The sequence below is a fragment of the Thamnophis sirtalis genome, unplaced genomic scaffold (genome assembly GCF_051295495.1).
Source record: "Thamnophis sirtalis isolate CommonGarterSnake01/CBP01778 unplaced genomic scaffold, rThaSir2_p1.2 scaffold_4, whole genome shotgun sequence".
NCBI classification, from domain to species: Eukaryota; Metazoa; Chordata; class Lepidosauria; order Squamata; family Natricidae; genus Thamnophis; species Thamnophis sirtalis.
The window spans coordinates 118,058,208-118,302,000 of record NW_028261384.1 but is presented as its reverse complement, the minus strand read 5'-3'; the positions used below and the strand labels follow the sequence as shown (position 1 = coordinate 118,302,000).

The 243,793-nt window shown below is 43.8% G+C and overlaps 5 protein-coding genes across 9 annotated transcripts in view; 2 read left to right on the top strand and 3 right to left on the bottom strand.

Annotated features, from left to right (window-relative positions):
• Nucleotides 1-4,528: 4,528 nt before the first annotated feature.
• On the bottom strand, nucleotides 4,529-40,120 carry CACNG8 (calcium voltage-gated channel auxiliary subunit gamma 8). The gene is made up of 5 exons (XM_014052459.2): nucleotides 39,874-40,120; nucleotides 28,486-29,319; nucleotides 22,600-22,683; nucleotides 13,129-13,269; nucleotides 4,529-8,599 (listed from the first exon to the last, which is right to left on the bottom strand). The coding sequence occupies exons 2-5, from the start codon at nucleotides 28,706-28,708 to the stop codon at nucleotides 7,953-7,955; spliced, it is 1,095 nt and encodes a 364-aa protein (XP_013907934.1). The 5' UTR covers nucleotides 28,709-29,319; nucleotides 39,874-40,120; the 3' UTR covers nucleotides 4,529-7,952.
• Nucleotides 40,121-60,953: 20,833 nt separating this feature from the next.
• Nucleotides 60,954-130,551, bottom strand: CACNG7 (calcium voltage-gated channel auxiliary subunit gamma 7). 2 transcript variants are annotated; one of them, XM_087713893.1, is made up of 6 exons: nucleotides 129,101-129,729; nucleotides 117,760-117,999; nucleotides 113,018-113,122; nucleotides 94,039-94,179; nucleotides 76,235-76,380; nucleotides 60,954-67,462 (listed from the first exon to the last, which is right to left on the bottom strand). In XM_087713893.1, exons 2-6 carry the CDS (start codon nucleotides 117,953-117,955, stop codon nucleotides 67,205-67,207), a joined length of 846 nt encoding a protein of 281 aa, XP_087570019.1. In that variant the 5' UTR covers nucleotides 117,956-117,999; nucleotides 129,101-129,729; the 3' UTR covers nucleotides 60,954-67,204. The 2 variants fall into 2 exon arrangements, with proteins under 2 accessions (XP_087570019.1, XP_087570020.1); XM_087713894.1 differs by lacking the exon at nucleotides 94,039-94,179 and having other exon boundaries at nucleotides 129,101-130,551.
• Nucleotides 130,552-193,639: 63,088 nt separating this feature from the next.
• LOC106538404 (suppressor of cytokine signaling 3) lies at nucleotides 193,640-206,644 on the top strand. 2 transcript variants are annotated; one of them, XM_087713892.1, is made up of 3 exons: nucleotides 193,640-194,096; nucleotides 197,946-198,021; nucleotides 204,828-206,644. In XM_087713892.1, the coding sequence occupies exon 3, from the start codon at nucleotides 204,878-204,880 to the stop codon at nucleotides 205,490-205,492; it is 615 nt and encodes a 204-aa protein (XP_087570018.1). In that variant the 5' UTR covers nucleotides 193,640-194,096; nucleotides 197,946-198,021; nucleotides 204,828-204,877; the 3' UTR covers nucleotides 205,493-206,644. The 2 variants fall into 2 exon arrangements, with proteins under 2 accessions (XP_087570018.1, XP_013908358.2); XM_014052883.2 differs by lacking the exon at nucleotides 197,946-198,021.
• Nucleotides 206,645-207,441: 797 nt separating this feature from the next.
• Nucleotides 207,442-213,664, bottom strand: RPS9 (ribosomal protein S9). Of its 2 annotated transcripts, XR_001312721.2 has the most exons (6): nucleotides 213,570-213,664; nucleotides 211,639-211,762; nucleotides 210,121-210,243; nucleotides 209,000-209,186; nucleotides 208,696-208,880; nucleotides 207,573-207,711 (listed from the first exon to the last, which is right to left on the bottom strand). XR_001312721.2 is itself a non-coding variant. In XM_014052884.2 (5 exons), the coding sequence occupies exons 2-5, from the start codon at nucleotides 211,733-211,735 to the stop codon at nucleotides 207,534-207,536; spliced, it is 585 nt and encodes a 194-aa protein (XP_013908359.1). In that variant the 5' UTR covers nucleotides 211,736-211,762; nucleotides 213,570-213,663; the 3' UTR covers nucleotides 207,442-207,533. The 2 variants fall into 2 exon arrangements, 1 of the variants encoding a protein (XP_013908359.1); XM_014052884.2 differs by lacking the exon at nucleotides 208,696-208,880 and having other exon boundaries at nucleotides 207,442-207,711; nucleotides 213,570-213,663.
• A 22,327-nt stretch (nucleotides 213,665-235,991) lies between these two features.
• The window catches only part of LMTK3 (lemur tail kinase 3), a 59,805-nt gene continuing 52,003 nt past the window's right edge, over nucleotides 235,992-243,793 (top strand). For both annotated transcript variants that reach the window (XR_015696485.1, XM_014052881.2), the window contains exons 1-4: nucleotides 235,992-236,472; nucleotides 241,903-242,036; nucleotides 242,130-242,280; nucleotides 243,583-243,659. Coding sequence is in view for 1 of the 2 variants with exons in the window: in XM_014052881.2 (XP_013908356.2) it covers nucleotides 236,385-236,472; nucleotides 241,903-242,036; nucleotides 242,130-242,280; nucleotides 243,583-243,659 (450 nt within the window). In the remaining variant the exon portion in view is untranslated. The remainder of the gene's footprint in view (nucleotides 236,473-241,902; nucleotides 242,037-242,129; nucleotides 242,281-243,582; nucleotides 243,660-243,793) is intronic.

The window sequence follows — 243,793 nt, the reverse complement described above, 5'->3', positions numbered from 1 at the left end:
AGGGAGAACCCTGCAAGATGGAAGTGGACACTGGCTCTTCCAAATCTCTGTTCTCTTGGGCTACTATCAAACGGATAGTGCCCAGCCTGACCAAAGCTCAACTCAGACAGTGCCCACTTCACCTCAGAGATTATCAAGGGTAGCCAATACCCATTGTGGGTTGCGACACATCAGCCAGATCAGACAGCAAGTCACCAGTGCAGCAGACCAGCACCTGGTGCAGGCCCTATCCTGTCCTGGGGAACTAATATCGGCAGAGGCTGCTCCAGCGCAACCAGAATCGCACGCAACACCCTCCACCGATGCGTTAACGTCGCCAGGCTTACCTGAAAATCCGATCAGTCCCATGGCAATCAAGTTTCCCGCGCAGTCTCCTGAAGCTCCACAGGACTTTCCACCAGCTTCTCTTCCTTTGGCCACCCTGAACTAAGACAATCAGGCCAGAGCCAACGCTGGCCTGTGTGCTTGGCTGACTATGCCAGTGACGTGCGGTGAGGTTTATGCCTGGTGAGGCTCAGCTGGGCATCTCTTCAAAGACTCGCCAGCTCCAGCGGAGTTCCTTCCCAGCCTTTGGCGAAGCAGCTCAGCGGGGCAGCGGTCGGCCTCAGCGGTGGGGGGGGGGATTTGCATCGCGGGAGCCGCCAATCACACAGGTCTGCAGCAAAGGCACTTGGCAGCTCCCGCGATGCAAAGTGCCCTGCCACCCCCGATGCCGCCGCCCGCCCGCTGCCCTGGCCTACGGTCGCTGCTTCTCCAAGCTCCGCCGCTGGAAGTCCTGGATCGCCTCTGGGGGAGCTTCTCTGCGGCCTCCCAGCGCCGCGCAGAGGCTCTCGCAGGAGCGCGTGCCAGTGGCCGGCAGCCCGGAGCGTCCCCGGCTGCAAGACAAGGCAATGCTTAAAGCAGCCACTGCCGCCGCCACCGCCCCTCCTTCGCCCGGCGGGGCATTCCTGCAGCCTTGGGCCGCTTTGCCTCGCAGCAGATGCTTCTGCAAGGAGGTGCTGGGCCAGGAACTGGGGAAGTCAGTGTATCACTCGGAAGGGCACGGCGTGGCATCGGGGGCAGCGGGGCACTTTGCATCGTGGGAGCCGCCAAGCGCCCAGATCTGCAGCAAAGGCGCTTGGCAGCTCCCACGATGCAAAGTGCCCGTCTCCAGAAGAAAGAAGTGAGGGCTTCTCCCGCCTGGCTCTTGCAAGGAAACCCCCGGCTAAGCATTTTATGGCTGGCTGAAATGCGCGGACATTTCCAGCTACCCACAGGGAGACTAGGAGGGAAGGGGTTGCTCCTCGGGAGTCTATTTAGCCAGCAGCCCCAGGAGACACCCCCCCCCCGAGAAGAATTGGGGCCACCAAAGCTCTCACACCCACCCACCTTTGGGATGCAAGAGACGGCAAGGCTTGCAGCAAAGGGAATCTGGACCCTGGGAAGGTTGGGGAGAGGTGAAGAGCGAGCCTCTTCCTTCTCCCCCACTCCTCTCTCCTCTGAAGCGCGCCCTCCGAAATAACCCACCCAACGTAAGCGTGCTCAATTGCAACAACAAGGCATGATTCGCTGCTCCCAGATCAGGAGGCGGGAGAATCAGTGCCTCCTTTGCATATGAAATTTTTTGCTTTTTAACTCTTTCTTAACTTTTAAAAGGCGAAAAATTCCTTATGCAAAGGAGGCCCCGAGTTCTCTCGCCTCCTGCTTTGGTTAACACTAAGGAGACACCAAGCCACTGTGACTTGGAATCTGGTAGCAACTATCTTGGCTTTAATTTTTTTTTAAAAAAAATCTTTAAAATTATTTCCTTTTCCTGAGGAGACTGGTGAGGCCCCGCCTCCCTTGCCTCTAGTGACTGTACATCCCTGGACTACGCATATGCTAACTGGGAGGAGAGGGGTGTTAAGTCCTCGAGGCTACGAGGCCGTTGACTATCATTGCCGGCTCCTGATTGGTCAAGACGCGAGCAGCCAGCTGGAGGGAGAATGCAGCCATTCTATTGGTTCAGCATCTGACAGCTCCGGTATAAAAGGGCTGTCAGCTGTCAAATGTTGCTGTTTGCCAGTTCGAGATTTGCCTTGCATTTTATCTTGTTAAACTGTTAATAAAGGTTGTGTTAGCTTCAACCTGCCTTGCCTCAGTTCCTGCCTGCCTCGTTCTCCCTACAGAACAGAATCACTGCAGTTGTTAAATTCGTAACACGATTGTTAAATGAGTCTACCTTCCTCATTGATTTTGCTTGTCAGAAGGTCGCTAAAGGGGGTCACATGAACCAGTTGCCAAGCATCTGGATTTTGATCATGTGGCCATGCGGAGGCTGCAACGGTCACGTGAAAAAAAATCGCTTTTTTCAATGCTGTTCCAAGTTCAAACAAACATTAAACGAATGGTTGTAAGTTGGGGAGTATTTTTTAAAAAGATTTCTTATTTTTAAAATAGAAACTATCCACAGCATTTTGGATCTCGGTAGCTTCTAAATTATATAAACAAACTAGTTGATAATCCAGCGTTGCCCAGGTATTTATTTATAGGGAGAAAATGTCCAGGCCAAACGTAATTTCTAATGTTGGATTTCCCCCCCCCCCCTTACCAGAGGGAGCCCCCTTGTGGAGTACTGTGAAGCCGTTACCATGGCAACTCCACTGCGCTGAACAGTATAAGCCATTTTACAGCAGTACAATAGACTCCATTTTAAGGCACAACAGGCTGTATCTTAACAGAACACAAACCCAGAGGGGTGTTATGGGTGTCTTACTCTGACAGTATTTTTTCCCAGTGAGTAAGTTATCTGTGTACCAAGTTTGGTTGAAATTGCTCAAGGCGTTCCAGAGTTATGCTGGAATATATATATATACACACACAGCCATTTTTGTATATAGAGATAATAGGAAGGAATAGTTTTAGAATACTTTTGAACATTACTTTTTAATGTCTCTCTTTTCAGTATGAGGCTGTGCCCTTCTGTTCTTGATTTTTGCTTAATATTGAAAATGAATTTCAATAATGTAGAGGACAAGGTATGCATCTTTGCGTTTTGTTCCCTTTGTATTTTTCTTTTTCTGTCATTACTTTAAAAGCAATCACATTTATAAAAAAAAGTAAAAGAAGAAAATATATTAGTTCTTCCCCTCAATCATCTTATGGAAAATAAGAAAAGAGAACATTTTCTTCTTCCTCTTTCAAATATCATTGGAGGGGGGGGGGGTAATCACATACACAATCTGATCCTCTAAAAAAAAAAACCAGATGTAGTCACTTTTGTGATCCCTTCATTTGGAAGGACCTATGGAAAACTTAATTTTTGTATTTCTTTTTCCTGCTCCTTATATAAATAATGTGCACCTTTTCCTGGCAGCCCCTCAGCACTAGAATTTTTGAAATCCATCATATTTGGCAGCGCATGGAAGGCAGATAGTGCTCTAAAGTCCAGACATAAATTAATTGGAAGTAGGGAGGTAAATACTAAGAAACCAGCTTGTAGTATGATTTGAATCATCAAAAAAGTGGTTCATTACACCTTCCAAATCACTAGTTCCCAAACTTTTTTTGGCCATGCTCCACCTAAGAATCTTTAAAAACCTGATGCCCCCCTCACCCCCATGACATATAATTCTTATTTTACTTAAAAAGTGAACTCTACTCATGCAGAGGAAGCCTAAAAGGCCATTAACCTGGTTTAAACAAGGTTCAAATTGTGGGGTGCACATTGGGAACCACTGATTAAATAGTCCAGCAAGTTCAACATGCAATGTGGAAAGACACAGAGCTGATGTGACAGCTACTACCAGAAACATTTACCAATAATGACTTGTTTGCGGGCAAAGACAGAGCCAGCTTTGAGACACCTGAAGGCGTGAAGCAAAAATAAAACTGGATAATATGTGTGTGAGACAAGTGCACAAATCTTGCTCTACCAGCTAGCCAGGTCCATTCTAGACAGGTTAGCATAAAAAAAAAAGTCAGAACATTGCAGGGGTGTTTGTAGGGCAAAAAAACATCAACTAGGTAGCCTCAACAGGTGTAATCAATGTTATACCTGTTTTGTATGTTCACATAAAATTGTTGTTCACATTTTGTATATGAACAATTAATATTATTACAAGTGTTAGTACAACTGTTATTATGCTATTATAGAAATTAAAATCGATAGACAATGGAGAATGGAGAACTACAAAGGCTATGAATGCCGATACAGAAGGCTGTATAACTATTTTATATTGTTATGTTTGTTCTTGTTTTTATTCTTTTTTGTTGTTTTTTCCTCTGTTTTTAAAGGTAAAAATGTTTAATAAAAACTATTTTAAAAAAACAAAACAAAACGTTTTGTATGTTTTATATGTTCACATAAAAAAACAGATTTTCAATCATACCACTACAATTCCCACCTTAACATTTTTTTGACCCTACCTTGTGGATACTCTGGTGTTAAATCTTTGGCTTTCTTTCACAGCCCCACCCCCAAATGATCTATTCTCAAGGCACAAAACTTTCTACCACCCACAGTTTGGATATGCTTTTCTCTCCCTTCAATAACATCTGCCCACAAAAGTGTTTTCATAGGACTTTATTTGAAAGGTAGATTCCAGTAAAAATCCATGCATTTGTTTGTTGCTATTATGACAGACAGACAAGTGTTTTCATTGTTAATGTTTCTTCTGATTTTCCCTTCAGCTATAAGTTTCTCTGTGTAGCACACTCACTGGATTTTTGCCAGTGTTCCTGTTCTTGTATTCCGAACACTTCTTAAAAAAAATACGAAACCCACTTTATACAGAAAAACTTGGAACAGATGATACTTTCCCACCGAATAGTGTCCCCTTTCTCTTTCCACATTTTAAATGTCCTTCTTTCTGAAGAGTTTTTTGTTTTAAATGATATCATTGTCACAAAAAGAATGGAAAAAAAATCTCACCCTTCTCTACATTTTCTAAGACCTGCTCCGAACAAAGAATAATACATTTTCATTAAAACATATGAGGAAAAAAAATACTTCTTCTCCAAAGCCTAGAAGAAACAGTAAACAGTTTCTAACTGTTTTTCAGATTCCCATAATATTAGCTACTGAAAAAACAAAGCATGTCCCTAATGAACATCTTGGCAAACTGTATTTCTATTACCCAAACAATAAATTGTTCAAAGGTTTTAGTTACTCTTCATGACAAGTGATTGATAATATGTCATCACGTTATTTTTTTATTCCAAGCAACCACACAGATAGCTTTTCTCCATGACAATTTAACAGCATAATAGAATAACAGAGTTGGAAGGGACTTTGGAGGTCTTCTAATCCAACTCCCTGCAAAAGCAGGAAGCCCTATCCCATTTCAGACAAATGGTTGTCCAATCTCTTTTTAGAATCCTCCAGTGTTGGAGCACCCACAACTTCTGGAGGCAAATTGTTCTATTGATTAATTGTTCTAACTTGTCTAATTTATCTCTAACCTGGTTCTTCAAATCAGTGTGTCATGATGAGTAGCTGAGTTAAATCACTTTCTCTTCTGGCTTGAAATTCTGCATGAGTGACCCCCCAGAGTGGCAATCTTAAACTTTCTTACTAGGAAACAGACCCCATTAGATATAGGGCTAATATAGTAAAGACAAATAGGACTTTTCTATTAATTCTGTAACCTGTGAATTCCAAAGCAAAATTCGGTGGCCAGAATGATACTAATTCACTGAACAACCAGACAGTAAGGTTGCTTAGTCAGAATTCTACTGCTTCTAATTAATACTTACTAACTAAGCAAGATTGCAACAGCCTTCGTGGGCTGCCTGTGTAGTTTCCGCTGATTTGAATATTTGTTTAACATATTGCAGAATGTGGATCATTTGGTCTATAGTACTTCTCATTCATGGAAGAAAAAGTAAGATTCTGGTGATCCATCTTTTAATTTACATTTTCCAATCCATTTCCATATATATTAGATTACAGTTCTCCATTTTATTAATATCTATTTACCGAAACCTTCCCTGAGTCCGTGTTTTAGGGTCACTATAAAAAATAAAAATAAAATAAAAATAAAATAGTACCTATCTGGCACCTGACTGCCATAGGCTTTAATAATCTTGGCATAAACCAGCAACTTTCAGCTTTTGTTTTGTAGTCAGGATGTAGCCAAAATAAACTTTGGGTGAGAATGTCACTAAGTGGAAGATGGGGTAGTGGTATATAAATTATACACTAGAGCAGTGCTTTTCAATCTTGGCAATTTTAATTTCCACAGACTTCAATTCCCAGAATTCTCCAATCAGTAGGTTTGGCTGGGGAATTCTGGGAGTTGAAGTCTATGTATTTTAAAGTTGCCAAGGTTGAAAAACACTGCATTGGTCCTTATGGGAGCTCTGGGTGGTGCAATTGTATAACAAGGAGATGCAAGGTTGGCAGTGAGGATTTCCAGATTGAGGGAAAGCATCCACCAGCGAAGGAAATATGAGGGTAAGGAAGATCCTGTGTTTCACTACTGACCAAAAGTTTAATTAACCAAGTCCTATGAAACATCACAAGAATTTCAATAGTCTCTTCATAAATATCTCTAGGCGTATATTTGTGTCTGTGCACTTATAAATTTATCATATATGTAAAAAGTCTTCCTAGGAAGCTGATTCTGGGGTAGGTAGGATTGGGCAGAGATATAAACCATCTCTGTTTCTTTGTTTTAAAGTTCTTCCAGATATAGAAAAGAAGATAATAACGCTGGGAAAAATCTGTCAGCCGTTCTACTGCAGCAGCCTTCTCCAACCAGCTTTCTTCCAGATGTGATGAATCATCAGATCTCCCATGATGTCGTCTGACAACCAGGGAACTACCGTGGATCATGTCTGGGGAAGGCTGCTCTGTGGGGTGGACAAGACAAACCACAGGACTAATAATTGGCAGAATGTCACTTCAATATGGACAAGGGACAATTTTATAATACAGCAAGGATTCCCTCTTCTCCAGAGGCAGCTTCATCTCAGGAAAAGCTATGGCTCGGTCTTAAAGAGTTGGGCCAAAGTCAAGGATAAAAAGGAAGGAAATATGGCAAAACTAGTGGATTCGAAATACTTCTGACAACCACTAGGGGGCAGTAGGTCCATTTAGATTTTCAAACCCACCCACCTTTTTTTTTTTTTTTGTACTGTTCTCCAGCACTGTTTGGCACAAACTTTTGTCAGCCCTTAATTAAACTGCAGTGGAAGAGAGGGTTTCCTTTTCCCTCTGGAGGAAACAACAAATCTCTTGATCCACACTGCAGCCCCAAATTTGGCACACTATGCTGTGGAAGCCATTTGTAGGAGGCTTAGGAGTGGGGGCTGGGCCTTCGTCTATACTTATCCCTTAGCAGGCTGTAGGAGAGGTCTTCACTTAGTGTGTGAGAAGAATTACGTTTCTTCCCACGACTACAGAGCAAATAATCACAGCATTGCTTTTGGGTAGTCCAGGGTCAATTCTGGTTCTCCCCAGTGTGCCCGCTTGAAAGGACTGTGGTGTTTGAGTAATTTCTTTTGATCTGGGTAATAAGAATATGTGCACCCCTTTCCTGAAAGCCCCTTGGTGAGCACAGCCCAACTCCTTCACCTCTGTTCCACTAAAATTGTGGTTTTGGATCCTGTGGTTGGGTGAATCAGAGGAAGTGGTTGGTTGAATGGATTGAGAGGGGAAGGAGAGGGAGAGGAGGGGGAAGGAGAGGAAGAACGGGAGGGGGGAGGAAAGGGAGGGGAGAGAATGAGAAGAGGGGATAAAGGAGGGGAGGAGAGAGAGGGGGTGGAAAGGAAAGACAGACGGGAACAGGGAGAAGAATGGAAAAGAGAGGAAGGAGGGGAGGGGGAGAGGATGAAGGAGCAAAGCAAAGCAAAGCAAGCAAGAAAAATGCTCACTGGATGGATGGATTTCTCGCTTCTCAACATTCTGACTTGCCTGATGTCCTCTGAACAGTATTTTTTTTTCTTCCCCTTTTCTCCTTCCCATGCCCTCTCCTCTCTTAGGTCCATCCCTACACTGGCGTGGTCTTCCTGTTGAGTGTGTTGGTGTTGGAGGAGGCATCCTTACCCAGGGTACCAGTGGCTCCTGCTACCCCAGGCCCAGTCACCGTGACTGTCACTCCAGGATCTTTGGGGAAGGTGTTGTGCAACTGTAAGAATCCTCCGCCAGTCCCGGAGGTCACCCCGGAGGTCGTTGCCCCTGTGGAGGCGGTCTCACTGGCACCGCCATAGAGGGAACTGACGTTGGCCTTGGACGGGTCCCTAGACAGTGTGTACATAGAGATGTCGGTGGAAGGGAAGCCCTTCAGGCCAACGGGGGAGGTTTCTCGAGACTGGGAGGGCTCAGTGGAGCGGGAGCTGGAACGTGACCGGCGACGGTATCGGAAACGGTAACTGGGCAGGCGTAAGATGGCTGAGGAGGAGGAAGAAGGGTTCTTCAAGAGTTCTGTGCGGCTTTTGCAATGGGCTTCGCGGTTCTTCTCAATGTATATGTTAACCGCCAGAACGCCAATCATCTCAGCCAGGATGAAAGAAAGGCCACCAAAATAGAAGGACCAGCCGTAAGAATAGTGGCTCTTCTTTTCATCGTCACGTTTTGTGCCGGGATCACCAGCATTGGCTGAGATGTAGACGATGACGCCGATGATGTTACTGAGGCCTGTATGTGAGAGAGAGAGGCAGAGACAGACACACAGAGAGAGAGACTGAGAGCATCAGGGTTCCAAGTAACACCCCCAATGAAAACTCTGAGGCCTGAAATTCCTCAAAGTTCCATTTTATTAGAGATGTCATATTGGCACATCTGGGAAAACCCAAATCTGAAAGTTTCCAGATTTTCTCCACCCAAAAGAAAGTTCAATTCCCTGCCCAGCACCACATGTCCATCACAGGATCCAATCAGGCACCCTCTAAAACTGGAAATGCCTCCCAGTCACCTCACCGCAGCTGCAGGGCAAAACAGCCTTGATTTTCAGAGAAAGAATGTTGTTATGGCTACAAATCACCCATGCTCTGTATAATCCCCCCTCCCAGTTTCCCACAATAGAAAATGTGGCAGATCAGAAGTCCCAAAGTTAAAAGACAGCTTCCAGGCCTGACAGGGAGAGGTTGACGATGGACTAAAAAAAGAGAGCGAGAAAGAGGAAGAACCCTAAACAGGAAGTCTTTGACCTGCAAACATTTGTTTAGCAACCATTTGAGGTTACAACGGCATTTTAAAAAAAAGACTTGCAACCAGTCTTTGCATTTACAACTATAGGTAGTCCTTGACTCACACCAATTCATTTAATGACCATTGGAACTTACACTGGAACTGAAAAAAAGTGAGTTATGATAGTAGATTTTAGGAGGAGCCCCCCCCCATTCTACTACTTCTTACAATACTAGACATTTATCAATTATTAATAGTAGATACTTCAGGTTTCTAGACCAGTGTTGGCCAACCTTTTCATCACCGAGTGCCAAAACCAGAAGAGCAGATGCTATTCTGGGTTCCGGCACACACATGCATGCCGGCCAGCTGGTCTTTGTTTGTGTGGGAGTGCCGGAAACTGGAAGATCAGCTGCCCCGTGTGCATGCGCGTGCCGGCCAGCTCCTCTTTCAGGTTCCAGTACGTGCATGTGCGCCAGCCAGCTGGTCTTTGCGTGCGCATGCGTGCACCAGAACCCAGAAGAGCAGCTATCAACGGTGTGCATGCCCAGAGATAGGACTCTGTGTGCCACCTCTGGCACGCTTGCCATAGGTTCACCATCACAGTTCCAGGTTCTATCATATCTCAAGACTTAAAATGGACGCCTAACATAAAAAAGTCATTAAAAAAAGCACAACAAAGAATGTTCTTCCTGCTCCAACTCAGAAAATTCCGACTGCCCAAGGAGCTGCTGATACAGTTCTACAGAGGAATTATTGTCTCTGTCATCTGCACCTCTACAACTGTCTGGTTTGGCTCTGCAACCCAACAAGACAGACAGATTTCAATGGACAATTAGGACTGCAGAAAAATAGCAGTTGCTACCAGCCTGCCTTCTGTTGAAGACCTGTATACTGCACGAGCCAAAAAAGAGGGCTGTGAAAATATCTACAGACTCCTCACATACTGGACATAAACTGTTTCAACTTCTCCCCTCAAGACAATGCTATAGGGCATTGCATGCCAAAACAAGTAGACATAAGGACAGTTTTTTCCTCCAGCCACCACTCTGCTAAACAACCGGTTCCTACAACACTGTCAAACTACTTAGTAGAGCTGTATTACTATTCTTCTCATTTTTCCTATGTCCTTATCTTTTTATATAAATTCGTTGCTTGTATCTTACGACTTACATTGTTTTATTTAGTGAAGCCAGATTCACTTAACACCCATGTTAATAACTTAACAACTGCACTGCTACACTTAACAACTGTGGCATGACAGGTTGTAAAATGGGGCAAAACTCACTTAAGAAATGTTTCACTTGCCAACAGAAATTTTGGGCTCAACTGTGGTCGTAAGTCAAGGACTCCCTGTATTACAGCATCTCCACAGTCACGTAATCGAAATTCAAGGATGTACTTGGCATCTGGGATGTACTTACGACAGTTGACGTGTGTTGCAGAGTTGTGGGATTGCCGTTTGCGACCTTCCCAGTTGACCTCCAATAAGCAAAGCCAATGGGGGAAGCCAGATTCAATTAACAATCACATGATTCATTTAACAACTGCAGTGATCTACTTACCAACTATGGCAAAACAGGTCATAGCATTGGGTGCAGCTCATTTAAGAACTGCCTTGGTTAGCAATGGAAATTCTAATCCTAATTGTGGTCAAAAGATTCAATGGCAGGACAATAGCTGCATTGCTTCAGATTACAGCATCTCCGGCAATTGTTGATTTTATTTCATTTGTATTGGCAGCTGAGAACCATCTCTTTAAGAGATAGGACAAGAACTTCTAAACTCTTTCTTCTCTCTCTTCGGTGGGAGGGAACTGGTTTTTATTTTTTGTTTTAAAGTAAAAATAGCTTTGCTAAGCCTTTTGGGAGTATAATACATTGATTTTACCTTTTTTTTTCTTAACAGCTGAAGAGTGCACTGGTATAATTGGTACTTTCCCACTAATTTGGGTAGTGCAATCCGAGAAGTTTCGAAAGCTACAAAAAATATGATCCATGGCAGGGGTGGGTTTCAGCCAGCATTACTGCTGGTTTGTTCGTACACCTGCATGTGTGCGCATGTGCAGTTCAATGGAAATTGTTCTGCGCATGCATAGAACTTTAAAAAAAAAAAGATGGTGGTGGCGGCTGGGAAACCGGTTCGGAGGCGTGGGCAGTCTGGGTAGCTGCGGGTTCTGAGAGCCAGGTTGGCATACCACTACCAGTTTGGCCAAACTGGGCCGAACCAGTAGGAATCCACCTCTAAACCATGGGTCACAGCTTGCATACCCTACCCTAGATGACAGAGAAAAACCACATCCCCCCCCTCCCTCTCCCTCTCTCACACACATAGTGAGATTGGCCTCTATTCAGAAAGAAATACTGATGGAAGATAATATTTGTAGCTCAGGATTGGACTGCATGGTCTTTGATACATTCTGAGCTTGGTTGCTTTCTTGCAGACAGTTCATTACCCAACTAGGTAACGTCATCAGTGCTAGAAGGGTGTGGGGTTTGCATGATTGACGATGTTACCTAGCTGGGGAACAAAACATCTGCAAAAAAAAAAAAAAAAAGCTCCAAGCTCAAAATGCATCAAGGGTCCTTCACAAACTACTTTTCTTCAAGGCCTCTGATTCTGAAGCATCAGCGGTTTCTATTGGTATTTGGTACTTCTTGACTTTAGATCCTGGCTTCCCTTGGGTCCTGCCAGGATGCAGATTTTGATTATAGGGCTGTTTGAGTGGAAAGATAGAAAATTCATTACCGTTTGGATGTATACAATGGGAGGAGTAGGAAAATGAAAGGGCCTGGAGGTCATTTAAAATCCTTACCTTATTTTCAGGGCTGGAAAAGGAAGAAATAGATAAACAGACGTACATAAGAGGGATGAACGGTAAATAAATAAAGAGCAGGAAGATGGAGAAAACTTGACATGTCTATGTGCATGAAATAATGCGAAACATGGGCCTACCCCCCTTCATATGGTAAAGCCACCGGGCTCTATAGTGCATTTATATTATAACATTTGTACTTCTGGCTAAAGTTAGGCCTGCTAATAAGACATTCTAGAGATGTTGCAAACCAGGACATACAATTCGAAACCCTTCCATATCGAGCAGAAAAGGAATCAATGACAAACAGGAATATTCCAATTGTGCTTTTTTCCTTCGTTTTTCCTTGGAGACGTTTTGCTTCTCGTCCAAGAAGCGTCTTCAGTTCTGAAGAAGCTTCTTGGGTGAGAAGCAAAAAATCTTCAAGGAAAAACCAGAAAGTCCAGTTGCCTTTTGAAAAAAAAACCTTTGGGACAGCCATGGACCCGGATGACTGAGAATCTCCATAGACACATAGGAAAGCATATCAAATCAAAATGGCTTCCCCCTCCCCCCCCCACTCCAGACCCAAGTCTGCAATCAAGAATTGCCAATTACATTTCCGGTTTTCTGTGGTCAGAACACAACCAGGAGGGAAAAGTGGTGATAGTTGTGAAGCTGAAGAAGGATGCATGAAGTTGTACAAAGCGAGTCATGGCTCAGGAGAGGTGGATTACAAGGATGAAGCATTTGAGTTCAAGAGACGAGAGTCCCAATGAACAAACTCTCTATGCCACTAATCTCTCTAGAGATCCAGAGAAGGACAGTTTGCATCTACTCACTGTACAGGCAGTCCTCGACTTACGACCATTCATTCAGTGATGATAGTGTTGAAAAAAATGGCTTGGAACTGGTCCTTGCACTTAAGGACTATTGCGATGTCCCAAAGGTGACATGATTGCTATTTGGTTGCTTGGCAAAACAACAACAACATGTATTTATGATGTTTGCATTTTCCCCATTTGATCGCCATTTGCAACCTTCCCAGCTGACTTCCAACAAGCAAAGACAATGGGGGAAGCCAGATTCACTCAACAATTGCAGTGAAAAGGGTGGTAAAATTGGGCACAATCACACGAGGACTCACTTAATGACCACATCACTTAGTGACTAAGGTTGTGATCCCGATTGTGGTCGTAGGTCCGGTAAGAACTACCTGCATTATCCCCACTGTAGAACTTACCTGCAGCAACAAACAGAATGCCAGCACCTAGAATAATGTTGCGCTTCGACTTGTAGACACGGCTGGCAGCTACGCAGAACCCACCCAGCAACAGCAAAAGAGCACTTAGGATAGGAAAGATGCTTGAGGCTCGTACCACTCCTGTGGAGGGAGCGGGGGAAGGGAGGGAGGAAGGAAAAGACGAACATAAAATGACATGCCATAGCAAAAAATTTTATGCATGGGAAATTGGCAACCTGGAGACAATTTTGATCTAGTCTTATTCATGTTATTAGATGATATTCTGTGCATTTTCTCAAGTAAGTTTATTTTTGTTATCAATGTCTACAAATGCTAAAGCAGAGGTGGCCCTTTATGACTTATGGACTTCCAACTCCTAGAATTCCTAAGCTAGCAGGGCTGGATCAGGAATTCAGGCAGTTGAAGTCCACAACTAATAAAAGGGCCCCACTCCTACACTAAAGCATGGAGCCCTTTGGAGCAGTCCTCATGAACTACACCAGGGGTGTCAAACTCAAAGCCCAGGGGATGGATCTGGGCTATGGGATGCTTAGATCTGGCCCATGGAGCCACCCTAGAAACAGCAAAGGATCGACATGCAGTGCTTCTGCCAGCAAAAATGAAGCTCTGGAGGGCTGCATGCAGCCATCCCAAGCTCTGCTTTTGCTGGCAGAGGGTTACAGGAGGCCGTCGCAGATGAAAACAGATCCCGTGAGGGCCGCGGGTGGCACTCCCAAGCTCCCGCAGGTTTGCAAGAGGCTATTGCAGCCAGAAATGGCGCTCAGGAGCCCGTTTTTGCTGGTGAAGCGCTTGGGCCTTTTCAGGTGCTCTTGAGAAGAGTGACATTGAGCTGGCCACACCCACCCTGGTCCTTCAAGGTCAAACACAATCCTGATGTGGCCCTCAATGAACTCCAGTTCATTATATCAATCAATACACTATAAAATGTGTCTTACATGGTATGTTACACCAAATATTCCTGAGCTAACTATGGTCTCCATAAAGCTTGTTTCATTTACAGGGCAGGCCCCAAGCACACATGGCATAGTTACGGAGTCTCTGTGAAAAGATGACAAAAATCCAGGGACATCCTGATTTGTATTCTAAATCTCCAAATGCCTTTTTTAAAAGATTGGATGTTCATAATATTGTACAGTAATCACTGGATGTTACAAACAATCTTTATTCCTTCTTGTGCCAGACAAGAATGAATAGTAAGGACCTTATAACTGAATGTTAATGGGAAACCAATTCTTCAAAGTTGACTTGAAACTCTCTTTTTTGTACTGTATTTCATGGGTTGGTAAAGATATTCAGATAGTCAGATGATGAGGTGGAAACTAACTGCTCACTTGTTTTTGATATGGAAAATGTTATTTCACCCTGGATTCATAACCGGTGGTTACTCTGTTAGGATCAGTAGTGGGTTCCTACTGGTTCGGACCTCTTTGGCTGAACCGGTAGTGGTTTGGCGGCCTGGGTCACTGGAACCGGAGCAGCCGAGGCCTGCCACAGCCCCAAACTGGTTCTCTGGGCAACGCCATAGGTGCCACCATTTTGTTTTTCACTTCTGCACATACGCAGAACAATATTGCACTGTGCATGCATATACAGTGCCCATCAAACACACACACATACACACCCAGCGTCCCCACGAGCGAACCAGCAGTAGTGCCTGCCGGAACCTACCCCTGGTTAAGATTACTCTAAATCTGGATAGTTGTGACTTCTGGGATGCGGTTTTGAGTTTTATCACAGGGCAAAAAGGTCTCCATTCAGGTTAATGCATTTTGCCTTTTGTATGATTAATGTAGTTTTATACAATTGTAACGCTTAATGAAACATTCGTTTTTTAAAATAATTAACATGCAAGTAAGCGAGCTGGCTTGCTGTTTGTGAATTTCCAGTCATTTACAGACCAACTGGGGATCCTTCCCCAACCTGTTCTTCACATGTGCTGGATTATTTATTCATGATAGCTGGAGATGATAAGAATTTTAGTCCATTTAATAAGTTTGGATCCCTGATAAGAGAAAGGGGGGCAGCATTGGCTGGTCCTGCAGTTTTCTTGGCAAGGTTTTTCAGGAGTGGTTGGCCATTGCTTCCTTCCTAGAGTTAGAGGGACTGCCTCAAGGTGACTCAGCTGGTTTTGTGCCTCAGGTGTGACTAGAACTCCCAGGTCCCCGTCCCCAACTGGGTGCCTTTAATCACTACACCAACTATCCCTTTTTCCTAATTTTGGCCCACAATAACCATACAAAACAGCTCCATTTGCCAGCTGCATTACTGTGGCAGAACAGGAATTGGCAACAGAGGCTGTCCAGCTTATGCTAGTAAATGTTCTTGCCAGCAACAGGAGTGATGGAGATTGTTTAAATTTGCCAAGTGAGAAAAAACCCTCAGGGTTACATCCCCAGCCTTTTATATCCAAAAGAATCCTGCAAACTGAATTGTTGAGATCGTTACTAAATGAAATTCTCAAAACATGACAGAACAAAACTTAAACCTGTAGATAGTGTTAATGGAATCAAACATGCTAATTCCTTAGATTCAGAAAAAGCTGAGCCAAATCCGTAAATACTCTTACTTCTCTGATTCAAGACCACTGTCTGCATTTTAGAACTAACTGGACAACCCACTGGGTTATTTTTTCAGAGATATTTCCTTAAACTGAGAAACAGAATGACCACAGACAGGCAAAAAAAAATGGGAGCGGGAATGACTTCTGACTTCCTGCTGTCTTCCCCATTGATCTTCCTTATGGGCAGCTGGCAATGAGTATTTGGAAATGATGATCACACAGCTGTGGCTGACTCCGTCCACACTGCAGTAGTCACAATTTTGTGAAAACAATTAGTGTGAAGATCCTTGAAATTTCAATTACATAGGAGTAATGAGTCCCAGATTTTGTATGCATTCTTTAAGTTGGTGGACTTGAGGTACCCGATTCAAATATTTTTGCACTATGATGTACCATTTGGGCTAACTGAAGGTTACAAGCAGACAAAGAGACAGGAAAGGATTAGTAGAATATAGATAACACCATTTTTATGGGATTTTTCAAAGGATCCTAGGATTATAATAATGACACACATAATAGTTTTTAAACACTTTAGAATAATAGGGGGAAAGCACACACAGTATTAAATCAGCAGATTTTACTGTAGAGAGTCAGATTGGTTTGGCAATTAAGACAGATGGAAAATACTGAGATGGGGGAGGTTATTCTTTATAGCTGTAGAAGGTTATGGAGATAGCCTTGAATAACAGTATGCAGCAAGTGTTAGGAAAGTACAGGTAGTCCTTGACTTACAACAGTTCATTTAGTGACCATTCAAAGTTAAAATGGCACTGAAAAAAATGACTTATGATCTTTTTTTCACCCTTATGACCATTGCAGCATTCCCATGGTCAGGTGATGTGATCACTCTTTGCCACCTTCTGACGTGCAAAGTAAAGGGAGAATCCAGATTCACAACAATTGTGTTACTAACTTAATAACTGCTATGATTCACTTAACAACTGTGGGAAGAAAAGTTGTAAAATGGAGAAAATCTCACTTAACAAATGTCTTACTTAGAAACTGAAATTTTGGGGCTCAGTTGTGGTTATATGTCAAGGACTACCTGTGTGAATTTTGCCAGTAAGAACTGGAAAGCATGAAGAAAAAACTCAGCATTCTACACCTTGATTCTCTTTAGTATGGAAAGGAAAAATGCAGATTGGGTCTCTTGTGTGTATTATTAGTCTATGGGTAATGGGCTAGTGATGGCCTTGTTTCCCTTCTATCTCCTTGCCACCACAAGAATAAACTGACCAGGGAAGTGATGCTAGTGTCCAGGAGCAGAATATGACCTATTGTTTCCTTCTCCAAGTGATGCTCTAAGCCCGTGATGGCAAACCTATGGCATGTTTGCCACAGGTGGCCCACAGAGCCCTCTCTGCGGAAATGCGAGCCGTCACCCAGTTCAGATCCACCGTGCATGACGCACACCTCCCGCCAGCCAGTTAATTTTCAGGTCTCTGCCGCGCAGCAAGAGAGGCACATGCATGCACAGGTACATGGGGGGTAGCATGGGGGGCAGCACTCCCTCCTCCATGTCCCGTCTTTGGTCCCAGGAGGTCTCAGGGAGGCCTGCTAAGCCCAAAATGGGCCGCTGGGAGGGTGCATCCTCCCCTCCCATGCCCCATTTTTGGTCCCAGGAGGCTTCAGGGAGACCTGCTAGACCCAAAACGAACTGCAATGGAGGGGGTCACACCCATATGCGCAGGGGGGGGAGGCCATGTGGGGGTGGTTGTGCGCGCATTGCATTATGGGTGTGGGCTCTTCCGGCACACAAGGACAAAAGGGTAGCCATCACTGCTCTAAGCTCTGAACCCAAGGCTTTTGAATTGTTTTGTGATTTCTTCATAGTCTAAGCCTGTGATGGAGAACCTATGGCATGTGTACCACAGGTGGCACCTGGAGTCATTTCTGAGGGCCCACGAGGTCTTGCCATGTCAGCTCCAACACACACACACACACATGCTGGCCAGCTGATTTTCGGCCTTGATTTCCAGCCGATTTTCACCCTCCGGAGGCTTCCCTGAATGGACTTTTTCCCCGAACTTCTGGTTTGCATATTGGGCTGTTTTTTGCTCCTAGAAAGCCTCTGGAGCCTGGGGAGGGTGAAACATGAATCTACCGGGCCCACTGGAAGTTGGAAAATGGGCTGTTTCCAGCCTCCAGAGTCCCTCCGGGGGGTGGGGGAGGCCGTTTTCACCTTCCCCAGGCTCTAAGAAAGCCATGGGGATGGGCCAGCAAACGTTTGGCACCTGAGGTGAAAAAGGTTTGCCAACACTGGCCTAAGGCATTAGATGGATTTCTTTTTGGGGCTTTTTTTTGGATTGGTGCTGATTCTGGCAACTACTTGGACTAGTTTCTGCTGTTTTCATGGCAAGATTTTGGAAGTGATTTGCCGTTGCCTTCTTCCTAGGTTTGAGAAGAAATGGTTGGCCCAAGGCCAACTAGATAGCTTTGTGCCTAAAGGCAGAATTAGAACTCCCAGTCTCCTGGTTTCTAGCATGGTGCCTTAACCAAAACATCAAACTGGCTCTTCCATTAGATAGGTTTACGTCTACTTCAGTTGCTCTCTGACCCACAGGCAGGGGATAGAGATCACTCAAGCCCTGTGCTTGACCAAGAAGCAAATCAAAATTTGACTTCAGAACTGTTGCATGAAATAGAGGAAGGGACATAATGAAGACACCATTGGAGGCTCCATCTCCACAACACTCTTATTTCAATTGTAGGTCAATTTTATGCATTCATTCCTGAATGTAGAGAATCTTGTTTCGTGATGAATCTTTAAAAAAAAAAAAAAAAGGAACATTCACATCGATTTGATGTGCAAATTTGTACAACAAAAGCTGGAATATGGCTGTGGTTTGATTTGTCTATAAATGTATGGGAAAGAAGAATTAGCAGGTTCACAGAGTTGGAAGGGACCTTGTAGGTCATTTAGCCCAACCCCCATCCCACTCAAGCAGGAGACCCTACACCATTTCTGACAGATGGCATTCCAGTCTCTTCTTGAAAGCTTCCAGTGATGAAGCTCCCTCAACTTTTGAAGGCAAGCTGTTCGATTGGTTTATGTTATGTTACATTATAATTATGTTGGCTTTCATGAAAATGAGCTGAATATTTTCCAACAACATATAGGAATTTTGTGCATGACATTCTCTGTGTAATTGTGCTGAAATGCAAGCAATAACGGCAATTATTAATTATCCCCAATTTTTGGTGTCTCCCGCAGTGATCAAAGTATTGCCTCTGCAAAACAATGCGTGGGTGGATATATTTAGTTGTATTGGATCCATTGATTGATCCATTGTTTGATCCACTGATTGATCAATTGATACATCCATGCATCCATGCATCCATGCATCCATCCATCCATGCATCCATCCATCCATCCATCCATGCAATTTAGAGCAGTGTTTCTCCACCTTAAGAACTTTCGGATGAATGAACTTCAACTCCTGGAATTCCCCAGCTAGCATTCCGATGCTGACTGGAGAATTCTGGAAGTTGAAGTCCACACATTTTAAAATTCCCAAGGTTGAGAAACACTGCTCTAAATTGATTGGATGGACGGATAAATGGATGGATGGGTGAGATTATATATGCTGATTTAGAAACTACCAAACTCTAGAAGTCTCTGGCTCTATTACAATGTTAAAGCAGGAGAAAACCAAGAAGATGCACAGCACAAAGACAAAAACTGAACTGGATAACATCCCATAGCGGCTGAGTCCCTACCCTTCATACATCCTTGGGAAACAGCCTGGTTTTCAACATTTTGAGCATCTTCAGGATTGGAACTGTATGGGGGATAATGTTACAGCACCACAACAAGAAGCCACCTAATTGGATGGGGTTATATTCCCTTTGGACTTTAGTAAAAAAAATTTCTGTCTGAAGCAGATTTCTCAACAGTGTCCTTATTAAGAGAAAATGGTCTCCCATCCATTACTGGTAGTCCTTGACTTAAAGCCATTCATTCAGCGACCATTTCAAGTTACAACAACATTGAAGTGACTTAACAATTTGTCCTCAAACTTAAGCACTGTCCCCGCATCCCTATGGTCACGTAATCAAAATTAGGGTGATTGACAACCAGCAAGGAGCTTTCCAGGACTCCTGTAATCTTGTGGTCTTCCAAGGTGGCTTCTGACAAAGCCAATGGGTGAAACCAGATTCGCTTAGTGACCGTATGATTCCCTTAAGAATTGCAGTGATTCACTTAACAACCATGGCACAAAAGGTCGTAAAATTGAGCATGGCCCACTTAAATCTGCCTTGCTTATCAATATAAATTCTGGTCCCAATTGTGGTTGTAAAATGAGGATTATATGTAGTTACCTGAAAACTTGACATGCTCTTAAACTGCATTTTAAATGCAGCTTTGTAAAAACAATGTGTATAAACAAGATTCACTAGCAGGTAGAATAATATTGATTATATTACGTGAATGTTATATTCCTCACCCTGCATAAATAATGAATAAAAGTGACATCTCTGATAAGAGAAGCTCAACTCCTGGTGATTTGTTGAATAAAACCACCCAATTTTCTTGGCAATTTTTCAGAAAAGATATGATGCAGGCACTTCCTGGAAAGGTTTTCAATTTCCTTGTCTAGGTCATACTGAAGTATTAACTAGTTTTGATCTTGCTTAGCTTCCGAGTCAAGATAAAGTCAGTGGAATATGGGTTAATAATTGCTAAAGTGTAAATTTATTTACCCCATTTATTTACCCAAATCTGCCTAGACATTAAACTTAGGATCAGAAAAGTGGCCTTAAGATCCATCATTAGTAAAGTTCTGATGAGCAAATTTATTCCCCTCTCAAAAAATCAGAATTCTTTTTTACTCAACCTATGATTCAACAATCACAGGTGTTGAATTATTTTCCAAGGAAGATCTAACAAGCACTTTTCTGCATTTAGGCGGGGGGGGGGACGGAGGGGGGGACACACCGAAAAACAAAAAGTGAGTTTTAAAGAAAACTTTCCCAGTTGTGAAACTACTGCACATAAGCAGGCTTCTAATATACCCAACCAGATATTTCTTATAACTGATGCTTGTTTTGATTGTATTCTGCAGGTATATGCTGTTGTTTTGGATACAGAGATGTGTTTTTAGAATGTGTAAAAAATTGCCTTTTATTGTTATACAGCTTCTTTATAGGTACGATGGAAAAGGGTAACTTTTGTCCCGCATCTGGCAATATACAAAGTCTTGCTTTTTGGGGGTGGGTGGGGGCGGAATCTGGAATTTAGCTCTTAGGTCAGTAGCCTAAAATAATTATTCTTTTGCAGTTGACTATGTAAGCATATTATCTGTCGCTGACCTCACCATAGGTTAACTTCCTCTGCAAATATTGGTGTACTTTGCTTTTTGACCAGGAGGTAAAATTGTAATATTGGAAAACTGCAGGAAAGGGAAGGAAACCAAGAAGGGAGCAATATGGATCTTCCCCTTGTCCTTTGGCATACAGAAAGCAATTAAATGGCCATTGGCAATGGTCGTAATTTGGACGCCTTACTCTGGAGCGTAATTCACATAATGAAGACGCCAGCCCTACTTTCGTTATTTGGGGGCAGGGGGATGCTGATGGAAGGTGGGTGGGGGTGGTGGCAGAAGAAGTCCCATGAGAAATTGTACTAGAGTACTCAGAAATTTGAAGAAGCTGCATCTATGCTGCTGTGGTTTCTTTATGCTTTGCCAGGCATTTCCTAGACTCAAAAGAGGATCCTTCTCTGCAATATGACAGTCTCCAAAGACATCTTCACTCCTTCACCACTAAAACAAAAATCGCATCCCTTTTATAGGAAAGGAAACCAATACATCTGTAAGGGCTCGCTAGCCCTGCGGACTTTACTCGGCTTGTTGTTATGGAGAGCGCCCTCTCCCTATCCCACCATAGAGAGGAGGAGGTACTCATCTCCATTTCAAGATCACGAACCAGTGCTTTACGAAGACATGTGACCAGCATGACATCACGGAGCTCTAGTCACCTTCCCACAGAACTGGTATCTATTTATCTACTACTTGCATTTACCTGCTTTCGAACTGCTAGGTTGACGGGAGTTTCGAGTTTCATTTTATTTATATGCCGCCCTATTCCCTGAGGGACTCAGGGCGGCGCACAAACCTGAAGGAGGGGAAGGGAAAAACACAAAAACTACAAAGGTACAGGGCATTTAAAAAACAACCAACAGCCACACGATTCGAGAGGGAAAGGGAACTCATCGACCCCAGGCCTGCTGACACAGCCAGGTTTTAACGGCTTTTCGGAAGGCCTGGAGAGAGGTGAGGGTCCGAATCTCTGCGGGGAGTTCGTTCCAAAGGGCCGGAGCTGCCACAGAGAAGGTCCTCCCCTGGGTAGTAGCCAGATGACATTGGCTGGTAGACGGAACCCGGACGAGGCCCACTCTGTGTGATCTAATGGGTCTTTGGGAGGTAATTGGCAGCAGGCGGTCTCTCAAGTACCCAGGTCCAATACCATGAAGGGCTTTATAAGTGACGACTAGCACCTTGAAGCGTATCCAGAGACCAATCGGTAACCAGTGCAGCTCGCGGAGGATAGGTGTAATGTGGGTGTACCGAGGTGCACCCACAATTGCTCGCGCAGCTGCATTCTGGACGAGCTGAAGTCTCCGAATGCTCTTCAAGGGCTGCCCCATGTAGAGCGCAAGGGAGCTGGAGCAAGGATGGGAACTCACCCCGTCACATGGCACTAGGGTCTCTAACCTGGGCTGCTGGCTTTCCAGCTGAAAAGTCCAGCATCTTAACTGCTGAGCTGCCACACCGCCCTTTCCTTATGCTGGGGATGCCATAAAAATCCATACATTTCAAAGAACAACGGTGACAGGGCATTGCCGAGGCCAAGACACAAGAATGAATAAGCCACCTATTTATACATACGTAGGAGGTATTCCGCACTGTCGTGATCATAGTCTGTGTCCTCTGGAAAATGGTTGATTTTCACACACACTCCTCGCTTCAACCCTGCAAACAGGAAGAGACAAATTACCAGCTGTTTGGGGATTAAAGCACAGCGTTAGTTGGCATGATGTTGAAATTAACCCATTGCTGGATTGCCAATGATGCTACTTTCCATCTCATTCCCACTCTTATAAGAGCATTTCTCAGCATGATGGGAACAGCATGCCCCATATTTGGAGGTCATTGAGTTACAGAAGGTCATCTGAACCATCTTAGGCTAGTTTGCCACGCTGATGTCCTGGCATGATCTATACCTCATGCTAGGCCTCTACTATTAGATGCTATCCCAGCTACCCTACCTCCCTTGCAATGTTTGACTGTGACACCGGGAACAATTAGTATTTAGCACAATCCTTTTTGATGAGCTTTTCAGTCAGCTATTTCAATGTTTCTCAACCTCAGCAATTTTAAGATGTGTGGATTCAATTCCCAGAATCCCACAGCCAGGGAAGTTGACTAAGGAATTCTGGGGACTTGAAATCCACACATCTTAAAATGGCTGAGGTTGAAAAACACATGCTATATCGTCAGTGAGTGCTGGAATAAGATTTATATAGTGTGTAGTATACGTGTGCTACCAATTTTGCATGCGTAACCTTTAAGTGTTGCTGAGCCCACTCGCAAGAAGACTTGAAAAGAAGACTTAAAGGTTCCAGGTGATTAACTTTGGTGGCTTTAGGGTGGCGTTAGAGAAATGCCTGGAGGACTGGAGCTGGTAACAGATGCTTAGCTGAATGTCAGAGAGGCAATGGGATAGAATTTCTATAGGTTAGATGGCTATGACGGTATTGTCATGGAGCAAAACCTCTATGCCCCTAAATGCCTTCCGGCTCTTTTCACAAGAAAGGATAGAGCTGCAGTTCCATTTAGTGTTTTGAAAAAAGAAGAAGAAATCACTACAACCCCATACTTGAGTGTTTTATTTAATCAATTCCTGAAATTGTATTGATCACACTCTATTGTATCCCTCCTCAACTGAAGGCCAACCAGCATGTTAAATTCAAAGCTGCAACTAGTGGAACTTACGGTACTGTATCTAATTTGCTTCTTTTAAAGGCCTTGCTTTTTAATGGCTTAAGTACCCCCTTTTTAGCTAAAAGCCAGCAAGATTTTTTCTACAACAAATGCAAAACCAAAGTTGTAAAACCCTAATTAAAGCATGTATTCATAAAGGGACTGTAGAATACTGAAAATAATTTAACAAGCCAGATTAAATAAGTGCTTCTTAATGTAATTGGGAAACTGTTGAAATGCCATATTTAGTGATTGCAACTTTTGTAGGCGAAGGAAAAGAAGGGAGAAGGTATCTTATGCCTGTCAGATGTTTAGAATGTCAATACCCATTAGTCCAGCTACAGTGACCAGAAGCAAAGGATTATGGGCATGGAAGTCCAAAACATTTGATCGGTAAGAACTATATCCCTTTGTGATATGCATAAATTTCCCCCTTCTTGAGAGCATCCAAAGGTATTGACCTTCGATTCCTGTAGACATAAGCCATGTCAACTAGAAGATTATAGAAGTGAAAAACAACACTTGAATAGATAGTCCTCAACTTATAGACTGGCTGCTTAATGACCAGCCAAAGTTACAACAGACATCCCCAGAGCTATTTATGCCCCATTTTCAAAGTTAGACAGCTGCACTCATGCACAGACACACCATGGTCATGTCCAAAAGGTGCTTTTGAGCCAAGGTGGCGCAGTGGTTAAATGCAGCACTGCAGGCTACTGCTAGATCAGCAGGTCAGCGGTTCAAATCTCACCGGCTCAGGGTTGACTCAGCCTTCCATCCTTCCAAGGTGGGTAAAATGAGGACCCAGATTGTTGGGGGCAATATGCTGACTCTCTGTAAACCGCTTAGAGAGGCCTGAAAGGCCTATGAAGCGGTATATGTCTACTGCTATTGCTATTGCTATTGCTATTGCTTCTTCAAGAGGAAATTAACAGAATACTAATAGAATAACAGAGTTGGAAGGGACCTTGGAGGTCTTTTAGCCCAACCCCCTCTTAGGCAGGAAACCCTACACCACTTCAGATAAATGATTATCAAATCTCTTCTTAAAACCTTCCAGTGTTGGAGCATTCACAACTGCTGAAGGCAAGTTGTTCAACTGTCAGGAAATTTCTCCTTAGTTCTAGGTTGCTTCTCTCCTTGATTAGTTCCCACCCATTGCTTCTTGTCCTATCCTCAGGTCCTTTGGAAAATAGCCTGGCTCCCTCTTCTTTGTGGCAGCCCCTGAGATATAGGAATACTGCTATTATGTCTCCCCTGGTCCTTCTTTTCATTAAAGTAGACATATTCAGTTCCTGCACCCGTTCTTCATATGTTTTAGCCTAAAGTCCCCTAATAATCTTTGCTGCTCTTCTCTGCACTCTTTCTAGAGTCTCCACATCTTTTTTACATCGTGGTGACCAAAACTTGATGCAGTATTCCAAGTGTGGCCTTATCAGGGCATTATAAAGTGATATTAACACTTCGTGTGATCTTGATTCTATCCCTCTGTTTATGCAGCCTAGAACTGTGTTGGTTTTTTTGGCAGCTGCTGCACACTGCTGGCTCATATTTAAATGGTTGTCCACTAGGACTCCAAGATCCCTTTCACAGTTACTACTATTGAGCAAGGTACCACCTATACTCTACCTGTGCATTTTGTTTTTCTTGCCTAAATATTCATCCAATGAATAAAAATTCATCAGAACCACTTGCCTAAATGTAGAACTTTACTTTTTTCACCATTATTTTCCATTGAACTAGATTTCTGGTTTTTCTTTGAAGACATTTTGCTTCTCATCCAAGAAGTTTATTCACTTCTGAGAAGATCTTCTTGGATGAGAGCTTCTTGCATGAGAAGCGAAACATCTCAAATAAAAACCAGAAAGTCCAGTCTTGAAAAAGCACCTTTGGGACACCGTGACCTGGATGATTGAGAATCTCCATAGATACCACGGTCATGTGATTGTATCTTGGTCACTTGGCAACAGCTTTTCCCTTTACTGCTGTTTGCAATTCTCAGGTTATGTGGCCATGATTTGTGATGTTGTTTGCCAGTTTAAGCATTTACTTCCAGTTTCTGGCAAAAAATAAAATAAAAGCCCATTGGAGAAAATGTTTTCACTTAAGGACTGTGTCATTTGTTTAACAACCCCTGAAAAAAATGTAATAATAATAATAATAATCCAGTCTGGTGACGTGATGCCTTGACTTATAACCACAATATCTTACAATCAAAATTCCAGGTTGAGTCATGATTTTAAGTCAAGGACTACCTGTACCAGATAAGGGTATATTGATTTAACACCTTAATCAGGGAATTACGTCCATTCTGGAGGAAATGGATTTGCCCCACAGCAGAGGGATGGCTAAAAGGAAAATAGAAAAAAAAAACTACTGGCTCTACCCTTATCAAGGCTCAGAACATTGAAAGGCAAAGTCAGGGTGAAAACACAGGTTCTCTCAAAGTAGATGTGTGTGTGGGCAATGTGGCAGCCTGTTTCCTCTTATGTAGGTGAGGTGAGGAATTCAAGAGCAAGACAGTGCTTTATATGAATAACATATACATATTTATACTTAGTATAATGCCTGTCATAACAGCCAAAATGTGTTGGCTTGTAGATTCAAAGGTATCTACAAGAATTCCCTGTCAGATCACTTCTGTAATATCATCTCAGCAGTTTCCCCTATGAATAAACACCTGCATGCAGGCATGGGGAACTAGCATCCTTGATGATCTCAGCAACCTACTGGTAGTTCAATCTCCACATCTCATCGTGGCTATCTTTGGGGTGGGTGGGGGGTGGAGGTGGGTTGCTTGACTATATTAAGGTAAAAATTCCCCTGCACATACGTGTTAATTGTTTTCTAGCTCTAGGGGGCGGTGGTTCATCTCCATTTCAAAGCCGGAAGACCCAGCACTGTCCAAAGACGTCTCTGTGGTCATGTACTTGGCGTGACTAAACCCTGAAGGTGCACAGAGCACTGTTACCTTCCTACCAAAGTGGTTCCTATTTTTCTACTTGCGTTTTTGATGTGCTTTCGAACTGCTAGGTTGGCAGAAGCCGGGACAAGTAACAGGAGCTCACTCCATTATGCGGCACTAGGAATTTGAACTGCTGATTGACAAGCTCAGCATTTTACCCACTGAGCATCCTTCCTTGACTATATTAAATTGTATTAAAAGATGGCAGATTGGAGCAGAATGATGGTAACTGATTTTCCATTGCAAGAGACAAATATTTGAACCGTCATCCTATTAAACCTACCTCTCACCAAAGGCTTTTCTCCATCAGTTGTAATTAAGCCATGTTCTATGCTAGAATCTGGAATTTGTTCAGTTGCATTTTACTGACAATCCAGATGGTGGTAATTGGCAACCTGTTGTTGTCAGATGTTTTCTGTTAATTTACCCATCTTTATTCAGAGCTTCCATCTTTTCCCAGGAATCAAATACAATTTGGGGCAGTTTCCCTGATGTGGATTAGAAGAAGCATTATTGATGGTTTTCAAAACTATTGTGCCTTTAATTGCAAACTTCCTCCTTGTGGTTACTGCTTGATTGCTTCCTGTTCCAAATGGAACTGCAATTTAGATGTCTATTAATCAGTCTCTCTTTCCCCTGAACTCTAGGAGTTTTGATTACTGATTTCCTCTTTTTCTTTTATGTTCGTATAGTAAAAAAAAAAAGTCTCAGTAGAAAAAAAAGTAATTATTTAAATTCTCTTATCCCATGAGGAACAAGACCCAATTTATTTATGAGGATTCATCAATTATGCTGATGTTGTACAGTATAGAATGCAATTAAAAGCAGGAGATGTGAGGTGGGAACTTCTAATTAAAGGTATGCTGGAGAGTTTTGCTGACTCAAACTTAATATTATAGAAACTCGTGAACACAAGCTCTGCTGCATAATATGGCACTAGGGTAAATGTAAAATAGAACTACTGTTTTAATTCTGCTTTCAGTTAATTTAGGGGAAAACAATGCCTCCCAGTGTGGAAGCAATATTGGTTTTTACACCAGCTAATCAGTGCATAATTGCAGTGTTTAAAGCTTTTGTAGTTTCTTGTCTTCTGCCTCTAGTCTTTCCCTTTTTTTGGCTAAATTCTCTAGTAAATAAATTGTCTCCTTGGAGAACCTGGCCATTAATTGCTCCATGTTTGGTGTACTGTAATATGAAGGGTCCTTGGTACTCTCATCATCAGTGCTAGCAGTCATAGTGATGATGATGATGATGATGATGATGATGATGATGATGATGATGATGATGATGATGATGATATTAGCAAGTTTGGGTAATGAAACATCTGCAAGAAAACAACCAAGCTCAGAGAGCACCAAGGATCCCTGAGCTCAACAATGAGCTACAAATATTCTTTGTTGGTACTGTAATATCTTGTGGTAACCCTCATGTCTACCTAAACTTGCTTTTCGACAATTCTAGAACGTTTTCTCTCTTGAACCTGTTTCAGTGAGTGGATGACTTACCCAGAGGTGGGTTCCTACCGGTTTGGCCTGGTTTGGCCGAGTAGGTAGTAACTCAGCCTCTCACACTCCCGAACTGGTTCTGCTGCTGGCAGTGGCATCATGATTTTCGGTTCTGCGCATGCACAGAACGATCTTCATTGCAGAAATTTAATTTTTCTCCTTTTCTAACGTTGTGCGCATGTACAGATCTTTTTAGGTGCAGATGCGCTCACATGCAGAGTGCATTTGATGTGCGCATGAGTAAAGCGGAGCACGTGCACGCGAACATTTTTGTGTGGCGAACTGGCAGTAATGCCAGCAGCAACCCGCCCCTGGACTTACCTTCTAAACAGCATATCCGCCAAAGACCTGAATGGGTGAGTCCTCCAGGATCTTTTTTGTCTTTCTGGGGCGTTTCCTCGGTAGAGATATTAGTGGTATTGCAAATGAAGGCACGAGCATACAGCCAGTAATCTGTGCCAATGGCGATGATCATGAGACCAAAGGCAGCAAAGGCCCCCACAGTTGTGAGTAGAATCTGGACACCTTTCTCACACCAGACCATCCTCTCTTCATTCCAGCGCTTAAGTGACTCCAGCTTGGCGGTAAGAAACGACGCCAGTTGTTACAAATGCAAGCAGCAGAGGCAGTGGTGATTATGGGTGTTTTGCCTACTGTATCTAATCTCCTCTTCCAGTAGGCAGGATCTGGAACACAAATTCTTTTGAGAAATGAGAGGAAGAGAGAATTTTCTCTTGCCTGGAAGAATGTGATGAATACGGAGTAGATTAAGGAAGATTGTCTTAGCAACGCCTGCAAAGCTCTTGAGATTCCTGCGAATTAAGCTGGTGGAAGTTTCCTTTGGGTTTCTTCTGAAATGTTGTATCTTGGGTGCCCCCTCTTCAGAAAAGGAGAACAGATGGACTTCAAGAGAGGTTTCAAAGAAGATACAGGAACATCAGAGGCAGTTTCTGAACAACTTCCAAGAATTTTAGGAAAGCATATGGATAATGTATGAAGAAATTTTCAAAAATGAGGCCGATGAGATTTGTGGAGGACACAATTGGAAGATGAAGGTCGGATATTCAGCAGACTATGATATGTTGGGAAATCTTCGCAGAGATGGAGCTTCCAGATCACTGCTGTCAAAATACTGAAGAACTAGTGGAAAAACAGCTGGAAAGTAACCACAGGACATCTACAGTTGGAATACCAGATGATTATCATGAAATATCTAGATATGAACTACAGGTTTCGCAAGCCTACTTTCTCGGAAAGCTAATGAATCATCTACCCCAGTGTTTCTCAACCTTGGCAAATTGAAGATGTGTGGATTTTAACTCCCAGAATTCTGGACATTGAAGTCAGAGGTGGGTTGCAAATTCTGGCACTACCAGTTTGCATGCGCTCATGCATGTGTGCCTCTTCTGTACATGTGCAGAAGCATCTAGGTGGGTGGGCGGAGCCTCCCGTTGCCACCACTACCGGTTCACCTGATCCGGGCCGAACCGGGAGCAACCGACCTCTGGTTGAAGTCCAGACATCTTCAACTTGCCAAAGTTGAGAAACACTGATCTAGCATGTCACTAAGATTTGGTAGCGGGAAGAAGGGGGAGAGGGAACAGATAGCTTTTAGATTTCTTTTCATGTCTACTGAAGAACCTTTGCAAGCTCTATGGAAAAAAATAATTATTCAAAAACACTTCATGGTGTCTGCTAAATTTTTTCATTCACCCTTAATCTACGGCTTCAGGAAGTTTTCAGAAATGACTGAGAATACACCCAATATCCTTATGTTATGTCTATTTGGCTGGTTTCCTTTCTTTCTTTCTTTTTGCCTGATCTCTACTTCATGGGTTTCCGGATATGAAACACCCTAAATTCCAGATGTGGCTTTTCAAGTTGAAGCTCGCCTTGATTTAAGCAATTGATAAATCTATTGCTTGCCACTTGATAAGCAGTCAGCCAATATTATTTCTGAGCAAATGGGGCAAAAGGAAGAAAAATAATGAGTTGGGTATAAAAGAGATTCTCATACAGAAAGAGTTCTTACCCCATTCATTGCTGCAGTGCTAACTACAGGCATCCTGATCAGGCATGAAATGCTCTTACTTTTACTACTGGTTTGCAATCGGGAGCATTCATGTGTGCAGAACCTTCTGCGCATGCGCAGAGCGTCTGTGATGATGTCTGGGCAGGTGGGCAGAGCCTCCCACCACCACCACCCCTGCCAGTTCACCCAAACTCAGGCGAACTGGCAGAATACCACCTCTGATCCTGATCCTTTTAAACACTATTTATTTATAAATAAGATTATGATTTAAATTCATTGCTAGTACATGTAGTCCTCAACTTGCAGCCATAATTGTGCCCAGAATTTCCACTATTAAGCAAGGCAATTGTTAATTGAGTTGTGTCTAATTTTACGACCTTTTTTGCCAAAGTTGTTAAACGAATCACTACAGAGGTTAAGTGAATCACATGGTCATTAAGTAAATCTGGCTTTCCCCATTGACTTTGCTTGTTGGAAGCTGGCTGAGAAAGTTGCAAATGGCCATCGCATGACACCCACACCCCCCCCCCCCAGGATTTGTGCAGCTGCCTTAAATCGATGCTAATTGCCAAGCACCCAAATTTAGATCACATGAACATAGGGATGCTGCAATGGTTGTAAGTGTGAAAACTGGCCATAAGTCACTTTTTTCAATGCCATTGAAACTTCAAATGGTCACTAAATGAATGGCTGTAAGTCGAGGACTGCCTGTAGTTTGATTTGTAGAAAAACATTAGAATGAAAAGTCATACAAGCTGTAGAGGTAGGCAGTAGAACCAGGCAGTAAAAATAAATGCAACACAAAAGCTAATTAAAAGAACCCCAAATATTATTAAGAAGCACAAAAAATAATAGAAGGTTGGGATGGATTTTGCATGGCATGTAAAAGGATAATAAAAACTATGCCAGGAGGGAATTGTATAGTTTTGGTGCCACTGCAGAAAAGTCCCTGCATAAATACAAAGATGGATGCTCTCAAATCAAGATTTCTAAATCACATTTCATTAGTAGGGATTTCGGTCTGGGTGGCCCCCATTGACTGTGCTGACCAACACTTGTAACCATTTGGAGCAATAATGGAGAGGAAGTTATGATATTTAACTTATATTTGTTGATGAGAATTTGAGTTTATATTTTCCTATTTGGATTTTTTCCCAACATTCTCCATTATATTTATGTGGCTGTAGAAAGGAAAATACAATATGGTATATTTTTCTTTCTATAGAGCTGTGGTGGCGCAATGGTTAGAATGCAGTATTACAGGCTATCTCTGCCCTCAAACAGGAGTTCGATCTTGATTGGGTCAAAGTTGATTCAGCCTTCCATTCTTCTGAGCTCGGTAAAATGAGCCCCCAGATTGTTGGAGGATGATATGCTGACTCTGTAAACCACTTAGAGTATGTACTGTAAAGCACTTTGAAGCGATATATAAATCTAAATGCTTTGTTTCATGCAAATAAGCTGACAAACTGATGTTTAAAATGAATCAACAGAAGTATCTATCCTGGGTTTTCCTTTTCAAATTGCCAATACTTTGCAATTGGTCACCACTGATGGACTGGTGACTTTGCATCAAGTTTATCTTCTTTTCACTTATTTCCTGAAATAAGACTCAGGATTAAATAGCCTTGCAATTTTCCTATATTTCATTTAATATCCCTCAACTGAAGGAAAACCTCACACAATTCATATCATTCAGTCCACTTTGGCTTACAGAAGGAAATTAACTAGATTAGATTATTTCATAGGTTGAAGAAATCACTATATCCAAAAATAAAATAAATTTATAAAAATATTTTTTATCGAGAAATGGATTTACTATTTATTTATCCACCCTATCTCTATAGCCACCGATCTCAGTGGACAGAATTTAAATGAAAACAAGAACAACACTATAAAAATTACAACACAAGCACCCAAGAAACAACAATTCAAATCATTAATACAATCAAGAATTGGGTTCCTGCACAAAATTATCTTCTGATTTTCTTGGGGTGGGAATAAAATCTCAGCCATATTAGCATTAACTGGGGTTTGTGATGGTTAGTTTGAACAATGACTTAGTGAGCTATAACTACCAAGGCTTATGGCTTTATCCTGCTGGTTGCCTGAAGGTTTTCTATAGATCTGTTTTTAAAATAAAGTGTATCTCATAATTGTATTACTTTGAAAGTTGCTGTCAACATTGAGAATTGCTGTCTGCACTATTACCCCTCTTCCCATCCAGACATCAGTCTTCTCTCCAAGATAAAAGGTGAGAAAACCTACCAGATTTTACATATCTGTATAGACCTTTGGGCAATGTTAGAATAAGGGGAAATACTAGTTTAACCCTGGAAAATCAAAGGATGGCTTAAATTTGTGTTGGCCAGAGATGAGAGATAAAGGTTACCTTACTTGCAGCATATAACATCTTCTATACATCTAACCATCACTAGCAACTAACACCAATAATGGTAGAATTCATATCACTTTAAAATGGCTAGTTAATACGATAAAGATACTATAGAGCATTAAGGGGGGACTGGCCAAAAGAAACACCTTGCACTTAGCAAAAAAAGATATTGCCAATCTAGTATCTTATCGTGTTTTCATAGTATCACCCATCTAACATCATTTAGGCTTAAGTAAAAAATGGCCCTTAGTTAAGAAACCTAAAGTAATATAGAAGGAATATGTTTCTGACATGCACATAATATTTTTCTTCATCACAGATTATACAGAATTACTACACATGTCTACTTATCTAAAGAAGATTAACCTAATGTCAGGGAGCATAATAATATTTTCCAATTATATTTACAACAGTGGAAATTTCCAGTTACAATTCTATAATACAGCATTATAACTGTTAATTGCTATATTGATGTACAGCAAGTTTCTGGGTTAAGAACATCTTGGTTTAAAGACTACCCATGGTTAAGAATGGAATCTATTGTAGCAAAATATGAGTTAAATGCACAATGATTCAAATTAAATATACAATGGTTCAAGTTCATTATACAATACTATTTATTTTATACAGTATTATACAATGATGCTGTTCAGGCTTAAAAACAAATTGGACTTAAGATCTCTATTATATAACTATTATTTTATTTATTATCTTTTTTCCTGTTTTTTAAAATATAAAAACACTATCTCTAGTTTTTGTATGTACAGTATCTGCATTATAATTATTTTTACATTTCATTATTTTTTCCCTGTTATTTTCTTACAAGCAATAACAAAATACATTGGAAAAGGTGGAAATTTCCACATCAATCCATTTTTGCAATAATAGTAAACTGAGATTACACGTGTAAAGACTTTTACTTTTCTCATGTAGTATGACAGGACCTAAGATTGCCTTTTAGGGAAATATACAGTAAAATTTTTGCTTCTATTTATTCTGTTTCTACATCAACCTCAAATAGATCTGAAGCTACGATAATTATATTTTTTGGGGGGGATATGTCATTTCTCCAGAAATTTAAGTTTTAATTACCTTGCTTGTTCTCATAGTAAGTTAGATGATGTTATAACCGTATTTTTGACAAGCTCGGGAATTAACTAAAGAACAGCCATGAGGAGAAATAAGCATCAGTGTGCTTATATACTTCATGGTAAAAACTCTCAGTACTATTAAGCCACAAAATTTGAAGCAGAGCTGTTAAGAAAATCAGATCTAAGACACAGCAAACACACCATGTAATCGATGCCTTACTTACAATTACAGTTGAAGAAGAAATTGAACATAAAACATTCCAGGATGAAGATACAGCATATGAGACAACTTAAATGCTATGTTTTTAGCATAAACCTATCACTTGAGTTCACAGCCTAAAAGGAAAAGAAACCCCAGCTATATAAAGTTTTTACTCTGGATTCTACCTCAGCAGAACCCCAAATGATGAGACATGAATCTGCAAACATTTTTGAAATCCTAAAAACTGGGCGTTTTCCTCTGGCTGTACTGTACTTAGTGATCAGTTGATGTCTCTCTCTAATATCACCCAGACACTAGAACACATTGCAAACCTGCCAGGATGTAAATGTATGCAAACATTAAAATCCATATGGTCGTTTTCTAGCTCCTTCCCTCTCTAGGAATTAGAAATAGAGGGAGAAGCTTGAATTGGCATTTTGGGGGGCTATCGGGTGTGGGAACCCTTGGAAAGAACTTTCATTGCCTCTCCTTCTCATATCATTCTCCAGGATCCAGTCCAGCCTCCAAGCAGAAGCTTACAGGGAGAAAGGACATTGTAATGATAGTGAGAAAAGACTTAAAAATAGTGGGATGGTGCCTAGGGAATGGTCAGATAAGAGAGGGCTTAGCCTGCAGCTGTATAATGGGCAGAGAAAAGGGTTTACAAGACACCCTCCCCTAGCCTCCTAGGTGTAAAGGAGATGATGGAAGATTTGCACTTTCAGACCTGCAAAGTTATGTTAATTTAGCCTTATTGTAAAGTAGAATTAGCTCATCTGGTCGTGTTTCCTGTCTGAGCTACCCAGGAAGGCTGACATCAATTTTGCAAGCCTGAAAGTATAAGTCTTTCGCAATCCCCTTTACAGCTGGAGAAGTCAGGGACGATCCCTTCTGAGCTGTTTCTGCATCCATTATGCAGCGGTGGGCTATGTCCTCTTTTATTTGACCTTTCCCTAGGTAGCATTTCTTCGCCCTCTTTCTCAAGAGTCTTTCTCACGTTCTGTACCGTTACATCAATACAAACTCATCCTCCTGCTCATGTACTCCGAAAGCTTACTTCAAGCTGAGATGCTCTGATCCCAAAATTAATATTGAGCCATCATGGCCAGTAGCCATTGTTGTCACTCTATGTTTAACTTCTAGATCTAAGGAGAAATTTCTGATGGAACAATTAATCAGTGGAAATGGCTTGCCTCCAGTTATGGGTGCTCCAACACTGGAATTTTAAGAAGAGATAGTTCAACCATGTGTTTGAAATGGTATAGGGGTTTCCTGCCTGAGCAGGGGGTTGAATTAGAAGACCTCCAAGGTCTTTTCCAACTCATTCTGTTATTCTCTAAGTGTCCCTCTCTAGGTCTCCATCCATCCTTGTGGTCCTTCAGGGATACCCAGAGTCTTCTTGGCTATTCCTTTTCTCTGAAACTAAAAACAGCAGCAAGAAGATTGTTAAACTTTAGATGCGTACATCACTTCTGAATATTGATAGTGGAAGTCAAACAAGAAAGGAGAGATTTTCGAACTGAATGTATACTTTAGCCTCTGCCATTTTTCTTTCTTATGTGCAAGATGCAACCTAGATTACTGTATAAATACAGCTTGGCTAGTTTTCCTATCTATGAAATAACCCAGTAAGTATAACCCAAAAGTCAAGGTTTCAAAAGCATTTGTAAATCCCCAAGATTTAGATTCATTTCCCCCCAGTTAACCTTGACTAACTGGGAAAAAATGAATTTAAATCTTAGGGATTTACAAATGCTTTTGAAACCTTGACTTTTTCGGGACACTCCCCTACCAGATTTCCGAAACTGAACCCTATGCTTGTATATACCTGAATCATGTAAAACTCTAGTAGACGCATTCTCAAATGTGCTATGTTTGATTTGTATTAATCCTGATTAGGATTTATGTGGCTAAGTGGTTTATGGAGCCCCAAACTGGTTAGATTATATTTCAAAGTGTTATATGAACGCAGTGGTTAACTGAACAATCGTGTGAAACATGATTGTTAAATGTAACTTCAATGCCATTCTTTTCCTATGTTTAAATATGTAATCTACACGGCACCGGTTTCTACCTCTTCAAATGCTATTGGGAGGGTGGGGGTGGCATTCAGAAGACTGTAAGCTCTAAATTCACATAAAGGAATGTGACAATGATTGTGCCAAGTAATAAAACATTTTGTTAGGAGTCTTTATGGGAACGTTACTATAGTACTGAGGAAACAAAGATGGAAGAAACGGTAAACTTGACCGCATGATCCTAAATGTGTCTCCTCTTATTTCTGTTTTGTGCAGCCACACATTATTCCAAATGTTCTGGATATCTAGAGTGATACCACCTAGCGTTCCCATCTGATGTTCCAGTGGGACATCCATCTTCAGGGCACTAGGTTGAGGAAGACCAAAGCTCTATTTGTGATTTCATCTCTTTTGCTTCGTGGGCTTCCCTCTTCTTAAGCTTGCCAGGCTTAACCTGCAGTCCAGCAGCCGTACACCAGCCTTGGCCGAATCCAAGATCCAGAGGAATCTTCTTTTATACCAGAGTTTTTGCTTCTACATTGTAATGAAGTGGTGGCTCAGAGCCCCCAACCTACGGTCTCTGTTCTTTTGCTTGAGTGCCCTGGGTGGGTGGGAAGCAATCTATCCTAACAGTATCCATGGATACCATTTATAAAATGTTGGTTACAGCTTCTAATTTTTCTACCTCACAAAGAGCTTTGAGGCCTAAGGAATAATCATGGATGATTAGGAAAAGGACAGAGGTACAGGTACTATAACATCACTGGTGACCTTGATGCTGGAGCTGTAAAATCAGGAATTCCCTTTTCTATGGTAGATAACTGAAATGGATAGCTTTCCTCAAATGGTCTAGTTATACATTCTATAATTAGGAATGATGGGTCGATAAACAGTTTATTTCCAGTTTTTCCCATAATATTTTCTTCAGCGTCTCTATAATTTAATGGACTTTAATGTAACACTAGGGCAATATTTTCTTTTCTATCATCTTTTGATTCACTTCTGAGACAGTTCCTACTGCCATAAATATCCTGCCCAACATAGTCAGAGTTGGGTTGTCTGCGTTGGTTGCTTTTATTCACTTCCTCTGGGTATTCCGTGCAATTAATTGAGTCCTTTTCTTTGCTTAATTAGAACTTTGCTTGAGAAAACTAAACAAAATAAAGAACATTTGGTTTCATGTCCTGAAAAGCAGAGTAATTTGAAGGACAGATGGAGTACTTGAGGATAGATGAACGAGAGAATCTTGACTTGGAGAGAGGTTAGAGAGTGATGAACTAGAAGAAGGAAGGAAGGAAGGAAGGAAGGAAGGAAGGAAGGAAGGAAGGAAGGAAGGAAGGAAGGCTAAGTAGGGGAGGATTATGAATGGATGGAAAGTAGGTTTTGAAATGGCTGAATACCAGATGAAAGGGGAGTATCAGGAAAGAAATACTATGGATGCTAAAATGGAACTGGATATTTTATTCAATAGAAAGTTGTATGTGAAAATAACATGACCACTTAAATAGATGGACTGACAGACTTGGTTGATAGACCTTGAGACAGAGAGCCATATTTGACCTTACAATCCTTCTCTAAGGGGAACTCAGAAAATCTGGTTTAGTTTTCTATATTTCTTTTACTGGTGATTGTTTTTTAGCATGTCCAATAATCATCATTATCACTATTATTATGGTCCACATATTAAATTCATGTTCTGCTTTATCATAATTTACAATTGCCTTCCTTTGGAACATTCCAAGCAACTTGTAACTGTTTCCATGTATTTCCAGGCAATTGAATCATAATAAAATAATAATCTCGGAGTAAAAGTACTACTGGTGTCACAACAGAAATCAAGATATTGAACCAGGATTAACAGAAATACGCTTCCCAAACACCATTCTTGGGGATTTCTGAGGTGCACTTCTCCATTCCAGGCAGAAATTTCCATCTTCCTCTAGTAAAACATTTTTTTCACAGTTTTCCATATACTTTCCTCTCTTTCTCTTCCTCAAACACATTGTTTGGCATAAATTATTATCTGCAACTTCATAATCAATTGCTAGCATTAGAATGCAGAAACTCTCTGAAGCCACTGACTGGAAATTCAAGGCCCTCAAAACTGGACAAATAGAATCCAGCAGCCAATCAATTACTTCTTATTTGCTAGTTCCAACAGGAGAAAATATCTGTAGCTCAGGGTACAATTGTGAAGTCCTTGGTGCTTTCTGAGCATGGCTATTTGCCTGCAGACTTTTCATTACCCAACTAGGTAACATCATCAGTGCTAGTGAGAATGGAGTTTGCTCCCATTTTATATCGTATGGGTTTTGGCTACTGGAGACGATGTGTTCTGACCTTTTTGTTTCCTTCTTAAATTTTTTAAATTACCTCTCAGCAGGGATTAATATCAGGCAAACAATCAAGCAGATTAACTATTGCCCAATCAAGGTATTTCCAAGGAGAAAATGACTTATTTCTATATATCTAGCAAGAATATAACTGCCCCCCAGATTAATAGGGCAAGGTACTGTATATAAACAGGGCACAAACCCCACACTCCCTCACACTGATGATGTTGCCCTGTCAGGAAATGAAATGTCTGCAAGGAAGCAACCAAGCTCAGAGAGCAGCAAGGACTTTCCACCCATTTGCTTGTTGCAATTCCCGTTTCCATCAGCTTGGAAATTTGCTCCTCACCTTTAATTGACAGAAATCCACAAAGAGCTTTCTGTCTGGAGACTCCAGAAATCCTTCCATATATAACTTCTTGTTGATTTTCTTTCTATAGAATTGAGGAATCCATAGCTCAGTTGGCTCTCCCCAGATAAAGGAAATCTAGGAACGGCTTCTCCCCTCCTTCTGTAATTTGGCACTGTGTATTTGAGGAAGGATTCCCCCCCCCCTTATCTGATCTGCTGCTCCAACAAAAATCTCTGGGACAATTAAAAAAACAAAAAACACTCAGATGTGCAGAATCTTAGAAATCAAGACCACTATTGGCAAATCCTTGCAATATACAGCCTTGATTCTTCCTGCAAATATTTTGGAATGGAGGCCTGTGATTCCCTACCTTACGGAAGCGTGGTTCTTCTAGCTTCAGTGCGAAATGCTAGAAAGAATGGGCAACCAACTAGCAGCACCACAAAACATGGTCCAGTCTAATCCTAGGGTATTTCCTCTTTCACGTTTCCAGCTGAATTCCCCATTCATTCAACAGCTGCTCCCAACAAGCAGCTGTTCTTCGTAAGGCCAAAACCCCCGCAGCATTGTTTAAATTTCCATCTATCTCTTGAAACCATGCTGCTGTGCCTAACATGAGAGACATTTTTCTTGCTTCTTAAAGGGACCTCGGGGAGAGTGGGGGAAGGAGGGAGGGAGAAAGGAAGGAAGGAAGAGAAAGAAAGAAAGAAAGAAAGAGAAAGAAAGAAAGAAAGAAAGAAAGAAAGAAAGAAAGAAAGAAAGAAAGAAAGAAAGAAAGAAAAGAAAATGAGAGGGTGCAACAATAAATAAAAAAGCAATGCATGTAGTTTATATCTTTCTTGGCTGCCTTCTTTTATCCTGTTTACATTCAAATATTGGGAGAAACTCAGTCCATTCAAAAGACACTCATAAAGACACAGAAATGTAGCTGAAACCAACCAGAGGGAACAGCGAAAGGGATGCCCATCAGTAAAAACTGATTCGGACAGAGCTGTTGCATATATGCTTTAGCAAAAGCTGGCTAGAGGTTATCGTCACCTGAAGCGAAAGGGTGGTGAAAGCAGTGCCTGCAACTAGAAATTCATTCTAGAAATCGGATAGTTTTGGTGCAGAAGGGGAGGGGAAAAATCCTGATATGGTTATAAAATTATTCCTATAAATCAGAGCAGATCCATTTCCCCTTCCCGTTCTCCCCAAGTGCCTCCCCTCTACCTCTTTTGCAGCACAGAATGAAGAATATTGAGACGGAGAGAGTGAGTGAGAGAGAGAGAGACATAGCAGCTTACCTTGCAAGCACACCACCGAAAGAGTCTGTTTTCCAAAGGTGTCACCCACTGGGGGAGGTGAGAGACAGCTTCTCCTTTTGTCCCCCCCACCCAGCAGTGGGTTGGTGGTGGCACCAGCCGGAGAAGATCCTGCGAAATGGCGTTTTATGTCGAGGGGTATTTTGCTGTATAGGAGAGAGATGCTAGCATGCTGTTATTATGTCATAGGGAGAAACCATTGGAGGGAAAGCAGGAAAAAAAAGAAGAAGAAAGCAAGCAGAAAGAGGCTGGTTAAAGCAACAGAGAGGCACATCGGGCTGAGACGGAGTTACGTAGCGATGGGGACAGTCTGGGTGATGCCGGCACACATTGTGAGGCATTGTGTGTATTCTGCACTAGGTCACCAGCCTCCGCTGAGGTGATGTGTGTGGTGGGAGGCATCTCTCCAGCGTTGTCTGAGCTGTGGGGAGCACATATCTGGGTGCATTAGATGACCAAGTACGAGTGTGGGGAACTAACGTTTAAGAGTTCTTCTGAGCACAAGCAGAGTGCATGCTAGATGCCTCTGAATTTTTCCTTCTGCTTCCCCTTTCCACACAGGCACTATAAACCCGGAGTGACAACCTTAAGCAGGATAAGGCAGGTTTACAAATTGCTACTTCTATGCTGCTAGGTATACAGATAGTCCTTAATTGGGACCAACATTTCCATTGCTAAGCAAAACAGTTGTTAAGGGAGACACCCAAATTTATAAACTTTTTTTTTTGCATGGTTGCTAAGCAAATCTTCATCGTTAAGCAAAGCCAGTTTCTCCCATTGACTTTGCTTGTCGGGAGAGGTGGAGAAGGTCACCAATGGTGATCAAAAATACAGGCCAATTGCTCACATTTTAATTGCATGACTGTGGAGATGCTGCAATGGTCATAAGTGCAAGGACTGGTCAGAACTTGTTTTTTGAGCATCATTGTAACTGTGAATGGTGGCTAAACAAGTGGCCGAGGACAACCTGAATATGGCATTTATAACATTGCCCTGTATGTCAAGCATTATTCTCAGTGACTTAATTTTGTGACTTTTACACAACTCTATTGCCTATCATTGTGCTTTCTTGCTGTATATTGGGTTGGGGGAGCAACATACTCATGCATGCTTTGTATGTGGCATGTCATTTTGATCATATGAATGCATACTAAGCAGTGGTGGATTTCAAAATTTTTTAGAACCTCTTTTGTAGGTGTGGCCTGCTTTGTGGGAATGGCTTGCTGGCCATGTGACTGGATGGGAGTGGCCAATTTGTAAAATGTGGTGAAACTCACTTAACAACACTCTTGCTTAGCAACCAAAATGTTAGCTCAGAAACTCTGGCATTTGAAGCATGAAAGTCTTAGAGCTGTCAAATTACAAGATCCTTGCACCCCTAACCCTTTAGAAAAAATACCCCGGGGGTGTTCAAACTTGACAGCTTTAAGACTCCCAGAATTCCTCCTCCAGTCATGTTGGCTCAGGAACTCTGGCATTGAAGCACGCAAGTCTTAAAGCTGTCAAGTTGCAAGTCCCTTCCACCCCTAACCCTTTAGGAAAAAAAAAACCAGGGGTATTTAAACTTGACAGCTTTAAGACCTGTGGACTTCCACTCCCAGAATTCCTCCTCTTGCTCTTCATCTTGATGATGTGCGGACGGGCGGGGGGAGGGAGCTGGGACGAGTTTCTAAATGGCACTGTAGATTTGTGGAACCTCTTCTATAGAAGAGGTTAGAACTGGCAGCAACCCACCCCTGATGCTAAGTTAATAGGTCTATGATAGGTTGCTTACTTTCAGATAAGATTGTTGTGAGCACATCACATTATTTCTAATCCCAAAGGTGCTTTCTCAAGAGGCAACTGGACTTCCTTCTTTTTTCTTTGAAGACATTTCATTTCTCATCCAAGAAGCTTCTTCAACTCTGACTGGATGAAGAAGCTTCTTGGATGAGAAGTGAAACATCTTCAAAGAAAAAGCACCTTTGGGACAATCATGACCTGAATGATTGAGAATCTCTATAGACATTATTTCTAATGTTTATATGGATGTTTGTAAGCTACTTTCTAAGGGACGTGATGGCTCAGTGGCTGAGACGCTGAGCTTGCCAATTAGAAAGGTCAGCAGTTCGGCGGTTCAAATCCCTAGTGCCACATAACAGAGTGAGCTCCTGTTACTCTAGCAGTTCGAAAGCATGTAAAAATGCAAGTAGAAAAAATAGGAACCACCTTTGGTGGGAAGGTAACAGAATTTTGTGCACCTTCGGCATTTAGTCTTGCTGGCCACATGACCATGGAGATGTCTTTGGACAGTGCTGACTCTTCGGCTTTGAAACGGAGATGAGCACCTGCCCCCTAGAGTTGGGAACGACTAGCACTTACCTTTACCTTTAGCTGTTTTACCTTAGTGAAGTACACCACAGCCATTTTAGTAAACCACACCCACCTTGGCTTGAGATAGGATGACTATGAATTGGTTGCTTTTGCCTGTGACCTAGTGATAATCACTTGGGTCCTGCAATATATTTTTTGGGTGTCTTCTATAGCATCACTAGCACCTGATTGAATTTCTGCAGGTGAGCCCTGTGAGTGACCTCAGATTAGGAGGGAACCCCTTGACCAAGCTTCCCCATATTATACATCCTTTTGTTGAGTAAGTGATAGAGTAACCAAGCAGGGATATGCCCTGGCATATTTGGGCAACTATGAATAGAAGAGACTATTTGCAGTTCAGGTTTGTGGGATCCTTGATGTTCTCTGAACTTGGTTGTTTTCTTGCAGCTATTTCGCTACCCAAATAAGCAACATCATCGGGGATAGATAGTGTTAGACATCAGTGCTAGACAGAGCTTCTAGCACTGACAATGTTATCCTGTTGGGTAATGAAACATCTGCAAAAAAAAAATTACAGCCAAGCTGTTAGAGGCACCAATGACCCCACAGTTAGAAAAGTATGCCGCCTCGTTTAAATATAGAATTTATGCTCTTTCATCTTCACAACAATTTAACCTCCTCTGTCTCTGGTGCAGGTAGTCATCAACTTACAACCACAATTGAGCTCAAAATTTCTGTTCTTAAGTGAGACATTTATTAAGTGAATTTTGCCCCATTTTACAACGTTTCTTGCCAGAGTTTTTAAGTGGATTGCTGCAGTTTGTTAAGTTAGTAACACAGTTGTTAAGTGAATCTGGCTTCCCCCATTGACTTTGCCTGTCAGGAGTTCTCAAACAGTGGCCATAGGATCACAGGACACAGCAATCGTCATAAATATGAACCAGTTGCCAAGCATTTGAATGTCGATCACATGACTACGGGGATGCTGGAAAGGTCATAACTCTGAAAAATGGTCATGCCACTTTTTTCAGTGCTGTTATAATTTGAACGGTCATTAAATGAACCGCTGTAAATTGAGACTACTTGTATTCCCTTACTTGCAGCATGAGTAACCATTTAACCATTTAAATAGCAGATCTGTCTGGGAGTTAGGTACCCGGATTTTTCCCAGTGCAAAACGTGCCCCTCTTTTTTTTAAAAAATAATACCCAGATTTCTACTCCATGCCTAAAACGTTCCAAGGGACTTCATGACTTATGGAGGCCAAGCCATTGTATTCTAATTATATGGAAATAATATTCCATACTGTGTTGACGTGGTGGATCAGTGGCTAAGATGCTGAGCTTGTCGATCAGAAAGGTTGGCAGTTCGGCGGTTCAAATCCCTAATGCCACATAACGGAGTGAGCTCCCATTACTTGTCCCAGTTTCTGCCAACCTAGCAGTTCAAAAGCATGTAAAAACACAAGTAGAAAAACAGGGACCACCTTTGGTGGGAAGGTAACAGTGTTTAGACATGCTGGCCACATGACCATGGAGATGTCTTTGGACAGTGTTGGCTCTTCGGCTTTGAAATGGAGATGAGCACCGCCTCCCTAGAGTCAGGAACGACTAGCACATACGTGCGAGGGGAACTTTATCTTTACCTTACAGCAGGGGTGAAATTCAGCAGGTTCTTACATGTTCTGGAGAAGCGGTAGCAGAAGTTTTGAGTAGTTTGAAGAACCAGCAAATACCACCTCTGGCTGGCCCCAGAGTGGGGAGGAAATGGGGATTTTGCAGTATCCTTTGAATTTGAATTTCACCACTGCCTTACTGTGTTGTTCTTCCTTTATTTCATCAAGTCGAGTAGTGTAGGACCGCCTCGTTTCAGAGAGTGTTGCGTAATCACAGGGGACACTGTGATCAAGGACCCACATTTTCTTGCAGGGTCCCTTTTAAAGATGTGGGTGGCTAGGAAGACAGATGGGGGAAAAAGGACTTCGAATTCAACAAGACACAGATTGATCAGTGTTTTGCAGGCTAGAAAACAATAGCGCTTGAATTATGCCCAGAAATGAAGACGCAAGCAGTACAGAGTGAATGGAGAATTTATTTCCTTCCACATATTGCTGGATTACAATATCCCACCCAACTAGTATGTCCAAGAAATTTCCAAGATTTCCAAGATGCTGGAGATCTAGGAGGCAGCAAATTCCCCATATCTGCAATGTAGTTTCAGCACTCACGTGGTCCTTCTCCTGCCCACATCAATTCAGCGTTTCTTCAGTAGAAGAAACTCATTTTTTGCACTTCAGCCTACACAGTCCAGATTGAACTTTTTTTTTTATAAAGCAAATGAATGATAGAAGACTCTGAAATTGGATGATTATCTGCAAGAACCAAGGGTAGATTATACATTACATTAATCCTAGTTATGTCTTCTCTTTTGCATTATTTCACTTTCTATGATCCCTCTCACATTCTTCTGGATTGCATCCTACAGGGGAGCAGATGGACCCCACCCAAGTGTCCTTTTGGGCAACTCTCAGCTTAGAGGGGGCCTCTCACCCCCACATTTCAGTTGTGTGCAGAGACTGGCCATTTAATGCATCGCGCAGAGCTACAAGGAGGCCACTAAGAATCATTATCTCAGCAATATCTCTTTATACCAGCCATCAAGACACATTGGCAATGAGAAAGAAGTCAAGAGACTGGGTTATCATCAGTCACCACATGACATTCAGCAAAGTTGGCTAAGTATGCTACTTTGCAGAAGAAGATTGTGTTCGGCAATGTGGGGACTAATGCATTTTGCAGAATGGGTTTTATATTGGACTGTGGTCCGTTAAAAAAAAATGTGATGGTTGGGATAATCCTCAGCCGATGATGATAATTGGAACCAGAATTGCCATCTCAGCCATAACACGTCATGTCAAATAACCACACTACTTAGCAAAGGCAGTTCTGGCAGTCTCCCATTGTTAAGCAAGTAGGTCATGAAGCAAGGACCTCAAGAGATCACGACTTCTAACTTCCTGCCAGCTTCCCCATTGACTTTACATTTGGGAAGCTGATGGGGAACATTGAAAATCACAACCACCTGACCACAGACCACGCTGCAATGGCTTCACTGCAACTACCATTCCTTCAGGGCTGTTGTATGTTTGAATGGTCACTGAACAAGGGCTGATAAACAAGGACCACCTATATTACTATGTGATATGTCATTGCTTTGTACACTATCTTGCTGTCTCTCCTTTGGGGGTATACTAGAACCTGGTGGCTCAGTGGCTAAGACGCTTAGTTTGTTGATCAGAAAAGTTGGCAGTTCGGTGGTTCAAAGCACCATGTAATGGAGTGAGCTCCTGTTATTTGTCCCACCTTCTGCCAACCTAGTAGTTTGAAAGCATGTAAAAAATGCAAGTAGAAAAATAGGAACCATCTTTGGTGGGAAAGTAACAGCATTCTGTGTGCCTTTGGGGGTTTAGTCATGCCAGTCACATGACCACGGAGACATCTTTGGCTCTTCTGTGTTGAAATGAGCACTGCCCCCTAGAGTTAGGAATGACTAGCACATATGTGCAAGAGGAACCTTTATCTTTAGGCATTACTGCAAAATCCCATATCATTGCATCATCTCCCACTGAGGAGTACTACGCAACCTCATATCCTCTCCCAAGTGAGCCCTAAGGGGCTGCCACAAAAACGGGGTGTGTGCGTGAACCTATTCTCTAAAATATCTAAAGGCAGGACAAGAAATAGATGGAAACCAGGAGAGAAGCAACCTAAAATGAGGAGGAGTTTCCTGGCAGTTAGAACAATTAATCAGTCGAACAACTTTGCACCCAGAATTTGTGCTGCTCTAACACTGGAGTTTTTAAAGAAGAGATTGGGCAACCATTTGTTGAAATGATATAGGGTTTCCTGCTTGAGCAGCGTGTTGGACTAGAAGACCTCTAAAGTCCCTTTCAGTTCTGTTATTCTCTTCTGTTATTGTGTTATTCTCTAAGATTTCTCAGGGTGACACTGCAAATAGCTTGAAAATGGCTACGTGCCTTCGAATATTTTCTTAGGATTGTGTGTTGAGATGCTTCATGTGGCATGGCATGGCGTTGGTTTTGCTTTGTGGACCCTTCCCACTTTCAACTCTGTTCCTGATGCTGATTGAAAGGCACTCTACGGGAGGCCAATGCAAACTATTCTCGGCCTATGAGGAGCTGCCTGGTCCATTGATGTCATTGGGCACTGAAGTGGAATAGGAGTAGGAGCGTATCACTTCATTGCAAGTTATGGGGATTCTGTCCACCCACCTCGCTGCTGAAACTGTTGTGCACAGCACATGGCTCGGGGCTGTGCCTTGTCTTGGTTCTTTTGGCACATGCAAGCGCATGTAGGCTCAAGACACAGCCAGAAAGCCAGCCTAGGCTTCTGCTACCTCCCTTCCCCCGCTTGCTCCCGTTGCCATGACGACACAGAATGCTGTATCTCTGCTCAGCAGATGTCAACGCTGACAACCCCACCTCTCCCCACCCAGCAGCCTAAGCCGGAGGGATGGGGGTGGTGGGCTGATTTGGAGGCTCGGATGTGAACCCCCTTTTGCTGGGTTTCAGCGAAGGCATTTTGTTGTTGTTGTTTTTGAATGTCAGGACTCATCATCCCAGGAACTGCACATATCCCACTAACACAACAGCATCCAAGCAACAATAATAGCAACAAAAATTGTAGCACACGTCAATAGAGAACACATCAGATGATTTCAACGGAGACCCGGACATATAATCTTGCCATTTTCCTGAAATTTAACATGCGTCTTGTAAGAAAGAATTCACATCCACTAGTGGTGGCGATAGTGGAGAATAATCTAAACAGAGTAAAGTAAATAGTAACAAGAGTTGGAAGGGACCTTGGAGACCTGTACTAGGGATTTGAACTGCCGAACTGCCGACCTTCGTGATTGACAAGCTCAGTCTTAGCCACTGAGCCATCTAGAAAGGTTGAAAAGAATCTGGACCAGGCCCCGGGCATTATACGGGGATCCCCCACCCAAGCCATATCTGTCTCTGTTCCTGTAATTCCAATTGGAAATTAGAAATCAAATGCAAATAAGTGTACGCCATGCACACAATATAGGTAGTCCTCGACTTACGACCAAAATTGTGCCCAAAATTTCTGTTGTTAAGTGAGATAATTCTTAAGTGAGTGCCCCTCCCCCATTTTACAACCTTGCTAGCCACAGTTGTTAAACCACTGCAGTTGTTACTTTAAGTCCATAGCACAGCTGTAAAGAGAATCTGGTTTAGCAATAGCAATAGCAGTTAGACTTATATACCGCTTCATAGGGCTTTCAGCCCTCTCTAAGCGGTTTACAGAGTCAGCATATTGCCCCCAACAACAATCCGGGTCCTCATTTTACCCACCTTGGAAGGATGGAAGGCTGAGTCAACCCTGAGCCGGTGAGATTTGAACAGCCGAACTGCAGAACTGCAGTTAGCTGAAGTAGCCTGCAGTGCTGCATTTAACCACTGCGCCACCTCGGCTCAATGGGTTTCCCCATTGACTTTGCTTGTCAGAAGGTTGCCAAAGGAGATCCCATGACAAACCCACCCACCCCAGGACACTCTAGCTGTCATAAATATGAGCCTGTTGCCAAGCTTCTGACTGTGATCATGTGACCAGGGGGATGCTGCAATGGTTGTAAGTGTGAAACACCGTCATAAACCACTTTTTCCAGCGCCGTTGTAACTTTGAACGGTCTCTAAATGAATGGTTCTAAGTCGAGGACTATTATACAATTGTGTTGCTCCTGAACTATTGCAATATCCTATGTGTGTTGTTTAGAAACTGATCAGGCTTCTTCTCCTAGCTTATTTTCTTCCGGTGTTTTGTTCCCCTTAATTTTTGCTATTTGCCATTAACTTAAATTATTTGCCCTATGTGACCACAATTGGGGCCAAAACTTTAGTTTCCAAACAAGAAATGGTAAAAGTGAGTCAGGTCCAATTTTACAACTTTTTTGTACAGTTGTTACATGAATCATCTGGTCATTAAGTGAATCTGGCTTCCCTCATTGGTTTTGCTTGTCAGAAATTGGCTAGAAAGGTCACAAATGGTGGTCACATGACCCTGGGACATTGAAAAGATTATAAATACATACCGGTTGCCAAGCACCCAAATTTTAATCATGTGACCATGTGGATGTTGCAGATGGCCATAAATGCAAGGACCAGACATAACTCACTTTTTCCTCTGCTGTTGTAACTTGGGGCAATTGTTAAAGGAATGGTTGGAAGTCAAGAACTATCTGCATAATCATAATCATAAACATTATTTTATTTTATTTATTTATTAAACTTAAATGCCGCTCATCTCGCTTGTGGCTAGGCCACAATCATAAGAATAAGATAAAATGTTAAAACAACAAATATTAATACTAATATTGATTTAAAACATTATGTGCTAGCTTGACATCAACCCACTGAAGGTAAATCTCAGTTGAGTCATAGCAACTTGAATTCCTTTTTTTTTTGTGGGGGGAGGAGAGAGGTTGAAAGATTTCACTTCTTATCCAAGTAGCTTCTTCAGCTACTGAGGAAGTTGGTTAGGGGGATCCCACAAGTTTACTATGGAGGCCATACTTAATGGCCCACCTAGGAGAAAGGATTTAGGAGCAAGGACTCTTAATGGATCTCTGCCTACTAACCTGAGGAACGCATTCAGATTTGTTGTTGTTAGTTGCGAAGCCATATCCGACCCATCACGACCCCATGGACAATGTTCCTCCAGGCCTTCCTGTCCAAGGTGGCGCAGTGGTTAAATGCAGCACTGCAGGCTATTGCTAGATCAGCAGGTCAGCGGTTCAAATCTCACCGGCTCAGGGTTGACTCAGCCTTCCATCCTTCCGAGGTGGGTAAAATGAGGACCCAGATTGTTGGGGGCAAATATGCTGACTCTCTGTAAACCGCTTAGAGAGGCCTAAAAGGCCTATGAAGCGGTATATAAGTCTACTGCTATTGCTATTGCTATTGCTATTGCTACCATCCTCCGGAGTCCATTCAAGCTCATACCGACTGTTTCAGCGACTCCATCCAGCCACCTTATTCTCTGTTGTCCCCTTCTTCTTTTGCCCTACATCTTTCCCAGCATTAGGCTCTTCTCCATTGAGTCCTTCCTTCTCATTAGATGGTCAAAGTATTTGAGTTTCATCTTCAGGATCTGGCCTTCTAAAGAGCAATCAGGGTGGATCTCCTCTAGGACTGACCGGTTTGATCGCCTTGCAGTCCAAGGGACTCGCAGGAGTCTTCTCCAGCACCAGAGTTCAAAGGCTTCAATTTTTTTGGTGCTCAGCCTTCCTTATGGTCCAACTTTCACAGCCATACATTGCAACTGGGAAAACCATAGGCTTCAATATTCAGATTAGGTGAGAAATAAACAGCCCTGTAGGACATATATGGGGTCTCCCTAGCCAACTTGCTCAGCCTGAAGAAGGGACTTGAATTAGCAGCGAAATGTTTCAAACCAAAAAGAAGTTCAGTTGACTCAACTTCCAGACCACCCTATATGGACGGCTGAGAATCTTAATTGACACAAATCCCACTAGATAAATATGCCCAGAATCACAGCTTTATGTTTATTCCTTCCACAGGAGCCAATGGAATTGTAATTCTGTGGGAATATATGTAGAGATATTTCACTGTAAATTATCCTGTTACTCTGAACATCATAAATACATGCCAATTGCCAAGTTTCCAGATTTTTGTCACATGGCCATGGGGATGCTACAATAAGTTTGAAAAAGGGTGATAAGTCACCTTTTTCAGTGTCATTGTAACTTCGAGCAGTCATTAAATGAATATTTGTAAGTTGAGGGCTACCTGTATTTATTTAATTTCTATGCTCCCCATCTCACTAACACGGAGATGCTGAGCAGCTTTTCCTCCTCTTTGGCTTCAATTTCAGCCCATGGTGTCTCATCCTGACGTCCATCTCCAGACATGAAACAGCAGCCTCAGTCGGGGGAAGAGATAGAAATCCGCATATTATGTACCTGTTGGATGAGGGGATTGTTAAGTGAGTCACATCCAATTTTACAACTCTTTTCGCCATGGCTGTTAAGTGAATGTCAAATGCTGGAGAAATCAGGAGATTCAAGCAGTTCAAACGAGATAAAAGATTTATTGCAAGCTTAAGCCCTCTGCAAGAATCTGACCAACTGGCAGCTAAGGGAAATGAGTGGGAGATAAGAGAGCCATTCAAGATGAACTGGACTTGGATCTCTTGCGGGTGTGCAGGGACTCGTGACTTATGACCATGTTTGACTCCTCCCTCAGGCTCAGACTGCTTATCTCCTACAGTGAATCACTTGCAGTTGTTAAGTAAGTCATATGATTATTAAGTAAATCCAGTTTCCCCCACTGCTTGTCGGAAGCCAGCTTGGAAGGTCAGAAATGGTGATCACATGACCCTAGCACAGTGATGGCTAACCTTTTTGCCATCGCGAGCCAAAAGTGAGGGGAGTGCAGGGGGGGGCATGCGTGGGCATTCCCACACCCATAATTCTATGTGCACAACCCCCCCTGTGCATGTGTGTGTGACCCCCACCCTCCCCCTACTTTTGACACTCGATGGACCCGTTTTTCGCCCTGCCTGGGCTCCAGAGGCTTTCTAGGAGCCTGGGGAGGGCGAAAACAGCCTCCCCCCGCCCACCCGGATGCCCTCTGGAGGCTTCAGGAGGCTTTTCTGAAGCCTCCGGAGCAGTGGTGGGATTCAGCCAGTTCGCACCTATTCAGGAAAACCGGTTGTTAACTTTATGAGCAGTTCAGAGAACCGGTTGTTGGAAGAAATCTCATTTTGTTTTTTTCCACTTTACTGGGCTAATCCTGTAAGGAAGGCAGGAGGGAAACATTCTGGTGCTGTTTCTAGCCTAATCTTTATTGCCCTCCTTACAGAAACTGCCTCTCTGGTTAAGCCTAATTACATTGTAACAGCTAAAGTGATGTGCCCATCGACCTGAGTGACATTGAGTTGCCCACGCCCACCCAATCACATGACCACCAAGCCCCGCCTACCCAGCTGGTCATTAGGGCATTCCCCAGAGCGAACGCTGGCTGGGGAATTCTGGGAGTTGAAGTCCGGACATCTTCAAGTTGCCAAGGTTGAGAAACACTGCTCTAGAGGATGAAAGACAGCAAAAAATGAAGGCTAAAGTCAGCTAGCCAGCGCGTGCATGCACGCTGGAGCTGACAGGGCAACGCCTCGCGTACTCTTAACAAATGGCTCTGCGTGCCACGCATGCCACAAGTTTACCATCATGGCCTTAGAACATTGCAACCATTGCAAATACATTCCAATTGTCAGGTGCTCAATTTTTGATCACAAGTGTTGGTACTGATTGTCGTAAGTGCAAGGACCAATTGGTAAGTCATTTTTTTCCCCCAGTGCCCATGTGATGTTGAATGGTCGGTAAACAAATGGTTGTAATTGAATGACTACCTGTAAAATGAGATCATTTTCCATGTACTTGCATTTCTGCGTGGGATCTTTGAGTTGCTTCTATATCAGCTTGTCTTTTTTTTTCTCCTTGTTTAGCACGAATGCCTCCCTACTTGTTCTTAGCATGAATTTCCTCTTGAGAGGTTGAAGCACAGCAAACTGGGTTCCCATTAGTGGGGGCTCTCATTCCAGAGTTTCTCAAGCTTGCAACTTTAAGATAGGTGGATTTCAAATCTTATATATAATATAAATATAAAACAGAGACTCTGGAAAGGGTGCAAAGAAGAGCAACTGATGATTAGGGGGCTGAGGCTAAAACGTATGAAGAACAGTTGTAGGAATTGGGTATGTCGATTTTAGTGAAAAGAAGGACTAGAGGTGACATGATAGCAATGTTTCAATATCTCCGGTTGTTGTGGTGCACCGACAGCCTGCAGTGCTGGCAACAGATTCAGACAGTGAGGAGGTTGGGGAGGAACATGGATCAGTCCTGGAGTCTGGGGAAGGCTCGGATGAGGGCTCTGCATCAGAGGCAGAGAGGGACCAGGGCCATCTGGGAGTTATGTGCTGCCTCCAGAGCCTCCAGAGTTGGACATCAGCGAGGCAGAGGAACAGCGGGAGCCTGTTCCCAGTGCGCACATGCCCAGAGCTGCCAGAAAGCAAGAACAGTTAAGACAAAAGTGGAGACTCAGGAGTAAGACTTGGAGATGATTGGCTCCTCCCATAAGATATAAAGGAGGAGAAAAGACACATGAGCCTTTGCAGGAAGCAACTTTTTCGTTCTGGTCGGTTTAAATTCTGAAGCTCCATTTTGACTCTGTGCTCCGTGTGGTCTTGCAAAGCTAATGGGCAATTAGGTCTTTGGCAGTGTTTCAAGGGAGATAAAGGTGGATGCTTATCAGCCTTATTCTGAAAGACTTTGGCAGACTTCTGTCAGACTCTTTACAAACTGTTTGTGACTCATTACGAACTGTGAATGAACATAATTCACAGCCGTTGAAATAAAAAGAGGGGTTTTGGGACTAAACTAAACTTTTACTGTCTCAGGAAGCCTAGGTCAGAACACAGGGGCTGCCACAAAGAAGAGGGAGTCAACTTATTTTCAAAAGCACCTGAAGGCAAAACAAGAAACAATGGATGGAAACTAACCAAGGAACTAAGCAATCCAGAACTAAGGAGAAATTTCCTGACAGTGAGAACAATCAGCCAGGGGGATGGTTTGCCTTCAGGGGTTGTGGTGCTCCATCACTGGAGCCTTTTAAGAGGAGACAGCCTTTTTTCTGAAATAGTATAGCATTTCCTGCTTGAGTCGAGGCTTAGACTAGAAGACCACCAAGGTCCCTTCCAATGATGATGATGATGATGACGACGACGACGACGGCGACGACTTTTCAAACTTGGCAACTTTAAAATGGATGAAGTTCAATTTCCACATTCTGACTGGGAAATTCTGGGAGCTAAAAAGTGTGAAGTTTGAGGAACACCGTCTCACACCATCCTGCTCCCCAGATCCTGAGCTCAGTTCTGCCCTGTCCCACTTTCCATAGGTGTCTCTTTCAGAAAACATCATTCTGACATGTTTTTATTTCAGGTTCAAAACCAGAAAAAAAATGTGCCTGCGAGTGTCCATTCCTCTGCCACTCACCCCATCAAGCATTCAATATTTTGGTGAACTCCCCAGCCAAATGCACACAGAATTAAATCTCAAATGGCTGGGCGATGCAGGATTTGAATGCGTCTTTTCAGTTCTCTGATGGGTCAGTCAGGAAGAACAAGCATTGATTAACTTGTGAATTTGGTGGCAGCTAAGGAGTAGAAAGTACAGATGGTGCCTTGTAGCTGGTTTCTTGCTTAATGGATGTGGCATTTACTTTACAAGTAAGATCAGTTAGATTCTGATGACTGAATAGGGTAATAATCATAACAGCTACTCCTTTGTGTCTGTCTAGCTATGTGCAATATCTACATATCTGCAAAATGTTTTTTTCTCTAAAGATAAAATATTTGAGGGGACTCTGGATTCTTTCATTCTTCCTCCAGACCTTGTGAATCCTACTACAGTGTAATTTTCTGAAATAGCTTTGCAGAATATCTATGGAGATTCTCAGCCATCCAGGTCATGGATGTCCCAAATATGTTTTTTCAAAAGGCAACTGGGTTTTGTTTTTCCCTTGAAGATGTTTCATTTCCCTGGATGAGAAGTGAAATGTCTTCAAGGAAAAAACAAACTCCTGTTGCCTTTTGGGGAAAAAAAAACAGCTTTGAGATAGCTTTGCAGAAATAAAGTCATTTTTAATTGTGCCTTTTTATTTTTATAAATAACTCAAGGCAGCAAACATACGCAATACCCCATCCTCCTCCTATTTTCCCCACAGCAACCACCTTGTGAGGTAAGTTGGGCTGAGAAACAGTGAACAACCCAAAGTCACCCAGCCAGTTTTCATGCCTAACACAGAACTACAACTCACCATCTGCTGGTTTCCTGGTGCCTTTACCACTAGATTGCCATATGCCTGAGGAAATGTGGAATATTTTGAAATTCTCTGGAACATTTTGGAGGCACACTTTACACCAATCCTTCTCTAGATTAGATAATATGAGACTGAAAAAAATGTATTAACTCAGCACATGACTAACAGGCAGTGGTGGGATTCAACTGTGGGCGTGGCTTGGTGGGTGTGACATGGCGTGGCTTGGCGTGGCTTGGTGGGAGTGGCAAGGGAAGGCTACTGCAAAATTCCCATTTCCTCCCCACCCCACCCCACCAACCTGCTTTCCAGCTCCATTCTCCTGTGCAAGGAAACAAAAGCAGACCCAGCCAATCAGCTGGGACTCGGCAGGCAGCGAATAGTTGGGGGCGGGGCCAGCCAGAGGTATTTGCTGGTTCTCCGAACTACTCAAAATTTCCGCTACCGGTTCTCCAGAACTGGTCATAACTGGCTGAATACCACCTCAGCTAACAGGCAAATGCTTTCTTTTGTAAATATTGCTGGACAACAAATATTTTGCTTTCTGAACAGTTTTGGATGTAGCTGATAGATTTTTTTGGCTGCTAATTACAAAAATAACCTGTAATTTAACCTATTGTACCATTTTATGGAGTCTTTTGTTTCTATCCTGTGGCAAATGTACACCTGTCAATACTTGTGGCTCTATTGAACACATGAAAGAAACAGATGAAAACATAGAGCTGCTATCGAAGCACATGAGCACATCAAGCACAACTGGGATATCTGTGGAGAACTAAAAGCAGTGGCTCTGCTGTTTAGAATGCAGTTTGGATATACCAACTCCTGTTGTATATGCAAATGGGACAGCGGTGCAAGAGAGTCAGTTTATATTAAAAATAATTTGGACCACGCCAAAATAATTTGGTATTTTTGCCTCTGCTTCACAAAAACATATTTTGTGAAAATGATAAATAAGGAAGGTGAATGTTTTCGTTATTTGAGACAGATGCTTCCAAGAATAACTGATACCAAGATTAAGAAAGGCAGTTTTGTGGGTCCACAGATCAGATACATCATCAGTGACAAGCGGTTCAAAGATCTGTTAGTGAGGCCAGAGAAAATCACCTGGAAAGCATTCAAGGTTGTTATTGAGAATTTTCTTGGCAACTGGAGAGCACTGAACAACATCCAGATGGTTGGCAAATTTCCTACAGCAGGGGTGTCAAACTCGTGACAACATGTTGTAATCACATGACATATCACAACTTTTTCCCCTTTGCTAAACCAGGGGTGGGGATCGCCAGTGTATGATGTATTTGGCCCATGGACCGCGAGTTTGACAACTCTGTCCTACAGTATACAAGAACATGAAGTGCAACATTGTCAGAGTTTGCACAGCATGACAACTATTTTGAGACAACCCAGGAGCAAAACACAGTACACAGAAGTTTTTTCTTACAAACAGTGGTTTATATACAATACTTATATATACATACATATATGTGTTAGGCAAATACCAGGCAAGCAATCTTCTTCTCTACATGAAGAGCTACAATGATGATAGAAACACGAAGAGAGAGATACAAGAGGAGAGAGAGATGCTCTCACATGGTCTCCCTTATATATACAGATTCTTAAAGTGATAGTAACCCTGCTGACACATCCCCATGTCATCATCTTGGTTTACAGCCTTACAGCAGCTGGTCAGCTATTAAATCATCATTATCCTGACAAACATGTCACTAAAGATTTTCTCCATTCACACTTGGGTTTCTTTTCTGAAAATCTAGATGCAGTCAGTGACAAACATGGTATATGTTTTTACCAGGACATTGCTACAATGGAAAAGACATATCAGGGCAACTAGGATCCCATCAAAATTGCTGACTGCTGTATTGCTAGACATTGCAGTGAGATGCATCAGACACTTGGTACAAATGAAAATCAGGAGCAAAACATTTTTGGTCCTGTTAAACTCATGCAGCATGTCAGAAACATTATGCAATGAAATATATTATGCTCATTATAAGTTAAATTCATATTTCTCAAGATTCCTATGTGATGCATTTTTTAATCAACTTCTACGAGGAAGGGACGTGGTGGCTCAGTAGCTAAGACTCTGGGCTTGTTGATCAGAAAGGTTGGTAGTTCAGCAGTTTGAATCCCTAGCGCCGTGTAATGGAGTGATCTCCTGTTACTTGTCCCAGCTTCTGCCAACCTAGCAGTTCGAAAGCATGTAAAAATGTAAATAGAAAAATAGGGACCACCTTTGTTGGGAAGGTAACAGTGTTTCATGCGCCTTCGGTGTTTAGTCATGCCGGCCACATGACCACGGAAATATCTTTGGACAGTGCTGGCTCTTCGGCTTTGAAACAGAGATAAGCACCGCCACCTAGAGTTGCACATATGTGCGAAGGAAACATTTAGCTTTACGAGGCCTCAGTCACCAGTCTTAGGCCGTTTAGACTGTTTACATATTGAAATTAAAAACAGCAGCAACAAAAATAAAAACCAAAACTCTAATACATACTCGCATTGGAGAAGGATAGCCAGTTCAAACCCACTGATATTGGTCAGAATAAATTATCTCGGAATGCATCCTATCCTAGGGCTGAAACAACTTTTTATAGTTTTATGAAAGATCATAGAGAAGGGGTGTCCAACTTCGGCAACTTTAAGATCTATGGACTTCAACTCCCAGAATTTCCCAGCCAGCCATCCTAACTGAGGAATTCTAGGAATTCTAAGAATGGAAATCTATAAGTCTTAAAGTTGCCAAGGCTGGACACCCCCTACCATCAGAGCTATATAGGCATAGGGCTGAGGTGGGGAATGGTATTTCTACAGGGGAAGCTACAGAAAAGGCACATTGTGACATCCCATAAAATAACAAAGCTTCACGAACTGGAATTGGCCATTTTTTCCAGATCTTCCAGGTTAAGTAGGAATGACCAGTTATTATCTGCAGTGATCTTTGATGAAATGTGCCCTACAACCTCTGTACATCCCACTATCCAATCCATCTCACTTCTTCCTATTCCCCCCGTCCCGTTTAGGAAATTTAAACCTTTCTCTTCTTTCCTATTTAATTAATGTCCTTGTCTACATTCTCTTGTCTTGGTTGAGGGAGAGGGAAGGAGGGTGTGGGGAGAGAGAGAGAGATGGCTGGCTGGTCTGTTTTCTGGTATTGTTTTTATTTTAGCACAACAACTTCCCCTTCCTCCCCACCCATTTAAAAACTTTTCTTTCTACTTCTTCTCCTAATGCAGAATCTTACATTTTGCACCACAACTCCATCCCCCTCTTTCTAAAAAACTCCCAATTGCACTTTCCTTTCCCACAACCCCTGCTGTCCTTTCTTCTTTTTTCTATTCCCCGCCTTCTCTCTTTTTTGCTGCAACGGTTGTTCTCGAACTTTACCTATCCCATCGTCTTTTTCTCTGGAAATCTGTCCCTTTCTTTTTCCAGCCCCAAATCTCACATCTGCTGCATCCAACTGCAGGCATCATCTCCTATTGTAGTCTTTCTTAGTTTAGACCGCTCCCCTCTTCCCCCATCAAAGGAAGATTTCAGTCTACACACACACCAAAAAAAAACCCTTCCCTGTTCAACGTGCCACATTAATTGCATCCTTCCTGATTTCAATCCCTCTCCATCCCCACCCAGTTCTTCTATGCGACACAGTTTCTGCCAGTTCCTCTGTTCTGTTGCCACGTGTTCATCCAAGGTACCACATTCCCAGCTCATTGCCATGGTGACCATTAACCCCTTCTATATTTGTCAGGAGGCTGAGCGGCTCTTGATGCTTCCTTATGTTGAGTGAGAAAGTTGATGGACCTCCAGCCTCTCTGGATTTCTGCTCCCCTGAGCTCTGTGGAGAAAATGGTCCCCTAGACAAGAGCCACAAAATCCCTGTCCCCCAACTCACACAACTGACCCTGCCAGACCCCATTCTCCCTTTTCTGATAACAGTAACCCTTTCTCATTTCAATTTTGGGAATAAATTTCCTTCCCTTTCCTGCTTTCTGTAAATTTTCTCCCAGAGAATCAAATTCTGCTGGTTCTGCCCTGGAAAAAGTAAACCAATAAAAGAAGGTACCTCTTCTTTTATTGTTTTTTTTATAGCCCATTTTTCTTCCTTCCTTCTTTCTCTTTTTCTTCCTTCCTTCCTCTTCCTTTTTCTCCTTTCTTTTTTTCTTTCTTTCTCATTCATTCATTCAATTAATTAATGTATTTATTTATAATAAATATAACTCCTTCCTTCCCCACAACAGCCCTGTGGGTTGGGCTGAGAGAGTGTGGATGGCCCAAAGGCACCCACCCAGCTTTTATGCCCAAGGTGGGACTAGCCCTCCAGTTTCCTGGATTCTAGACCTGTACCTTAATCACTAGATCAAACTGACTCTCTATGACCCATTCTTTTAACTCCCTGGGGTTAAAAGAAATTCCCAACCATCTGATAGATTTTTGTAGCCTCATATACTGTGGAATTTGTTAGGATCCCACCAGGGAGGGACTTCCATAGACATGATGATGCCAACTTGGTTTTGTTTGAAATAAAGTTTATTGAAGTTGTATTTACAGTATAATACAGAGTAAATAATATTTTGTTGTCCCAATCCCTCCTCGTTGCAAGGAGGGAGATGGGGTTGGGACACTGTATTAATAATAATCATAGTAATTAATAACAATTTCCTTGTAATTATTTTAAAAACCCAGGTTCTTTTGTTCATTAAACCCCTCCCCTTAGAATTCCCTTACCCCCTACCCTACTCAACCCAAAAATCTAGGATGCAGACTAAGAAAATAACATCAGTGTCACTCGAAACCAGCACTGTAGCACTGCCTCATTTGTTGCAGATCCCAATTTTCTCACAATAGCAGCTCCCTACTTGCTTTATATTTGAAGTTTCATTCTGTTTAACTTTACTATTAATAGGAAATAAAATGCTGGGCTGGTACCAAGGTGTGTGTGTGTGTTTGTGTGTGTGTGTGTGTGTGTTGCACAAAGCAGAACATTTCTGTTTCTTCCATAATGTGATCAAACCGTTATGAATAGCAATATTTTACTTTAGGGAGGTATATGGCTTGATCATATACGGTTTTTCCCAAGCCATCCTTCTAACCTCAGTGCTGACAACACCCCCAATTCCTCCTCTCTTTCCTCTGTGTAAATGTACAAGATGGCTTTTAGCCCTTGAAAGTCTTTTTATTATGTAAAATATTTAGCTCCATGCATGTGGAACCCAAGTCTTAACAAATGTGTTATTTCTCTCGGTGTCAAAATCCGTGAGCAAAAATCTTCATTCCTCTTGCAGAATTTCTGTGTCTTAGCAGTTCTAGATTGGATGGAAGCTGAACAGGTGCATCTTTCCCAGCCATGAGATGTAGGATTGGTGAAAGACTTAAATTATTTGATTTTCATTCATCTGTAAAAGGCACATGAGCCCTGCTCTTTCCAAGCACAATAAAAATAAAAGCTTTCCTCTTGCTGCTTTCAGCTCTTTTCTGCAGGAAACCATGAATGCAGAGTTAGCAAATTGAGGTTTTGAAAAGACACTCCGCACCTTTCAGTTACATTTAGGAGGAATTCTCACCAGATGTTTTCCCCAACGCTGTAGAGTTACCCTTCTTAAAGTTATGGGAAGCATCTCCGAAATCAGGCTGCCATATTTATTAGAAGTTTTCCCTTTCCTCTGTATGCTTTATGTCTCCTTCCTCAGAAATCTCATGGATAGGAACAAGGATAGATGAAGAGGGGTAATTGTCCTTTCTTGGTTCGTATATACTCAGACTGTGTTGCCACGGTACATAGAAATGTTCTAATTTCTGGATTCACATAACAGGCTGAAAATTAAACTAGCCACGAAAGTGGGATCATAGTCATACATTGCCTTATCTAGATTGCAAAACCCTAGATGACCTCTAGATGCAGCAGCAGAGATATAAAATACTACCTCTTTGGTGCCATCTAGTGTTCAGGTCAGGTACAGTAGCTTAATAATACACTCAGCTAAAATCTGGATGGCTAGTTTTGTACCTGCCTCCTGCAAACCCAGCCTTAAGTGCCCCTTGGTGGCTGCTAGGTATTAAGCCCATGTGAAGCATGATCCAAGGTCACACATCACTAATAGATAACATCTCTGCAACCCCTAAATCACAGGTAAATCAGCAAACTGTCCAAACACAACAGAGGCAGGTGTCCAGTTCATGCCGTCTGGACTCTGAATAATCGAAAGGTTTATTCCTGAGTCAGAATGCACAATATAAAGGACTTGAAGACTTACATTGCACAGTCACTTTAATGACCCAAGTCTCCTTCCTACTGTTCCTTGTGATTTCCCTTATTCTTCCATGCTTTATATCCTGAACTTCTAAAAGCTTTCTCTTCTGATGAATCCTTCCTTTAAGCTGTTTCAGCAATCCCTGAATTTTGAGCAGACCCTGTAGAAGGAGAGTCATGCTTAGTCGCTGGTAGCAAAATGATCAGAAGCTCCTGGAAATGTATGCCTTTTAATTCAACACATTAATCGGAAACGGTGCTACACAGGGCTCCTGGTTTAGGGAGTGGAATGCGACAGAAGCGTGAGAAAGTAAACACTGCCCTAATTGAATATGCTTGGACCCATCTCTCGAAGAGATTCATGGCAGCCAAGATTGCAATGTTGATTTTTTCGATTTTGTTGCTGCATCTCTGAGCCAGGAATCAGCTGGAAGCTTGCCTTTTGCACATCAGCCACGGGATACAAAAAGATGACCTTCCCACAAACTACCAGTTAGAAAAATGTGGGAAGAAAGCAGTGGGCACTCTTTTATTTTTCACACCGTCTTTGCACTTGCTTGCGGGTGTGAATTTTCATTCACAGCCTGTATACCTTAATCTTCCATGTGTCAGCAAGCATATATAAAGCTGCAAGATTTTACACACCTGATTACTACAGCAAACAGCCACCCACTTTAGTGGGATTTATTTCTGTGTAAACAATCAGAATATAATACCTTTTTCTTTCTTATTAAAAACATAATCCTGCATTCAGAGCTCTCATCTGTCATTCAGCTATTTACGGCTGTTACATATATTTTTAAATTGGTCTGGTGGTATAAACATTGCTATTTAATTTTTTTTGAATATTCTGAGTCTTTAATCATTTATAAGGAGATACAAGGAATAATCATCCCCCCCCCCCGAAAAAAATTCCTTATCATAAATGAGGCTGCAATTCTGAATAAATAGGATGACATCAATGAATCTTTTCACAGGCATCTGTTAAAAATATGTAAAGAATATATGCTTATTTATTTAGAAGAGTTTGTTGTTTGAAAATGCATGATTGACTATGCTGTCATAGGATCTCAGCAGGTTCACTGGGCTGGGGCTTTAGATATCTGTGACTAAATTCACTTAAGACCTACGGTACTTAAAAACAAGAAAATCTTTTTTAGCTTTCTGTAACCAAGTAATGTCTAAGTAAATATGCATAGGACTGAGGGGTAAAACCACTTTAATCCCATAGCAATGTTATTCAGCATTTGATTACTTGCTAACATGTCTGCTGCTTACACCTACAGATTTCCTCTGGCAAACAGTTCCCAACCTTTCGGGCTTGAAGGAAGAGACATTTGCCTGTGTGGTGGGTACTCGTGTGTCACTTGTACAAATGGAGCTTTGTGCACGAGCATGACCACCACTCGTGCAAATAGAGCTGCATGCACACACACACGCTCATCCACCACTTGCATGGCCCAATTCCAAACGGGCCAAAGGCCTGGCAGTGAACTGCAGCCCAGACATGGGGACTCCTGCCTTACGGTTTCTATGAATTTTTTCCCTCCAACATCGGGATCTTCCTAGTTGTCAAATCGGAGCTTCATTGAGGTCAGATGTTGTGTCCCAAAAGGAAAACTACTGGCCCTGGATAAAGACTTTTCCAGGAGATGGGAAACAATTTGGAAAATTTGAGATCTTATCTTCCATCTCATCTGATTGCCTTCCAATCAAGACATGATCTTGTGGACCTCTGGAGCATTATAGATTATTTCTCCTCAGTTGTGAAATAACATTTTGCCCTCATGGTGGTTGTAAGGACTGGTTTATGGACAATATCCAAGATAAATAGGAATAGGATGGGTCTACCTAGAAGTGATCCTGATTGAAGCCACATAAAATCTAGAGAATACACCAAAGAACAAAGCTAGGCCTTCAGACTTAGCCATGCAGAGTTTACAGTGGTTCGTTCCTCTTAGCTATGCCTTGGTCCTTTTGTCTGAAAAGGCAGCCTTTAAATAGGAAGCGGAAGTCAATATTACTATGTATCTGCCACAGTAATGCTTTCTTAGAGCTATAAGATCAAAAGGACTAGAAACTTAATTCAGGGCAAAGAGCAATTTGTACGAACCTGTTCATTCACAGCGCCTCCTAGAGGGCAGATGTTTTCATAATTCATACCAGCCCCATTCCCCCACCCAACCCTACCCCAAGATTAGAGTATCTTATTATAGTGTCACTATATACAGCTGTGAAACTTCAATGGTTGACTTTGGGTGGATCGCTGTCTCTCTGCCCGGCCTACTTCGCAGGATTGTTGCGGGAAGCATGAGAGGAGATAAGTTTGTTTTGTTTTATAAAAAGAAAAAAATGCGGGGAAGAGGAACGACTTATTTAAGCCAGGCACACCCTCTTGAAACAGAGCAAGTTTAGCAACTCCTCCTTTACTTTGAATAAGCTGGGATGAAGAAGGAAATGGCAAATAAAAACACCTGGAGAGGTGCCCTTGAGCGAGGACAAGGGGAAAAGCATGTGTACGAAATAGATTTTGTGCTGGATTGTGATCTCCAACGCAATACCTGAAGGTAGACTGAGCTGCAGTTGATGCTGACGCAGCAGCAGCAGGAGACATGCGGGGGGGGGGGGATTGGGGGGGGGGGGAAGAAGGCTCTTGGTGTGCCAGATCTGAGTCAGCATTTTTTTCTTCCTCTCCCTTTCAAAGCCATTCAGAGGGATCTGATATTCTTTATCCTTCACAAATCCTTGTGATTTGCCAGCTCTTCCTACTTCTACGGTGCACAATGGCTCGTTCATTTCCTCAACAGCCTTCTGAGGCAGTTCTTTGCCATCGCTTCAAACTGGTTAAAAGAAAAAAAAAGGAGCAGGGTGGCCTTTGCTTCTCCCAAGGAGGATGCGTTGTAAATACAGGGAAAATTCTGTATTTGGGAATGACCTCCGTTTCCATTAAAACACCTGAGCCAGCGTTTCTCGACCCTCACAAGTTTAAAACATGTGGACTTCGACTCCCAGAATTCCCCAGCCAGCCAGGGATTCTGGGTATTGAAGGGCACCTGAATGTAGAACAAGAAGCAATGGGTGGAAACTAATCAAGGAAAGAAGCAACTTAGAACTGAGGAGAAATTTCCTGAACAATTAATCAGTGGAACAACATGCCTCTAGAAGTTGTGAATGCCCAACACTGGAAGTCTTAAGATGATGTTGGATAGCCATTTGTCTGGAACCGTATAGGGTTTCCTGCATAGGCAAGGGTTTGGACTAGAAGACCTCCAAGGTCCCTCCCAAATCTGCTATTGTATTGTATTGTATTGAAGTTCACGCATCTTAAAGTTGCCAAGGTTGAGAAACATTGATCTCCCTCTTGCAAAATAGGTATGGATGCGCCACTTAATCCAATAAGTCCATGTTCCTTTCTCATTCCTCATAAAGAAAATGGAGTATTTTCCCCACTTTGCTTATATGATGGGCCAGAAAAATAGGCTGGGGGGGGGGGATCACTAAGGAAAAATACAGTCCTCTTGTCTTACACAATATGTACGCATGGAGCAGAGATGAAAGGACAGGTAGACCTCAACTTACAACCATTTGTTTAGTGACCGTTTGAAGTGGCAATGGCACTGAAAAATGTCCATTTTTCACACTTACGACCATTATAGCATCCCATAGTCATGTGATCAGAGTTTGAATGCTCAGCAATTGGCATGTATTTATGACAGTTGCAGTCATAAATACATTCCCGCAGTCCCAGGATCATGTGATCCCCCTTTGCAACCTTCTGACAAGAAAGTCAATGGGGAAGATTCGCTTAACCACCATGGTATTAACTTAACAACTGCAATGATTCACTTAATTGTGGCAAGAAAGGTTGTAAAAATGGGGAAGACTTAACAAATGTCTTGCTTTGCATCAGAAATTATGGGCTCCATGTGGTTATAATTCAAGGACTACCTGTATTTCATTTCCATCAAAAACATTTTATATTTCCATAAAAATAACCCCTTTAGACCTAGTAAGATTCCTCACGTCTTTTTCATTTACTGTTTACTGCTTCACTTTTCCACCAAATGCACTGTCCTTTCCTTTTTTATCCAGTAATTATATTGGCGTGTTGATTATCATGACATTTTCTTCCAAATTTCTTTGCATTTTTCAATATTTTGTTCTTCTTGGCTCAACACTGCATACACAGCAGCTAGAAAGGAGTAGCTGAATAACATAGAGAAAGGAGGAACAGGAAAAGGTGTGGGTTTTTTTAAAAAAACCATGATAATGGATATATATTAAAACAATGGAATATTATAAATAATTAAATTAGATCAGGGAAAGGAAAACATTAAAAAAAAAACACTGAGCATCTGGAATGCTTATAGATGTCTACACCAGCAATAAAATCTGCAAGAAATTGAAAATGGAAGTTAATTAAAAGGAAGATGAAAATGCAGTTAATTAAAAATTAAGAGCGAAGGAGCAGATGCCCCCAAAATATAAATAATTTTAAGAAGAAATTAAAATGGAGAAGGCAGTAAAGCAGTAAGTAAATTGAGCAAACCAAAAATGAATAAAGTCTGAAATAAAAAGGAAGAGGAAGTTGATACTAAATTATTTCTTTATGAGTGTGGGTTTTTCTCTCTTTGAAATTCTTTTTTCTTTAATGTGGTTTTCACCTTGCCAGCCCTACGTGGCATCAAGATGGAAGGAACCATGACTGAAGAGAGTCTTGTGTTGTAAGGAACTTGGATTTGTGGCCAACTACGGCCAGGTCGCTTAAGATGGAGGTGGAAATTGAGGCATTGATGGCTGGAAGACACTGTTAGTCCCTCACCCCTTTATAATGATGTATTCATTGTCCTTATTGATGGGGGAGGGTGGGTCCAAATGAAAACGTCTCTTGAAAAAGAACAACTGGTTGAAGAACAACCTGTGGAGTTGGTCCTTAACAATATTGAAGAAAATAAAAATGGAGAAACAGCCAGGAAGTTGAGTCAGCAAGAAGGCAAATGGCATGAAAAGCTTTGGAGCAGTTGTGGATGTTAGCTAGGTTACTTCTTTCAATGACAGAACAGAGATTGCAGAAAAAAATATCCCTGATAGGATCCGTCTGTTAGCCTGCTGTGATGATGCCCTATTATATCAAAGGTTTCAAGAAGAGACTTGGAAGCAATATCAAAAACTTGCCAAAATGGGTCGATTGTGACAGTATAAAAAGGTGGCCTAGTCATTGGTTGACAGAATCTAGAACAGGGATGTCAAACCTTTGCAACTTTAATGTCTACGGATGAATTCTGGGAGTTGAAGTCCATGGGACTTGAAGTTGCCAAGTTGGACACCCCCAACTAGAAGGTGAGAACGAGGGAGCAAGAACTGAAGTCAGGGTACAGAAAATTACTTGGGGTGCTTCTAACTACAAATCATTTGTAGTTAAAAAAGTTTTTGGGGAAAAAACCTGGAGAAATTGCTAGATCAGTCTAGCAACAATCTCAGAACTATGCTTCATTCCAGAATACAGTTAGTCCTCAACTTGTAACCCTTCATTTAGCCACTGCTTGAAGTTACAAGCACTGGAAAAAGTGACTTATGGCCAGTCCTTACTCTTACAACTTTTGCAGCAACCCCATGATCACATGATCAAAATTCGGGCACTTGGCAATTGGCATTTGTTTATGACCGTTGCAGCATCCCAGGGTCATGTGATTGCCATTTGCGACTTTCCCAGCCAGCTTTTAACAAGCAAAGTTCATAGGGAAAGACAGAGCCACTTAAGGAGTCACTATGTGATTCACTAGAGTGATTCGTTTAATAACCATGGCCAAAAAAAGCCATAAAATCAGGCTGAGTCACTTAACAACCACTTGCTTAGCAAGGAAATTCTGGTCTCAGTTGTGGTCATAAGTCAAGGACTACCTGAAATGGAAAGAAAAACAGTAAGATACTTCATTGGACCAGGCCATTCGTAGTCAAACCAATATGGTATCCCTATATATATATATATATTACCTGTCATTTCTTACTAACACATGCAAGATTTACTGTTCGCTGATGGATAAAGCTGAATGGTGTTTTTGGCATGGAGGAAAATAAAGTAAGATGCCATTTGATGTCAGGAAACGAAATACATTGCCAGTAAGAGTAAAGTAATTATGTGCAAAGATGGGGAAACTGAACCTCTCCGATCGGAATTGATTTTTTTTTTTAAAAAACCCAGCATTTGGTAATTCTTCCTCTCGAGATTTGAAAAGCAGAGATGGTTTCAACAACCCCATTTTTTCAAATCTTTGGGGAGCAGGTTGAGGGAAGCATGCTTGGTGAGCTGTTTCTTGATGGCAATTCCAACTCTCTGGGTGAAAGGAGAAAACATTTGAGGCAGCATCGCAGGAGTAGAAAACATGTTCCTTTGTGCCACTTCTTCCACTGGTCTGTGGGGGACCAGGAAGGTAGGAAAGGGTAAGGAAGAATTTTTCATTGGATGGTGGAGCTTCCTGGAAGAATCCAAAATGAGAACAGTTTTCCAACATGAACACCAGCAATTCCATAGGTGGCTTGGAAGACTCCCACTAGCTTTAGAAGAAGGAAGTGGGAGAAAGGGAAAAAGAGAGAGTGAGAGAAGGAGGGAGAGAGAGAGAGAGAGAGAGCAAGAGAGAGAGAGAGATGGCATTTATAGCAAAGCAGGTGGTAGAAGGTGTTCAAAGAAGGAATGAGGTCCCCATTAGTAGGGCAGCCTCATGGGGAGCTAGGGGGATTGGACAATGTAGTCTACAAGCAAAGGCCAGGCTCCTTGTCCACCATGTTCTATGGCAGGTCTAGCAAGGTGATGTTGATATGTGCATATGTTCGGGATACTTGATGGCTGGTGGGTAGTTCTGAGTCATCTGGATGGAAACATCACTGGAGATGTCAGAGGGGCTGCGCCCACGGTGCCACACTTCAGGGTGCAAGAACTGGCCCGAGTAGTCAGAACAGTCGCTCAAGCGAGGGCGATAGAAGGCCGGGTGCGGGCGATACATTTCCTCTTCCGCGTAACGTTTGGTGAAGAGGTAGACGGACATCACACCTGCACCCTGCAGAGCAGAGACAGAAGGAAGGGTCGAGATTAGAACACAGAGGCAACAGTCGGTCATCGTGAAAGACACAACACAAGACAAGCACCACCAATATTAGTAACTCTGAACAGGACACTTCCCGATTGGGGAGCAATTGGGTGGAATAAAATACAATGACAAATAGTTTTCACTGCACAGGAACCCCTCAACTTACTGCATGATCACAATTGAGTCCAACATTTCTGTTGCTAATTGAGTCAGTTGTTAAGTGAATTCCTCACATCTTTCTCTTTTACTACCTTTCTTGCCATAGTTGTTAAGCAAATCACTGCAATAGTTAAATCAATACCACAGGTGTTAAGTGAATCTGGCTTCCTCATTCATTTTGATTGCCAGAAGGTTGCAAAAGGGAATGGCATAACTCTGGGATACTGCAACCCTCATAAATACATGCCAGTTGCCAAGCATCCAAATTCTGATCATGTGATCATGGAACTGCTGTATTGTTGTAAGGTGAAACATGGTCATAAGGCAATTTTTTCAGTGCCACTGTAGCTTCAAACGCCCACTAAATGAATTGTTTGTAAGAGAAGAAATATCTGTAGTTGTGAACCTTAGATTCTATGGGGATAATATGTTATATCTATGTATAATTTTCTTTGTACAGATTGTCCTTGACAGAATTGGGCAAGAATTTTCATTGCTAAGCAAAGTGGCTGCCACACCTGATTTCATAAGCGTTTTTTGCCACTGTTTTTAAGTGAATCACATGGTTGTTAACTAAATTCAGCTCTCCCCATTGGCTTTGCTTGTTGGGAGCTGACTTGGAGGGCCACAAATGGTGATCATGTGACCTTAGGATGCTGAAACCCTCACAAATCCATGCTGTTTGCAAAGCACCTCAATTTTGATCCTGCAACTGTGGGGATGCTCTCACGGTTGTAAGGTTGAGGATTGATCATAAGTCATTTTTTTCAGTGCTGCTATAACTTCAAACAGCCACTAAATGAATGATTGTCTGCCCTCTGCCTGTACCTTGGAAAGATCTTGGTATAGTATAGTATAGCCTTTACTGTCATTGTACATCATGTATACAACGAAATTGGCTTTAGCCTCACTGGTGCAATCCATGACCAAAAATACAAACAACATAAATAGTATAAAGAATAATCCCTATGCAAGTAATTGGGGTGGGTGGAAAACTAGTCATATGTTTCCACCTGCGCGTGGAGTGATTGTGTATGTGGATAAAGATGCAATTCCAGCTTGAACATCTGATTGACAGTATGACCAAATAACAACAACAATTCTCAGAGGAGCACACTGACACTTTCAAGATCCTGTTATAGTTCTAATAAAATTAGTTTTAGATCTACTTTGTGTTTGCCTCTTAATCTGGTCAACCTTACTTGACTCTCATTGGCAGCTTTAGATCGTGTCTCCCCCCACCCCCTTCCGTTGGGGATCTCTCAAGTTAAAACAGTATGAAACAAAGAACTACATGGGAAGACAACAAGCAGAAAGAGCCCCAGAGATGCCATGATTGCGCCAATCACTAGATCCTGTAGAGCAGAACTGATGGTGGTAAGTTCCTAAGGAACCACTCCCTGAGCAGATTGTTGTTGTTGTTGGGGGGGGGGGGCATTAAGAAAGTGATTGAAGCAGACTGGTTGAAGGAAACTGGCAAAGAAGCAACAAAGACCAGTTCAGCATCCTTCGTTATTGGACATTCTATAGGGAAGAAGCAGAAGTGCTGCCTCTTATGGTAAATATATCTTTTAGAATACTGTTAAAAGTAGTGAAAACAGAATAACAGAGTTGGAAGAGATCTTGGAGGTCTTCTAGTACAAGCTGGCTGGAGGATTCTGGGAGTTGAAGTCCACAAGTCTTAAAGTTGCCAAGTTTGATGACTCCTGGTATAGGGTTTTCTGCCTGAGCAAGGGGTTGGACTAGAAGACTTCCAAGATCTCTTCCAACTCTGTTATTCTGTTTTTGTTTTTGTCTAGAATATGTATTGACAAGTTAAAGCTGCCAGGGCATCTCTGCAGTTATTTGTGATCAAGTGATCGTGGTCCCGTCCCCCCCCCAATCTTTAATTTTATTAAAGATTATATGATGCAACTACAAAATAAAGAAATGTATTAAAAATTAAGATTTAAAAAGTGCAGAGGAATAAAAGGGGAAGGGGACGTGAATGTAGAAAAAAGAAATTGTGCAATCATTGTTTCCAATGCTCCCTGCTAGCTTCTCACAAGGAAGCCCAATTGGGGAAGCCAGCAGGAATTCAGAGGTTGCTCTTGTTCTTTTTATCATTTTGCCTGCCTGTGGTCATTCTGTTTCCCTCTTTAGGTAAGGAAATATCTTTGAAAGGATGACCCAATGGGTCACAGCTTGTCTTGCATGCCTTAAGAGTACTTTTGCTGGATGCTTTTGGAACAAGAGAGAAACTACTATTAGATGGGTACAGCTAGCAATGACTTAATGGGTGGGGACAAAATAAGGACATTGTTTGCCCAAAGAGAAAAATTGTCAGAATATGATTTTGCTATGATGAACAGAATTTGTCCTACACAGGCAGCCTCTATAAGACATAAAGTAGCATTAAGAAGAGAGGTTGCAGCAGAGAGAGTCATGCAGAAGACTCCTTTAAGCCTAGAGTCAGCCTTCTGTGTCCTTGCGAAGACAACAGATTTTTCCAATACTTTTGAAATGCAAAAAAAAAAAAAAAGGTATTCCAAGCAATCAGCTTAACTTGTTCTGTGGGAGAAACAGGATGGAGTTTTGCGAAATTAGTATGATAAAACAAACAAACAGATGTCAACATGGGACTTGTTCTTGGGTCTATAAAGATTCTCAGTCATGGTTGTCCCAAAGGTGTTTTTCAGGAGGCCAATGTACCTCCTTGTTCTTTCTTTGAAGACTTTTCACTTCTTGTCCAAGAAGCTTCTTCAGCTCTGACTGGATGGTGGGGAATGGGAGGATTTGCATCCTTTTAGAAGGTTGTTGAAGCACTTGGAAGTTTATCTGTTTCCTCAGGGTCACCTGAGTGGTGCTGATGGTTCATCAAATGTCTGCAAGGAGTATAAATCCTTCTATTCCGCACCATCTATTCAGAGCTGAAGAAGCTTCTTGGGTGAGAAGAGAAATGTCTTTAAAGTAAAAACAAGAAAGTACACTTGCCTCCTAAAAAGGACCTTTGGGACACTTGTTCTTGGATCGCCTGCTTCTGTAGAGGATTACAAGAGGTCCTCAACTTAAGACTGTGATGGAGTCTGCACATCATGGTCGTAAGTCACAATGGCCGTAAAACGGGTTACCCACATGACCGGTCCAATGTTATGACCTTTTCTGCAGCAGTCATTAAGAGAACATTGCAATTGTTAATCGAACCAAGGGTTTTCTATGGAACAGTTTTGCTGAAAGCAAGAAGTATGTGCCAGTTTTTGGCAGACATTGCAAAACATGGTAACGTGACCACGGGATGCTATGAGTGACCATGAGTGTGGGCCAGCGGTTGAGTATCTAACGTACATTCACGTGAAAACAGGCAGATGGGCAGCTGTCGGAATTTCCAAATTAGATCATAAATACCCGCAACTCAGAAGGCCCATTGTAACTCTGAACAATCACTACATGACTCACTGGTCATAAGAGTGTTGGGGCACACCAGCAGAGCTGGCAGCAGATTCAGACAGTGAGGAGGTTGGGGAGGAACATGGGCCAGTCCTGGAGTCTGGGGAAGCCTCTGATGAGGGCTCTGTGTCGGAGGCAGTGAGGGGGCCAGGGCCGTATGCCAGTTATCAGCTGCCTTCAGAGTCAGACATCAGTGAGGCAGACGAACAGCTGGAGACTGTTCTTAGTGCATGCATGTGCAGTGTGGCCAGACGAAGGGAACAGCTAAAGAACAGGGGTCGACTTGGGAGTAAGGCCACAGGTGGACGATGAATGCCCCCTTCCAGAGGACATAAAAGAGTAGCGAAAGGGGAGTGGAGTTTGCAGGAAACAATTAGTTCACTTAATTGACTCTTCGAGACTCCTTGCCAAGTTTTTCAGAGATCGGCCTGGCAGCTCTCCAAGCCAGATAAGGTCTGTGACTGTACATCCTCTCTTGAAAGACTTTGCTGGATGTGAATGAGCAGAATTAATTAAAGGGTTTTTTGTCAGGACAAGGAGTTTGCTTCAGGCTCTTGGGAAGCCTCGGTCAGAACAAAGAGGAGGACTAGCTATACAACCTTTCTTCTGAAAAAGAGGAACGAGGGACACAGAAAGCGGGACTTAAAGGATAATGTTATTTTCTGCAAATGTGATCTCCTTGTTCACATTTTAAACATCCTGCTGCCCATAAACATCAATGCAAAAACCCAACTTATAGCAGTTCATTAAATGACCATTCAAAGTTACAATAGCACATTAAAAAGCAACTTAGGACTAGTTTTCACACTTACAACTGTTGGGGCAGCCCCATAGTCATATGATCAAAGTTTGGATGCTTGATGGTTGCAGTGTCCCAGGGTCATGTGACCTCCTTTGGCAACCTTCTGACAAGCAAAGTCAATGGAGAAGCCAGATTCACTTAACGACCTTGTTACTAACAACTGCAATGATTCACTTAACAACTGTGACAAGAAAGGTCATAAAATGGGGCAAAATTCACTTAACAACCATCTCACTTAACAACAGAAATTTTGAGTTCCATTGTGGTTGTAAGTCGAGGACTACCTGTAGGGGGCAAAAGGATTCACTCCCTGAGACCATCCTTAAAAGTAAAGGTCTAATATTGTCCTCATTTTCTGCTAAACATTTTTTAAAACTTGTAAAAAAGATTATTAAGAAATAATCTTAATACAATTTTCAAGGTAAAAGCTGTTTCTAGATGAATATTTTAATGTTCTAAGTTCATACAGTTTGAAGGAATATCCAGGGGAGGTCAATATCTTTGGATGCTCAAAACATCGTTTTCCTTCTTTTTATTTGCTTTGGTTTGAACAGGAATAATTGGGATAGGCAAAAACCGAGATATTTTTTGTATGAAATTTGATAGCTTTTCTCACCAATAACAGAAATTGAAGATATCAAATCAAGTTACTCAGAATCAAATCAATCAGCAGTGAAAATCCCCCAGTTTCTTTTTTAAAAACATTGAAACTATTGCAACCACTGGAAATTCCCATTCTCGGACGTATCTTTGAAATATATTTCTACATTTCCTTCCTCACTGTCATTCACGCCTTAAGTCACTTCATTCAATTACTGCACTGCACTCTACATGGAGCTACCCTTGGAGACTATCTGGAAGCTGCAACTGGCCCATAATGCAGGGGTGTGTATACTTCTGCATGCCCTGCAGTTCACCCACGTTACTCCTGTTGATAATGTGACCATGGGGATGCTGCAATGGTCCTAAATATAAGGATTGGTCATAAGTAACTGTTTTCAAGGCCAGTGTAACTTCATATCTAAATGAATGGTTGTAATTTGAGTATTACTTGTATTGCTGTGTGAGCTGCGCTGGTTACAATTTGCTTTTTAGGTGCAATTCAACGTGCTGGTTACCGCCTATAAAGCTCTATGTAGCAAAGGGCCAGGTTATTTGCAGAACCACTTCTCCCTGAGAGTATCTGCCTATCCAACTACATACGTGATGGCAAAGCTATGGCATGCATGCCACAGGTGGCACACAGAGCCCTCTCTGTGGGCACATGAGCCATCACCCCAGATCAGCTCCACTGTGCATGCATGTGTGCCTCTCGCTGGCCAGCAGGTTTTGGGGTCTCTGCCACACATGTGCGGCAGTAGGTCGCATGCAGGGGGTCATGCGCAAATTGGGGGGAGCACAGGGGGATTGCACGCACATGAGCAGGGGGCAGGGGGAACACAGGGGTGGTGGTGGTCTGCACACACATTGCATGATGGGTGCACGCAAAAAGATTAGCCATCACTGCACTTCTTAAACAGGGTGAACACACTCCAGTTCCCTTCCCTTAGTAGCTGTCATTTGACAGAACCTCAAAGGTGCACCTTCCCTATATCTGCCCCAGACCTTTGGAATAGTCTCCCACCTGAAATTCAAGGCATCCCTAGGAGATGGCTCTTTTCCAATATTTAAGGGGTTGCCACAAAGAAGGGGGGGTATCAATCTATTCCCCAAAGTACCTGAAGGCTGAACAAGAAGCAATGGATGGAATCTAATCAAGGAGAGAAGCAACCTAGAACAAGGAAATTTACTGACAGTTAGAACAATTAATCGGAGGAACAGAAGTTGCCTTCAGAAGTTGTAGGTGGTCCAGCACTGGAAGTTTTTAAGGAGAGACTGGACAACCATTTTGTCTGAAATGGTAAAGGGTCTCTTGCTTGAACAAGGGGTTAGATTAAAAGACCTCCAAGGTCCCTTCTAACCCTATTATTCTGTTATTCCGAACATTGGCCTACACATGTGCGTGTACAAGTGTACTCGTCGGGGCCACAACCCAGAAGAGGAGCTGCCTAGTGGGTTTCCGGTGTGCATGTGCAAGAGATGAATCAGCTGGCTGGAGCACATGCTCATGCCGGAAAATTGAAGACCAGTTCTTCCAGTTTCCAGCACTGGCGCACCCATGAAGGCCAGCTGATCGTCATGCGCACATACGCACCAGAAAGAGGAATGGGTGATGCCACACATGTCAGATGACGTGGCTCCGAGTGCCACTTCGGGCATGTGAGCCATAGGTTCGCCATCATGTTCAAAGGTACAATGATACTGGGGAAAAAATGACATGACCATTGCAGCATCCCCGTGATCACAATTCAGCTGCTTGGAAATTGATTCATATTTATGATGGTTGAAATGTCCCAGAATCATGTGATCATCACCTTCTGTGACCTTCTGACAAGCTAAGTCAATAAGGAAGCCAGATTGACATAACTGTTAAGTGTTACTAACTTTAAAAACTACAGTGATTCACTTAATAACAGTGGCAAGAAAAAACATAAAACTGGGCAAGCTCACTTAACAGCTGTCTTACTTAGCAACGGAAATTTGGGGGTCAGTTGTGGTCGTAAGGACTACCTGCATTGTTTGTTATAAGCCACTTCAATTTGCTATGTAAGATAGGCAGCCACAAAAGTTCCTTAAATTAAACATTTTGGCTGCACTTTTAAAAATTACTCTGAATCCATTTCTCTCTGCACTTGTCAGGCTCAGCATTTAAAGATATTATCCTTTCTCTGAGGAAAACTGAGCAATCGACTTACAAGATTAAAGAAAAACACAGGGTTGTACAAGTTAAAAGGAATCTGCCCATCATAGTCGTAAGCCATGCCAGTCTTAAAGTTGCTCATGTGACCACCCGATTTTCCAAACTTTTTTGTGGTGATTGTTAAGTGAATATCACAATCATTAAGCAAACCAATGGTTCCCCCTATGGGCTAGTTTTATTGAAATCCGGAAGTAAATGCCAGGTTTTCGGCAAAAGTATTACAAAATGTGGCCATGTGACCCTGGAAGTCTGTACATACAGTCTGGTTGTCCAGTGTCCAAAATGCAGTGGTGGCTGCCAGAACCTCAGAACCAGGGGTGGTGCGTTGTAAATTCCAATGATGACTAAGCAATTGGCCGTAAGTTAGGATTACCTGTATCTTCATACCTACCATTTCTCTTGGAAGGAATGGCCAGGACAACAACAACAACAACAACAACAACAACAACAACAAACTGAGGATGACAGGCCTAGTGGACAGGAACTCATTTCATCTCATCACAAGCTACCCACTGTGGTGTCCAGGATGCTACAAATTTGCCTGAAATGAACCTGGTGACATATTCTGTATGTTGTGCTCTACAAGGCAAAAGGGGAACAACAATGCAATAGTGGCATGTTGGCAAACCTAAGGCCAAAGTGGCAAGTGAAGCCATGTCGCCCAGTACATGCAATCCTGCCTGTTTGTCTTCCAGGTTTCTGGCACACATATGTGCACGATGATCAGCTGTCCTTCATGTGTGTGGCAGTGCTGAAAATTGTGTGCATGCGTGATGGCCAGCTGATTATCAGGTGCGCATGTGCACCAGAACCCGGAAGGTCGGCTTTTCCGGAGTGTGATCCATGGCAGTGCCGAAAACTGGCCTGCGCATGCACAGTGGCCTGCTTATCATTGGGTGCGCATGCATGCTAGCACACTTGGTGCCGAAAAGGTTCACTCTCACTACAATGGCATGATACAAATAAAGACTTTCTTGTGGACCGATTGTTAGCCTCAAAGTGACTGTGGCAGGAGAGAACGACTTAAGACACTGTGGGGTTCATCTTACAGTCCACAGGTCAGATTCTAAAATGCTGTCCAGCACTGTTCAGAAGTCCTTCCTGTTGCAGTTCAAATGTGGAGATTGCTGGCAGCTCCAGTACGTCCCATGAGGCTTTTCCAGCTGGGAGGTAGAGAAGGCAAGCAATTCCTCCTGCTCCGACCCTAAGCCTGGAAAACGCTATTTTGAGGCACACTGGATTCACACATTGCAGTGAACCATGATTTTTTAAAATCACACTTTGACAGCTGAATCTTTTTCCTCTCTTGTAACGCATAGAATCATCCAAGTAGTGTGCTGATTCAACAACAACATAGACAAGCCAAAGTGAGGGACTTTAGAAAATATTATAAGTCACAACAACAAATGGCCTGACACATAGTTCATTGTGTTCACACAACCCACTGAGCCCAAACAAAACTAATTACATTTTGACTCAGCAATAAAATATGAAGGGAAGTCTAACAATGAGCGGTGCCTGCTAGAATGGAAATGTTTTGATTTCTCTTCTGTACCTCTTTGAGCAAGAAAGAAGAGGCAGCAAATGCGAAGGACCATCCATAGCGATACTGGAAATACTGCTCGGAACCACTGGGACGGTTCATCACTTCGTCATTGATGCTGGAGATGTACAGGACCAAGCCCACCACCAGGGACAACCCTGAAGAAGAGCAGAGAAGACAAAAGTTGGGGTTGGGAGAAGAAACACAAGGTGAAAAAAAAGTGATGGGTGGGTTATCTCACTTCTACCAACTTCTAGGTTAAGTCTAAGTGTGGTGGTTTGTAGAAGCTTCATTTGAATTGTGGTCCAATCTCTGCAACTGTTCCATGGCCAACCAAAGGCCTTTCGTGTTTAGCTTTGTGGAGGAAGGTTTATCCTTGGCAGATAATGCTCCCCACTCCCATCTGCATTGTTTATATTCCTCTCAATAAGGAGAACTTTTGCTCTGGATCACAATGGTGCTCCCAAACTGTAGGTTGGATGCTGTCCTCAAGAAATGGCCAAAGAGCCACTGAAAATCAAAGGCACATCCTTTTTGCTGCACAGCCAGAAACTCAGTTTCATTTCTTAACCAAGGCAGCATGTAGCTTAGAAACACAGACCTATACATATGGGTGATTACAGTGCAGGGCAATACACCCCAGTACAATTTTGTGGAGCAGTTTTATGGATTTCTACCACTTTCTCTTCAATGTCAGCATTGCAATGTAGAGTTAGTGTTAAAATTACTCCTGGAAATGTCTTGAAACTACTGATCTTCAGCATCCCTTGGAGATGCTGAGAAGTGCAATTTGAACTTGCTGCTTCTTTCCTGATATTCTTCACAGGGCTACACTTTAGGTCTTATTGTCTTAGGGTCCATATTCAGAGGTACCAGCTAATTCTAGAGGCAATATCCCATACGTGGGGTTTTTTCCCCCAAAAAAGGCAACCAAACTTTCTGGTTTGTTTGTTTTTTGTTTGAAAATGTTTTGTATCTCATCAAAGAAGCTTCTTCGGTATAATGGAACTGAGTTAGAACTGAAGAAGTTTCTTGGATGAGAAGCGAATGTTTTCAACCAAAAAACAAGAAAGTCCAGTTGCTATTTGGAAAAAAGCACCTGTGGGACAACCATGACCTGGATAATTGAGAATCTCCACCAACATCTAGAGGCAATACTGCTTATTCTGCTTGCCCTTTCCTCTTGATTCTGGCATTGATGTTACCTAGACTTATGAAAAGAATGGAATACTTCATTTGGCCAAGTGTGATTAGACATACAAGGAATTTGTCTCCTGTACAGAAGCTCTCAATGTACATACAAAGCAACATAATAATAATAACAATCCATTGGAATTTGTGCAAAAATTATAATATTAAAACAGCAACAAACTGGTGGGAACATCAGCCTGAAAAAGTCACCGAAAATCAGATGGTCAAGATCTTGTGGGATTTCCGTATACAAACAGACAAAATACTGGCGCATAATACACCAGACATCACGCTGGTTGAGAAAAATAAGGTCACAATCATAGACATCGCAATACCAGGTGATAGCAGGGTCGCCGAGAAGGAACATGAAAAAATGGCAAAATATCAGGACTTAAAAATTGAAATTCAACGACTATGGCACAAACCAGCAGTGGTAATTCCAGTGGTAATTGGCACACTGGGTGCTATTCCAAAAGCACTGGAATTACATTTAAAACAGTTAAAAATTGACAAAATCACCATCAGTCAAATGCAAAAAGCCGCACTGCTTGGATCTGCACGCATATTACAAAAATACGTTACGATGTCCTAGGCCCCTGGGTGGGGCCCGACTAGTAACCAATGCCAAATCCGGCGAAACAACTGGCCGCTGTGATACAATTGTATAATAATAATAATAATAATAATAATAATAATAATAATAACAACAACAACAACAACAACAACAACAACAACAACAACAACGTATCAGATTTGGAAGGTGAACCACACGGATTGTGATATCAGTGAACAAAGGCTAATGGACCAACGACGTGTAATTCTAAGCCACAAATTTTTCACTACAGCAGAATTAATAAGAATCGAAGAGAAAGCAACTAATGGTCTGAGTATACCAACAAAGAAAAGTAACATCAAGAATGATCTGCAAACTCAAAAGCAAACTGAGGAGGAAAGGGAGGAAGAGGATGCTGAAATGGATGAAGATAAAGAACAAGGAAACACTAAAGAACTATATAATTTTATATAATTTGTTTATTTATAGGCCGCCCTTTTCCCTGAGGGGACTCAGGGCGGCTTACAGTCACAAAGGGAAAGGAAGTGTGGGACAATAACAAAAAAGAAATGTGCACAAAGTAAAGATTAGATAATAAAACTCAACATTCACTCAGCATTCGGGGGGGGCAAAATCAAATTATCCCCAGGCCTGACGGGCTAGCCAGTTCTTGAGGGCTGTGCGGAAGGCCTGGACGGTGGTGAGGGTACGAATCTCCACGGGGAGATTGTTCCATAGTGTCGGAGCCGCAACAGAGAAGGCTCTCCTCCGAGTAGTCGCCAGTCGGCACTGACTGGCGGATGGGATACGGAGGAGGCCAACTCTATGCGATCTGATGGGGCGCAGGGAGGTAATCGGCAGAAGGCGGTCTCTCAAATAGCCAGATCCACTACCATGGAGCGCTTTATAGGTGGTGAGTAAGACCTTGAAGTGCACCCGGAGACCAACAGGTAGCCAGTGCAGCTCACGGAGGATCGGTGTTATATGGGCGAACCGTGGTGCGCCCACGATCACTCGCGCGGCCGCGTTCTGGACTAGCTGTAGTCTTCGGATGCTCTTCAAGGGCAGCCCCATGTAGAGCACATTACAGTATTCCAGCCTAGAGATCACAAGGGCTCGAGTGACTGTTGTGAGGGCCTCCCGATTCAGGTAGGGCCGCAACTGGTGCACCAGGCGAACCTGGGCAAATGCCCCCCTGGTCACAGCTGAAAGATGGTGGTCAAAAGTTAGCTGTGAATCCAGGAGGACTCCCAAGTTGCGGGCCCTTTCTGAGGGGTTTAAATTTTGTCCCCCCAGCCTGAGTGATGGTATGGTGGTCAAATTTTTGGGAGGGAAACACAACAGCCACTCGGTCTTGTCTGGGTTGAGTATCAGCTTGTTTGCTCTCATCCAGTCTTTAACGGCATCCAGTCCCCGGCTCATCACGTCCACCGCTTCATTGAGTTGGCACGGGGCGGACAGATACAACTGAGTATCGTCCGCATATTGATGATATTTTATCCCGTGCCTTCGGATGATCTCGCCCAGCGGTTTCATGTAAATGTTAAATAGTAGGGGGGATAGGACCGACCCCTGCGGCACCCCATAAGTTAGGGGCCTCAGGGACGATCTCTGCCCCCCCACTAACACCGACTGCGACCTGTCCGAGAGATAGGAGGAGAACCACTGCAAAACAGTGCCGCCCACCCCTATCTCCCGCAGTCGTCGCAGAAGGATACCATGGTCGATGGTATCGAAAGCCGCTGAGAGGTCCAGGAGAACCAGGATGGAAGCATGGCCTCCATCCCTAGCCCTCCAGAGATCATCAGTCAATGCGACCAAAGCGGTTTCTGTGCTGTAACCGGGTCTGAAGCCAGACTGGAAGGGGTCAAGATAGTTAGCTTCCTCCAAGGTACGCTGAAGCTGGAGAGCCACCACCTTCTCAACAACCTTCCCTACAAAGGGGAGGTTGGAGACTGGACGATAGTTGTTTAAAACAGCTGGATCCAAAGACGGCTTCTTCAGGAGGGGTCTTACCACCGCTGTCTTAAGCGCGGTGGGAAAGCACCCCTCCCGAAGAGATGCAGTAACAACCGCCTGGATCCAGCCTCGTGTCACCTCACTGCTGTTGGCAACCAGCCAGGAGGGACACGGGTCCAGTATGCAGGTGGAGGCACTCACAGCTCGCATAGCCTTGTCCACATCCCCAGAGGCAACTTCCTGAAACTCAACCCAGAGATGGTTTGCCAAGTTTTCTCCCTGTGTCTCGGCTGGATCTACTGGGGTGGAGTCTAGGTCCGCTCGAAACCGGGCAACTTTGTCCGCCAAGAACTGGACATACTCCTCAGCCTTACCCTGTAGGGAGTCCCCCGTCTCCCTCCTATTTAGGAGGGAGCGGGTTATCCTAAACAGGGCAGCTGGGCGTGACTCGGCGGACGCTACCAAGGAGGCAATATATGTTCTTTTTGTTGTTCTTAAAGTCCGAATATACTCCTTGGTGCATGCTGTCAAAAGTGCCCGTTTCGACTCGGACCTATCAGACCTCCACGAGTGCTCTAGGCGTCTCCTCCGGCGCTTTACCTCCCGGAGCTCCTCAGTAAACCAAGGAGGCCTCCGGGGGCCGCTGACCCGGAGGGGCCGTAGCGGCGCAATCCGGTCAAGAGATTCCGAAGCTGCCGAGTGCCAGGCAGCGACGAGGGTCTCCGCCGAACTGTGGGCGAGGGTATCAGGAATAACCCCAAGCTCCGTCTGGAACCTAACAGGATCCATCAGTCGCCTGGGGCGGAACCAGCTGGTCGGTTCCTCCTCCCTACGGTGGGGGTTTGGCCTCCGGAAGTCTAGCCTCAGTAGGTAGTGGTCTGACCACGACAGGGGTATGATCTCATTACCCCTCAGACCAAGATCGTAACTCCACTGCTCCGAGAGGAATACGAGGTCAAGCGTGTGACCCGCTAAGTGAGTTGGGCCTCGAATTACTTGAGTCAAGCCCATGGCTGTCATGGAAGCCATGAACTCCTGCGCTCCATCAGAGTGTTCACCGAGCGAAGGCAAGTTAAAGTCCCCCAGAACTATAAGTCTAGGGAACTCAACCGCTAGCTCGGCTACTGACTCGAGGAGCGAGGGGAGGGCTGCTGCAACGTAGTTGGGAGGCAGGTACGTAAGCAGCAACCCCACTTGACCCTTGAGGTCCAGCTTCACTAGCAGGGACTCACACCCGACAAGCTCCGGAGCAGGGATCCTACGAGGTACTAAAGACTCCCGGACTACAATAGCCACACCGCCACCCCTTCCCTGGGCTCTCGGCTGGTGTAGCACCTGAAATCCGGCTGGGCACATCTCGACGAGGGGGACTCCTCCCTCAGGGCCCAGCCATGTTTCAGTAATACATGCCAGGTCTGCGCCCTCATCAGTTATCAAGTCCCGGATGAGGGGGGCCTTATGAACAACAGACCTGGCATTTAGCGACAGCAGCCTGAGACCAACTAACACCAACAGATATTGCTCAATTAGCTGAGAAAATAAAGCATCAAATGGAAGATGCCAAAAGAACACGTTTGCCAAAGCTGAACCAAGTGAACCGGAAAGAATTGAGAAAAATACTAAAAAAGGTCAATGAGGCCGTGCAAACCATTCAAACCACTACATTAGCTGAAACAAACCAGCTGATGTATGCAGCAGCCTTCATAACCACCAAAGAATTGGGTTTGAAAATACAAAAGAACCAAAGAGGCAAGAAGAGGAAACCTAAATGGAAAATCTGGTTGGAATTGAAGATCAAAAAATTTCATGGAGACTTGAGCAACTTGAAGAACCTAAGACAAGGTCAGTTAAAGAACAAGCAGGTCAAAAGCAGCCTGGAAGTAAGATATGATTTGGAGAATAAGGAGATTGCGGTAGTAATTGAAGAGCTGAAACAGAGGATTGTTGAACTCACAGTTCAGAGCAAATCAGCACCAGTTTCATAAAAGCTTAGAAAGTGGAGATGGAGTAAGAACAAATGAAAAGCCTGATAAAGAGAAAGCTCTGAAATTCTGGAAGAATTTGTGGGAAAACAACAAGAACCACAACAGAAATGCAAAATGGATCAAACAGATTGAGGATTCTATTAAAGTGCATAAAATGGAAGATGTGAAAATAACAAAAGAAATGGTGCAAAGACAGTCAAGAAAAGTGAAGAACTAGAGTGTACCTGGACCAGATGAGTTACATGGCTTCTGGTTAAAGGCACTTACAAGTGCGCACAAAAGATTGGCAGCCCAAATGAACCAGGTCTTAAAAACACCTGAAAATGATGAATGGATGACAAGGACATTGTTGATCCAAAAAGATAAAGAAAAAGGAAAGGACCCTGGAAACTATAGGCCAATCACCTGTTTGCCAACAACATACAAGCTCCTTACTGGTATCATTGCAAACCAAATTTATGGATACTTGGAAAGAAATAACTTGTTTCCTGTAGAACATAAAGGATGCTGCAAAAATTCAAGAGGAACAAAGGACCAATTGCTGATTGACAAGCTAATCCTAAAGAATTCAAAGAAAAGAGAACCAACCTGTTCATGGCTTAGATAGACTATAAGAAAGCGTTTGATTCAGTTCCCCATAGCTGGATCAAGAAATGCCCGAAAATCTTTGGCATCAGCAGCAACATACAAAAATTCATGGAAACTTCAATGAACCTCTGGAAAACGAAGCTTATAGCTAATGAAGAAGAACTGGGTGAAGTTGAAATTAAACAAGGCATTTTGCAGGGCGATTCCCTTTCACCCCCCACTTTTTATACTCTCAATGCTACCACTGACAATCATTTTGAAGAAGATGAACTGTGGATACGAATTTGCACAGAAAGGACTGAAAATTTAGTACTTGGTATACATGGATGATTTGAAGCTGTTTGATAAAACAAAAGCTGAACTGAATTTATTAATTGAAAGCACAAAAGAATTTAGCCAAGACATTGGTATGCAGTTTGGAATTGACAAATGTGCAACAATGGCAACCAAAGCAGGCAAGGTCATAGAAGATGATGGAATAGAACTTGAGAATGAAGAAATGATAAAGGCAGTAAAACTAGAAGAAGGCTACAAGTACTTGGGGATTTTAGAGGCCTCTGACTTAATGCATAATAAAGTCAAAGAATTAACTTCAGCCAAGTACATTCAACAAATTCACAAGATATTAAAGTCCAAATTGAATGGAGGAAACATCATAAAAGCCATAAATACCTGGGCTATACCTGTGATTCGATACTCTGGAGGAATAATTGACTAGACCCAGATGGAGTTTGACAATTTGGACAGAAAAACAAGGAAGCTTATGACAATGTATCATGCTTTGCACCCTAAAAGTGATGTTGACCGATTATATCTACCAAGAGCAGAGGGTGGTCGAGGACTCCTACAAGTAAAACACACTGTGGAAGAAGAAAAACACAGCTTGAATGATTACATCCAGAAAAGTGAAGAACCAATGATTAAGGAAGGTAAATAAATGAGGCCTTTTAAAGACAACTAAGTCAAAAGCTAAATATAAGAAAGAAGTAATTGAGAAGCGAGCTGAAAATTGGAAAAACAAAGCTACAGTTGCAAGAGAAAGTATGTGAACCCCTTGGGATTACGTGGAGTTTTGCATGAATTGGTCATAAATGTGCTCTGAACTTCATCTAAGTCACAACAAGAGACAAACACAGTCTGCTGAAAATAATACTACACAAACATTAGATGTTGTCATGGTTTAATTGCACATAACATGTAAACATTCACAGTGCAGGGAGGAAAAAGTATGTGAGCCCCTAGCCTAATGACATCCCCAAGAGTTAATTGGAGCCAGGAGTGAGCAAACCTTGACTCCAATCAGTGTGATGATATTGGATATGTTGCTGACAGTTGTTCTGCCCTTTAAAAACACACACCTGTTGTAGGTTTACTGGTTTCAAGAAGCACTGTCTGATGTGAACCATGCCTTGCAGAAAAGAGCTCTCAGAAGACCTACGATCAAGAATTGTTGACTTGCGTGAAGCTGGAAAGGGTTACAAAAGTATCTCCAAAAGCCTTGATGTTCATGTGTCCATGGTAAGACAGACTGTCTACAAATGGAGAAGGTTTAGCATTGTTGCTACTCTCCCGAGGTGTGGTTGTCCTGTAAAAATGCCTGCAAGAGCACAGCGCAGAATGCTTCATGAGGTAAAGAAGACCTACAGAAATCTCTGGCACATGCTAACATTTTTTGTTGACACATCTACAATAAGGAAAACATTAAACAAGAATGGAGTAAATGGGAGGACACCACGGAGGAGACATTGCTGTCCAAAATAAAATATTGCAGCACGTTTGAAATTTGCAAAAGAGCACCTGGATGTTCCACAGCACTACTGGCAAAATATACTGTGGACAGATGAAACCAAAATTGAGTTGTTTGGGAAAAACACACAACACTATGTGTGGAGAAAAAAAGGCACAGTACACCAACATCAAAACCTCATCCCCACTGTAAAACATGGCAAAGGGAGCATCATGATTTGGGGCTGCTTTGCTGCCTCAGGGCCTGGACGGATTGTTGTCATTGATGGGAAAATGAATTCCAGAGTTTATCAAGACATTTTATAGGAAAATGTGTGGCCATCTGTCCACCAACTGAAGCTCCGCAGAGGATAGGTGATGCAACAGGACAATGACCCAAAGCATACAAGTAAGTCAACACAAAAATGGCTTCAACAGCACAGAATACACCCTCTGGAGTGGCCCAGTCAGAGTCCTGACCTCAACCCGATTGAAATGCTGTGGCATGACCTTAAGAGAGCGATTGACACCAGACATCCCAAGAATATTGCTACAATGAAACAGTTTTGTGAAGAGGAGTGGTCCAAAATTACTCCAGATCGTTGTGCAGGTCTGATCTGCAACTGCAAGAAACGTTTGGTTGAGGTTATTGCTGCCAAAGGAGGGTCAACCAGTTGTTAAGTCCAAGGGTTCACATACTTTTTCCTCCCTGCACTGTGAATGTTTACATGTCTCAGGGTTGACTCAGCCTTCCATCCTTCCGAGGTGGGTAAAATGAGGACCCAGATTGTTGGGGGCAATATGCTGACTCTCTGTAAACCGCTTAGAGAGGCCTGAAAGGCCTATGAAGCGGTATATATATAAGTCTACTGCTATTGCTATGTTATGTGCAATTAAACCATGTCAACATCTAATATTTGTGTAGTATTATTTTCAGCAGACTGTGTTTTTCTATTGTTGTGACTTAGATGAAGTTCAGAGCACATTTTATGACCAATTCATGCAAAACTCCACGTAATCCCAAGGGGTTCACATACTTTTTCTTGCAACTGTATATACATAGCCAATATTGAAGGCAAAGCTGACCAAAAGCTAACTTGGAACTGGTTAAGATCAGGACACTGAAAAAAGAAACAGAAGGCTTTATTCTGGCAGCTCAAGAACAAGCCTTAGCCACAAACTACATGAAGGCAAAAATTCAACATGTTACCACCAACAGCAAATGTCGCCTCTGTAATGAGAAAGACAAGACAGTCGACCACTTGATCAGTGGGTGCAGCAAAATTTCACAAACTGACTACCTACAACGCCATGACCGCGTTGCTAACATCATTCACTGGAAATTGTGCCAAAAGTTTGGATTTGAGTACAGCAAAAACCAAGTTGAGAAGATTTTAAATGAGAAAGTCAATATCTTGTGGGACTTCAGAATCCAGACTGACGGGCACTTGGCCCACAACACACCTGATATAACAATAGTTGAAAAGAAAAAAGTATGGTTCATTGACATTGCAATACCTGGAGATGCACGAATTGAAGATAAACAGCAAGAAAAAAATCACAAAGTACCGGGACTTGCAAATTGAAGTTGAGTGACTATGGAAAAAGAAATCATGTGTTGTCCCGATTGTAATTGGAGCCCTTGGAGAAATACCCAAAGGGCTACCTCGCTATTCGGAAATTTTAAATTTATTAGACTTGAGCATTCTGATTCTACAAAAAAACACCCTACTTGGAACAGCTTATATCCTCCGACGTTACCTTAACAGTTCCTAGGTCCTTGGTTAGGACTCGAGCTGTCGAACTACCAACCAGCCACAAAGGCTGTGAATCTCACCAAAGATTAACCACATAATAAACCAAAAAGAAAGGTTGGTAGAGAATTTCATTTCATTTCATTTGTCTTGTATGCCGCCCACTCCCGGAGGACTCCGGGCGGCTCACAACAGACAAGGGAAAGGGGATAAATAGACAAAGACAACACTTTAAAAAAGACGCAACATTCACAATTTCCGTGGGGCTGGATGTTTCACAAGCCCCCCCGGCCTGCTGGAGCAGCCAGGACTTGGTGGCTTTGCGGAAGGCCAGGAGGGTAGTAAGGGTCCGGATCTCCACGGGGAGGTCATTCCAGAGAGCTGGAGCTGCAACAGAGAAGGCTCTCCCCCGGGGAGTCGCCAGCTGACATTGGCTGGCCGATGGAATCCGGAGGAGACCTAACCTGTGAGATCTTATCGGTCTGAGGGAGGTAATCGGCAGGAGGCAGTCTCTCAGGTACCCAGGTCTGATGCCATGTAGGGCTTTATAGGTAGCGACCAGCACCTTGAAGCGAATTCGGAGACTAATGGGTAGCCAGTGCAGCTCGCAGAGGATAGGTGTGACATGCGTGTACCTAGGTGCACCCACAATCGCTCGCGCGGCTGCATTCTGGACTAACTGAAGTCTTCGAACACTCTTCAAGGGCAGCCCCATGTAGAGCGCATTACAGTAGTCCAGTCTTGAGGTCACAAGGGCGTGAGTGACTGTCTGAAGGGCCTCCCGGTCCAGGTAGGGTCGCAATTGGTGCACTAGGCGAACCTGGGCAAAGGTCCCCCTGGTCACAGCCGACAAATGGTGTTCTAAAGTCAGCTGGGAATCCAGGAGGACTCCCAAATTGCAGACCCTCTCTGAGGGGCGTATAATTTCACCCCCCAGCCTGAGAGATGGAATAGTTGGCCAATCCTTGGGAGGGAACATCAGAAGCCACTCGGTCTTGTCTGGATTGAGTGCCAACTTGTTTGCTCCCATCCAGACCCTAACAGCCTCCAGGCACTGGCACACCACTTCTACTGCTTTGCTGAGTTGGCACGGGGCGGACAGATACAGCTGCGTATCGCCCGCATATTGGTGGTACTTAATCCCGTGCCGGCGTATGATCTCACCCAGTGGCTTTATGTAGATGTTAAATAGGAGGGGGGACAGGACCGAACCCTGCGGCACCCCATAGTTGAGAAGCCTTGGGGTCGACCTCTGTCCTCCGACCAACACCGACTGCGACCTGCCCAAGAGGTAGGAGGAGAACCACCGAAGAACGGTGCCTCCCACCCCCACCTCTCGCAACCGTCGCAGAAGAACACCATGGTCAATGGTATCGAAGGCCACTGAGAGGTCAAGGAGCACAAGGATAGAGGGGTGACCCCTATCCCTGGCTCGCCAGAGATCATCGATCAGCGCGACCAAAGCAGTTTCCATGCTGTAACGGAAGATGAGAATAATAATTAGAATTAGAATTTTATTAGAATTTGTAGGCCGCCCTTTTCCCTGAGGGGACTCAATAATAATGCTCAGTAGAGTGATGGCACGAGGGAAAAAACTGTTTCTGTCTCTAGTTGTTTTGGCATGCAACATCTATAGCCATGATGGCGAATCTATGGCATGCATGCCCAAAGTGGCACGTGAAACACATGTCACCTGGCATGCATGGCATTGCTGTTCCTCTTTCAGGTTTCTGGTGCGCATATACAGACATCAATCAGCTGGCCTTTATGCATGCAGCTGAAGTGCTGCAACCGGAAGAAATGGTTTTCCATTTTCCAGCATGAGTATGCGTGCCGGCCAGCTGATTGGCACATGCGCATGCGCAGCAATAATAAGAAGACTTGCTGGCCAAGAAGGAGGAGCCATATCACGATGTCACAATGTGCAGTCTCAATACTCCAAGACCGCTGTTGACACTTTTGCCGCTGGATGGTCCATTGAGACCTAAACTGTCCTGTAGATATGGTGATCAGGAAGATGAAGCTTTGCTGGTCTCAGGGACATCGCAAAGTCCCTGATCGACCCAAGGGAAGCGCTTCAAGCCAGCGGTAAACAGGCAGCCCCCAGGCTGATGAAAGCGGGACGCTCCGGGAGGAAGGAAGGGAAAAGAGAAAGTGAGTCCATCTGGTGAGGCATTTTTTTCTATTTTGCGAAAAGAAATTTTTCTTTAAAGCCAAATTAGATCCTTAAGCAAAAGAACTGAGTGGTGAAATTAACCCTAATTGGATTGCTGTGGAAAGCTTTTTTTTTCTTTGTAACTATTCTTTGTGGATTGAAGTGCTCGCAACGTTTCTCATTTCTCCTCTTAAAGTGAACCGATTGATTTTTTTTCCCTCCTGCTTTTTGTTGCTTTATTTTTTGACTTCTGGATTAAAAGCTTCCTTCTTATTTTAACAATTCTTCCTATTACTTGTTATTAAATTTCACTAACAGAAATCTAAAGAACTTTGTTTCCTATAAGCCAGAGATAAATATTAGAAAGTGAAAAGTAGCACACTGCCACTCAGAGGTCAGAACCCAGAGGCTGGGTTTTTTGAAACAACGTATCTATTTTCTTTCCTTCTTTGACTTCACTGACTTTGTAGCTGAAGGGTTTGCAACTTGTTTACAGAAACTGATAAAGCGCTAGGGGCAGGAATTGTTTTCACAGGTGCCTTTGAGAACTATTTTGGCAGGGGAAAGAAAGGGGGGGGGAAGCAGAACCCTTCTCCTTTGAAGATTATAAAAGAACATGTTCAAATCAATCTAAAATAAAAAATAAAAGAGGCCTGGAAGGCTAGAGTGGCAGTGGCTATTAGTTTTTTTTCTTTCTTCTGTTTTGGAAACATGGATTAATATTCAGATGAGGAAACCTTAAAATTCAAAAGTATCTTGGCCGGAATTCAAAATCTATTGGAAGGATATGGGAGAATTGAGAAGAAGTTGGAAAGACTAGTCTTCCTCACAGCAAAAAATGATGGGGTTGGAGCCCCCAAAATTAAAGGGGAGAATGAAGATATAGAAGATAAAGATAAGACAATAGATGAATTAATTAATGGAGCAAATGTGGGTGAAAGTGGAAAGAAAGGAATATGGAAAAGGGAATTTGACGAATTGGAGCTCTACCCCAGATTCTAGGACACAGAAGAAAAAAAATAGTAATGATGATGGACTTAAGAAGAGAAATTTTATCAGAAGCAAGATTGACAAACAAAGATAAGTTAATTTTAGTAGCAGGTGGTGGGCAATGAGATTACCTGAGAGATCCTTCAAGCAACAAAGTGCGGAGAGAAGTCTATATAAAAACCTTATAAAGGAGATAAAAAAGAAGACTGACACCACAATTGGCAACAGAGATAAGACTGTTTTGTTACTGGAAAGATACAGATTGACAATGAAAGTTGATAATAAAAAATTAGTTGATTTTGGTGATTAATAAGTAGGAATTTTGTAACTCTTAGATTGTTTTAGATTGTTATCAAATGTTTATTCGCTAACAATTAATTAACTATAATAACAATAATGAAATGATAATGGATACAGCTTAATGATATATACATGTATTGGCAATCTAATAAAAAAATTGGATATAAATTGCAAATTATGACTTGGGAATATTTTATTAACAATTTTTATTTAGATCTTGTTATAAAGGTGTAAGGTTTTTTGGGGGGGGGAGTTGACAAGAGGAGATGGGACATAAATAGTAAATGATTTTTAGCCAATTATAATAACAACAAGGAAATGTTAATGGACATTGTTTAACAATATATACATGCTATTGTATTGGCAAAAGTAACTTGGATATAAATTCTAAACAGTGAGTTGGGGGGGGATTTAGAAACTTTATTAATTGACTTTTACTTAAAAGATGTTATAAAGGTGTAATGTTATTGGAGGATTTTTTGAAATAGCTAATGAATGCCATTATGTGGTTGTGTCTTTAAGTATGAATGATTTGAGGTAAAAGCATGTTAAAATAACTGTAGTCAAATGAGAATTGTGGTACATTGATAGTAAGATATACAAAGATTCTTGATTTAAAGTGTATAATCTAATATTAACTATAAGTAATGACTGTGGAAGAAATGCACGAAAGTTATCTATAACCAACCGACCCGCTTTCTACAAGATGTAATGAAGGATGGTTCTTTTTTTGTGTTTTTGTTCAATTAAAATAAAATAAAAATTTCAAAAAAAAAAAAAAAAAAAAAGACTTGCTGGCCAGCACGAATATGCACCCTGGAGACTGGATGTTCATTTTCCAGTGCTCACATGCCCCCTGGGCAGCTCCTCTTCCTTGTTGCAGCCCAGACAAGCACGCACGAAATGCTCCCTTTTTGACACTTGAGGAGAGAAGTTGAAACAGCTAATGTCCAGGATGTGAGAGGTCTGTAGATATCATCTCAACCCTCCTTCTGACCCGCATAATATATAGGTCTTCTCTAGAAGGCAGGTTGACTGTAGTTCTTTTTTCTTCAGTTCTAGATATCCTAAAAGAAAATGGTAGCCATTTTCTTTTCTCTCTCCCTTTCTTCCTCCTGATGATTGCAATTCCTGTCAAATAGTTTGTGTTAGGAATCAATATGACCAGGGAGTGGAGGAAATAAGAAGGGCTAAACTGATTCCCACCAGAATTGGCCAATTGGTGCTGGATTAATTCCAACATTTTGGACTCTAGGCACTGTCATCCAGGAAATTCTGCTTGGAGTGGTGGGGAAATCCTGTTTTTTCATAGGGATCTCTCCTAGGAGTGAAATGCTACTGATTTGGATTGGTTTGCCAGAACCAGTTGTAAAAAAATGCTACTGTTTCGCTCGAACCAGTAGCATTTTTTTTACATTCCAAATATCAGCTGTGTGACAATTAGCTGATTGTCACACAGCTGATTGTTGGAGCTACATGATGGTGCTGCAGTGTGCATGTGCATAAAGCATGCATTTGGCACGCATGCACGCGTGAAGTAAATCAGTAGCCCACCTTCCTCCCCTGCATTTCACCCCTGGTCTCTCCCCTCTATAGGATGCTCTCCAGAGACTTAGTTCAACATGAACAACTATTGGTCTCTAGATGGCAGAGAAGAATTGAACATCCCCACACCACTCTTGTGCCTGTCAATTGTTCAGAATGATTTTGAATACAGCTTTAGTGCTCTTCTAGACAAGCACTAAATTTATATTCAACATCAGCCTGAACCAGGAGCTGACAGCTAGAAGGACTGGCTGGATTGTGAAGCAGCAGAGAGTAAGCAAGCAAGAGATGGCTTGGACACTCTTCTGATCAACTGTCAGAAGTACAGGCTTATCCAAGCTTATCAGCTCTTCAAGACAGGATACTTGGTGATTAAACAACCTCTTCATCTACCATCTCCACCAACTCAGTGGGGCAAGTTCTGACAAGATGTCTAAGCCCATGAACCATCATCTTCTCCAACCACAACAGTGCTGCAATTCTGATTTATATCAAGAAAAGCAACAGAGCTTGAAATAGGATGACCATTGAGCTGTTGCGTGATAACAGGGAAAAAATGGCAAATTTCCTCCTACCAAACATCCAACATGCACTAGAGGCTAAGACCTTAGTCCTAAAATCAACAAATAGTGGTAGTTCTCGCTGAACGATCCCCAGTGGACTCTGCAATTCCATCACTAAACAATATTGTTTTGTTCAGCAAGACATCTTGTGACCACAATGAGCTTACAACATCACTTCCACCATGGTTGTTAACTGAAACATCACATGACCATAACTTGTTGTTTTGCTGCCAGGTTCGCCATTGACCTCCCCTGTCAGAAATCAGGTGTGAACTCCACAAATGACAATCACGTGATCATAGCAGGGAAGAGTTCCTGCCAGTTCTAACCTCTTCTATAGAAGAGGTTCCACAAATCTACAGTGCCGTTTAGAACAGGTTCCAGCTCCCTCCCCCCGCCTGTCCACACATCATCAAGATGAAGAGCGAGAGGAGGAATTCTGGGAGTTGAAGTCCACAAGTCTTAAAGCTGTCAAGTTTGAATACCCCTGTTTTTTTTTTCTAAAGGGTTAGGGGTGCAAGGGTCTTGTAACCTGACAGCTTTAAGACTTGCACACTTCAAATGCCAGAGTTTCTGAGCCAACATTTTGGTTGCTAAGCAAGAGTGTTGTTAAATGGGTTTCACCCAGTCACATGGCTGCCAAGCCACTCCTACCCAGTCACATGGCTGCCAAGCCACTCCCACCCAGTCACATGGCTGGCAAACCACTCCCACAAAACAGGCCACACCTACAGAAAATTTCTAAAAAATTTCTAAAAATTTTTGAAACCCACCACCGGATCACAGGGATGCTGTGACCATCACAATCATGTTATTTTTCCACCACTGTCATAACTTTAAACAGTCACTAAACAGGACAATTGTTAAATGAGCAATATCTGCAGAATCCTTTGAACTCCTAGAGTCCTCAGTTAATATGACACAGGGCATGATTTTCACAGATTTTCCACCCTGTCTTGCAGACCATATACTCCCTACTCCTATGGGGAACTTGGAGCTGATTTTAAGGGCGCATGGGAAGCATACATAAAGTGAAATAAGTGGAAAGGATTTCCTAATCCTCTTCCATTACGAAAATAAGATAACATTTATTGTCACATTTTTCTGTGAACGTACTGGCGCACATTAAAAATGAGATTCTGATGCCTGCTCTCAGAAGAAAATATATACAGTATATATCCATGATGGTGAACCTATGGCACGTATGCCATAGGTAGCACGCAGAGCCCTTTCTGCAGGCACGTGAGCCGTCACCCCAGCTCAGCTCCACCGTGCATGCGTGCCCATCTCCCACCAGCCAGCTGGTTTTTAGGTCTCTGACTTGCATGTGTGGGGGTGGGACACATGAGGGAGATGCGCATGCTTGCGCAGGGGGTGGGGAAGTCATGCACATGGGGGGCAGGGCTCACATACACATGTGTGTGGAGGGTGAGGGAGCACAGGAGAGTCATGCATGCAGCAGCAGGGGTCACAAGGCCGTCACGTGCATATGCACAAGCAGGGCACATGGGGTGGTTGCGCAAACCTTACATTATGGGTGCACACGTGCTTTCGGCACACAACAACAAAAAGGTTAGCCATCACTGCTATATACTCATACCCATATATGCACATGCATATGCTATAAATACACATGCACTATATATATGCTAATATTTTGTTCAAAACAAAACATTTGGGGTAGCTTATGTGACCCCAGAGAAGAAACTAAAGTCTCTGTTTTTACCTCCTCGTTTTTTTATTTAGAACATAAGTGATTGACCTCCCTGTTTGTCAGATCCATCTTGGATCTGACAGCACTTATTGATCACAAACTCTGTTTGTTTTGCTTTGTGGTGGTGTTGAGGCCTCCTTGCGGGCACCCATTCTAAACCAAAGGCACAGTCCCACTTGATCAGGGGTCTCTAAACTTGAAAACCTTTAAGATTTGTGATGTGCTCCTTGAGGAATTCTGGGATTTGGTTCACAAGTCTTGGTTGCCTAGTTTGGAGTCCCCTGCAATAGATCAGTGTTTCTCGATCTTGGGAACTTTAAGATGGCTGGAAACTCTTCAGAAGAAGAATCTGGAACTAAGGAAAAATTTCCTGAGTGACAATTATTGGTCAATAGAATAGGTTGTTTTTGGACATTGTGGGTGCTCCATCACTGGAAGTTTTCAGGAAAACATTAGACAACCCTTTGTCCAGGGTGGTATAAGTTCTCCTACCTTGGCCATGACTTGGACTAGAAGATCTCCAAGGTCCTTTCCAGTTCTATGATTCTTTAAGATGTGTAGACTTCAATTCCCACAATTCTCCAGACAGCCATGCTATCTGGAGAATTCTGGAAGTTGAAGTTCACACTTTTTATAACCTCAACCTTGGAAACACCATGCTAGATCTTCCCCTCTTCACATTGTAAATTCCCACTCTCGATCTTCAACCCAGAACTGTCCCTGCTATTAAAATAAGCTCAGAGCCTGCAGCTGCATCTCCCTTAGTAGAATAGCCCCAGCTTCTGAATCCTTACCAGAAAGGATGAAGAAGATGCCTGAAACGAAAGCCAGGATGGTTCTCTGTGGGCGGATATGTCCAATATTGCTAATGACAAAGGCTGTGAAGACCAGGAAGAGGCTGACCATGGGAAAGGGGGTGGCTGTGCGAATGGTCTCTGCCAGGAGAAAGGGAGTAAGAGAAAAAAGAAAGGGGGGAAAAAGTTAAATTTGAGTCCATCCTTAGACTTGTGCTCAGCGTTTTTTCACATTAAGGCTTAGACCAGAGGGATCCCACAAATGAGACGGCTTAAGAGCATATTTAGCAATCTTTTCCTTCATTAGTAAATAATGAGCAGCAATGGATGGAAGCTAATCAAGGAGAGAAGCAACCTAGAACTAAGAAGAAATTTCCTCAGTGCCAAAAAGGTTAACCATTACTTGTACAGGGTCTCCTGCTTGAGCAGGGGATTGGATTAGAAGAACTCCAAGGCACCGTCCAACTCTATTATTCTATATTCTATATTCTGATTCAATCTGGACTTTATTGACCCATCGCTGTGAATAGGTTTAGCAGCCTCCTTATTTAAATCTGACACCTCTTTCTAAAACTAACCTGCCCACATTTAAAAGATTGGCAGAATTTTGTCAGGGTCAACCAGAATGCTTTTTATTCCCTTGCATTTTGAATCTGTTTTCTCTGCAAGGAAAGGAAAACCCCAAATGAATCATAAGAACTCCCTGTCAGATTCTGTCACAGTGAGGTAACCGAGCCAAAATGTTTTTAAACTTAACCCAAATCAACTCACTTTCACCTCAGGGTTAGTAAAATGCTTATTCTGGAAAAAATGTGCAACATATCTCAGTTGTTTCAGAAGTGACACTGATGACTGCAAAAAGAAGGGTGTGATGATGAAAAAGGCTAGAAACCTTGATAGCAGAACTCAGAAGGATATTATAAAGATTTGAAGTCCAAACCTAGAGTTTAAATAATAAATGAAGGTAGACGTAACCATCTTCTTATGGAACAAGGTCATAGTATTAAATATATATCTCTCACTCTTGAGTGAGCCAAAGTCTATTGTAACTTGAATCACTGTCCTTACTGCAATTTTGAGCACAACATGCATTGCATAGTGAACACCGTCCATGTATATATGTTACAATAGAAAACAGCAATCTTTTGCATGTTATGTCATCTACACCACAGAAACATTGCACTGACTTATAGATTCCCATTCCATTCAGTTTGTTAAGTCTGGAGACAGCATGCTGTAATGGGTTTATTGTTTCATTTAATCTTTAAAATTATGTCCAAAATAGCTCACATGAGTAAAAACATAGTTTTTGCACCACAAAAAGGAATGTAACCCTCAATATAGATGGATGGATAGCAGGATGATTGATAGTTAAAGATAGTTAGCTAGTTATTTGTTCTAGCTAGATAGCTAGGTAGCTAGATAGATATATACACAGAGAGAGAGAGAGAGGGAGGGAGGGAGAGAGAGAGAGAGAGAGAGAGAGAGAGAGACAGACAGACAGACAGACAGACAGACAGTGTGGTCCAGTGGTTAAGACACCAGGCTAGAAACGGGACACTGTGAGTTCCTGCCTTGGCCCTGAAGGCCAGCTGAGTGACCTTGGGCCAGTCACCCTCAACCCAACCCACCTCATAGGGTTGTTGCTGTAAAAATAAACTGCATAGGCTGAAAAAATAAGAGGAAGGTTTATTGGATATGTTTGCTTGGATTGTTGTAAACAGTGGTAAAGTAATTTAACAACTAGTTCTCTGCCCTAATGACTGGTTGGGTAAGCGTGGCCAGGTGGTCATGTAACTGGATGGGCAGGGCAACTTGACATCACTCATCACACCCAGCCCCACCTCCCGGTCACTTGCCTCAAAGGCCTCTACAAGCTACAATTTCCCTCTCTATTTATTTACTACTGAAAATCCAAATGGCTCAAAAATTGGTACAAAACCAGCCAAAACAATGGGCAGGGACAGGGACAGGGCCAGCCAGTGGTGGGATTAGCCAGTTCACAGAACTGGACAGAATTTTAACAACCACTTTGCCCAAACCAGTCCGAACCGGCGGAATGCCACCTCTAGTTGTTAAACTAATAAAGGTGGAACAGAAATACATACATACATACATACATACATACATACATAATGTACATACATATGTGTGTATATGTTTGTGTGTGCATGGACATGTTTTAAGCCTTATTAAAGTCTTGGCTATTTTCATTAGCAAAGCATAAACCAGGGAAAGCCAGGACTAATATAACTTTGTAGTGACATAGAAGAGAGCCAATTTGGGGTACTTGTTAAGGCACCAGGTGAAGAACCAAGAGGCCACGAGTTCTAGTCCCCGCCTTAAACCTGAAGCCACCAGGGTAACTTTGGTCCAGTCACTCTCACTCATCCCCAAGTAGGATGAAATGACAAACCACTGCTGAAATAACTTGCCAAGAAAACTGCAGAAATTAGTTCAGACAGTTGCCAAGAATCAACACTCACTCAAAGGCACCCCCTCCACCCGAAAAAGGACATGTAAATGTGTCATTTTGTAAAACAACATAAACATCTGATTATCTGCCTTTGTACTAATTCTGGAACTATTTTTATATACACTCCCTTGTTTAAATATAATTATAAGTGGATCCCACTCCATTCAGTCTGACAATTCACTGCCATATTCAATTTGACTTCATTACTCTGCCTGAAACATGCTTCCCCTCCCCCCCCCAAAAAACCCCAAAGTTTCCTAAGACACAAAATTGGGGTAAATACTGTATTTCTATTATTCCCTTCAAGCTTTGTATTTGTGGTTTACTACTTCCAATAAGGGACACGGTGGCTCTGTGACTAAGATGCTGACCTTGTTGATCAGAAAGATCAGCAGTTCAGTGGTTCAAATCCCTAGCACCCTATAATGGAGTGAGCTTCTATTACTTGTCCCAGCTTCTGCCAACCTAGCAGTTCGAAAGCATGTAAAAATGCAAGTAGAAAAATAGGGACTACTTTTGGTAGGAAGGTAACAGTGTTCCTTTGGTGTTTAATCATGCCAGCTACATGACCATGGAGACGTCTTCGGACAGTGCTGGCTCTTCGGCTTCGAAAAGGAGATAAGCACCGCCACCTAGAATTGGGAACGACTAGCACATATGTGCAAGGGGAATCATTACCTTTTATCTTTTATTTCCAATAAAGTGACATAAGTTACAATTTCCAGCTGTTGCTGACTGTTCTCTGCTGGCGGCTGGATGTTTCATTAGTTCCTTTATAATCAAATAGGGTGACTTGCAACCTGCACATAGAAGACATTTCGGAAAGTGAAGTTTTTCTGACCCCTGCAGGGCAAATTCTATCTATCCAAGTTTGTGCTTGAATTAATAATGCAAAATTCTCTCAAGCTCTGCATTCAACGACTTTCTTCATCAAGATACCTGGACTGTCTGTTTGAAGAAGCTTTGAGGGAAGGCCGAGTTAATCAAGGTAGACGAGAGAGCACCCCAAATTCTCCAGGCTTCCGAGTAGTCTGAGAGGAACATGATGAATCACTAACTTCTATCTACACGATTGCCAAGAGAAATGACATGGATGTGTCCTGCTGTGTAGTCAACAAGTGCTGAATGTGACTTTGCTACAATTTTAGGGGACTGGTTATAACAACTTTCTCAATCTATGCCCTGATGAAAATATTGGATAACTTCCCTAAGCCACCTGGTTCAAGAAAACTAACACACAGAGTAAATCGAGGTGTTAGGCTGCTGAGATACGGACAGAATATACATTAGATTTTGTTCCTATCTCAGCAGCCCATCACCTTATTTTATATATTATGGTATGGAAGAGGAGTAATGTTACTTTTTTAATGCTGTACGAAGTTTTGAGTAATAGGAGGAGATGGAGATTTTCCAGTACAAGTAGTCCTTGACTTACAACAATTTGTTTAGGGACCATTCAAATAGCAGTAGCACTTAGACTTATATACCACTTTACAATACCTTTACAGCCCTCTCTAAGTGGTTTACAGAGTCAGCATATTTACCCCCAAGAATCTGGGTCCTCATTGTACCCACCTCGGAAGGAAGGAAAGCTGAGTCAACCTTGAGCCTGGTGAGATTCGAACTGCCAAATTGCAGGCAGCTGGCAGTCAGCAGCAATACCCTGCAGTACTGCACTCTAACCATTGCACCACCATGGCTCTTTCTTTCGAAGTTACAATGACACTGAAAGAAGTGAATTATGACTATGACCATTGCAGCATCTCCAAGATCATGTAATTTACACTCGGATGCTCGACAACTGGTTCATATTTATGACAGGTTGGAATCTCCTGGGATCATGGGGAATCCAGATACCGTGTAACTAATTTAAGAACTGCAGTGATTCACTTAAGACATGTGGCAAGAAGAGTCATAAAATGCGACAAAATTCAATTAACAAATTAATCACCCAGCAACATAAATTTTGGGTTCAATTGTACTCGTAAGTCAAGAACTATCTGTATAGCTCTGCTCTGTGCATTGATAGTTTGGTATTTGTTGCCTGCAATATAAAATAGTTAGGGTCATCTTATAAACTGACATTTCCTGTTCCATGTTCTGCAGCATTCAAACAAGGTCAGACTATAGGCATTAATATTGGGGGCAAAGTGCACCATCTCTGAAAGTAAAATACATGATTCTGAATGTTCCTTCTTGCAAGAATTCCCTGTGCATAATAATTCTATATACAAGGAAGAAAACTTATATTCTTTCCCTATTGTCCTTATTTTCTAGTCTACCCCAGCCTCACCCCATTGGAATTGTGACTCCTCACTATGACACTAATAGCCTCTCTGCTAGCACTGATGATGTTAACTAAAGGTAAAGGTTCCCCACACATGTATATGCTAGTCGTTCCTGACTCTAGGGGGCGGTGCTCATCTCCGTTTCAAAGCCAAAGAGCCAGCGCTGTCTGAAGACATCTCCGTGGTGATGCGGCTGGCATGACTAAATGCCGAAGGCACACAGAACACTGTTATCTTCCCACCAAAGATGGTTCCTATTTTTCTACTTGTATTTTTTACATGCTTTTGAACTGCTAGGTTGGCAGAAGCTTGGACAAGTAATGGAAGCTCACTCCGTTACATGGCGCTAGGGATTTGAACCACCAACCTTTCTGATCGACAATCTCAGCTTCTGAGCCACTGTGTCCCTTAACTAGATGTTACCTAGTTGGGTAATAAAATGCCTGCAAGAAAACCACCAAGCTCAGAGAGCATCAAGGACCCCACAGTTCAATCATGAGCTACAAATATTCTCTTCTACTGGTAGTATTGTCTGTTTGGACTCAGCAGATGTTAGTAAGTGACTTATCTTGTCTATGATGGTTGTTACATGGGAGAACCAATAGGGAATATTACAGGTTTAGGGTAGACTGAGAAACTAAACAATATCCCAAAAGAAGACAGTAGCCAATCATTTTGGTATTGCTGCCAAGAAATTGGAAATCAAGCGATCTGCTTGTCTGTTCCCACCTCCCCAGAGGCATCATAGCAGAAGGTCTGTTGATCAAACAGGCACTGAGCTGAGGAAAATTGATCTCAGGCTACAGGAATCATGTCACATGAGGCCCTCAGTCAACCTTTCCTATCTGATCTCCATTCCATTAGTCATTGCTTGTGCCGATAGAAAAAAAAAGAATAAATATAAAACCGGGAAGGGCAGATTTGATAGCAGCCAGTAACATCTCTTTTCCAATAAATTCCACTCACTCCTTTTCACCTGTTTAAGATTTCTTCCCCCTCATCCGGATACAAACATTCTGTGTGCCTTCACTTCCTGTTTAAAGTGTGTCCTGCACAGTGTCATAGTTGGGTTTTCTCCCTTCTGTGTGGAACTGCATAAGAGTTTGCTGCTGATAAAATGACATTTCCGTTGACTATCCCATTTGTCCTTGCTAGAATTTCTGCTTGGGACAGCACTAATAATGAGCTGCATAATTCTTTCTACTCTCTGCATGCCAGGATTGCACCATTTTCTGACCGGCGCTGACTGCTGGGAGCACAAAATATTTTTTTCCAGGTTAAAGTATAAGAGTGAAGTAGTTCCTTATTTTATCCAGCAGAGGGGGCAGGAATGAATATATTCATATTTCTCTCTCTCTCTCTCTCTCTCCCTCTCCCTCTCTCTCTCTCACACACACACACACAAACATACACACACTCTTAGATTGGAGGGTTATAACATCTGTAGCAAAAAGTGGTAAAATTATTTGATGGCAGCAGCGAGACACAGTGGACTCTAAACTCATTACCATGATCTAGTGGCTATCTGGATTAGTGCAGAACAGATACAGTAGCCCCACTTACTCCTAACTGCTGCCATGGAGATCTTTTCTTGTTTGCCAAATTCCCACAAAACTACTTTAATCTCAATCTCAGGACTTTAGCTGAACTGAAGAAATGTGCTTTTGCACTCTTATGCCAGTTGCAATCCATGACACTATCAATAACTCATTGTGCAGTATTGTAGTAGTAATGGAGTAGTAGTAGTAGTATTGTAGTAGTAATTCCAGTAGTGGAATTAAAAAAAAATTACTAGTGGTTTTGTGGGTGTGGCCTGTGTGGCGTGTGTGGTGAGTGTGGCTTGGTGGGTGTGGCTTGGCAGGGGAAGGATACTGCAAAATCCCCATTCCCTCCCCACTCCTGGGGGAAGGATACTCTCAAATCTTCATTCCTTTCACATCCCACTCCAGGACAAGGATACTGTAAAATCTCAATTTCCACCCCACTTCTGGGGGAAGGATATTGTAAAATCCACATTCCCTCTCCACCCCACTAACCTGCTTTCCAGCTCTGTTCTCCTGTGCAGGGCAACAGAAGAAGACCCAGCCGATCAGCTGGGACTCGGGAGACAGCAAATAGATGTGGGCGGAGCCAGCAAGAAGTGGTATGATAGTTGGTCTTACCTGAACTGTTGTTTTAGGAGGTTTTGCAGGATTAGTCAGGATAGGGTATTGTGATGTCCAATTGGCTTCGAGACAGAGTTAATTTGAAGCCACGCCTCTTGCTCCTTGCTTCTGGTTCCCAGTTTCAACGAGTCAAGATCACTGCAAAACACCTGAAAACAAGTCATAAGGGAACACACCCTACCCCCTGAACTCCCCCAACCCCGGACCAACGCTAGGGCGGGAACCTGGTTAATCCTGCAAAACCTCCTAAAACAACAGTTCAGGTAAGACCAACTGTCATTTTCTGGAGGAATTTTGTAGGATTAGCCAGGATTGGGACATACCCAAGTTAAAGTCCCTCGGGGGGGGGGGGGCACTATTGGTCCTGGGCTTCTCATGTGCTACCACCTGTTGTAACATCCTACAACCAAATGCCGCATCAGCCAATGCAAACACGTCTAACCTGTAGTGTCTGATAAAGGAAGATGGGGACATTCATGTAGCCACCCTGCAAATCTCCACTATAGGTGCCTGTGTGGCCCAGGCTGCCGAGGTAGCCACACTCCTGGTGGAGTGTGCTGTGATGCCCTGGGGCACTGGAAGGTGCTGAACCTCATAGGCCAATGTGATGGCCTGTTTGATCCACCTCCCTATAGCCGAGGAGGACACCCTCTTTCCCAAGGAAGACGGATAAAAGGAAACAAAGAGCGCCTCAGACTTCCTGAGGTCCTCCGTGCGCCTCAGGTAAATGCGCAAGGCACGCCTGACATCCAGCCGGTGCCAAAGGCGCTCCCTATCATGAGACAGGTCTGGACAAAAATCCGGTAATACAACCTCTTGTGATCTGTGGAAAATGGAATTAGCCTTGGGAATAAAGGTCAGATCCAGTTGCAGGATGACCCTATTATTGTGGAATGTACACAGATCCAACCTGGAGTACAACACCTCCAGTTCAGAGATGCGATGGGCTGAGGTGACCGCCACAAGGAACACTACCTTAAGGGTTACGAACTTCAGGTCAACCGTCCTCAGAGGTTCGAATGGTGCTCCTGTCATTGTTTGGAGAACCGTAGTGAGGCTCCATGTTGGAAACCTGTGGACAACCAGGGGACGGAGATTCCCCGCACCCTTCAAAAATCTCTTAATTAACGGGACCTGGGAAAGTGGAAGGAGCCCCTCTCCCCGAATAATCATGGAGAGGGCCGCCACCTGTCTCCTGAGGGTGCCATGTGAGAGCCCCCTATCCAATCCATCTTGGAGGAACTCCAAGACGTGCGGTACCGAAGCCTCGTGAGGATTCGCTCCCGAGACCCGGCATCACTCTGCAAAGACCCACCAGGTGGAATCATAAATCCTAGGGGTGGAACCCTTGCGTGAAGTCTCAATTGTGGAGATCACCCTCTGTGAAAGCTGGGCGGCCCTTAGGCGCTCCTGCTCAATCTCCATACGGCTAGCTGCAGCCACTGTGGCTCGGGATGCACCAGGCTCCCCTGTCTGAGGTCCACATCCCTCCCCGGGATGCTCCATGGGTGTGATACTGACAGGCACATTAGGTCCGCAAACCATGCCCGGCGCGGCTAGTAGGGTGCCACTAAGATGAGCTCTGCCTTCTCTGATATCACTTTCCGAACTACCCCAGGGAGAAGGGGAAGGGAAGGCGTAGAGCCGGCTCTCTGGCCACGGAATCCGAAGCGCGTTGACTCCCTCCGTTCACCGAGCCAGGAACCAAGAGAAGAACCAAGCCCCTGAGCATTCTGCGGTGTGGCAAACAGGTCCACCTCTGGATGGACGAACCTGGAGCAGATGGCCTGAAACAGTTTCGAAGAAAGGCTCCACTCCCCGTGGTTGACCGTGGCCCGACTGAGCCAGTTGGCTTGATGGTTGTTCACTCCTGTGATGTGCTCTGCTCTGAGCGATCAAAGATGCCTCTCCGCCCAGGCGCCGAGTGCCATCGCCTCGGTTTGAAGAGCCCTGGAGTGTGTGCCGCCCTGTAGGTTGACGTGGGCCTTCGCCGCCACATTGTTGGTTAGCACCAAGACATCTTGATCCCGAACATGGTCCTTGAAGTGCCACAATGCCAGGTGAATCGCTCGCAGTTCCAGCCAATTTATATTGTGTTGGAGGTCCAATCACGTGCAACACCCCTGTGCCATCCGGAACTCCAAGAGAACTCCCCACCCATACAAGCTGGCGGGCGTTGTCAGGATGAGGCACTCCAGCTCCCTGAACTCGCAGCCCTAAACGACAACTGCACCTGTGGTGTCACTGGAACCTTTTCCTCGGAATTGCTGGAGTTTGACCTCTGATGCGGCAGGAGACACCACTGGAGCGGCCTTGCATTTAGATGAACCCAAGGCACCACCACGTCTATGTAAGAAATGAATTTCCCCAGCAAGCTGGAGAGCACTACTACAGGAACAAAATGTTGACTTCTAACTTGTCTAACTAAGGCTAACAAACTAACTTTACGGTCGTGGGACAGGAACACCTTCCCCAGCTTAAAGTCTATGATGGTCCCCAGGTGAGGAATCCTGGTGGCGGGAACAAAGGAACTCTTATCTAGGTTAACCGAAAAACCTAACTGCTGTAGTGTGGATACCACCAATGAAAGATGCTCCCTCGCCCGCTCAAACGATGCTGCTTGGACTAAGATGTCATCAAGATAGCATTGGACCCTAACAGAGCGCTCATGGAGGTAAGCCGCCACTGCGGCTAGGACCTTAGTGAAGGTCCGAGGTGCCGACGCCAAGCCAAACGGTAGGGCCCTATACTGGTAGTGGCTACCTAAAAAGGAGAACCTAAGATACTTATGATGGCCAGGGAAGATGGAGATATGGAGGTAAGCCTCCGTCAGGTTGATGGAAGCCATAAAGTCATTGCGCCTGACCCCTGCCAAAATGGATTTAAGCGATGCCACCTTGAATCTTCTATAGACTAAGTTAAAATTTAGTAGGTAAGATCCAGAATTGCCCTTCATCCCCCTCGAACTCTTCGGAACGACAAAGAGGTTGGAATAGAAACCTGACCTCACTTGGTCTGGTGGAACCGGTTCCACCGCCCTAATCTCTAGGAAGTGTCGGATCACCTGCCTCATGAGAGAGCATTTATCTTTACTCTTGGCAACCGAAAACGTCCGAAAATAGTTCGGCGGAATGGAGAGAAACTCTAGGCGCAGGCCACATCTGATGATATTCAGAACCCAGGTGTCAATGGTAATCTCAGCCCAGGCATTGGCGAACAGAAGCAGTCTGCTGCCTATGGGTGAGGTCGCTGTTGACCTTTCTGCCCCGGTGGTATGGACGGCTACCTCCCCCTCGAAAGGGCCTCTTCCCCTGGGTTTGGAACCTAGGCCTATCCCTGGTGTAGTGCCTATCTGACTGCCTATCTGATCTCGGAAAATACCTGCTGTGCTGCGCCTCCTGATCTGACTGATGATAGGACTGCTTCCGAAAGTAAGGTGCAGATTTTTGCTCTGACTTCTTTGCGGCCGTAGGCATGACCTTTTTTTAATTCTTGTCCTCAATGAGGATTGGGTCCAATGGGGTACCGAAAAGGGATCCCCCAGAATAAGGCGATGATGCCAGGTGCCACTTTGTTCTCCGCTTGCCACCCCCTCAGCCACAGGAGACGTCGGGAGGTCACTGAGGCCGCCATTGCCTGTGAGGCATACTTCATGGCATGCAGAGTGGCGTCCGCAGAGAATTGAGCAACAGCAACCAGCTTGTTGAGATCTTGCTGAGTACGCACCTCCTCAGGCGGAATCCTTTCCTGCATCGGTTGTAGCCAAAGGATAGCCGTGTGGCTGAAGAACGACGCAGAGACAGCTGCCTTGATGGCCCATGCAGAAGATTGGAATGTTTTATGAAGGGTCAGCTCCGCCTTCTTGTCCTTGGCCTTCAAGTAATCAGCCACATCACTGGACACCACCGTTGACGTGGATGCCAATGCCACCACTGGAGGGTCCACTGTGGGCACCTGCAACGCCTCAGAGAAACTAGGTTCCATGTTAAAGAACCTCCTATCACTGCTGCTGGGGTTGGGAAATGTTCCTGGCTTTTCCCACTGGCCTTGCGCAACAGTGACTTGAACAAGTCCGGAGGAAACAGACCAGAGAATGCTGGTGCCTCAGGTTTTGAGGGATCCTCATCATCAGACATATCTACCTCTCTCTGAACCTGATCCCCCGCCATGGAACCCTCACTAGCCAGAGAAGGAGAAACAGGCCGGTGCATCTCCAAGGGGGAAAGCCTTGGCCTCACCTGAGCAGTGGCATCCCCCTCCCCCCGGGGACTTTTGCCACCATTGTGGGTCGCACAGACCCCTTCTGTAACCCAGCAAAAATTCCATGTGAAATTGCAGAGGAGATGAACCTTTGAATGCTGGCTGGAAGCTGCTCCATGTCTCTAACGAAGGAATCCTCCTCCTCCTCCTGTGCACAGCCTTCAGACTGTGGAGCCAATGAGGGCCTGATGGGACTATCCCCCCTGGCCCTCCTGCACTGAAAAGGATCCCTCAGATAGGGGCCCTGTTCCACCATGGAGAGTGAAGGTGAAATGTCCCTGAGATACCCTGGGGAATCCCCCCTATGAGGAGACCTACACCTGGATCTAATGGGTGATCTAGACCTCAAGGGAGAACTAGGCCTACCCCTCTGTTCAGCCCTGGACACCTGCTTTTCCAGGGCCCTGTGCCTCCTTTCCTCATCCTTCTGCAAGGCCTTGGAGGATTTTCCAGCTGCTGCAGTTCTTCGCAGTCTCACAGAGGCTGTGGGCCTCACTTGGGCCCCACTAGAGGTCCCCTCCTCAGGGGACAATGGGGGGGAATCCGGCCTCTCCTCTGCATCTGCCATGGCATCAGGTCAGGGCTCCACCAGGCTCAGCCCACCAGAAAAGCAGCGACCAAAAACAGGTTCCCCCAATCACTCAACAAAATCAGCCTCTGGTAGACCTTTCCTGCCCCTTTTGCAAGCCGCACGGCTCCAGGCCTCCTGGCATCGATCTGGGCCTGCAGGGCCTTGCTGCTGCCACAGCTGTAGAAAGGATAGCCACCCAGGAAGGCAGGGATGAAAACGAGGCTTCATAGTAGCCTCTGTCCCAACCCATGCGGCCTGCAGGAATTGAGGCCCCAAAATGGCCGCCGTAATGGCGTCCTGCCTCTAAAGCCCCAAGAAGCAACTTTTAAATCCCTTACCGGCGGCCGGGAGCAAGCCACACCAAAGGGAGGCTTCCAGGTATCAGATGGAGGCAAGGGGAAGAAGGCAGGGAGAAGGAATTTGCAGGATGGCACTGGATTGTTTTTGGAAGAATCAGGAACCAAAAGCAACCTGTCTTTCTTCCGCCAGACAGAGTTGAACGTGGGAACCAGAAGCAAAGCGTGGCAGAGGCGTGGCTTCAAATTAACTCTGTCTCGAGGCCAATTGGACATCACAATACCCACAAATCCTGGCTAATCCTGTAAAATTCCTCCGGAAAATAGTCCATGTCAAGAATACTTGATTTATTTTGAATTAGCAACCTGGGTTAGAGCAAAGAGCATTTTACCAATCCCTTAATAAGAAAATGAAGGATTAAAAACAAATAAATTTTGAAGCACCAATTAAACCCATCTCTACCCTTAGGATCCCTGATTCCTGGGTGGGTGGGAGAATACTGATTAAAGTTAATAAATCAGAATCAGAACATTTTCAACAAAGGTGTCCTGGGAGGAGGGATAATGTTGAATTGAGGATCATGCATCACAACACAAACTGTTTGTACATGAGAGGGGTGGAGATTGTGTGGCACTATTTATTGCTTCTTGCATGGCATCGTTTTGACAACATTATCACACTCTTTAGGCAGAATGGGAAATAAACTGCATGTCTGTGAAATCAACAGATGTTGAAACACTTCTGCATTCTGGAAAAGTTTAAGCCTGATTTGTTGATCAGGGACGTGTTACTGATCAGTACAGGGACGTGAAAAAATACACCTCAAACCAGTTTCCATAATTTGAATGCAGTAATTTAGCAAAATGTGGGAAACACTACTATTTGAAGTAGCTGGTTTTTGGACTTTACCTGAAGGAAATATAGGGGCATTTGGGAAGGAGACAATGAAAGCCTCCAAAGTAGAAAAGACCTTAAATCTGTCAGCACTTAGAACAAGGTACCATTAATTCATTGGACACCATTTTAGTCTGCCATGACCTCATGACAGTCTACAACAGGGCTGTCAAACTCGCAGTCCATGGGCGTCACATGGGTGTCACACTCTGGCCATGCCCATCGCCAGTTTAGTGAAGGGGAGGGAAGTCCTGATAGGTCACTTGACGTCACCATGGTGACAGGACTTTGACACCCCTGGTCTACATCTCAATCCCAACCAATATCTGAGAGTGTTTCAAGGCAACTTTAGATGTTCCATTTGGTGTTTTCACTCTTCTTCCAACCTAATTTTTGCTATGGGAACAATTTAAAGAGGCGAGGTGGCGCAGTGGTTAGGGTGCAGTACTGCAGGCCACTTCAGCTGACTGTTATCTGCAGTTCAGCGGTTCTAATCTCACCGGCTCAAGGTTGACTCAGCCTTCCATCCTTCAGAGGTGGGTGAAATGAGGACCCAGACTGTGGGGGCGATATGCTGACTCTGTAAACCACTTAGAGAGGGCTGAAAGCCCTATGAAGCAGTATATAAGTCTAACTGCTATTGCTATTGCTATTTAGAACGCTTCATTGAGAAGATGATTGCTAACTCGGTCAGAGGAAGAGACCCGCTCAGCTCCTATTGGCCATTTTAGGTTAATGAGGGTCTTGTTGGTTATGGAAACCTGCCTTTCATAACCAGGGTTTGAGTGTCAAAGAACCTAGAAACCTGGCTTCCACCGAGACACTTTTCCAAAACATTGTCAGATCTCATGCTGGCCCCTTATAAACGCACCAGAAAGAGCACTAGATCTTTTTTTTGAAAACAGGTTTAGTGTGCTCTTACTAGAGAGATAATTTTGTAATGCATAAAAAGTTGATTTAAACTAGGAAATAAAACTGGCTCCTCCTAGTTGTGTTTTTGTGGTTCCATCCTCATTAGGTACGTTACAGATTTTGCACAGCTTTGGCTTGGTTTGCATGGTTATACGTTGTATTTTATTTTCCTTTCTTTTTCTTCCTTTTTACTTTAGTTGATGGGGAGAGTGGGTCCATTTGCTGTAATCTGACCAGTGGTGGGGACTGTTGTTATTATGCACAGGACAATCATAATTGCTTTTTCTCCATCATCATTCACTAGCCCAGGGATGGGCAACTGTGGCCCCTTTATGCCCTGTGGACTTCAACTCCCAGAATTCCTGAGCCAAAATGGCTGGCTCAGGAGTTCTGGGAGTTGAAGTCCATAAGGAATAAAGGGGCCATAGTTGTCTACTCCTGCACTAAGCTAGTTCTGGCTAAGGCCAGCGACAAAATCGGAAGTGGATTTCTTAATCATTAATCATTCTTAATCAAGTACCCACTCCCTTGCAGCCCTAGTAGAAAATAAAGTTCATCAATAATTCCCTTCCATTTCACCGCCCCATCCCCCATCTCGTAACCAGGTCTTTTGTCTTTCATTCAGACTATTTTCAGACAGGGGTTTAGCACCCTTTCAGAAAAGTGGTAGACCCATGTTCATAAATAGGCTGAGGGACACGTCATATGCCTGGGCACCTCTGCCACTGTGCCAAAAATGTCATTTCAAGCATATTCTTATGTGCTCAAGCCTGCCCCTTTTTAGGGAAAGTGATTTAGCAGTTTACTTTTGGTGGGAGGAGAAATGAACTTTCTTTATTTTTATTTATTTTACAAGTTTCTGTTCTTGAAGCACCTCTGAATGGCTTACAAATTGGGAAAATCAATCAATCAATCACTTTCTTTAACTTGCCCTGCATTAAATCCTTAAGGATAGCAACCATTGATGGTTTTGTTCTTAGGACTGAGCAGGGATCAGAAGAAGGGGAGGCACAATTTTTAGTGCTTCTCTAGCTGCCTATGACTACCAAAATCAACGAATGTTTCCTGCCAGCTGATAATGTTGGGGGTAAAAAAACAAACCCAATCACTCTTCTTACACATATGTAAAAAAGGTGGTGCTTTGATGACGTGATTATCGCTGCCATCTTGATTTTTCTGATGGCCTTCATGGAGACGCCAATCTCTGCATTGGAGAAATGGGGGCTTGACCGAGGTCACCAAGTACATTGGCACCTGAGACAAGATTTTAAGATGCCAGATCTCAAGCCCTTAGGCAGAAATGCTCTGCACTTTTATATATGTCGGCGACTTCAAGCAGATGCCTCAAATTTGTGGCCTGTGAACTCCTTCCAGCCAATCTAACCAGGTCATTTTCAGAGGTGGTTTTCACTTACCTTCCCTACTGGTTAGCAAATGTGTGTTCACGCACCCCATTCATGCATGCGCCCGGCCTTCTGTGCATGCGCTTTGCTCAAAAAACATCCCTGAATAGGGCAAAATAGAGCAGGGCGTGTGGGCGACCCCACCTAGGATTTCCGCTACCGGTTCAGGTAAATTGATCCGAACCAACAGAATACCATCTCTGGTCAATCTTTATGACCATAGTCCTTAATTTATGACACTTGAGATCAGAATTTTTGTTGTTAAGCTAGGTGGTTAGTACGTTGTACCCATTTTCATGATCTCTTTTGCCATGGTTATTAAGTGAATCACTTCAGTTGTTAAGTGGATCATGTAATCATGAAACAAATTGGCTTCTGTCATTGATTTTGCTTGTCGGAAGCCAGCTGGGAAGGTTGCAAATGGCAGTAACAGGAAGTAACCCCAGGAAGCTGCAACCAAACACCTGGATTTGGATCATGTGACGATGGGGTGTGCGTGCTGCAATGGACGTAAGTGCGAGGACTGGTTGTAAGTCACTTCTCTCAATACGGTTGTAATTTCGAATGGTCACTAAACAAATGGTTGTAAATTGAGGACTAACTGTATTTAAAGGTAAATGCTTCCCTGTCAGTCATGACCAACTCTCCGATTCTTAGCTGAGGGATCTAGCGTTGTCCAAAGACAATTTCCATGTCACATGGCCAGCATGGCTGCACTCTGAAGTGGTTCCTATTAATCTACTCCCAAGTGTATGCTTTCGAACTGGAAAGGAACTGGGCCACAAGTAAATGGGAATTCACTCCACTGCGTGGAGCATCGGGTCTCAAACCCTGGCTGTCAGCTCTCCAGCTGACAAGCTCAGCGTCTTTAACCACTGATCCATTTTGTCCCCTGAGCTGTATTTAACAAAAATGGGAGTCTGACTATTGCAGTTTTGCCCGACCCTCCAAGTAATTTTCTGTAATCTGCCAGCATTCTAAATATATTAAAAACGGGGGTGGCTCAAAAAATGGGAGGGCACATGCATGGAGAGTGCTGGTAGAAGTGGAAGTGCCAAGGAAAAATGCTGCCCTCCCCTGCAGAAATCCAAATTTGACAGTGCTCTCATGGCAAACTGGGCTGGTTTGGTTCACTGCTCAGCTAGCCTTGTCCTGATGCTGCAATGCTTGCTGTGCTTACACCATCACTCATGCAAGCTCTGATTTACATCACACACACACACACACACACCCTTTGCACTGCCCCACAGCTCTTAAGCCATCCCAGAGGGTTGAGACAACCGCAATAAGGGAGGGGAGAGCCACAAGAGGGACCAGATCCACTAGGACAAATGGGTGGGGCGCACTTGGTCACAGTCAATTTGAAGATCTGCCCTGCTGAGATCCAGACATCAACTGAATCTGGGTTGGGTAGATCTCCCAGCCCACCAGCTGAGAGGTGGCCAGAGGCATTGTTTGGTTTAATTACCAATATGATACTCAGCACAAACCTGGCTCCATTTGTTTATGGATTGATTCCTATTCTGCCTTTATTCTTATTCAACTCATAGTGGCATGCATACCAGGGGTGGTATTCACTTATTTTGTCTACCAGTTTGCAAATGTGAGCACGAGAGTCCACCTGTCCACATATGTGCTCAGTCTTCTGCGCATGCAACTTGATTGCGTGCATGGCTTGCACACAGCTTGAAAATGTGCCTAAAGAGAACGGCATAGAGCCGGAGCGAGTGGACAGGCCCACCCGCGATTTCCACTACCAGTTTCAGGTGAAACCAGTCTGAACTGACTGAATACCACCTCTGATGCTTAAACTATGGTTCCCGTGAGGTGGGTTGGGCTGAGAAAGGGGAACTGGGCCAAAGTCACCCAACTGCCTTTCATGCCTAAGGTGGGACTAGAACTCACAAACTTCTGAATTTTAGCCCAAAGTCACCTAATTAGCTTTCATGACTAAGGAGGATTAGAACTCATAGGTTGCTGGTGATTGGCTCAGAGCAAGGATGGGTTCTGACTGGCTTTACTGCTGGTTTGCTCGTGCACATGGGCGCATGCATAGTTCAATTAAAATTGTTTTGCGTATGCGCAGAACTAAAAAACATAATAGCAGCGGCAGTGATTGGGGAACTGATTCAGGGGCATGGCAGGCCTGGGTCACTGCTGGTTCCAGTGACCCAGGCCATCACATCACTACTGGTTTGGCCGAACCGGGCCAAATTGGGCCAAACCGGTAGGAACCCACCTCTGGCCCAAAGTCGTCCAATTGGCTTTCATGTCTAAAGTGGGATTAGAACTCATAGATTGCTGGTGATTGGCCCAAAGTCACCCATCCAGTCTTGATTCCTAGGGGGAGGAGGAGACTAGAACTCAGCTGGTTGATAGCCTAGCCTCTTCCCCAATACAAACCAACTTAGGTAAGTCCTATAGCCTCTGATGTGCACCCTAGCCATAGGGGGCTTAGTACCCAGGTCCTTGATCATTGCCCCTTATGCACATGGCAGATTTCTCTCAAATGATATGGACAAACCATTGGCAAACCAGGATTCAACCTAGAAGCTGTGTCTGGAAATCCAGTAAGTTTCACTCTCTGTCAGTTGCCTCTGACTTACCAGTTGCTCTGAACTATTTCTGGAAAAACCAGGCAGGGCAAGAAAATAGGTGGTTTCACTCTCCCCCCCCCCCCACCCCAGTGCCTCTCTGTTAGTACATTTAGTGCCCTTTTCCTCAACTGCGAAGTGTGCAAGTACTTTTTCTCATCTATGAAAACTAACAACTCTGTATTGAAGCTGACTCATAAACATTTGTAAGTGACTTACAAGAGCTCGAAATACATGTCATCACCATTAACGTTGGAAGAGGCAGGCTTGCAACCTTAACTTTGCTGAGCAGGTGGCAGCAAAGGATTAATGTAATGCCTTTTGTGGTTCTGGTTGTTAAAATCTTGGAAATGATGGAGATGGGCATCTGGCGTGGATAAAATAAATAACAGCAAGGAATGCATTACAGGCTGAGATTTCTGTCCTTTAAATGGACTGAATCTGTATTTTGTGTGCAAGACCTTTCTCGCAATGGACTTGCAATTTGTGTGAATGGCTTTAAAAATGAAAGACGGACTGAGATATAAGTTAGGAACCTGTGGGTGTCTATAGGTGCAAAGGGACATACTGTATGTAGAGCATTAATTCTTTCTTTCGGCTGCTGTGCTGATTTGGCTCCCAACTCTAATATGTGCCTACCATATTTTTTTGACTATAAGACGCACTGGTATATAAGACACACCAAGATTTTGAAGAGGTAAGTAAGGTTTTGAAGAGGTAAGTAAGAAAAAAGTTTTTGTCCTCCCCCCCCCCAGGAGCACTCTGCAGGCTTCAGTAGTGCTGGGGGGGGGAGGAAAAGACGACCCCGTTTTTGTGAAAAATTGGGGCATTTTTGCCTTCCCCCAACCCTGCTGAAGCCTACAGAGTGCTTCTAGGGGCTGTGGGAAGGCCAAAATGCCTCTGTTTTTGTGGAAAATGGGCCATTTTCTATCTGTTTTTTTGCAAAAATGGGATGCGGGGCAGGGCTTCGGGAGCTGTATTCGGTGTATAAGACCCCACAATATTTCCATTCTCTTTTAGGAGGGGGGAAGGTGCATCTTATACTCTGAAAAATACAGTAATATTAATTTATTGTTAATGTTGGGAATCATATCATGTCTAGATATCTTATCTACTTACTGAGGATATTTTCTGTGTTCTCCGTAACAAGGGGACCTTCAGGATCAGGGTCAGGCCTGGGCTCGAGGAAGTATTCAGAAGCCACACAGCTGCCTTTTTTCTGACCTAGAAAGAGAGACAAGGCATCAAAATTCAGACAGCAAAAGTGGCCCATATTGGACAGTGTTTCTGAACCTCAGCAAGTTTAATAAGAGTGGACTTCAACTCCCAGAATTCCTCAGCCAACACAGCTGGGGATTCCCAGGAGAACTCTGGGAATTGAAGTCCATGCCTCTTACAGTTGTTGAGGTTCAGAAACGCTGGTATAGGACCTTCAGGGAAGAAATGAGCCATGGTGGTGCAATGGTTAGAGTGCAGTACTGCGGGCTACTTCTGATTTACGGGGCGCCAGCAATTTGGCAGTTCGAATCTCACCAGGCTCAAGGTTGACTCAGCCTTCACTCCTTCCGAGGTGAGTAAAATGAGGACCCAGATTGTTGGGGAAAACATGCTGACACTGTTAACTGCTTAGAGAGGGCTGTAAAACACTGTTAAGTATATAAGTCTAAGTGCTATTGCTATTACTAAATGGTGCCTTTGCAGGAAGGAAGTTCCAAATCAGCAAGGCCAAATTACTATGTAATCATATACACTTCCATTCAAACAAGCCACTTCTGTAAGATAAGTCAGCTCAGAGCTAGTACCAAGCAGGATGCCTCTGACCATTTCCAAAGCCGTTTAAGCTAGAAGAGAAAGAAGACAGTCAATTTTTGTTCTGCTCTCCAGAACGTGGTCATGAGGCCTCATCCTGAAGATATAACTTTTTTCTTTTATTATTTCATCATATACTCTGTGTGTGTGTGTGTGTGTGTGTGTGTGTGTGTGTGTGTGTGTGTGTGTCTGTCTGTCTGTCTGTCTGTCTGTCTGTCTGTCTGTCTGTCTGCCTGCCTGCCTGCCTGTCTGTCTATCTGTTCCAGCATAACTCTGGAGCGCCTCAACAATTTCAACCAAACTTGGTACACAGATGACTTACTCTCTGGAAAAAAATACCCCTAACACTCCTGGGGGGGGGGTGCTGTTCTGTTAAGATACAGCCTGTTGTGCCTTAAAATGGCTTCTATTGTACAATGCAGTGAAGTTGCCATGGTAACAGCTTCATATTACTCTGGTAAGTGGGGGGGGGGGGGGAAACCAACATTAGAAATTACTTTTGGTCAGGACATTTTCCCCAGTGGTGGTTTTCCATTTTGTTTACTACCAGTTTGCTCGTGCTTGTGTACGTGCGGTGCTTCTGCGCAGAAGCGTCTGAGCAGGTGGGCAGAGCCTCCCAACGCCGCTACTACTGGTTTCCCCGATCTGGGCTGAACCAGGAGCAACCCACCTCTGATTTTCCCCCTATAAATAAATACCCTGGCAATGGCGGGTTATCAGCTAGTCTTGGGATAAAAATTAAACAATGGCCCCATATATGCATCTCTTAAGAATAGGAGAGCAGAAAGGAGGTGGGTGGAGACAAGTGGGGATCCTTTTTAGTGAGTGCCACAGAAGATCAGATCCTCACAGATCTCCTCGTGAAGGTCCAACTGAACTGATTTATCGCTAATTATACCTATGCACAAGAATCTTCTCAACTAAAGGTTAATATCTTTTTGGGTTAAGGTCAACAGAATTCAAGGAAGGTTGGGCTTAGTTCCCTAATAGTTACATAGGGATTCTAGGCTGGTTCCTCTTTTAAGTCCTCCTCCAGATTCTGCCACTCCTTGTCCTACATCACTTCAACAGCTTCCTGGCAGCTGGTTCAGCCAGTTTACGCTCCCCTGTCTACCAGCATGTCACAGGAAAGGCCCCTAGGAAGGGGCCCTGGGTCAAGGAACAAGTAGTCAAAGTCCCATATTCAAAAGGAGCATCAGGTATGCATACGCACTGCTCTGTTCATGAGATCTACTAGTTCAGATATTCAACCAGCGCTGGAGACTCAGATTCAAGTTCTACTTCCAACCATGGAAGTTCAGTGGGTGATCTTGGGCCACTAACTCCTCCTCACCTCATAGGGATATTGTTGTGGAGCAAAAGAGTAAGAGGAACTAAAGGGCATAGGGCTTTGAGCTCCAGGATAACAATCTAACAAGGAAATGAATAAAGAAATGTCTCTTATGTTTATTGCACTGTTCCACACCCCCTATCTTAGATTTAATAAAAGTATATTGTCATTACCAGTAACATTGATTGTTTGTTTGATTGATTGATTATGTGCCATCAAATTGTTTTATAGTGTGTGTGTGTGTGTGTGTGCGCATGTCCACACACACATACACACACGCACATACATACTAAAGCAGGGGTCGTCAACCTTCCAGACCTCTAGGGCTACTAAATTCATAATTTTAAATCCTGTGGACCATTAATATGAATTAAGGATGGGGTCCTTCAGGCACTTAGCTTGGCCACTTGTTAGCAGAGAAAAAGAGCTCGGGGTCAACCCTAGGTTTGCTATCCATTAATCTCAAATACAGCCAAGAATGAATGTTTGTCTTGTAGCCAGCCCAGGCGCTAGATCGGCCCCCTGCAAATTCTGCCTTTTGAGGAGCCCTGCCGAAATTTTGCACACCACTCATTGAAGCGCCTGGACTCCCAGGGAGGGAGGGAAGGGCTGGAGCTACTAAACAGGCAGCCAAGCTAAGTGCCTGAAGGACCCCACCACATCCACGAGTGGGAATAATTGCTTCTGCAGGCCATATCCAGCCCTGGGGCTGTAGTTTGAGGATCCATGATTTAGTGCAATATAAAAAATGCAAAAATGCAAAGATTTTTCTGCGGACCACCAAAATTTTCTTGCAGACCACCAGTGGTCCATGGACCACCAGTTGGTGACCGCTGTATTAAAGCTCTCATTCTTGTAACCTTTAACTGGACAAAACAGTGTCTCATAGGGCAACAATTTTTTAACCGAGGTATTTCAAATGGGTTAACTTACAGAATGTGTCCAAAATCTGGGACCCAGGACTCCCATTCAAATGAAATTCGGCAAATTTTATAAAACATGTTGTGACACAAAAATCACCGAAAACAGTTTATGGTGTAACACAAAATGTCACAAAACTTTTTTTGTGCTGATGTTTCTGCTATACAGTTCAATGTGGAGTGTTTTCAAGACAGACGCATCTCTGAATGCATTTCCAATGAAGGCAGTGCCTTAGATAGAAATTCTGTCAAAAACTCTGTTAAAAACTCTGAAGAATCTGGTGAGGAAATACTTCTGAAAGGATGGCCCAATTGGTCACAGAGTTCCTAATATAGGTAATCCTCGATTTACAAACACACTTGAGTCCAAAATTTCCTTCGCTGGGCAAGGCAGTTGTTAAATGAATTCTATCCCATTTTACGACCTTTTTTGGCACAATTGTTAATCAGATCACTGCATTTGTTGCAGAGAATCATGCAGCCATTAAGTGAATCTGGCTTCCACCCATTGAAGCTGGGTGGGAAGTTTAGAAATGGTGATGACGTGACACGGGATCGTGCAACTGTCATAAGTACATGCCAGTTGCCAAGCAATCAAATTTGGTCATGGGCTGCAATGATGAAAACTGGTCATAAATCATCTTTTTTTTTCAGTGCTTCAGTGGTTGTAAGTCAAGGACTACCTCTATGCATGTTATTTTATGTATCTAAACCAGTGTTTTTCAATCTCAGTTCGGTTAAGATGTGCAGACTTCAACTCTCAGCCAGTTGGCTGGGGAATTCTGGGAATTCATACATCTTAAAGTTGCTGAGATTGAGAGAGGCCAATTTAAATGGGCAATTTTTGTGGGGGGAGAGGGGTCTGCAGACTGTCAAAATGGATCCATGGCACAAAAAGGGTAACAATCCCTGGCTTAGAGACAGGAATAAAGGACGACATCGTTGCATAGGAAAGACAAGATAGTTAAATGTGCATGGGTGAATAGTTGAGTTGCACAATTTAAACAAATGCAATATTTGTAAATGCAGCATTTGCAACATTTCTAGCATTATTCAATGAAAAAAGACAGGCAGACCTTCTCATTCCAAGATCCTTAATGAATTCTTCTCTCTTGGAAGAGAATACATCCCTAAAGTCAACTCTGCCTTGCCTCCCCAGCCTGATTAGAATATCTTGGAATTAAGAGCCAACTTTTAAAGCTATATCTAGGTGAATGACAGCTCTCTGAAGGACCTTGTCAAGAGCTGAGTTGCAGACCACTCCAGACCTCTTGCAAGACACACACACCCCATTTATTGGGTTTCCACATTGCCCAGTGATTTCAACTTTGCATGTAGTCAATCAGAATTAAGTTGACTAGAATCTGCTGAAATATGAATGTTGCCCTTCACTCAAGGCATTGTTTTGCTACTCTAGCTATCAAATGTTGTAAAATTACCAGCTAGGCTGGAAGGAGGAGTCAAGCAAGGGCCTAGCTTGGAGTCTTTCTGCAACTGCAAGCAGCATAAATTAGATTTCCCTCAAGATCCACGGAGCTTTATCTGGTTGTTCCCCAGACAAGCAGTCTGATGAGATTCTTGCAACATAGGTGGTGGATAATGAAGTTACTGATTCTATTCATGAGTGGCTCTGGTTGCTTGCATCTGATCTGATCTGATCTGATCTGAAGAATATAGAGGAATTTAGGAAGTGAGGAAGCTTGAGTCTGGTTTGGTCCTGAGGTCCTAAGATGGAAATACTAAGACTGGTCCTAAGACTCGTAAATGAAAGCAGCATTGGAAGAGAGCCCTCAGACCCTTACCTGCAAAGAAGCAAACCCTCCAGAGGCCAGCATGGAGTGCCATGACTATTTCCGTGGTCTGGTTTTGCGGAAACACAATCCCTTCCTCCATGAACAGCCAATAGTCAGTACTGACAGCAATGCCCACCAGGAGCAGCCCGCACGCTCCAAAAACACTAGACAGCAGGGTCAGGGCGCGACTGCTGCAGTTACTCATCCTAGGTGACAGAGAGAGAGACTGGCCAAACGCAGCGCAAAGATCTGGAAGAGAAATAAACCCCCATCAGTCCAAAACTCCTGGGGAGTACTAAACCAAACAGACAACTAACAGAATAACAGAGTTGGAAGGACCTTGGAGGTCTTCTAGTCCAACCTCCTGCTCAAGCAGAAAACCCTATACCAGTGATGGTGAACCTTTTTGGCACCAAGTGCCCAAACCAAATGTACGTGCTGATCCCCAGAAACTTGAAGACCACCTAGTCTTCTAGTTTCCGGCATACACATGCATGTCACTTCATGCGTGCCAGAGCCCTGGAAACTCAAAGACCAGCTGGTCAGTGTGGATGCATGTGCCAGAGACCTGGACACTTAAACCAGCACTGTCCAGCTGGTCTTCAGGTTTCCAGGACTCTGGCATGTGCGAAGATTAGCTGGCTGGCGCACATACGCACATCAGAAACCAAAAGAGCAGCTGGTAATGGCGCACTTGCCCAGAGAGAGGGCTCTGCGTGCTACTTCCGCCATGCATGCCATAGGTTCATCATCATGGCCCTATACCATTTCAGACAAAAAACCCTTGTGATTTTTACCAGAACATTTGTTGCCTGTTTTTGAATCAAATGTGTTGGTTCCCGGAGACCTCCAGAATGGCTGGTTCACAAATGCTTTTATGTTGTCTTGGATAATTTGAGCATGCAGGGCCACCAAATCCATTAAAACTTTATCCAGGCCCCAAGGAACCTGATACTGAAATTCTGAAAGGAATTTCCTAGGGATGGTCTCTCCTCTTTGCATTTTTGTGACTGGAAAGGGTTGAATATTTGACCATGAAATCCAGGGCAGGGGTAAAGCTTCCTTCTGTAATATCTACTAGAGCAGGCTTCCCCAAAGATGCAGCATTTGCAACATCCTTGATGAACCAGGATTACAAGTCCCATAACTTCTAGCCTCCCAGGATTTGTGTTTATCAATACAGGGTGGGGGGAAAAAAATCCTACGCCAGCATTTGGCAAGAAAATACTCAGAATGGCTCCATGTGGTTTGAAAACTCTTCTTAGGAACCCGGTTTTTCTGCCTCCGGTCTCTTATTGTTCTCATGTGCCAGGAATTTTAGATTCTAGTCTTGCACATTAAAGTGACAAATTCCTCCCATACCAATAAAACGGAGGAATTATGATTGCTTGTATTCAGCCTAACCAATTTTCTGACATTATGCAAGTGTCATATAAGAGTCATTTTCCAACGCAAGATTTCTCTTCCTTTTCGAAGCTGATAATCTGATATCTATCAATCTTTGTTATTTAGCCCACGGCTGGCTCTAAATTTGGCAAAGTGTTTATGGATGAGGCCCCTTCCCAAGTTTGCTGGTAATGTTAGTTGCAGTGATACTGACAACCATGCTGTATTGAATAACATCAGGCAACTAAATCTGAGAACCCTGTTTTCTGATTTCTTAAAACATTTCTAAGTGCTGTTTGGGGGAGAACCATTGTGGGAAAACTAAATATCATTGCTGAATCCAACAGCTGGATGTTGACTAGAATATCTCTTGCATGTATTAAAAATAGCATTTCACCAGTATTGAACATTGTGGTAATAATTTTGCTGAACTGTCTTTGAAAAATGTGGCTTTTCCATCTTTCCTTCCCTCCTTCCTTCCTTCCTTCCTTCCTTCCTTCCTTCCTTCCATCCATCCATCCATCCATCCTTCCATCCATCCATCTGTGCTACCTGCCTGCTTGTCTGTCTGTCTGTCTGTCTGTCTGTCTGTCTGTCTGTCTGTCTATCTATCTATCTATCTATCTATCTATCTATCTATCTATCTATCTATCTATCTATCTATCATCTATCTATCTATCTATCTATCCCTATCTATATCTATCTATCTATCTATCTATCTATCTATCTATCTATCTATCATCTATCTATCTATCTATCTATCTATCTATCTATCTATCTATCTATCTATCTATCTATCTATCTATCTACCTTGTATACCGCCCATCATGTCAGAGGAGATTCTCTTAATCAACACCCCCCTCCAAAAACACAGGAGTCTTGGATCATATGTAGAAAACAAACACATTTCTCAAAGAGTTGTTTTTTAAATAGTGATAAAATGATCTTCTATATGGAGAAGATCCTAGATCTTATAGTTTTTCTGAATATATGTTCAAGTGCAGGATAAATCATTTCAGTCCTTTATTCACATAAACACTGCAGGACCATCTTGAGTTCATGCTTGTTCAAGCCAATAAAATAATCAATTCCTATATAGTTAATATTGACCAACTCAAAGATCAGCAATGTTCTGGAATCAAACAGTGTGCAATACAGCAGAAAGGATCCTATAGACTCAACTGTGAAATACCATATGTTGTCATTGCAGTTTAGCTCCTAGGCAAGCTTGAACAACAAAACCTCCTGAAAACTTCTAAGCACAGATGGCAAGGGTGAGGAGAACACAATATAGTATTTTTCTCTGTTTTTATCAAGGTTTTCACCCATTAAGGAGGATATTAAAGACCAGAATTTGAGAGCAGTATTTGATTAGTGTGTGGGAAGACAGGTTTCACACTCTATTATAAAAATATTTTTGCAGAGGGTTGGTGGACCAGGAGTAGCAACAGAGTTTGGTGTAACTTGGCACAATCTGCTGAAATTTAGTCTAATAAGAGGATCAACTGCCAAGCTCAACCTTCCACGTTGACCTCATGGATTGCACTTGCTTGCCTTCTCCAGAAATGAGAGCCATGATAAGAGTGAGTAAAAGGAACATTTTCCACTTAGTCTCCTTTTAATGTGGAGAGAAATTCTCATCAAGGAGAACCTGCCCACTTTCTTTTCCCCACACTTTCATCTGACACTTGTCAGGCAAAGGATTAGGACCATAAATTAAGTTGCAATGCAAAAAGGATTTACTGCTCAAGCCTATACACAAGAATCTAATCAATTAAAGTTTAATACTATATTGGTACCAAATAAGGGTCAACGGAATTCAAGGGAGGTTGAACTTGGACCATTTATGACAACTTATTGACTCTAAACTGATGACGTGCTTCGCTCTGCCCCCCAGCTCCGCTTGCTCTTCTCCTACACACTGGGATTATGAGGGAAGAGTGCCTGTTAACAGTTCGATAGAGAATTTCTGCCGAAGATCTATCTGGTGATTTGAAAATAATATGCGAATGCCACTTTTCCCCCTTTTGTATTCAAGATCATGTCTTAAGATGCACTTCTTTGGAAGTTCTGCATTACTGCATTTCACATGCTTAGTTTCCCTTGAGATATTATGCGTCTGAAACCTGACAGGAAAAACTTGTGTTCCAGAAATAAAACTCCGATTCTAGACTTTCTTCAACTATCCCGATTTTCATCCGCCACATTTTAACAAGCTTCTTCCTCCTCTCATGGCACCCTACCAAGAATTTCAAAAACCAGGATTTCTTATGAATATTTTATAGTTTCAGCTATATAAAAATGCTTTTAAGAAGTTTAATCTCTTTGGTTTATTTCTCTTTGTAGAAGGTGGAGAGACAGAAAGGTTATTTTCATGGAACATTCTTGCCCATGATTAATTGAATTCTGATTTTCTGGACTGGGCCAATTATCTGGGATTGGATGGTATTCTGGACTTCGTTTGCAGAAGATGGAAATTTAAGATCTTGCCCACTATTTTTGTGGTTCAATGTGCCACATGAAAACAGTCAAAATGTAAGTACCATTTATTCTCAGGCACCTGAAAGTGAGTGTTTCCCAACTTCAGCAACATGTAGATGGGTGGACTTCTAACTCCAAGAATTCCCCAGCCAGCATGACTGCGCCAATCTCCTTCAACGACGTGGCCCGGTTCCTTGCTCCATTTTCCTCAGTACCTCTTTATTAATGATGAAGGTAAAGGTTCCCCTCTCACATATGTGCTAGTCGTTCCCAACTCTAGGGGGCGATGCTCATCTCCATTTCTCCAAAGACATCTCCCTGTCATATGGCTGGCATGACTAAATGCCGAAGGCACACGGAACACTGTTACCTTCCCACCAAAGATGGTCCCTGTTTTTCTACTTGCATTTTTACGTGCTTTTGAACTGCTAGGTTGGCAGAAGCTGGGACAAGTAACATGAGCTCACTTAATTACATGGCGCTGGGGATTCGAACTGCCGAACTGCCGACCTTTCTGATCGACAAGCTCAGCGTCTTAGCCACTGAGCCACCACATCCCTGCCTCCTTATTGGGTACTCACAAATATTACCGAGTCTTGATTATTATTATTTTTTGGTCAAAAACTTATAATTCTCTTCAAGGATATAATTTTGCACTTTCAGCATCTAATATCATCTCCACTTGCAATGCAGTTTTTAATAACTTTTCCTTGCTTGTATCTATTGGGGTTTCTAATGTTTTCTTTGGCCACATTTGTGCCATTGAGATAAAAAAAAAAACCCCTCTCCTCCCCAGGATATAATTATCTGTTATCATATGGGTACGTAAGATAGAAAAGTAGAATTTGGGCTGGGTAGAGGATAGAGGGCCACGGAGGAATGGAAAAGAATCCAGGCATAAATTGAGTTGCATCCCCCTTGAAGGGGCTCAAGGATGAGATAGGATCTTGTCTGTAATGATGGCCCTACTCCCTTCTTATGCATTGTTAATAATTCCTGGCAGTGTGGCATTACCCCAGCTGCTAGCTGAGAAATTTCATCTGATGTCTCCCATCTGCAATGGGTTTATTTTGGTTACAGAAGGTGACACAATACCCAAACCATCCTACACAAACCCTGTTCCAAATCAGCACATACACGCATACGCATATAACACAATCAGGCACATAACTCTGTGTGTGGTGCGTGCGTGGAGCAGTATATGTGTGAAGAAAGAGGGGGATTATATCAGCTAGTGAGAAAAGGGATGTGCATGTTTATAGCCAGAGGCCAAGGTATGGATATATATGTGTGTGTGCGTGCGTGTGCGTGTGTGTGTAATTTTAAGAGGTGCTTATGTTGGATTTCTTGCTTTGCTCATTACCATTCCTGGGTAACTAGATGATTATAGGGGAAGGCTGAAATTTAAATATTTAAGAGAATATTGGGCACTTTGGAAACATCCAGAAACACAATGGATTATTCCTAGAGATAGTCCTAATTTACCACAGTTCATTTAATGAATATTTGAAGTTACAACAGCATTGGAAAAAATTGACTTATGACCGTTTTTCACACTTATCTCTGATGCAATATCCCCATGGCCACGACCAAAATACAGAGACTTCACAACTGATATATATTTATGACAATTGCAGTGTCCCAGGAGGATCACCTCTGGTGACCTTCTGATAAGCAAAGTCAATAGGGAAGGAAGCCACATTCACTTAACATTCATGATACTAACTTAACAACTTCGGTGGTTCACCTAACTGTGGCAAGTATTGTTGTAAAATGGGGCAAAATTAATTTAACAGCTGTCGCGCTACGCAACAGAAATTTTGGGCTCAGTTGTAGTCATAAGTTGAGGACTACCTGTATTGCTTTGCATCACTTACTGTTAGGGTTTTTAATAATTATCTACCTACTTGTTAACCTGTCTTCTCTTACAATTTGTTGTATGCAGTTTACAACTCTCTGTATCCAAGGTAGGACAGATTAAACATTTAAGACCCAAAACATGTCCAAAATGCACTTGTCTTTCACCCAAAACCAGTCCCTATGATTAAATATTACATGCACATGGTTTGTGCATGATGTTTATCACCCATGATCTATTTCTCCATTATTTATGACATACTGTGCTTGACAGAATTCACCCAGCAGACTAAGCAACACCCCAAAACATATGCACAAGATCTGTTGACACAAAAGGCAAAAACAACAACAACCAGCACATGGAAATGGACTGGGAACTATGCCACCTTCCATTGGACATTCATCACTTCTGTAAATGTTGGCCTACACAAACGTGTTTTTTCCACACACTACGCCCAGCGGGATATGTTAGCACAATTAAATACACATTCTGAATGACAAGCCATATACTTTCAAAATTCTGGTAACCATATGCAAGAAAATCTGATCCTGTGTTCAATTACCCACTTTAGAATTATGTTTGCCCACAGTTCTGCTAGATCTCTCCAACTGGATATTTCCCAGATTTGTTCATCTCTCATTGGTCCAACCAGCAGGGTTGCAGGACATTGGACTGGGGAAGGGGATATCATATTAAAGGGGCTACGACAAAGAAGAGGGGTCCAAAGCACTTGAAAGGAGAATAAGAAGCAATGGATAACCAAGGAGAGAAGCAGCCTAGAACTAAGGAGAAGTTTCCTAACAGTGGGATCAATCAGAATGGCTTGCCTTCAGAAGTTATGGATGTTCCATCACTGGAGGTTTTTAAGAAGAGACTGGACAACCATTTGTTTGAAATGGCATAGGGTTTCCTGCCTGAGCAGCAGTTGGACTAAAAGACTTCCAACTCTGTTATTCTGTTATATATTTTGAAAGAATATGAGACTTTAGTGCCGTTGACTATTACTTTTCCAGAGTGAAAAATATTAAGATGTTATGGATTTATTTCAGATTCTCTTAACAATTAGTGAAAACAATATGGCAGTTGCCAATGTATCCTAGAGCCTGGCCAAGTGATCTGCTTGGCATGGACCAAGCCATTTGTCTTTAGTGAGGGCAGCCATCTTTGCCAGCCTCACTGCTGGGTCTTCAATAGCAGCAGAATCCACAAAAGTGTAACAAGTAAAATCCCTCCTTTTTTCAATGGAGGGAAAAACTAAGCTACTAGCAAAGTTACTGTGACAGATTCATTTAGCTCAGGGGTGTCAAACTCAAGGCCTGGGGAATGGATCCGGCCTGTGAGGCCCTCCCAAGCTCAGTTTTCATTGGCAGAGGGTTGCAGGAGGCGGTCACAGCCAAAAATGGAGCTCGCTCCATTTATGCTGGCATAGGGTTGCAGGAAACCATTCGCAACTGAAAGCAGAGCTCAGGAGCGCATTTTCACTGGCACAGCGCTCAGGCCACCACAGGCGCCCCTCCAACACAAGTGAGGGCAAGTTGGCCATGCCCACCCTAGCCACGCCCACCACAATCCTCCCTCCCCCTGAGGTAAAACACAACCCTGAGGCGGCTGTCAATGAAAGAGAGTTTGACATTCCTGGTCTAGCTGAAGCCAATTGATGCTTTTCAGAGGTGTTGAGCTACAACCTCCCTCATCATCAAATAATGCTGGATAGGGCTAAATAAAATAAATAAAAATTATGAGGTTGCAAAACCTAATTTTATTTTGTTTGTTTTTTTTTTAATTTTTTTAAAGGAGTAAGAGTTTCAAATCTGCCTCCAGTTACTACGTGACCCGTCAAAACCGCGCTCGACTAAGCCGCGCCCGATTAAACCGCATCGCTGACGTCATCAACAGGGTGACAACAGCCAGCGCGGAGAAAGAAGGGCGCTTTAAATAGCGCTTTGAAAGCAAGTCGATTCAACTTAAAGTAAGGGTTAGGTTTAGGATTAGGTTTAGGGTTAGCTTTAGTGTTAGGTTTAGGGTTAGGTTAAGGGTTAGGGTTAGGTTAAGGGTTAGGTTAAGGGTTAGGGTTAGGGTTAGGTTAAGGGTTAGGATTAGGTTTAGGGTTAGGTTAAGGGTTAGGTTAAGGGTTAGGTTTAGGTTTAGGGTTAGGTTTAGGGTTAGGTTAAGGGTTAGGGTTAGGTTAAGGGTTAGGATTAGGTTTAGGGATAGGTTAAGGGTTAGGGTTAGGGTTAGGGTTAGGTTAAGGGTTAGGTTTAGGGTTAGGATTAGGTTTAGGGGGGTTGTTTAGGTTTAGGGGTTAATTTTAGGTTTAGCGTTTACAGCGTGCTTCTGTCTCCGCGCTGTTGTCGCCCTGTTGATGACGTCAGCTACGCGGTTTCGTCAAACGCAGTTTAGTCGAACGTGGTTTTGTGGTGGAACCCAGTTACTAATGTTGCTGGATAACTCAGCCTAACCCATCTGAGGTGAATAGCGGTACATTGTGCTGAGCTCTTTGTTTTTGTGATACAATCAGAGTATGATTAATGTAAGGTTGTTTCACAGGTCTGTTTTTAGAATAAAGGGGAACATACCTATGCCTAACCCATATGTTCTCCTCCAACCTATGGGGGGATGGGTTGTAACTGTAACACATTAGATATGCAAGATAACTCTCAGGGATGTTAAAGGACACCAAATAAATTTTTACAGGACTAATTATTTTTTAGGTAGGTGGGAGGGTATTGTTTTACTTCTCTTCCCTTTCACCCTAAAGAATGCCTGTTCACCAGCTCAATTTCTTTATGCCTTGACATCAGATGGGTCAGATAGGTAGAGCTGAGGGGTCCCAAATTAGCAAATAAGCCTTAGGGTGTGGTGTGTGTGTGTATGTAGGTATTGTGTCACTTAAAGCTTTCCTCACCCTAACAATCTCCAAATATGTCAGACTACTTTTTATATTTAAATATACTGCTTGCCACTCAGAACAAGGTATAATATTTAAGCTGAGCGTCTCTGTAAACATTCTACAATAAATGAACAGCAAACAATTTTCAATCCTCCTCAGAGAACCTACTTCAGCCTTTCAAAGAAGCTAAGTCTAGGAAAGTGAATTAGAGGTTCCTTTGTTTAAGACCAACAGTCTAGCCACTATGCCCTACTGCCGCCCACACAACCCGCTCAGCATCAAGGGAGGCATAATAACATTTCCTCCATCATCCCTTTCACTGCATAAGAGGATACTCTGGCTGCCTGATGCTCCAACTCACAGCATACTACTATTATTGTAGGAATGATGCTGTGCTTGACACAGATTCACAAAGGTAGTAAAATTAGCTTTCAGCCAGCCTGCCTCCTGTTTGCCTCTCGTGTGCTATGTCAGTCTGGTACTGATCTCCATCCCATCCCACCACTGGGAGCGTCTCCTTCCAGCTGTGGCTACACCATCTTCACCTGTCAAGAAATACAAGCCCATAGCCGTATCACTTCTAGAATCACCTGGGGGAGTCCTTGGCTTCTTTTGTGTGAAAATCATCCAGTCTCTAAAAGTTTCCCCAAATTAAGCACCACCATCAGGATAATCTCATTTTAAGTAGCATGATACCATTCCAAAAATTGATGTTCCTCTACTAGTGGGGTGAACCTCCCCCATAACCCCACCAAAGCAGAAGGATAGAAAATTCACATGGCTGCCTATCTTGAAGGAAACTTCCTTATGAAAGACATTCTTCTGAAGAAGACAGTCAGTCACCCAAGGAGGAGTGAGAGATATGCTAAGATTAAATTCATCAGCATATCCAGGACAGGACACACACACACACACACATACATACATACAAAGATCACCCTTGTACACTGTATAATGTTAGGATCATCCTCGACAAATCATATGTGCCTTTAATAGAACATTAATAAGGGGTAGTAGGGAGGTGGGGCTACCATAGCCCCAGTGTTTGAAAAGATTTGTGCAATATGCGAAGACAAGGAAAATAGGAGTTAAGGGAAATCATGCAAAAATATCAGGGCATTGAGCAGAGAGATGTACAAATACCCTCTGTGAAATTATTCTCGTAGGCAAGATTAATGATTGGAAAAAAATTGAGGAAAAAACCTTCTCTATCAGTTTCTTAGTCACATGCATACACAGAGACAGAGAGAGAGACACTGCACAATAGTGCAAGCATCCTCAATCTTGTATTCTTCAAATGTGTTTGGACTACAACTTCGAATATCCCCGATGACCAGCCTCCACGATTGGGATGGTGGCCATGGAAGCCCAGCCAATATATCTGGAGGCTGGAGAAGGCTGCCCTGATGCACCATCCAGAAAAAGGTGTTAAACATTCTTGCATCCTCTCTTAGCCTGTCCTACTAAACCTGCACAACACATTAGCACAACCTCAGAAGCAGGCTAAGCAAAAAAAGACTTCAAGTATTACAAGAAACCAGTGTCATGTTCTGCCTGAAATCACATATTGCCTGCCTGCCTATCAGTGAGGCGCTAAAGACATCTATGTATGACACCAATTCTCCCCCCCTGCCCTAACACACACACACACACATACACACACACACACACACACACACACAACCTACTCTGCTTTGCTCTTGTAGCATAAACAGACACATCCTATCATTCTGGCCCTAGAACACCACAATAGAAGTATGAAGCATTAAGAAATCTTATGCTCCTGAGATATTATCTTTCTTAGCAAGGTGGGGAAAACAGTAAAGATATTTACAGCAGCATCAAGTTGATGACAATTGGTCCAAAGATTGTTTTAAAACCAAAGGTGCTGTTTTTACCCATGCACATTTTCACCATAGCCAGAGAGGAAACAGAATTCCCAGCTGCAATGGGAATTTTATTCGGAATCAATGAAAATTTGCACTTTTAGGAATAGATGGTTGTCCCAAGAAGGCAATATGCATGTGTAGTGGCAAAGAAAGTTGCCACTTGCAGTATCCCACAATCTTAGACTGGGATTATTATTCCAATAATTACCTGCCCTGTACTTCAGCACCCACTACCCAGAAGCAGATTTAAGGCAACTCGATGAGCAGACAGCATCCAGCCACACACTTGCTATCAGGAAGGAATTAAAAGATGCAGCTATTTCAAGTTGAAGCCAATTCCTTAAAAAAAAGAAGGATTCAAGACCACAACCATTACACACCTGCCACATATCTAGGTTGTCCACAACCACCATTGCACTGTTTTGTGTGTGAGAAAGGCCACAAGCTAGCAAAGCAGCCAAAGTTGTACAAAGTACCACTCACATCTGGATGAATCAGCCCCAAAGGAAGAAATAAACGGGGGCGGGGGGTTTCTTTCCTAAGATCAGCAAGGGGGTGAGGGGATAGGGATGATGGGGTTGCCGATGGCCCCTGTTTTCCAGTATATACAGAACTCTGGTCTCTGAAGTTCTGCCTGGCATGCTGGTTTATGGAGTGGCACCGGGCAGGCTGCATAGTTCCAAGGCATGAATGCAGAGGGGCACGCACGCACTTCCCCCTCCCCCACCTCTCAGAACCAGCAGGGCCCGGGGGAAGCCGGCCCAGGGAAGGCAGGCAGTGATTCTCAAGTAATAGGCTTGGCCGACCACGGCAGGGATCGGCCGGAAGGGCAGCCGTTCGTCTCACCTTGCGGTTAGAACGCCGCGGGGGCTCCGGATTCCTCGCTCGCCTTCCCCCGCACCTGCATCGCTCCCCTGCTTGCTACTTCGCCTTGTTTTGCACTCCGACGTCGGCGGCGGCCGGGGAGGGGAGCAGGTTGGGAAAAACCGCCTTTTCCCCTTTTCTGGGAGGGGGCCGGCGGAATGGGGACTCCCGGCTTCAAGGACCGGCCTTCTGCAAGCCCAAAGGCCAGGGGTCTATTGCTGGCCGCCCCATCCAGAAGTTTGCTTCATTCCAAAGTGAGGAAGAAGAAGGAGTGTTTCAGCGTGTGTGTGTGTGTGTGTGTGTGTGCGTGCGTGCGTGTTGTGGGGAGGAGGAGAGGAGAACGGGTGCAGCGTTTTGAAAGGGGCGACGGAATGGAAAAAGGAAACGCTGCAGCAATGGACAAGCGGGGGGTAAATCTCGACCGGGGAGCTGGTGAGGAGGGAGGGAGTGAGGGAGGGAGGAAGGAATGCAGCAGCGGGCAGGGATGGGGGCAATGACAGAAGGGGGAAAAAGCGAAAGAAGGCAGGCAGCGGCGAGGAAGAGGCGGCGGCGGAAAGGGGGACGGCTACAGCGGCGGCGGCGGCAGCAGACGAAAGGCTGGACGCCGAAGAGGGGACCGCTGGAGGAGGACGAGGCGGCGGGGGGGGGGGCAGGCAGGAGAGCGGAAAGAAAGAGGGAGGGAAGAGAATGAATGCAGCGGGAGGAGGGGGCGAGGGGAGCAGCCGGGAAAGCCGCCTCAGCGGACGAAGGGGAGCGACAGAAGCCGGCGCCCAGCTAGCAAAGCTGCCGGCAGGCGGGAAGCACCGGCGGGCGAGGAAGGGGGCGATCGCAGGTGGTCCGAAAGGCGGCAAAAGCGACGCAGTTGCAAGGGGAAGGGGAGGGAGAGAGAAACGCAGGAGGAAGAGGAGAAGCTGGGGGGAAGAGGGGGTAAACCGGAGAGAAAACCCAACAAGCCTCCAAAAATCGCAGCGGGGGAGAAAAGCCGTCTGGGGAAACCGCGCGCACACACACAACACAGCACAGCACACACACAAAGGGAGAAGAAAACAAGAAAGAAAAAGCGCCGCAAAGGAAGACAAAAAGACCAGGGGGTGGAAATGGCCAGGCCGCTAAAAATCCCAGAGCACCCCGTTTCTTCAAAGGATCCCACCGGCGGAGGGGGCGAGGGGGAGGCTCGGCTCGGCTCAGCTAATGGCCGTAGAAGTGAGCGAGATGAAGCTGAGCCGCAGTGGGGAGGGACAGGATGGCAGCTGCCGCCGCTACCGAGCTTGTCCTGGGGGCTTCGATCGGGCACCGGTGCCGCAGTCGGCTGCCGAGAGGCGGCTGGGTTGTCTGTGAGTCGGTTCCCCCGCTTTTTCGCGCACACGTACGCACACACACACGCGTGCTCACGGACCTACACACATACACACACACACAGACCCACACAACCAGTATGGAGAGCACAGGGCTCCCCCGCTACCGGATCCCGCTGGATCACGGGATCCGCTTGGCTGGGAACTGACGAGGGGCACGAGGAGAATTCACAATCACCCCCAGCTCAGCAGCACCCAGCCCGGCTCACTGCAGCTGGCCGTGATGTCAGAGGCACCATTCTTAAAGGGACCGACAGACCGGCTGGCGCTCGCAGGTTTGCCCGCTCAGCCGGTGTCTGACTCGGTGTGTGCGTGTGCGCGGACTCACACTCGCGCGCGCGCGTGGAATTGGGGCGTTGGGAAGGGATCTAAAACGGGAGGGAAACGCAGACGACAGAGCGGCGTGCTGAAGGGAAAGAGATGAGAGCGGAGGTCCCAAACTGAGAGAATCTCACCGGGTTTTGCCCAGCGACTTTCACGCTCGTTTAATGTACGCGTGTCTGTTCAACTGGGTGGTCCAAGAACTACTGCCGCGGAAATGTAAACGTCCAGGGATTCTAAATTATGCATATTATAGACTTCGTGCCTGTGTGTGTTTGTGTCTTAGCTTCCCAGCCATCCTGAAGTTTTGAAGTTAAGTCGGCTACGGCTTCCCAGAACCCACATCACAAGCTCAGGTGCGCGCGTGCGTATGCACCCTTGGATGGATAGACAGACAATTGAAGCAAGAGAACGATTTCGGTCAGAGAATCTTTCAAACACTCGAAAAAGGCAGCCTTAACCAGCAAACAATTTAGAAAAGATCAAAAGCTGGACTGAACGTTTAGCTAAGTCTAATAACCTTTGAGAGAGGAAATTCTCTCTCCTGGCTCCCTCGGTCTGATCTCTTTTGGGGAAAATACTGGTATTTAAAGGAGCTGGGTGGCTTTTAAGATCCCACTTTCTTCTTCCTATGTCATGTAAGAGAAACAATGGAGAGTGCCCTCAAATTTCGCTTTATCTGTGCCTTTACTCTGTTGTTTCATTCACACAATTTTTGAGGGAGCCCCAGATATTGTTGTTTACCATTCCCCCTCCTCTCTCACAGGGGTGGGGGAAATGTCCTATTTATTAGAATTGAAACTCTAGAAAGAGTGCAGAGAAAAGCAACAAAGATGATTAGAGAGCTGGAGTCTAAAACACATCATGAATGTTTGCAGGAACTGGGTGTGTCTAGTCTAGGGGTGACTTGATAGCAGCCTTCCAATATTTAAGGGGTCGTCACACAGAAGAGGTCAGTCTGTTCTCCAAAGAGGGCTGGATAAGAAGTAAGGGATGAAAACTTACCAAGGAGAGATCCAACCAAGAACCAAGGAGAAATTTTCTGACCATGAGAACAATTAGCAAGTGGAACATCTCGCCTTCAAAAGTTATGGGTTACTCCATCACTGGCAGTATTTTATAAGAGACTGCATAGCCTCATATCTGGAATGGTATGGCATATTTTGCTTGAACAGAAGGTTAGGTTAGAAGACCTCACAGGTCCCTTCCAACTCTCTTGTTTTGTTATTGTTATTCTGATCAGGAAAAGAAGGGGGGGATGGGGATTAATAAAGAAGAAAAGCCAGAACCACAACATACTTAATAAGAGCCCTCTGTCTCTTCCCCATGGAGTGGAAATAAAGGTTTTATATACCCTGTTTACCCAAAAATAAGACCTCCCTGGATAATAAGCCCAATCGGGCTTTTGAGCCCATGCACTAAAATAAGAACTCCCCTGAAAATAAGCCCTCCCTAAAAATACTGCAACACAGCAGCAGCCATGAGGTGACCACACTCACCGCCTCCTGTACCTCAAAAATAATAAGGTCTCCCCCAAAATAAAGGCCAAGTGCTTATTTCGGGGGTTAAAAGAAAATAAGACCCTGTCTTATTTTCAGGGAAATGCGGTAGACAGTCCTCAACTTATAGTTAAGTTGGAAAACCAGCTGTTAAGTGAATCTGGCTTCTCCACTGACTTTGCTTGAAAGTGATCACATGACCCAGGGACACTGCAAATGTTATACTGTTACTCCATTATAATTTATATCGCTAGTCCACATATCATATGCCATATGCTTGTTGTGGCCCAACCAGACTCATACCATGAGGAGGTTGGGGAGGAACTTGGGCCAGTTCTGGAGTCTGGGGAAGGCTCTGATGGATACAGACGCAGAGATAGAGCCACCGGAGAGGCAGCTGCCTTTGGAGGCTGTTTTGAGTGAGGAGGAAGAACAGCTGGGGCCTGTTCCAGATGCACGTATGCGCAAAGCAGTTAGGAGAGGTGAACAACAGAGGACAAGGAGTCAATTCAGGAAGCAAAGAACACATGGTGGACACTGAATGGCCCCCTCCCTGGCTGGGGAATAAATGGAAGGGGAGTGGTTGTCATAGGAGACAACAGTTCATATTTCTGAAGATTCTGCTCATTGTGTTTCGTGTCACAAAGACTGCTTGCCAGAACTTAATTTGCAGCCTTTGCAGCTAGGAGCCTTGCAATTATTGCAAGGAACTGATAAGGTTTGTTACTACAGTTAACGCCTCGGAGGACTATTGCGGGGAGTTTTCGGTGGGTGAACGCAATTAATTCGCAAGAGGTAAATAAAGAGGGGTGGGGGTTTTTTTTGTGACCAGGAGTCTCTCTCTTGTTTCTGCTAAGGCTGAATCAGAACAATGCTAAATGGATAATAAACTGCAACTGTCATAAACATGAGTCAAACTGCCAAGTGTCTGAATTTTGATACACCTGACCATGGGGATGCTGCAATAGTTTTAAGTGTGAAAAATGGTCATAGTTCATATTTTTCAGTGCTGGTGTAACTAGGAATTGTCACTAAATGAGCTGTTGGAAGTTGAGGATTACCTGCTCAGAGAATTAGAACAGGCATTGCTAGGATTGGGCATACATTGGGAGGACATAGAGATTTTGAATGTCTAAATTCCACTTTATAAGGCCTTGGTAAAGCCACACTTGGAATACTGCATTCAGTTTTGGTCGCCATGATGTAAAAAAATAGCAATAGCAATAGCAGTTAGACTTATATACCGCTTCATAGGGCTTTCAGCCCTCTCTAAGCGGTTTACAGAGTCAGCATATCGCCCCCCACAGTCTGGGTCCTCATTTTACCCACCTCGGAAGGATGGAAGGCTGAGTCAACCTTGAGCTGGTGAGATTTGAACCGCTGAACTGCAGATAGCAGTCAGCTGAAGTGGCCTGCAGTACTGCACCCTAACCACTGCGCCACCTCGGAACAATTAATCAGTGGAACAACTTGCCTCCAGAAGTTGTGAATGCCCCAACACTGGAAATCTTTAAGATAGCCATGTTGGATAGCCATTTGTCTGAAATGGTATAGGGTTTCCTGCCTAGGCAGGGGGTTGGACTAGAAGACCTCCAAGGTCCCTCTCAACGCTGCTATTGTATTATTGTATTGTAAATAGTTCAGACTGGTTGGCTTGAACTGTTGGGATCTCTTGGGCAGAGGAAAGAACTATGCAAAAGTGGAATGCCATAAATGTTTTGTGTTCTCTGGGTGGCAAGAGGAGAATTAGAAAGCAAATAGAAGAACATACTCCAAACTAAGCAGAGGGAAAAGAAATGCCAGCTTGGATTAAAGCCTGTATAAATCTTTTATTTTTCCAAGGGATGTGCCGTTTTAGAGGGACCGAAGCAAGAACTTGAGAGACCGCCTGCTGCCAATTACCTCCCACAGACCCATTAGATCTCACAGGATTGGCCTCCTCCGGGTGCCATCTACCAGCCAATGCCACCTGGCTATTACCCGGGGGAGGGCCTTCTCTGTGGCAGCTCCGGCCCTCTGGAATGAGCTCCCCGCAGGGATTCGGACCCTCACCTCTCTCCAGGCCTTCCGAAAAGCCATCAAAACCTGGCTTTGCCGGCAGGCCTGGGGGTGATGAGTTCCCTCCCCTCTCGACATGTATGGTTGTGCGATTGTTGTTTACTTTTATTATTTGTATTTTGTTTTTTATGTTCCCCTTTTTCCCCGCTTGAATTGTTCGCCGCCCTGAGTCCTCCCGGAGAAGGGCGGCATACAAATAATAAAATTCTATTCTATTCTATTCTAACTAACTCTGGTTAGTCCCAAACACTTCAGACCCAACACCATTTCAATTAACCCGACATAATTTTATCCAGTCTTTCTCCTCTTTCCCTTTTCTTTTTCTCTGGAGATACAAGTGGAGCCAGTTTTATCTCCACCAATGGTGGGTTGCTAACTGGTTTACTACCGGTTCGCTTGGCCACATATGCACGATCATGCACGTGCAACACTTCTACACATGTGCAGAAGCTTCTGCGCATGCACAGAACAGTCCAGGTGGGTGGGCGGGGCCTCCCGCCGCCACTACGAGTTTGGCCGAACCAGAACGAACCGGCAGCAACCCACCTCTGCGCTCCACTTGTTCTGGCCTAGGCTTCCCAAAAGCATGCAGCAAACCCCTTGTCCTGACAAAAACCCCTTTTATTGATTTACTGTGAATTCTGCTCAATCACATCCAGCACAGTCTTTCAAAGGAGGATGTACAGTCACAGATCTTATTTGGCTTGGAGAACTGACAGGCAGATATCTGCAAAACATGGCAAGGAGCTCGGAGAGTCACGAACAAATTAAACGAACTACCATATTTTTCAGAGTATAAAATGCACCTCCCCCCCAAAAAAGAGAGTGAAAATGTGGGTGCATCTTATACACTGAATGTAGCTCTACCCACCCACTGACCGCCACCCTTTGGCCTCTGCCTCCCAGCAATTCACCCCCTTGCAGCAAACGAAGAAAATGGGGCTTCTGGAGGCAGCAATAGGCTATGCTATGGCAATCCCTGCAGCCTGAAACAGCTGATCATTGGGAGCCCGAAATTGAAAGTGAAACTTGCTGTTTGCTGAAACCAGGCAAATTGCTGGGAGGCAGAGACACATTTTTTCTTCTTCTAATCAGGCTAAATTGAAACAGGATGTTTGCTGCAAGGAGGTAAGTCAATAACCATAAATGTCTATAGAATGTTCAAATTATTAGACTTATTTCTTAAAGATTGCTTTATTATTGTTCTAGACAACTTAGCAAAATGAAGAAGCTTTTTAAAATGAATGCTTGATCTAAAGATGCCCTTCTTTTAAATAGCAGGAAATAATGTATACTTCCAGAAAGTTGCATCAATTTTAACAGCATCTGTACAAGTATAGTCTGAAATGTAACACCACAAACAATGCATATCTTCTGTACTGTTTACTGTTTGGTGCAAGGAGGCAAATTGCTGGGAGGCAGAGGCATATTTTTTCTCTTGTTTTCCTCCCCAAAAGCTAGGTGCGTCTTATACTTCAGAGCATCTTATACTCCAAAAAATATGGTAATTGTCTCCTGCAAACTCCACTCCCCTTTTGCTCCTCTTTTATTTTCTCTGGGGGAGGCCATTCATCGTCCACCTGTGGCCTTAATCCCAAGTCGACCTCTGATTTTTAGCTGCTTGTTTCATCTGGCAACTCTGCGCATGGGCACTGGGAACAGGCTCCAGCTGTTTGTCTGCCTCACTGATGTCTGACTCTGAAGGAAGCTGATAACTGGCATAAGGCTATGGCCCCATCTCTGCCTCCGACGCAGAGCCCTCATCAGAGCCTTCCCCAGACTCCAGGATTGGCCCATGTTCCTCCCCAACCTCTTCACTGTCCAGAATCTTGTGCCAGCTCCTGTGGAGGGCCACAACCTCACCTATCTGAATTCTTTCCAAAGTTACAGCAGTGTTTCAGCAGACTCAACAAATTTAAGATGTGTAGACTTCATGTTCAACATTCAGAAATGATGCAGGGAAATTATTGAAGGACAGAGAAGGATAGCCTTGACTTACACTAATTTGTTTAGTGACCATTCGAAATTGCAATGGCACTGAAAAAAGTGACTCATAACCATTTTTCACATTTATGACCATTGTAGCTTCTCCAGTGTCACATGATCAAAATTCGGCAATTGGCATGTATTTATGATATTTGCGAAGTCCCGGGGTCACATGATCCATCTTTTGTGACCTCCTGACAATTAAAGTCAGTGGGGAAATCAGATTCACTTAACAATCGTGTTAACAGCTGCAGTGACTCACAATACGAAAGAAAAAGAAAAATTGTAAGATGGGGCAAAACTCACAAAAAAACTGTTTTGCTTAGCAATGGAAATTTTGGGCTCAATTGTGGCCATAAGTCGATGACTATCTTCAACTCTAGACTAGGTCTTCAAGTAGTTTGCCAAAGAGAGAAGGACAAAGAGAGTGGAAGAAAGAGAAAGAAAATGATGGAGAGGTGCTTCCTTACTCCATTTCATTCTCATCACCTCTACATGGTGATTCTTCCAAAACTGATGATGTCCTCCATAATAACAAAATCTAGAAAAAGTGCAAAGAAGAGCAACTTAGATGGTTAGAGGCCTGTAGATTAAAACATATGAAGAATGTTTACAAGATTTGGGTTTGGCCCGTCTAGAGAAAAGAAGGACTTTTTAGAAGTGACATGGCAGCAGTATCCCAGTATTTGAGGGGCTGCCACAAAAAAAGAGGGGGGGTCAACTTATTTTCCAAAGCACCAGAAGGCAGGACAAGAAGCAATGGATGGAAACTAATCAAGGAGAGAAGCAACCTGGAAGGAGAAACTTCCTAACAGTGAGGACAATTAACCAGTGGAACTGCTTGCTTCTGAAAGTTGTGGATGCTTCATCATTGGAGGTTTTTAAGAAGAGACTGGACAGCCACCTGTCTGAAATGGTATAGAATCTCTTGCTTGAGCAGGGGGCTGGACTAGAAGACCTCCAATGTCCCTTACAGCTCTATTCTGATTAGCCTGGTATCTTTGTTCCTTCAATGGCCATTGAGAAGTTTTGACCAAAGCCCACAAGTCTATTCTATTCCATATAGGTAGTCTTTGATTTATGACCATGGTTGGGATCAACATTTCTACTGCTAAGAAAGATGGTGATTAAGTGAGTCTTTTCCAATTTTAAAATGGTTGTTAAGTGCATCATTGCGGTTGTTAAGCAAATCACATGATCATTAAGCAAATCCAGCTTTCCCATTGATTTTGCTTGTCAGAAGCCATTTAGCAAGATCACAAATAATTATAATCAGATGTCCCAGGCACACTGCAACAGTCATAAATACATGGCCAACCACCCAAATTTTGATCACATGACCATGGGGTTGCTGCAACAGTTGTAAACAGAGAGGACCAGTCATAAATATTTTTAAGTACAGTTATAACTGCAAATTGATCGCTAAACAAATAGTTGTAAGCTGAGGACTACCTGTATTTATCCTGCTATGTAAAGAATACTAGAAGGAAGTAAAGGGAGGTGATAATTAAGATGGTCCTTCGACTTTGATGTTGCAGCACTTGTGAAAGAGACTTACTTGGAAGAAAAAGAATGAGTCCAACATTAGGTGTAGAGTTGAAATGTGGGTGATGAACACATTTCACATGTGAACAGCATTGAAAGTTGATGCAAGTGCTTATTGTTGTGGGGAAATACTGTAGAGGGAGGAAGATGTGTTGGATATGTTTGCCGCCTTATTTGTAAAAATAATAAAGGTGGGATACAAATCAGTAATTGAAAAATAACTATGAAAACATCTTCATCCTCTTCTGGATTTTGCTAATATTTGCACAGGCCTCTGAATGTTATCTGAGCTTCAGTGTCCTAGGGATTTGCAAAAGGAAATATGAGTGAACAAATAACACCACGGCTGATACTTGTTTAATTTATTTCATACATAAAGTCATCCAACATCCAATATGCTGGTGTGAAAAAAAAATACACACCTCCTTGTTTCAGTCTGTTCAGTCAAAGGACACCTGGTAAGTTCTTTCTGTAATGGAGCAAATCTGGACTTCTCCTATGAAGATTTCATGAATTTCGGTTGCATTCATCATAGTAAAGGCCTCACTACATAAGCTCCAGAGACAAGTCAGACTTTGCTTAAATATAAAAGAGCCCTGGTGGCACAGTGGTTAGAATGTAGCATTGCAGGCAGACTCTGCCCACAGATAGGAGTTCGATCTTGATGTTGACTCAATCTTCCATCCTTCCAAGGTCAGTAAAATGAGAACCCAGATTGTTGAGGGCAACATGCTGACATTTGTAAACGGCTCAGAGAAAAGCAGTGTAAAACAGTGTGGAGCAGTATATAAGTCTAAATGCTACTGCTATTGCTAACAAGGTAGTGTTGTGGTCCACCAGCGGCCAGCAGACCTGACAGCAAATTTAGACAGTGAGGAGGTTGGGGAGGAACATGGGCCAGTCCTGGAGTCTGGGGAAGGCTCTGATGGGGGCTCTGTGTCGGAGGCAGAGAGGGGGCCAGGGCCATATGCAATTCATCATCTGCCTTCAGAGTCAGACATCAGTGAGGCATACAAACAGCTGGAGCCTACTCCCAGTGTGCACATGCACAGAGTTGCCAGATGAAGGGAACAGCTAAAGAACAGGGGTCTACTTGGGAGCAAGGCCACAGGTGGACGATGAATAGGACCTCCCAGAGTAAAGAAGGTAAAGTGCTTTGATGCTTCAATTTGGTAAGGTAACAAACCCATTTCTGGAGCTCTGGCAATCCATGATCAAGACATAGGATGCTTTCTCATGATTGGCTTCATCTGCGCCTTTCAATCAATCAGAATAGAGTTGGGCGGGACCTTGGAGGTCTTCTAGTCTGACCCCCCTGCTCAAGCAGGAGACCTATTGTAGTATTTTGGGGTCACGAGATCATCATTTGCAACCTTCCCAGCTGGCTTCCAACAAGCATTTTAATACAGGAAGCCAGATTTGCTTAATGACCTTGTTATTTGCCTAACAACCGCAGCGAAAAGGTCATAAAACTTCGTGCAACAAGTGCCTTGCTTAGCAATGGAAATTCCGATCCCAAGTTGTGGGTTTTACATCGAGGACTATCTATATTGCTGCAAAAGGGAATTGTACAGAATGGAAGCGTAGTTTTGAGTACTCCAAAATGATCCCCTGCCTCCACAGAGTAATAAAAACAGTAGAAAGTGCATGAAACTCCTTGTCAGCAGAAGCAGCAAAAAAAACTCTGTAATGCACTACTGTGGGAGAGAGCCAGCAATTGATTTCTTTTCCAGTTATTTTTAAACTAACAATCCCTGTGTATTTATATGGTGCAGGAATGTCTGTATGGGGCAAGGAGGCAAGGGATCAATGTTTTAAAAAGGTTTTGCAGCTCCCCTCCCCTTGAAGTTAGAACTGTCCTACAGCAAGAAGTTTCTGCCCACTTTTGACTGTAAAAGGTCCAGAAGAGTTGGAAACAAAGAAAGAAACAAGAGGGAAGCCCTCCATTCTCATGCTTGATGGTCCTGAGGCTTGAAACACCAGGCTCATGGCCTACTGGTTTCCAGCTTCCCTTCTACAGTTTACCAACTTTTCCTGTTGCAGAATTGAGCTTCTGTTGTACCAGGTGCTACAAAAACAACAAATGGGTTTTGCTTCTTGCCAGTGTGAGGGGGAGAAGGTAGAGATATATTTATCATCAAGCAATAACAGAACAGAACACACCTTTTATCCTTCTCTCCTGAATTCTGCAGGTTGCTTCAAAAAGATATTTCTCCTCTAAGATATTGCCTGATGATTAATTAGGTGCCATTACGTTGGTGTTGAATCTTAGCAACCATTAGGCCAGGGTGGGGTGCAGGGTGCCTCTAAACTTGACAACCTTAAAACTGGTGGACTTCAACTCCCAGAATTCCCAGGCAACCATGGGGAGTGGCTGGCTGAGGAATTCTGGGAGTCGAAGTCCATCAGTCTTAAAAGTTGACAAGTATGGAGACCCCTGGTCTAAACATACCTTTTCCAGGATTGTCTGTCTTTAGTCGAGCTACTCAGGTCTTCCAAGGGTGCCCCATTATTGCTGTAACTGAGTCCATCCATCTAGATGCTGGTTGTCCTTCTGTTACCTTCCACTTTGTCAGCCTTACAAAGTAAAACAGATCAAGAAACAGATGCCACATGTGCCAAAATCTTTGATTAAGATGAGCTAAAATAACAGAACCTTGCAAATCTGAATGTGTTTCTCTTTTAATTGCAAATGAATTCAGGGGTGTCCATCTGAGACATTTTTGTACCCCTTGTCTTCCTTATGTATCGTTTATCAGTTTGTTCCCTTGCTAATAGCAATAGCACTTAGACTTATATAATGCTTTATAGTGCTTTTACAGCCCCCTCTCTAAGCGGTTTGCAGAGTCAGCCTATTGGCCCCAACAATCTGGGTCCTTGTTTTACCCACCTCAGAAGGATGGAAGTCTGAGTCAACCATGAGCCTGGTGAGATTCGAACTGCCAAAGTGCTGGCAGCCGGCAGTCAGCAGAAGTAGCCTGCAGTACTGCACTCTAACCACTGCATCACTGCGGCTCAGTGATCTCCCCTCTCTCCATCAAGGCCATCCTCATTGTTTCTCAACCTTGGTGACTTTAAGGTGTATGGATTTCAACTTCCAGAATTCCACAGCCAGCACGGGAGGTGAAGTCCATGCAACTTAAAGTCATCACAGCAGGGGTGTGTCCCGGCAATCACTACTGCCAGTTCACCTCGTGGCTGCGCCCCCTGTGCGCACACACTTGATGCACATTGTGCGTGCATGCATAGTGCAATAAAAATTGTTCTGTGCATGCGCAAAAGCAAAAAACAAGATGGCGGCACCTATGGTGCTGCTAGGAGAACCAGTTCAGGGTCGTAGCAGGCCTGGGTCGCTGCCGTTTCCAGCAATCCAGGTCACCAAACCATTACTGGTTCAGCCAAACTGGTCCGAACCGTTAGGAACCCACCATTGCACCACAGTTGAGAAATGCTGATCTATCCTTTCTACACACCTTTCCCAGCACTATTGATTATGGGACTGCCGTCTCCCTGTCCTACACACTCTAGTCAAGATGGGCATGCTTTCGATCCCTTCCAAGAAGTTCTGTCATCTGGTGGGACTCAGGAAGTGTGTTTTTTCCTTCTGGAATCTAACAGCCTTCCTTCAGCATATGTGGCTGGCACAGACCCTGCTGGCTTTTATAAACCCTCTAAAAACTTGCTTCTTTTATTAGGTATTGGGCTGATTGGATTGGTTGATTTGATTTCCATAAGGTGGGCTATAATAGGAATCCAGGTTCCGATTATTTATTAATTTTTGCTGTTATTTTAAACAGTTTTGTTTCTTGATATTATATTGATTGTGTCAGGGGTGGGTTTCTCGCCCTGTTCCAACTGGTTCGGTTGGAACGGGGCCGGCGGCGTCCTCGTGCACGCGCGTGGTGCACGCATGCGTACTAGCGTCTGTGCGAGGCTCCAGCTGCTCCTGGAGGATCGCGCAGGCGCTGTATGCGTCCTGCGCATGCGTGGAACGCAGAACTCATCAAAACCGGGTAAGGAGCGCGGGCAGGCGGGTGGGCCCTTTGCTGTTCCCGGAAGTTACTTACTTCCAGGTTCGCCGACCAACCGGTTCGCAGGGACCACCGCGAACCAGTTGAAACCCACCCCTGGATTGTGTGCTGCCCAGAGTCCCAGTGGCACCCTCTAGATCAGTGGCTCTCAACCTGTGGGTCGGGACCCCTTTGGGGGTCGAACAACCCTTTCACAGGGGTTGCCTAAGACCATTGGAAAACACATATTTTCGAAAAAATACAGAAAACATAAAATAATTTTATGGTTGGGGGTCACCATAACATTAGGAACTGTATTAAAGGGCTGCGACATTAAGAAGGTTGAGAACCACTGCTATGGATGGATGGATGGATGGATGGATGGATGGATGGATGGATGGATGGATGGATGGATGGATGGATATGATTGAATTATATATTGAATCATAAGAGGCAGCCAAGGAATGAAAGAATGAACGAACGAACGAATAACAATTTATTATAAACTTCTCAAGGAAACTAGAACTTCACATTATGTGTCCAAAGTATGATAATTTGAGCCTGGCCATTTGTGCTTCAAGGGAGAACTTTAAATCGTCCTGTAAGATAAACTAGGGATAAATAGGAAGAACAAAATCCTTCCTTAAAATAAATTATGTATATTACTGTTTAATTTTGACTTCAAATGAACTAAGAGGCTACAGTTTCTCAAACCTGATTTGTAGCTTAGAATAAATTATTTGCGTTGATCAGGTATCTTCCAAAATAGATTGTAGAAATGCTTTCCTACAGTATATATAGACTTCGAATACTTGAAAATGTGCTGATTTGCAGGCTAGTTAATTATGAACTGAATTGCATAGCAATTCAATACTTTGGCAGGAACCAATTACCTGAGACAGAGGCAGTGGGCTCCATTTCACTGGAGGTCTTGCCCCCAAGGATAGGTGGCCATCTTTCTGGGATATTTTAATTTGGCTTTTTATGCTATTCATATTTAATGGATTAAATACCCCTTTTCTAATTCATAAGCACACACTATGTTAAATTACTTAAGTATGGTTTATAGCATCAATAGAAGAGAATATGTGAAGCTCAGGCTTGAATAGTAGAGTCCTTGGTGCTCTCTGAGCTTGATTATTTTCTTGCAGACGTTTCGTTACCAAACTAGGTAACATCATCAATGCTAGTAAGTGAATAAGGTTTTCTCTCATTTTATATAATTGTGGCTTGCTTTATCAATGTTGGTGGGAGTGAAGTTGGTGTTTCCTTGATTGGGCTGTTGTTTACTGTTCGTTTCTTTGTCTGGGTTGGTAGTTTTTTTATGGCTTCTTGTTTGCTTCTTGATTGTTGGTCCTAGTGCTAATCTTGGTGTTGATCTCTGCTCATCAGTGTTGATCGCAGATGAGAAGGGATTGAAGTCTTTTTGTCTCCTCTTTGGCTTTTTGACTGTCTCTTTTGAATGGTATGTAGATGTTGTTTGTCTCTATGTGACTACTGATGGCTGATTTGGCTAAATGCTGGGGTTTCTAGGAATCCTCTAGTGATTTTGGACTTGAGTTGGTCTAACAGAATAACAGAGTTGAAAGGATCTTTAGACATCTTCTAGTCCCGTGATGGCGAACCTATGGCACGTGTGTCAAAGGTGGCACGCGGAGCCCTCTCTCCTTGCACACGAGCCTCACCCAGCTGAGTTCCACTGCACATGTGCACATGCCTTCTGCTGGCCAGCTGATTTTGGGGTCTCTGCTGAGCATGCGGGAGATGTGTGTGCATGCATGGGGGTCATGCATGCATGCATGGGGTGTGGGGGGAGCATGGGGGATGCAGCACCCCCTGCAGGGAGGCCTGCTAGGCCCAAAATGGGCATGGGAAGTTGCGTGCATGTGTGTGGGGAGCGCGGGGTCGTGTGCATGCGCAGGTGGTGGGGTGCATTGCATTATGGGTGTGAGCACATGCACGCATGCTGTCACATGCTCACACGCAATTTCGTACAAAAAGGTTCGCCATCACTGTTCTAGTCCAACTCCCTGCTCAAGGAAGAGATCCTATAACTTTTCAGACAAAGGCCTGTCCAGTCTCTTCTTAAAGGCCTCCACAACTTCAGAGAGCAAATTGTCCCACTGATTAATTGTTCTCAGGGCAGTGGTGGGTTTCAGGCAGTACGCCCCAGTATGGGCGTACCAGAGCCTGCCCAGAGCACTGGGTACCACTCTGCTCCAGTGCTCCGGAGGGCCTACCCATCCGCCTGCGCTCCTTACCTGTCTTTACACCCTTCCGCGCTTCTGCGCACATGCGTGGTGCATACAACGCCTGCGCGACACTCCACAGAGCAGCTGGAGCACCACAGAGGCTCGCGGAAGCATCGCTGGAAGGTAAGACATATGCACGTGCTGCGCGCATTCATGTGGAGGACACCAGCCGGAACCCACCCCTGTCTCAGAGTTAGGAAGTTTTTCCTTAAGTTCTAATTTGCTTCTCTCCTTGATTAGTTTCCATCCATTGTTTCTGGACTTGCCTTCAGGTGCTTTGGATAATAGGTTGCCCCCCCTCTTCTTTGTGGCATCCTATGAGATATTGGAACACTGCTATCATTTCACCCTTTATCCTGCTTTTTACCCCATGGGTCAAAGAACTCAAGAGCCACCCTGAGGAAGAAGTACTGTATATTGTGGTAGATGATTACCACTGAGATTGAGATTGAGATTTGTTTTATTTATATGCCGCCCTATTCCCAGAGGGACTCAGGGCGGCGAACAACTCAAGGGGGAAAGGGAACACAAAGTACAATACAAGTGTTTAAAATAGCCAACAGCCACACAGCCACACAGGTCGAGAGGGGAAGGGAACTCATCAACCCAAGGCCTGCCGACACAGCCAGGTTTTAACGGCTTTTCGGAAGGCCTGGAGAGAGGTGAGGGTCCGAATCTCTGCAGGGAGTTCGTTCCAAAGGGCCGGAGCTGCCACAGAGAAGGCCCTGCCCCGGGTAGTAGCCAGATGGCATTGGCTGGTAGACGGGACCCGGAGGAGGCCCACTCCATGTGATCTAATGGGTCTTTGGGAGGTAATTGGCAGCAGGTGGTCTCTCAAGTACCCAGGTCCAATACCATGAAGGGCTTTATAAATGACGACTAGCACCTTGAAGCGTATCCGGAGACCAATCGGTAACCAGTGCAGCTCGCAGAGGATAGGTGTAACGTGGGTGTACCGAGGTGCACCCACAATCGCTCGCGCAGCTGCATTCTGGACGAGTTGAAGTCTCCGAATGCTCTTCAAGGGCACTGAGGAGAACTAACGCAGTTTGGGCAGACCTGATATGATGTCACAAGGGGTACACTGTCCTCCAGGTGTCCATATATAGAATGTGATAGAGAGATTACCAAGATTATACAGTCTCACTAACAACTAGCCCAAATACACTTTGGAAGACTCTCTGGATATTAAAAGGCCTTGGGCAGGGTTGGAACAAATGTCCTTCTGGGTTCAGTTCCAAGTGGGGGGAAAGACACTGGAAACATGGAGGCTGCTTGGAAAGATAATTTAATGGTGGACGGGACCACATGGCTTGAGCTCTGAACAGAAAAGTGGGACCACATGCTTCCAGATATTGGGTGAAGAAGAAAAAGAGACAGAGAGGCTGAAAGTCCCTGGTTTTATGCCCTCTCTGGCCCTTGAGCTTGTATCCTGATTGGTTGTCAGACTCCCATGGGGCCATGCAAAGGCAACTCTCTGTGTTTTGAGTCCACGTATGGTTGAGCATTGCTTCTTCCCAGGTGCCATGTGGTGAGATGAGTAAAGGGCTAATACTATCATGCCTTAATCCCATCTTCCTGGAGCTGAAGGGTGAGATCTTTATTATGTGGAATAGAGTGGCCTAGGCTTTTTAGTGGCCCATTGACAAAGGTGGAGGCTATTAAGAGTGAGTCTGTTTCCTGCCTAAAAACTTGTTTCTCCATTTCTGATCCAGGGAAATATAATATTCTGCCTTTTCAATATTTCCCAGGATTGTTCATTTTTCTAGGAGAGGTGTGAGTGCTAACTTCCTACAGCAGAAAAGCTGAAGAACTTGAAAACACGGGTAGTTTTTCATCAGTTCTTCCTAGTATGAGAAAAGGAAACAAGATCCTGGAAGTTATCAACTGCACAGATGGTATCACCACACAAATTTTGGCTTCTACAACAGTGACCTAAGTTACCATCCTGAAGGGAAGGAAGCGTTGGGGCAGGTGTCTTGCCAGTCTCATCAGGAGGGCAGGATGAAATTAGAAGTAAGTGTGGAAGGTGATAAAGGCCCAGAACTTAATATGTAGCTGCGGGCACTGAGGTCTGAAGAGCAAAGGGAGAAACAGAAGGGAAGAAACAGGAAACCAGCATGAGGACTTAAAAGTTTCCCAAAACACAATGATGAAGACAGAAGGATATATAGGACAGGAGACTAGAAGCTAAAACATATGAAGAACGGTTGCAGGAACTGGGTATGTCTAGTTTAATGAAAAGAAGGACTAGGGGTGACATGATTGCAGTGATCCAATATCTCAGGGGCTGCCACAAAGAAGAGGGAGTCAAGCTTTTCTCCAAGGCACCCGAGGGTAGAACAAGAAGCAATGGGTGGAAACTAATCAAGGAGAGAAGCAACCTAGAATTAAGGAAAGTAGCTGGCAGACTAAAAATAGATCTGAAACCTTCCTGTGTATCCTACTCCCTTCCCACCCATCTTTTAAGTATAATGTTACATTTTTATGGTATGTGTGTGTCTTTACCATTTCTAATGTAAGGTGCCCACTCCCCCACCCTGGTGAGATGAGTGGCAAACAAATTTAATAAAGAAATAAACAAAAAAGGAAAGAGAAATAAAAGTCATATTCTGATTTCATTTATTATTTATTAAACAAATTCATATAGCCACCCAATTCACACAGGTAACTTAAAAAAGTTTAAATATCTATCATACTGCGTTTCTCCGAAAATAAGGTAGGGACTTTTTTTTCCTTTTAACCCCCGAAATAAGCGTTTGGCCTTGTTTTTGGGGAAGTCTTATTATTTTTGAGGTGCAGGAGATGGCGAGTGTGGTCACCTCATGGCTGCTGCTATGTTGCAATATTTTCGGGGAGGGCTTATTATCGGGGGAGAGCTTATTTTAGCACATGCGCATAAAAGCCCAATTGGGCTTATTATCCAGGGAGGTCTTATTTTCAGGGAAACAAAGTATAATAAAAAAAACACCCCACCCTCATGACAGCAACAACATAGTCAAATTAACCACTTGATGAGTTCTGTTTCCATTTGTGGTCCCCATGCCCACTGACAGTTTACATTGGTAAAGCCTTTTGGAAAAGGAGAAATGTGGGGACCAACAATACCTGAGGTGTTTTTTATGTTCCATAAAGAAGGGGCCACCACCGAGAAGACCTTTTTTAGGGGTACCACCAGATGACAGTATCCTGTCTTCCCATCCTGGTGGTCCAGATAGATGTAATTATAAGTAATTATTATGGGGGTGTTATTTTAGACCACTGGACTGGCAAATGATTTCTGCATCAGTTGGCCAGTTTTTCAAATAGGCACACCTTAGTGGCAATGTAGGGTTTTAATTGCCTGCTGTAAATCTTGCTATCCCAAGAGTTGTTAAGTCCCACAAATTCTTGTTCTTCCTTGTTGACATCATTTGTCAAAAGGTGGAAGAAAGAACAAGATGGTCTTCTAACCCTGAACCTAATTCTCATCAACATAGCAATAGCAATAGCAGTTAGACTTATACACCGCTTCATAGTGCTTTCAGCCCTCTCTAAGCGGTTTTCAGAGTCAGCATATTGCCCCCAACAATCCGGGTCCTCATTTTACCCATCTCGGAAGGATGGAAGGCTGAGTCAACCCTGAACCGCCGAACTGCCAAACTAGCAATCAGCTGAAATGGCCTGCAGTACTGCACTCTACCCACTGCGCCACCTCGAAACTGGTTGAGGAAGAAGTAAGAAAGTGGTTGCCGAAAAGTAATCTCATTATCCACAAATTTGCAAGATGCAGAGGAAGTGAAAATGAGAAGAGTCAAATCTGGATTTGAGAACTGTGGATTTGCTAAAAGTAGTACTTCATGAGAAGAGTACTCCACTCCTTTACTCACAATAAAATTCCCTATGGCACCAGGCTCGAAATTTTGGGCTTGGACAATCTGGAACTGTGCTGCCTGCAGTATGATCTAAGCACAGTACACAAATTTGTCTGTTACAATGTCTTACCTGTCAATAACTTCTTCAGCTTCAAACTCAATAATATACGGGCAAACAATCGATATGAACTCAAAGTAAATTGTTCCAAACTCGGTTGCAGAAAATACGACCTCAGCAACAGAGTGGTAAACGCCTGGAATGCTCTAACTGACTCCATTGTTACGTCTTCTAACCCTCACAGCTTCAACCTTAAACTGTCTACTGTGGACCTCACTCCATTTCTAAGAGGTCCATAAAGAGGGTGTGAATAAGCACACCAGTGTGCCTTCTGTTCCTGTCCTACTGTCCCCATTTATTTGTATTCATTTCTTTCGTTCATCTCCATGTTTATATTTATACCTGCTATCTTGTACATGTTTGACAAACTAATAATTACAAATACAAATAAAAGAAAAGGTAGGTTGGACTGAAATCCTGAAAGAGAAAAGTATCCAGGAAAGATTGGAAATTCTACAAAAGAAGATTTCATTATCGATCGCCACAAACAAGATAATAGATACCTTGTTAAGATATAAACCACACATAATCCCCAGAAGACAAAATGGAAGGAACCTTCAAGGCCATGATAAATACATGCAGAGCTCTCTAAAATGTGGAAGAGAAAATAAGATGTACAGGAATTGCAAGGGAGAGAACATAAAGAAATATATAAAGTTGTCCCTAGCAACTGTAGGAATTCTGTCAAAAAGGAGATAATGAGAACTCAAAAACTTCTCCATTTCTATTTTATGTCTATTTTTTTTCTAACAAGAGAAATGGAGCTGGAGCTGGTCATCATTCTACCAATGGTTTGTTGGGGTGAGGATGAAGGAACTGCAACTTAGGTAGGCAAGGAAAATGTCAAGAAAGAATTCTAATAAATTCAAGTCTCCAGGGCCAGATGGATGACATCCCAGAAAGAACTGAGGGAGGTAATTGCAGAGCCTGTCTCAATAACTTCTAAAACGTCTAGTGGGATCCCAGAAAACCAATGAATAGCAAATGTCATCTCCGTTTTCACTGTAATTTTAAAACCTCAGACAAATCAGTCCTTGGACATCAGACATCAAATTGTTTCCACTCAAATTCAGTTATATTTTATCAACAGGTCCAAACTTCAGGTGAATATTCAAGCTTCTGACTTTGGGCATTACTGATCTGAGGAGGCAGGAAAGGTTGCAATACTAATTTTCTGAGCGATTAGGCCAGAGTGGGGAATAATGGCCCCTTTATGACTTGTAGACTTCAACTCCCAGAATTCCTGAACCAGCCATGAATTCTGGGAGTTGAAGTCCACAAGTCATAAGGGGCCCATCGTTCCCCATTCCTTCATTAGGCCAACCTATCCATATCTAGCACATTTTGAGGACATGGTAGCTGAGAATGATAGCACTTGTAGTTCAATATTTGTGCATGAAATTCTAAATTGAAGGCTCCACTATCTTCCCTTAAGAAGAGAAGCTGTCTTTTATCTTTTAGAAGCTCCACTATCTCCTCTCTTCTACCAACTTCTCTCAAACTAATATCTATTTGATAAATGAATAGATATAAAGTTGAAGAAATTGTTTTTTATCTTTCCCAGTGATTCTGAGGCCTGCTCTTTAATCAGCTTTTGCATAACTAATTCCACAAATGTGTTGTGGAGGAAAAAAGGATGAGTCAGTCTGACAACCTCATGGCTGTGACAAGTTCAGAAACTAATTGAGTCTAATGGGGAGTAATTTGTCCTTTGTACTGTGCATGTCGGAAGGGGGCTGAGATGAAAATAAGAGTCAGTCAGTTTTACAGATGATAGGACATCTTTAAAGTCCACAAGAAGCAATTGAACAACCTGTAGGATAGTGAAAGTTGTTTACACAAACATCCAGATTAAAACAATCACCCTCGTCTGACATTCTTCCACTGCCAGGAAACTGTTACCAAGGATCTGAAGACATCCATATTTTCCTTCCTTAAACAAATCCCTGACAACAGTTTTCCCAACCTGGTGTCCTTCAATGTTTATCACTTAAAAGGTCACTGCCATGTTGTGGCAAGCCCCTTTTGAAGATGTGAAATGATAACATATTGTCAAATACATCTTTTCCCAGTTACATCTACCCAACCCACCAGAGCAGAGAGATGGGAAGTTACAAGTCTCCTTTTCTAAGAAGATCCATGAAAATAGGACCAAGAAGAAGGGATCTCGCCCTGGTGGCTTCCTCCCTGGGGAACGTCATCCCCATGGAGGTAAGATTGTTCCCGTCCACTCTTGACACTCTTTCTAAAGGCCCTGAAGATGTAGTTTTGACAACAGGGTGACATGGAGCCCATCGTGTGGTTGGTTTGATTGTTGCCACCAAGGGAGTTATGGGGTTGGTATAAGGTTTTATTTCTGTAAGTCAACCAGAGACACTATGAATTGGACAGCCATGCAAATTTTCTTATTAAACTTGGTACACAGGTGACTTACTCTCTGGAGACAAATACTGTGGGGGTAACACCTCTCAAGGTGTGTGTTGTGTTATGAAACAGCCTGTTGTGCCTTCAAATGGATTCTACTGTACACCACAGTGGAGTTGTCATGGTAACAGCTTCACAGTACTCCACAAGGGGGTTCTCTCTGGTAAGGGGGAAAATCCAACATTAGAAATTATGTTTGGTCTGGACATTTTGCCCTATAAATAAATACCTGGGCAACGCCGGGTTATCAGCTAGTTATATATCTATATCCATATATCTATGTATCTCTATCTCTATCTCTATATCTCTCTATCTATCTCTCAATCAATCTCTCTGTCTGTCTCTGTCTCTGTCTCTCTCTGTCTCTCTGTCTCTCTGTCTCTCTCTGTCTCTCTGTCTCTCTCTCTGTCTCTCTCTCTCTCTCTCTCTCTCTCTCTCTCTCTCTCTCTCTCTCTCTCTATCTATATATATATATATATATATATATATATATAATCTATCTATAGAGAACATTACCTACTGACTATCAACAGAAGTCACTGGAAGTAATTGGAAAAATCTCCAGATGAGCTCTCCTGTCATAGGACAGGGAACCAGAAGCTAAAACATATGAAGAACAGTTGCAGGAACTGGGTATGTTTAGTTTAATGAAAAGAATGGCTAGGAGTGACATGAAAGCAGTGTTCCAATATTTGAGGGGCTGCCAAAAAAGAAGAGGCGGGGGTCAACCTATACTCCAAAGCACCAGAAGGCCAAGACAACATATAATGCGTGGGAAATGACCAAGGAGAGAGCCTAGAGCTAATTTCCTAACAGTGAGAACAATTAAGTAGTGGAACGATTTGCCTTCAGAAGTTACAGGTGCTTCATCTCTGGAACCTTTTAGGAAGAGATTGGACAGTCACTTGTCTAAAATGGTATAAAGACTCATGCAGAGGGGGTTGGATTAGAAGATCTCCAAGATCTGTTATTCTGTTATATTGTGCAAGATCTCATCTGCTGCTAGGTCTGGTTGAGGATCATCATCCCTTGTGCCTGGTCCCATCTTGTTTCTCTCCGTCTTCAAAGGAGGAGACCCAGATGCCATTGGGGAGAAACTCTGGACCGTCCCTGTCTGGGTAGAAGATCAGAGGAGAGGCAGAGGGCAGCGTCAGATAACACTGAACTCAGCATCTGACCACAAAGTGCTGAATTGCTTTCTTTCTCCCTCTCCTCTAATAGCCTTGCTTCCTTTTGCTCAGTGTCATTGTTCACGTCTCCTTCAAAGGCTCCAGTTTGAAACACATTATTTATTGAGCAGACAATTTGGTGCTGATAGGAGTGGGAGAGGCAGGCAGAGGAGAGATGCTATAGCTCCTGTTCTGCAAAAAAAAAGATTCTCATCCTAGCACACCATAGACAAAGAGCAACTCTGGCCTTTCAGCATTTTCATGTTGGGCTATCATCTTAATGAGATGACCCTAAGCTAGATTTTGGATAGTCAATGTTTCTCCCATGCATCTCATTTGCCAGTGTAGGGACACATCAATGGTCCTTATTATCACTAAACTACAGGTCAGGTACCGTACAAGGAAACACGTTTATAAATCAGGACACAGATTGAAATATTCCTAAAGGGGAAGGGACCAGTTAGCATTTTAAAAGAACAACGCACCCTTCCATGTGCAAAAATAAACACCAGTGAGCTCTAACCAAAAGCATAATTAAATCAATGAGAAATGGGCACATTGTGCTATGCAGGGTAATAAGATCTGTAATAATTGAAATGTGATATATGTTCCTAGGGAACTGGTCCAGCCATGATTGCAGAATAAACTTTTCCCTTTTGCTCTCGGCTGCTTATGTTCAGAATTGTGTGCACAATTGTTATCCCACAACATCAGGAATAATGTTCGGGGGATGCCAGGGTATCCTTTCTCTTCAGTGGACAAATTCCAAATGTCAGAGGCAATCCAGGAAGACAAAATGGCAGATACCACAAAATGGGCCATTACTTCTAAAAGCTTTTGGTGCTGAAGATTAAAACCTCATAAGCATTTTGTAGGATTAAAATAACCAGAATAATGTTGTTGTTCCTGGTGTTGGCCACAATTGTTTTACACTGTACTCACTTCAAATTCCCACAGTCAAGGATAGGTAGTCCTCGACTTATAACCACAACTGGGACCAGAATTTCCATTGCTAAGAAAGGTGATTGTTAAGTGAGTTGCATTTGATTTTATGACTTTTTTTGCTACAGTCGTTAAGCAAATCTTTGACATTGTTAAACAAATCATGTGGTTGTTAAGTGAACTGGCTTGACTCTGCTTGTAGGAAGTTGGCTGGGAAAGTCACAAATGGCAATCACATGAACCTGGGATGCTGCAATTGTCATAAGTACATGCCAAGCACCCAAATTTTGATCACATGACCGTGGGGGGGGGGTATTATGGTGGTCGTAAGCGCAGTAGTAAATCACTTTTGTCAAAACTGTTGTAACTTTGGTCACTAAATGATTGGTTGTAAGTTAAGGACGAGCTACAGTAAGGCATATGCAACATATATCGGTGGTTGATGAGGACCGAGAGAGACTGTTCCAAGATCACCCAGCTGGCTTCCATGCAAAAGGGAGTATTACAACATCCCAGTGTTACTCAAGCACTACATTAACCACTACACCAGAGATGGTATTCTGCTGGTTTGAGGGAACCATTATCAAAAATTTGGCCTGGTTTGCTGAACCGCTAGCTGGCCCTGCCCCCCACCCAGTCACCTGGTTGCTGTTCATTCACCCCACCCGTCCACTTGACACTCCCTCCCGCTCAACACTCGCTCATCCCACCTGCCCGCCTGACACTTGCCCCACCCATCCCATCCGAATCCACCACTGCACTATACCATGATGGGTCTCATTAAAATAATAATGAGAATATGCAAAATGTCTTCTTGTCTCCTCTCAGATAATCGTATCATTACATCTGATGGTAAATGGCATCTTAGGTTGCCATCAGCTATTCCTGTCTCTAGTATCTAGTGCAGGGATCCCCCAACCCCTGGACTGTGGCTTACTACCAGGCCATGGCCTATTATAACTGGGCCGCACGAGCGGTGGATCGGTGCACATATGCAGCTCAACTTGTGTGAGTGGTGGGCTAGCGCAGTCCTGTTCCCCTCTCCTGCCCCCTCCGCCCCACCAGCTGGATCACCAAGCCACAAAGTTTGGGAACCGCTGATCTGATACCTATTCTTGAAAGATCACTGCCCTGACTGGACATGTGTTTCAGGAAGTCCTTGATTTATTATCAGAATTGAATGGGGCAAATTTCTGTTGCTAAGCAAGGCAGTTGTTAAGTGAATTTTGCCCCATTCAATCTTTCTTGACGCTGTTGCTGAGTGAATCACTGCAGTTGCTAGCTTGTTTGACTTGTATTCTTTAGTAAATATTGAAAACATGGTGAAGATACAGTATTTCCAGTGTGACCTGATCCATCAGAAACCAAAATCTAAGTTTGGGGGCCAACTCGGTAGAGGTAGTCCTTAACTTACGATCACAATTGAGCCCAGAATTTATGTTGCTAAATAAGAAGTTTGTTTAGTGAATTTTGCCCCTTCATATAATCTTTCTTGCTACATTTGTTAAATGAATCACTGCCCTTGTTAAGTTAGCAATGTGGTTGTTAAGTGAATCTGTCTTCCCCATTGACTTTGCTTGTCACAGAAGGTGATCACATGACCTTGGACACTGCAACTCATAAATATGCATCAATTGCCAAACATCAGAATTTTGATCACGTGACCATGGGGATGTTGCCATCATCATAAGCGTGAAAAGCAAACCATTGTTAAGTGTGAAAAACAAACTGTTTGAAATCACTACAGCACTGAAAAAAGTGACTCATGAGTTATAAGTCACTTCTTCCACTGCTGTGAAAGCAGCAATAAACCAACAATAAATGAACTCTTATAAATAACAATAAATGAACACTATAGGGCACTGCACACCAAATCAAGTTTTTCCCCGAATGCCCGAACTCTGCTTAACAACTAATTCCTACAACACTGTCAAATAATTTTACCAAGAATGTATTACTATTATTCTTCTCTTCCTTCCTAGTATCTATCTCTTCCCACTTATGACTATAATCATGTTGCTCGTATCTTTCAATTTATATTGTTTTCATTGTTTCCTGGTATGATTTGATAGCTTATTAGTATCCTTGACTATCACTGTGTTGTATCTTTTTATTCTTGATGAATGTATTTTTATTCTCCTCATGTACACTGGGAGCATATACACCAAAGACAAATTCATTGTGTATCCAATCACACTTGACCAATAAAGAATTCTATTCTATTGAGGACTACCTGTGTTAACTCTAGCAAACTCCTTGATAAACATTTTGTTAGTCCAATCTCAACTGGCGTAGGGATTTCTTTGTTCCTGAGCAAAGTTCTTCTATATTCAGGATAAATGGTCCTATCACATCTTTTTGCAAATATGAACGAATATGCCTGTATGTGAACATCAAGGCATCACGCTCTGGACAGCTTGCTATGTCATGAGGCTCAATAGGAATAAGGGACAACAGATGGCAGAACAATTGAAATTTTCTAACACAATACCTGCACTAGATAAAGATGCATTGGACCAGTGCTTTCTCAGGAAAGTCTAAAACATGTAACTGTTTATTCTAGGGCAGTTGTTCCCAACCTTTTTTGGCCATGCTCCCCCTAATCTTCTCTAAAATCCTGATGCTCCCCCTGTGACATATAATTCTTACTTTACTCAAAAAGTGAACTCTACTCACATGGAGGAAGCCTAAAAGGCCATTAACCTGGTTTAAACAAAGTTCAACTTGCCCCTATTATAAATCAAATTGCCCCCCTTTGGGGCGTGGGCCCCACCGTGGGAACCATTGCTTTAGGGAGAAAAAAAAATCTAAATAAAAAAAAATTGAAACCAATAAAAGATAAAAATTTGTAGCTCAGAGTTGAAATGAGGGGTCCTTGGTGCTCTCTTAGATGTTACCTAGTTTGGGTAATAAAATATCTGCAAGAAAACAACCAAGCTCCGAGGTCACTAAGGACCCCTCAAAAAAGGGAGGTACGCCATAGCATAGATAGTCCTCAACTTATAACCATCCGTTTAATGACTGATTGAAGTCACAATGGCAGTGAGAAAAATGATTGATGGTGAGTTTTCACATGACCCTTGTAGCTCCCCGATGGTCACATGATCAAAATTTGGGTGCTTGGCAACCAGCATATATTTATGATAATTGCACTGTTCTAGAGTTATATTTTAGATTTTTTTTTTTTAGATTTTATTTAGCATTTATAGGCCGCCCTTTTCCCTGAGGGGACTCAGGGCGGCTTACAATAGTAAGGGAAGGGGAGTGAAAGACAAAATACAGAAAAAAAAAAGTGAGATAACTAAAAGGTACTAAAACACAACATTCACTCAGCATTCGGGAGGGGCAAGAAAATTTATCCCCAGGCCTGACGGGCTAGCCAGATCTTGAGGGCTGTGCGGAAGGCCTGGACTGTGGTCAGGGTACGAATCTCCACGGGGAGATTGTTCCATAGCGTCGGAGCAGCAACTGAGAAGGCTCTCCTCCGGGTGGTCGCCAGTCGGCACTGACTGGCGGATGGAATACGGAGGAGGCCCGCTCTATGCGATCTGATGGGACGCAGGGAGGTTATTGGCAGGAGGCGGTCTCTCAGATAGTCAGATCCACTACCATGGAGCGCTTTATGGGTGGTAAGTAAGACCTTGAATTGCACCCGGAGATCTACAGGCAGCCAGCGCAGCTCGCGGAGGATAGGTGTTATGTGGGCGAACCGAGGTGCGCCCACAATCACTCGCGCGGCCGGGTTCTGTACTAGCTGAAGTCTCCGGGTGCTCTTCAAGGGCAGCCCCATGTAGAGCACATTGCAGTATTCCAGCTTAGAGATCACAAGGGCTCGAGTGACTGTCGTGAGAGCCTCCCGATTCAGGTAGGGCCGCAACTGGCGCACCAGGCAAACCTGGGCAAATGCCCCCCTGGTCACAGCTGATAGATGGTGATCAAAACTCAGCTGTGGATCCAGGAGGACTCCCAAGTTGCGGACCCTATCTGAGGGGTATAAGTTTTGTCCCCCCAGCCTGATTGATGGTACGGTGGTCAAATTATTGGGAGGAAAACACAACAGCCACTCGGTCTTGTCTGGGTTGAGCACCAGTTTGTTTGCTCTCATCCAGTCTTTAACAGCTTCCAGACCCTGGTTCATCACGTCCACCGCTTCATTGAGTTGGCACGGGGCAGACAGATACAATTGTGTATCGTCCGCATATTGGTGATACTTTATCCCGTGCCTCCGAATGATCTCGCCCAGCGGTTTCATGTATATGTTAAATAGGAGGGGGGACAAGACCGACCCCTGTGGCACCCCATATGTTAGGGGCCTCGGGGACGATCTCTGCCCACCCACCAACACCGACTGCGACCTGTCCGAGAGGTAGGAGGAGAACCACTGCAAAACAGTGCCGCCCACTCCCACCTCCCACAGTCGTCGCAGAAGGATACCATGGTCGATGGTATCGAAAGCCGCTGAGAGGTCAAGGAGAACTAGGATGGACACAAAGCCTCCATCCCTAGCTCTCCAGAGATCATCGGTCAATGCGACCAAAGCGGTTTCTGTGCTGTAACCTGGTCTGAAGCCGGACTGGAAGGGGTCAAGATAGTTTGCTTCCTCCAAGGTACGCTGAAGCTGGAGGGCAACCACTTTCTCAACAACCTTCCCCACAAAGGGAAGGTTGGAGACTGGACGGTAGTTATTAAGAACAGCTGGATCCAAAGACGGTTTCTTCAGAAGGGGTCTCACCACCGCTGCCTTAAGCTCGGTGGGGAAGTGCCCCTCCCGAAGAGATGCAACCACAACCGCTTGGATCCAGCCTCGTGTCACCTCACTGCTGTTGGCAACCAGCCAGGAGGGACACGGGTCCAGTACACAAGTGGAGGTACTCACAGCTCGCATAGCCTTGTCCACATCCCCAGAGGCAACTTCCTGAAACTCAACCCAGAGATGGTTTGCCAAGTCTTTCCCCTGTGTCTCAGCTGGCTCTGCAAGAGTGGAGTCCAGGTCCGCTCGAACATTTGTAATCTAGCCAGCTTCTGGGCAGAGTCAGATTTGCTTAATGACTACACAATTTATTTAATAACTGCAGTGATTCGCTTAACAACTATAGCATAAAAGGCCCTAAAATGGGGCAAAAATAGTGGTGGGATTCAGTCAATTCGCACCTATTCGGGAGAAGCGGTTATTAACTTTCTAAGCAGTTGGGAGAACTGGTTGTTGGAAGAAATCTCCTTTTGTTTTTTTCCACTTTACAGGGCTACTCCTGTAAGGAAGGCAGGAAGGAAACATTCTGGTGTTGTTTCTAGCCTAATCTTTATTGCCCTGCTTACAAAAACTGCCTCTCTGGTTAACCCCAATTACATTGTAACAGCTAAGGAGAAGCACCCATTGATGTGAGTGACGTTGAGTTGGCCATGCCCACCCAGTCACATGACCATTGAGCCCCGCCTACCAGCTGGTCATTAGGACAGAGAACCGGTTATTAAATTATTTGAATCCCACCACTGGAAAAACTCGTCAACCTTCTTGTTTAGCAGTAGAAATTATGGGTTGAGTCATGGTCATACGTTGAGGACTACCTGTACATGGTGTGAAGAAGACAGAGAGAGAACTGTTCATCCTCTCCGAATACTAATGGTAGGAAATTCTCATCAGATGAACAGGCAAAGAATCCAGATACTCAAGAACTGACAGTAAAAGCCAGCAGCTTAGATGAGATAATATTAGACAGATTTGGTCTAAAATTCTGCTTGATAATATTATCACTTTTCCTAGGGTTTAAAAGGAATGCTTCTGCTCGTTATTGCTGTAATGGATTCTGAATATTTCCCTCAAGGGCATCTGCATGATTCTGTACACTGCATTTTCTCTGCTTCTTGCAGTCTTAAATGTTCCTTACTCTTTATGACCTCTTTCTTTGCAATTATATTTTTATATTTGTGCACAGATGATTGAGGTTTCTTGGCCGGTTCAGACATTCCAATATACTGTACAACCTCTTGGACAGAAGGCCAAACAAGAATCGACTCTTTCACAAGGAAGAGTTGCTGTTGGTCACATAAGGATAGAATCCACCGATCTCTTAAGGATACCAGAAAGGGGGGGGATGGAGGATGGAGGTCCTTGACTTATGATGACAATTGAGCTCAACATTCATGTTGCTAAATGAGGCATTTATGAAGTGAATTTTGCCCCATTTTACGATCCTTCTTGCCACAGTTGTTAAGTGAATCACTGCAGCTGTTAAATTAGTAACAAAGTTGTAAGTGAATCTGGTTTCCCCATTGGCATTGCTTAATAGATCACAAAAGGTAGGATTCACTTACCATCCCTACCGGTTTGCAAATATGAGAGCACGCGCCACATCTGCATATGCAGACCAGCTTCTGCGCATGCACAGTGCTCGCACATTATGTCAGGGTGGGTGGGGGGAGCCTCCTGCAGCCGCTGCTACTGGTTCGCCCGAACCAGAGAGAACCAGCTGAATACCATCTCTGGTGGTACATTATTACCCCAGGACACTGCAGCCATCATAAATGTGAACTAGCTCCAAGCATCCAAATTTTGATCACATGACCATGGGGATGCTGCAACAGTCGTAAGTGTGAAAAATGGACATCAACCACTTTTTTCAGTGCTTCAAACAGTCATTAAATGAATTATTGTAAGTCGAGATCTACCTGCACATCCTTTCCCAAACATCTAATCTGTGGCTGAAAATTGCAGGAATCTTTAGAGAGTAAACTGAAAAACAAAGGAAATATTGCTTTGAAAAGTTTTATTGCTATAGAAGTAGATAACAGGCCTAAAAAAGGTTTAAATTAGGGTTTGATTTCTGTTCCTTTACTTCGTGCTAAATTTCAAATTCTTTCATTCTCTATATAATTTAGAAAATGGTCTTTTAATGTAAACTTGAATCGTACTTCAGGCAAATTCCAGGGGCATAATAATATTTCTCTGCTCTTAAACATTTTGTGGTGAGTTATTATTTGTATTTCTTTACTGGGATTGCGGGTGAAATTCTAAGTGTAGCACCATCTTGTGGCACACCCAAACCATACATGTTGTGTGTGTGTGGGGTGTGTGTGTGTGTGTGTAATGTTATCTCTTCACTTTTTCTTTTTTCTTTACATAGTTGAATGTCATCTCCTTCAACATGAAATAATTACAGATTGGGTATTTAAAGTTAAAACAAGAACTTTTTTTTAAAAAAATTAGTAGAATAGAATACAATAGAATAACAGAGTTGGAAGGGACCTTGGAGGTCTTCTAGCCCAACCCCCTGTTTAGGGAGGAAACCCTACACCACTTCAGACAAACGGTTATCTAATCTCTTATTAAAAACTTCCAGTAATGCAACATTCACAACTTCGTGAGGAAAGTTGTTCCACTGATTAATTGTTCTAACTGTCAGGTAATTTCTCCTTAGTTCTAAGTTGCTTCTCTCCTTGATTAGTTTCCACCCATTGCTTCTTGTTTTACCCTCAGGTGTTTTGGAGAATAGTTTGACTCCCCCTTCTTTGGGGCAATCCCCAAGATATTGAAACACTGCTATGTCTCCCCTAGTCCTTCTTTTCATTAAACTAGACATACCCAGTTCCTGTAACTGTTCTTCATATGTTTTAGCCTCCAGTCCCTCAATCATCTCTGTTGCTCTTCTCTGAACCCTTTCTAGAATCTCAACATCTTTTTTACATCGTGGCGACCAAAATTGGGTGCAGTATTCCAAGTGTGGCCTACCAAGGCATTATAAAGTGGCTTTCTTTTTAAAAAAAATAAAGTTTTATTTTGTTTATTTCTTGTGAAACTAGTTATAGCCCAAGACAGAGATGCACAATCTAATATTGTAACTCTATAGCCAGGATACTATGAAAATTATTCTTTTTTAAAAAAAAATTAAAAGTCTTTAATCACTGGCAACATGAGTAATAACAAACCTATCTCTCTTACATTCTGAAATTAGGGGGCAAATATCAGGTGTGGCTCCCCCTAATAGGGATGATCACACCACTATAGGTAATTCTTGCTTAGCAACTGCCTTGTTTAGCAACCATTTTAAGTTACAAAGGTGAAAAAAATACAGTTGTCAAACCTGGAAGCCATTTTTTACATTGGGCCTTCAGGCCTGCCACAATTTCTACTCCGTGAAAATGGGAGTATGGGAGATATATAGTCTAAATAACATTCTTTCTCAGAGTCAAGGACATCTTGCCTTGCAGCTGCGATGGGAGGTGTTAGATCGGGTAATAGAAAGGTACACACAGGCTAAAGGCAACAACAGCTCTTTATTGTAACAGAACAACTATGTACAATCCAGCGAAGGTTCAGTCTTACAGCAGCCCTTTTATAGGGAGCTGTCAGACCCTTCGACCAATGAGATTAAACCTCTGTTCCCGCCGGAACAGAGGACCTTGGTGGAAACCACTATAACTGAAGCTAGTATTTAACACCCCTCCCCTCGTAGATGGAGTAATCCTACTGGTTATGTAGTCACGCAGGTAGGTGGGCTTTTTGGTAGCTCTGCCTGACCTGCGCAGTTCAGTAGGAGGGGTTTCCTTGGACAGGTCGGACGGACCTGTTTGCTCTGCAGCTCCACTTGGTGGAAGCTCCTGGAACCTTTCACAAGCCGTGGCTGGAGCTTCTAGAGCCAGTTTGCTCGGAGCTCGCTGCAGGCCTGCAACACAAGAAGCTAAGTATCCTGGTGACTTCGGGTTTGAGTTGGTTGTAGAAGGAGTGGCTTTGTGCTCCTTTTGGGTCGGGCTTTGGGTAACTTGTGCAGGAGTGACCTCTGGCTGCCTAAGAGTGGAGTTGGAGAGGCGGCCACGGAGTTGGTCAACGTGCCTTCTCCAATTCCGACCGTCCTCGAGCTCTATGAGATAAGAACGAGGCCTGGTGATGCCTATCACTGTGGCAGGAATCCAGAGTTCCCCCGGCGTAGTTGTGGGTGTAAACTGAATCCCCTACGCTAAAGTTCCGAATTTTGCTTGTGGAGTAAGGGGGTGATGCGGCAGAATAGCTTGGGTGTAGTCCGACTAAGTGGGGACCTTAGCCGGTGACCCATGAGAAGCTCGGAGGGGCTTCTCCCTGTAGTGGCACTAGGCATGATGTGTTGAATTAGGGCATGTCTGATTCCCTGTGCTGCTAAGTAGGTCTCGAATTGCATGGCCGTGAATTGTGGCCCATTGTCAGAGATCAGGACATTGGGCAGACCGTGTATGGAGAAAAGTCTCCGTAGTACCTTGATGACCGCTTCTGCCATATTGGAGGTCTTGGGGACTACCTAGCCATTTTGAGTAGGGGTCCATAACTACTAAGAATGTCTGGCCATGAACTGGGCCTGCAAAATCAATGTGCACCTTAGACCACGGTGCTTGAGGTCACTCCCACTCCTTAGCGGGTGCCTCTGGGGAAGCTGGTCTGGACTCCTGGCATGGTGTGCAGGTAGCCACCCATTCTTCGATCTCCCTGTCCCTGTTAGGCCACCACACATAACTCCTGGCCAAAGATTTCATCCTGACAATTCCAGGATGTCCTACGTGTAAAGCCTCTAATACTGCAAGGCACAGTTTGGGTGGAACAACGGCCCGGTCCCCCCACAGCAACAGCCATTAACAACAGACAATCTCTCTTGCAATAGTTCATTTTGAGATCAGACCCAACAGGCCCCTTGGGCCACCCCCTCCACACCCAGTTCAAAATATGTTTGATGGTGGAGTCTTTTGCAGAGTGGTGAGCAACGTCACTAGATGATATAGGACCAGTCTCTAAACAGTCAATAAGCAGGACTGGTGTCTCGGAGATAGGGTCGGCTAAAAGTTCTGGCAGCGGACAGCAACTCAAAGCGTCGGCATGCCCCAAAGTGAAGCCAGGCCAGTGGATGAGACGGTAGGAGTAGGCAGCTAGGAAAATGGTCCATCTGGTCATCCATGGTGATAATGACACAGGAGTAGGTCGGTCCCCAGCCAGCAGGCCCAAAAGCGGTTTATGGTCCGTAATTAGTTCAAAATCACAGCCGTAGAGGTACTCATGGAACCTTTTTACACCGGCCACTGCAGCCAAAGCCTCATGGTCCAGCTGGCTGCAGTTCCGCTCAGCAGCGGACAAGGTCCTTGAGTAATAGGCTATGGGAGCCTCGGTTCCATTGGGCATGCGGTGGCTGAGGACAGCTCCAATGTCAAACGGGGAAGCGTCACAAGTCAACACCAGTGGCAGGGTCTGGCTGTACTGCATCAGGAATGTGTCTGCTGACAGAAGTCTTTTTACCACAGCAAATGCGGCAGCCTCAGCTCTTCCCCAGACCATTTTGTGTTCTTTGCCAGGAGACGATGTAAGGGCTCAGCAACGGTGGCTTTCTGTTTAAGAAAGACGCTGTAGAAATTAAGGAGCCTGAGGAACGCCTGCAGCTCGGTTTGATTGTGAGGTGTAGGGGCATCCTGGACTGCTTTAATTTTTTTAGTGGTCGGGTAAATCCCAGAGGCATCGATTAGGTACCCTAAAAATTCAACACTTGGCATGTTAATTTGGCATTTTTCTTTTTTGAGACAGAGGCCTTAGCCCCAAATTCTGGTCAAAACAGTTCGCAAACATTTAAAAAGTTGTGCTTCATTTGCAGCCGATACCAAGATGTCATTCAAAATTGGGGACGATCCTGGAATGCCCTGCAAAAGCCGTTCCATGACGCTTTGGAACAGTCCAGGGGTGATACTAACTCCAAATTGCAGGTGGTGACATTTGAATGCACCCCTGTACGTCACAATGGTTTGGGCCTCCGCAATTGTTGGTATGCCTGCACCATGTCCAATTTAGCAAATACTTTGCCAGGGCCTAAAGAATGTAATAAATACTGTACAATTGGTACAGGGTAAGCGCTTTGTTGTGACGTTTTATTGATTGTACATTTGTAGTCACGCAGATGAGGACAGACCAGTCAGATTTGACAGGTATCACTATAGAGGTCTCCCAGCGTGTGTGATCAACTGGCTCTAGGATTCCCTCACCTACGAGCTTGTCAATTTCCAGGTCAATTTTTGGGCGGAGAGCAAAAGGTACTCTCCTGGGTTTTAGCCTTATGGGGACTATGTTGGGGTCCAAATTAAAAGAGATTGGAGTCCCCACATACTTACCCAGACCGGTGCCAAAGACGTCCTCGAACTCCTTAAAAATTGCTCTTGTCTTTCAAGGCGTTGATACCGGTTGCTTCTAGGCCCAGGGCTTCGAACCAGTCAAGCCCCAGGAGGCTCTAGAGGTCGCCGCTGACCACTGTCACTGGGAGCTGGCCGCTGTATTTCTTGAACTGCACCCAAAAGGTGCCCTGGCCCATGATGGGACTTGGTTCCCCTGGTAATTGTGGAGGCGGATGTCAGGAGCGTGTAGATGCTGCTTCTTCAGACTAGGGATAGCCCGCTTTAGTGTGGACCATGTCATGATGGTCAGTGATGACCCTGTGTCGATCTCCATCTCGCATGGAGAGCCCTTGATGAGGATTGTGACCTTCAGCTTTTTGGCTGCCTAGTGCGAACTTGGCCGATTGAAGTGTGGTAGGTGACTCTGGTGTCGCCCTCTGAGCACCATGGTGGCTTTTGCCATGCCCCTTGGTTGTGCCTCTGCTGGCGGTTGCGTCAGCTTCTTGGCTGCCAGGTCGTCATGGGGTGCTCGCTGCTGCAAACTTTGGTGATGTGCCCCTTTTGCTCGCAGCGCTGGCAGATAGCGTCGCGGAAACGGCAAGCCGATCGGGCATGGTCTCCTCCGCATCTAGCGCAAGATGGGAATCGTGGTTCGAATTTGTGCACCGGCTTGGCGCGGCTACTGCACATGCAGTAGCTGTCATCTTCGCCTTCTGAGCTCTCGGCCTCTGCAGCCTCGCGATGTACGCGCATCTTGTGGAGTGCTTTGGCGCTGCAGGATTTCTATTGACTTGACAGCCAATTCTGACACCCTGACTTCATCTAAGGCAATTTGTAGAGTGAGGTTAGATTTGGCAAGTAAATGAATGTCCCGCACACTACATATGATGCGGTCAAGAATAAGCTCGTCAAGGTCTCACAATTCGCAGTACACTACGGCCTTTCGTAGTGTTGCAACATACTCGTTGATTGATTTGCCTTCCTTCTGGTTGCGAATATTAAATTCTCCTGTGCACCACTTGGAGAGTCCAAGTGTGGGTTATTTCAGTCTGCTTGCCCTGGACTGAGAAGTCTTTTCCCTGGCCACGCCTCCTTGCGCGGCCACGTCCTCCCAAAAAAAAATTCTCAGTCCAGCCCGATCTGATTGAATTTCTGTGAGCTCCAGCTTTTGGGCTTTTTTTCCCTTTGGCTTGGACTCTCCAATTCTGTCTTTTCCCTCTTTAAACTACTTTGCCTTTTCTCCCTTTTCTTCTTCGTCCCTGAGCAGCCTGGATTGCTGCATTTAAGCCTCTCGGAGGCTGGGAGGCAGACGGTGAGTGGGGGAGGGCTCTCCAGACCGTGTGCTTGCAGTTGGCTTCGGAAGCCTGCTGCTTTCCTTTTACAGGTGCGGCGATCAGCGGCTTGGCTTTAGGGGATGCAGCGAAGCTGCGCTGGTCATTTTTTTATTGTTTTTCCGTAGTTTCTTCATTTCCTGGCCCTAGCTAAGTGTAGCCAGCCTCAGAGGCGAGTGGGGCTGGTGGTTTTAGCCGCACGCGTCCCTGCTCGTTCTCTCTCCCTTCCACGCTGTTGCAGTGGCCATTTTGGGCAAAGGTGGTTTCACGCCCTTTTAGGCCCGGGCCTCAGCATCAGCTCCGTCCCTTCGGACAGCCACTGGGTGGATAGGAGGTTCAGCGGGGGCTTCCACCCATCCCTCAACTGTCCCTCTGCCATCCTCAACGCTCTCTAAGCGGCGCTAGGGCCAGTGCCATTCTTGGCCTGCACCCTGGCACAGAGAGGCTTTGGGGCCAGCATGTTTGGCGATTTCAAATTTCTCCCTGATTTTTCCTCGCTGGCTTCTGGGTGGCCCTCTGTATTCCTGATTTGTCTGGCTGTAATAAGCAGATTCTGTGGCCTCCTCCTTCTCGGCTCTGCCTCTGGCTCCGACCTTCTCTGCCTATTTTTCCAGTTTTGTTGTGCCTTGAACTTATGAGTGCTTCAATTTATGGCCTTCTCTTTTTTCTTTTATTGCAGAGTAGCCAGTCAGAGCTTTCCTGTTCTCCTGCCAACTGCCTGATCTGCCTGTGTGATCATTATTATGGATCCCTCTGTTTCAGGTTCCCTTGCTGGTAGACGGGGTCCCCCACAGGTTCCAAGCGTGGGTCCTCCCCCCCCCTGCTGTGGAAGATGGGTCTGGCAGGGTGCGGGTGGTAAACACCCCAAGACCTCCTCTGTGGCCGAGGCTAGGGATGCCGAAAGGCGCCAGAGGGCCCTTGACAAGCAATTTGAGAGGGCCAGGCGCCTGGCGGAGAGGGATGCTCCCCCATCTCCTACCCCTGGGGGATCCTCAGCCCCTCCCCCTTCCAGGGAGGACCCCACAGCCTTGTTGGCCAAGGAGGTTGGATCGCAGGAACTATCTCCTGGCAGATCCTTGGCTCCATCATCCCCTACTCCCTCCTGGTCCTATGACCAGGGACAGGACCCTGTGGGGCCTTCCGGGTCTATCCCTCGTGCACGCTCCCTTCCTCTCCAAGGGGAGCCTGCTGATCTGGATATCGATTCAGGTTCTGACTCTGAGGCCGAGCTATCCCCTAGCATGCAAAGGGTGGTGGACAGGGCCATTGCTAAGGCCGTCGAGGCTGCCATGCGGAAGCATGAGCTTCCGGCCTCAGGTCCCCCTCAGCACACCCAATCGGGTCCGCCACCGCCAAAGCGAGTGTGCCACCCTTCACTTGAGTCTTCCGTGGTCAGTAAGGCCTCTGCTCTTAAGGAACCCTGGCCAGGATCTTTTTCAGTTGTCTGATGATGAGGATCTCACTTCTGACGCCCCGTCCTTTTCGGGGCTTTTCAAGCCTAGCCTTTTTAAGTCAATCCTACAAAAGGTGAAAGTGGCTACTGGAGAAGGGGTTAAACCCACTCCAGTCCCTGCCCCTGCAGGGGCCGCCCCGGTGAATCCCAATGCAGCCATGTTCAAGCTTCCGCCCTCGCACCAGCAGCTGGTGCCGATTCCCGAACTTTTCCTTGACCTTATTCAGCGTCAATGGAGTCAGCCAGCCACTTCTTCCTCCCCCAGCGGGGTGGATAAACAACTATATATGATGGAGCCCGCCCTGGAGGACCTCCTAGTCCTGCCAGAAGTGCCTATCACAGCTCTAACCTCTAACACACTCCTTCCCGCAGACCTCTTAAGAGCCAAGGTGGTGCAGTGGTTAAATGCAGCACTGCAGGCTACTGCTAGATCAGCAGGTCAGCGGTTCAAATCTCACCGGCTCAGGGTTGACTCAGCCTTCCATCCTTCCGAGGTGGGTAAAATGAGGACCCAGATTGTTGGGGGCAATATGCTGACTCTCTGTAAACCGCTTAGAGAGGCCTGAAAGGCCTATGAAGCGGTATATAAGTCTACTGCTATTGCTATTAGAGGGACTCAAAGCAGAGGACAAAAAGGTGGAGAAGGCCTGCCACAAGACCCATCTTGCGGCAGCCTGGGCCATTAGAGTGGCCTCCTCCGCCTCCTTTTTTAATAGAGCTGTTGTGATCTGGCTGCGGGAACTCCAACACAAGCTCCCGGCTGATGATGCTCGTCTTCACCAAGACGTGTCTAAGACGGTTGCGGCGGCCCAGTATGCCGCGGACACCTCACTTAATGCCACCAAGTTTGCGGCCAGGGCCCTAGCGTCGAAAGTTACCTCCCGTCGCCTAATTTGGCTCCGCCACTGGCAGGCGGACCAAAAACACAAGTGGAAGCTGGCTGCGGCGCCAATCAAGGGTGTCAAGCTGTTCGGGGAGGTGTTAGACCCTTTCCTCATAGAGTCTAAGGACAAGAGGAAAGTCTTACCCTCGACTTCCAAGAAGCAGGACTGCAAGCCCTTCCACTATCGTAGAAGGCAGTCCTTTCGTGCCTCCGAGCCCTCCATGTCTGCTGTCTTTAACCCTTCCAACAGGTCCTCGGGCCAGTCAGGGGAGAGGGCACAGGAGAGGTCTCCTTTTCGCGACAGGGGGAGGCAGCAATACAGGTTCCATAAGTTCAACCGCGGTGGGGCCTCCAATAGGCCTTTTCGCAAGTTCAAGTGACTCCCCGAGATCGTCTCCCATAGGGGGTCGACTCCAGTGGTTCGCCTCCCATTGGGCCCAGACGGCGGAGGACGCTTGGGTGATTCAGACCATCAGGGAGGGCCTCTCACTGGAGTTTCTTTCCCCTCCCCCCAGGAACTTCATCAGGTGCCCCACTCCCTCCTGTCCCGTGAAAAGGGAGCAGATGGACGAGGAGGTCCTTCACCTCCTGGAGATAAACACCATAGAGCAGATGCCCCCCGGGCAGGAGGGGAGGGGTTACTACTCCATCCTCTTCCTAGTCCCCAAGAGCTCAGGGGGGGTGGAGGGCCATCTTGGACCTCAAGAACCTCAATCGGTTCATTGCCTACCGGAGGTTCAAGATGCAGTCCCTCCAATCCATCCTGGTGGGGATCCGCCAGGGAGACTACCTGACGTCTATAGATCTCATGGAGGCGTATCTCCATATCCATCCGCAGCACAGGAGGTTCCTTCGTTTCTTTTATGCCGGCTGACATTTCCAATACAGGGCCCTTCCATTCGGCCTGTCGTTGGCTCCCAGAACCTTCACGAAGGTTCTGGCGGTAGTGGCGGCACACCTCCAGCGCAGACCATACGGCTCCAGTGCTACCTGGACAACATCCTCATCCAGTCATCGTCCAGGCCGCAGGATCTGCGCATCACCAGGAGGACCTTCAGAAACCACGGCTTCTCTCTAAACCTGGAGAAAAGCCATCTTTCCCCTTCCACCAGAATCAACCACTGGGCCAGGCTGCACTCAAGAGCTCTGCAGTGGCTACTTTTGCCCTACCAGAGGGCCAAGAGGAGCAACTCAAGCATGGACTTCTTGCAAGGGGGCCTTGAGAAGGGGTTGTCCCCCAAAACGTTGCAATGCCAGGTGGCAGCCTTATCTACTGTATGGACCGGGGATCCTTCCCTGCCTCTCAGCAAGGTCCCTAGAGTGCGCGTTTTCCTGAAGGGCGCCTCAAATCTATGCCCGCTCACCATCCATCGATATCCCACCTGGCAGCTGTCCGTGGTGCTCCAGGTGCTCACCACTCCACCTTTCGAGCCTCTACGTTCCATCTCTCTTCGCCATCTCACACTGAAGACGGCCTTCCTGATAGCCATCACCTCCGCTCGCTGTATCTCCGAGCTGGCGGCCTTGTCGGTGCGTCAGGACCTTTGCATCGTTCATCCCGACAGGGTCATCTTGCGACTCGGTCCATCCTTCATCCCGAAGGTTAACATCCGTTTTCATACAGAGCAAGAATCTTGCCAAGCTTCTGACCGCGCCCTTCCCACTGGATGTTCGGCGAGCCTTGAAAGCCTACCTTCACCAGACCTCAGAGTTTCGGCAGTCCGAGGCCTTGTTTATATCTTTCCAGCCTGGTTCCCTGGGCAAGAAGGTCTCCTCCGCCACCGTGGGAAGATGGCTGAGGGCTTGCATCGCCTCCGCCTACGAAAGCCAGGCTCGGGCCATTCCATGTAACATCACTGCCCATTCTACAAGGAGCGCCGCCACCTCGGCAGCCTGGGCCTCCCAGGCTTCGATTGAGGAGATCTGTCGGGCGGCCACGTAGTCTTCACCTTCTCCTTTTGTCAGACATTACAAGCTTGATGTTTTTGCCTCGGCTGAGGCGGCCTTTGGCAGAAGAGTACTCCAGGCGGTTGTTCATGTGAATGAGTCCCGGGACCATCTTTCTGCCCGCCCCGATGGACAGTAACTTGGGTATGTCCCACACTTGGACTCTCCAAGCGGTGCACAGGAGAAAGACCATTGGCTTACCTGAAGGGTCCTTCTCTGTGCACCGCGGGAGAGCCCAACCCGCCCCGTTGTCCCGGGATATGTGATAACTTTATCTACTGACTGGAACTTGATCTTCTTTGGACATCCTCATGGACTAGACTATTCTGTTTTTTCTGGAGGACGTGGCTACGCAAGGAGGCGTGGCCAGGGAAAAGACTTCTCAGTCCAGGGCAAGCAGACTGAAATAACCCACACTTGGACTCTCCCGCGGTGCACAGAGAAGGACCCTTCAGGTAAGCCAATGGTCTTTCGTGCCGGCGGACGTACTTAGACGGCTTGGGAGCGTAATGAGTCCTCAGCATCTGTTGGAACATGGACCAAGCGACCGATTGTAGCGGTGTTGGCTCTGACAGGTCTTTGGCAGTTTCGAACACTTCCCATCCACAGTATCCGAGGAACATGTTCTTCTTGCAGCCTTCAGAAAGGCCCATGAGGTTGTTGGCTTCAAGGAACCAGTTGAACCTCAGCATATACAAGTCCCAGTGCTCGATGACTGGGTCATACAGAGTCGGTGGGGTATGAATGGGCATTTTGTGTTCTGAGGGCGTTTGGAGTTTGCTGCTCAAAAATGGCTGCTTGAAGCCGCGCTGAGCTCCGGGCTGGATTTATTTGCTGGATTGGTACGCTCTTTTTGGTTTGCCTAGTTGCCTTCCAATACCAGCCTCGTCGCCAGTGTTAGATTGGGTAATGGACAGGCACACACAGGCTAAAGGCAACAACAGCTCTTTATTGTAACAGAACAAGTATGTACAATCCAGCGAAGGTTGAGTCTGACAGCAGCCCTTTTATAGGGAGCTGTCAGACCCTTTGACCAATGAGATTAAACCTCTGTTCCTGCCAGAACAGAGGACCTTGGTGGAAACCACTATAACTGAAGCTAGTATCTAACAGGAGGCATCTCCAGTTTTGGACGGTGCCTGATTGGACCATGTGGACATGCGAGTGCTGGATAGGGACCTGAACTTTCTTTTGGATGGAGAAAACCTGGAAACTTTCAGATTCGGGTTTTCCCAAATGTGCCAATATGACATCTCCAATAAAAGGGAACTTTGAGGAAATTCAAGCCTCAGAATCATCTTCTTCTGTTAGAGGTGTTACTTGGACCTTGACAACAGTTTTTCAACCAATCATGCATTCATGATGGTCTGAGCATCCTGTGGTTACACAATTGCCATTTGTGTACTTCCCAACCAGCTTGCAACAAGCGGAGTTTAAACAGAGAAGGAAGAAGTAAAATTGTAAGGTGCTGTGACATCATGTTTTGCTTAACAACATAGTGATGCACTTAATGACCAGATAGGAAGTGATACCATAAATCTGTTGTGATCAGTGACTCAAGGCTTAGTGGTGGAGTTACCAGTTCCAATTGTGGTCACTAAGTGAGGACTACCTGTAATCCTAAACTGGAAGTATGGGCAGAATGCGAATACCCCGAGGGCTTCTGGGAGAGGAGGCTGAGACCTCCATCATTCTACTCAGCTATTCTGCTATAACAAGGTAGAATAATTTTCTCTCAACCTTTTTTGCAGCAACCATTCCCTTGCATGCAATTTTTCCTCATCCATGGCCTCTTTTCCTTTCAAACATCCTTTTTATGCTTTCCAACTTATCAGGACTTGGACAGAAACTATGTAAAATGGCTCAGGACTCTGCTCTCCCACTTATGTAGCTATTTGTCTATCCTTTTGTCACTCTGTCAAAATAAAAGTCTAAAAACTTAACAGAAGGGACATCATTTCATGTAATGGGAAAAGACTACAATATACAGAGCTTAGAAATGATCTGCATTCATCTAGGGAGCTCTGGAAAAATATTTCAGAAAAACACACAGCCCTTACGCCCTTCTGGGATATGTAATGCTGTTAATTGTTCTATTCTAAGTCATCCCACTCTTCTTTGTAATCACACGATCCACTCAAAGGGAGCATATGCAGCCGACCCAGTGCTTTCCGGTGTTCATATAAGAAACCCATATAACTACAACACAAGGGGAGACTTATATGCACATACATGTACATGCAATGATTAACATATACACACAGAGTTGGTATTCTACCGGTTTGGATTGGTTCGACCAAACCGGTAGCAGAAATCGTGGGTGGCCCTGCCCAACCGCCCCAGCTCTATGGCATCCCATTTAGGTCCTCTTTTTTTTGCACACACTCATATTTGCGAACCAGTAGGGAAGGTAAGTGAATACCACCCCTGCATACACATATGGAAATAGTATAGGTATGCACACAAATCATCCTTGGAAAAAGAATCCATGCATATGTACACGCAGACAACTATCTATTTGGAGAGATTTTCATTACACAGAAGAAAAGGCTTCTCACGGCCTTCCTTCCTATTAGAGTTCCGGTAGAAAAATGGATATGACCTATAGAGAAAGTTCTTCCAAACTGCAGAGAATGTAGAATTATAAAGAACTAAACCTGTGACATGTTGGGTCATTGTTTCAGAGATATTTCCTTACTAAGCAGAGATACAGAATGAGCATAAGTAGGCAAAAAAGCAGTGGGATCAGGAACAACTTCTGACTTCCTGCTGGTTCCCCCAGTGCATTTCTTTGTGGGAAGTTGGCAGGCAACATTGGAAACCAACTTTCCTTCTTTCTTCCCTCCCCCGCTTCCCATAAACTTCCACTCTAGTTTGTTTCGTTCACCCAGAATTATGAGGCCAAATAAAGGATTATGTTTTTCCTATCCTTCCCACCCTACTATTGAATCCCTCTTCCCTCCTATTCTTGTTTTCCCCAATTTTAGCCAGTGTTTCTCCCAGGTATGGCCTTATTCCTTGAAAACACCATCTTGGGTAAGATTCCAGTGAACTGCTGAGGGCCTTTGGCAGAACCTCAATTTCAATCTCTCCCTCCCTGGATAATTTATTGATTACATCACCTTTTAAGAATTCTCTCATACTTAACAAAATGGGAAATGGACATTGGAAAAAGGTTACATTTTTTCCTCCTTACGCAGTCTATGATCAAACATGAGAAAAATGGGGCAGTTTGGCTAACCATCATAATTGCTTAAAAAAATATAGTAACACCTTGAAAACTAAGAAAAAAAATATGATCCCATAAACTGTCATGGCTCACAATCCATCAGATCTATATAACTGACATGATGGACTATGAGCCATAAAACATTTCTGATAATAGAAGTGTTAGTCTGCTATAGAATTATATATTTAATGTAATGGCTCATCCAAAAAGTAGGAACAAATTAAATTTAAATTGAGTAGGCCTTCTTGACCCAAATGCCCTCTGGACCAGAACCTCCCAAATTTTCAGCTGGCATGGTCAATGGGAATTGTAGTCCCAATAAATTTGAAAGGCATCAGATTGAGGCAGCTGTCCTTTGTTCAGTCAGCCAGCTGCTCCATCCAGCTGACTGTTCAGCCTTGGGCTGATAAAATGTTGTTTTTTGAGGTCTTTCCTACCACCTGGTACAAATCCATTTTGAAATAAGAAACTGGTGATGCTGAGAAGCGAAAATTTCTGACATGCAAGACAGGTCTTCGTGCTAAGTTCTCAACTTACAACCAGCCACAAGTCCTCGACTTACGACTGACAGCCAGCAACAGCCTAGCCGCGCCAGATTGACTAAGACGCGGCTGGCTGAGCGCGGGCTGCCAGAGGTGCTCCCATTGGTCACCCTGCTTGACAGTTCCATATAAATAGCTGTCAAGCAGGGCGAGGTGCTGAATCCTATCTGTACATAGTTGCCTGTTGGTGTTTTACAATAAATAGCTGTTCGCTCACCTCAGCCGCCTCACAGCTCGTCTTTCCCTTCGAACTTCAACACTGGCGACGAGGGTGGGATGCTGACGGTGCCTGCCTGAACAGCACTAATAAAGATAAAAACAAGGAAGTGAATTATCGACGAGCTCGAAGAGGACCAGGTGGACCGCTTGAGAGCTGTGCCCAGATGCTAGCTGCCCCGCCATCACCGCCTGTTTGGGTTGCGAGGGCAACCACGCTCACTCCGCGTGTCCCTTCAAGGCAGCCGTTTTCCGTAAGTGCAACAAGAAGGGGCATCTAGCTCAAGTATGCCATGCTACGTTGCCGCTTCCCCCGCAACCGGATGCCCAGCTGCAGTTCTAGACAGCTGGCGCAGCCCGCGCCTACAGCAGCCCCGCCGCCAGCAGCAGCAGAAAGATGACTGTTTCGCTGTCAACCGGGATCCTTCGGACACCCCTGCAGAGTCGGTCAGCAAGGCGACAGTCAACTCCAAGAAAATTACTGTGTCCCTGCTGCTGGAGGGATCGCCCTGCATCAAGAAGGTCGACTCCGGCTCCTCCCGCTCCCTCCTGTCTTGGGCCACTTTCTCGCAACTGTGTCCAACCGTCATCTGTGACCAGCTGTCACCACCCAACACTACCCGTAAAGACTACCAGGGGACTCAAATTCCCACCCTGGGCTGTCATGCTGTGTGGGTAGATTATGGGGGCTTCCACGGCAGCCTTCCCATCCAGGTCGTGGAGAAGCCGCTGCCTGCCCTGTTGGGGCTTGATTGGTTCCCCTCGCTTGGCCTGTCCCTTGTGGGGGTGCTTCAAACCGTGGCAGTCTCCCCTTCGAACTTCAACACTTCAAACACAGAATTGATGGGAAAGAAAGCAACAGGATCAGAGAAAGCCAGATGATCACTGATCCATCATAGCTCAAAACTCTCTATGAAGCACAGCAAACACTCTTTAAGATCTGGGACAGAGATCTAAAGAAATCAAAGAAATCCCCCAATGGATGTAGCAGTTTGAGGCCACACTTACTCGTATTTTTTTTCTTCTTCTTTAGAACATCCAGGAGCAGATGGTTGCTGGAGCTTTTTGGAGCTGGCTTCCAAAGCCATGTTGACAGTCTTCCTTCGCCATCTGGTGGCTGAGTGTCCTACTGGCATTAGAATGAGACGCCTTTGCCTCTGTTTGTTAGACACCCCGCCATGCTGCGTTCGTTCTGAAGGCCAGATGGACTGGTGGAAAATATTCACTTCAAACAAAGCTATAGACCCAGGCTTTTAGCTGCTCTGTGCCCAGGCAGTTGATGGGAGATTTTAACAACAAACAGAGCTGCTAGTTTCTTTCTGGTGATATACAGGCAGCGAGGAGAACGGATCTTTCTCTAGGGATCCCTTTTGCTGTGTATTAATGTGCTCAGCTGAGGCATAATTCAGGCAAGCAAGTGTGGAAACAACCCTCGGTTTATTTGGTAATAAACCTTTCCCCCTCCAACTCCCCCACTATTTCTAAAAATGCAAATCTGCACTAAAGATACAGATGCAGCTGCTGACATTACAAAACAGGCAGATAAGCATCTACACATGCTTTGCAACCCATTGCATGTCCATAGTTATTTCTATTTGTTTTTAAGAAAATGAAGCGAAGGGGAAAAACCGAAGAGACATAATTGAGTAAAGGAAAAAGCCTCTTCTTCATAATTGTCGCTGGCTTGCTCTATTCTTCAGTAAACGAAGAAAGCATGATGAAAATACAGTATTACCAATGTGACCTGATCCATCGGAAACCAAAATCTGAGTTTAGGGACCAACTCAGGAGAGGTAATCCTCGACTTACGACCACAAGGGAGTCCAAAATTTCTGTTGTTAAGTGAGACATTTGTTAAATGAATTTTGCCCCATTTCACCAGCTTTCTTGCTACATTGGTTAAGTGAATAACCACAGTTGTTACCGTATTTCTTGGAGTATAAGAAAAAAGAGGATGAAAAATCTGGGTACTTGGTTTTGCCCCCCAGCTCCCAGGAGCCCCAGAAGCCTCCCAAAGCTCTCCATGCCCTTTATCTTTTGCAAAAACGGCCCATTTTTGCAAAAAATGCCGAATTTTGCTCGTTTTGCCCCCAAGAGCCTCCCAAAGCTCTTCATGCCCCCCCCCTTTTTTTTTGCAAAAAACATGGAGATGATTTGGGAGGTCTTTAAATTTACCTCTTCAAAATCATGTCTTATACTCCGGGGCATCTTATAATCTGAAAAATACGGTAAGTGAATCTGGCTTTCCCATTGACTTGGCTTGTCAGAAGGTCATAAATCACATGACCGTGGGATACTGCAATTGTCATAAATATGAGCTCCAAGCATCTGAATTTTGATTACGTGACCATGGGGGATGGTCTACAGCTACAGCGGTCATATAAAAAATAGTCACAATAATTTGTGTTTTTCAATGCTGTTGTAACTTGGAATGGTCAGTATACGAACTGTTGTAAGTCGAGGACTACCTGTACATTATTTACCTCTGCCTGTTGCCACTCTTGACTAGACCTCATGGACTCAAGCCAGGAAGAAGATTTTCCTTCTTCAGGTTCAGTGGTTTCCCTAACTGGTTTCTTTGGTTCTCATGGATCTGGAGGTTGAGCATCTTGTGTTCCATCAGAGCAGAACAAGAAAGCAGCATTAGTTGGCCAAGGAAATGCATCTGTCATTGCCAGCCTAACAAACCAGACCAGGCTAAGAAACCAATGCCATATAGGTCAGGACTACCTTTGCTACAACAGTTATAGTAACACAAGTTTGCAAACCTGAGTGTGCATCCCCCTCCTCCCTTTTATCTTTGAGTGAACTAGGAGGAAATTATCTGAGATGTTTCCTTGAGTTGTTTTCTTGGCCTGGGCTCAAGCTCCTCTTATCTCTCACTGTGGCCATGATAGCATCTTTACCTTCTGTACTTCAAGGCCATTCCCTATGCCCCTGACAGGTATTGATAGCAGCAGCATCACCATTCATAAACTCTTGTGATACAGATACTTTTACATTGGAATGTATATCTTTTAACCTGATATTTTTGGGGGACCTGACTAAATGACTTTAGATTGTTCGTGGCATGTTCTAGAACAGTGGTTCTCAACCTTCCCAATGCCGTGACCCTTTAATACAGTTCCTCTTGTTGTGGTGACCCCCAAACATAGAGGAGTGGTGTCTCGGTTCCTAAGACCATCAAAAATATGTGTTTTCCGATGGTCTTAGGCGACCCCTGTGAAAGGGTAATTCGATCAAAGGGGTCCCGACCCACAGGTTGAGAACCGCTGTTCTAGAAGGAAAGGGAAACAATGAGACACAATTTCCTATTATGTGAAACAGGTGTAAGTCAGCATCAGGATACTAGATATAGGTAATCATACGACCATAATTAAGCCAAAAAATTTTGTTGCTAAGAGAAACATTTGTTAAGTGAGTTTTGCCCATTTTATTACCTTTCTTGCTACATTTGTTAAGTGAATCGCCAAAATTGTTAAGCTACTAACACTGTTGTTAAGTGAATCTGGCTGTCCCTTTGACTCTGCTTGTCAGAAGGTGGCAAAGGGGAATCATATGACAATGCAACCGTCATAAACGAAAGTCAGTTCCCAATCATCTTAATTTCGATCACGTGACCATGGGGGTGCGGGAATGGTCCTAAGGGTAGAAAATAGTCATAAGACACTTTTTTCAGTGCCGTTGTAACTTCAGGCAGTCTCTAAATGAACTGTTGTAAGTCGAGGACTACTGGTACATTAGTATATAGCAGAGTTTTTCAACCTGGACAACTTTAAGAGCGGTGGACTTCAACCCAGAGAATTCCCCAGCCAGCTCTGCTCCCAGAATTCAGGGAGTAGAAGTCTATCCCTCTAAAAACTGTCCTGGTTGAGAAACACAGATAGAGAAAACTCTCCTATACACACATACATCAAGAGTTGATTTTGGAGTACCAGCTGCCTATACAACTAAAGCAGCGGTGAAATCCAGCAGGTTCTGGAGAACCAGTAGCGGAAATTTTGAGTAGTTTGGAGAACTGGCAAATGCCACCTCTAGCTGGCCCCAGAGTGGGGAGGGAATAGGGATTTTGCAATATCCTTCCCCCTGGAGTGGGGTGGGAATGGAGATTTTGCAGTATCCTTCCCCTGCCACACCCTCCAAGTGACACCGCACCCAAACTCACACCCACAGAACCAGTAGTAAAAAAATTTGAATTTCACCACTAAATTAAAAGCTTATTTTCCTTCTACCCTACTCCTCTATAAATTCTTTTTATTACTTATGCGTCAATTTACTTTAATTTTGTTTGCTAAAGAGGCAAACTGCCCTCTGGGTGGTACTGTATAATGACAACATCTAAAATGATAAAATACTATTACAGCTAACCCTAAAAATGATTTCAGTATGCATAAAACAACCTTTCCCCCTTTTAATTCTTCCCTCAAATTTGGAAAGGGGATTTTGGAGGACATCTACTCCAGCCACTACTCACGGAATAAAGATGTGGATGACTTGCAACACCTAGAGCATTATCTTCTGCTTTGGAATGACGTGAAATCTAAGAGAGATGACACCTAAAAGAAGACAAAATAGTTCGTTCATCTCAGAACTGGAACAATTAAGAGTTATAGGACACCTCCATAATTCAACCCAACATTTCAGCAGGGCTACTACCTACCTTAAAATAACCTGTTGACTTGTCAACCATTTACAATTAGTCCTCGACTTAGAACCACAACAGAGTCAAAATTTCCATTGCTAAGCAAAAGTTAAGTGAGTTTTGCCCCGATTTCTTGCCACAGTTGTTAAGTGAATCATCCAGTCATTAAGCGAACCTTGCTTCCCCCATTGAGTGCTTGTCAGAAGCCAGCTGGGAAGATTGCAAATGATGATCACATACCCCAAGTCTAAATACATGCCAGTTACCAAGCGCCAGTGGTGGGTTGCAGGCGGTACGCCTTCATGTGGGCGTACCGGAGCCTGCCTGGAGCACCGGGTATCATCCCTGTACATCCCTGTACCATCCCCGTGCTTCGAAGGGCCCACCCACCCGCCTGAGCTCCTTACCTGTCCTTTAAAGCCTTTGGCGCTTCCGCGCACGATGCGTGCAGTGCCTGCGCGATGCTTCAACGAGCAGCTGGAGGATCGCGGAGGCTTGCGGAAGCATCGCTGGCAGCTACAATGCATGCGCGCACCGCGCGTGTGCACGTGTGCGCAGAGCATGTCCATGTGGGTGACGCCTTGCCCTTTCCAACTGGATCCGGAACCCACCACTCCCAAGCGCCCACATGTTGATCATGTGACATGAGGATGCTGTTCGTGAAAACTGGTAGTAAGTCACTTGTTTCAGTGCCATTCAACTTCAGAATGGTTGTTAGTAGAGCACTCTGTACACTTTCCAAAATGTGCTTTTCACGGCTTCCTTCTAACATTATAGGAAATCAAATTGGTATCTTGAAGCCAGTCACTGACGCATGGACATAAAGTAAACCTTACATTGTAAAGTCACCAGGTCCACTGTACCCAAGTTCATTCATAACTCAGATTTGGCGGTAACCACATTGTCCTGATTTAAGAGATTAAATAACTGTAGCTCCAAGCACAGAGGATACATGTAGTGATCAATCAGAGGCACATGTTGGAACATATTCCTGATAGACTTGTGTTAACTATTGGCTTTTTCAAACATGAAATGCTCTAAAATGCTGAAACACTCTAAAATGTTCACCCACTGTGCTGTTAGGTTTGCTTAACCACCCTTTATTGAGTCGGCGTAATTGGCTCAGTTGACATGCTAAATGCTGGAAAGGGAACAAACTGGCTGGATCTGGAGTTCATCTGCCATCAGCCGCAACAGCAAAGCTCCTGATCAGCTGTTGGGGAGTGATGCAGGATTACTTTGTGTGGCACTTTATGGTAAGAGGGGGGCAGTGGTACTGATTTTTATTGGATCTGAAGTTCCACTAGATTGAGTGAGCTGGATTGCCCCAAAGCTCTGGGAAGCAAGCTAGCTAGGAAGTGATTGGTTAAATCTGGATATTGGATAGAATTTTGGATATTGGGGAGAGATGGCAGAAATCACGGAGTTAACAGAACAATGGAGTTGGAAGGGACCTATACCAGTGATGGCTAACCTTTTTGCCATCACATGCCAAAAGCGAGGGGAGCACGGAGGATCGTGCGCGTGTATACCCCCCACGCATGCACGTGCAACCCCCCCTGCCCTCCGCCTCTCACTTTTGGTGCGCGATGGCATTGTGGATCTATTTTTTGTCCTCCCCAGGCTCCAGGGGCTTTCCAGGAGCCTGGGGAGGGTGAAAACTGCCTCTCCTGCCCCCTGCAGGATGTCCGGAGGCCAGAAATGGCCCATTTTCCGACTTCCGGGTTGCCCGGAAGTCTGCTCCTGAACTTCCGGTTTGTGCGTTGGGTTGTTTTTTGCCCTCCAGAGGCTTCAGGGAAGCCTCCGGAGGGCAAAAAATGGCCAAAAATGACAGCCAAAATCAGCTGGAGCTGACAGGGCAATGCCTCATGTGCACTAAGAAATGGCTCCGCATGCCACAGGTTTGCCATCACGACCCTATACCATTTCAGACAAATGGTTGTCCAATCTCTTTTTAAAAACCTCCAGTGTTGGAGCACCTGCAACTGTCAACTTCGAAACGGACCCATGGTGTCACAGCCATCTTTTCGTTTCTCAACTTCACACACAGTATGGGAGGGGGAAAAGGTCTGGAATGTCAGGTCAGAGTCTCATCGTCCGGTGGGAACCAAGATCATCTGAACAGGTGCTGGCCAGAGACTTGAAGGAGTTACCTGGGAGACACCAGAACACCTATCGCATTTTTCGGACTCTCAGATGCGCCGGACTATAAAATGCACTTAGCTTTTGGGGAGGAAAACCAGCAAAAAACCCTGCCTCCTCCTCCTCCCAGCATCCATCCGGTATTCAACTGATCCATTTGGCACAGCCACTCATTTGCCACTGCTGCCTGTTTGCTCCAGTTCGTTTGCTGTCGCCGCCCGTTCTAGAACAACTGATCACCACTGCACCAACCCCCTTCCCCCCCCCACTACAATATTCACTGTATAAGCCGCACAGGCATTTCCACTCTTTTTTGGGGGGGGGAGTCTTATACTCCAAAAAATACAATAATTGGACAATGGGACCTGTGACAAGGAGGGAGGGGGATATCTACTCTAATTATACAAAAACCACGGGAAATAATTAAGGGTTGGTTTTGCTTTTATGCGTGCCGAAATGATGTACTCAATAACACAGTTCTTAAAGAGATCTGATCATCTCGGAGTGCTGGCTAGGTTGGGTTCGTCAGTCGCAACCTTGACAACAACTTCTGAAAGCAAGCTATTCCACTGATTAATTGGTCTCACTGTCAGGAAATTTCTCCTTAGTTCTCAGTTGCTTCTCTCTGTGATTAGTTTCCATCTGTTGCTTCTTGTCTGCCTTCGGATACTTCGCAAGTTGGTTCGATGGGGTGAAAAAAGACAAGCAATAACATCTCACTGGTGATGGGCAGGGGCTGTTATGGTGGGGGACAATAGACAGGTTGCCCTGGAGGAAGATATAGGTGCTATCCTGCACAAATTCTATCTTGTAGCCTGGTCATCAGATGCTCAGGTCCCCTGGATTAAGGCTACTACTGCTTAATGCTTAATGTCAGGCCAGCCTGTAATAAGACATTTTTGTCCAATATTTTATCATGAGTTAGAGGTCTGACCTGGCATGTATTACTGACCAATGGTAGGATTCAATTTTTTTTACTGCCAGTTCTGTGGGCACAGCTTGGGGGGTGGGGTTTGATGTGGTTGAGTGGCCAACTCAACGGGGCAGGGCGAGCAGCAGACGGGTGAGCGGCAGCAAGTGGGCGGGGTGAGCGGTGAGCAGGGACGTGGCCAGCCAGAGGTAGTATTCACAGGTTCAGCAAACCAGTTAAAATGTTCACTACCAGTTCACACGAACAGGTCTGAACTGGCCGAATACCACCTCTGCTATTGACACTTGGGTGCCAGGGGAAAAGAGATTTCCCTCTCAGAAATATGCCCACCTGGTTTTCACGTGACACCAGTCATGATAGGGGAACTGCTGTTGTCACCAATAGTGTTTTAGAAATGGCTTGTAGTTCTTGTGGCTTTTAGAAGTGCTGCCCCTACAGATCATTAGATTTGAGATTTCAATTGCGAAGCTGAGCTGCAAGGAATGATGTTATGGTCTAGGCCTCCCTGAGGCCTGTTGTAGAGGTGAGGGTGGTTTCCCAATCTGTGACACAGGTAGTCCTTGACTTATGACCACAATCAAGCCTGAAATTTCTGATGCTAAGGAAGACAGTTGTTAAATAAAGTTTGCCCCAGTTTCCAACCTTTCTTGCTACAGTTGTTAAGTAAGTAGTTAAGTGAATTTGGCTTCTCCGTTAATTTTGGTTGTCAGTTCGCTAAAGATGACCACCTAACCAGGGCACACTGCAACCATCATAAATATGAGTCGGTTGCCAAGCAGCTAAATTTTGATCACATGACCATGGGAATGCTACAAAGGTCAAAAATGTGAAAAAAGGGTCATAAGTTTTGTTCCAGTGCTGCTGTAACTTTGAACTGTCACTAAATGAACTGTTGTTAAATTGAGGATTATCTTTATTGGGAAACGTCAAAGTGCCATCTCTATCTGGATCAGTGGTGGGTTGCAGGCGGTACGCCCCGGTACGGGCGTACTGGAGCCTACCTGGAGCACCAGGTACCGTTCCAGTGCTCTGGAGGGCCCGCCATCCCGAGATCCTTACCTGTCCTTTAAAGCCTTTGGCGCTTCAGCGCATGGCGCATACAGTGCCTGCATGATGCTCCGATGAGCAGCTGGAGCGTCGCAGAGGCTTGCGGAAGCATCACTGGCAGCTACAACACATGTGCACGCCGTGCACGTGCGGGCTGCGCAAGTCCATGTGGGCGATGCCGGGCCCATTCCAACCGTACAGGTTGGAACGGGATCTGGAACCCACCACTGATCTGGACCTAAAATGGTTTTTTATGGAAACCATAGATATGGGCCAAATCAAGGACCACAGATAAAGCACAGGTCATAAATGGAATCTGGTTTTTGCCTTGGGACAGCAGCGATGTGGTTTGGAGCAAGAGGGATCATACTACAGGTAGCACCTCATTTAGTAACTACTATTAGGACCAGAAATCCAGTTGTTAAGCAAACCAGTCACTAAGTGAAACCATGACTGTGCTTACAAATTCCTTTGTTTTATAGACCTGCAAAGGTCTTAAATGGAAGAGTTGGTGGTAATTTTACTTTTTTCATCACCGTTATAATTGCAAATAGTAGCTAAACAAGACATCACTACCTGTATTTGTCGCTTATCATGGACAGATCAGTTTTTAATTGCTTTCAATCACTCCACATCCGTTCCTTGCTACAGACAAGTAGTTCCACCCCTTCAAAGAATAGCAAGTCAGGAATCAGATTCCAGAAATACCTAGAATTCTATTTATTTATTTTTATATACTCTATAATAACAACAGCTGACACTCAAATGCTTTTCGCCACCTAATGAGAAGAGAGGACGCATTGGAAAAGAGCCAGGGGTGGAATTCAAAAATTTTAGCAATCAGTTCTCTGCCGGGTTGGTGGGTGGGTGTGGCCATGGTGGGCGTGGCCTACCCATCTGCCTGTACCACGGCGGAATGGGATTTTTTGCAGGCTCCGGAGGCTTTCCTCAAGCCTCCAGGAAGGTGGAAACGGCCTCTCCGGGCTCCAGAGGCCATTGTAGTTCACTTTCTTCAGTGCCCTTGTAACTTCATGTGGTTACTAAATGAATGATTGTAAATTGATGCAATAAGATCAATGTAACGTTGTTATTCTTCTACTGCTATTAAGTCCGCACATTGCCATCCTGTGGCCCCGTTTAAGGTAAATCAGTCTCTTTTAGGGAAAAGTGAGTCAGAAGTTCAGCTGAAGGGAGACAATGAGGATTGTTCATGGATAGCGTCACTCTGATTTGCTTTAATCGGGGTTCCAGCTGTACGGGTCCTGTTACATGGGTTGAGGCACAATCTGGTATTGTGCTGGGGAAGAGTTTAAGCCTGTTAGTTCTGAGGACGTAATTAAAAGGTTCTCAGATCTGTGAGTTTGGCCAGGAGTTCATCAGAGACATCACCTTCTTGGTTGAGTCAGGCAGGTAGGAGTCGCCAGGTGGCTGGATTTAAGCAGTGATGAATTCATCCCTGAGGTAGAGGGGTCTGGCTGCACTGGAGGAAGTGGCGTTGGACCATTTCTGACACCTTGGCTGTAACCTCTGGAGAAAATTGATTATTTAAATCCCTTCCTGCTAGATTTCAAGCCTGGGTACAGTACTGAGGCAACAAACTATTCTCCAAGGCACCTGAGGGTAGAACAAGAAGCAATGGGTGGAAACTAATCAAGAAGAGAAGCAACTTAGAGCTGAGGAGACATTTCCTGACAGTTAGAACAATTAATCAGTGGAAGAGCTTGCCTCAGGAAGTTGTGAATGCCCCAACACTGGAAGCCTTTAAGATGTTGGATAGCCATTTGTCTGGAACGGTATAGTTTCCTGCCTAGGCAAGGGGTTGGACTAGAAGACCTCCAAGGTCCCTTCCAACTCTGCTATTGTATTGTATTTGTATTGATCAGTTGGAGAGAGACAGAGAGACAGAGAGAGAGACAGAGACAGAGACTTGGTGGACCGGCAGGGGGGAGGAGAGATGTGATAGTTCTGTGTGAGTGTGTGTGAGGGAGTACAATTGTTGCAGCTGTATTAATAGGGTGCAAGCAGTGGGTGTACGCCTGTCGCTTGTGCAAATGGAGTTTCACGTGTGAGCACTTGCCGCTCACATGGCCCAATTCCAAATGGGTCGCAGACCGTAGTAGGCTGTTACTCGAGGGTTGGGAACTCCTGCTCTACGGGTTGCCTCAGGCTTTATCTCTCTCTTTCTCTCTCGCACACAGAAACACCCCTTCATGAGGCCTCTAGATAAAGTCATCTGTTGACATAGGCTTAGGTAACATCTGCATGAGAGGAAGAGTGCCCCAGAGTCTTACCCTCTTAGAGGCCTGAAATTTGGTTTAGGAGCCACCCACCAGTTTGAGGGCCTCCCGATGACTGTGTATTGTAGGATGTTGCCCAAGACGAGGGGAGCTGTGACCTGGCACATCTGCGCAGGAGCAAATAATTTTGCGCATCCTTTTGTGATCTGGTATTACATCTTCCAACATCCCAGGAGCTTTGGGATGGGAATCAATCCACATTCAGTCTTCAAATAGGTATGGGTAGGAAAATTCTGCCTGTTTTTGAGTTCTCGGCTTTATGCTTTCTACCCCTCCCCTTGCGCGCGCGCGTGCACACACACACACACACTTGTCTGCCAGGCTTTTTTTCCAAAGCCCCAAGGATTGTGGCTGCTTCTCCATGTGGCTATTAGCTGTTTAGCATTCCATCACGCACTCACTCCCCCCCCCCCCCAATCACGGCTAGGAAACCGGTGCCTTTACCGGCAACTTCAGACCTGCCAGGAACAGCTTAAAGCCCTGACTGCACATGATTAGCTCATAAACACCACCCAAGCCAGGAAGAGAAACACAGCAGAGTGCCAGGATGCCTGGGTTGCTGGCCAGGAGGGATAGGAGAAAGCCAGTTTTCTTCCCGATGCCAAGGCCCGTTGAAGATTTCTGATGCATCAATAGTTTTTAGAAGTGTACATCTTGAATGAGTGAGCTGGAGCAGGACTGAGTATTAATAAAATCCAGAAACTCTAACCTCTCCCAGCCCATCCACCCGCTCTTCTTCTGTTTTCCTAATGGGCCATCCCCTTTCTCCTTTGCACATTCAGCTGCAGAGGCAAGGGGTATAAACACACTTCAGAGAAATAGTCGTGATTCTGCATTCAAAAGCATCACTCCATTGTTAAGGCCACGTGTTTCTTTAACTGCGCTAGAGACAACACGATATTCATCCACTAAGCTTACCCTTCAGAGGAGCGCTTCAAACAGAAGTTGGATTCTTTCGTCATTCAAAGTGCTTCACTAACAGGAATCAACAAAGGGTAATTTGATGCACACGTACTGCAAATGTACCAATTCTCCACACAGATTCAGATTCAACACTGTGTATTATAGGACGTGAAAGCCAGTTTGGTGTAGTGGTTAAGACATCAGGCTTAGAAACCGGGAGGCCGGGAATTCTAGTCCCATCTTGGGCACAAACCCAGGGTGACTTTGAGCCATTCATTTTTGCTCAGTCATAAGGAGGAGGCAATGGCAGGCCACTTTCGAAAAACTTTGTGAGAAAAACTATAGGGCCATGATGGCGAACCTATAGCACGGGTGCCAGAGGTGGCACGCAGAGCCCTCTGTGATCACACATGCTGTCGCCAGCTGTGCTTCTGGTTTCTGACGCGCATGTGCGCGCTGGCCAGCTGGTCTTCGTAGGCACTGGAAAATGGTCTGAAAATAACCCCCAAACTGGCCAAAATACAGGCCGTTTTTCGGACCATTTCCCAGGCTGTTTTTGACCCCAAAAATGGCCCGAAAAACAACCATAAACGGCCAAAAAACAGGCATGCGCGCCAGCTGGTCTTTGGGGCTCTGGCATACACGAAGAGCCGAGGTGGCGCAGTGGTTAGGGTGCAGTACTGCAGGCCACTTCAGCTGACTGTTATCTGCAGTTCAGCGGTTCTAATCTCACTGGCTCAAGGTTGACTCAGCCTTCCATCCTTCCGAGGTGGGTGAAATGAGGACCCAGACTGTGGGGGCGATATGCTGACTGTACACCGCTTAGAGAGGGCTGAAAGTCCTATGAAGCAGTATATAAGTCTAACTGCTATTGCTATTGCTATACACGCACACGCACGCACATTCCGGTTTGGGCAAATGGTGCTGAAAAGATTCGCCATCACTGCTCTAGGGACTTGTCCAGGCAGTCTCTAAGAATAGGACACAACTGAAAGAAAACAACAACAAAACTATATGTAGATGCATTTACCTTTACCCGTAACAATATAAATACTTAGCTCACTAGAGCACAGTTCCTCAACCCTATGGCTGTAAACCGGTACCAGTCTGTGATCTGTAGGAAACTGGGCTGAGCAAGTGGTGGCTGAGCATGCAAAGCTTCATTTGCACATGTACACGAGCGAGGTTATGAAACCATTCACTCCACCCTCCTCACCACTGCCGCTGCTTACTTTCTGTGCAGCCAGAAAGGTTGGAGATCACAGTACTAGGGACAATGTCCCCCTTCATACCATGACTGTGGTATATCCTCTAATGGAATTGGCATAGGAACATATTCCTCACAGTTCAGAAATGGGAAGGAAAGTCTCTTTCAATTCAGGTCCAACTTCTGTGGATTACTTGATAACTAATATTATTGTATTAGTTTTTTCTAAGATGCTTCTTAAAACTTTTCAGTCTAGTAGAAAGGAATGTTATGGGTACAGATACTTGGTAACTAGCAGGCTTTTTCCGCTGTGGGACTGATATAGTGGAATATTCTGCTCCTGGAGATGAGGTTGACTTCATCACTCCCAAACCTCTGAAGGTCCTCAAAACCTGGTTATGAGCCGTGGTGGCGCAGTGGTTAGAGTGTAGTATTGCAGGCTACTTCTGCTGACTGCCGGCTGCCTGCAATTTGGCAGTTCAAATCTTACCAGGCTCAAAGCTGACTCAGCTTTCCATCCTTCCAAGAAGGGTAAAATGAGGACCCAGATTGTTGGGAAAGGTTCCAGCACAAAACCGCGATGTCCTTATCTGCGCCGACATAAGTGCGGAGGCAAATCCGCGGCGTCCAAAGCGCTAAGAAAAAAACGACCCTACCGCCGCGACAACAGCGCGGTGACAGAAGGGCGTTCTACATGCTTCGTTCTTTGCCTCCAAAGGTAGCCCTCCTCCTCCAGCTGACAGCGGCAGCGGGCACGGGGCAAAGCGGGCTGCCCAGCAGCAGTTCAGTTGTTCAGTTCAGTTGCGTTTATTTATAGGCCGCCCTTTTCCCTGGGGGGACTCAGGGCGGCTAACAACTTATGGGAGGGGAAGACATACAATAACATAAAAATACAATATGTAGTTAAGATCAAACAACATTCATTCAACATTCGGGCGGGGGCAAACTATGATCTTTACCCCCAGGCCTGGCGGGATAGCCAGATCTTGAGGGCTGTGCGGAAGGTCTGAAGGGTGGTGAGGGTACGAATCTCCACGGGGAGATCGTTCCAGAGGGTCGGAGCTGCTACAGAAAAGGCTCTCCTCCTCGTAGTTGCCAGCCGACACTGGCTGGCAGATGGCACTCGGAGGAGGCCTAATCTGTGGGATCTTATGGGTCGGGAGGAGGTAATTGGCAGAAGGCGGTCTCCCAAGTACGCAGATCCACTACCATGAAGGGCTTTATAGATAGTAAGAAGCACCTTGAAGTGCACACGGAGGCCAACAGGTAGCCAGTGCAGCTCGCGGAGGATAGGTGTTATGTGGGCGAACCGAGGTGCACCCACGATCACTCGCGCGGCCGCATTCTGGACTAGCTGAAGCCGCCGAATGCTCTTCAAGGGCAGCCCCATGTAGAGCACGTTGCAGTATTCCAGCCTAGAGGTCACGAGGGCGCGAGTGACTGTTGTGAGAGCCTCCCGATTCAGGTAGGGCCGCAACTGGCGCACCAGGTGAACCTGGGCAAATGCCCCCCTGGTCACAGCCGACAGGTGGTGATCAAAAGTCAGCTGTGGATCCAGGAGGACTCCCAAGTTGCGAACCCTGTCTGAGGGGTGTAAATTTTGACCCCCCAGCCTGATCGTTGGAACACTAGCCAAATTTTTGGGAGGGAAACACAACAGCCACTCGGTCTTTTCTGGGTTGAGTACAAGCTTGTTAGCCCGCATCCAGTCCCTAACGGCTTCAAGGCCCCGGTTCATCACGTCCACCGCTTCATTGAGTTGGCACGGGGCGGACAGATACAGCTGCGTATCGTCCGCATATTGGTGGTATCTTATCCCGTGCCTCCGAATGATCTCGCCCAGCGGTTTCATGTAGATGTTAAATAGTACGGGGGACAGGACCAACCCCTGCGGCACCCCATATAATAGGGGCCTCGTGGTCGATCTCTGACCCCCGACCAACACCGACTGCAACCTGTCCGAGAGGTAGGAGGAGAACCACTGTAAAACAGTGCCTCCCACCCCCACCTCCCGCAGTCGTCGCAGAAGGATACCATGGTCGATGGTATCCAGCAGCCCGCGGGAAGGGTCCAGCTCAGCCACGGGGGCAGCAGGAAGCGGAGGAGGACGCGGCAGCGGCGGCGGCTGAGGCTCTCCCGAGGCCGGCGAAGCGGGTTGCCCGGTGGCGGCGGCCGCCCATCCAAGGAGATGTTGTTGAGGAAGAAGAGGGCGGCCTGCCTCTGCCGGGCAAGCCCGCTTCGCCGGCCCCGGGAGAGCCTCAGCCGCCGCCGCTGCTGCGTCCTCCTCCGCCGCCAGCATCGGCGGCCCTGCTCGGGCCCCCCGTGGGCTTCCTGCTGCCCCCCGTGGCTGTGCTGGACCCTTCCCGCAGGCTGCTGCTGCTGGGCAGCCCGCTTTGCCCCGTGCCCACTGCCGCTGTTAGCTGGAGGAGGAGGGCTACCTTTGGAGGCAAAGAACGAAGTATGTAGAACGCCCTTCTGTCGCCGCACTGTTGTCCCCGCGGTGATGACGCGCGGTGATGACGCCGCGACTTTAGTGACGCGATTTAATCTCCGCTATTTTGCGTAGCGCGGTTTTGTCGTGCCACGGTTGGGGAAAACATGCTGACTCTGCAAACTGCTTAGAGAGGGCTGTAAAGCATTGTAAAGCAGTATATAAGTCTAAGTGCTATTGCTATGCCAGCTGTCCTGGGAATCCCAGGGGATGGGAGAACTCATGAGGTGGCTCCCTTATTATTAACATCCATCTATTATTCTCTCTCCCTATTGTAACTTTGCTTTTATCATTTTTAATTTTTGAAAATAATATTATGTAATGATTTTCACTAATGATTGTCTTATTTATTTACTGTTTTACTGGATTATAGTTAAATGTACTGTTGTATGTAAAATGTTTACTGTTGTATGTCACCCAGACTGACTTTCTGTGAGACAAGAAGCCATATAAGTTTGATAGACAGACAGAAAGTCAGACAGACAGACAGAGGGAGAGAGAGAGGGAGAGATATGGAGGGAGGGAGGGAGATATGGAGGGAGGAAGAGAGAGAGGTAATAGAGGAAGAAACTGATAGAGGTGGGTGGGTGGGTAGGTGGGTGGGTGGATGGACGGACAGATCCTTCATTCAAATATCAACCTTGTCCAACTCCTCTGTTTTACCAAACTACGCACAGATGGTTAGGCATTGTTACCAGGTTGGGAAATTCATATGTCATATATAATTTATATCTATATGCTATATGAAAGTCCTGGTATGTACGTATCTCTTTGATATTCATACATAAATTGCATTATTTATTCAAAGTACACAAAGGCATATAGTATTACTCTGAACAAAACACATATTAACTTGGCTTTTCCCAAGCACACCTCTATATGTTTGCTATATTCATAATATATGTTTCCATACTCATAAACAAATGTATTGATATACAAAAGAAATACAAGTAATCCTCAACTTACAACCATTCATTTAGCAATCATTTGAAGTTACAACACTAAAAAAGTGACTTATGACTGGTCCTCATGCTTATGACCGTTGCAACTTCCCCATGGTCATGTGATCAAAATCCGGGTGCTTGGTAACCATTTTAACAATGGCTGTAGCATCCCAGGGTCCTATGATCTTCTAAAATGGCTTCTAGCAAGCAAAGTCATTAGGGGAACCCAGATTTGCTTAATGGCCACAGGATTCACTTAATAACTGCAGTGATTCACTTAACATTGGTAAAAGTGAACATGACTCACTTAATAACTGCCTCGATCAGCAATGGAAATTCTTGTCCCAACTGGGTTGTATGCATAAGTACTGTGTTTCCCCAAAAATAAGGCAAGGTCTTATTTTCCTGCTTGGCCTTATTTTTGGGGAGGTCTTATTATTTTTGAGGTGCAGGAGTTGGCAACTGTGGTCACCTCACGGCTACTGCTGTGTTGCAATATTTTAGGCGAGGGCTTATTTTCAAGGGAAGGTCTTATTTTAGCACACATGCTCAAAAGCCCAATTGGGTTTATTATCCGGGGAGATGTTATTTTCAGGGAAACAGGTATGCTTTTCCTGGCGACGAGATTCTTCAAACATATGTACTGATTTGATTTTTGAAGGTGTTTTCTAAAAACATTTCAGTACAGCTTTTACGAGGATTTCTGTGTTGGTACCTTTGAGTCAGTCTTCACTCCTGGGAATTGCATAGAAACATTATCTTAGCAATACAGGTAGTCCTCAAATTACAACCATTTGTTCAGTGACCTTTTGAAATTGCAGCCCTGAAAAAAGTGACTTAAGATCAGTTTTCACCCTCGCAACCATGGAAGCACCTACAGCCATGTGATCAAAGCTTGGCCACTTGGCAACTGGCATGCATTCATGATGGTTGCAGTGTCCCAGGGTCATGGGATAACTTTTCGTGACTTTCTGATGAGCAAAGTCAGTGGGGAAACCAGGTTCACTTCACAGCCGCTTTCCTAACTTGACAACTGCAGTGATTCACTTAACAACTACGGCAAGGAAGGTTGTAAAATGGGGGCAAAACTCATTTAACAGCTCTCTTGTTTAGCAACATAAATTCTGGGCTCAATTGTGGTGGTAAGTTGAGGACCACCTGTATTTTTGGAAGAGTTTTGCCATTGTCTTTTCCCCCCTCTGTGACGGAGAGAGAATGGCTGATCAAAATTCATGTAATTCATGCTTACTCATGCCTAGATATGGCAAGATAGGAACTCAGCTCTCCCTGCTTCTAGTCCAGCCCCTCAGCCAAAGGGCACACCGGCTCTTCAAAACTAACATGCAAACTCATAATATAAAAGGGAAAATGTTTAGGCAGGCAATTTCAATCTGTTCTCCATAGATCTCAAAGTGCAGAAGCCTCCCTCCCCCACCCGCCTTTTGCAGGAAAGTTGATTAGCCATCTGTTGAGCTTGGGCAAAGCTTTTAATCCTGCAGCTACTCCAAAATACTCCCCCTATCTTGGATTTCCCCGTATTATTTGTGCTGTTTTCAAAAGCTCCCGTTTGAGCATTGTCCTCTTCATTTTGCTTCAGGTGCGCAGATGTAACACACACACACACACACACACACACTTTCTCCTATTCAAGTGCATTGATTTTAGCCTCTCTTTACTTTTCAAAGGGTCATCAGAGTGGACTGAAATAGCCTAAAGCCATAAAAAGAAGCTGGTGTGGGTGGACTCAGGAGTGAGTTTGCAAATTGTTTATTATGCTTTTCCCACCTGTCTTTTTCAAGCCATTCAAGCTGGGGTTTATCTTTACTTTCCACAGGATGGAGGGAGGGAGAGGGAGGGAGAGAGTGTGTGTGTGTGTGTAACTCAGATCTCCCAAGATTTAGCCAAGCACTCCACCATGTTGTCAAGCTCTTACTGTGTCTACCCCTATAACGTCAAATATTTGAATCAAACATTCACCCAGCTCTCTAGCTACCCTGTCACACTGCAAAGTAACAGTAATACTGGGAGTGATAGTAGTAATAATCAAACACATTTGCATGTTAGTTCTAGTAAATATTCAAAGCACTTCATGTTCAGTTTATTCTAACTCTTACAGCAGCTTCAGGGTAGAAAATCAATGTATTATCTCCATAATACATTATTATTACTATTATTATTATTCTCTTCCTTCCTAGTACCTATCTCTTCCCACTTATGACTATTTCCATGTTGCTTGTATCTTTCAATTTATATTATTTTTATTTGTTTCCTAGTATGATTTGATAGCTTATTAGTAACCTTGACTATCACTAAGCATTGTATCTTATGATTCTTGATGAATATATTTTTTTCTTTTATGTACATTGAGAGCATGTGCCCCAAAGACAAATTCCTTGTGTGTCCAACCACACTTGGCCAATTAAGAATTCTATTCTATTCTATTCTATACTATTCTATTCTATATTCAAGATGGGGCAGACAAGCTTTGTCCAAAAACACATCCTGATTAGTTAGCACAACTCGATAGTGTAGTTCTCAGCTATGGTCACCGGGTTGTGAACCAGGTGATTCCATTAAGTTGTAACACAGGCTATGGCATATAAACAACCCGGATTCAAGGTTCAGCTTAGCATGTTGTGTGAATCTGGCCCCGACACATCGTGCAAAAAGCGATCTTCGAATTGAGCCCTTCAGTTGCACAGCTGGGTCTTCAACAAAGCCAAAAGCCACGGATCTCTCTCCACGGAGAATCCACGCACGCGAAGTGCTTCTTTTGTGCACCGATCCAAACTGCCCGCATTCACACCGTGCAAATGCGGGACGAGGGAGGCCCGCGTCACACAAATGCACCGCATACACCCATGCGCTCAATACAGACCAAGGCAAACCCCCTCCCCCTTTGCTCGCACGTCTCATCCCACAGTCGGCGACTTAAGAGTGAATGGGGGGGAGGGGAGAGGGCAGCTTGCCATTGGTCGCTTCCTCGACCTTTTTTTACGCCCCCCTCCTCGTTGCACCGAGAGGGTTAAAAAGGAAAGGTGTGCCGCTTCAGGCGAGCGGGGGATCTCCCTCCAAAGGCCCGATCACCTTACCCAACCCGTCTTCCACTGCAGAGATAGGCGGAGGCGGGAACCAACTCGCATTCCCCTCCTTCTTACCAACAGTCCCTCACACTTCCAGGAATCACCCAGAGGGGGGAAGGAAAAAAAAAAAAAGCAGCAGCAGCAAAAGGGGAGGGAGAGGGAGCGCGCGGGGTTGATACAGCCACTTCCTGCCAATCACAGCCCTGTCAGCCACTCCCCAGCGACCAATGAAAGGGGCGACCATTCATAAAAATAAATACTCGGCCACGCTCCCCCCCCCTTCCCCAACACACACACAGACACACACACATACAGGCTCGAAGCACCTAGCCTCTTTCCTATCTGACAAATGTACATATGTTTTTCATACATATATGCACACACAGACACACACACACACACACAAAATATCCAATCGGAGCCGCCGAACGATTATTGCAAACTCTTGGACACTTTCTCCCTGCCCTTTAAGCCTCTCTCTCTCTCTTTCTCTCTCTCTCTCTCTCTCTCCCCCCCCCCGCACCGAGATTGTATCTGAAGTCGTCGGACACCAGCCCCCCCCCCCGCCTCGCCTTCTCCGATTCCTCTGCTAACGGGAAAGGCGCTTCTCGTTTCAGAAACGCGCACGTACGTTCACACGCATTTCCAGGAAACCAGAGAGGGGCCGCGATTCTTTGGCCAAAGGAAATAGATTGGCGCTGTTCTTCCACCCCCTCCTCCTCCTCCTCCTCCATTTCACTCCCCCCACCCACCCCACCCCCAGCCCCGTAAACTTCCACCTCTTTCTATTCTTCCCCGTCCGAGCTGGGGAGGCAAAAGCTCCGTCCGAGACCATCCCGAGTGCGCGCGGTGCGCCTTTGCCCACCACCTCCATCCTCCCGCCGCCGCCGCCCGAAAGATGGGGAAAAGGGGAGATCGCACCGAACCCGCTTCCCGCAGCCCAGCCTGCAAAGCCGAGTCCGTGTTTTAAATCGATTTGCTCGGCCCCTTTCGTTCCCCCGCTCCCCGGAGAAACCCAGGCACCGCTCTGCTTCCCTCGCCAACAAAGGTAAGTTTAGCCAAACTCTTCAGGCTTTTGGAGCGAGTGCGGGGAACGTCGTTGCGGGTTGCGGGGGCTGCAAAAGTTGGGAAGAGGAGAAAAACCCCTCCAGCCACTCTTGAGCAAGAGATCGGCGCTCAGACTCTCGGGGCTGGTAGCGGAGTATGGAAAACTCTTCCGATGCTGCTTTATTTAGAGGGTAAATCGAGGCGGGAAGCCCCAGTCTGGCTTTGGCGCTTAATTTTTTTTTTTTAGGACGGGAGAGGCTGGAAGACCACCCTTAGGTTGCCGAAAAAGAATAATAACTCGACAGTCAGATAAAGTATGAACTTGCAATCTGGCAAAATTCAAATTAACGTTCCAGCGATTAAGTCCCGCGAAGCTTAAGCTGTTTTATAAAAGATTAGGCATGCCACAATGCAAAATAGCCAACTTTTCGTATTTGACGCCCTCTCAACTTTTTAACCTAACAGCATGCATAGCTGGGAACACCAGAGTGTTTCTGTGTGTAGTGAAAAATAGCTGCATTTTACATAGATTTCATGCAAGTGGGTTTGCTTCCAACACGAAACCTGTAATAAAGTTTTGTTTACCAACCATGATTTTCCCATTTCTTCCATTATTAATCTGTAATTGTACTCTAGCAGCCTCCTCTTTCTTCATGCTATTTCTCATCTGCTGTTATGAGAAAAGAATAAACGCCAACAACAAAAAATCAAGCAATTCGTAGAACATCATTTAGCCTGGAGAATTACTTGGGTTTCCATCCCTTGCAGCTGCAGCTGTGGGAGACACTTTGTGGAGGAAGCTGCTGCTTGATTTTTGTGCAGATAGGCACAATTTAAAGTAGAGGATCCTTTAAAAGTGCCTAAAAGGAGAAAATATTTCTTATGTAACTGGAGAATTAATCATATAACGCTGTTTAACTATAAAGAAAATGAAAGCAAATTTAGTGATAGTCCTTGATTTAAGGACTACAGTTGAGCTCAAAATTTCCATTGCTAAGCAAGAAAGTTGTTAAGTGAATTTTGCTCCATTTATGACCTTTCTTACCACAGTTGTTAAGTGAACCACTGCAGTTGTTAAGTGAATAATATGGTTGTTAATTGAATCTGGCTTCCCCATTGACTTTACTTGTAAGAAGGCCACAAATATCATCACAGGACCCCAAGACACTGCAACTGTTATAAATATGTGCCAAATCTCTGGATTTTAATCCCTCGGGGATGCAGCATAGGTCAGAATTATGAAAATTAAGTCACTTTTTTTAGTAGTAGTGTAATTTCAACCCTTCAATAAATGAACGGTTGTAAATTGCAGATTGCCTGTATGGACTCAAAGAGCAGAGTGGCCCTTGGTCCAGAAAAAGTGTGCAATTTTTGTTCACAAACCTAGTCCAAGCTAGTACAGTAAGGTTTAAAATAATCTAAGCAGACACTCAAAAGATGACTCCTATTGCATTCTCATTCTCTTGAAACATACAGGGTTTAAGAGTTCTTTCTCAGTGGATGGTGTTTTTATTTTATTTTTTTGTCAAACCTTCTGTAATGACAAAAAACCGTTATTCTCTCCATCATATAGAAGTTAGTTTGATTGTATACTAAACTTATTTATTTATTTAAACCCTGCCTTTATTGTTTTTGCAAAATAACAAGGTGATGAGCAGATCCAACACACCTTCCTCCTCCTATTTCCAACACACAACAACAACAACCCTGTGAGGTAGCTTAGGCTGAGGGAGAGTAACCCAGCTGGCTTTCATGGCTAAGAAGGGCCTTGAACTCACGGTCTCCCGCTTTGTAGTCTAGTGCCATAATCACTAGAGTAGACCAAACTGGCTCCCATTGGTGGGAATTTCCTCTTAATACCCAAAATGTAAGATAAAGAAGGATGCATCTCCTAGAATTATTGGCAGATAAGAAGAGTGACTCACTCAGAGACTAAGGAGCCTCTTTTGAGGGGAGGTGCTTCAGGCTATAGGAGCTGTCACTAGTTGATTGTACATCAGTACAAGCTATTGATTTATTTAGCCTGTTAATGTCAGTTCTTGCTCTCTACTACTTGCTACTCAGTCGGTTTCTAAATGGAGATGACAAGGGCTGAACTAGGACCACCTCTATTAATGTACTTAGGCCCCCTTCCTCCGGTCTCCTTATTTTCTGTTGCACAACTGTACCATTCTGGGGGTGGTTGATTGATGTCCAGGATATGCTTATCTGAGCAGACGATAATTCAGAGGGTTTTGGAACTGGAAGAGACTAGCCAAGAGTTCATATCCCAGAGTTCATATCCCATGCGTTGTATTTACAGAACTAGCTTCTTTAATTCTGCTGGCAGTTAAACAGATTCCTTCTAGGTCGGATGTAGATTGGGAATGACCTAACGTTGACAAATTTGAGTTCAGATGCTGCTCCCCTTAAAATGGGGCACATTTCCCTCTGTGAGGCTACTTTGGGGCATTTTTTTTTAAACAAAAGACAAAAAGTCTCACATGAGATTGCATTTGCACAGAAGCAATAACTCACTTGGGGTTTTCAGGAGGAATCTGTGAACAAGATATTAGACTCTTACTGCTGTGATATTGTGACTTTTCAATTGTGCTAAATTTTCTCTCTTCCCAGTAAAACATTATTCACAGATTATTTAAAAATAGTTTTACGTAAACAGTTTTCAGTACAAGTAATCCTCAACTTAACAACAGTTCATTTAGTGACCGTTCAAAGTTACAACAGCACTGAAAAATATGACTTATGACCATTTCTCACAGTTATGATCTTTGCAGCATCTCCATAGTTACATCATCAAAATTCAGATGCTTAGCAACTGGTTCATATTTATGACCATTGCTGTGTCACGAGACCACTCAATCACCTTTTGTGACCTTCTGGTCAGCAAAATCAATGGGGAAGCCAGATTCACTTAACAACTGGGTTACTAACTTATCAGCTGAAGTATTCACATAACAACCTTTGCAAGAAAGATCTTAAAATGGGGCAAAACTCACTTAACAAGTGTCTCACTTAACAACAGAAAGTTGGGGTTCAATTGAGGCTGTAAGTCGACTACCTATATGTCCTCTTCTCATTTTTTGTGTAGTGGTTTAAGGCACCAGGTTAGAAAACCGGAGACCATGAATTCTAGTCTTGCCTTAGGCATGAAGCCACCTGGTGCATTTTGAGCCATTCTATGCCAGCCAAGAAGGAAGCAATATAATGGGAAACACTTCAAAGAAATGTGGCCAGGAAAACTGTTGGGACTTGACTTGTTTCCCACACGAAAAAATATTGTGCCCTCAAGGTACCAATGTTGTATTGTAGGAAAAGAGACTCTAGATTTCTTTTTTTTAAAAATATAACTTTATTAAAGATTTTTAAAACGATAGTAAAATTAGTATGAACTAAAATAAAACAAGAAAGAAAAATGAAGAATCAAAAGAGAAAACTAAAGTGCAAAAAAGGTAGAAGAGAAAGAAAAAAGATGAAGAAGTGGCTTCTAATCTTTATAGCAGTTGTAAGTACAATTGTAGATTTACTTCTTTCTCCAAAGACACAGAGACTCTAGATTTGTAAATGCAGGGAAATGTTAATGAGTATGAGCTGTCAAACATTCCATCTTCAACCTACTACTTTTTATTGATATAGTCCCAAAAATATTTTCCCTGATGCTTATGAATCTGAAATTAGTTTTAGAATTGAAGTTGACAATATTTCTTTTATTGTTAGTATCCTTGTATTAAAATGCTTTATTTGCAGGGAAATAGACAAAGAATTTTAATAGAGCTTATATTCTTCCTGGCAAAGAATTATTTAAAAAAATCATGGTAACAGTAGAATAATAAGCTTAATTCTTATTTCTCAGACTGGTTACATGAGATAATTTTGGAATGTGCAATAGATAAAGCTTCTATCCAGAGATTCAAGAGGCAAAATTTAAGGTAGTGTATATTATTTATTATAATTAATTTATTAATTATATACCATTCTGGAATAAACCAAAAGGGTGGATGATGTTACTTGTTGGGGCAATGAAATGTCTGCAAAGAGAATGTCAAGATCAGAGTAGATTCTTTATTGTTGCAATTATTTTTATCAGTACTTTTAGAGGAAATAAGCTTAAAAACAAACAACATGACAAAATATTTTCCAAGGCCAGACATTTTCTTAGATTCTGAGCATCTCCTGTTGATTTCATGAACATGGCCATTCAGTTTTCTTGGCAACTACATAAATAGTGATTTTGGTCAATTTTTTCAGTTGTTGCTTTCACTTCCTGCTCTAGTTTCCAGCCATGAAATTCCCTGGAAAGTAATCATTCAAATTTCAACAGGACTAATCCTGCTTAGCTTTGGAACCTATATAAACTTAACCAGGAGCTGCTACTTGCAACTCTCCCAGGATCTTAAGATACTTCAATAGGAGGCATTTTACAGGATCAGAATGAAAATTTAAGAGTAGGCTTCCTCAATCTGGTGGTCTCCAGATTCATTACAAGTCCTATTATCCCCAGCTGACATGTAATAATGAGAAGTTGTGTTCAATGCATCTGAAGGGTCACCGGGTAGAGAATGCCAAATGACTTATGGGTAATTTTCGACTTACAATCATTACTTTAATGATGGCTCACAGTTACAGTGGTGCTGGGAAAAAAGGACTTATGATCAGTCCTGCAATTAAAACTATCCCAACATCCCCGCAGTCACTTGATCAAAATGAATACAACTCACTTAATGACCTCATTGTTTAGGGTTAGTGATGGAAGTTCTGGTCCCACTTGAGGACTAACTGTACTACTTACGAATCAGTAAGAGCAACAATTTGAGAGCAAGCAGACGTCGGTCAAACACACAATGTGACATTCTAATTTTTGCTTCCTGAAGATGTTTGGCAGGAATTCCAGTAGATTCTCTCACAAGTACATTTCATTGCAGGTGACCTTGGCTGAGCTTGAAAAAAAGTTAAGCAGGTTGGACCTGCTTAGTGTTCCAATGGATGACAGATAGGAAACCAAGGCTGGGCATAGCTAGATGAGAAATTTCAGAAAAGATCTCACCCTAGAAGAAAATCATGGCAAACCACTTCTGTGTTCTTGTCAAGAAAGTGGACATGTTAACTAGGCAGCCATTAGACATCAGAATCAGTTGGGAAGGGGTGAGATTCAGCCGGTTCTGATGAACCGGGTGTTAATTTTAATCTGGTTCGCCGAACCGGTAGTAACAATAACCGGCTGACCCCACCCACTCCTCCCCACCCAGGAGACTCCACATGGTCCATTCATTATGCCAGGTAAGTGCAGGGCGCACACGGAGGCTCTGGGAGGGTGAAAAATGGCCCTACCAGAAGTCCAGAAACGGGTCCGTTTCCGGCTTCAGGAGGTCCTCTGGAGCCCAGGGGGAGGCCATTGTTGCCCTCCTGGAGGCTCGAAGAAAGCCTCCAGAGTCTGGGGAGGATGAAAATTTCCCCTCCCATTGCCGTGGTGCGGGAAACCAACTAGGCCATGCCCCCATGGCCACAACCCCCCAGCAACCAGACAGAGAACCTGTTGCTAAATTTTTTCAATCCCACTCCTAGTCTTTGTCTTTTCTTTCACAAGTGCAGGGCTAGTTTTCTTTGCTAATCCTGGGCTGACTCCCTTCTCCAATTCTGCCTTTCAGTGGTTGCTGAGTTAGACTTTTTCTCTTTGAAGTACCAGTTAGTTCTTTCAACCAATAATAAGCCCTCCGATTATGAAACAGAATCCTGCTTTCTCTGGCCTAAACACGTTCTGAGTTAAGTAATAGTTTCAAAACCATCTTGTAACTGAGATCGACGGTGAGATTAAACACTTTTTAAAGAAGTTAAGTTGGTCAGAAAAGGAAGCTGCCATGGTTGGGCTGTTAGCAAGAGAAGCGTCCGGGCTTGATAGCAAAAAGAAGGAAAGGGGAAGCAATTGTTAGCAGTCTTAACACACAGCAAGCCATTTCTGAGAGTCTTTTCAAAAACCGCCATAAAATAAAGGAGCAACCCAGACGAGAAGTTAGAATAACATTCCTTTCCATGCTGTGCTTTCCAAATTTTATTCTGGGACATTTCAAACTGGATCCTCCCTCGGATGTCCATGTCTGATCTTCTGGTTAGAAGATCAATTGCCAACAAATCTGATCTCTTAAAACTGCTCTTTACAAGAGATTTGTCTTGGGGGAGAAAAAGCCTCCATCAATTGGGAGTGCTCCAACACTCGAAGTTTTCAAAAAGAGACTGGACATCCATTTGCCCAGAACGGTATAGGTCTCCTGCTTGAGCAGGGATTGGACTAGATGACCTACAAGGTCCCTTCCAGCTCTATGATTCTTTGTTCTAAAACAGAATCCCAGAACTAGAACAGATGTCAGACCTGGAAGCCATCTTTTACATTGAGCCTTCAGGCCAGCTGTTTTCTATTGTGGGGAAATGGGAGGGGGGATTATAGGGAGTATGGGAGATACTTAGCCAAAATGACATTCTTTCTCAGAGTCAAGGTTGCTTTGTCCCACAGCTGCGATGAGGTGAGTGGGAGGCATCTCCAGTTTGGCTAGTTCCTGATTGGATCCTGTGATGTACATGTTGGTGCTGGGCTGGGACTTGAACTTCCACTTGGGTGGGGAAAACCTGGAAACCAAGCTCTCAAGAATATCCTGTCAGCCTTGGAAGCCATCTTTTTCTTTGGAGCTTCAGGGCTGCCACAATGCATTATAATACTACAGTAGTACAGTACAGATAGTACTTGACTTACAACCACAACTGAGCCCAGCATTTCTGTTGTTAAGTGAGACATTTGTTAAGTGCGGTTTGCCTCATTTTAAAACCTTTCTTGCCGCAGTTAAGTTAATCCCTGCAGCTCGCAAATTAATAACCCAGTTAAGTGGACCTGGCTTCCCCATGAACTTTGTGTCAGTCCCGGAAGCCATCTTTTATCTTTGGGACTTCAGGCCTGCCACGTTTTCTACTGAAGGAAAGTGGGAGTGAGGTTATACAGAGTGTGGGCGATGTGTAGTCAAAATAAAAAAATTTTCTTAAAAAGTCAAGGTTGCTTTGTCCTTGCAGCTGCAATGAGGTAACCGGGAGGCATCTCCAGTCTTGGATAGTGCCTGATTGGATCCTATGATGTACATGTGGGTGCTGGGCTGGGACTTGAACTTCCACTTGGGTGGGAAAAACCTGGAAACCAAGCTCTCCAGAATACCCTGTCAGCCCTGGAGGCCATCTTTTTCTTTGGAGCTTCAGGGCTGCCATGATTAGTGCCTGGGAAAATGGGAGGGGGGAATTGAAGGAGTCGGTGGAGAATTAGCCATAACAACATTCCTTTCTTCTCTGGGAGTCAAGGGCATTTGGCTTGCGCCTGGATGGGAGCGACTGGGGGTTGTCTCCAGTTGGGACGATGAAATGATTGGGCCATGTGATAGACTTGTGGGTGCAGGGGATGGATCTTTGACTTTCTTTTGGGTGGGGAAAACCTGGAAACTCTCAGTTTGCGGTTTCCCCAGATGTGCCAATATGACATCTCTAATAAAACGGAACTTTTGTGGGATGTTACTTGATTCCCTGACAACAGAGCTTCAAAGTTGCATGAAGCTTTCTTATATGTTTATATACGGATCATGTATGATCTGTGGGGGAGTGATGTTTAGCCACTCTTGCCTATTCCTCTGTTCTTCTTCATAGCCACCCTGAAGGGAAGCCTATTGGTTCTCCTGTCTGTCAATCAGTTTAAGAAGCGAACACTTTGGCTCATCTCTTCTATGAATTTTGCAAGGCTGGCTAGTTTTGTTGCAGGAATGAATCTGCACCTTGAAAAGCTTGGGTTTCTTTGAGAAAGATCTGTATGGGTAGCAGTTTAAAAATACATGTAATCCATATTAGCTGTTACAGGCAGTCCTTGACTTACTATAGTTCATTTAGTGACCAAAGTTGCAACGGCACTGAAAAATGTGACTTATGACTGTTTTTCACATCCCCATGATCATGTGATCAAATTTCAGATGCTTAGCAATTGGTTCATATTTATGACCATTGCTGTGTCATGGAATCTCCTTTTGCGACTACTGACAAACAAGGTCAATGGGGAAACCAGATTCACTTAACAACTGTGTTACTAAGTTAACAACTGCAGTGACTCACTTAATAACTGTGGCCAGAAAAGTCGTAAAGTGGGGCAAAATTCACTTAACAAACATCTCACTTAGTAACAGAAATTTGGGCTCCATTCTGGTCATGTTGAGGACTACCTGTATTTAGAATGTTTGAGATTTGAGTACTTAGCAATTCTAGACTATTTTCCCAATACTTTTTGCCAAATCTGTTTTGTTAGATAAAACTTGTCTAAAAATTTTGCAAGTAAACCTTAAAGTCAAGTCAGTGAAGGATTTGAGACCAAGAGGAAAGCCTAGTTTGAAATCTAAAAATATAAGTGGGTCAATAACAGACCTCCTGTAGTTTTGAAGCTGCATTCAGCTCTACACTTAGATGCAGCTTTAAAGCACCCCCAAATTCTAATTGCAAATAGAATATTTCAATTGTTATTCGTATGATTTTTTTTAAAAAAAATCTTAAGTGTTTTCCTTCAAGTCTGCTTTTTTCATCACAACTGAATATTAACATGGAAACATAGAAAACTGGTGGTAGAAAAAGGCCCAGGAATCCATCAAGTCTACCCTTTGAGGGGTTTTTATTTTATATTCTTTTTAATTTATTATTTTAATTGTAAATTTAAATTAATAGATTACCTCAAGCATGTCTAAACTCAAGTTACTTTCTGACTGACCTACTACTTCCTCTGAAAGTTGATTCCAAGCTTCCATTACTTTTTCTGTGAAATGCTACTTTTGAGTATTGATCTATTGGTTGAGACAGGAATTGATCAAGTGGATTGTCGCTGAAGCCGGACGTCATGAGTTGAGAGAGAGTGATTGGCCCAAAGTCACCCGGTGAGCTTTCCTATCCAAGACAGGACTAGAATTCAGTGTCATGGTTTCTAGCCTGATATTTTAACCATTGGATCAAACAGGCTCTCATTTATTTGATTTATATCTTATTTTTAATTGGGAGATTAAAGTTAGATAAGTAGTACCCTTTCCTTATTTTTTTTCATAAAAACGCTTCGTGAAGCAGACTTGATGACATATTGTTGTTGGCCCAAGGTCAACCAATGAGTTCACGGCTGAGTTTGAGCGTGTGTGTGTGTGTGTGTGTGCAGACAAACAAACACAAATCTATTTCTCTCTAAAAGGGGAACCTATGAAATGCATGGAGAAATGGGCTCACTGCACTTATTTTTTTCTTTCTCTCTGCGCCCATTTTTTCAATGCACAACCTCTTTCTATTATTCAAATACAAGTAATCCTTGACCTATGAACACAATTGAGCTCAACATTTCTGTTGCCCAGCAAGGCAATTAATAGCAAAAAAACCATAGACTTTATTTACTGCTTCATAGTACTTTACAGCCCTCTCTAAGCGGTTTACAGAATCAGCCTATTGCCCCCAAGAATCTACTTCCTCATTTGACCAATCTCAGATGGAAGGCTGAGTCAACCTTGAACTGGTAAGAATCGAACTGCCAAACTGCAGGCAGCTGGCAGTCAGCAGAATTAGCTTGCAATACTGCATTCTAACCACTGTGCTGCCACAACTCAATTAAGTTAGTTGTTGTTTGTTGTTATTATTAACCACATTTATATGCCGCCCAATCCCAAAGGACTCCGGGCGGCTTACAAAAATAAAGAGGAAAAAAAAAGACATAACGAAACACATAACGAAGGAACGGTTTAAAACAGCAACACCTCATACATTCATTCTAATCGGGGCTGGACCTCAATAGTGAGGTCAAAAGCCCCAGGCCTGCAGGAACAGCCAAGTTTTTACAGCTTTCCTGAAGGCCATGAGAATGGGTATGGTCCGGATCTCTAGGGGTAGCTGGTTCCAAAGAGTCTGAGCAGCCACAGAGAAGGCTCTCCTCCGAGGGCCCGCCAGCCGACACTGTCTGACTGACGGCATCTGAAGGAGGCCCAATCTGTGGGATCTTACTGGCTGCTGGGAGGTATGTGGCAGTAGGCGGTCTCGGAGGTACTCTGACCCTAAGTCATGTAGGGCTTTAAAAGTGATAACCAACACCTTGAATTGCGTCCGGAGACCAATTGGTAGCCAGTGCAGCTCGCGGAGGACAGGTGTAACATGGTGTAACGTGGGTGTACCTCGGTGCACCCAATATCGCTCGCGCGGCCACATTCTGGACTAACTGCAGTCTCCGAACGCTTTTCAAGGGTAGCTCCATGTAGAGCGTGTTGCAAGTTGTGCCCCGTTTTAGGATGGGGTGTGTTTTTTTGCAATAGTTAAGCAAACCACTACATTTTTTTTTTAAGTAAATCATCTGGCGTTAAGCGAATCTAGCTTCTCCCATTGACTTCGTTTGTCAGAAGCTCCCTAGGAAGCTTGCAAATGACAATTTCAAGACTCGAGATGCTGAGACCATTGTGAATACATGCTGGTTGCCAAACAACTGAACTTTGATCATGTGACTGAGGAAGCTGCAACGGTTGTTAAGTGTGAGCATTGATCCGAAGTTCCTTTTTTCAGTGCCGTTGTTGTTTTGAATAGCCGTTAAATGAATGTTGTAAGATGAGGATTACCCGTACCAAATATTTTGACTCACCAGACCAAACCAAGTTAACACCCTTGATGCGAGTGATATTCAGGTGCCTCTGTGAATTGACTTTATCTTCCTTTTCAGATGCAGCTCTGATAAATGATCAAGCTGTCCACTAGTCAATTGGTGGCGCAATGGTCCCCCTGTGTTGTTGCTGCCCACCGGCATCTACACAAGTCGTGGTGGCCATGACAGGCCCTGCCGTCCCTTCCTACCATTTCAAGAGTTTCTGTGGAGAGTTTGAGCGGGTGGAAAGTGCCTTGGAACGCTTGGAGGCCAGTGGCTTCTACTGGGGCAGCCTGTCAGGAGCTGAAGCCAAGAGGCTCTTGACCTCCCAGCCTCCTGGGGTCTTCTTGGTGAGAGATTCCTCCGACCATCATCACCTCTTCACCTTGAGTGTCCGCACCAGGACAGGCATCACCAACCTGCGTATTCAGCAGCAGGACTCAGCTTTCCACCTGGAGGCCTTGCCAGGAGCTGGCCACCCCCCAGCCTTCAGTTGCGTGGTCCAGTTAGTTGAGTATTATCTCTGCTTGGGGGCTGTGGAAGGGGGTCCCTGCTATTTGGAGAGCGAGGGTCAGCCTCCGGTGCCTCTGGCCCTCTCACAGCCGCTTCGTTGCAAGGTGCCCACTTTGCAGGAGCTGTGTCAGCGGGCTGTACGAGGCAGCGTGCGGGGCAGAGGTGACACCAGAGCTCAGCTGCAGAGGCTGCCAGTCCCCCAGGCATTGTTGAACTCAATCTGCAGCTAAAGGGAAGCACCAGTTTTCAGACCTTTTAATGAATGCAGATTTGGGGCCTTCCTTGTTAGAATGGATGAGCAGAGCTGGTTATAGATAGTGTACTGCTGATGCACCACTATTTTCTTGGAATAAACCAACCATTTCATTGTGGAGCTATTTATAATGAGCCTTCCAGAAGCTACTGAAAATTATCTGAAAAAAGGGATTGGCAGAGTAGGTTAGTCAACGATATAGAGATGCATATCCTATGTAATCCCCTTCCCCATTTTTGCAAGCTAGCCACTTCCACATTTCAAATGCTTCTTGTGCACAGGTAGTATAGCAGAAAATTCTCTCTATCCATAGCAGAGCTGCTCTAAGCACCTCCCAGCTGTTCTCATCTTTAGTTGAAAGTTGTTGAAAGGTGCACAAGTTTGTGTGAGTCTTGTGACAAATATCTCTGCTAACTGTACAAGGGACACATGTAAAGTCTGCAGCAGCACTGCCCAGTAGCAAAGGACAGAATTAGTGTTTAGCTGCAACTATTGTGCATCTTTCTCTACAAACTCTCAGGCGGACAAGAAGATTGTACACCCAATAACAAGGATGCTTGAATTGGCAACCTTCTCTGGTTTCTTTCTTTAGAATATAGATAACCCCAAGGCCAGCCTGAAGGCAGATTTTGAGCAATAAGCCACTCTGCACCAAATCCACAGCAGTCCTATCCTCCATTTCCACTTTGACCCCTATGTGATCCCGACCTCTCTCCTCCCCCCACTTCCAGTCACTGCCTTTAGTAAGGGTCATTACTGTAACTTGACAGCTTTTAAGAATGCTGACTCAGAAACCAGTTACAAGAAAGGAAAAAAAGTTCAGTGACTTGAGTGTTTTTATAGGCAGCCAGCAGATATACCACTCAAGGGTGAGGAAGATACCAGTCTCTGAAGAAACAGACTTCATAGTAAAGGAACAGAAGAAAAACAAAATTCCAAACCTTGCAGTACAAAGATGAGAAAATGTGATTGCAGATGGCAATTTTGTGCACTTTGTGCAAAACTTTCACTAAGGTAGCAGTTAAATCATACTCCACTCTTAAGAACTATTCAATTTTTAATCCTAAATTTAATGTTTTTAAGCAACCTAAAAACTCCTTCTCTCAAATAAACCTTGATCTTCTGCAAACTGACTTGATTCTTTTGCTTTCGAGTTCATTTGATTCCTTACTGGCAAACCAGGCTCTTCCTGGATCCTACTGGGAAGCCCAGCCACTTCCTCTCCAACAATAGGTAAAAGTATGTGTTATCAGAGGCCAGTTTGCTTTCCTGCTTCCTGAATAAAAATAACAGCTTGCAAGAGGTAAGTTAGCAGTGAAGAATTTATCTCCTCAGAGATCTGCCTTTGGGACAGCCTAGCTTATCTCCCTATTTTTATTAATTATCCATCTTTGCACTATTTTTATCTGCAAGACCTTACCAATAAACTCTTAGAGGAAAAGGAGTAGTGCGTATGCATGCACCCATTTTGGAAATAATTCTATTTAGGACAGTACAGAAAGATGAGGGCGCAGGGAACAATGACCAAAACCCATGTCAGAAATGGCCTCTCCAGTTCCGTTTAAATTTGGCAAGAGAGACAAAAGGAAAGAATGAGGTGAAAGGGAAGAAACTGATCCGAAATTATGGCTTGGGAGTGTTTTGTTGAGTTGGAGCTAAAATAGTGCAAAGGGAAGAATTGTGCTCATGTGGCATTCTCAAATAGTCATGCCTGTCACCTCCTCTCCCAGCTCATTTGCATTGCCAATCTTCCTTTCTGCTCCTTTCTCATATTCCATTCCCCTTTGTGCAAGAAGCAAACATCTTAATCTGGGAAGTGTGAAGCTAACATTGAATTCAAAGAGCTCATTGCTGGGTAGTCAAAGGCAAGAACATGTTCAAGTTACAACAGGTTTATAATTCTCTTGACACAATGGAACTACAGTATTTTATCCACAAATACTTTTTATTGGATAATATTAGTCAGATAGACTCTATGGCCCACTGGTTTATATGGCAGGAAAGCCATATTCTACATTTTAATCTTCCTCTTCATCATCTCCTCCGCCAGCACCGCCCTGGCCCTTCTTGGCATTCTTCCTCTTGACGCGGCCTGGTCGCCCACCACCATAAGGTGAACGAAGGGAGAAATCAATGTGCTTTTGGGAGTCCAGCCGGACAATGAAGGAAGGGATGTTCACCACTTGCTTCCTTACACTAAGAGGGAAAAAGGAAATTAGTGAATAAATAATCTCATCTAGAACTCGTGGGAAATATTTGACAAAACAAACAAGCTCTGCAAATATTTCCTGAGTTCACAGTCTACCTTCAACATTCAGAAGTCAAAGCCCCAACGGCCACTGGCTTCAGGGTTATGTGCAGTGACTGCAAAAGGCTTCTGGATCCATTTGGAACCTAAGTTCACTCAGGGAATCTTTGTGCTCTCCGGGCTTGGTTGTTTTCTTGCAGATATATCAGTACCCAAGCTGGGTAACATCACAAGGACCCCTCATTTCAACCCTGAGCTATTCTCTATTGGAATTTCAATCTTTAAAGGAGCAATCGCTACTAACAATGATTTATAGAGCAATCAGAACAGTGTTATTGCTGACTGGACAGTAACCTATTCAGGCAAGAAACAATGACCAATTTTATGCTTTATAATTTTAATCAGGTTTTATACCCAGCCTCCCCATCCAAACCATTTAAAATTGCTTCACCAATGCTAGCAAGGAATGTATTTGGTGGGTTTTTTTTGGGGGGGGGGCAAAGTAACACTTGCAATTTGCAAGTAAACAATAGAACCTATCATGGACTTTATCTCACCATAAATATAACATAAATATTCAGTACACTACAATCCTATAATTTACAAGATATGGAACTACCTTTCAGAAGTAGCCAATGCACCATGGAAATTGTTTTATATGTGAATGTTGCTGTTACTGCCTATAATAGGTAACACCTACTTAATTCCAGCTGGTGGTAAAATATATGCTTAATTAAGGAAATGTAGTCCACCAGAAAGTCAAACTACAACTCTTGGCAACTTTTTTTGCTGGGGTTGCTTACTGGAATTCAGCAACTGAAGACAGTAAACATTTCCTCCAACCCATTGCAAAATCCATCATTTTACTTGTACAGAAGGATCATATCAGGTTACTGCTGTGCTTGCTAAGTAGGAGCAGTACTTGGTGTTACCTTGGCCACCCATGTGGCAGACCTTCACAAGGTGTACGGCCAAGCCGCAGTGAACCTTGCCGAAATCTTTGAGAGTTGCTTTGACTGCTAGTCTATTGAGCTATCCAAGGATTCGATCCACAAAAGGGCTTGGTGGTATATAAAGGCCCAAGCCAGGGCCAGGGCCAGAGTTATCGCCGCACAGACTATACATAAAAGATATTGCAAATGTTATTTCAGAAGTACATGTTCTAATGCTGATACTCAATGTCAGCAGTTCATAGTTAACTTTACACTCCCCAAACTTTGGCTCTCAGCAGCATACCGGATGTGTCTCTGGCGGATAAGAACACGAGCATGATGGATGGACTTAGCCAGGCCCAATTTGAAGACCTGGGTTTGGAGACGACGCTCCAGGAAATCCTCAATTTTCAGACCCAGGATGTAATCCAGTTTCATTTTGCCTTCATCCAGCACTCCAATTCTGACCAAACGACGCAGCAAGGCATTACCTGAGAGAAATTTAAGACACATCAACAAACTAAACGAGTCTTTCTATGTTAAAAGAGACAATGTTCAGATTAGCATATTTATGGGTACAAAATTGAAAAAGGTACAATCACAGTTAACTGGTTATGCAAAAAAAAAAAATACAAATTACATAATCCCAGGATATAGAAATAGTATTGGGACAAGAACATCGTCAGATTGTAGAAAGTATTATCAATAACTGTGTTTCCAACTGAGTAGAGACCTTGAGATTAAAGTGCAAATTACACCTCAACGTCAATGGCAGCCTTGTTTGCAGAACATGTTTAGTTCAATCAGACTGTTCTGTCAATTCTCAAGCACTTAACTGACTCAAAAATTGATACCACAGAAACCCTACCCATTTATTTTAGAAAGAGCCCAGTATCTCAGGCAAGTAACAGCGTTTTCACTAACCCCTTTCTCATTGCTCAGGCTGACGCAGTATTGGCTTGGCCACTGTAGCCAATCTGTTTCTGATTGGTATTTTCTTACCTTTACAATCTTGGTAGTGAATTTCATAATAGACATGATTGTTTTAAACTTTTTTTTTTAAAGGATGAAGCATGCAAGCTATAAAGGGTATAGCTAAAGCTTGTCATAACTAGATCTGTTTACAACTAAATTCCAACTATTAGTGGTAAACTGATTGGCTTGATTAATCCCTTTTTGGTATTTCCATCACACCTTAACTCTCCTCCCTTGACCCCATTTAACATGTTGTGGAAATCAGGCCTTTGTATAATCTTATAACACATACCACCTATCTTATAATCAGATTAATGACTTACAAGCTGGTATGAGGGAAAAAAGTTAAATATATCAAGGTACTCAGCAGGCTTCAAGTGAGTCATAGGTCCCGAAAGCAACAGCACCACCAAAGCTGTTATTCAATATCTAATTTTGACATGATATTACCTTCAAAAAGGCGTCGCTGATCTTTCTCATCCAGGGTGAGCAGCTCTCGGGCAGCTTTGCGGATCTTGGCCAAAGTGAACTTCACTCGCCATACTTCACGTTTGTTCCGCAGCCCATATTCACCTAGTAAAAGAATTCTGAAAGTTTAAATGCAGTTACTTTAAAAGTCACAGCGATCCAATCAGACAGATTCTTTCCCCAACTTGTAAAGTCTTCTCAGGATTAACCCCATTTCTCTGGAAAAACTTGCACTTGATTAGCATACCTCTTCCATTGTGGTATAATTTTTTATTGAAGTTTTATAAGAGACATAAAAACTAATATAAACTAATACAGAGCAGAAATAATAAAAGAAAAAATGGGGAGTGTGAAGAAGGAATCAGAAAGAAAAAAATGGGAGCTTCCAATTTCCTTTGCATTGTATATCACAAAGCCAGTTTGGTGTACTAGTTAAGGTGCTGGCCTACAAACTAGGAGGCTGAGTTCTAATTCCACTTTAGGCATGAAAACCAGCTTGATGACCATGACCCAGTCATCTCACTCCAACTCATCTTACAGGGTTGTTATGGGAAAAATAGGAGGAAGGAGTATTGTTTGGTATGTTCACCACTTTTATATATTTGTACGTAAGTATGTATATATGCATACATACATACATATACTTGCTTCTCTGAAAATAAGACCTAGTCTTATTTTCTTTTGGGGCCCCCAAAAAAGCATCAAACATCTTATTTTCTAGGGATGTCTTACTTGCTTACCACCACAGCCAGGCCTCCCATGCCCAGACACTGTCATGCCACTCGCTGCCCAACTTTTTCTGGGGCTGCTTGCGGAAAGCCACGGCACGAGTGGCTGTAGAATTCATGCAGTGGCACGGAAGGTGTCGGGGCGTGGGAAGCCTGGTTGCAGCAGTCCTAAGGTAAGCAGATGTGTAGCACATGGGGCAACCCCATCCTCCAACCCTGCCCAAGCTTGATTTTTGTGCATGCACCTCACCCCAGCTTGTACAACCAGCAGAGTGGGCTGGGCTTATTTTTGGGGTAGAGTTTATATTAGGTGCAGGCATGAATTGTTTTTGGGGTGGTTTGTATTTTCAGGGAAACAAGGTTTGTAGATGTGTACACACACACACACATTACATTTTCTATGATTATAAAAGCCCCTCCCATGTCTTGTTTTCCCCCAAATCATCAAAATTAAAGTCTCTAAGGGGCTTCCAATTTTCCTTTCTTTTAAAAAAAGCCCATTCTCCTCTGGACAGAATTCAATCTGAATCTTTGTTGGTTAAGGCAAATATCACCCCTTCCGATTTATCCCATCAAAATTAGATCTTTTTCTGTTTTAATTTTTCAATTGGATAATTCATTTCCCAACTAAAGAGTATTTTTATTAATTATTTTCACTTGACAGCAGCTATGAATTTACTTTTGGTTCTTAATAGTTTTGTTATCCATTCATTTAACTGATTGTTGCACAATTTGCCTAGAATCAAGAGATTAATAAATGAATAAATCTTACCAATAAGTTTCAACTCCTGATCAAGACGTGATTTTTCAAAAGGCCGCCTGGGGGTGACATAAGTCTTCCGACATACCCAACTCCTGGCAACAGGCATTCTGGCCTAAAAAGGTACAGGCCAAGCCTATGGACAAACAATATATTTGAAACAAATGCAAGTAATGTGACAGAATGAAATCACTGGAGATATTACTAATGATATACCACTCACATGTGTATAAAACAGCTTATGTTCTAAGTGATATTAGCAGCCAATATCAATTAACAATACCTAATTACCTGCATAACTATTTCATAAACCAAATTCATCTTTTAGTTCATATTAATTCTTAATTGAGAATAGCTTTTTATACAACAGAGAACTGCATCCTTTTATGGATCTGTTTCACCTCACCAATTTACTCTCCACTGCTTCAAGTCAGAAATTGTAAGTTTTCCCCTTTCTTTTTGACTAGCTAAACGTTACTTCAGAGGAAGATGGGGGAAATATTTCCACACAAAACCAATTTTTTTTACATTTAAACTGATGGTTTAGACATACACATAAAACAGTAATTGCTATAACTTTTTGATCAATATGGTGATGTCCCATTTCCAAATTAGAGAAGGATAGGATCTCAAAAGGATGGATAAGACTCCACAAAACAGATGAAAGTAAAAAAGCAACAGCTTTCATGGTTTTTATGAAGCATTTTATAAAACTAATTTACTGGATTTATAGGAAGTAAAACTTCCCAGTGAAGGGAATGGAGTAGTGTATATGCAATTTACAAAGGAGCAGCCCAATCCTACCATTTTCATTCCTAGTTTTATTTCACACTACCTCAGTCCCGTTTTTATTAAGTTCAGTATACATTTAACCCGCAGTGTATCTTAGATCAGTGTTTTTCAACCACTGTGCCGTGGCACACTAGTGTGCCGTGACATAGTGTAAGGTGTGCCGTGGGAAAAACACTTTATATATAGTCAATATAGGCATAGAGTTAAATTTTTTTAACATTTTCTAATGGTGGTGTGCCTCGTGATTTTTTTCATGAAAAAAGTGTGCCTTTGCACAAAAAGGTTGAAAAACACTGTCTTAGATGTTCTCAAGTGAGGAAAATCATACTTCCATATATTAACACTTCAAAAGCCCACCAGTTTGCTCTGAAAGGGTAAGGCCTAAACTCCTTATACATTGCCTATACAGAATTTTCAGCATTCAGCCATTTGCAAAGCTTTCAATAGACGCCATAATGATCTTTTTATTTTTTGAATGCTTTTAGGTGGCCTTCTATACTGTCTTTATTGTATATTTCCCAGAGTCATTCATGTCAGAGGACGGGGCATATAAAGTTGATAATACAAAATAAATGGATCTCCCACTTCCCCCAAATTTGAATTTTATCTCAAAAACAGAGTTTATTTTCTCTTTTTCTAACTTGTTGCCCTTAGGTCAGATGGAAATGGACACTTAAGGATACCTAGCCTTTTTAGTTCAATTTGAGAATCCATTCCTAAAATAAGAGAGAAGAACATCGATAAAAGTGCATGAACGGATTGACCTATAGACCATGTAGTAAAAACTAGGCCCGAGAAAGGGGAACAGGCTGGTAACCCCTAAAATCAATCCCTCATTCTCAGATTCAGCAAATCCTGAAGGGTGCCGGAGCGGGATACCCCTGCTGAGCTCGCAAAGAGAATGAATGCACAGGGCCGCTTAGAGGCCGGCGCACGTGCAGGAAGGGGGGCACGGGTAGAAAATGGAGGCTCGAGCGACAAACTCCTTAAGCGCATGCGCTCCCCCGCTTGCTAGGCGTAGGCCGCGATACTCTTTTCTTAACGAACTTTTTTCGATCGCTGGCCGCCGCCGCCGCCGCCCTGATCTGCTTGCCCGGTTCGACTCGGTAACGCAAGTCCTAGTCTGGCAAGATAAAAAAAAGTTCCCTTACCTCCCACCTCAGACGTCAAGGAGACCCAGGAAAAAAAGGAAGAGGGTTATCCGGGTAGTTTGCTTTTATAGGCCTGTGAGCAGCTCCGCCTTCTCCCTCTACTAACCAGTAGAAAGACGACATTTTTCGCGCCTAGCCTATTGGCGGAGAGGAACTTCAAAGAATACCAGCCAATGAGCACAGGATTTTCGTGTGATAAAGAAACTGGCTAAAAAGCTAATGACGAAAGTACCACGCGGCGTTACGGCTCCTCCTTCTTTATAAATGCTGGATCTCTACTAAAGGAGATCTCACGGTTAGAAGCTGTGTGGGTGACGTCATCGCTGAATAAGCACAGCATTCAAAGCGTGTTGTGCCTTCCGACAAAAGGATTTCCTCGTTTTTCTAGCCGACTTCTCAAAACATCATCCCCCAAATGAACTGGGCTTCAGCTCCCACAATTCTCAGCCGGTGTCATTCTGGTGGAGGAATTACGCAGAGTGTTGTTTTGACAAGGCTACCAGTGCAGTTCCATCTAATCCCCACGAGTCAGGACTCGCGAGTCTATACTGGGGCAAAATATCTGGACTTGTTTCCAATAACCCGTGATTGCACACCACGGGCGATGTGTAAAATGTCTGTGTACTATGTATATTATGTATATTGTACCGAATTATTCACTTTGAAAGATCAGGTTTATCGTGAATTTACAGCGATGAAAATGCCTAAACATTTCTTGTATTGTTTCTTTTTACTTTCCTGCCCTTCATTTCATACTCTCTTTTGAGCCTTTTTTTTTCTTTTGGCAATAGTAATGTATTATGACATAATGCTTTTATACATCAACATCTTAATAGTTCCTGCATACTGCCAAAATGAAAACTATATTTAATGCAGGTAATGAATTATGTTATTCATTCAATTATGTTATGTTATTATTACACAATGAAAAATACTTTTTGAGGAATGATCTTGCACAAAACTTTGGTCCAGTTGCCCAAATTAACGTTTTAAGATACTTTTGGCTTGGGTAATTGAATCTTCATTTCCAGGTCCTTTTCATTTGGGGGAGAAACCCCTGCAATCTGTATGGCATGAGTTGGTTCTTTCCAACCACTATCTGACTCTCTGCCTACCCAAATTTTCATTTTGAGTGAAGAAGTTACTTGGATGAATAACAAAATGTCTCAGTTTAATAAACCTTGGACCAGTTATGATTTAATCTTTTATTTGTATTTGTATTTTATTGGTCTTGTATGCCGCCCACTCCCGAAGGACTCCGGGCGGCTTACAATAAACAAGGGAAGGGAATAAATAGATAAGTAGACAAACAACAATTTAAAATACACAACATTCATAGTTACTGTGGGGCTCGCTATTTCAACAGCCCCCCAGCCTGCCGGAGCAGCCAAATTTTAGTGGCTTTGCGGAAGGCCGGGAGAGTAGTAAGGGTCCGGATCTCCACGGGGAGCTCATTCCAGAGGGCTGTAGCTGCAACAGAGAAGGCTCTCCCCCGGGGAGTCGCCAGCCGACATTGGCTGGCAGATGGGATCCGGAGGAGGCCTAGTCTGTGCAATCTTGAGAGACCGCCTACTGCCAATTACCTCCACTAGGCCAATAAGATCCCATAGATTAGGCCTCCTCCGAATTCCATCAGCCGGTCAATGTCGACTGGCAACTACCCGGAGGAGAGCCTTCTCGGTGGCTGCTCCGACCCTATGGAACGAACTCCCCGTGGAGATTCGTACCCTCACCACCCTTCAGACCTTCCGCGTAGCCCTTAAAACCTGGCTGTCCCGACAGGCCTGGGGCTAAAGACTTCAACCCCACCCGAATAGTACGACTGTTGTGTTTTTTAACGATGTATTGTCTTTATGTGTATAACTTGTTTTGTACTTCCCCTCCCCTTGAATTGTGAGCCGCCCTGAGTCCCCCCAGGGAAAAGGGTGGCATACAAATAAAGTTAAAATCAAATAAAAAAAATTCAAATCTGATCGGTCTATGGGAGGTAATTGGCAGAAGGCGGTCTCTCAGGTACCCAGGTCCGATGCCATGTAGGGCTTTATATGTAACGACTAGCACCTTGAAGCGAGTCCGGAGACTAATGGGTAGCCAGTGCAGCTCGCGGAGGATAGGTGTAACGTGGGTGTACCTAGGTGCACCCATGATCGCTCAGGCGGCTGCATTCTGGACTAGCTGAAGTCTTCGAACACTCTTCAAGGGCAGCCCCATGTAGAGCGTGTTACAGTAATCCAGTCTTGAGGTCACAAGGGCGTGAGTGACTATCTGAAGGGCCTCCCGATTCAGGTAGGGTCACAATTGGTGCACCAGGTGAACCTGGGCAAAGGTCCCCCTAGCCACAGCCGACAAATGGTGTTCTAAAGTCAGCTGCGGATCCAGGAGGATTCCCAAATTGCGAACCCTCTCTGAGGGGCGTATAATTTCACCCCCCAGCCTGAGAGATGGAATACTTGGCCAATCTTTGGGAGGGAACATCAATAGCAACTCGGTCTTGTCGGGATTGAGTGCAAGCTTGTTCATACCCATCCAGACCCTGACAGCCTCCAGGCACTGGCACATCACTTCTACTGCTTCACTGAGTTGGCACGGGGCGGACAGATACAACTGCGTATCGTCTGCATATTGGTGGTACTTAATCCCGTGCCGGCGTATGATCTCACCCAGTGGCTTCATGTAGATGTTAAATAGGAGGGGGGACAGGACCGAACCCTGCAGCACCCCATAATTGAGGGGCCTTGGGGTCGACTCTGCCCTCCAACCAACACCGACTGCGACCTGTCCGAGAGGTAGGAGGAGAACCACCGGAGGACGGTGCCTCCCACTCCCATCTCTTGCAACCATCGCAGAAGGATACCATGGTCAATGGTATCGAAGGCCGCTGAGAGGTTAAGGAGCACAAGTATAGAGGGGTAACCCCTATCCCTGGCTCGCCAGAGATCATCGATCAGTGCGACCAAAGCAGTTTCCGTGCTGTAACCAGGCCTGAAACCCGACTGAAAGGGATCCAGATAATCGGTTTCATCCAAGGACCGTCGGAGTTGAGAGGCCACCACTTTCTCAACAACCTTCCCTACAAAGGGCAGGTTGGAGACTGGACGATAGTTGCTCAAAATGGCTGGGTCCAGAGATGGTTTCTTCAGGAAGGGTCTCACCACCGCATCTTTTAGGAGGAGCGGGAAAATTCCTTCCCGGAGAGAGGTGTTAACTATCGTCCGGATCCAGCCGCGTGTCACCTCCCTGCTGGTTGAGACCAGCCAGGAGGGACACGGGTCCAGTATACAAGTGAAGGCACTCACCGCTCCCCTTGTCCACTTCCTCAGGAGAGACAAGTTGAAACTCGATTCATGAAATACGCTCAAGACCTTCCCCCGGTACCTCGGCTGGTACCGTGCAATTGGAGTCCAGCTCTGTCCGAATCCAAGCGACTTTATCCGTTAAATACTGAACAAATTCCTTATGATACTTTTGTGCTGGACGTCCTGAAGGTACTTTTTCAGGAGGAAACAACTTTCTTTAAAAAATGCTATGACATTTCACTTCTTATTCAAGAAGCTCTGACTGGATGGAGGGGAATACAAGGATTTATATTCCTTGCAGACAGCTAGTCATTTGCATTCTTTTAGAGAGTTGTTGAAGCCATTTGAAGGTTTATCTGTGTCCTCAGGGTCACCTGAGTAGTGCAAATAGGCGCAGAGCCTTCTTGGTGGTAGGATCTTTCTGCCCTGTGACCCTTCACTGTTGAATACAGGCACAGGCTGTTGTTTTGTGTGCATCTCAAATTGAAGTGCAAATGGTTCCTGTAATCTGCAGTTTTTCTGGAAATTCGTTCATACTCCCACACCATTCTAAGGGTGTTCATTGCAAAGTGCAAAGCTAAAATATAAATCCTTCGATTCCCCACCATCCAGTCAGAGCTGAAGAAGTTTCTTGGATGAGAAGCAAAATGTCTTCAAAGAAAAAACAAAGTCCAGTTCCCTCCTGAAAAAGCCCCTTTAGGACAACCATGACCTGGATGACTGAGAATCCCCATAGACCTATGATGGCAAACCTGTGGCACGTGAGGTGTTGCCCTGTCAGCTCCAGCGCGCATGCACGCATTGCCCAACTGATTTCAGCCTCCATTTTCAGCCATTTTTCACTTCTGGAGGCTTTCCTGAACGCGCAAACCGGAGGTTTGGAAACCGGCTTCTGGTTTGCGCATTGGGCCATTTTTCTAATTCCAGAGGCTTCAGGAAAAAAACAGCCCAAGGCACAAACCGGAAGTTGGAAAATGGGCCGTTTCCGGTCTCTGGAGGGTCTTCCGGGTAGGGTGGAGGCCTTTTTCGCCCTCCCCATGCTCCTAGAAAGCCTCTGGAGCCTGAGGAGGGCAAAAGATGGGGGGGGGGTTGCGCGTGCATGCGTAGGGGGAGGGCACATAGAATTATGGGTTTGGGCACATGCACACACACATACCACACTCCCTCTGCGTTTTGGCACCCATGGCAAAAAGGTTAGCCATCACTGCCATAGACTTTTGGCCTGGATGATTGAATCTTCATTTACATCAAGAATGGATGGGGGCTGAATGAATGTGGCTTGTGTACAAAGTGAGCAATCAGTGTGGATAAAGTCAGATTGAGAGTGAATGGAGAGAATATGGTATTTAAGAGTGAATAGGCAAGAGGAAGGGGAAAATTAAGAAAGTTTTAAGTGGATGAAGTTGGTGAGATCTTAAAAGGACAGATAACAAAAGGCAATGTATGGAACAGTGTATGGGCATGATGAAAGGAAGGATGATTTGCAAGAATAGAAAGATATGGGGAGGTATAGTAACTAGTCCTAGTAAAAAATGAATTTAATTATATTTAATTTTCTTCTCTGATGTCATAATATGCAGGTAGTCATTGAGATATGTCCTCATTTCAAAGTCATTTGCCCTTATAACCAACCCCACGAATGCTGCAGTGCAGGGGTGGATTCTGGCTTCTGTTACTGCCAGTTTCCTCAGGGATGCACTTCGCTTGATGCGTGCTATGCACGCATTCACAGTAATAAAAAAATTGCTTCTGCGCATGCGCATAAGCAAAAAAACGGTTCAGGGCGTGGCTAGCCAAGTTACTACCAACTTGGCTGAAGCGGTAGGAACCCTCCTCTGCTGCCTCGATCTATCCCCTCCCATTCCACCTTCCTGGGGCCATGCAAGTGCTTATTCCCCATATGCCCATCACTGATAACACCTTCTGAAGATCTCCAAACCTGTTGCAGAAAAAGGGCATGGCAGCAACGCAGAAGCAGCTGCCATTTTGTCCTGCCCGCTTGGGGGGAGGGGGCGGAGGGAAGAACAAAATGGCAGGCGCAGAACAAACTGCTCCGTTTTACTGCCCTAATGCAGTGTGCACAATGCTACAGAATCTTTCTGCAGCTTTCAGAACCTTTCTGTACTGTTGTGCAGATCTTATTAAGGCAGCAAAATGGAGTGGTTTGTTCCTGGGCCACATGGCAGCAACCCAAAAGCAAGTGCCATTTTGTCCTGTCTATTGGGGGGGGGAGGGGAAGACAAAATGATGGCCATGGGACAAACCTCTCTATTTTGTTGCTTTAATGAGCTTGTCCAGTTTTGCAGAAAGATTGTGAAAGCTGCAGAAAGCTTCTACACCACTGTGCAGATTGCAACAAGACAGCAAAAAGGAGCAGTTTGTCCCCTTGACTGCATGGTATATTCCAGAAGCGGCTGTCATACCAGAATGCAATTGCACTGCTGGAAATATGGGGTCCATTTCCAGAATCGCACCATGTGGCTAAGGGACAAAGTGAGCCATTTTGCTTCTGCACAGTGTTTCAGAAATCTTTGAGACCCAATCCATTCCAGTGATCAGTTCCAGCGGTCTGAAAGGCCTCAGAAGTCTTCAAAAAGTAAGTGATGAGGAAGGTGTTTGGCCTGGTGGGTGCCCAGTCAGGCTTAAGGCCCGGGAAACTTGATATGGGTGGGAAAAAGCACCCAAGGGTTTGAAATGGAGTACAGGGATGGATAGGGGAGGCCTTTGGAGGGCTGGGGCAGATGGACCCAGGCCTTTGCTAGGTTTTCACTAACCCTGAGTTACCCCATGCTACACTTAATGATCTATCTGCATGTTTGTTTAAAAACTGCATTCAGGATAGCTGGGACGGAAGGTGTTAAAAATGAGGTGCTTCACTTAATAGCCATCACAACATGCAACTATAATGGGCAGGTTCCATTACGGCCATATCTGTATTTGGCTTACTATTTACCACCCCATTCGAAGGGCATATTCAATGTTGCTTACTTCCCAAAGGGAATTGCATCATGGAAGGGCAAGCCGTATATAAAGAGAATGTCTACTTGAGCTCCTTGGGATATTTTGGTAAATTGGACAACTATTTGTCTGAAATGATATGGGGTTTCTTGCTTGAGAAGCGGGTTGGACTAGAAGACCTCCAAGGTCCCTTCCAACTCTATTATTCTGTTATTTAAGTAACAAATAAATTAAATGGTTTATAAATGCCCATAAAGTTTTCTTCGCTGAATATTGGAGAAACTGACCTGCTGCTACTACAGCTGATACATGAAATATCTACTAGCCAGCATTGCATAAGTTAATTGTTGCATATCAGAAACAAGCGACTTTTCTGTCATTAGAAGCAGTATTTTTTAAGTGAATTGCATGCCTCTTTTTAGCTTGCGAAAGCATATAGCTGGGTGAGGAGTGTTGCAAAAGTGAAACTGGTAGATATGGCACATTAGTGTTACAGCGTGTAAAAAAGGGGGCAGAATTTTAATCTGGCAGCCAGAGACAGTACCTTGCCTTTTTAAAGCCAGCCCATGGGGCTGGCCTAGAGATATCAAAGGACCAGCCCGCGGTGTCTTTGTCGGCCTGTTTTCAGCCGGCAGAGTGCTACAGGAGGCCATTCAGGCCGAAAATGGGGCAGAGGGGACTGCACACCCCCGCATGTCCCATTTTGATTGGCAGGGTTCTGCAGAAGGTGTCTGTCCCGTCTCCCCCACCCTGCCACCACCATCCTGCCGGCCCGTGAAGGAGAATTACAATGCTGATCCGGCCCTCAAAGAAATCCAGTTTGATACCCCTGGCCTATCTGAAGCCTTAATGTGAAATTTTATTTATTTGAAATAGTGGTGGGTTCCGGTATGGTACAACGGGGCCGGGTGTCCACCACAGGAAAGTTTGCATACGCGTGCACATGCATGCAGCACGCGCATGCATACTTACAACTTGTGACACCCCGTGATGCCTTTGCAATACTCCAGCTACTCGGTGGAGCGTTGCACAGGTGCCGTACGTTCCGTGCGCAGAAGCCCCGAACAGCTCAAATACATGAATGCAGGTGGGTGAGCGGGTGGGCCTCCGGAACACCATACCAGAACAGTACCTGGTGCTCCCAGCAGGCACCGGTACACCTATACTGGGGTGTACCGGTCGTCTCCCACCACTGATTTGAAAGATCAGTGCTAAATCATGCCTTTGCTTTCAGTGGCATAGTTTCCAGAGTGTCTGAAAGATTATTGAAAATGGTTCAGAAGATATAGAGGGGTTTGAGGGTGGGCTCTCCCAATTAAAAATCTGATTATTCCAGAGGATGATTTCAGGGAAGTCTAAGTCTAACATACAGGTAGTCCTTATTTAGTGACTCCCTTGTACAGTGATCATCTGCAATTACAATGGTAATAAAAAATTTACAGCCAATCCTCACATTCACAACCTTCACTGATCTCAAGGCAATGGAAATCTCAAGTAAGATCATAAGCACAATTATGGTTTTATTTAGCAAGTGTTTCATTTAACCGAGTTACTGGTTCCAGTTTCAACAAGGACTAAATATACATAGACTGCCAACATCCAGATGAGCACTAGGTGGCAGTGAGGAGAATGACTTTTCTGCATCTCATCGCTGCCATCCATTGGTCATCTGAATTTTAACAGTGCCTTTCTTGTAGCTTTGCAAAGGATGCCCCTGACCCAGCTGGAAGGCAATATAATTCAACTGTTCTTGCTATTAATTGTTTGGTTTGCAGTTTTAAAAGAGATTTTCAAAAAGAATTGTACCACACATATTTTTAGGGAAGCCTCCCTACTGGTCATTGGCTGAATCCCTTGCTAGATTGTTTCTAAAAATAGCTGGAGACCTTTATGTGTGCAATTAAAAAAAGATGCAGCTGGCAACAATCTTAAATTTGGTCTCATGGCTTCCTTAGTTGGGAGAAAAATAATATTTTGAAAAGCCCTTAGTGTAGCTCAGAGGGAGAAAACCTTATTTATGTTATATTTGTAAATTTCTTCAATCATCCTGGACTAGAATGAGAGTATCACAAATTTCAATTTGTTTATACTGTGTTTGATCTTTTTTCCCCCTTTAAATCCTCTTCATTATATAAAGATCAACAAGCTCTAAGCAAAACCTAACTAGCAAAAGGGTAACTTAATGACGCAATGTGTGCTACTAAAAAGAAGAATTTCTGGATAAATATTTTTAGGCTGTTGCATACATCTGAGCAATACAGCTATATAGATATGTACATTTTATTATGCAAATTGTTTAGAAACAGAACACTCATTTTAAAAGAAAATCATCTTGTATATTTTTACTTTTTGGTTGTTTTAGAATAGAATAGCAGAGTTGGAAGGGACCTAGGAGGTATTCTGCAGAAGCCACCAACTTTCTCTTTCATGATCCCCAGAGGCCCTGTCCATTTCTTCAGAAATCAACAGCACCAATATATATTTTGGATGAGTTCTGGATTATTCTACCAGGCTACAAGTCTGGTATTTTTAAAACTACAGATACCTTTTAAAAGATATTCTTCCATTTTTGAATAAAAGACCACAAGCCCTCGTAGACCCAAACATAATAGATCAGGGGTGTCAAACTTGTTTCATCATGTCAACACATGATATATCGAGACTTTTCTCCCCTTTGCTAAAATGGGGGTGGGCATGGTCAGTGTGTGGTACATCTGGCCCATGGCAAGTTTGACACTCCTATAATAGATCAGATATATGGGGCTTAGAGTATCCAATCAGGTAGTGAGAAATGAGCCTTGCTTTACTCTGTTCCAGCCAATCAAATCACAATTATAATAGCCAATTGTGAAAGATGTTAGTCATACAGGTTGGGACAGAGAAAATGTCTGGCCCATTTTCCTACCAGTTTTTACACCACCCTCTAAAAACAGATTATTGCTCAGAGAAATCCAGAATTTTATTGTCTTGGGATCAGAAGATTGCGATCTTGTCAGGAGATATGTTATTTAATACAAACTTTCAAGCATAAACTACCACTGAATTGTAATCTATAAAAATTCAACTTGCTAATGTAAAAAAAGCTAACATTTTCCCATATTACATAGAAAGTTTAGAATATTGGAGTGCGATTTAATGGTGGGTCTGATGACTGCTGTAAAATGATGGTCACATTCTGTGTAGTCTTCATATAGAAAAGCTTAAAAAATAGATTAGGAAATGCTATATTTACTAATATTTTCTGTTTAAATTATACATAAAATGGTAGACATGTTCTATATTTGGAAAAACATCCAATCAAGAATAAATTAACATGTGAAAGAATGGGAAAATCTGTCTCAGTACTTCAAAGAAGTATAAAACTGGTGATTATAATAGTTCTTCAAATTCAGAAAATGAGATTGAATAGAGAAATTTTATGGGGCAAAAATGAATATTTTGAGTCCTGCTTCTCTCCTTTTCTTCCCCCCCACCCTCAAAATAGGTGCCTTTTGCATATGCCCCAATAAAGGACATAGACCAGAATTAAAAATGACATTTTGTGTAGTTTTAACTTACAAAAATACTTTTTCATCGTAAAATTTCACCTGTCAGCTTCTTTCAAAGAAACACAAATGATGTCGCATGCCTTAACGTTTAATAACTTATATGGTAGCTCCATTGCAACAACAATAGACATTAGATTCAATCAATAAATGTATACTGTATATTATTGGACTACGTATGTTTCTTAGTTTTATACAATAGTAGTGCTATTAATCATACATCATTTATAAGGCCACAATATTTCTTTGTTTGTCCTCAAAATAATAGCATTTATTTCAATGATCCTTAAATTATTTTCTTTTTTTTTTAGTCCCCAACTTTCTGATGTTGTATATCTCTAGTAAAGGTGAAATTTGGGTCATGATTTACTTATTATCCCCCGAGATTAAATACTTCGGAAGTCCTTGGTGTTCCTTGAGCTTGGTTGTTTTCTAGCAGACATTTCATTAGCTGACTAAGTAACTTTTAGTTCATAACTGAGCTACATATATATATTCTCTTCTATGAAATTCCTTGGAATGTCATGTGGAATTTTTATAGCTGTCTTGGTAGGATTGCTGTCCAGTATTTTATTCATAGAAATTGATGGAACTATTTATTTATTTATTTATTTATTTAGCTTATGGCATACTGTACATGGACTAGCAATATAAATTGACACTTCAGCTAGATTAGTAGAACCCAATAAAATAAAAATGTCCAAACATCTATGTTAAAATATTAACGTCTAGGCCAACACAAGGTGCTAGTTGTTACTTTTAAAGCCCTTCATGATTTAGGACCTGGCTACCTGAGAGACCGCCTCCTGCCACTTACCTCCCAACGACCAACAAGATCGCACAGGTTGGGCCTCCTCCGGGTGCCGTCAGCTGGACAATGCCGGCTGGTGACTCCCCGGGGGAGGGCCTTCTCTGTTGCTGCGCCAGCCCTGTGGAATGATCTACCTGCAGAGATCCAGACCCTTACCACTCTCCCGGCCTTCCGTAAAGCCGTCAAGACCTGGCTGTTCCGGCTGGCCTGGGGCTGTTGATTGATATCCAGCCCCGTTTAGATGGAATGGGTGATATGAATTTTAATACTGTATTTTTATTTTTATCTCTATTTTTTAAAATTAAATGTTTCTTGTCTGTTGTGAGCCGCCCAGAGTCCCTATGGGAGTGGGCGGCATACAAATTCTAATAAACTTGAAACTTGAAACAACTAACCACCAAAGCGCAGCATTGTTTAAATTTTTAAAAAATCAGTTATTAGACTTGTATATGCCTTCATCTCATGATCTACAGTTTGATGTGAGACCACACAGTCATACTGAGAGGAGGATACTATGCCCTGTTTTTTTTTTGTTTTTTTTTAAATGTATATTTTATTATGTTTTCATTCTATACAATCACATATTCACTGTGCTTGATCAGGGCATATAACATTGAATAATAAACACGGCCCTCACTTATATAGAAAATGCCCTCTACAATACAAACCCAGTATACCACCTTGGCCTGCCATACACCCTCTTTCAACCCCCTCCAACTTTCATTCTTCCTTCTCACACACCCCTCTACGCCTACTTCCCCTCCCCTTCTTTCTAACCCTATCACTCCCTCTCCATTCCCTCCCTCCCTTCTCCTCCTCCTCTCTCTCACCCTCTCCACCCTCCTTCTTCTTTCACTCGACTCTTTCCTTCGGTATCTATTACCTTCCAGTATATTCGGTTTGTACTATTTTCGCACTAACATTGAAAAGCCACAGTATACAAATACAATCATGGAATTTAACACATATTGTATTTCCCCCCTCCCCCCTCCCCCTAAATCCCCACCTCCCTTCCCTCCCCCCGACTTCCCAAAGACCATACGTGGTATAATTTTTGAACAATCACAGTCTGAAATATCTCTACATTGAACTCAGCTTCTTACTGTTACCCAAATTTTAAACAATTTAAATTATTACTGATACTAAGCATAAGCTATCTGGAGTTTTTTAGTCCCATATTTACTTTTTATGTAATCAATCCACTTTTTCCAGTCTCTTTTGTATCTCTCGTTTGAATGTTCTTTGAGATATGCTGAGATTTTGGCCATTTCGGCTAAGTTCATAACTTTCAAAGTCCATTCTTGAATTGTGGGTAAATCTTTCTTCTTCCAATACTGCGCCACCAAGAGTCTTGCTGCCGTTATTAAATACAGGATCAAATTAGTCTCTGCTACTGTAAAATCAATGCATATACCCAATAAAAACAGCTGGGGGGTAAATTTTATCCTTCTTTTAAAGATGTTTTGCAGGATCCACCATATTTTTATCCAAAATGCCTTAACATTACGACATGTCCACCATATATGAAAATATGTAGCATCACAAGAACCACATCTCCAACATTTAGGTTGAACATTTGGATACATAGAGGCAAGCTTTTTAGGATCTAGGTGCCATCTATAAAACATCTTATAAAAATTTTCTCTCAAGTTTTGTGCTTGTGTAAATTTCACATTTCTTACCCAGATTCTTTCCCATGTTTCAAGCATTATTGGTTCCTCGACATTCTGAGCCCATTTTATCATACAATCCTTAATCAGTTCCGTTTCAGAATCCATCTGTACTAATACATTATATATCCTCTTTATATGCATTGAACTTTGATCTCTTATTTGTTTAAACAGATTATCCTCAACTTTTACAAAGCCAGTTTTTTGATCTGTTTTCCACCTAGCTTGTAGTTGACCATACTGAAACCACGTTTGAACTACCTTCTCTTCTTTAAGTACCTCTAAAGATTTTAGTTCCATCACCCCTCTTTCTGAGATAAGAAGTTGTCTATAGGTGGTTCTATCGTGTTTTTGTTCTACATTCATATTTTCAATTGCATGTCTAGGAATTGCCCACATGGGCACTTTATCATTTAGTTTATGTTGATATTTCTTCCAAACCCGCAATAAAGCATTTCTTAAGATGTGATTTTTAAATTTCTTATCCGTTTTTTTGTTAAATAACAGGTAAGCATGCCAACCATATAACAAATCATATCCCTCGATATTCAAAATTCTGTCATTAGTTAGATGAATCCAATCACTAATTGCAGATAATGCCACTGCGTCATAGTATAATTTTAAGTTAGGTAATTTCAATCCTCCTCTTTCACGTGCATCTTGCATTATTTTCATCTTTACCCTCGGCTTCTTTCCTGCCCACACAAATTTGTTGATACCCTTCTGCCATTCTAAAAGATTCGCATCTCTTTTAAGTATTGGTAACATTTGAAAAAGAAATAAAAATTTTGGTAAAATGTTCATTTTTACTGCCGCTATTCTACCCAGCAAGGACAAATGCAGTTTTTCCCACCTTTTCAACTCCAACTGTGTACTATGCCAAAGTGATTCATAATTATACTTGTATAATTTCCCATTTGAGATTGAGATATTAACTCCAAGATATTTAACTTTTTTAACTACCTCACATCTTAGCGTCGCCCCCAGTTCTTCCTTCTGTTTGATAGTCATATTTATAGCTATTATTTTGGTTTTTCCTAGATTTATTTTAAATCCCGAGACTTGACCATATTGATTGATCGTATTCAATAATACCCTACTAGATTCCTGCGGTTGTTCCAATATTATAACCAGATCATCCGCAAATGCACGAACTCTATATTCTTGCTGTCTAATTTTGATCCCTTTTAGACCGCCCAGGCCCCGTATCTTATTCAACAGTATTTCCAAAGTTATAATAAACAATAATGGGGACAGAGGACAGCCCTGTCTTGTACCTTTTTCAATTTGAAAGGAGTCTGTCAGACTTCCATTGACAATGATCTGGGCTGTTTGCTGCTGATATATTGCACCAATTGACCGTAAAAAGCCATCTCCTATCTGCATTTTTTGCAATGTCTTCAGCAGGAATTGCCAATTAACTCGATCAAAGGCTTTCTCCGCATCCAAAAATACGAATGCGGCCGGGATTTGATTGTTCTTTCCCAGGTATTCTAAAGCGTTGATAATTAATCTAACGTTATCCTTCATCTGTCTGCCCTGTATAAAACCAGTTTGATCGGTATGTATCAGTTGCTGAGTTACCCCCATTAGCCTATTTGCTAATATTTTAGTAAAAATTTTATAATCTACATTAAGTAATGAAATAGGTCTGTAATTTTTTGGTTGGGTAAGGTCTTGATCTTCTTTGGGTATCAACGATATGAACGCAGTCTTCCACGAGGGAGGCACTTTCCCTCCCGATTGAATTTTATTGAATAGTTCTCTGAGGGGTTCTACCATTTCTAACTGTAGATATTTATAATAAACAGCTGTTAAACCATCTGTGCCTGGTGCTTTCCCTAACTTTAATTGTTTAATTGCCTGCAAAATTTCCCCAGAGGTTATAGGTTGGTTCAGCTTATGCCTATGTTCTTCTCTGACTAGGGGGATTTTCTCTTTATCTAGGTATTTGTCTATATCTCCGTCCTTAATTTTATCCCCTTTATACAACTCTGTAAAAAATTCCCGAAATACCTTTTGAATCTCTTCCTGTTGAAACACTTCCTTCCCTCTGTGACACAATTTGGATACATTTCGAGCTTTCCTTTTTTTTCTAATCTGATAAGCCAACCACCTACCGGGTTTATTTGCATTGCAGAAAGTATTATGTTTAGCATATAATAAACTAGTAGCTACCTGGTCAGAGATCAGCATATCAAACTGAGATTTTAATATAGCAATTGTTTCCCTAATCTTTGTATCTCCTGGATTCAATGTTAATTCTGACTCTTTCCCTTTAATTTCCTCTTCCAATTCTTTTCGTTTTTGCCCTTGTTTGTATCTATGTATTTTATTTATATTCATTAATACTCCTCTCATATACGCTTTGCTTGCATCCCATACATATTCCAAAGATGTACCCTTGTTCATATTGATGACAAAATATTCCGATAGCAATTTTTTACAATCATTAACATACTTTTCATATCTAAATAAGTTTTCATTCAACCTCCAGGACCTTCTTGCCTGGGCTACCCTTCCCAATTCCATCCAGACTGGATTATGGTCTGAAAGAACTCTCGCCATAATCTTTGTCTTCTTCACCCTACAAAGTAAATCATTTGTAATTAGTATAAAATCAATCCTTGAAAGAGATTGATGTCTATTGGAAAAAAAGGTAAAGTCATATTCTTCTGCATGCCTCTCGCGCCAAGCGTCTCGCAATTCAAAGTCGTCCAGCATGTCAAAAAAGGGTTTGGGTAACTTAGCTCGAAATTTGGTGTTCGGGCGAGCTGTCTTCTTATCTCTTTTGGTGTCGATCACGCCATTCCAGTCACCCATTAATATACAAGACTCAAAATCCCACTGTACTAATTTAGCATGGAGATTTCTATAAAATCCATCTTGTTGTTGATTAGGAGCATAAATTCCCAAAAGTAACGTCTTTTTCCCTTCTAAGATTAAATCTAATGCAATATATCTTCCAAAGGGATCTGCTTCAATTAGCTCAGCTTTAATGTATTTTCTTAAATATACTACTATGCCATTTTTCTTTTCCATGGCTGAGGTCGCAAAATGTTGGCCCAGTTTGGGGTTAAACAAGTATTTTTGATCGGTTGATTTGATATGAGTTTCTTGCAAGCAAATTATGTCATTCTTAAACTGTTTAAGATAATGAAATATTTTCTTTCTTTTCTGTGGAGAGTTCAATCCGTTAACATTCCATGTCAAAATCTTAGTTGTCATTTTTGCTTGCCTGAAGCTTTTTTAGAGCCTCCCGCAAGGCCTGTCTCACCTTTGGTTTGGCTCCTCCCACAGCTTCTGAGCTTGTTGCAGTAGCTCCTTGGTCAGTGGCCAATGATTGTTGAGATTGTTGCATAGTAGCTTGTTTATCCGTTTGTCTGGTGGTCTTGCGGTTGGATCTTTTTTCCTTGACTCCTTGCCCTTCCGGAAGAGGGAGATGATACATTTTATCTAATGGTTGTGTGGTTTGCTGTTTATCTTGTTCGTCTCGTGGTTTTTCACCATATCCCGAAGGTTCAGGGTATCCCATCTTCAGAATCTTATGATAGAAATCACGAGCTTTCCATACAGAGCTGAGACGATATCTTTGTTTGTCCATTGTAACTATAATGCCGAATGGGGCATCCCATCTGTACTGTATCTGGCGCCTTCTGAGCTCTTCCACCAGAAAAGCATAATCTCTTCTGGCTCTTAGCATCTGAGGCAGTATTTCTTTCAGAACAATCAGGTCCTGTCCACCAATTTGAAGCTTAGTATTGTAGGACTCTTGTAGTATCATATTTCTAGATTCTCTTGTAACAAAGTATATTACCACGTCTCGGGGAAGTTGCCTTTGTTTTGCCGCCCATGAGTTAACACGAAAAATCCTGTCAATCTGCCAATCAAAATTGGATCCCGGTTTTCCCACCAGACGGTCAAAAGCTTCAGAAAACATTTGCTTTAAGTTCTCCTGCTTTTCTTCACGCAGCCCCCTCACTCTTAATGCAAGCTCCATCTGCTTATACTGTATCATAATAATTTGTTTTTCAGCATTATCAATTTTTTGTTCCACCACTTCAGTTTTGGATATCAGGTTAGTTTTAACTTCATTGAGAGTTTCTAAATTATCTTCCATTCCAGAAATATATTCTGTTATCACATTTACAATTCCCATCATATTATCATTCATTTTAGTGACCCTGGTATCGAATTTGTCATATAGAACTTCCATCTCATTCCTTATTTCATCTTTGAAATCTTTAATCATTTCTAGATTCTGTTCTCTGAATTCTTTAAACATTTCTAAGTTCTGTTCTCTGGATTCTTTGAACATTTCCAGAAAAAATTCTTTTGTTAGTACATCTCCACTAGGGGGCATAGATGGTGGGGGCTGCAACTTTGTGCCAGGTATGGGAGACGTTTTCGGAGGTAATTTAACAGAGGTTGATTTGGATGCCATTATATTTTGGTTTTAATTATTTATTCTAAATTACTAATCCACTGTGCTATGTGGAGAAAAAGAAATTCCTCCCCCCCCTTTTTTCCCTTCTTTTTTTTTTCTTTTTTTTTTTCCAAGGGGTTTTACGGAGGATTTCAAAAGAGAAAGTCCGTTTAGAATGTTTGGAATGTGTCTGAATCAACAAAGAGTCTTGAAAGCTTTAAGGGAGTAGCTCTAATTAAATTATAAGAGATTATTTCTTTACTTCTGTAGCAGGAAGCCGGAGATAACAGATGCAGAAGCTGTAAACGCCATTTTGAAGACAATTAAGCAAAAGAGGTTTTTATAACATTGAAGCTGGTATTTCAGATAGAGAAAGGTTTAAAAGTTCACAAGTTGGTCTTTGCTCGTATTGATTTTTAATAGTCTCTTTTCTAAAGATTGTCCTGAGGGGGAGGGGATCCTGTCTCGTGCTGTGAATAACAGCTGCGAAGTTCAGGTCGGAGTTGAATGACTCAGCTTTGGGTTGACCCTCCCCCTCCGTCCACAGCTCACAAAGAAACAAACTGTGAACTTCAAAGAAGATTCTTACCAGCTGAGATTCCTCACTGCTTTTTTCTTGTCTGAAAAAAGAGTTATCTTCTTGATATTGAGTAGATAACGATCCTGAATTCTGGGGGCAGCTCTGTTAAGCTGCCGACCGGCGACAGGCCACTCCCCGGAAGTTTTCACTATGCCCTGTTTTTATAGAGTCCCGACAGACACCATATGAGGTACAATTGTCCATTACTGATTTGGTAGTACCAAACTTTTTTGATTCTTTTTTGTGGGGTCATTTATATGTCTTCCTATAACTAGATGTCCAGCTTTCCATTGGTAATTGATGTTAAAGTTATTGGGCAGATATTGCTTAAGTGCCAGTGGCATTGGATTTGAGTCTTCCTGCTGATAAATGAGGAAGGCCGCCATGCACCGGTAGGAGTGAGTTGTTCATGAGATGGAGCAATATAAATGGTGCAAATACAAACTGATTTGAATGTTCAGGTAGTCCTTCGCTTATGATCACAACTGGGACCAGAATTTCTGTTGTTAAGCAAAGTTGCTGTTAAGTGAGTCATACACAATTTTACGACCTTTTTTGCCATAATTGTTAAGTGAATCTGGCTTCTCTGACTCTGCTTGTCGGAAGCCAGTTGGGAAGAATGGGAATGGAGATCGCATGACCGCAGGATGTTGTATCTGTCGTAAATATATGCTGGTTGCCAAACGCCTGAATTTTGATCACGTGACCATGGGAATGCTACAACGGTCATAAGTGCAAAGACTGCTTGTAAGTCACTTTTTCAGACCTGTTGTAATTTCAAATGGTTGCTCAATGAATGGTTGTAAGTCGAAGACTGCCTGTAACTCATGTAACCATTAACTGGGTTGGATCAGTTTAGTATTTGAAAAGAAGCCTCAGGGCTGTTTGTTAGACCAGGAAGCTGAACAACATCCTGGAAGAAAGCATTGACAGAACTCTTCCGTTTCTGCTGCCAAGAATTGACAATATTTATATAATTACCAGAAGCTGAACTCAGTTAGTGTCTGTCTTTTTATTTTTATTTTTCAGTCCCAGATCTAGATCTAAGAGTGTTCCATAAATTATAGTGCAAAAGACTTAGATTGCTATTAGGTGCTCAAGTGTTTTGGCTGGGTTCATACCTGATGCTAAGGCATAAGGTATTTCTTTTATTTGTAATAACTCACTTATTTTGATGTTTGGACCGCAGTTCACAACATAACTTTCTTTCTTTGACCTTAAACCACTTGGGGCTCCTCCCCCTCTTGTCTAATAGTTTCCTAGGTGTCATCTCACCTAGAAGATGACACCTCACTACCTCATCTGAATATTTCATGATATTGTTAAGGTTTCCCTGCTCAAGGGTATGCCCTCTTCAGAAATCCTGGGCTTTACGATTTTCAGTGATGGCCCCACCTTGAGAACAACTTACCTTAGGACTGTGATGGTGAACCTATGGCAGGAGTGCCACAGGTGGCATGCAGAACCATTTCTTAGGGCACACGAGGCATTGCCCTGTCAGCTCCAGTGTGTGTCCGCATGCTGGCCAGCTGATTTTGGCCTTCATTTTCGGCCGTTTTTCTCCCTTCAGAGGCTTCAGGAAGTCTTCAGGCTGTTTCCGGCCTCCAGAGGGCCTGCGGGGAAGTTGGGGGTGGGAGAGGCCGTTTTTGCCCTTCCCAGGCTCCTAGAAAGCCTCTGGAGCCTGGGGAGGGCGAGAAACAGGTCCACCATACCATTACGCACCTTGAATTCCATTAACTCTTATCTACCCACCAACTTGCTTTGACTGTTAGTTGTTCAGATTTTTGTAAAGAGTTTTAGTCAATAGTGGGATTCAGCCAGTTCACACCACTTCAGAAGAACCAGTTGTTAACTTTCTGAACAGTTTGGTGAACTGGTTGTTGGAAGAAATCATTAGGGCAGAGAACCAGTTGCTAAATTATTTGAATCCCACCACTGGCTTTAATATATAATAAACCTATGCATATTCACTTGAGCTGCCTGGAATTTTGATTTCCTGCACTTAACAATGGTTCTTAAGAAGGGAATTTAGGTGCAAGTAAGGTTGTGCTACCCTAAACAATGATTCATGGACTGGTTGGTTTTCATTGCATTAACTGATTTTTGTTTTTAATCTTTTCTTTTCAGGAGCAATTCAGAATCTTCAGAAGTAATAAAGTCACAAGTAGGAAGAAATAAGCAAATAAAGTCTGATTCTGGGAAAATATAATTTCCTGTATGTTTGTTGAAAAAACATTACTGCAGGCTGAGTTCCATAACCCAAGCCATCAAACAAACAAATCGCAATACGGCTAGCTTTAACACAATGTGTCAACCCAAGTTAGTTATAACACTCTTCCTTTTGTATGAAATTTCTACACATAAAAGAATATCAAATTGTTTAAACTATTTTCGGTTTAAACTAAAGACTAATTTCCTTAGAACAGTGTTTCTCAAATTTGACAACTTTTAAATTGCATGAATTTCAGCTTCCAGAATTCCTCAGTCAGTATACTGGCTAAAGAAATTTGGAAGTTTAAGTCCACACATCTTAAAAGTTGCCAAACTTGAGAAACACTGCCTTAGCAGAAAATTTCTGAGGCACTCATAAAGGGATGAAGGCAGCATCTTGCTTCAGCATCTGTTATCCAGAAACCCACATTGATGGCATGAACATCTTTCCCACGTATGTTTCTAACTCAGCTATTCTAGGTAACTATACCCAACATTTTGCATCAATAAAATCTCATGCAGGTTTGAGTTGGGTATTTGATGTCATACGTTGCATTTTTAGCAATGCAGGTTGTCCTCAACTTACAACTATTCATTTAGTGACCATTTGAAATTACAGTGCCACCGAATAAAGTGATTTATGACAGTTTTTTGCACTTAATGACAGTTGCAGCACCCCCATAGTCACATCAAAATGCAGATGTTTGGCTGGTTCATCTTTATGACGGTTGCAATGTCCCAGGGTCAGAGGTGGGTTGCTCCTGGTTCGGCCCAGATTGGCCCAACTGGTTGTGGCGGCGATGGGAGGCTCTGCCCACCCTCCTGGGCGCTTCTGTGCAAGCACGAGCAAACCAGTAGTGCTGGAATTTGAATCCCACCTCTGCCCAGGGTCATATGATCACCTTTTGCAACCTCCTGACAAGCGAAGTCAATGGGGAAGCCAGATTCATTTAACAATCATGTTACTAAATTAACAGCTGAAGTGATTCACTTAACAACTGCAAGAAAAATAGCAAAATGGAGCAAAACTCACTTAACAACTATCTCACTTAGCAATATAAAATTTTTACCCCAATTGTGGCCACAATTCAAGGATAACCTGTACTGTATGAAAGGGACCACATAGTATATTTATCTACCCCATGCCTGTTTTCTAGATGGAGGTATGCAAAATGTCACCACTTTGCATTCATTTATTCATCACTTTTATATTCCACCCTGGCACTCCATGAGTTTAGGCATCTGTTGTTATCTCATTTTATCTTAAGAAAAACTGTATGGAGTAGAAAGATGGGGCTTAAGCCAAACCGTAGTGACTGACTCAAAGCTGAAATGGATTTAAACTCTTCCTTTCTTGGTATAATCTGAAAACTATGTCTCATTTACACCTGGAAGAGTATTAGAGTAGGACCACACAAAAATAGGGCAATGCCTCAATTGTATAGATATGTCTATGAACTGACCTATTTTGGTCCCTTCACGGCAGACACCCAGAGGTGGGTTGGTCCCAGTTCGGGCCTGGTTCAGTTGAACTGGTAGTGCAGTGGCGGGTGGCTCTGCCCATCCGCCAGACACTTCTGTGCATGCGCAGAAATGGAGAGAGAACGCACAAGCAAACCGGTAGTAAAACCGGTAGAAGCCCACTACTGCAGACACCCTAATTATTCAAGAAATAACACAATGGAGATTAACTCTGAAATTCCCCCGATCCGTATGAAGATGTACAGTGTGATTTTTTAAAAATATTGTTATTTAGGTATTTGGTGTTAATATGACAGGGTGCATCCCCTTTCACAGTTATCCCATAGAATGAGATTCTAGAGGGAACATGAAATGCTACCCCCAATTCACCTACCGGCATCTTTTAAAATTTCTCATCCAAAGCTAGCACTCTGTTATGTGTGAAGACGGGGAAGTCACTGCACTCACACATTGCAGTGAGGGTAAAGATTATTTGTGTTCTATGAATCCAACCATTATTATCAACCTGACATAAATAGGCAGCATTGGCTCTGTGCTACCAGAAGTGTCAAATTCATGTTGCCTCTGGCCACTAGCTGGTCCTTCTTTGGGGGGGGGGCTCTCCGTTGCAGTGTTTCCCCCTGCCCCTTCTTTGATCTTCCTTAACACCATCTCTCTTTCTCTCCCATCCAGAGAACCTTATTTTATTACATCGGGCTACTTCTGAAAAGTATTACCATCTCATTTTGGGGCCATGGCATTATCCCATTGACTGTTTTCCATTTTCATGGTGTTGGTTTTAAACGAATTGTTGTTTTAACTAGCATCTTAGCATTAATTTAAAAATGATCATCATGCACTGTAAATAAATAAGTGTGAGAGACTATTTCTACAGGCATGAAGAAGGTCTATGACCTATTCTAAATGGGTGCACGAGTGTGTGAGAGGAAAGGTTTGCTTCCTGCATTGGTGCTTATGGATTGATAATATGGATGATGTATCCCAGTCTGTATGAAGCACCCATCCTGTCTCTGCTGATTGTTGCCCTGAGACCCCTTTTCATCACTTTCTCACTCCTGCACTGCCCAGTATTGCTGCTGCTACCCAGGAACAGATCTCCATGGCGACAACACCCCCCTCCCTCTATTCCTGCATCCTCCTCCCTTTAGCGTATAAGTGACACACCCGTCATCCAATCAACAACCTCAGCTGGTTGGGAGGGCTTTTTTCTCCATCAATTTCTCTGCTAGTGCAACCCAGAGAGCTGAATCTGAGGGGAGGGGGGGAGGAAAACACCCAGCTGCCTTCCCCCTCATTTCTCTCTTCCCCCTTTTTTTCTCTCTTTCCTCCCTTTATCCCTTCAGTTGTCTTTTTTAGGTTTCCTTCTTTGCCTCTTTCCCCACCCCTCCCTCTTCCCCATACATTTGCTTCCCCTCCTGTTCCCCATGTGAGATCACCTATTGTTACAATTCCTCTCCCCCCAAAAAATCCTTTCATCCGTTTTACCTTTGATATCCTTTGCCACCCTCCTCATTTATTTTCCACCCCTCCTTTTCCTCTACGGGCAACGAAGGGAGAAAATCCATGAGAATGAAAGGCGGGTAGCGGGCGAGCCAAGCGGTAACACATCAACTTAAGGATGCAGGCAACACAGCCTCTTGGGCGCTGCGACCATTGTTCCTGCTGCCTCCTGCTCCATTCCATCAGTTCTGATGTCTGAAGCCCATCGTGCCTGTCCTCCCCCTGCTTTGCTGGGGCAGCCAATTTCTCTCCCCGTCCCCCTGCACCTGCGTCTTGAGACCCCTCCCCGCCTCCCTTCCCCTCCTTCCTGATCCATGATTCCAGACTACCCCTAAGATGCTAAGGCAAGGCCCTTTCCTTCTGCTGGCTGCGTCCATGTCGTATTTCAACCCAGAGAAAGCTTTGGCAGCGCCTTCGGAAAATGGTGAGTTTGGGCAGGGGCAAGGGTTCCCTGGGCATCGTTGCCAGCAGCCACCCCCTAACCAGATCGCTTGCTGTTGCCTCTCGCCCAGCCATCTGTGGCCACCTGTTTGTGCAGCTAGGTAGCTGCCTGGTGGACCTGATCCCCACCCCCTTCAGGCTGCCAAGTGGGGACAAGACTTGGACCAGGGGGTTCTGTCCAGACTAGATGGGGAGGGGGCACCTGGGTTATAAATGCTCTTCTCCAGAGACAGCTGGGATTCCTATACAGAGCAAATACATCAGCCCTGGGATTTTGCCAAATGCCTTAAAGCAGCGGTGGTGTTTCTTATCGTCTTCTCCTGAGCCTCACCTATTCTTAATGATAATTGGCACTGGAGAAAATTGAAGCCACCCCTTAAGGCAATCAAGAGAAGGCAGAAGTTACCTGGAAAAAAAGATATATATTTTTGTACATGATCCCCTGAAGAGGGGTCCAGAGTCATTCCACAGTAAGGGAAACCTAGGATAAATATTTGCTTGCAAAGAAAACAACGTGATGGAGGGAAGAATGTCTGAGAGGTGGGTGTGAGATTTATGCCTGACAGGTCAGTGACATCCGGAAATGCCATCTGTGTTTGGTCTGACAGTCATCCGTGGAAAGTGGGAGACTCAGTTGGGATGCATTCTTGACATTGGTGAAAAGGTATTATGTGGGGTTCACTGAGGGCTTTGTGTAAGGACAGAGTATGGCTGAGATAGAGAAGATGGTGAGAGACTTCATGACTGGAAGAAGAGAAGAAGGAATGCATAAATACTATTTTGAAGAAGGACCAAATAGAAGATTAGGTGCAGGGATAAATGGATAGCTATGGGCTAGTGGGAGGTTTAGGGAAACCATGAGTTCACTGGACATGGTGTTCAATGAGGCTTTGGCAGACCCATGCTCAACCCACAGATCCACCATAAACTTGGATGATACTTTGTGGTATCACCACATTCTCAGACTGTGTAAAATAGGTGCAATGTAGACTTATCTTGATAGGGTGGTATACACATATAATAATTAGAAGTAAGGAGTACTGGTGAGAAACATCTTTCTGGCTACTATCCTGAAAAATATGGTTCACTTGATAGATTTGTTTTTATCTGACCCACTTGTCCCTCATCTCCTCTGATACAGGAATCAACTCAAATATTAATGCCCAGCAACAATAGTTTTCAAATATTGGTACGCTAATCACTACCAAATATTGGTAATCTAATCATGCCTCAAAAACTCCAGAATGTTGAGGTATGATTGGATTATTAAAGGATTGTGACATTGCCAGTTGCTTCATTCTAAGAGATTGCAGCATGTTTACTGTTGCAACAAGCTGCAAAGGTGTTCTTTCCCCCTGTAATTTATAATAAAAACTATCTCCACTCCCCTTTCTTGTGTTCAGTCTCCTCTGATGTATTATCCTTCTACTTCCTCATCTCTATCTTGTCTTTCTTTCTTTGCTGTCATAATGCAGGCTGGAAGTCCAGAAAATGTCACCTTAGTTGCCAATGGCTTACTTGCTCTGATGTCAGAAAGGGCAGGCAGTCATGGACCAAGAATTAAGGATGGCATAGTAGGCTGTGCCTCTGGTGTTGTCTTCAAGCAACATCAGCAAAGGCTGATGATTCCCCCAGGACATGAAAAGTGTGCTTGTCAAATCTTAGCAGATTACAATCACTTAGAAGAAACTAAGACTATATGAACCTTCCCCAATCTGACACCTTCTATTTCCCCTGATTTCCATTCAGCAGACCATTTGAGAGTTGAAGCCTACATGTCTGTCCCATGACTGAATGACACGGTGGGGTAGATGACAGCTCTGCTTTACTAGCAAATATTTCTTGTGACTAACTGCCAAGCCTTCACATAAGCAAGAATAGGAGACCTGTAGCTTGTTACATTGTCCTACAGAAACAAGGTGAATTCTCATTTCTGGCATAACTTTATCCACGCCTAATGGAAAATCTAGTGTAAGCAGCCAGACATCTCTGGTAATAGTATTAGAATACTAATTTTAATATAATCAATAAAAAAATAAGTAATATGCTTTAGGACCAAATCCCAGCATGGAAGATGGTCTCTAGAAATGTAAATGTGTGCCTAATTTTAGTACCATCTGATTAAATTGTCTTTTCTGTTTCCAAATATATCTCAGCTTCCTGGAAGAAAGAGGATGACATTTCCACAGGAAAAAAAATAGAATTCTATAGATTCCTTCAGGGCGAAGGCAGGATAATGAAACAGTTTCTAATGACAAGTTTCTAATGTTTTCATAACGCTATAGCAAAATTTGAAAATCTCATATACGTAACTTGAAGTTTGTGTTTTCTTTTTGCGTCATTTGACAGAGGAATGGTGAGTGGTTAAAACAGGATGGGTAGAACAAAGGGTGGAAGAGATAATAAAGAGAGCAGAGCACACGGAAACTGGTGAGAAAACTGTCTGCATGATGGAGCAAAGGTTATCATCTACCTGGCTACAAGATTCAGCCTTTAAACAATGATTCTGGATTTTGAAAGAGATGTCTCACTGTGATATAATAAGAATATGTAGCACAGGGTCTACCATCTTTATTATTTCAGAATGTCTCCCAAGTGTGGATATGAACTTCTGGGAAAATAAAGGTGTTAATGGGTCCTACAGCCACCCAGTTCAGCTTCTCTGTGGCTCTAAGCATCTCCCTCTGCTGGGTACCATCGGCTGGTACATTTCCATGAAGAAGTAGGGACAAAGTTGAGGCATTCAGCTTGGCATTCAGCAGTTCATTTAGTGACCACAGCAGTTCATTTAGTGACCATTCAAAGTTACAAGAGCATTGGGGGGGGGAAAGGACCTATGACCGTTTTTCACACCTCCCTTTCAACATCCCCATGGCCACATAATCAAAATTCAACTGACAAAATTCAAATGACAACTGACTCGTGTTTATGATGATTGCAGTATCCCGGGGTCACATGATCCCCTTTTGTGACCTTCTGACAAGCTAAGTCAATGGGGAAGCCAGATTCACTTCAGAACCATGTTACTAACTTAACCGCTGCAGTGATTCATTTAACAACTGTGGAAAGAAAGCTTGTAAAATGGAGCAACACTCACTTAACAAATGTCTATTTAGCAATAGAGATTTTGGGCTCAGTTGTGGCCCTAAATTGAGAACTACCTGTAACTGCATCAGCTACCACCAACTTTCATTGGTGAGGTAGAGGACAGCATATTCAAGATCCCTAAAACTTAACTGTTCATCTTATTTTGGCAGCTGGAAGAACGTAAGGCAATATACAGTAGGCTTAATCCAAGACATTTTGTTTCCTGTAATGAAGGATAAAATAGCACCCCACATTCAATGATTTATTTGTTTGTCTTAATTACTCCACTCCAGATGACTCTGAATGGCATACAATAGAAACAGAGATGAAAAAGAACAGAAAAAACAGAAAACCATAATGTTGTATTCCAACAGAGGCAGGCACTAAATGTAATATCTCCTCTCCAATGCTCTCTCCCAGAGTCAGGTTTCACTACTTTATAAAAGCTTATCAGGGTAAGTAAAGGGTAAAGGTTCCACTCACACATATGTGCTAGTCATTCCTGACTCTAGGGGGCGGTGCTCATCTCCGTTTCAAAGCCGAAGAGCCAGCGCTGTCCGAAGATGTCTCCATGTTCATGTGGCCGGCATGACTAAACACCGAAGGTACACGAAATGCTGTTCAGAGAAGTAGTAGGCCATAAATATGGGGGCAAGTTATTTCACAGCCCTGCTAAGAATTGTTACCTCCTGAGGAGACAGGGCCATCAGCACTGCCTCTCTCCCAGGTTTTGGAGAATGGAAAGTGATCATAGCAGTAGGTAATATTTGGGTCTATAATGGCAATGGGCATCATTTTGTGTGATGACTGTCCATAGCACAGTAACTTAAGGAAAGCAGAACTAGGAATTTAAGTCTCCGTATCTCTGTCTTCTGATATAACAGGTGCTTTCCTGGCTTTTGCTGCCTGAGAAAATCTCCTCACATTGTCTAACAATGTGGGAGGGGCTGCAGCTAAAACAGAAAACAAGAAAACCATGTTTGTTTTTAAGGGGCCATCCATAAGCGCCCCAGAATGCCTACTGTCCCTGTCCTACTGTCCCATTTATGTGTTTATGGCTATGTTTTGCTTATTTGCTTATTTATATCCATTTATTTGTGCTATTTTTCATGTGTTTTCATACTTGTTTCCTTGTACTTTTTGACAAATAAAACAAACTAACAAATAAACAAATGATGGTCATAATATAAATGCTAGCACTTTGAGAAAAGGAAGGAAAGAAATATTTGTGGCAATTCATGGAAGTATGAAGTTAGGACAAGATTCATCATCATCATCATTATCATTTTACTGCACAGGTAATACAGTACCACAACCGAGCCCATAATTTATGTTGCTAAGTGAGACATTTGTTAAGTGAGTTTTGTCCCATTTTACAACTTTCCTTGCCACATTTGTTAAGTTAATCACTGTGGTTCTTAAATTAGTAACACAGTTGTTAAGTGAATCTGGCTTCCCCGTTGACTTTGCTTGTCAGAAGGTTGCAAAAGATGATCACGTAACTCCGGTGCCCTGCAACCGGCATAAATATGAACCAGCTGTCAAGCATCCGAATGTAAATCATGCGGCCATGGGGGATGCTACAACTGTCATATATGTGAAAAAATGGTCATAAACCACTTTTTTCAGTGCCATTGCAACTTGAAACAGTCACTAAAAAACTTGTTGTAGGTCGAGGACTACCTGTATATCTTGCTTTTCTGCCTTTCTGCAAGATAATAAAAACATGGAACCATAATCTTTGAAAGATAATTCATAGGACGAAAATTCCCACTGTTCTTTCTTAACATTTGTCCTCCACCCTTTCATCAGTTTGTAGCTCAGCTTCTAATTCTGAAACACATGCAAGTTCACTTACTAGTTCAGAACGTTTTAGATGGTCCTCAAAGTACCCTTTATTTTCCCCCAGGCAAATAGCTACCTCTAAAAGATGATTTAATATATATATATGTCCTATCTCAGGGGTCAGCAATCCATGGCTCTAGAGCCGCATGTGGCTCTTTCATCCCTCTGCTGCGATTCCCTGTCACTCAAAATATGTATCAAAATCACCAATGTGCAACGTATGCCGGAATGTGGTTTAGTGAGCTTTTCAACCCCGGTAGGCCAACCATGGATAAATCCAAGAAAAGAAAAGTTTTAGAAGAAAACAGAATGTTTAATTCAACTACATATACTAGTTTTGTGGCTGCTCAGGAAATAGTCAGGCATGGGAAGGGTTTTTGTGGCTCCCAGTGTTCTCTGTGGGAAACAGGTCCAAATGGCTCTTTGAATATTTAAGATTGCTGACCCCTGTCCTATCTTGTTCTTTGTATATCCTCTTCAGATGGATTATCTCAGGGCCGGGGTGCCCTGGCCCCTCCCTATGCTGTGGTTCTGATCTCCTGCTCAGGCTTGTTGGCCTTTATCTTCCTCCTCCTCACCTGCCTGTGCTGCAAGAGGGGTGATGTGGGTTTCAAGGTGAGCCAGATGGTGGGTACCAGAGGTGGGCATGATGTGTTTTTGAAAAAGAAACGTCTTTTTTTTTTAATAAAGTCTTTGTCTACTTGATAGGAATTTGAGAACCCTGATGGAGAAGAGTATTCTGGAGAATATACACCACCTGCAGAGGAGACATCTTCCTCCCAATCCATCCCAGATGTCTACATCCTGCCTCTTTCTGAGGTTTCACTCCCATCTTCCAATCAACAGATGCCCAAAACAGGTATATTTCCTGAGGGAACGGGGTCCTATTATTGTCCTCCTCTTCATTTGTGATATCTTTCATATTTCTTTTGTTGTTTAGAGAATACAAAATGTTGGAGTATTGGCAACACTTGCTACAGTTCCTTGGGAAAATATACTAGTGCAGTTCTATCCCATCCATCTCTGACCTGAGGTCCATTAGATATGTTTCCACTATCTGAATCTTGAAATGATGGGAACACCAAGTTGGGGAAGGCTGCTGTAGACCTTGGCACCTTCATAATGAAAAGTATATGAACTTTGCATAAAAATAGCAGAAGAGTAGAAATCCAAGGTTTGTTTTTCTATAGAATGGGAATATCTTTAGTGATTTATCAGTTGAGCATTTACTATTTCCCAGCCTAGTTGACTAGATTTTACCCTGCCTTTCTATTTTGGACATTCTCTATTACTTTTGCATTTTCTTCCTGTTGTGGCACCTGCTGTTTCTCCCTTGTGTTGTCTGTCTGTCATCTTTCTCTTCTGTCTTTCTGATCTCATCTACATGTACAGTGTTGACTTTCATGACCCACTGTCTTATGCAGTGATCCATTCTGATCTCTAGATCTCCCCCAACTTCAACTCACTTTCATTGTTGGAAGGCCCAGGAATTCTGTCCCCACTTTACTTTTGCTTTAATTGAAGCCATCTTGTCCTTTTTCATCCCATGAACACTTTCCCACAACCATTTCCACATACAGGTAGTCCTCGACTTACAACCAAAATTGACCCCAACCCTTTTGTTGCTAAGCAAGACAGTTGTCCCATTTTACAACCTTCCTTGCTACAGTTATCAGCTGAATGGCTACAGTTGTTAAGTTAGTAACATGGTTATTAAGTAGATAGGCTTTCCTATTGACTTTGCTTGTTAGAAGATTGCAAAAAGATGATCACATGACCCTGGGACACTGCAACCGTCATAAATATGAGCAAGTTGCCAAGCATCAAAATTTTGATCACATGACTATAGGGATCCTGCAATGGTAGTTAAAGTATGAAGGAGCAACATTAGTGCTGTTGCAACTTCAAACAGTCACTAAAGAAATTGTTGTATGTCAAGGACTATCTGTAGTCTGTTTGCAATGGCTTCTTGTAGACACACTGTCTGAAGGACACCATAGTATGGAAGACTTTTCTAGCTCATCTCACAGCACCATTTGGGGGGGGGGGGGCTAATAGCTTTGTGGCATGGGGAGAGTCAAAATGGAGCTAACTCTTAGCCTGCATCCTCTGTGCAGCATCCTTGACTCCCATTATTTTGAACACCATATTCCTCTTTCAGATTTAGTGAAACACTTGGGTCTCAGTAGACAACACCTCAGTTATCTGCAGGAGATTGGAAATGGCTGGTTTGGAAAAGTAAGTAAGGAAAATTCAGGTTTTTTGTAGAATATGATTTAAGAATGAAATTCAGGCAATTGCTTTCATGCCTTCCAGCAAGAGTTGACTTGAATCCTACAAATGGAATAGCAATGGGCAAGTCACTGACTCTA

What these genes read in the sequence shown, in the direction of transcription:
- CACNG8 (XM_014052459.2), bottom strand. Translation starts at nt 28,708, where the DNA reads ATGGTCTGGTGTGAGAAAGGTGTCCAGATTCTACTCACAACTGTGGGG. An exon ending in GCGGATATGCTGTTTAGAAG is followed by an intron (nt 22,684 to 28,485) that starts GTAAGTCCAGGG and finishes TCCTGTTTGCAG; the next exon opens with GGTTGAAGCGAGGAGTGTGT. An exon ending in CATTCTGTTTGTTGCTGCAG is followed by an intron (nt 8,600 to 13,128) that starts GTAAGTTCTACA and finishes TCTCACATACAG; the next exon opens with GCCTCAGTAACATCATCGGC.
- CACNG7 (XM_087713893.1), bottom strand. Translation starts at nt 117,955, where the DNA reads ATGAGTAACTGCAGCAGTCGCGCCCTGACCCTGCTGTCTAGTGTTTTT. An exon ending in GAGGGTTTGCTTCTTTGCAG is followed by an intron (nt 113,123 to 117,759) that starts GTAAGGGTCTGA and finishes CTCTCTTTCTAG; the next exon opens with GTCAGAAAAAAGGCAGCTGT. An exon ending in CATCTTCTTCATCCTTTCTG is followed by an intron (nt 76,381 to 94,038) that starts GTAAGGATTCAG and finishes GCTCTTCTTCAG; the next exon opens with GGTTGTCCCTGGTGGTGGGC.
- LOC106538404 (XM_014052883.2), top strand. Translation starts at nt 204,878, where the DNA reads ATGGTCCCCCTGTGTTGTTGCTGCCCACCGGCATCTACACAAGTCGTG.
- RPS9 (XM_014052884.2), bottom strand. Translation starts at nt 211,735, where the DNA reads ATGCCTGTTGCCAGGAGTTGGGTATGTCGGAAGACTTATGTCACCCCC. An exon ending in TCAGGAGTTGAAACTTATTG is followed by an intron (nt 210,244 to 211,638) that starts GTAAGATTTATT and finishes TTCTTTTACTAG; the next exon opens with GTGAATATGGGCTGCGGAAC. An exon ending in TCAGCGACGCCTTTTTGAAG is followed by an intron (nt 209,187 to 210,120) that starts GTAATATCATGT and finishes AATTTCTCTCAG; the next exon opens with GTAATGCCTTGCTGCGTCGT.